General features: G+C 32.2%; 8 protein-coding genes and 1 long non-coding RNA gene across 13 annotated transcripts; 5 read left to right on the top strand and 4 right to left on the bottom strand.

Annotated features, from left to right (window-relative positions):
- Positions 1-41,387: 41,387 nt before the first annotated feature.
- On the top strand, positions 41,388-93,793 carry LOC143045900 (neuronal acetylcholine receptor subunit beta-3-like). Its single transcript, XM_076218728.1, has 7 exons — positions 41,388-42,158; positions 73,781-73,974; positions 78,262-78,371; positions 79,811-80,268; positions 85,583-85,669; positions 91,655-91,770; positions 92,659-93,793. The coding sequence occupies exons 1-7, from the start codon at positions 42,101-42,103 to the stop codon at positions 93,133-93,135; spliced, it is 1,500 nt and encodes a 499-aa protein (XP_076074843.1). The 5' UTR covers positions 41,388-42,100; the 3' UTR covers positions 93,136-93,793.
- Positions 93,794-100,308: 6,515 nt separating this feature from the next.
- On the bottom strand, positions 100,309-109,562 carry LOC143045898 (solute carrier family 22 member 15-like). 2 transcript variants are annotated; one of them, XM_076218726.1, is made up of 9 exons: positions 109,177-109,562; positions 107,885-108,224; positions 107,036-107,264; positions 105,604-105,796; positions 104,603-104,836; positions 103,638-103,772; positions 102,974-103,177; positions 101,122-101,203; positions 100,309-100,506 (listed from the first exon to the last, which is right to left on the bottom strand). In XM_076218726.1, the coding sequence occupies exons 2-9, from the start codon at positions 108,152-108,154 to the stop codon at positions 100,327-100,329; spliced, it is 1,527 nt and encodes a 508-aa protein (XP_076074841.1). In that variant the 5' UTR covers positions 108,155-108,224; positions 109,177-109,562; the 3' UTR covers positions 100,309-100,326. The 2 variants fall into 2 exon arrangements, with proteins under 2 accessions (XP_076074841.1, XP_076074842.1); XM_076218727.1 differs by lacking the exon at positions 109,177-109,562 and having other exon boundaries at positions 107,885-108,391.
- A 172-nt stretch (positions 109,563-109,734) lies between these two features.
- LOC143045897 (toll-like receptor 4) lies at positions 109,735-116,146 on the bottom strand. The gene is made up of 2 exons (XM_076218725.1): positions 113,577-116,146; positions 109,735-113,271 (listed from the first exon to the last, which is right to left on the bottom strand). Exon 2 carries the CDS (start codon positions 113,243-113,245, stop codon positions 111,170-111,172), a length of 2,076 nt encoding a protein of 691 aa, XP_076074840.1. The 5' UTR covers positions 113,246-113,271; positions 113,577-116,146; the 3' UTR covers positions 109,735-111,169.
- Positions 116,147-117,255: 1,109 nt separating this feature from the next.
- Positions 117,256-139,980, bottom strand: LOC143045895 (uncharacterized). 3 transcript variants are annotated; one of them, XM_076218722.1, is made up of 6 exons: positions 139,824-139,980; positions 126,630-126,739; positions 122,447-122,584; positions 121,734-121,855; positions 120,101-120,249; positions 117,256-117,954 (listed from the first exon to the last, which is right to left on the bottom strand). In XM_076218722.1, the coding sequence occupies exons 1-6, from the start codon at positions 139,831-139,833 to the stop codon at positions 117,923-117,925; spliced, it is 561 nt and encodes a 186-aa protein (XP_076074837.1). In that variant the 5' UTR covers positions 139,834-139,980; the 3' UTR covers positions 117,256-117,922. The 3 variants fall into 3 exon arrangements, with proteins under 3 accessions (XP_076074837.1, XP_076074838.1, XP_076074836.1); XM_076218723.1 differs by lacking the exon at positions 117,256-117,954 and adding an exon at positions 118,072-118,164 and having other exon boundaries at positions 126,617-126,739; positions 139,824-139,961; XM_076218721.1 differs by lacking the exon at positions 117,256-117,954 and adding an exon at positions 118,106-118,164.
- A 173-nt stretch (positions 139,981-140,153) lies between these two features.
- On the top strand, positions 140,154-149,616 carry LOC143045896 (protein BUD31 homolog). Its single transcript, XM_076218724.1, has 4 exons — positions 140,154-140,312; positions 145,469-145,591; positions 147,140-147,306; positions 148,902-149,616. Exons 1-4 carry the CDS (start codon positions 140,219-140,221, stop codon positions 148,950-148,952), a joined length of 435 nt encoding a protein of 144 aa, XP_076074839.1. The 5' UTR covers positions 140,154-140,218; the 3' UTR covers positions 148,953-149,616.
- Positions 149,617-158,617: 9,001 nt separating this feature from the next.
- LOC143045894 (transmembrane protein 26-like) lies at positions 158,618-190,367 on the top strand. Its single transcript, XM_076218720.1, has 3 exons — positions 158,618-159,145; positions 159,364-159,520; positions 189,355-190,367. The coding sequence occupies exons 1-3, from the start codon at positions 158,952-158,954 to the stop codon at positions 190,117-190,119; spliced, it is 1,116 nt and encodes a 371-aa protein (XP_076074835.1). The 5' UTR covers positions 158,618-158,951; the 3' UTR covers positions 190,120-190,367.
- Positions 190,368-193,241: 2,874 nt separating this feature from the next.
- Positions 193,242-199,703, top strand: LOC143045893 (uncharacterized). The gene is made up of 2 exons (XR_012969039.1): positions 193,242-193,474; positions 194,173-199,703. It is a non-coding gene; the product is annotated as an uncharacterized LOC143045893 (long non-coding RNA).
- A 5,825-nt stretch (positions 199,704-205,528) lies between these two features.
- Positions 205,529-211,751, bottom strand: LOC143045892 (uncharacterized). Of its 2 annotated transcripts, none has more exons than XM_076218717.1 (6): positions 211,619-211,751; positions 209,674-209,843; positions 208,492-208,607; positions 207,683-207,819; positions 206,842-207,026; positions 205,529-205,785 (listed from the first exon to the last, which is right to left on the bottom strand). In XM_076218717.1, the coding sequence occupies exons 2-6, from the start codon at positions 209,836-209,838 to the stop codon at positions 205,708-205,710; spliced, it is 681 nt and encodes a 226-aa protein (XP_076074832.1). In that variant the 5' UTR covers positions 209,839-209,843; positions 211,619-211,751; the 3' UTR covers positions 205,529-205,707. The 2 variants fall into 2 exon arrangements, with proteins under 2 accessions (XP_076074832.1, XP_076074833.1); XM_076218718.1 differs by having other exon boundaries at positions 209,704-209,843.
- Positions 211,752-220,989: 9,238 nt separating this feature from the next.
- On the top strand, positions 220,990-229,797 carry LOC143045891 (NAD-dependent protein deacetylase-like). The gene is made up of 7 exons (XM_076218716.1): positions 220,990-221,124; positions 221,505-221,686; positions 225,364-225,603; positions 226,153-226,239; positions 227,832-228,169; positions 228,690-228,883; positions 229,318-229,797. Exons 2-7 carry the CDS (start codon positions 221,563-221,565, stop codon positions 229,508-229,510), a joined length of 1,176 nt encoding a protein of 391 aa, XP_076074831.1. The 5' UTR covers positions 220,990-221,124; positions 221,505-221,562; the 3' UTR covers positions 229,511-229,797.
- Positions 229,798-234,509: the final 4,712 nt, after the last annotated feature.

Below are 234,509 nucleotides of genomic sequence, written 5' to 3'. Positions count from 1 at the left end.
AACTAAATGACTAAGCGTTGAAAGCAATGGTGTAGTTATTTCGAAGTCAATCGAACATTTTCGAAATTCCGTAAATCTGTAAATTTGAAAATGCGAAGACAAAAAAATAACAGCTTGTAGTTCGGTATTGCAATATCTTAACAAAAAGCATACATATAAAAAAGAAGATGTGGTATAATTGCCAATAAGACAGCTCTCCACAAGAGACCAAAATGTCTCAGAAATTAACAACTATAGATCACTGTACGGCCTTCAACAATGAGCGAATTCCATACCGCATAGTCAGCTATAAAAGGCCCGGAAATGACAACGTAAAACAATTCAAACGAGAAAACTAATGGCCTTATTTATATATATGAAAAATGAACGAAAAACAAATATATAACACATAAACAAATGACAACCACTGAAGTACAGGCTCATGACTTGAGACAGGCACATGCATACAGAATGAGGCGGGATCCCAACCAATATAATTGGTGTGTCGCCTTATCATAAAAAATGCGATTTTATTATACTTTATGTGCATGTATTGATATTTAACATGTAATGTATCATTTAATTGTATTCAAAATTCTAACAAAGAACCATTGCACATTATTTTTTCAATTCCTGTGATATAAAGGGCATAGTTCGACAGACAAATAAACTATGAAAACAAATGTAATTTCCGAACTGTTACTTTTTAAAGCTTAGTTTTAGTCTTCAATTATTTATTTATTTCCATTAAGTTTTTTGCGGATTTCAAATTTGTTACCTGGTCAAAATTAATGTTTTTGCATAACGTCAATTAAAGATGAAACACCGTGATCTTATTTGTATTGACCAAAGTGTCGCAAATAAATAATTTTCGCTTTTGACACATACTACATTACAAAATAGATACATTGTGATAGTTTCCACGAAAAGTAAATAAACAAAGACGTAGTAAGAACATCTTACTTTAATGATTGAACAATTACTGCCTAGACCAATTGAGTCAAGGGTAATCCCTTTTCCGAAAATCGCCCCGACTCAGAATCCCTACAATGACAAGATTCAGGGGCATCTTTTCGATTCAAAGTAGATTTTAATCGGGTTCAAGAGGGGGAAAATATTAAAATATTTTTTCAATTAATCAATGGGTTTTGGATACTTTTATGTTAGCATCCTAATTCATTATTTCTTGTATTTTTTGTTTTGTAAATGCACAAATCAAACTCGCCAATGCATACTATGAAGGAAGACTGAAAAGCCTTAGAAAGAAAACCAAAAGTTATCTAAATCAACATATCATATGTTCTTCAACAATAAAAAGGTCATTAAAACAGTGTAAATATGGATACATTTAAACTGGTTTATGATTTGTTATTTTTGTCATATAGAGATTGCCTGTGACTTTGATATTATCGCCTTAAAAATCAGCCGTCAACCATATTCCTCATAATTTAAACAAAAATTTAACATAAGCAAGACCATGAAGATAACCTCGCTCAGTTGAATGTCTAACGATACATAACAGAACTCACAATATAAATCTATACATAAAAGTGCTCCACTCAATGATAAACATAGTATAATAGATACTAGGAGAACAATAACAAACTATTCCATATCAAAGAGAGCTCATTGTTTCTGATATTTAGCCCAACATGCTTATTATGAAAATATTGCATCCTATGTTATAATATAGGTGGTTTAATTTCATAGTAGACTTAAAACAACACATTAACAGTACAGGAATGCACGTACTATGCCGAAATATGAACAAAATTTGAAAGCATATATGCTATAAGCGAAAACAAAAAAGGGTTTATGTGCCGTTAGAATGCTATATCGTAGTCCTTAACCATTTCATTAAGGAGTAAGGAGACTAAAACATAACAAGTTATTTTGTAAAGTACTTCACAAATGCCACGTAATTAATTCTATTAAACAAGTCTGATCTACAAGGATAAAATATGCTATTTGCTACTTATTTACGCCTAGAGACATTGCGAAACGGCGAGATTTACTAATTTTTGTCTCACATTTTGTATATAACCCATAGGAATACAGGAACTAGTATTAATAAATATAATTATATAAATTAAACATTACTTCTAATATAATTTGAAATTAATTTGAGTTAAAAAGGTTACCATCACATCACATATCTAGGAGCTGGTATTAATATATACATGTATATACAATTATATAAATTATACATAATTTTCTAATATAATTTGCTATTAATTTGTTCATTTTGAAAGGTTACCGCCATAATTCATATTGTCTTTTTTTTATTTTGAGTGCCAAGTACATGCATAAACTAAGAAAGAAAAAAAAAAACATCTTTATTGATAGTTTCTGTTTATTTTTTTCACAATTTATAACGTCCATGATGATTTAGAGATTGAAATAATGTTAAAACTTCGTTTTTGTGAGATATATTTGACGCGAAGAGTGCGTCATGGTTTGTGTTTAATGACCAATACTAAGGTAGATAGCGTCAATTTCCCCTTAAGGGCATACGATACAGTTTTGATCCTGTATTTACAAGTTCATGAAAATTTGCATATAGGCTATTTTTTACCTGATTAAATCAAATATGTAATAAAAAATATACCTTCATGTGCTACTTTTTGAGTAAAATTAGGTCGACATTTTGTATATTTGCTCAAAATTCAGATTTGTGGCCGTAATTTCTTTTTCGAAAGAAAGACATAACTTTTTTGTTATAAAAGATGAACACAAATTATTTTTTGTTAAATAATCGGTAATTTCTGTATTTTATAAGTATCCTAAAAAAATATGCAATTTTTTATTCAGAAATAACTCATATTTATTAAATGTTTATGAATTGAGGAAAAAACGTCATTTTTTACTGCATGTTTATCAAAATTTTAAAAAATCCTCTATTTACAGTTTTATAAAATTTGGATCACATAATCTCCCTGCAAAATGAAACAAATTGCTGTTTTGAAAAATAGGGGTCCATGAACTCGTTTTCAAATTAAATCAGTTTGAATGCTAAAAATCAGTCGAAAAATACATCTTTTCCCGATATGTCACAGTTTGACGTCGCGAAAATAACATTTTACGTTAGCAACGTCATTACCTCCCCTGTAACTGTATCGTATGCCCTTAATTGACGCTGTTTAATTTCCAAAAGTCTTAGATTCTTTATAAATAACTAATGGAAGAATTCAAATAGAGAAAAATATTCAATGAGTGACCGAACAACACATTTGTTCACGAATGCACGTAGCGGATGACTTAAATTATTAGTGTTGTTCTGTCACGAGTTGAATATTTTCGATATTTAGTTATTCTCTTTATTATTACATTGTAAGGAACTATATCTTTTTCTGTGCTTTTGCAATTTGATCCGACGTAATCGACGTCTTGACAGCGCTTATTTCTGTATGACGCTAGAGGAGTGAATTAACCACGTTTATTTCACCTGTGAGATTATCGTTTATCACTGGAAAACCTATGTAATTTATTGCCACCATTATAAATTCGTCAAATGACTAATACAGCAATTTTGATGATATTGGCAAATTTAAGTACTAGTAAACCTAATTGTTGACGAAATGTAGCCGTAGCCTGACTATGTCTTACATTACCGAATACGTCGTAGGCAACAACAAATGGAAGTTTTTAACGACCTTGACTGGCATAATTTCTTAGTCTCTTTAAATTAAAATAAATATCAAAGCAACAGACATATACAATACATTTTATATAGATTGAAACACTTTGAAATATGACTAGCCTACCTTTTTCGTCTGTATCGGAGTTAATTTTAAGTAGAAATATATTGCAAGTACCAATTAATACATTTGTATTTATCCAAGGTACCGGACTTATAATTTGATACGGCAGAATCACAATTCGTCTACATAACACTCATCAGAGTCACTCAAATCAAAATAGTTTAAAGTCAAACAAGTACAAAGTTGAATAGATGATAACAAACGGTATTTCAATACAATCAATGTAAATGTTTTACGATTCATCAGACTAAAGTTTTTATAAAAAAAAATTATATCACAAAAAAAAGTAAAATAACAAATATAATTTACTCCGAGGAACATTCAAAACGAAAAGTCTTCAATCAAATGGCAAAATCAAAATTTCAAACACATCAAATGAATGGTCAACAACTGTCATATTCCTGACTTGATACAATCATTTTTTTATGTAGAAAATGGTGGATTAAACCTGATTTTATAGCTAGCTACACCTCTCACTTGTTTAACAGTTGAACAAATTCCATTATGTTGACAACGATGTGTGACCAAAACAAACAGACATGTCACTAGTAGGGGTACAACAGTCAACATTGTTAGGTTGCTGCCACTAAATTGGTAATTTTAAGGACATTTTACAGGTTTTATTTTTTCTTGAATATTATTATTGATAAATATGAACTGTAAACAATTAACATGTTCAGCAAAGTAAGCTCTACAAATAACTTATTTCGACCGACATTGGCAATTGACCCCTTAATGAGTTATTGGACTACAAGGACAATTATACATAATTTGTTTATCATGTTTTCTAATTTTAAAAATCTTCTCCTTTGAATCTACTGAACCAAATTAAACCAAACTTAAGCTGCATGATTCTTAGTTTATCTAAAATAAAGATTGTGTTTTATCTTCTGATACCTCAGAATACATGGTCACCATGGGTAAGAATAGAACATAGGGTAAAATGAATTTTTTAACTCTTATCTCAAAAAAGCATTTAGAGCAAATCAAACAAGGAGTAAAAGTATTAATTAGATCAGGTCTACATGCCCTGAAATTATCAGCCAAATCGAGTATCTCCTTTTCAGGTCTTTGCCTCTTGAATATTGTTATAGATGAAGACAAACTAAACAGCAAAACTGGTCAACAAAATAAGATCTACCAATAAGTTTATGTGACCGAAATTGTAAATTTAGGAGTTATTTCCCTTTCAAAACAATTTGTCACAATCTGTCAATCTAGTTTGCTTATTTTCAAAACTCTTTTTCTTTGAAACTTCTTCATCAATTTTAGACAATTTTGGGCTGAATAAGTTTAAGAGTATCTAGTATAAATTTTGTATTCTATTTCTTGGTACGTCAAGAAATATATCCACTATGGCTCAAATGAAACATAGAAATAAACTGCATTTGTTTGCCTTTGAAGAAAATATGACAGATACAAAGAACATTATAATGGCGTTTTTAAGCCACTTACAATTCGATATTGAAAAGCTAAAATAATCGTTGATGAAAGATTAAAGCAACACATAACAGGAATCAATTCAAGCTCTTGAGAGCCCTTTGTTTTCGTTGAAGACCAAAAGCCATGTTGGTCTAGATAACTTTGTTTTATAACTAGTTTTTTGTGTGTGGTTTGGTTACTAACTCATTACCCTTAAGCAGTACATTTAGCAGTAAGGAGACGAAAATATATTTTCTCAGTACTCCATAAAGGCCACGTAATGAATTTGATTTAACAAGTCTGATCTACTAGAATAATATGCTATTTTTTACTTTATGACGCTACGAAACATTGCAAAATGGCTAGGTTTATTAATTTTTCGCCTCACATTTTGTATATAACCCATAGGAATCCACCAGTATTAATATATATAATTAAATAAATTAAACATAACTTTCTAATATAATTTGAAATTAATTTGGGTTAAAAAGGTTACCAGCACAACACACATCCAGGAGCTGGTATTTATGTATATAATTACATAAATTATACATGATTTACCTATAGAATTTGTAACTCAGTTTTTTTTACTTCAAAATGTTACCACCATAACACTTATTATAAAAAAGAAGATGTGGTATGATTGCCAATGAGACAACTCTCCACAAGAGATCAAAATTACACAGAAATTAACAACTATAGATCACCGTACGGCCTTCAACAATGAGCAAAGCCCTTACTGCATAGTCAGCTATAAAAAGCCCCTGAATGACAATGTAAAACAATTCAAACGAGAAAACTAACGGCCTTATTATTATAAAAAAACAAAATGAACGAATAACAAATATGTAACACATAAACAAACGACAACCACTGAATTACAGGTTCCTGACTTGGGACAGACACATACATATTGCCCCTTTTTAGTGCTTATACATGCATGAACTACGACACTCCTTAATAGGGATCTCATTTGGGGTTCTGATCAGGAATCCCACTTACTGTTTTGTCAGATTCCCTATCTCGCTTACACTATGTACGGAATAAAGGCAACAGTAGTATACCGCTGTTCAAACTCATAAATCCATGGACAAAAAACAAAATCGGGGTAACAAACTAAAACTGAGGGAAACGCATAAATATAAGAAGAGAACAACGACACAACACTACAATGTAACACACACAGAAACGGACCAAGCATCAGACAAAATCCCACGAGAATAACAAATATAACATCAAAATCAAATACATGAATTAGGGATAGACAAGTACCGTGACACGTCTTATCGCAATGTCAATTTACACTCAAAAATAAGAGAAAACAAACGACGCAACGTTAAATTGTAACACACACAGAAACGAACTATAATATAACAATGACCTTATTCCTGACTTGGTACAGGACATTTTTAAAGGAAAAAATGGTGGGTTGAACCTGGTTTTGTGGCATGCCAAACCTCGCACTTTAATGGCAATGTTAAATATAACATTGAAATGACAACATAATATTACAGGACTACAATACAAATAAATAGGAGAACGTATTACACAAAGAAACACATGATTAATGAACAACAAAAAGCATCAGGTTTAAAATTTAATACGCCAAAAACGCGCCTCGTCCACACAAGACACCCAGATATAAAAGATCGAAAGCGAAAAAAAGTACAATTCTTAATTTTTTGTAACTTCCTTTTCCCGCTAGACTTTCACGGCACAAGAATTTGACTTTTACGTGTTACCCTCCAACAATTTCCTAAATTCCCTGTATTATGTACTGTGAGGTTTTAAAATGATTAAAATGGGGTAAAACGGAAAATATGACCAACTAATAACTTTTTTAAATCGCTTAACTACAATTTTGATGATATTATCTAATTTTAGTAACCCTTAATATTTACGAATTGTAACCTCACTGTGTCTTGCCATACTGAGTTTCGGCAAAACAAACAACTATATCTTGTATAATTTCTAAATCTCTTTAAATTAAAATAAATATTAAAGCAACAGACATATAGTACATCTCATATATATTTGAAACACTTTGAAATATGGCTAGACCAAACTTTGTTTGCCTGCATCGGAGTGAATCGGAGTATTTTTAAGGACAAGGATGTTGCAAGTACCAATTTTAATTAAAATGGATAACAATAACATGTATGTCAATACAATGTAAATATTTCATGATTATTCAGAGTAAAGTCATTATCTGTTTTTAATAGTTATCAAAGGTACCAGGATTATAAATTAAATTTTATTATACAACATTATTGACTAAAATCCTGTTTGCTTGTTTAAATATTTCAAATTACACGGATGTCGTTTTATAATTCAAAATTTATATTTATATCATTTTGAAATTTCTATATAAATTATATATATTATATGTTTCATAAAAAAGATTAATTTAAGTAGTCAAAATAAAATGTTCCCTTATATTATCGATTAAATCAAAGATCGTCGGCGGCAGGAGTTAAAGAAAAAAATCTGTCTTCCAGTTCATATTTTCAGTTTTTGTCATTTAACGAAAAAAATTAATTTGGACAGAATATTTTTAATGATCTAGAGCAATACTTTAAAAGTATTTTCTCTCTTTCTTTTCAAATTAATATTTACGTCCAGTCTACGATTAAAACTAAAGTCATCAATACCTTTGTAACGTTTTTTTAATTTTTATTTTCCCGTATTATCCTCATAGTCATTGTTTCATTGACAATTATTCCTCATCTCCATATTTTGTTTATTTTTCTGATCATAATTACACTTTAATAATTACAGCAGCAATTGCAGTCGTGACACAGGGTTTCAAGGGTAAGCCCAGAGTTCGGTATTTTTGTTATTTTACTTTGTACGTCTTTCTTATCATAAGTGAAAAAAGGAAAGAAAAAGAACGGAACGAAAAAGTACAAATACATACGTAACAATGTCAAAAGTCCTTTATTTCTAGCATGTCATATATTTCATATGTATGAGTAAAGGGAGAGGTGGGGTATTGGTCAATGAACCAGCAACACTACTAAACCAATGTTGTTGTTTTTTAATACATATAATATTGCCATTCTGGAAATTATGCATAATTGATAACATCTTTTGTACATGAACTTTCATAGTCTAATAAATGTCAAATAAAATTGTTTAGCCATCGCGTATTGAGGTAAATTATTGCAAAAAAATGTCAGATAATTGTTTGTTTAGGTGAATCAATTTTGTTAATTTAATTAAATTCACTGGTAAACTTCTCACAGTATTTCATATGTATTCTATTTTGGCGAATATTTTATGCAAGCTAATATGGCAAATAATGCTTTTAAAAATTAATCTAAATATGCGATTGTTAAAACATTAAAATAAGGGAGCTGTAATGTTGGTTTAATGATATCTTTATTATTTTTAAAAACAATAATATCTTCTGTTTGTATTTAACGCTTAGTTTAAATTGTTTTTTAATACCGCCTGTATGTATTTTACAGTGTCCCATGGCAACCTTATTCAAAAAGTGACTTCATCTGAACACTGCAATCGTCAAGTCAAAATCATAAAGTCCCTACTATATGCTTGCTACTTAAAATTACATAAAAAGAACCTCAATAAACATGTTCTATCCGTTGTTGTTGGTTGATTTTCTTTTTATAATCACCACAAATCAGGCCATGGGTTTTTTTAGTTTAATTGTTAACAGTTACAAAGAACTTTCGAACAGTAAAAAAGGAGTCGTGTTTAACAAGCTATCTATACATATAACGCTATACGTAAAAGTTTAACTTTTCCACACTACTTTTAATTGTTATGCCGTAATAAAACTAAAACAATCACACGTTGACCTTGCCTAGTTGAAGTAAGCGGCCATCCTGTTAAAAATTGCAATGTGAATTTTTTTTACTTTGCATTTACATTTTTCGATATTAGGTCTGAATAGTCAAAGGGGAAGTTAGAGCACACTATTGTGACCCAAAGTGTGTTCCGACAATAATTCATGTTATCTTAACCACGTTTTGGGTGTTGTTGTTGTATTTGTATGCATGGTTTTTATTTTGTTTTTAAATTGGTTTTTGGTGGTTGACAGGATTTGCTGCTCTGTGTCGAATTTTTGGCGATTCCTATTATTCATTTTATGCATTATTCTATTGTTTAAAATATGATATACTTAATTTTTTGCATTCTAATGTTTGAAAATACATTTTGTGTACCCGACAATCAATAATTAATATTCGATTTCATAAATCTAACTGATAAGACGCCTGATTTTGGTGTCAAATATATACATAACTGTAAATCGTAAATGGAATTATAGTATTTTGTTTTGTTTTTTTTTCAATTTAAATTCGACAACATTACTATTGATAATATGTTAACTAGTTCACTATTCACAAGGGGTTCACTTGTATAATATATTCTCGTTAAAAAAATCTTTGCATGTGTTACTCTCTCAAATATCTTTCTGATTTATTTATGATCAGACTCGATGTACGAGTAATAGCTTCGAGATAACAAAATAAATTGGCTTCAGAAACTAAAGTACAAAAATAGACAAAAACAAAAATATGTAATTATTTCCTACATCGTTTTATGTGTTAATGTATCATTTATATTTAATTCTGTTGCCTTTATGCATAGTGTTCCATTAATGATGGACGTATTTTCAAATAATAAAAATGCATACCATGAAAGAAAAATGAGAAATAATAATAAATCAAAGCAATGGTGTTTAATTATATATATATATATTAAAGTGATACCTCCCATCTGTATTAAATACGATTATATTGGCATTGATTACAACATAACAATTTAATAACCGCCTAATATCAAACAAAGAACTTCAATGAGATGTTTATGCTCTTCTCTAAAGCTGAACAAAACAAAACATCTCTATATTTTAAATATTTTTTGTAACAGTATTCGGACAATTCAATATTTTGGGGTAAGAATAAGGGGCTTGTTTTGAAACATGACAGAAGGCACCCATTGCTACTTATCTAAGGCGCCCAGCTGACTAGCGTGTTCTTTATGGTTAACTTGGGTCATTAGAAAGTAGATACAAGTATGACAGACAAATTCCTGAGAAATGATAAAATACAATATCTGTATTTTCATGATGTGAGTACCTTGTTAAATTTGTTTTGATTATGATTTTTTGAAGAAAAAAGTCGTTTAAAAGAATAAAAATAAAATTAAAACAGCTCAAATGTAGTTATAGAAAATCTAAATTCTGTTGACTAATTAGTTGATAAATTTTAATTGATCATGAACTTAGTAAATGCATCGAAATGTTTTCTTTTATTCATTTGGTCTTGAATTCACCTGACATGAAGAAATAAACGGCGTTGCTTCAGATATATAATTCAATACTTTTTGACATGTTCAAAAATAATTGAGTTTTTTTTTTGTGCCTTTTAATGCTTATTCATTACGGGCGATTTATATCGTCAAAGTATCATGCCTCCTTTGGGTATTAACTGCGCAAGCCTAAATATAAATTCCTTTCTTTTATATTCAATGAATATCCTTTCTTGCAAATACTTCTGTAAGTGAAAATTAAAAATTCTATTTAGTCAGTCTATTAGGACTATGTATTGTTTGATGTTATTTGTCTGTAATTGCAGCCGAGTAATCCTTTGTTGATATTATTTTAATACGGAGTAGTATTTTTAGAGATTCCTGTTATTCGTTTTTATGCCTTATTATACCCCACGCAACGAAGTTGCGGAAGGTATAATGTTTTTGGCCCGTCCGTCCGTCCGTCTGTCTGTCTGTCTGTCTGTCAGTCCGGCAGTCCTGTTTTTTGTCATCGCAACTCCTCTGAAACCACACAACAGAATTTCATGAAACGTTTTAAGATAATTAGGACATAGTATGTAGATGTGCATATCGACAGGAAATTACGACTCTTTTTTCTAGGAGTTACGCCCCTTTTGAACTTATTTACTTTAATGTACTTCTGCAACAATTTCATCGCAACTCCTCTGAAACTACACAACAGAATTTCATGAAACCTTACGCCCCTTTGAACTTATTTGCTTCAATGTACTACTGCAACAGTTTGTCATCGCAACTCATCTGAAACTACACAACAGAATTTCATGAAATCTTACGCCCCTTTGAACTTATTTGCTTCAATGTACTGCTGCAACCGTTTGTCAGCGCAACTCCTCTGAAACTACACAACAGAATTTCACGAAACCTTACGCCCCTTTGAACTTATTTACTTCAACGTGTTTCTTCTGCAACAGTTTGTCAACTCAACTCCTCTGAAACCACAAAACAGAATTTCATCAAATTTTGTAGATAATAAGGACATACTATGTAGATGTGTATATTGACAAGAAATTATGATTCAACATTTTTTCTTACACTTATTTAATTTCTTCAATGACAATGTGGGGACGTGGGGTATGTGCGCGCGCTCACTAAGGTTCTTTAATTCGGTCATTTTATTTTCGAATATATACTTCATGTTTTCATTGTCTCATGTTTAATACTACACTTTACATAAAAGTCAAAATAAAATGACTTTAAAAACTCTGATTTCATAAATCTTACATATCAGGCGTCTCAAGAGATATAGCCATGGTCTTATTTTTTCAATTCTTATTCATTTATAATACTATAGGAAATATGTCAACAATGTGGCTCTCCATATGCACTTCCATTTAATACATATTTTCTAGACATAAAAACACTCTGTTGGTGATATTGTCTAAAATATTTCGCTAATGATATTCATGGTCATGGTCGATATGTGAGTAACAGCTACAAAAATGAAAAGTAAATTGGCATCAAAAACTAAAGTACAAAAAGTAGACAATAACAAAAATATATAATGGTATCCTGCATCGTTTTATGTGCTAATGCATCATTTATTTGCCAATGCTGTTTCCATTAAGCATAGTGTTCTATTCATGACAGACGTATTTCGAGATGATAAAAAATGTAAAACATGAAAGAAAAAGAATAAATTAAAGCAATCGTGTTTAATAATATATATTTTAAAGTGTTACTTTCGTTCTTTAATAGATATAGGGTAATATTTGAAATTATTATAAAATACAATTGTATAACTGCACTTCTGTCCTGACATGAATTACCATTGGTATTGTCATACTTATAAATCAACTGTTTTAAAACTTTTGAAAATTTGAAATACTACGGTTTTCTACCTCAGGAATAGATTACCTTATCTGTATTTGGCAATACTTTTAGGAATTTTGGTCTTCAATGCTCTTCAACTTCGTACTTTATTTGGCCTTTTTATCTTTTTTGAATTCGAGCGTTACTGATGAGTCTTTTGTAGACGAAACGCGATTCAGGCGTAAATACAAAATTTAATCCTGGTATCTATGATGAGTTTATTGATATTACAAAATATTACTTCAAGGTGATGTGTATGCTAAACTTTTTAACGCTGTAATAATAAATATCTCTTATTGATTATACTTTCGAGATTGTAGTTATTGTATCATTATCCAGACATCTCAATATTATTCCAAACGATATTAGGGTAAGAATGAAGGGGCTAGTTTTGCATTTAAAACCTATTTGAAATGCATGTTAGGTTATAGTAGATCTATTAACTAAATCAATAAAAAAAATTAATGAAACAAAATATGACGGAAGGCATCCTTGTATGGTAATTATCCAGTGTGTCCAGCTCACTGAAATGTTCCTTTTGACAGAATTGCTGGTATTGAAATTATATACTAATATGAAATAAGTTTTCTTAGGTTATTAATCCTTTTACTGATACCTGACTGTTAGTCGGGCAACCAACATGATTTCTCTTTAGGAAATTCCTGGATTTCAAATGTCTTTTTCCGAATAGTTTCTTATCGTAGGCACGGATAACCTTAGCCGTATTTGGCAATTTATTTTTTAAATTTTGGTTCCTCAATGCTCTTCAAGTATGTACTGTTTTGGCTTTCTAAGTATTTTGATATGAGCGTCACTGATGAGTCAAATGAAGACGAAACGCGCGTCTGGCGTATCAAATTATAAGCCTTGATAATTGTTTAAACCAACTTCTTCGATGCCACTGCTGGTGAACGTTTTGTCCCTTAAGATATCACAAGCCCAGTAGTCAGCACTTTGGTGTTGACATGAATATCAATTATATATTTATATTTTTAAATTGACTGTTTGCAAAAGAATTAATTATTCGAAATACTAAGGATTTCTTATCCTAGGCATAGATTACATTAACTGTATTTCGCACATTTTTTTTTGAAATTTTTGGTCCTCATTGGTCTTCAACTCTGCACTTGTTTGGCTTTTTATAAATCTTCTGCAACATTTAAAACTTGGTTCACCAGAGAAAATTTGCATATCTACTTAATATGCAGTTACTAAAAAAAAAACATCTGGAAGAACAAACTAAACATTTATCACTAATAAAAAATAATTCAATGCGTGATGGACTTTAATCATAATATAAAATCATCGGTTAAATACAATATACTAATTTAAAATTCGTTTACTGGCATCAAAGGGACAATTTGATAGAAGACAATGTCGTTCTGCACTCTAATATCGATGACTACAATTTGGAGTAGTTTCGTGACGTATGTATGAATCATTGATTATTTTGTAACTGGGGAAAGAAAAAAAAATAATAACACTTTATAAGTACAACGTATAGCGCTATAGTAACTGTTGTCGCTTCGTATGTTATGTTTCGAAATTCAAATGTTTTACTAATAAAATCTAAGGTGTCGTTACTTTGCAAGTGGATAACTCTATTTTGTTATACAATAGATTTATCTAAAAACAGTTAGATTAGATGCATGTTTAATTGAACTAAGAAATATTAATAACCGTTTTTCCTTTCGCGATAATTTGGCCACATAAGTACAAAGTTGAAGAACATTAAGGAAACAAAATTTAAAAAAAAAACCTACAAATTTTCTGTTTATCGCTTCAGTTAGATAGAAAAACATCTTGTCAATGACATTTTCCGGTTGACCTTGACAGTTTGCTCTTACGTTGTGTCGTTACGACACTGTCACAGGTTAGGGAGAGGGTTAAGCGCGTGCAAGCGTGTTTACCTCAATGTTTTTCATGGACAGCATTTTTTTTAATGAAAATATAAGCTATGAAAAATCAACCCCGAAGACAATTTCTTGTCCTGCACATACAAGGAACAGCATTTTTTTCAATCGGGATAGAAGATAATCAATAAAAAACATGCCAGTATTTTTGTATACTCATACAGGAAATTTGTACTTCAGGACAAATATGTCGTCTGTAGAGACAAATACAGTATCAGGCCGTTGACGTCAAATTGGAAATGACGAACTATAATACGTAATAGAACTGAACGTTTACAGACAGAATGTTTCAATTATTGAATTAATTAAAAATCAACAGAGAGAACTAAGTACCAGCTACACGATAATATGTTATCGCTGTTTAAACTTTGCACAAACTGCTGCTGTATCAATGTTAGGTTTTGAAATGATATTCGTAAGCAACTGAACATACAGCACACTTTAATTATCAATTTCTGAGACTAATTTTGTCAGTTGTATGTAATTTTCGATTCAAATACGATCTTATTTGTTTGAACTATAAATTGCTAACAATAACCGTTTAATGTAAAACCAATAAACATGTTGTAAATGCAACTACTAACTAAGTTATAAGAATGGTATATAAAATTTGTGAGTGATAAATGTACGCTGTTTTGAGATAAACAAATTAATGCACGACAGGTTCACACAAGTTAAAAAAATTGTTATCATATTATCAAAATAATAAGCTAAATATTTTTTTGACTGTTTATGGAGAGAAAATAGTTATCAGTTATTTGTTGATATAATTCTGAGGGCTGATGTTCAAAACAGTTTGTTTGTTATATAATATGAAGTCGACACTTACATGTGAACCATCATAATTCTAAGTTGTGTCGAGTTATATATGTTGTTTCATAGAATGTACAACATATTTGACTCAGTCATAAATATATACAAAACTGGTAGGAAAGATTCGAGTTTGAAAAATTTTACAACTGCCACTTCCAAATTTCAGCGGAATATGAAAAAATACATTGATCGCTTTAGATAACAACTTTGAATAACAATTTGACAGAATTGACCCTTTCTCTTCGTGAAGGGTAAATTTGATCTTTCATCTGTTTTTTTTGGAGTTCATTAACACCAATTAAGTGTCTTCCGTAATATATGAAGCAATGAAGTCAATTTGTGACAGAAGATCCTCTGTAATATCCAATATATCGCCTAATATAGACCCTGATATTGTATGTTTTTGATGATCGTTATATGTTAAACCTCATTGGAAAAAAATCTAAGAAATTTACTCTTAGGTCTTCACAATAGGATTTAATCAACAACTGAATTAAATTTATTGCTTTTTCTGTCTGTATTCCAAAACTGTATTCGTCGAAAATTTGAACTTTGTTTATTGGTGAGCTTTGCAATAGTCTTTAAATTAAGCCGATAGATTAGTTCAAAAAATATACAGTGTGTCTGTAGACGGTCTTGCAATAAATACAGCCTTTGCAGATTTCCCAATTCCTCTTTAAAGGGGAAATTATGTTATGAAATAGTATATGCAACACCACCAGGAGACGAAAACACTAATTGATCCTTCTAGTGTACATCAAATTGGCCATTTAGTTAATTAAGCAGGTAATAGTATCTTTGACAGAATCCATTTTTAATTTCTAATGAACATAAATCCAAATATTCATCGTTAATCATTCTATCCGGAAACCTATCAACAATGCCCAAAATACTGCATACAAATTGTGACTTCTAAAGTGCTGTAAGAATCGATGTTTGCGATACATCGTAGTTACCAATTCCTATAACCTATACCAATGTGTTTTCGTGTGTTTCATGAACGTTTCGTCTGTTGTTTAATTTATTTTCTAGAATGAACGACCTTGCAATATTTATCTCGACAACCCTTTTGTTTCTCCGGATTGTTTATATTGACAGCTTTGAAAAGCTACATATAACAAGCCATATGTGATTCGTATAAGATATTCAAATTTGGTCATTTGACCATGTACACTCTATCTAAATCCTGACGAAATTATATATATATCGATGAAATATTGCCATTTTGGAAGGCAGGAGATAATGTTTTCTTTTGACAGCCTGTCAGTCAGAGACTTTATTAAGTAAATAGTTCATAAGGGAGAGTTTAAAAGTGCTTTTGTTCACCTATGGAGAATCTGCATTCTTAAAACGGCAGGAAAAGTTGATGGAAGAAGAAAAAAACAATATACTAGTATGATAAACGTTATGCGTTCGTAGTGCTTTCATGCGTTTCCCTTCACCACAAACACTGAAAGTCGAATATTTAAATAAATCTGAAACAGTCCAAGAGCTTTATGACAAAAAGGACAAATATAGCCAGTATGTATAAGAGGTACACTTTGTCTAAGGGGAATGATACTTAGTTACTTTTTAGTTTTTAAATTTATAAACGGCCATTTTTTTAACTATTTGTTATAAATCATTGCAGTAGCGAGGTACTGAATGCTGATGTGATGATACCCTCAATGACTGATAGTCCACCAACTGCGTTATCGATCTAGTACTGCAAAAATGATAACAATTTATTACCTTAAATGTGTCTGATGCGCTTTTTATCGAGCTTTCGACTTTTGTTGAAAAAGCGAAACATAGCGATCCTCCATTCCGTTGTCGGCGTCGTCGTCGTCGGCGTCCACAAATATTCACTCTGGTTTAAGTTTTTGAAATTTTAATAACTTTCTGAAACTATACTGGATTTCTACCAAACTTTTTTGCCATGAAACATTACATTCAAACTGTGACAGAAGCTTGTTTATGATCCTAAGTTAGCATTCCGAAGTATATTTGTAAAAAAAAATCTTGTTTTTTTTCCTTATTTTACCTATAAATGGACTTCTGTCAGTTAAAATTACATTTACTCTGTGGTTAAAGTTTTTAAAATTTAAATAACTTTCTATCCTAGATTTCTACCAAACTTGGACAGAAGCTTGTTTATGATTATAAGATAGTATCTATAAGAAAATTTTGTAAAAAAATATTTCCTGTTTTTCCGTATTGTACTTTTAAACTAAATTAGTTTTTCTTCCAGTTAACATTGCATACAGTCTCACAGTTTAAGTTTTTAAAACATTTATTTGATTCATAAAGTATCCCGGATTTTTACCAAACTTGGACAGAAGCTTCTTACAATCAAAAGATATTTATTTAGAGGATTTTTTTCCCTTATTTTTCTCCTAGTTTTTGTTGAGACTGCAACACAGCAACAATAGGCGAGACACTGGGTTCCGCGGAACTCCTAAGATTTTTTTTATTTGGTCTCCACCAGGAACGCTTGAAGCTGAATATTTTTGAAAGTCAGTGATGTATAAGACTCGAACCTATGGTTTTGTAGCAAAACATGTTCGATAGTGTTATGCTATGAACTTTACAAAGAAGAGAATGTTTAACACGAATGTTTTTCACGAAAAAAAAACTATGTAAAACAAAGAACTTATTTTTTTGTATCTCAGTTTAAGGTTTCAAAAATAATTTTGCACTTTTACGGGGGTGGTTATTAAAAAAAATGTTTCATTAACACCAAAGAATATAAAGATCGAAAAAGCACGATGGAAAAACAATAAAATAGATCTGGCATACGATATCTTTGTTAATTATCACTTAACCAATCCCAAGTTAACGGTAAAATAGATTATGTCAAACTAAACCTCATCTTCATTCAATTTATAGGAATTAATAGAGGAAATCATTCCCGTTTTCGTAGAATTTCCCTTCATCAGTCCAGTGGTTAAAAGAAATTTAATGTAAACAAAGTTTGTAAGTTTCCGTTTTACTTCAAATTGAAATATCTGTTTTGTACCTTTTATGTTGAAATTTAAATGCATTTCCTTAAAGCGAGAATTATTCAATCTTTAACAAATTGTTGTAAAGCTATTTAAAGATAAATTTTCTTGTATCTTTAAAATAACAAGCTTATAAATTTAAAACTCAAAGTAAACTGAAATGGCATGGTAGTATAACAGACTGATGAGTCAATAAAAAGAAAGCTTTCTATACATCAACTCTGCAATGAATACAACTAAATACTTATCGAAAAGCCTGAAATCAATTTAACATTTACTACATGGTTTCCCTGCTTATGTTATCCATCAGTCGGAAGTAACAAAACGCAGTTGTTTTGCATATCTGTAAAATAAACCACTGGACTTTGCAATTGTAAACAAACTCGTCATAGAAACCAGGCTCACATTTTGTATTTACGCCAGACGCGCGTTTCGTCTACAAAAGACTCATCAGTGACGATCGAATCCAAAAAAGTTATAAAGTACGAAGTTGAAGAGGGTTTAGGACCAAAATTCCAAAAAAGTTTTGACAATTCATCTATAGTAATCTATTCCTGAGGTAGAAAAGCCTTAGTATTTCAAATTGAAAAGTTATGTAAACAGTTAATTCATAAATTTAACAATACCAATGATATTTTATGTCAGCACAGAAGTGCAGACTACTGGATTGGTGAAAACTACATCAGCAGTGGCATCGACCCAGTGAAAGATGGTTTTAAAAGCCACTTTCCTTACCCCCGTTCAATTTCATGGCGTACAGACTGCTGCATTAGGTAGTAATATTGGATATCTCCCTTAAGCGATAGCACACACTGACAAATCAAGTTCACTGGACTCTCAGTTCGCAAGGTTATTGTTTAGTGCTTCAATACTGGTATTGTTACATGATACATTTTACCTTAATTTCCAGGTAATGTATGTTATACTAAGAAAACAAACTTAAAGGTTGAACCCCCTTGGGCAAAATTGACCGCGGATCATTTTGAGTGTTATGTATGTTGGCGTTTGTTTATGTAGCAGTTCAGTGGTTCTGTTGTTCCGTTGTTTTCCTCTTATAGTTGATGTGTTTCCCTCGGTTTTGGTTTGTAACCAGGATTTGTTTTCTCTTAAGCGATTTACGACAATTGAACAGTGGTGTACTACTCTTGGTTTTATTTTATTTTATCGATTTGAATGGTATCAGACATTTGATACTTTTGCAATATATTTTTTTAGTGTTTATTTTTGTTGCCGTTCAGTGTTTCTATTGTTCCGTTATATTCTTTTTAAAGTTGATTTATATACTTGGATTAACTCACAACATCGATATTAGGCACATAAACCAATAACAAGAAACAATAGACACAAAGCACCAAAGTAACAGTACTTGTAGTTTCTGAAAGCCAGTTCGAAATCAATTTTATCCTATAAATAAGTCATGCTCTTCCAGGCTAAAGACGGTATGGGGTAATCTTTTAAAGCCCTTCCTATTTCAAATTATGCTCCTGACGTGTACAACTTGTTTCGCTCCTGGTTATTTGAAGCTTCATGTCGTCCTCGTCATTTTTGGGTGATTCACAAATTATGCTATCGTAACTATAGCGCACAGATTCGGTAATTTTCAAAAATAATTTTTGATATTGTTTTATTACAGAAATGTACGCAATAGATGTATAATTTGAAGTTATTGCTATTCATCGTATATGACAAAGAATCAGAGTATGGCTCGATGATCACTTCGATACGATTTTCTAATTGAGATTACGAGAAAAACATGGACATAACAATGTCGGAAGATGTTTTAATTTACAACTGCAAAGAATGATTTAAATGCAAATGTAGCAGATGTAGTAGCTGCTTCCTTAAACAAAAACTGTTGTGCCAACACTCATTATTCAAGACGACTGACGAAATAGTGAAGTGCAAATGTCTAAGCTTAATATCAACAAAACACATGAAATAAAACAATAATTTAAGAATTTCTCTAGGGAATATTATTTGTCGTAAATTTTCGTTTGTATTTTATAAACCTTTAGTGAAAATTGTACAATATCAATTGTTATGTAACTGAATGCTTAACTGGTTTAGTAACTTTATGAAATACAGAACTCTTGTTTGACGAATGGGGACATTTTGTTTGTTATAATTAATGAATAATATATCAATCCATAATATATTGCTACATTTGTCTTTTTGAAAATCTTCGCAGCAGGCCTTTGAATGATTTAATTGAAATCACAACAGGCCTCTGTATTCTATAATTAAAAAAGCAGCAGACCTTTGTATGATCAAAGTTAAAAGGATCGCACATGTCAAGTTACTTGAAAAAACTTCATTAGGTATGTTCTACACAAAAAGTTTAGAAAGCAAAAACTATGTATTAAACGTGGGAGAACACATACAAACAAAAGGGTCAAATAAAGGTCAATTTTTCTCGAAAGATTATTAACCCTAGTTTTAGCTGAAAATAAAATTGTTATCAATTACGACAGCACAAAAACGGAGCAAAGTCTGAAATTGCTCGTCTCGCTTATCTTTCATTTTCATTCCATTACAAATCCATCTGAGTAGAGAAATTCAAAACTCTCTAGGTAGATTCGTTTAGGTAAATTAAAAACAAACCATAAAGCCATTGGCGTTCATGTCAATCAAGGTAAAATGAGTACGTTTTATTATAACCATACTGGAATTTGAATAAATTCTTATTGGTGATCTACATGTAAAAAAATCAGTGATCAATTATCAAGGTTTGAATGTTTCTGACCAGTCAAGCAGGCGAGACTTTTCTGCATGGCCTCTCTTGTTATTGACAGTTCCCCTATCCTTGGTCTGGTGAAAGCTGTCTCATTGAAAATCATAGCATATATCCTTAAGTGGCTGTCTTATATAGGTTGCCAGCAGTAATGAGCAATGTTTTTTTGCAAATTATAAACTGTTCCTTCTTTGTTTAAACCAGCGACCACAATCTTTCTCTATGGTATTGTGCATTTGAATTTTTAGAAACTTGGTGAAGATATGTAAAAGGCACACCCTCTGAAGTAATTATAACATGTTGTAATTGTTTTGTTTGTTTATTGTTTTTCTCTCTTTTTGACGACCTGGTTGTTTTTTGAAAGCACAATTAATGTTGTGTCGAATATGTTTTTGAATGAATTTACCTTTTAATACATTACGAGCTAGTTTACTTAGCGTGTTAGACATTATGCAATCCATAATCAATTAATTGCTAATGTCTACATGAGGTTTATTATAGGCCAACATTAACGAATTTTACCCTTTATGGTTCCATATAAAACAATTTATATAACCTTTTTTATGGCTGCTGTTGTTCTAGATCTACTGATAGGCCGGGGTAAATTCAATACAAACTTTAATTGAGACATAGTACGGTATGTCAGATACAGCTCATGCATCTCTTACTTTTTTTTGCATATTTATTTTTCTAGATCTAAGAAAAACAGTAAAACAGTTTTATTTATTTAATATTTTGATCATTTTCATTATAATCAACTGGTATGTGCAGAAATAATTCTCAGGTTGTTTATCTACATTATGATAAGGTGGATTTAGATTGCTAAGTAGTTTACAAGAACTATGTTTTATTCCTTGTATGAATAATACGATGTCTTTTACTACTTCATTTTCCATAGTAAGTAGTGTTGTAGTTTATTAGTGTACATTTTGTTTTTCTGTTCTAATATTCTAAACCATTGCTAACAGGTTAAACAAAATTGAATTATTTTTCTACAAAAAAAATGATAATAGCATCTCTCCCTTTTAACAAATAAAAATGCAGAAAAAAAATCACATACGTTTATATCTAAGTATATTATTTAGGAATGTATATCTTTTTTACTGTCAATAGTACCTTCCAATAAATGAGTTTGTGATACTTTGATAAGAAGTGTTATGTTGCTGACCATCAATCAATATGCCATTTTTCATCAGCTTTGTGCTTATTCCTTTCCTTTCTAGTGTACTAGTGTTTCAAGGCAGATTTAGAAGGGGCAGGGGACCAGCTTCCCTTATGTAGCTACATTCATGATAATGTTCACTTAAACGTAAGTGCAAACAGGCATACATGTACTATATTGATTTTATTTCACTCACCTTAAACTAAGCGAACTTTCAACTTGACTGTATTCAATACTCGAATGCCCTTTTTCAGACAAATACAACAATACACCGTGATGACCAATTGGCAATATAATGGTATTAAATATAAATTTAGTTGGTATTTTATGTATATTTAATGGATCTAACAGCCGGTTTAATTTTTCACGTCGTTAATCATAACAATTCAAACAATGCTTTTAAATGATTTTTACTAATAATGCAAATAACAAAATTATTGTAAATTAATAATCGTTAAATCATTGTTCGTCGTGAATCTGTGTTTCCATAAACTCAACTTAAAGCGGAATTTGTCTAATGCAAACATCGAATTTGAACCATTAACCCGGCTAGACATTAAAGGTTTAAAAAGGTATGTAAAATAAAATTGTTATCATTTAATATCATAGATCAATTAAAACAATTACATTTTACCACATTGTGTATTTTAAATTACTTTAAGTATTTGTATTTCATGATGTACATGGTAATGTTTAGAAATTGTGTCAGCTGTTCGGACTCCTTTTTTTTTTCTCTCCGTCGATACTGTTTAAAATATTTTGCCCCATAACACCCCGTTTTCTTTTCACATATTACTCCAATTGCCCATAATAGGTCATTTACCAAAATTTATGTAGATTCTTGATTTCTTTTCTTTCGATTTGAGACCCAAATTAAATCATTGCAAATAGAAGGTTAAAATCCGAGTAAGTCTTTTCCTGCCATTTATTAAAATCCAAGTCTGTATCTCAATTTCAATATGTTCCTTAACTAATGCTCTTCCGACTTATAGTATCAATTAAGATTCTTGTTTTTTTTTAATTTCAAATATTAAGTATATCCTTAATACAGAAGTTACTAATTATATTGCATATCTATGGTTTTACTATTTCAAACAGACGTCACCCATGTGTATCTGAAAATAGAAAGATCGCAAAGGCTTCGGATTATTTTTACATTTGTTATATGAAATCGTCATAAGCACCAAAGTTTTTAGTTTATTAGTAATGTTTATACCCCGAAAAAAAACTGTTTGCTATACTCGTCCGGGAGACATTAGCATTCGTCTGACCATTTGGATTATTTCATCCATTTATATTTTGTGGCACGTATGTATTTGTTTGGCGAATACATTATAGCAGCATGATCCAGTAAATAGTTATCAAAGGTATCAGGCTTATAATCTGATACGCGCGATGCGCATTTCGTCTACATAAGACTCATCAGTGACGCTCAGATCGAAATAGTTAGAGAGTTCAAAGTGGCATAAATGCAAAATTTAAATCCTGGTATCTATGATGAGTTTATTTACAACCACTGGGTCGATGCTTTGAATTTTGAATTTTTGAAATACTAAGGCTTTACTACCTCAAGCATAGATTACCTTAGCTGTATTTGGTAAAACTTTTAGGAATTTTTGGTCCTCAATGCTCTTCAACTTCATACTTTATTTGGCCTTTTAAACATTTTTTTTTTTATTTGAGCGTCACTGATAAGTCTTTCGTAGACGAAACACGCGTCTGGCGTAAGTACAAAATTTAATCCTGGTATCTATGATGAGTTTATTTGCAGAGCATTGATGGCTCAAAATTCCTAAATGTTGTGCCAAATACAGCTAAGGTTTTATATGCACGGGATAAGAAAATCCTTAGTATTTCGAATAAATTTGACTTTTGCAAACAGAAAATTTATAAAATGATAAATGGTGGCATCTACCTACTGCTGTAGATAGTCATTTTTATTTCGTGGCACGTATGTATTTGTTTGGCGAACACATTATAGCAGCATGATCCAGTAAATAGTTATAAAAAGGTACCAGGCTTATGATTCAATACGCCAGACGAACGTATCGTCTACATTTGACTCATCAGTGACGCTCAGATCAAAATAGTTAAAAGGCCACATAAAAAGTACATAATTGAAGAGCGTTGATGACTCAAAATTTCAAAGTGGTGTGCCAAATACGGCTAAGGTTATCTATGGCTTGGATAAGAAAATCATAAGCATTTCGAATAATTCATACTTTTGCAAACAGAAAAATTCATAAAAATGACCATATAATTGATATTCATGTCAACACCATAATGCTGACTACTGGCCTGGTGACCGACTCGGGGACGAACGTCTACCAGCAGTGACATCTACTAAGTGATGTTAATATTTATCAAAGGTACCAGGCTTATAATTTAATACGCCAGACGAGTGTTTAGTCTACATAAGACTCATCAGTGATGCTCAAATCAACATAGTTAGAAAGCAAAATAAGTACAAAGTTGAAGTGCATTGATAACCCAAAATCTCAAAAAGTTGTGCCATATACGACTAAGGTTGTCTAAACATCGTCTATATATTTTATCGCACCATTTTCTTATTCGAGTCATTGAAATGTTTTTAATGTCTAATTGACTGACTTGATATATCCGAATGAGATATATGGATCCCTCAAAAACAGAAGTGTTTCTATCGTTTTTAAGTTGTTTTATGCTTTTGACTTGAGTTAAGATATCACTACTTTCCAATGAATTTTTTGTTTATTGCGTTCTTTAAAAGAAGTATAATCACAAAAAATAATGAACTCCGAGGAAATTCAAAACGGAAAGTCCCTAATCAATTTAAAAGCTCAACACATCAAACTAATGGATAACAACTGTCATATTCCTGATTTTTTATACGGGTATAATCTGTTTTTTTTAGGTAACTAAACCTCTCACTTGTATGACAGTCGCTACAAATTCCATTATATTGACAACGATGTGTGAACAAAACAAACAGACATAATAGGTAGAAATGTCACAAATACTTAACAGATGGGTAAGATAGTCGGATTTTGGTGATGATAGATAACCAGACGTCCTTATTCTAATTTGTTATAGTTGATGATTGATAACCATAAGACCTTATTCTAATATGTTATAGGTGATGATTGATAACCAAAAGTCCTTATTCTAATATGTTATAGGTGATGATTGATAACCATAAGACCTTATTCTAATATGTTATAGGTGATGATTGATAACCAAAAGTCCTTATTCTAATATGTTATAGGTGATGATTGATAACCATAAGACCTTATTCTAATATGTTATAGTTATTCTGGGTATTTTGTGGTTCCACTCAATGGCTTCAGAGTCAGTTAATGTATTAGGGTTTTGTTTTGTTTCTCATTCAATGCTTTATATGAAGTAAATACAATAAAAGGATTATCAACAATACTTTTGAATGTAGGATTATTTTTTTATTTCTTGTGCTCGCTCGAAATTTAGTAAAGAAATCAGAAATTTGCTATTCAAAATATTGGTAAATACCGTTTTCAAGAGAAAAGAAAAACAGATTGTTAGGAATCAAAATATCATGTAATGTTCTGGAAAAATGTGGAATATATCGAAGAACCAATCAACAATCTTAAGTAGGTGAGAAACAGATGAATAGTTATCAAAGGTACCAGGATAATATTTTAATACCGCAGACGCGCGTTTCGTCTACATAAGACTCATCAGTGACTCAGATCAAAATAGTTATTAAACCACAAAAGAGTACAAAGTTGAAGAGCATTGAGAACCCAAAATTCCAAATCTTTGTGCGAAATACGTCTAAGGTAATCTATTCCTGGGATAAGAAAATCCATAGTTTTTCGAAAAATTCAAAGTTTTGAAACGGGAAATTTATAAAATGACCATATAATTGATAGCATCTGAGCAATCTCGGATTACGGTCGGATAGTTAAACCCTGCTCCATATTTGAAACTCGTCGCAAGATTACATGCTTCCCTGTGGCCTGTTTCCTTGTGATTTACAAACATGTTTGATATTCGTATAACATTTTTTCTCTCTTTTTTCGGTCTCGTTCTGTATGCATTCGCTGCATGTACGAAACTTAAGTTAAAATGTAAAATAATTAATCTTCAGTTGTGTTGTTATTTTGATAATGAACTTCTTTATTTGCACTATACGCTTCAAATTAATTGTGATTTAGACACACCACTGCTCGATAATTACAGACACATATCTAAAATATATGATTAAAACTGACATTTAACCACATTGTTACGACATCAGAACAGGTTATTTGCCTAATTAATTTAGTACAGATATTTTCGTTATCAATCATCTAATGTTTCGTGTGCTATTAATTTGTATTAACAGCATTTAGAAGAGAATGAATTGCAACCAAACCCTGATATAACATATAAGGTCAAATTAAACTGCCAAATTGGTTTTCCTTCGCATCTTCATCTTCAATAGGCAAATATTTATTTTATTAAGGACGCTTGAATACGAGGTTAAAAGCCTGAACTATTTTAAGTAGGAATTAACAGGCCAGATAATGAGATGTTTCGTATATTTATTTGATATAAAACTTTAAATTTATGCTGCTTTTTTAATTACTATACGTTTGAGTGTAAAAATTGGAGTTGATACATTCTCCGTAGTATATAAAGTGCATATGCGTATGATAATGATAATTTTAAAAAAATCATTATGCATTCAAAAACTAAGAGAATTATCTTTTTTCTTTGTTACTGTTGACATTTAGAAATAGATATTACCAATTAAATGTATGCACTTTCATGACATATGCTGTCTAGAAAGATTCCTCAGAGGATAAAACTTCAACAGATAATACGTCTCTTGTTGGTAATTTTTTCACGATGAAATCAGACGTGAAGTGACATTTGGAAAGATGTATCATCTACAATTCAATCAACTTTGTTTTGCCTTTGTTCGTCTCTTTGTTTATAGTGTAAAATGACAATATGGAAATGGAACATGCTATTGGTAAGCTAGAGATGGGAATTTCCATTGAATAATGAACATTTGTTGCTCTGTTAGCTTAAGCTATATCAATAAGATAAATAGTATATCATTATGAAACATTTTATATCTTCATCATGTACGAATGCATTTTATACTATTAACAAGTTGTACAATTTGCCCATTTATATAAAGGATAGATTTTGTCTTATTTGATAAACATCTTATAACTTGTGATTTATTTAGTTTGTAAATATATATGTATAAAACTCCGAGTATTTGTCCATCAAGAAGTTTGTAGTGATTGCAGTCTTTTAATTATAAATAAGAAGATGTGGTGATTAGATTAGCATACGTTATATTCATTCGCATTTAAGGGGCCGAGTTCAAGTTCATCGTTTGACATAGACCTTTATCTATGATTAAATATCATTTATTGACCTGTGATGGGAATCTTCTTGTGGTAAGAGTGGGATGTTGGATTGGTATAAAATATGGACACAAAAATTAAGGAATAAAATACGCCAAGAGGTTGAAAGGAAAATATAACGAAATATCATAAACAGGACTGTAAACCTAATGTGTTGTCAACATTCATTGAATGAAATACTACATTTGAATAGTTCAGGGAAAAATGTCTTTAATAAAAATGTAGAATTTAAATCACGCTTTTACCGAAGCACATCAAACTAATGGTACTTTAGAGAACCAAGAGCTTCCAAGGAAACAAAGGGTATTAACAGGCAAATCTTATACTAAAGGATCAAACACAATAAAATACACTAAAACTAGTATATATTTAAGTCATTGATTACAATGATTGTTATATGATCATTTAGTTTTATATATTTTATCAATGTAACAGAGTTTTGCTGATTCAAACAAACTTTTTATACTTCTTAAACGAAAATTTAAATGGCTTGTCACATAGCTCTTCACGGCTTGTCACATAGTCCGTCAAAGCTTGTCACACAGTTCGTCACGACTTGTCACACAGTTCGTCATGACTTGTCACACAGTCCGTCACGAATTGTCACACAGTCCGTCCCGAATTGTCACACAGTCCGTCACGACTTGTCACACAGTCCGTCACGGCTTGTCACACAGTTTGTCACGGCTGCAATACAGCCCTTCACGGCTTATCATATAGTCCGTCACGGTTTGTTACACAGTCCGTCACGGCTTGTCACACAGTTCGTCATGGCTGCAACATAGCCCTTCACGGCTTATCACATAGTCCGTCACGGCTTGTCACAAAGTCCGTCACGGCTTGTCACACAACTCTTCACGGCTTTTCACTTCATTTCAATCTAAATTAAACCCAGGAACCAAATTCACTTTATTGACATTGAGTTTAAGTTGTAACTCTACAAAGGAGAATCTACAATAATCAGTTCCTGTACTGTTATTTAACTGTTCTGGAATTGATTTGGTCAAAGTTATTATCGAGTGCAGATTAGACACCGGCACTTACAGTTGAAATAAGACAAGAGCAGTTTAACTTTAGTTTTAGGCAAGATCAGGTATAGTCTTGATTAGTCTTGATTAGGCTTGATACCGCCAAGAATAAATCTAACACAGGTCAGAGAAATTCATCTAGAATATTTTGAACACAATTCTATTTTACATTAAAGACAAAAATCAAGATAAATCTAGTAAATTCAGACTATTCCAGGAAGTAATTAAACACACTTTCCAATTCAGACTCTCCCTTGCTCGTAAATTTGTAAATTTAAAGGTTTTGTTTAATAAAATAGAGAATCGCCATTAGAGTTTAAAAAAAAAGACATTGTAAGAGTTTACGATTATTCCTTTTTTTTTTAAATCTTGCATACATTGCCCTAATTCAGTTATCAAACATCATGAATAATAACCCCATTCACAACACTATGAAAAAGTACAAGTAACCACTTATAACAAATCACCTCGATAGACAAATACGTCAACTGTCCGATCTTATTTCGGAAAACCATGTAAAACGCCAACATTCAATGTCAGATTTCAAATGATTATGAACAGAATAGAATGTAAAATTTATAGAATTTGATTGTCGAATTGGAAAGTCTCTGTTAAACTAAGAGTGATTTTGAAATATTACTAAATATTATATATCTTAAAATATATCGAGGTTTAATCATTGTATTGGACATATTCAACTTGACTTTTTAAAATCATACCGGAGAAATTAGATTGTGACATCTTGTACAAGATACAGACGATAAAGATATAAAATAATTCCGAAATGAAATATCAGCTAAACAAATCTGCAACAATAACAAAACCTTAATCTAAATGGAATTACAAATTCGTACAAGTTATGACACAAGTTTCATCTTTAATACAACGCTATTTGTTTACTTTAATACATAATTCAACATCCAAACCTCACTTCATTCATTCAAATGTATTGGCTTTCCCAGAAACATATTTTTAAAAACAGCAAACCCGTTGCCTTTCTTGTATGGTTTGCATGTTCACTGATCAGGAACATCAGATAATCTGACTGAATGTCTATATAACCATCTGAATTCACAGTTCTATACATCATAACAATAACCGACTTTTAAATTATTTACATATCTAGTATTATTTACCAAAGCATGCAAGGAATTATCAACTTAGATAATTAAACAAAAACAAGATAAAAGCGAATTAGTATTTTATTTTAAACGAATGTACTTAAATGTTTCGAATTATCTAGGTACAATCTACATTATGACCGATATAAGTAAATAAACTATAGAACTATGCTATGTAAATCGCCATGTCATAAAAGAATCCTATAGAAACGTTATAAGCTCGCACTCTAGATTACATTTTAAGCTCACCTGGCCCAAAGGGGTTTTTCTTATCACTTTCCGTCCGTCGTCCGTCGTCGTTAACTTTTAGAAAAATCTTCTCCTCTGAAACTACTGGGCAAAATTAAACCAAACTTGGCCACAATCATCATTGGGGTATCTAGTTTCATAAAATATGTCCGGTGATCCAGCCATCCAACCAAGAGGGCCGCCATGGCTAAAAATAGAACATAGGGGTAAAATGTAGTTTTTGGTTTATATCTGAAACCAAAGCATTTAGAGAAAATTTGACTTGGGGTAAAATTGTTTATCAGGTCAAGATCTATCTGCCCTAAATTTCAGATGCATCGGAGAACACTTTGTGCGGTTGCTGCCCCTAAATTGGTAATTTTAAGGAAACATTTTGCGGTTTTCGATTTGAACTTTTGATTTTGCTATTTGTTAAGGAACTTTACGTTTTGAATTTTCCTTGGAGTTCGTAATTTTTGTTATTTTCCTTTCTGAACCAAAAATCGATTCCCTCAACTGATATCCATGGACGGCATTACGTATTCCATATGTTTTCTCCGTTGCTTACGTAATAATAAAAGCGATAACCTCCCCTTCCCACATTCAAACAGATATAGTTGTTATAGCTAGAGTTTATGTCGTGTTAAGAAAAAAAACCAAGTGGATATGACAAACTGTATGTAAATAATTATTTGATTCTCAGATGGTATAACAAGTTGTGGCAGTGGAATTTAACAGTAATTTCCCGTTGGCTTGAGGAGACATGAAGCTCTATTTACCCTCGAAAAGTCATATTTCCCTCTGGCGATACTTTCAGGAAATATGAAGTTATTGATTGAACAAATCTTCATATATCCCTTTCACGAGGGAAATAAGTGTATAATATCCCATTGACATACATGTAATATCTGTTATATTCTATCTTTAGCTTTGTTAAAGATATTGATTTAGCTGTCATCACAATGTAAATTAATTAATGTTTAAAATTTGATTTTGTATTACATAACAGAACTTTACATTTAATACTCTTGTTAACACTTTGCTATCACTGTAAGATATACAGCCCTTAGGGATGTCACAAAAGATATCAAGATTTTATTCCAAGAAAATTTGTATAACCATGGAAGTATTATATGTCAATATTATACTTCCATTGTATTTCCAATTTCCAATTAATTGCTTAACAAAGAATTACGCATTTTCTTTTCAGGATGTTATAAATCTAACGGGTTTTGTGTGGGGGGTTTATGTTGCTAAATACTTAGTTTTCTGTGTAATGTTTTGTTATTGTTGCTTTTTGATTTTTGGTGGTTTTTCTTTTTGACCATGATATTTGTTTCTGTTTATGGACATGTAACTTGTTATTGTTCCTTTGGTATCATAGCCTGCTTTTTTATATAGAAATTGAATTGTTCAACTTGCAAACATACTTTTACATTCCATCAACAAGAACTGATACTTTCTTGGATACATTTTTAATTGAAAAATATCGTGAATAAAAAAAGGATGTACGTTGAAGTTTTGTTTTGCTATGTTAATACGGATAAACCTGTTCAAATATATTGATTGAATAGTGATTTAGACGATTAGTATGGGCATAAAGAAATATGTTTGTATTTTAAAGTTATAAATATCATATTATCATATCATCATTTGATCACTATGGCATTTAAAATTGGGTTCAAGTGCAATAGATAATATATAGATATTTTACTATTTATATTTACACAAATATTCTAGGAACTCCAATTTCGATGCCACTGATGGTGGAGATTGATTTCCCCGAGGGTATCACCAGCCCAGTAGTCAGCACTTTTTGTGCTGACATGAATTATCATTGATATGGTTATATTTATAAATTAACTGTTTACCAAATTTAGAATTTTTGAAATACTAAGGCTTTTCTACCTCAGGCATAGATTACCTTAGCTGGATTTGGCAAAACTTTTAGGAATTTTGGTCCTCAATGCTCTTCAATTTCGTACTTTATTTGACCTTTTTAACTTTTTTGGATTCGAGCGTCACTGATGAGTCTTTTGTAGTCTGGCGTATATACAAAATTTAGTCCTGGTATCTTTGATGAGTTTATTCTTTATAGTTTACCTATGAAATACAAATTGAACGATACGGGCACTTTGCAGCCTCTGGATGGGATTTAGATTTTTGTGTTTGATGATTATTTGGTTATCAACATATCCGCTGTGAAAGATAGGTAAGAAAAAAACGCGTAACACTAAAATAAGTACTTTCAACGCGTATTTATAATAACAAACAATATGTCAACATTCGTCATAACAAGAATTTTTTTTTCAATTTGTTTCAAAACAATTTACCGTTCTGTAACATAATTCTGGAAATTGTTTATCTATATCTAAAGCCGCTTATGAAACACAAACATTACTTTACGATAATGCATGCTGCCAACAAGGAAAAGTTATCAGCTTTTTACACTGTTTCAAGTTTTATGGTTGTTTTCAAGATAGCATAAAGTGTAAAATCACAAAAAAATATTGCTCCGACAAAAATTCTAAACGAAAAGTCCGTAATCAAATGGCAAAATCAAAGGATAAAACACATAAAACGAATGGACAACAACTGTCATATTCCGGACTTGGTACAGGCTTTTTTCAAGTGCAGAAATTGGTGGATTGAACCTGATTTTTCAGCGCTAAACCTCCCACTTGTACGACAGTCGCGTCAAATGTTTGAAATTTTTTAACTGTTGAGATATAAAGACAAATATGATTGTGAAAGGAAGAAAAATCAATAAGTTATTGCTATTTGCCATATTTGAACATTTTTCGTAGCTCTGTATTTACTTATTACTTCTTTTCTTTTATTTCTTTTGTAACAGGACCTCATATTAAAAATCTTAGATATATTGAAGTAGTATTTTAACCCTTTATCATTAAAAAAAAAAAAAAAACGATTTTAGCGTTTCTCAAGCTTACGACTCTTATTTTAGAAAAAAAGACTGGATTTTTAAGTCTTTCAAATTGTTTTCTTCAAAATATTGGCATTTGGAAACATACAGGTAATGCAGGTTTTAACAACTTTTTTTATGGATGCTTCTTAGCTATCTCCCTTTTAAAATGATACTTGATCTTTTAAATATCTTTAAAAAAAAACAAAAAGCAAAGCTTTATCTATTCATATTTTATGCACGACCATTCAAAATTCTCCTGAATTCAGCAAAATCATTCACGCTGCATAATTTTGTCCCTTTTCTTGTATACCACATTTTAGAACTGTTGTTTTGTTGATTCTAGCAGCTACTGAATTAGCTTGAAATTTCGTATACTAGTGGTTGTCAAGTAAAACAATTTCCAACTTGTTAATTTGTGTGTTTTCTATAATTCAGTTTGAAAAAAGCTGAAGCGAAGCGTTATTTTGAATACATGGGACCGCACTCACTGCAGTGTTGTTTTAAATTCCCGGAATCCGCATACATTTTGAAGATGGTTATACCACAGTTGATACAATTGATATCGCTAACAAGCCTGCGCGCATCTCATTTACACGATTTTGTGTGTATTTTTCTTGGAATATCCTGTGAAAAAAGTCATGTGTGATGTGTTATTACTAGTGAAAATGTTTTTAAAAAAAATAATTGTAACGAAAAAATTACAAGCAGTGATTATTTCATTCTTCCATACATATATTATTTAACTTACAATTAAGAGAGAAAAGACAATTTAAATTATATTCTCAGTCTTTAAACTTTATGTTAGATTCATTCTTATTGTGTAACCTTTACGTGAGTGTTTCTGTTGAAGCACTGAGTGTTTATGAACCCAGAACTACTAAAGACCTAATTCATTGATAAAATCTGCTTTATATTTAGTGGTGATCACGACAATAGCAGGTCATTATGTAATAAAAACTAAACTTTCAAATGCATTCTTGCTGTGGATAAAATCAAATTCACTCATATCACAAACGAAATACTCTTTTTATTGTAACCTTTTTGGTTTTCAGCGATATCACGTTTATTTTCAGACAAATGATACGCGTTCATCAAATTGTATTTCCGTAATGTTATGTCATTTATGTATAAGCATATTTAATACTGCTTGAACACGAATTCAATGGAAGTATATAGAGGCCATTCTTTTCGTAAGATGTGGTTTGAAATTTCCTTCTGTAGTTAAATACAAAAGAAGCTTTTAATGCCTATCAAATGAGTTGCGTTTTTTTCAAAAAATATAAATATGTTTGCATAAAAAACACCAACGTGTGAATGAAAAATTAGATCTTATTAGGTAAAATGAGTAGTCAGATCTCGGGACACTGTGTGCAAACGTCTAAGAAGTCGCAAATATTGGTCTAATCATCAGCATAGTCCACCAAAGTACACAAAGTAAAAACATTCAGCCAATATTTGTCTGGTAATGTATTTTAATAACATTACTTCCGCAACCGAGTGTTTCACCCGCTTAGTTGCAATTGATTTGGAAATGACAAAATTTAACCGATACATTATGTAAACTCTTTACATTATAGATATTTAAACATTACAAACAATCATAATTCCTACAGTCAAGTATAATCCTTTACAGTCTGGGCTGTTTGCTTGTTTTAATAGAAACACAAAGGATATGCGGTATCTATCCATGACACAAAATTAGTATAGATGCAGTAAAAAAAACCGCACAAAAAAAAAAGAAATACCTTTGGTTAGTTACGTGTTTCATAATTCGCACTTATCTTTATACGAGCATTCTTAATATTAGAGTTTCATTTACAAATGTCCTAGAAAGAAAATGGAATTTATTTTGGAAAGAAGGTACTTTGAATCGATCATATATGTTTTTTTTTTTATTTATGACTCAATTTTGCGACCAGATTGAGAACGAATCGATTGCTCTGGTACATGAATTTTCAACAGTATAAGATATGATGATAGAATACGACTGCCAAATCAAACAACAAGTCTCTAAAACACAAGAAGGAAAGCATTTATTCATTACTTCTACAATGTACTATAGGGTTCACAACGTCCTATTAATCTAACCCCTCTTTTTTAACCGAAGATGACTTTTTTCTAACGCAAAGCAAATATAACAACAAGATTGTTGCAACCATGAACTTAATGTTTTGTTTTGGTTAGATCAAGAGAAGGATTTAAGTTGGCCCAAATATCTTTTATTCACTTATTTGGATTTATTCAAAGCTAACAGTTTCTAGTCAAGGGGTGACTCAAAACGTCGGCCGTTCGGACATGTTTGACTTCCTAACATGCAACAAGCAATCAAAATGAAAAGATGCCTTTACTGACATTGATATTAAAATTTAACGAATGAAAACTGGGTTTTTAAAATTAAATCAAATGAAAAGAATAGAAAACAGTATGAAAGTTTAACGACGAATGGAACTTAACGTCAATAATCCATTGTCTATATGTTAAAAGGTTTATAAAAAAAGAACAATTACAAATAAAACTATTGTTTGCAGCAAAGAGTACATTTCACACATCATATTCGTTTGTTGTGTTTGTAATTTTTATTTTGCCATTTGATAAAGGACTTTGCGTTTTGAATTTTTGGTATTTTTGCAATTTTACTTTTAACCTGAAATTAATTTTCTATTAATTAAGTTGTTATAAACTGTTGCGAAAGCTTCAGATTTTTTACGTAAACTAATTCGTTAACTGGCACCACATAGAACAGTAACATGTTTAGATTGAAACAACAAATAATGTTTTAAGGCATGGCGATTAACCGCGTTTAACTCTGGGTTTATTATCCATTTCTCCGAAATAAAGTTACATTTTTAATGTTAGAAATAGTTTTGTAAGAAGGTAGAATTACGTAACAATCTAGGAACATTAATGCCAGAATGTTTTGCAAACACATTATTATTTCTAAGATAAATACTCATTAGGGACATATCTAATGGCATAGTTCAACCAGATCTCACAAATATTTTCCCTTTTATCATCAATTTTCAATTTCATTGATCAATTGTAAGAAAAATATAATTTGACGATGAGTTGTTGATTGACATTTGGGCATGAGGGTTGTTGATTGAAAATTATCATGCAGTGGTACTGTCATTAATCTTTAACTGGTGAACCATAGAATTGAATCGTAATGATACAGAAAGCTTGGCGGCGTTATATATGTTCAATGTTGGTATATAATAGTCAGACTCTGAAGTAGCAGGTACAGGAAAGAATGCTTTCAAGAATGGCGTTAAATATAACATTAAAATTAATAAATTGATATTTTGCCAATTTGGGTCCGATTAGATTCTGTATAAAGAATATCAATTTAGAAGTAATTTTCCAAAAGAGACCCCAAATAATAATTGAAAAGCAAAGGAAAAGTTAAAAAGATTTGATTTAACGAAAATTGAAAACTCTTAATGCGAATCTATTATAATCAAATCAGCATATTTTGTATAGGATATGAGTGAGTCATAATTGCATGGATTTCTTTATATCTCGTTTTGATTTCAGTTTTTTCCCTCGTAAAGTGTAGACAAATGACAATTTCCGCAATTGTAAAACGAATGCAGTTTTCAAAAGCAATAACAATTGCCACCTCAATTGCTTGATGAATAGTTGCACTGAACATCACTAAAATGAATTATTTTATAGTTTTGTTTTCAAATAAAAAAAAACAGTTCTGTCAATTGGTTTTCCACTATGACGTACGAAAGAACGATCCAACAAAAGGGGAGATATGACAAGAGCCATTATTTGGCCCAAGAACTTTCAAAAATAGTAAAATAACTCGTCATTAACTTGTTAAAATTGACATATAGATTACAAAACATGCCATTAAACAAATAGTTTTTGGTCAAAATAGATATGAGCCAAGGTATTAGCCATAAAAATAGTTTTCACACATTAACATCTATTATGTAAATTGCATTATGTAGCGAAATGTCTGTTAGATGATGGCCTTTTCTCAAATCTAAAATATCAATCTCAAAATGCAGTTTGGCACAAAATACATATTGAGTTTGAAGCCTGAATGCGAATATATAAAACAAAATTCAAAACTTCAATACTGATATTGATCTGACAGATATCTTATTAACATTTGAGTGTTGGTTTATAACCATGATAGATTAATGGTACTTTACTATTTTCGAATTCAAGGTGCCTAAAGGTGGCAATATCATAGCTTTTCCTTAATTAATGCACGATAAACGGAAGAGCTGAAACAATTGCCACTAAACAAATATTTAATACTAACAAGAATTTTTTTTGTGTAATGTGTTTATTGGCAAAAACTACATATGTAAATAATCATAGTAAGTAAGTAAATAATAATGAGGTTAAGAAAAGAAAATCTAACCTGGGCAGCGTGGATTTGGTAGATATTTTAGTACGCAAAAGTTTACTTGTATAGTCATTCTATTGGTTGGAGCCAGGGGTTCCAGCAGGAGTACAATCTTTGCAATGTACAAGAATTAACCAATAGTTTTGTTTGAATTTACACACCACACACAACCTTTCGATTCATAATCATCTGGTGTTCTAGATTTAAATTGGTAAATTTTTCAAATAATATGAAAACGTTTATCTAATTTTGGCCGAATTATCACTTTTCCTGAACGTTTGATTATGTTCGATGATGACGTTCAATTTTCTTCATTACCACTGATCCTGCTATTATGACTTATACAAAAAAACGACAATACCTGATGATGTCACATAGAAAGCATACGATCATTATGCATGTAAAATCTTTAGAGAAATAGATTTTACCGGTGTGTCTCGTACGATTTAATTACATAAAATTCAGTCTTTTGCCGGATTAAATTTTTAGTCAATGACAATTCTAATGTGATACAAAAATGTGCCAAAACCTGCAAACTTATTCTAGACTAGACCGTAAAAGACGTTTTTATATCAATACAAGATGCAGATATGTTTTATGATTTACATTTGGTTTTGTATTATCTTTTTGAAATGTGTAAATACTAGTTCCTTTGTAATCCATTTGCAATCCAGATGCAATTGTACAACTCTCGTCCACTATTTAAATAACCTATAGGGTAAGCGAATTGAGTAATTCCTTAGCAAAAGCTGAACCTTGGGTGCAATTCCACATTCAATATGTCCATTACCTTACACTATAAACCGTTTAATTAGGCTATATTAAACTAAATTCGTTATAAGAGTTATGTCTTCTCGTCTGCTTGATCTAGGGCTGTAACATATTTCATGATGTATGTGGCCATGTAGATAGAATACATAACAGATGTACCGTTTCTTTCAAGGATAACATAAATTATTCATAAAGCAATTCCAGAAACATATGTCGTTAGCAATGACATCAAACTTTTATGTCATTTGATAAGTGCATGGACCGACACCGCTGCTGATCTACTAGCAGTTCAATAGATCCCTTCCGCTTAGAAACCTATGCAGTCTTGGTTTAAATGATACATTTGGATTAAAAGTTTGCAATTTATACAATACAATACAATAATTCTATTGTCAATTAAACACGCCCGCAGGGTAGAGTAATTGCAAACAATTTATTACAATAATTAGAGTTGATTGATGATGATTGGTAATAAATACTATTGGACCCAAACTCAGATTGAATTTCCCACAAGCTAGGTTGTCCATGAACTCTTTAAGCTTTTCTATGTTGACAAGTTTTGATACTTCTAAGTATTTAATGATATCATATATAATGACGGATGGACACGGAACACATTTTCAAATCAGAGGTTACTGACTAAAAGCAAATTGCCGACAAACATCACTGTTTCAGTCATACAACAGGTGCTTTGTTGGCTACCACTGACCAAATTAAAACGTCTGATGTTGGTCAAAACAATGTGTCTTGGTGCATAGAAAATAATAGGATCATATTCATAAAAAACAACAATCATTACGTTATTAATTATAAATTAATCACATAGATGTATTTTTTTTTATTTATCATTACCGAAGTATTAGGTACATAGGTACAGCTGATCCCCCCCCCCAAGTCGAATTTGAGTGTCGCATTTCCTAAGCTTCGGTTTTTGTTATTTCGGTCCCTAATTTGATTGAAACTGTACGCAACATTTTCTTCAACAATTTGTGAGCGAAATGAACTAAACAAAGATTTTTATCTACTCTTAATTGTTGACAAACAGTGGACACAAAACAAATTTCAGTAAGCAAATGGCTGTCCTTAACTATGAAAAAAGTAAAAAAAAAAAACGAACTGCAAGGAAAATTTAAAACAGAAAGTCCACAAATCAAAAGCTCAAACACATCAAACGAATGGAAAAAAACCGTCATATTCCTGACTTGGTATAGACATTTTCTTATGTTGAAAATGGTGGACTAAACCTGGTTTTATAGCTACATAAACCTCTAATCCCAATTAGATATGCAATTAAATATCCATCCTGTACAAAAGTACATGTTATATTTATACCACTTCTACAATATATTCATAGGCTGGCCTATAAAATAGTTTTCCTATATGCTTAATTAACCGGTATAAAACAAGGATTATAAGAAATCGGTAATGATATAAGAGTTATACTAATATCAACAGTTCATCGGTTAACCAATCAATGTAGAGGTGTTACAACCCTTACAAATAAATGACCACGTAAAGTATTAACCAAGGCCAATTGCTTTTTAATTTAGCGTAATGGTTTATCTATCAGCGTTCAGATTGATACTCATTCGAACTGAATTGATAGACATAACAAGCTTAAGCTATGGCTATGTCATCAGACAGAATTTTCTGCTGTTTAAAATATGCATCGATGTTACTGTAGTAATGATCAGTCAAATTATGGAAATATGTATAAGCATTGATATTCAATGTTTCTCAAAAACAAGTTTAGGATTTTATGCGATAGATATATTTTTGAAACATTAATTGCATCTCATAAAAATATATACGAAAGTTATAATGTATTTTGAAAAGTCGTTTTGGCACACTTGATGTCAAAAGACGTAAATTCTATTTAGGCTTCATCAGTCAGAAAAATTAGTTTCAAGAATTCACTAATGCTTATTTGTCTGGAAACACTGTAGCAGCAAGCATTAGCTTTCTCGGTCTAGACTACTAAGATAATCACTTCACCTCAAGACCGTTGAAAGATGTATGCTCGATAACAGTTAGTAAAATCCATTAAACAATGACCATATGAAGCCAAAACGATGGTCTAATACGCTGATGTTTGTTACAATAGTCTTAATAGTCTTGATGAAATAAAGTATTAGCCGTGGACGTGATGTCATCACATTTGTAATATTTTATATCTGACTATGTCTTTAGTTTTCTATGTTGTGTCTTCTGTACTATTAATTGTCTGCTTGTCTTTTTAATTTTTAGCCATGGCGTTGTCAGTTTATTTTCTATCTATGAGTTTAACTGTCTCTCTGGTATATTTCGTCCCTCTTTTACAGTATAGATAATAATTGATGCTAAGATGAGTTAAGTCATAAAACAATTGTTTAATAATTAAGATAATGACACATCAAAATAGACCTTGCACAAAGAACGTCTAATCAGCAATTAATTTTTAAGTTTTATGATTTCCCCATAATACTCATGATCTTTTTCTATGAAAATCATCATTGGTCTTTTGATAAAATAACAGGTACACAAAATTTATAACAGTTTTCTGCATGTGTTTGTGAAACACAGACAGATAACTCTGCAGGTTAGAGCATTCAAAGGCATTTTAACAAAGTCGTGGAGCCTATTTTTGCGCCTGTCCCAAGTCAGGAGCCTCTGGCTTTTGTTAGTCTTGTATTATTTTAACTTTTAGTTTCTTGTGTACAATTTGGAGTTTAGTATGGCGTTCATTATCACTGAACTAGTATATATTTGTTTAGGGACCAACTGAAGGACGCCTCCGGGTGCTGGAATTTCTCGTTGCATTAAAGACCAGTTGGTGACCTTCTGCTGTTGTCTGCTCTATGGTCGGGTTGTTGTCTCTTTGGCACATTCCCCATTTCCATTCTCAATTTTATAAAAAAATCCAATGTTAACAAACACAAATGAATTCTGCATTCGTAACATTGCTGCATGGAACCGTTTGGTCGAGAAACGACCACAAACTAAGTGTAATAATGTACATTTCTCTATTAACACCATTCAGTAACAAAAAGCATTCTTTAATAACGATGATATTGTTTTCAGAAATCCCGATATCATAGAGTTCAGTGGTTGTATTGTTCTGTTCTGTTGAACCTCATCTACCTTGGTTTTTTATATTTCTTCAATGCAAACCCACGTGCCTGATTATTTATGGAAAGAGTTATACCAGTATGTATCATATATTTTTAACCTCGTTTCTACTACACGCCGCATGTAAACACCGGCATATGAATTGCTATGAGCAACATAAGCGCTGTTCCGTTGCTTTTTGAATGATTTTTTTGCTGTTCATTTACTGATTTTGTCTCATACATTAATACCAAAAAATCGTTTGTTTTTCTGTTACAAAACATTGGCTTATCATATGTTACAGTTTCATAGGGTAAACATAAGAGGTACTGGGAACGAGCTTACATTCAAATTGATTAAATCAAAAATGTGGTTTCAACTAAATTACTAACCAGCTTCTTTTCCCTCTTTAATCCCCAAACGTAAATTCATTCCCTCTCATTATACACTGTTTGAATTGCGTATTGAAATAACAATTACGACTTTCTACATAAACAATTCCACATTTGATTAAATACTTTATTTATTTAGATTACTGGAATTGTTTACAGATAAAAGAAAACCATAGGGAAGCTGATTTTTAATTATTAACATTGTGAAATCAAAAGATATTAATCATTTTTGAAAATTAACCAATCAGTCGATGTATAATATTAATGGTTAGAATACCATTTATTTCCACCGTATATAATAGACTGACAGATCATTGACCAAGTAGATGAAGGATCAACTGAGTGTCAGCAGTGATAATGTAGTGGACTTAACAAACTTTGATGTATGATATACCAGCCATTAACCGTATACCTCAGCTTTTTGGCTGAAGGGAACTTTTTATGAATTGTTAAATTCTGTGTATAAGATCGTTTGAAATTGTATGAAAGCAAAATTAAACTGTTTTAGTTAACAGTAAATATCCCTATGGATATGATTATTGAATAAGACCACACATACTCTATATAATCTAAAACATTATCAATTTCCTTTTTGTAGATAAATAGACGGAGAAAATACTACTACAGACATCACTAATGATTGACTGGGAAGTACCTATAGGTTACCAATCAGAACTATCAGAGGTGTTCAAAATCCGATAATGATGTCGTATGAACAAACTATTGAAGTTAAATTTAAAAGTAATATAAGAGACAATGTTTGTCCTTGGTTGAATCATTCGAACTGTTGATATCCGCAGGAAGTATGGATATATCGAGATTATTTAACGTTGTAGAACTATTCACTTGGAACATAGAATTATTGATGATTATTTCCCGTGATTGCATGGATACCTGATAGTTTAAAGTAATGTCTTCGTTGCTCGGACAAACATTTTTCGTCTGTTCAGTTGTTTTTTCTAGTATTGGTAAGTCCATATTTTTGTCTTCTCATAAAAATGTCTGCAAAGTTTAAAATAATTAGAGCAAAATCAAACATGTCTGCATTAACTATTTTTATAAATTAAAATATGTTTGAAATTTATTAACGGCAAATGTAAATATGAAAATAAAGTGGTAACCAAGAATAAACTCATTAATTACAGGTCTTGCTTGTTCTCCTATAATATGTAAACATTGAAGCTAAAATCGAACCCCCATGGATCTGTGTAGTTTCATCTCTGATTGCTAAGTGTTTTAGAAAGTTGAATAAAGAAAAACGCTGATATTTAAATGTCCAAAACGAAACAGAAGTTAAAAGGAATATAAATAACTCAATCTTCATGATATGGTTTAAATATTTACCTAAAGATTTTTTCCACAGCATGAAAAATTCGTTTGTAAGACCATACATTGGTAAATGCGTATGTTATCATTTTGTCGTTATTGGAGTCAATACATTTTCATACAAATTATATATACATATATTATCTATCATAATTACTCTAAATATATTCATAGGTTTGAACGTTGTTTTCAATTTATACTTTTATATATATACTAAATATCAGCACAATATTAAACCTACAAATTCACAAGAGCAAATTTTTGTTCTTCCCTCGCCGGGATTCGAACTCATGCTAGTGGGATATCGTGACAATACCGCCTGCACTGTGTCCTGCGCTCTTGACCACTCGACATCTGATAATATATCTATTTATTTGTGTGACCCCCCCCCCAAAAAAAAAAAAAAACAAAAAGATGTACAATTGTCTTGTATTTATGAAGACTGATGAAATTGTATTAAAGTGTATTACAAAACATGTATACATGATTTTTATATTTAAAAGAACCTGGAGAGAACAGAATAATAAGAATCATGTTATGGTATGAAGGGAATAAAACACTTACGGTCATAACATGGTATCACTAACATATACTTCATTTGGCAATATTGATAAAAATTAAAAAGATTATACATAACAAATATTTGTAATATGGATTAAATATTTACTTAAAGTTTCATCTTTCATGTTGTAGTCAATGGTCTTTAGGTGAATAGAAGTCTCATTTGTAATCATACCGAATACTTTTTTCAAATAACAGCTAATTAATAAAGGCAACAGTAGTATACCGCTGTTTAAAAATACCATGATGCTATATAAAAAAAAAGAACAAACACCCAAAACTTCAAGGAAAATTCAAAATGGAATATCCCTTATCAAAGATCAAAATCAAAAGTTCGAACGCATCAAATGAATGCCCTTCATATAAAAAAAAATCATCGAAATACGTATCTTATCAATACAATTGTTTAAAGAATATATACAATATCAATTATGAATAAAATTGAACGGGCAAGAATTTTACAATAATTAAAAAAAAGCATTTTGTCAAAAGTTATAGCTTTGACTTTGTTTATGATTTGTTAAGACAATTACTTGAGTATCTTGTCATTGGATTAATATTGTTTTCAATACCCACGACATAACAATTATAGTGTGAAAATACACACACATCACTTACACAAAACTTATAATCAAATTAAATAGGTTTTCTATTGAATCAGATTCATCCATATTTAAAAACAACATGATAATTCTTCAAAGTTTTATTAACATATTCTGATAACAAAGCTAGTATTATCTGCACACTGCTTTTACAAATATTTTATCAATACTACTGTTCAATCCTCTTGCTTAAACTGTGTTACAAAGACACTCACACTGACATATATTTTGAACTGCTAATGCAGAATTCCGATAATGGTTTCTATTCAGTTCATCTTAAATTGAATATCAATTCAAAGCCAACAGAAGAGGGGGAATCAATAATTATGAAAAATGAATTTAAACGTGTAAATGTCTTTAATTTATCATCTGTATATCATACTTAAGACATTAATTTGAAATGTTTTATCTTTTATTTCGTTATAGATTTTTTAAATGAATGTTCAAGAGATTTCTTGAAAAGTATCAAGTTCTAACTTACAAAGATTTATTAAGCAAATGAGTTTGTTTTTCTTAAAAGACTTAGTATGCTATAATCGTGTGAGTATTTTTCTGTTCGTTAGGGTTTTTGAATGAAAATTACTTTTGCTAAAATATGATCTCGTATACGATCTGGTAACGAGTTACGTTGTATGAGGATGTCTCCCCTGCATGATAGAAAAAATCACAAAAATACTGAACTCCGAGGAAAATTTAAAAAAAGAAAGTCCCTAATCAAAAGCGCAAAACACATCAAACGAATGGATAACAACTGTCATTCTTGTATGATAAAACATGAGCTTTTAAACGATAAATTACTGTTCAATAAAATCTAAAACATTTTTAAAGTAAATTAGTAAAAATGTTTTATTTTCCATTTGAAATGATGTAAAAGTGCAGAGAATGAACTATTATTTTATCTTTTTAGTAATTTTATAATGCATATTTCTTTCGTTTTTTAATGATGTAACTGTATTCTGTGCATACTATATTCCAACAAAGCACGTGAAAAAAATTAATATAAAAACCTCGTCTATGCATTATTTTTTTTTTGTGGTCATCTGCAGTAAATATAAGATTACAAGACAAAGTAATTTCCATTCCATTTCAGTTTATTTGTCAGTTAATGACCAAAGTCACATGTATTTTTATTGCACTGCATTTTCTTGGATAATAAAATTTAAGATCATACAGTATTATTAGAAGGAAGTGGCGTTTTCTTTACTACATTGGTTAGAGGTATAGGGGGAGGGTTGAGATCTCACAAACATGTTTAATCCCGCCGCATTTTTGCGCCTGTCCCAAGTCAGGAGCCTCTGGCCTTTGTTAGTCTTGTATTATTTTAATTTTAGTTTCTTGTGTACAATTTGGAAATTAGTATGGCGTTCATTATCACTGGACTAGTATATATTTGTTTAGGGGCCAGCTGAAGGACGCCTCCGGGTGCGGGAATTTCTCGCTACATTGAAGACCTGTTGGTGACCCTCTGCTGTTGTTTTTTATTTGGGCGGGTAGTTGTCTCTTTGACACATTCCCCATTTCCATTCTCAATTTTATTACACAATTATATATCAATCATAGAAACGTATCAAAAAATAAAAACTGAAAGATAAGATTAAGGAGGGGTTAAATCCTTTCAAATTATTTGCATATATACCTGTCCAATAATCTCAACATTACTTCCTTAATAACGCATACAGTTTGTGCAATGCCTTATGTAAAGAAACAATTTCAATGACTTTCTCTAATTGTTGAATAAAGATAGTGCAAAAAGTGAAAATCTGTAATGCGACAGAAAAAGTTTGTTTTAGGTCACACCAATTTAATTCCTTGTTCGACGGACCCGCCCGCACCTATTTTTTTCAAAACAGATTTTTAAAATTTTTTTTATATTCCCGCTCCCCGCATCCGTAAATGTAATCATGTCCATTTCCCGCACCGTTTTTTTAAATATTATAAAAAGATATAAACATTTGTCTTTAGATCAAAGTCTTTTAAACCTGTATATAACGATTTTAAACCTATTAGCACCCCACCACACTGTACATATCTGTGAAACCAATTAATCTCAAGTTGGAGTGCTCCGAAATATAACAGCGGAAATACCTATACAGAACAAAACATAGGTTTCTTTCCCCCTTACTTATATTCCCTATCATAAGAATAAACATGATAAAATACAAGGAACTTCTGCAAGAGTTGCCTTCAACTGCAATTATATTGTATGCTGGCGAAACAAAACTATCCATAGCCGCTGTAGGTTTATGCACCTGTCCTGATTGATTCAGGGATCTGTCGTTCAGCAGTTGTCGTTTGTTGATGTGGTGCATTGGTATTTTCACGTTTGGATATATAAATTAGATCGTTGGTTTTCCTGTTGAACAGTTCGAATTGTGTACACTAATGATTTTGGGTCCCTTATAGCTTGCTGTTTGGTATTGATCAAAGCCCTGTGTAAAAGGCCGTACTTTGACATGTGTTTGTTATTATCAGGTTGGGAACAAAACCCACCCTTTTTCAGACAAGGGGTCATTTTACTGTTGTAGAAAAGAAAATAGAAATACCAAGGATTTGTAAAGTGCTACTATACAAAATCTTTTATAACTTAGAATTTTTTACTCAAAAAGAGGTTAAATACAACATATTTTTAACAACTTTTCTAAAAGAGGGGTCCACTTATTTTGAATAATATTAAACTGTTATAGTAAATGTGTTAACATGGTTAAAGTCCAGAAATATTACAAAATTCTTGAACCATTTAATACCAGATAGACATATATATATATATATATATATATATTTCTTTGAGAAAATATGAGCCCTTTTGTATTAAAAAGTGTTTTTTAATTTAATTATTCAATTATTTCTTGGTAAATGGGAAAAAAAAATACTTCATAAATTAAAGAAATGTCAAAGTACAAGTGATAAATCAAGTTTTAATATAAACTATTTTTCTGATAATTCCTACTATTTTATGTTTACAAAAAAAAATTATAATCGCTCGCCTTTACTTTTCAAGCTTCGCCTCAAAAATTTGCAAATTAAATATATTTTTATTAAAATTTTCAAATCGTTCGCTCACCCCAATTTTTGGAGTCCAAAAATCCGTAGAACAAGAAATTAAATTGGTGTGGCCTTACTAATTCTTTCCATCAAAAACAATTATTTGACGACGGCTCAATTATAAGGTTATCCCCTCGCTTTACACGATGTCTTTAATACTTTTCGGCCTCTGTTTTCTGTAATGTTATTAGTTCATTGATCTTCAGGTTTCAATAAATACTGACGAAAAACTATGTTTTTTTTTTTAATTTGGATGCGGAGCATTAAAGTACACTCTGACTTTTTTGTATCTATTATTCAATCCCCAGGTAATGTAACATAGGTCGTAATCCCTTCGTAGGCGTTTTTGACTACATCTTCAGACTTACAATTCAATTTCCCTAAAGACAACACTCAGCTTATTACCTTCTACTGTTATTTTTTTAATGGAGATGGCTTTTGAAGTAAATTAATCATGGACAGTTATGGTACTGTACAAATGGTCAGCAGATGAAATTCGATTCATGGAATTGACATTTCAGATCTTATGGGTCTTATTTACTATTGCAAACATAACCTTTGTGAACGATGGCTACCTTTTTTCAGACTAACATGCTATTGTTTTTGTTTCCTTTTATCTTGTTTATCTTTGTATTGTTAATAATGGTTTATTATCGACTTGCTTAGACAAAAAGGATAACAAATATTGTCAACTTCAATGAATAAATCACACAAATAGAAATAGTATTTAAAATAATGACCAAATATAGAACGTTTTCCGCTGTCTCTATTCTTCTTGTAGCAATATACATTTCGAAGCTTTTAATCTCAACACTATAATTATATTTGATCGATTAACAAGAAAGCGTGTCTAATCTTTGTTCAGTTTGTCAATAAAAAATATAAGTTCATGACCACTAAAACGTACTTAATTCAGCTGTTACAGTTTAGTTTATTGAAAATTAACAGAAATATCATATCTGCAGTATTTTCTGATTCAACTTAACCGTTAACCTTGTCAATGTATTCAGAAATTATTTATAGTCACGGTTACTTATATATAACTACTTGGTGCAAAGCGATTGATATTTTATCGTAATGAGTATTAACTAGTCATACTCCTTCCAAAGACATTGTTGTGGAAGATAAACGTCAATATATTGAAAGAAAACTAAATTATTAATAAGAGGAACTACAGCTGGATTGATAAAACAGGTGCTTGGAGTTAATTGGTGTTAATTTACATCCAATATACAGTAATAGAAAATCAAGTCAATGAAACACATATGTATAAACAGGTTTTTTGTTTAAAATTAGAATTCTTCCAAAACAATGAGATAAAAGCTTTTGCGTGTATGTAAATTGTGTAAGTTCTTTTGAAAACACATGAAACCATTCTTAGGTTTAATATTTTCATTAAGTATCGTGAAAGGGTATTTTTAGTCTACAACTTGTTTTAAAATCATTATTTTATAATATAAGACAGACTTCAACCTTATAAAAAGACACATTATGAAAACAAACCTCCGAGCAAACATTCTTTAATTTTGATTTAAAGTATTATGCTAAAGTTCGTCCAATTAAATAAATAGTCAGAGGGTGATCGAATCTCTTAGCTCTTCAACTGTTTCAGTTCTTATATACATTCTTGGCTTTCAAATATTTACACATGAGCTTTCCTGGTAAACATTTATTAAAAAAAAACCTTTAGACACATAAAATGCTTTTCATAATTTAATATTCAAGCGACCAGAAAAGTAAGACCAATAATCATTCTGGACAAATACGCCTGCTTCAAATATGGAGTATTTCCTAGAACGTGAAATAGACGGACGATATTAAACAATAATCTCTTACAAATCTCATAATTTTTGTCATCTGGTTAAGCCTTTACTTACCTTCGTTATTGTTTTTAAAGAACACGTTTACATTAGACGGTTTCACAAAGAGATATTCCATTCTGACTAGAAAACAATACCAATAAGGTAATGGAATCTTCTCTGAGTTTTTACAAACACTTGGTTGATGCTCCTGCTGGTGAACGATTTATCTCAAAGGGCAGCAGTCAGTATCTGAAATATAAAGTTGATGCAGGAAATTTTTCTATACATTTACTGTTACTTAAATGTGTAATAAAATTAACGGTACCAATTTTCTTGCACCAGATGCGCATTTCGACAATACATGTCTGTCTCTTCAGTGATGCTCGTGGCCAAAATATTTGAAATCCAAAGCTTATACAAAAGATGAAGAGCTATAATCCAAAAGGTCCAAACAGTATAGCCAAATCCGTGAAAGGAATCAGAGCTTTGCATGAGGGAGATACATTCCTTAATTTATAATAATTTCTATCATTTTGTAACAGCAAATTTTAATAACACAAAAAATCCGTATTTTCATGCCAGTACCGAAGTACTGGCTACTGGGCTGGTGATACCCTCGGAGAATAATATTCCACCAGCAGAGGCATCGATCCAGCGGTAGTAATAAAATTAACGGTACCAATTTTCTGGCACCAGATGCGCATTTCGACAATACATGTCTCTTCAGTGATGCTCGTGGCCAAAATATTTGAAATCCAAAGCTTATATAAAAGATGAAGAGCTATAATCCAAAAGGTCCAAAAAGTATAGCCAAATCCGTGAAAGGAATCAGAGCTTTGCATGAGGGAGATACATTCCTTAATTTATAATAATTTCTAACATTTTGTAACAGCAAATTTTAATAACACAAAAGATCCGTATTTTCATGCCAGTACCGAACTGCTATTGTAAATCATTCGAAATACTGTTTTGCTTTCCCTGGTTGTTAGCATTTACTAAATTTGCCACAATCCATCATATTTTTTTATTTGTGTCAATATTCTTCAACTTCATAATTGATATGACGTTCAGCTGTTTCGATTCGAGTGCATCTGAAGAGTTTTCTATAATTGTAACGCGCATATTGGGTTTTACTTTATAATTTTCATATCTGTTTTAAGTTTCATAAAAGATAGCAAGCCTTTGAGTAAAACCCCAAATCAACAGGGCTATGAAGAAAAGTTCACAAGCTTTACCATAGCCATGATATAATTTGTGAATTATTACAAATACTCCTTCTTAAACCATTGTGGTGACGTCAGTCTATTCATTTGCCGTGGATTCTTTTTCTAGAATCAACTCTTCCTAAATCCGCCTTTGAAATGAACTCACCATTGTATATTCTTTTGTTTCATTTGTTTGCCTAATTACTGTGTGGAATAAACTAAATAAGTCGTATATGTACTTTGCGTTGTGTTTACTTTGCGTATAATATTTACAATGGTGAAGCCCATACAAGGTCTAAGAAACGTCACAAACATGTGAACGTAAATACGGGAAACGTAACGTTATAACTTCGAACTATTCTCAACATACTGGGGCCCGCAAAGTGTATTTATGTACAAAACAATAGAATATTACTTTAAATGTTCATCAATAAAGAAAAAAAGAAATTTTTACACTTGCAGGAATTACTGTCTCTTCAAAACACAAAAATAGGAATCTGAATTAAACTTTAACGAGTCCATGATTTTATTCTTTCCTTTGCACGAATTGATGCCTTCCGCAAGGGCATTGTTCTTGTCGGTATTTCTTCGTTGTTTGGTTCTTCCACATATTCATCAGATGGTGTTACTTCGTTTATTTCTTCTTGACGGGATGATGCGGGATATAATGTACAATACCTTTACTAATATCGGGATCCTTAACCTTCTCAATAAATCCTCGGCGTTCTTGATCCTTGATTATCTGTCCATATACCTTAAGCATTTCGGGATCTTGACTTAATTTTCGAATGACGTTTTCTGTTCTTCGTTTCGTAACGAAGAAGTTTGTAGGCAAGGGTTCGTGATCTGGTTTCCATGGCAACTTTGCTATGTACTTGTTTTCTCGGAATTCAATTGCTGACTTTTGATTTGTTTCCATATAGTCTACCGTTTCAACATCTGTCGTATTGCTATCTACTCCTAACGACTCTAATTCCCAAAATCTTTCTAAATTCAACTCCTCTGGTTTGTGCGATGTCAATATGTTGTACATACCTACATTACTCTGTTGACGATAAGACGTCGGAATTGGACCAGACAACAAATAACCAAGTTTTGACTTTACGGCGGTTGGACCATTTCCTCTTAATATTGTATCCTCTACGAAATCCCAATAGAAATCAGCTCCAATGAGCAAGGAGATTTCAAAAGAAGAGTTGTCTTCTGTAAACGGATGAGCTAAACGTAATCCTTTCAGGTACTTGAATTCTCGTATACCATTACCGATGTAATTGCTTAACGGGCTGGCGATGTTCGGTACTACTAGAACCTCAACTGGAATTTTCGTTCTATTCATCGACTCTACGTATACGCGTGCTCTTGACAAATGACGGACTTTGCTGTCGGTACTTTCAAATGCCGATAAATGTATGGTTTCTGTTCCTAGTATTTCTAAATCTATTTTCGACGCTAACTCCTCGGTAACAAAAGAGCGCTGTGCTCCTTCATCAAACAAAATGTGCGTATCAACATATCGATTTCCCCCAACTGGTGCAACGGCAGTTTTTAGAAGCACGTTCGAACGGGATTTTTCTTCAGACGAATGAAAACTTGCGGCGATCAATGTATTTTCGCTATCATCAACTACGGCATTAACTGACATTTGCTGATCATTAGTACATGTATTTCCATGGCAAAGACTTGTGTGGTGCTTTTGATGGCACTGGCGGCAGCGAAATTTCGATTTACAATCTACGGAACGGTGTGATCCTAAACAGTTAAAACATAACTTCTTTTCTTTGACGATTGATAGGCGTGTATCGTGATCTGTTACATTTGGGCATTTTGCAGGGTCATGTAAATTCTGGCAGAATATGCAAGGTTTTTGTCGAAAATTTTGTGTTTGTCTCTCACGGTTATCGAATGTAACTACTTTACTCGGTTCACATTTTCTATTAGCGCATGTCAAAAACGATGCGGTCATTGTGGTAGGCTGCATTGAATCCATAAACGACGACGAACGTTGTCCAGCTTCAATTATAGTGATTTCTTTCAAAATTCCACGTCTCAAATCAATCAATTCCCAATTATCGGAACCGTTTTCACGAGCTAAGTGTTGTCGTATTTCTGACGGAAGCTTGTTCAGTATTATCGGAATAAGTAATGCACCATACGATTCTCCGGAGCGGCCTAACGATTCAAGACCTCTTATGTATGCCTCTAACTTGTCGTAATAACCCCTTAGACTGAGTAGGTTGTTTTGTGGTGCTCTAAGTTCTAGCATAGCTTGCATATAAGCATTTGTAATCTTATGCGATTGTCCGAAACGCTCCTTTAAAAGTTTAATAGCTTCCATGTAATTTGAGTTTGTGAGCGGTAACCCGTCAATAGTTCTTGCAGCATCATTAACAAGCTGGGATTTTAAATAACTAAATTTCTGTACGTCTGTGAGTGTTACATTGTAATGGACGGAAGATTCAAAAGAGTCCCAAAATGTTTGCCAAGTCAGAATTTCTCCGTTAAACATGGGTAGTGTAAGTTTCGGCAAATGGTGATTTTGGTTGCTAGGTTGCTGAACGGGATACATTTGTGTTGTGTACGGAACAGAACTGTGTTGATTAATGTTTTCAAAAGTGTGAGAAGGTAATGCGTGATCATGCGGTGGGATATCATTATCAGTACATAATTTGTTTGCGAATGTTTTCCGTAAATGTCGTATTTTGGTGTTCAAAAAGAATTTGTACTCATCTGCATTTAGAATTTCTTCCTCGATGTCCTCCTCCTTTAAAGAATTCATAATATCTTCGTCCAATGCACTAATAATTTTCTGTTTTTGAATTAATGTTTCTAAAAGTTCAGCACTTTCTTCATTGTCCAAGTTTGAATCATCTTCCGTTTTCCGTAAAAGTCTCTTTACTGCACTTTTGTGACCAGCTCTGACTGCTTTTGGCTTGCTGTCCATCTTATCCAATGGTTACGGCACCATAAATGTGTGGAATAAACTAAATAAGTCGTATATGTACTTTGCGTTGTGTTTACTTTGCGTATAATATTTACAATGGTGAAGCCCATACAAGGTCTAAGAAACGTCACAAACATGTGAACGTAAATACGGGAAACGTAACGTTATAACTTCGAACTATTCTCAACAATTACATTGAGTTTGAATTGACCGATTTACTGATTTCTGTTCACTAATGGAATTGTTTTAAAAACTTAACTTTAATTTTTGTAATTTCTATATGCCTTCACTTGGAATCGAACTCGTCCATGAAATCTTTAATGTACTACTGACATCAACATATCGACGAAACCTCTGGGCTACCAATCGGTTACCATTTAAAGGTCTAATTTATACATATAAATGAATATATGATATACATCGGTACAACAGACACACAGAGCTTGTACCTTTATATATACATAATAGGCAAACGTGTAGTATGAATTGGTAGCCACGAGGTTTCATGGTTAAGATAAATGGTTTAAGGTACGGACTTATCTGTTTAGGCTCGAATCCCTGAATTCTCTTTGCTGTCCCTTTTCTCTAGTTTTCCAGTTTTTGTTCTTGTTTTGTAGTTTATTGTGGATATTTTGTGTAATAAAAGAGATCTTGGTTGTTTATTATCGAATTATTGTTGGCTATTCCACATATTTGTAACAAAAATGACTACATTCTATTTGTCCATTTTTGTTTGTGATTTGATATAATATGACTTCATCTGTTTTACTACATAACTTTATAACTGTTAATTCGTAAATTTCTATGCTAGAAATTCGTGATGTTCCTAGAATTAGGCTTTTTATTAGAAATCTCGGAAACATACTTATTATATGCACTATATATATGTTCTTTGTACGGTTGTTTTCCCTTTGACACATTCTCCATTTGCATTTTCAATTTTAATAGAAATAAGTTCGAATTTATCTTATTTTGTAATAACAGATAACTTTCTCATGCCTTATAGTATGAAGATCTTTAAGGGTAGACGTGTTGTGTTATAATATATTTGTATTTTTTAACCATTTGATTGTGATATTTAATTCATTGTAATGGATCGTTGGACACGATTACATGGTTATTTAAACTCACTTACAATACCTTCTAATTAAGAATAGGCGTTAATTTTTAAAAGGCATTAACACAATAGTTTAAGTTATAGATACAATGGATAAGCGTTGATTCATGAAAAACAAACCATTCGCCCTCCGGGCTCATGGTTTCTTTTTCAAGAATCAACGCTTATCCATTGTATCTATATCACATATACCATGATGTACTATTTAATACCACATTTTCTGCCATTAACGAATGATATTTATCATTGCTTTTTTATTCATTTCTTGCATATCTTTGTCATCGCTTAGTCTAATTTTTCTTACATCTTTGTTTGTCAGTGAATTTTGCCGTAGATGGATGTAACTAATCTTTTAAGGTTGTTTTGGTCTTAATTTCATGTCCTCAACATTCTTGGCTTTACAAATGTTTTGGGTTTGAGCGTTCCTGATGATGGTTTATAAGGAAAATCGCTTCGAACGCTCAAAATTATATAATAGAGGGGCGAAAATTACCAGAGGGACATTCAAACTCATAGATCGAAAATAAACTGACAGCGTCATTGCCAAAAAAAAAATAAAGAGACAAACAGACAAATAATAAGCGTTATTTCATGTAGTAAATGGGTTTACGTTTTTTTATTACTTTTGCAGGTCATTGTTTTTTATGGTTATAGATAGAGTTTAAATACTGACGGAAAAAATAAATTACGTTGTTATTCTTATTGGAGAATACAGTAGTTTACTGACGCTAGAAATAACTATTTTGTAGTTGCAAATCTAGCAAACAATCAAAACTGAGGAATGCATGAAATCCAAAATGACCAAGAGCAGGAGCTTTGACTTGACAAGCATATTCTGCACCGTGACTGCCATTCAACTAGTAAAAATCTTGTTTCGCAATATCTAAACACATTTCGCCACTTCTCCACAATGTTTCATCGGGTTCCATATAATTCATAACGAACAAATAGCTATCAATAATTTGAACCAAAAATTAAAATAAAGTCATCGATCCTCTTTAAATGAGGGATAACTGCTGATGGACGTTTTGTCCCCGAGGGTAACACCAGCCCAGTAGTCAGCACTTCGGTGTTGACATGAATATCAATTATATGGTCATTTTTATGAAATTCCTGTTACAAAACTTTAATTTTTTCGAAAAACTAAGGATTTTCTTATCCCAGGAATAGATTACCTTATCCGTATTTGGCACAACATTTTGGAATTTTGGGTCCTCAATGCTCTTCAACTTTGTACTTGTTTGGCTTTACAACTATTTTGATCTGAGCGTCACTGATGAGTCTTATGTAGACGAAACGCGCGTCTGGCTTATTAAATTATAAACCTGGTACCTTTCATAACTATTTAAGATACAGGCGTTGTTTGAATCCTGTGTTCTGATTGAAAATGAATGGACATATGTTATTTGATAAATGATATTTTGGTTAAGAAATACCAATTTCAATATGAATAAACAATGCTTATTTCATTTAAGAATCGTTACTTCAACAATTACTTAAAGATAATAGTTTTCAAAAACATTTGTTTGTTTGCCTGATGAATATGTGTTTTCAGTATTATGTGAATATCGATACATGTATATACATGTATAGTGTAATTGTATTTACCTCACTATGGGGTCTCTGAAACTTTTAACAGTAAATTACCAGGGTTTGCGAGATAGTGCAAAAAGAAAAGATGTGTTTAATTTACTGAAAACAAAAAATTATAATATTTACTGCTTACAAGATACGCATTTTACTACGGGAATTGAGAATGCTGTCAGATCCATGTGGGGTTTTGATTGTTTTTTCTCTTCTTTTGCCTCGAATTCACGAGGAGTATCAATCATGTTTAATAAAAATTTTGAATTTAAAGTGATTAAAGAAAAAAAAAGACTTGAATGGCAATTACTTAGCATTAGATGTTATAATAGATAAAAAGAAACTTACACTTGTGTCATTATATGGACCTAATGTAGACAGTCCTGGTTTTTATGATCAGATTATTAATGTTATTGAAGATTTGGGAAATGAAAGTTACATACTTTGTGGTGACTTTAATTTAGTATTAGATCCATGTATTGATTCCTGTAATTATTTACATGTTAGTAATCCCTATGCCAGAGATAAAGTTCTAGAAATTATAGATCACTGGTCCCTTGTGGACCCCTTCAGAGAACTGTTTCCTGATCTACACAGATACACTTGGAGAAAAAAATCATCTTTCAAACAAGTACGTCTTGATTTTTTTCTTTTTCCAGACTGTATGTTGACAAATTTAAGAAACTGTAAAATTGAACTTAGTTATCGTTCAGATCATTCTATGGTAGTTTTGGAATTTGAATGTAATCCTTTTGTTCGAGGTAAAGGTCTATGGAAATTCAATAATTCATTACTTTATGATAGAATGCATACATATTGTTAAAGATAAGATTTTAGATATTAAAAAACAGTATGGTGCATTGGTTCATAATTTTGATTATATACATGTAAACCTCAGATCTGTGTACGACCTCAAATCTGTGTCCGTTTTTCAAATCTATGCCCCATTGTGACGTCAATCGATAATCTATGTCCGTACAAAAGATTCGGCCTCAAATCTGTGTCCGATTTTCAATCGCGACGTCATTCGCAAATCTTTGTCCGTTATAAAAAAGATAAGGTCTCAAATCTGTGTTATGTTTTAATTTTTTTCCCAATTTATTTCGCCATGCGCAAATTTAATTTGAATTGTAAATATTCCACAATAGTAGGAGTAAAGATATCCTGATAGTTGTCAGAAAACATTTCAAGAGGATAAATCTCTAGTTGACGTTTTTGAAAATATTCCATCAGTCCACTATTTATAGAGGGACGACAGATACCAAAGGAAATTGGAAAGCTGAAATCATCTCTTTTGTCGTAAAGTTTTGTTTTCAACCGACCCTCATTGTCAATTTCTAGATGTAAGTCAAGATATGAGGCTGACTTAACTGTATCTGTAGTATCCTTTATCTCTAGCTCGATGGGATAGATGCGTTCTACATAGTCACCAAATTTTGAATTATTTAGTGAAAGAACATCATCTATATAGCGGAAAGTAGAGTTAAAGGATATTGCTAACTTCTTGTCTTTTCCTTAAGAAGTTCCTCCATGAAGTCAGCCTCATAATAATAAAGAAACAAGTCGGCAAGTAGAGGGGCACAGTTTGTTCCAATTGGAATGCCGACAGTCTGTTGAAAAACACGTCCTCCGAACGTAACAAATATGTTGTCAATCAAGAAATCAAGCATCTTGATAATATCAGTTTCAGAGAAGTTTTTGTTTGAATCAGAGTTATCCTTTACAAAGTAGGATTTATTCCTCCCTAAGACAAGATAATTGTATCTACGTTGGCCACTCTTTTTTATGAAGCAAATCAATACCAACTCTTTCAATTTGTCTTTTAGTTTGACAGATTTCCCTCCAGTTTTAAAGACAAAACCTAAAGCAATTTAAACCAGTTGTATTAATAGTTAAAATGTTAACCTTGCTTTTGTCATAAAAACCACTTGCACAATGTTTGTTCGGTGTGAATTAATGCTCCGTGTTGAAGGTCGTACTTACACCTGTAATTGTTTACTTGATGACGTTTTGTTATGTTTTACGTCGATGAAAGGACATAGATTTGAGCCAAAAAAATGGCCATAGATTTGAGTAAATAAAGGACATAGATGTGAGACAAGACAGGACATAGATTTGAGACAATAAAGGACATAGATTTGGAACGTCTATGACGCAATATTAAAAAGGACATAGATTTGCGGAAAGGACATATATTTGAGGCCGGGCATAGATTTGAGGCTTGCATACATGAGATTAGTAACATGATCTCCATTTTACAGTAAATAGTCAGTTGTTTCTTGAAACTTTGTTGTTAGAAATTAGAGGTAAAACCATATCTTATTCAAGCTATAAGAAAAAACAAGGGGATAAAAAGGAAAAAGATTTATTATGTGATATTGAAATATTAGAAGCTAAACTTGAAGAAAATTTATTACATAGCTTAGAAATTAAAAAATCAAGAATTAGAAAGTATAAGAAAAGACAAGCTTAGGGGTAATTTTTTACGCTCTAGACTGCAGTGGATTAAAGAAGGTGAAAAACCTACAAAGTATTTTTGTGGTCTTGAATCAAACAATTTTACAAGCAAAATAATTCCCAAAGTCAGAAAAGATGATGGGAACATTATTACAAACCAATTTGTTATTTTAAAGGAGACAAAATACTTTTATGAAAATTTATACAAAAATAAGGATACTATTGGCAATGGGTGTAAACGAGTAATTTAGAAAGAGATTTGAAAGATTTAAAATTTAATAAATTATCTGTGGATGAACAGTTGAATTTAGAAGGGGAGATAACTATTAATGAAGCTAGCATTACTATAGAGAAAATGAATAATAATAAATCATCAGGGTCAGATGGTTTTTCAACAGATTTTTTCTGGAAGGATTTAAAAGCTTTTGTTGTTAAATTTTTAAATTATGGGTCAAATTTGGGACATTTATCAATGACTTAAAGGCAGGGAATCATTACATGCTTACCAAAAGACAATAAACCAAGACATTTACTCAAAAATTGGAGACCAATCTCCTTACTTAATACTGTATACAAAATTGGTTCAGGGGTTATTGCTAGTAGATTTAAAAAAGTTTTATACAAACTGATTGATTTAGATCAAACTGGCTTTATTAGTGGGCGTTTTATTGGGGATAACATCAGATTGATTAATGATCTTTTACAATATACAGAAGAACATAGTATTCCAGGTTCATTGCTTTTAATTGATTTTGAAAAAGCATTTGATTCTCTATTTTGGGACTCTTTGTTGTCAGTATTGCATTTTTTTTTTAATTTCGGTGAATCTATTATCAACTGGGTTAAAGTATTTTATAATAATATCTCATCTGCAGTCATTCAGGGAGGAAATCTTTCAGACTTTTTTCAAATAGGACGTGGCTGTGGACAAGGGGATCCCTTATCACCCTACCTTTTAATACTTTGTGCAGAAATTTTGGCAATTAGAATACGAGGGAATAAAAATATTACTGGCATAACTGTGACTAGGATAGAACATAAGTTATCACAGTTTGCAGATGATACTTCACTTATTTTAGATGGAAGTGAACAGTCCTTAAATCAAACTTTAAATGAAATAGATTGGTATGCAAACCTCTCAGGACTAAATATAAACTTTTCTAAAACACAGGTAGTTTGGATTGGGAGTAAAAGATACTGTAGTGATAAACTTTGTCCAAACAGAAATTTATCCTGGGGTGCAACATCTTTTAAGTTATTGGGTATCAATTTTGACGTATATCTTGATAAAATTATTAACATCAATTATAGTGAGAGAGTTTTGAAGATAAAAAATTTAATCAAAATATGGCCAAAAAGAAATCTTACAGTAATTGGTAAAATTACAGTTGTGAAAACTCTGATTTTACCTATCCTTAACCACCTTATAATTACATTACCAAACCCAAATCAAGAACTTGTGAAAAAGATTAATGAGCTTATTTTTTACATTTATTTGGAATTCACCTGTTCATAGAGTCAAGAAAGAGGTGTTACAAAAGGATTACAGTGAAGGTGGATTGAAAATGATCAATGCTATGAAATATAACAGCATACATTCTGCTGTAAAGAATGCAAGAAAGGGATATGTTTTTGATAATTATAAACTAGTCACTCCTTTTATTCCTTCATTTGCCAAGATTTTTTTAAAAGCTCAAGGGGAACTAAAGACATGTTTTCACTATTAATTAAAAATAATATAGTTTCAACAGGTCAGAAAAAATGGGATCAAATTGTAAAGGTAGATGAAGAGGAATGGAAATTAATTTTCAAATTACCTTTTAAAGTCACAAAAAATACCAAACTGCAGTGGTTACAATATAGAATAAATCAGCATATTTTAGGTACCAATAAATTTTTGAATAAAATTAAGGTTACTGACAACCCAAATTGTACTTTTTGCCAAGAAGAAGTAGAAACTATTGTACATTTATTTTGGAATTGTGAGATTGTTCAAACATTCATTGATGAAGTTGACTCATGGTTTTTGTCAAATAGTATAAGCGTTCCATTTACCATAAAATATTTTCTATTTGGGGATATTACAAAATCATTTAGGGGGAATGCTACAAATTTGATTTATATTCAGATAAAGCAATATATTTTCAACTGCAAATATTTTAAGAAAGCTTTAACAATGCAGGCAGTGCAAAGTAAAATAAAATTTTGGTACAACACTGAAAAATTAATTGCTGTTAAAAATAAAAAGTAGATATTTTTGACAAAAGTTAAAATGCTTTTGCCATTCTTTTTGATGAATGATCAGATATTTTGTTTTACATTGTATATGTGTACATAAATTAGTAGAAATAAAAATGTCATATGATATATTGTCTCTTACATGAGAAAGAACTACATAACTCATCTCTGCAAATAAATAACCAAAAACAAACAAAAAACTTTTAATTTCTTTGAAATTGAAGATTTATCTTTCAATTATCTATTTACTTATTTATTTAATTTTGTTTCTTTTTCTTTTTTTTTCTTTTTTTGTTTTTGTTTTTTTCTCTCTTCTTTTCATAATTTGAATTAAAAAACAACTTTATATTCAAAATATATATCTTATATATATTTATTTTTTATTACTTCAACTACTCACATTATATATTTTTCATAACCTGTGCATTTGTTATATTAGATAATTATGTGTTATTATCTTAATGGTAAACTTCATTTTATGATATTAGTGATATGGTATATATATTTTTTTCAAATATGGAAAATTGTATGTATAATAATAACAAAAAATAACAGCTGTATATATGTTTTTTATTAATGTTAACGAGGCCGGGATAAGGTACCGGTACTTGATGTTTTTAAACTGACAAATGTACAGATTTCAATAAAATATGATAAATTAAAAAAAAAAAAAAAAAGAATCGTTACTGAGAGACGTTATTATCGTTATGATAAATGGGACGAATTTTCCTCTACTTGACGATGATGTTCTATCGATTTCTTCCCTTGGAAAATTACCCAGCTAATGAAATATTCACTTATTGACATTGACATCGCAAATTTCATTGAATGTTTTGTTAGTACTAAAACTTTTTACAGAAGGGACACCAAACATTAGTGCAAACTTGACTTAATATGATAAAAAAATATGATGACGTGAGATTCTAACTCAAGGGATTTAGTAGTAAGTGGTAGTTCTCATCCAGGTATTAACGATAATTTTAAGAAAGCAACACGTAATGTCATTTTCCTTTAAATATTATCCCTCTTACCAAATAAACGTATAAGTATAGGTTATTGATAATCTCATAATGGGATAGTTAAGGGAATTAACGTTGGTTCAAAATTTTATAGGTTGAAATAAATCTGAGTTGGTTTTTTTTCTTTTTCTAAAATGCAATAATGTACATTCTTTCTTCAAACATTGTCCAATTTACTAGCTGTCGAGTTATATGTTTTGCATGGACTTCCCTTTTTGTTAATTTGTCTGGCGTCCAGATTTTTTGTTTATACTTTTTTACTTCTTGGTGAGTTGATAATCAAAGTTCGATTCTTTCAATAAGTCCTAAATCTCACCATGAAGTTGTTGTGCACTTTGTAAATTTCAAGAAAGAATTTCAGATATCAAGCAGACTTTCTACTTCTAGTTGAAATCATAATGTCAAATTCCCAAGAGTATAAAATGCGGGCATGTTGCTTGGTTGTGTTTCATTGACGCATACCTCACGTTTCTTTTCATTCACATTTTATGAAGTATTTAGGTAAATGAATTTTTCATTTGTCCTTCATTTCTTATACAAAAAGACAAGCAAATAAAACAAAAGTAGTAAATACATTCACCCTTTGGTCACAATGGAAATTACTTTTGAAATGGAGTTGACAGAGGACCAAAATGTATAGGCATAAATATAGGAGGACAAGATGAGAGTTGCATTATAAGAACATTGTTTGCTTTATAGAGGTGACCTTTATAGCTGATTTGAGTGTAGTTCATTATTTGATAAATCCTTTTTACTGTTCAATAATTAAAAGTTAGAATTATATAAATACGTTATTTTGATATGGTTGTCCTGTTAACACGTAAACGCGACAAACAAAGTAAGTCTCTAACTTACAAAGAGGGACGTTTATCACTGCAGTATAATAAGATGAACATTAATTACATTATTTGACAGGATAAACGTAAGATTGTTAGCTGAACGTTTACGGAGTTTATTACTTTAAATATGAAATAAAGCCAGAAAATAAAATCAGACTTTTTGATTTCGTTCTATATATATATTTAATTGTGTCTTCTATTTCTGGTTAACCAATAATGGATTGTATTTTGCGTGTTTATAACCAGGCTGACATTTAATGTATTGTCAATTATAGTTTGTATAGTAATAATTGTTCATTTATCTTCCTAGAAGTAAATGTTTGAGACTAAAAATTATTCCCCCCAAAAATCAGTATGTATGCATTACCAAGTATTTATGATATTTTACAAATATACTTAACGATACACTTTATTATATAATTAACAATTCACAGCTGTATTAAAAATGCTCTCTAATAACATTAACGGTACCAATTTTCCTGCACCTGATGCGCATTTCGACAATACATGTTTCTTCAGTGATGCTCGTTGCCAAAATATTTGAAATCCAAAGCTTATATTAAAGATCAAGAGCTATAATCCAAAAGGTTCAAAAAGTATAGCCAAATCCGTGAAAGGAATCAGAGCTTTGCATGAGGGTGATACATTCCTTAATTTATAATAATTTCTAACATTTTGTAACAGCAAATTTTAATAACACAAAAAATCCGTATTTGCACGCCAGTACCGAAGTACTGGCTACTGGGCTGGTGATACCCTCGGAGACTAATAGTCCACCAGCAGAGGCATCGACCCAGTGGTAGTAATAATATTAACGGTACCAATTTTCCTGTACCAGATGCTCATTTCGACAATACATGTCTCTTCAGTAATTTTGTTTATCGTATTTCCTATCAATTATCTAAACAAAATATTTCGGTCACAAATACATCTGAACTTGCACTATATAGTCCAAACCCAGAGTCTGCCGACACAAAAATATCTTTCTCTTTTTAAACTTTTGGAAGATTTAATACATCACCCCATATTCATAAAACTAAGACAGTTTTACACCTTTCATGTGATGGAATTTAATTGTTGAATTAACGTCAAAGATTTTCGTTTCACAAAAAAACAACAAAATTCAATTGTTTTTACTGACATGAGCAACACGGCGGTTGTCACATGTAGAGGAGGATCGGCTTACCCTTCCGGGCACATGAGATCACCCCATGTGTTTGGTAAGGTTTGTATTGCTCAGACTTTATTACTTTTCTATGTTGTTTTTTATGTACTGTTTTGTGGCTATTTGTCTTTTTTCTTTCTTTAGCCAAGGCATTGTCAATGTATTTTCGACTTATGAACTTGAATGGCGATGTTCCTCTTGTATTTTTTTTACTTATTCATGTTTCATTTGGTTAATATGTTGAATTGATGCATTTCAGTCAAATTCAAAATAAATTGTGTACCTCAAACTCTGTTACGGTTGTCGTCTCTTTGACGCATTCTCTATTCTATGAATATGGGTATATTTTTACTCTGAATACTCTTGGGTTTCATCAAATGCTCTCCTCATTATCTGAAAAAAGAAGCTGAGATACATAGGTATATTTCTATGAATGATGAAAAGAAAACTCTATGGTTCGAATATTGATACACTCCGATTTCATTTTCCTACCTTAAATTCAAATTCTACGTGCAGTTATTCAAAACCATTTTGACAGCATAAAAAGGTTAAGATTGCTAGGGCTATTTTGTGATTCAGACTTCACTGCACATACATGCACTTTGGTATCAATACATGGGGTAAATATTGAAACACCGTAATAATCAAAAAACATTTATTGAATGAGAGTTATACAGATAACATAAATTAAAAACGTAGAATAATTCTGGAAATTAGACGATTACAACCCGACTCTTAAAACAAAAACAAAAATAGTCTCAGATTAAACATACTTTAAACTCTTTAACAATCTATAATGGGACGTAGGACCTCATCATATGAACATACATTTTTGGTTGGAAGCATTAACCAACATTGAAATTATGTGAATATCATTTTGCTAATAAATAAGAATAAAAAGCATTGTTCTAAATTCTCTGATATCATAACAGTAATTGTGAGCGGGCTAGTTTAAAATATCTGTTAAAAAATATCCGCAGTAATGTTCATAGAAAGCCCATACGTTTTCAATCACCGATGATTTTGTTTAACTATGAAGGTATAAACAGACAAATATTGGAATAAAAACAGTTTGAAACACACGATCTAGATATAAGGTGAGATCAGGTGCATGGACAGCATCTCATAGACTATTCATGCAACAGTCGACAAGCAATTCTATATGACATTTTAAGTGGAAAATGTCAAGGTCTAGAATTTAGCAAACACGTAATACTATTAATGTTAGGAGGAAGATAGTGATTATATGTGGTCTCTGGTGGAGAGTTGTCTCATTGACAATTATACCACATATCCTTACTTTTATATAAGAGAGTATAAACAGGTCTTAGTGTTGAGTTGAGAAACCTTAACTACGATCCGATGACGACCGTGGTATCGTAAGGGGATTTTAATAGTTTCCCTAGTAACTTTGGTTGAGTGCTCTTTTTTTTAAAGTTAATAGTCTAAATTTAAAATTAATGTTACTTACGAGAACGCATTCTTGTACTTCTTTGTATTTTATTGTGTTACTTAAATATGATTTATTAACCAACTAAGTACCTTATTGCCAAAAATGACTGGTTATTAAAAATAAAATATTTTCTGTATTGGCCCTGTTTTTTCTGTAATGGCCTTGTTTTTCTGTAATGGCCCTGTTTATTTCTGTAATGGCCCTGTTTTTCTGTAATGGCCCTGTATAAATGCCCAGCTTGTCTGTATTAAGCCCAGTTAGAGTTTTTAATAAAGTTAATAAAATTAAGCTGTAAAGAGTATAATACCTTTTTGTATTTTATTTAATTTAGTAACCAGCAACAAACATTAAAGAACCATATAAAGGGATCACTGTTCATCCTGTTTTTCAACACATAACTTCTTTCAACTTAATATCTTGGATATTTGGTATATTTAAAGCTTGATCATGCTGAAGTACACATTATTTTTTTTCAAACTAAACTGTCATTAAAAGAGTAAGAGAGTACATCAAGTTGGCAGCAATACATACACTTTTTTTCAGTTGGTTAATAAATGTATTAAGAAATGGGTGTTTTTATAATGGCCCTGTTATATGTCCTTGGTCAGTAATAATGGCCTCGGATGTCTGTAATGGCCCTCGGCGGTGCCATTACAGACTTCCTCGACCATTATTACAGACCTTGGACATATAACAGGGCCATTATAAAAATACCCATTCATTAATACTATAATAATAATCATCTGGTATTGTCCAAATCCGAATATATAATGGAAGTGAGTATAAAAGTATAACAAAGTGCATTCAACCGATATTTAAACTGTAAATCTTGATGAAAAAATAAATATCAAATGTCAACTCCATTCTGTAAGGAGTGCAAAAGGAGTAGGCCCGGTAAGGGCCGATTTTGACCTCAAATTTCAAGTTCATCTGACGAAAGATTTTACACACTTTTTAAACACTTAAGTATCTCTTTTAGTTGATTCAATAAGTACATGTAAAATATTTTTAGATTCACTCATTAAAAATGCCCTGATTCTAGCTTAAATATGAAAAATCTATCAAATATGCCAAAAATTGTCACTTTTCAGATGGTTTTTGTCAAAAATGAAAGTGGCCGCATCCGTGTTCATCCTCAACCTTTATATATGTTATGTATTATCATCAAATACAACTTACATTTCAATATAAAGAATGAACACGAATGCGGCCACTTCAATTAAGACGGAAACCGTGTAAAATATAACTAAAATGCTAAATTCGTGAAGATTTAAGTAATTAAGGATGACTTAATGCTGCTAGTACCCGATATATGTGCATTGTATTGTCAAACACAGCCCATATTTATTTAGCAGAAGCATTCCACTGTCCAATAAATAACTAAAAGTATATATTTTAACAATTTTGTAAAACTGCTATAAAAAGGGTCTTACTGAACCTACACCTTTGATTTGCACTTTTGAAAGTTTAATAAGTTTAATGGTAGATCATGAACAAAATTCATATCCAGGGAACTTCAACTCGACCAAAATCGTAATCAATTACTTTCATGTTTTACTTAAACAATCTTTTGAAATGTTGAAAACATTAAACACATGGATTAATGTATACGTTTGGCTCTATTTACTTCCGTGGTTTCATAATTATTTAGAAAATATTCCAATAACGACAAAAGCGAAATGACGAGAATAATTCACACTGGTTCTAAGTGCAATTTAAGATGAGATCCCTTAGTGGCTACTTTCAAGCACTTCGATTGTTCATTCAGAAAATCAATGTTTGGTTAAAAAGAAATAAACAAACATTTGGCAAAGTAGATATTAGATTTGAAGAAAACAATAACTATAGATTTTATGAATAAATGACCTTCAAATTATGTTAGTTTAGTCATTTAGGTAATTAATGATAATTTCATTGTGTACTCTGCAAAAATTGTCATACTAAGCTTAAAGATTAATCAAACTAGACACATTTACACTTGTAAAGTGTTATTTGATCCCGCACAAGTTACCGCAAAATATTTCACCATGATTTTAAACATTTGACGTCAGATTAAAAAGTGATTGTTGAATGACGTCAGAAGTTTATTCGGTTATTCAGAGACAATTATGCTAAAAATACAAAACTAGCGTCTATTAATCAAGTAAAATTCATTTTCATTTTTTTATTTTTTAACAATGGAGAGGAACTGTTACTCAAAGACTTTAATGATTACCTTAGTACAAAATGAAATTACAACAATACCGAACTACAAGGAAAATTCGAAATGGAAAGTCCCTTATCAAATAGTAAATACCGAAAGATGAACACACAAATCGAATGATACAGTGTTTCGTGTAGCGGAAAAGCACTTTGTTAACCTAAACGAATTCCTACCCTATTGTTGCCCACTTTATTGTCGAGTAAACAATTACAAATATATGTATATGACAGATAACAGATTTCCAAGAAATTAAGTTCCGTAAATGCAGAAGGTAAGCTTCGTCTGAAACTTGTTTTATTAAACGAGGATCTACTACAACTCAGAGGTAATATTATGGCTACAAGATAACATCATTTACAGCGGATTCCATTGAGTGTGTGGCCAAAGGTAATATCTTTGGTTAGCTTACTTGTTAGCTGAACTGTGAAGTCATTGTTAGGTCAGGTATACTAAAAGAGGGACGAAAGATACCAAAGGGACGGTCAAAGAAGCATAGTCCAACAGACAGATAGATAGGTTTTCTGTCGGACTAGTCCATTCTTAAAGTAGGGTAGTTTACCTAACCTAATAATGACTTCATGGTTCAGCTAACAATCAAGCTAAATAAAGATATTACCTTTGGCTACACGATCAATGGAATCCGCTGTCAAACAGTTTGTAATAAGCAGATGCTGCATATTATCTTTTTCCCCTTTTAAAAAGCATAATATCTATATTCAATTCACAATGCATTTCCAATGAGAACTAAAAATTGTATCATGAAAATGCACTATTATTAAATAGATTGTATAGTTTATATAGCTACAAGTGTTTAGATTCGATAACAATGGTTTATATTTTCTGTGAAGTATAGATAAAAAAAAGAGGATGTGGTATGATTGCCAATGAGACAACTGTCCACAAGAGACCAAAAATGACACAGACATTAATAACTATAGGTCACCGTACGGTCTTTAACAATGAGCAAAGCCCATACCGCATAGTCAGCTATAAAAGTCTCCGATATGACAATGTAAAACAATTCAAACGAGAAAACAAACGGCCTTATTTAAATAAAAAAATGAAGGTCTATAATAGAACTGTAGTAGAGATTGAGAAGCCATTGAACAGTCGATTGAAAATACAGCAGTAAAGATAAATTACCGGTCGGATAATTTGTTAAAGTACCTTCTACGATTTCTTACACGTAGAAATTCCCAGTAGGATTAATGACCGTAAATGAAATGAACATAGCTATATTGCCCATAATAGCAATAGTTTAAGCCATTTATTGTATTCACGTATATCTGTCAAACCTGTAGAAAGGGGTCACCCTCGGGAACAGAGAAAACTGACCTTATTAGAGGTAACCTTTTAATTGAGGTTTTAAATACAAACTACAATATTAAAAAAGAAGGGTGAGCTGACAAGACAAATTATCGATTTATAGAGGTAACTTTGTTAACAGATTTAACACAGCATATATAGCAAAGAAGAAACAGAATGTTTTCTTTTAGAATTACATCATTAATCCAACGTAAACCCATAAAAACCACTGTTGTAAAGCTGTTGGCAATAAAGAGAAAACAAAATCAAATTTTCCAGTCGTTATTTAATACGAAATAATGAAAATACACAATAATAATAATAATAATAATAATAATAATAATAATAATAATAATAAGAATAATAATAATAATAATAAAATAATATAGAGATATTACACGAATATTGGGGAATATTGTCCCGAGTAGAATTTTATATTGCACGAGCTTGCGAGTGCAATATATGTTCTACGAGGCACAATATTCCCAAATATTCATGCAAAAACCGTTTTATTGTATAGCAATATAATATTTGAAAGTAAAAAATGGTTTATACTAAGATTTTGTCGTTGAAGACGCCATGAATTTTGAAGATTTATTGCACTAGTGCAATATTAGAATTTATTGCACGCTAACTTTTGGTTACTTTGTGTGGGAAATATTATATTGCAACGCAATAATAATAATAATAATAATAATAATAATAATAATAATAATAATAATAATAATACATGTAATAATAATAATAATAATAATAATAATAATAATAATAATAATAATAATATAGGGTTATTGCATGAATATTGGGGAATATTGTCCCGAGTAGAATTTTATATTGCACGAGCTTGTGAGTGCAATATATGTTCTACGAGGGACAATATTCCCCAATATTCATGCAATAACCCTTTTATTGTATAGCAATATAATATTTGAAAGTAAAATTTGGTTTAAACTAAGATTTAAACGTTGATGACGTCATGAATTTTGAAGATTTATTGCACTAGTGCAATATTAGAATTTATTGCACGCTAACTTTTGGTTACGTTCTGTGGGAAATATTATATTGCTATACAATAATAATAATTACTATTGATAATAATATTAATAAAATCCTAATGATTTATTTAGGATTATAATTTTGGAATTATCGGATTCGAAAGTCTAGCATCATAGTTATTTCATATAAAAAGATGTATCAGATTTTCAGTTGTTATGTCCATACACCAGTTTACAACTAATGGTTTACTACATTCAGCTCCGTTTTTTTTTTTAATTCTGTACTTGATCCCTGCGTTCCCTTGGTCTTTATCGGAAGGTTTTTCTAAAGTCCCAGTATTCCAACAAGTTATAACACCTTCCTCTATGTTTGTCTTTACAAACTAGTTGATGCTACAAATAACTCAATTGAATCTTTGATTTAATTAAATGGTAATGTAGTACAAACAACTAAAGCAGTTATGATATTAGATTCCATTATGTGAGAATCTAAATTATTTAAGGTGTTTTTATATACAATGATAATTACAGATTTATCTGCCATGAGCAAGTAAATACAAATTTCCATTGTTTCCATTAAAGTGTAAATATTTAATCAGTTCCGTAGATAGCAATTTGCCGTAGAAGATATTCCCAATTATTTACAGTTCAGACCATTTTCTGATGTCGTCGCCACTCTATGTATTTAAAGTGACGTTCACTTCCATTAACGAAAGAGCACAATATTAATTTGTAATGTTAGGAGTGAGTTAACTCGTTCAACACTATTGATTCCTTTTAGTGGTTATTTTATTAGCACTTTGCTGTCAAAAATACTAGAGAAATATTCGATACTATGTTTCAAAATGCCTCCTTGTATAAGCAATTATATCACTTCTCTTGCAAGACGTCAAAGAAATTTGCATTTGCGATTATATATTTTTTTATTAATTGTACGATATAATCACTGCTACGTTTAACTGCTCATTAAGTGTTCAACTAGCTTTGAAATACCCTCTTCATATCTCTCAAGTGTTTATCTCAAGTTTCCAACACGTTAAGGATATCATTATATGAAATTCAAATCTGATATCCCAACTGGTTAATTGCATTTCATCTAAATATGGTACTATTTAAGTATTTGAAAAAAAAACCAAACTTGTAGTAATTGTGATTTATTCATATCAAAGGCGTTATCGTTTTAATTTTAATTTTACGGTTTACGGATTTATAAATTAATGCTACGGAACACTGTCGATGACAATAAAAGATACTACTATCAAAATTACAAAATTAGGAACATCAATCACGTTAGGAGTAGAACTAATTGTCACAACTTCCGGGAAACTTTTGAATTCATTGCCTTAAATTGATGGAATAACAGTAAATATTGACAGTGTGTGAATCTGAATCAAATTAATTAGATTTAATTATTTTCAAGACTGCGCTGTTTATGGTAAACATCTAATATTAATTTACTTTAATGCGTCTTTGTATCATTTAGTAAAACTACTCAAGTAATTGGAGATTTTAGATTAAAATTAATATACTGTCCATCAGAGGCATGTATATAATAAACTCATTATAGATACTAGGACTAAAATTTTATATTTACGCCAGACGCGCGTTAAAAGGCCAAATAGAGTACGAAGTTGAAGAGCATAGAGGACCAAAAATTCCTAAAAGTTTTGCCAAATACAGCTAAGGTAATTTCTTCCTGAGGAAGAAAAGTTTTAGTTTTTTTTAAAAAATAAAGTTTTGTTAACAGTAAATTTATTATTATGTAACATTCATATTAAATTTAGACTATTAACTTAAAAAAAAACACTCAACCAAATTTAGGGCTGGATCTTGGTATCGGGAGTGAGTGGTGGTGGTAACGATGGAAGGTGAACAAAGTCGGTCTTGAAGTGCCTATTCTATGCACGTGTGTTGAATCGGTGAAAATGGCTTATTAGTATTTTTAAAAGGGCGAAATATTCCAGAGGGAGATCCAAACTTATAGATCGAAAATAAACGAACAACGCCATGGCTAAAAAGAAAAAGACAAACAGACAAATAATAGTACACAAGACACCACATAGAAAACTAAAGACTAAGCCACACGAACCCCACAAAATTTTGGGTGATATACTATAATCGGTATATTATCTATAATGGCAGAAATCTTGTCGCACACCTATTAGGCAAGAATAAGAATATTTCTTAAAAGTTCCAGCAGATTGATCTTACAAATTTTCTTAATCCAAATGCTTAAATATATCTAAAAGTGATACGAATGTTTCAATAAACTATGTTACTTGAACTTTTTCGACGCATCCTTGATATCAAAGCTTACTATTCCATGGCACGCGTCTTATGTATAACTTGTGCTTTTAAAAATCTATAAATTGTCTGGACGGATATTAGGAAAGTGTGAACATATATTCTATTTACCAAGAACATGATTGTGAATAAGATGCTTTTGAATGCACGTAGACAAATTTATATAACTTCAGACGTTCAGCTGATCTACTTTTATATAATTTAAATGAAACTGAAATATTTTGAAATTTCTGGTTTAAAGTAGATGAAGACATTAAGCATGTTCTAATGTCGTTTCGTTCGTTCTAACACTAAACGCAGAAGCAAAAGTTTTCTAAGGTTGATGTCTGTATTTCGTGATAAGTTACATAAAATATTATTAAAATGAGTGAAACCTCACAAAACTATGAACAAGAAAATAAAGGACAAATTGTTTTCGCCTTTTTCTTGATGTGAACTATCTAATCAAAAGAGTCATGGTCATATTAATAACAACCTGTTTCCTCACGCAAACGTTGTATCTTTTCATCGTTAACATGCATATGAAAATGTACTACCATTTCAGTCTTACTTAACTCGTTTATCAAGCAATGATGCAGAGACAATATTTGTCATTTATCAGTGTTATATTATATATCATATCTTCTAACTTTGAACACTTACAAATGAAATATTTCCGTAAAAATCATTAATCTTGGATTTTTCTAAATAAAGGCAATAAATTCGGATGCACAATATTTATCTCCGTCTTTTATATGAATTTTGTTTACATTATTTTGAACAATTATTTTGCAAATGAATACGTGATGCAATGTAGTTTTGTGTTTTGCATTTAAAGCTCAACTAACAGAGGCCAGTATAAATCAATTTGATCACTTGGTGTTAGTCGTATGTTTACCGTCCCTCTAGGAAAATTTCAAAGCACTTTTCATTATTTTCTTTCATTAGGAACACCAAAAGCCTAATTTTTTTTGGAAGTCAATGACGTATAACACCCGAAACTGGTGACAAGCTGTATTACCGAAAAGGACCTAGACATAACAGACTCAGCTTCTTTATAGTTTATTAATTAGTTTACAAATGTACAATTTAAGAATGGTTTGAAAAAAGTTATATCAGTACCAAAGTACTGCCTGCTGAGCTGATAATACGCTCAGGGAATAATAGTACACCAGCAGAGATTTCGACCCAGTACTGTAAAAACATGAAAACTCTTTTCCGTCTCGATAAGGGTGTGTATTTGTTCCTTTGTTCACATGTTCACTAAAAATATAACAGCATAAACAAGTAATTTTCTAATATCTTTAAGTCATATATAATAGAGAAATTATTACAGGGATAATATATATACTTGTTATCTTTGATGAGTTTATTTACAACCACTGTGTCGAATCCACTGCCGGTGGAGATTTATTTCCCCGAGGGTATCACAAGCCCAGTAGTCAGCTCTTTTTGTGCTGAAATGAATTATCATTGATATTGTTATATTTATAAATTAATTGTTTACAAAATTTTGATTTTTTGAAATACTAAGGCTTTTCTAACTCGGGCATAGATTACCTTAGCTGTATTTGACAACACTTTTAGGAATTTTGGATCTCAATGCTCTTCAACTTCGTACTTTATTTGGCATTTTAAACTTTTTTGGATTCGAGCGTCACTGATGAGTCTTTTGTAGACGAAAAGCGCGTCTGGCGTATATATAAAATTTAGTCTTGGTATCTTTGCTGAGTTTATTTACAACCACTGGGTCGATGCTACTGCTGGTGGAGATTTATTTCCCCGAGGGTATCACAAGCCCAGTAGTCAGCACTTTTTGTGCTGACATGAATTATCATTGATATTGTTATATTTATAAATTAACTGAACTTTTTGAAATACTAAGGCATTTCTAACTCAGACATAGATTACCTAAGCTGTATTTGGCAACACTTTTAGGAATTTTGGATCTCAATGCTCTTCAACTTCGTAATTTATTTGGCATTTTTAATTTTTTTGAATTCGAGCGTCACTGATGAGTCTTTTGTAGACGAAACGCGCGTCTGGCGTATATATAAAATTTAGTCCTGGTATCTTTGATGAGTTTATTTCAATTAACTTCAAATAAAGACAATAGTAGTATACCGCTGTTCAATAGTAATAAATCGATTAAACTAAATCCGGGTCAAAAACCAAAACTGATGGAAACACATCTACTGTAAGATCAAAACAAAACGGAACAACAGAAACACTGAACTGCTACTAAAACAAACGCCAACATACATAGAAACAGACTATGTGATAACAACTGCCATATTCCTCACTTGGTACAGGACATTTTACGAAAAAAAATGGTGTCTTGAACCTGATTGCAATGTTTAAAATATTGCTAAACCGACAACATTTCGTGACAGGAATACAGTACAAATCAATGAAGAAATTAAAACTAAGTTTAAAATTATCTTCTCTTTCAGAAGTGACTGAATTATCTAAAGAGAAAACGCTGATCAAAAAGCTTCTTAACAACTACCAGGAAATAGGAGTTATGGGTCGACCTGTTGTTTCTCAGAACGATGTACTGAATGTACAGTATGGATTGAGTTTAATACAAATACTTGATTTAGATGAGAGGAACCAAGTTCTAAAAACAAATGTATGGGCAACATATGTAAGTATTCCCTGTAAATCTCAATTGGAATATATACAATCATTGTTCCGTACACAGGTGTCAGTAGGCCTTTCAATATGAACGTGAAAGAACAAAGTCTACAATGATTATATTAACACAATGAAACATATGGTAAAGCTAAATGCTTGTAAATAGGACACATAGTGTTTTTTTTTTTTTTTTTTATATATATTAATCGTGTTTAGTCAATTTTAGAATATTTCTTAAATGTTATTCAATATTTCCAGTCTATCTGATTTTCGTCTTTTTCGTGGTTTGGTCATCCATATTTCAAAACAAATCCGACAAGAAATGAAGGTGAACAGTTAGTGGAAAGAAATAGACCATGAAAGAAATTGTCTTTATTCAGGATAATTTTTAACTAGTATAAAACCTAAAATGAAGTATGATAATGTCCTTACAAATTATTTCATAAGCGGGACACATCATATTTCTATACATTTATATTAAGAACTAAAGATTTTACATTTGAAGATACCAAGACATTTTTAGCTCACCTGGCCCGAAGGGCCAAGTGAGCTTTTCCCATCACTTTGCGTCCGTCGTCCGTCGTCCGTCGTCGTTAACTTTTACAAAAATCTTCTCCTCTGAAACTACTGGGCCAAATTAAACCAAACTTGGCCACAATCATCATTGGGGTATCTAGTTTAAAAAATGTGTGGCGTGACCCGGCCAACCAACCAAGATGGCCGCCATGGCTAAAAATAGAACATAGGGGTAAAATGGGGTTTTTGGCTTATAACTCAAAAACCAAAGCATTTAGAGCAAATCTGACATGGGGGTAATATTGTTTATCAGGTCAAGATCTATCTGCCCTGAAATTTTCAGATGAATCAAACAACCCATTGTTGGGTTGCTGCCCCTGAATTGATAATTTTAAGGAAATTTTGCTGTTTTTGGTTATTATCTTGAATATTATTATAGATATATATAAACTGTAAACAGCAATAATGTTCAGCAAAGTAAGATTTACAAATAAGTCAACGTGACTGAAATGGTCAGTTGACCCCTTTAGGAGTTATTGCCCTTTTTAGTCCATTTTTAACCATTTTTCGTAAATCTTAGCTATCTTTTACAAAAATCTTCTCCTCTGAAACTACTGGGACAAATTAATCCAAACTTGGCCACAATCATCATTGGGGTATCTAGTTTAAAAAATGTGTGGCGTGACCCGGCCAACCAACCAAGATGGCCGCCATGGCTAAAAATAGAACATAGGGGTAAAATGGGGTTTTTGGCTTATAACTCAAAAACCAAAGCATTTAGAGCAAATCTGACATGGGTAAAATTGTTTATCAGGTCAAGATCTATCTGCCCTGAAATTTTCAGATGAATCGAACAACCCGTTGTTGGGTTGCTGCCCCTGAATTGATAATTTTAAGGAATTTTGCTGTTTTTGGTTATTATCTTGAATATTATTATAGATAGAGATAAACTGTAAACAGCAATAATGTTCAGCAAAGTAAGATTTACAAATAAGTCAACATGACTGAAATGGTCAATTGACCCCCTAAGGAGTTATTGTCCTTTTCTAGTCAATAATTAACAATTTTCATAAAATTTGTAAATTTTTATTAACATTTTCCACTGAAACTACTGGGCCAAGTTCATTATAGATAGAGATAATTGTAAGCAGCAAGACTGTTTAGTAAAGTAAGATGTACAAACACATCACCATCACCAAAACACAATTTTGTCATGAATCCATCTGCTTCCTTTGTTTAATATTCACATAGACCAAGGTGAGCGACACAGGCTCTTTAGAGCCTCTAGTTGATGAATAGTCCTCTTCAACTTCATAAATAATACAAGATGATCTTGAAGTATAGATACTAGGCACTGAAGAAATGAATTACGTGTTAAAGTTTTCTTTCATTTGTCTATGTAAATTATTACTTTTTACTGTAAAGTCTTTTTTTGGTGATATCCATTTCATGTGCCTCACTCGGTACTTATACATCACGTCATTGTGTTATTGTACTAGAGTAAACTTTTGTATTCTTGTCTCTCGTTTTTGCTAATGCATTTTGTCTATATGTCTTTACGGTTTTTTTTTGGTTTTTTTTGTTGACATAATTTTTTGTTCTCATTGTGATTAAGATTATAGCACAATGTCGAATGATGTACCCCTATTTTTTTTTTATTTTTACATATCATGTCTGTTTGTTTTGTTCATACACAGTTGTCAATATTATGGAATCATATGCACTCTCATATAAGTAAGAGGTTAAGCTAGCTATTAAACAAGGTTTTATCAATTTGCTATTTTTGAAAATGCCTGTACAAATAAAATTAACGGTACCAATTTTCTTGCACTATAAAGTACAAAGTCATGCAAATGACTGGTGCTATATATTCGTTTGTTGTATTTGAGCTTTTGATTTTGCCATTTATATATAGAAAACCCTATATTGGAATCTGAGAAATAAACAATAAATAATAAAACCAGGTAAATTTGAGGCCTTTTGTTTTGTTAGTTGTAGAAAGTTTTTTAGAATTTGACAACCTTCCAATAACGTTATACCATAGTTTAAATTTGTGCTCGAATAAAAACAATCAAAAGTATTATAAACATGCATAAACAACAGCTAACTATGTATTCTATGAGCAATTTCAACATAGTTAGCATGTTTTAGTGATAATAATTCTCAAAGTTTATAATGTGATGGACCTAGAACTGATGTAACACGTTTCTTGTCCCCAGACTTTACTTTTACTGCTTTGATGAATGTATATCTGTCAGTAAACAGAAGAAACATAACTTGTACTTATAGAACCTCTTTGGAAAGTACTACCATGGGATTTATATATCACACAATACTATTTTTTTCTTCCGATTACTTGTGTTTTTCCCTTAACTGGAAAATCATGTCAAATTGATGCCTGTTCAATTCAAGGGACTTATAAAAAAATAAAAGTCAACTGTCAAAACATAAATACACTATGATTTGTCCTGCATCTGGTTTTTAATGGTGCTGTCATTGACGTACAATCGACTTCTCTTTGTATTCATATCTAATAGCTATATCTATGATGGGTTTTCCACCGTTCGGATTTAAATTCAATTAGCTGAACCGTCACATTATTTATTCAACAATACATGCAACGTAACACGCGAGAGTGTAATGTCCGCTATGTATTTGAGTGTTGTGTCCAAACATTTGTTGTCCGTGACTGTTTTTCCCATTTACAGAATCTAGCTTCCATTACTTATCATATTTATTGTAAAGTTGGTATCTGTTAATTAATTAACCGGTTGTTTAGACTGAGATGATTTAGAGCTTCACATATGGTTAAAAGTATCTCTCAACATTGTGGTGAACTCTGGTTAGCTTGTGCTTTTTAATTCCTGTTCTATTGAAATCAACTTTAACGCAGTCACCCTTGTATTCATTTAAATGTTACATATGTGTGTTTCTTATTTGACTGAACATGATATTTTGTTTATACTGCAGGTTATATATAATAACCATAAAGATAAACGCATCATATTGAAAGTCAAAATTTGCGCCAGACGCGCTTTCCGTCTACAAAAGAATCATCAGTGACGCTCGAATCAAAATATGCTGAAAAAGCAAAATAAAATACGAAGTTGAAGAGCATTGAAGGCCAAAAATTCCTAAACGTTTTGCCAAATACAGCTAAGGTAATCTATTCCTGAGGTAAAAAAGATTTAGTATTTCAAAAATACAAAGTTTTGTAAACAGTCACCATATCAATAATAATTTATGTTAACACAGAAGTGATGATTACTGGGCTTGTGTATCCCTTGGAGAATACAAACTCCACCAGCAGTGGCATCGACCCAGTGGTTGTAAATAAACTCATCATAGACAACAGGATTGGTTATATCTATTTGGTGAAATCTTTACTCTAGTACTAACAATCGACTTTAACTAGAAGGAGATGTTGATTTTGTAGTCTGCGTTATCAAGAATATAGAATCAAACATTTTGGAAATCAAATGAAGTATAAGAAGGTGGAATGTTGTCTCATTGGCAATTATACCTCATGTCCTTATTTCATAAAACAATGGAAACAGAAGATTGAAAATGTCCTACACGCTACGAGCTGCAGAAGTCATGAAGGCAGTCATGCAGGAGACAGTTTTACTGTTATTATCAAACAAATTCATTAAAGTCAAAGCATGGATAGATCTGAAATTAAAATCAAGTGATCATTAATTTTAAATATGCGTTCAAAACATTTAGGAAAGTTATAACATTTTTATTGTTTTAATATTATTACAATGATTTTCTATTTCAGCATTGGAAAGATATTTATATGTCATGGGATCCACTAGAATATGACAACATCACCAAAGTTAGGGTTCCCATGGGAAGTATCTGGCAACCAGATATCAAACTTTATAACTAGTAAGTTTTTAATGTATACAATGTGATTACAATCTAGAGATGTGACAAATAAAGCTTTTAATATGAAATAATACATACAGGACAAATATTAACACATATGGTCTGTCTTTTAGTCTCTGTGAAATTGGTTCTAGTTTATGTTAGATTAATGAATAATGCTTTTTGAACATCTATGCAGAGAAAATGTTATTTATTATGAACTATTCTCTTTAAACTAGAAACTTATTGAAAGTTGCATTACTGCCAAAATGTATTGTATCTTTACATCTCGGTACTACCCAAGGCGAGAAAATTTCAAAATATAGTTATGTAAATCTTCAGTGTTGTTGCTTTTTTGGGGTCTTCGAGTTAATTAATGTTACCAATATATTTAAAGATTTACATAATGTATAGTAATGATAAGTTTAAAGTGATACGAAACGAGTTTCTTGACATTTTAATGGTGTCGAAATCATTGAACCAATGCATGCATATATACTAAATAAAGTCTTGCAAGAATTTTTTTTTGTCATATTTATTACACATATATTACCTATTATCGCTATTTTGTGCATTTTACCTTTGATCTTTTTTTGTGATAATTTTCATATCATTCTACTCGCTTGAGATGGAAAATTATTACTAGAAACTAAGCATGCACGTGGGGTTGCTATCGAAATTGACATGAAATTGACACGAAATTGACATGAAATTGACAACATCGTCATAGGTAAAATAGCGATAAAAAGATTATCATTTTTCATCTCAACTCGATTGCCTTTCTCGCTTTCGCAGTCCCGGCTCAAGCGAGAAAAGCAATCTCGTTGAGATGATCACCGATAATCTATAATTATCGACAAATAATATTTCATTCAGTGGTTGTTGATCGCAAGCTAATCAACTTTCGTTAATTTGTTGCCGAAGTTTACCTGATCGTGACATTGATAGACCATAAAAACAGAGCACGCGGAAAACGTGACAGATAGATGAATCGAAAGAGCCATGCCACTAGTTTTCATATTTTCCATACGTTCCCATTTGTTAATTAAACGATTCCTTACCAGTTGTTAAATGATTTGTTACATTACATAAACTTTTAAGAATCTTTTATTACTGTTTACCTTCAAGAGCACGTTTGTTTACATTCTTTCATCACGGTTCTCCCCTCGCACTTGCGCTGACCAAAGTATACCACTTTAACATTTATATGGTGACAATAGCCACAGACTGTTTAGGCAATGCTTGTTACGTTTCTTTTAGTTTTGATACTCCCAAAAGTTTGATATACATAGATTATCAAATGATAAATCTCAATAGTACCTGTAGAAGATCATTCTAGAAACATGGAAATATTGTTGTTTAGAAATTGTCTTCAATTAACCTAACATATGGTTACGTTTTTAAATCTGTTTTGTTATCATAATTCATTACAATTGAATATATTTATTATTTACTTACAGTGCAGACGAAAGGAGAGAGGAAAAAAGGGAAGCCCTGTTAGTGGTGTCACATGATGGTGGCATTCAGTGGATACCCCAAGCTATATTTAGAAGTTCATGTGCCATAGATATAATGTACTTTCCGTTTGATGTCCAAACGTGCAAAATGAAATTTGGTTCATGGACATACGATGGATATAAAATTGACCTTGATCTTGTTTATAACGTTAGCACTGGATTTGAAATGACAGATTATATCAAAAGTAACGAATGGGAAATAATTTCTTCCCGAGCGAAGAAAACTGTCTTCCGATATGCCTGTTGTGATGAACCTTTTGTGGACCTAACTTTTCACTTAAAGATAAAGCGTCAGCCAGCCTTTTATAACTATATTTTAATTTTACCATGTATTCTCCTGTCATCATTAACATTAGTGTTGTTCTGGCTGCCACCAGAGTCTCCCGCCAAGATGCAGCTCGGTAAGTAAACATTAACTACAATGTATATGCATTAATCAAATTGATACACGTCATATTATATTATATACGAATAAAAAGAATATTTTTAAAATTCAAAAATTCAATTAACTAAATAAACGAAACTGGAATTTTCCATCACATTTCCTCAAATTAGATTAAACTGAAATCCTACAAGTTTCTTGTTTAAGTGTTATTGCTTTAAACATTATCAAATTACTCGCTCCGTGTGATTCTGGTTATATATAAATGACATGAACATCTATAAAACTGCATTAGGACAATATTGAACAGTCGATGATTATTGAACATTATATATAATCAGTATAATATTATTGAAATTGAAAGTTAGTTAAACAAAATATCACTGTCCTGATTTTTCAAGGATTATAAACTCCAAAGTTTTTTGTTCGTAATGGCCGACAAATCCGCCAACTATGTTGTGGTGGTAAGACGTTTTAAAATATGATTTAAAAATAGTATTACCACTACATTTGAGGCCGTACGCCTATCAAAATCACGTAAATTAAGATAAGATCCATGAAAACTTATTGATTCTTTGCATCATCTAATTCCTAATAGATATCATTTTAACACCGGATAAAGAAATTTGAACATTGTTTTTTTTTATCGGTACATGCAATTATAGTGTGTCTGATAAATTAAAACATAACTCAACATGTATTGCTATGCAATTTTGAAAACTTATGGTCCTACATCTTGCCAATGTAAACATTTTTATATTACGCGTGTTATGATGCCTTTACATACTGACCCGTTGGATCTGTATCGATACTTTAGTCCGGTCAAACATAAATTATTTTAAGTGGGTATTGAACATGATCTAGCTGTAAGTAAATGCGACTACTCTATTTTTTTTACTTTATGTCTTTGATCATTATGGCAGTTGTCTTTTTGTGCTTCATGTCAATCTTGCGAGTCCAGCTTAACATGAGAAACACGACGGGTGCTAGATGTGGAACAGTATCTGCTTACCCGTCCGGAGCACCTGAGATCATCCCCAGTTTTTGGTGGGGTTCGTTTTGCTAGTCTTTGGTAGTTTATGTTGTGTCTTGTTTAATATTATTTGTCTGTTTGTCTTTTTCATTTTTAGCCATGACGTTGTTAGTTTATTTTCTATCTGTGAGTTTGACTGTCCCTCTGTTATCTTTCGCCCCCTCTTTTAAGCTATGTTCAACTGATTTTTAGTGTGTAAATCAACTGTCACAGGAAGACGGAAGGGTTAGGAGATGAGTTCACACGAATATGTTTAACTCTTCTACATTATATCAGTGCCAGAATTAAGTCAGGAGCCTTTAATAAGGTGATTATCGTTGTCTTTTGTGTTTCATGTATTAATCAGGTTTTGTTTTTGTATTGTTTCACATTTTGTCCTTACGATACCTTTTTACACTGACTATTCATATGTGTTTTGCTCATTATTGAAAGTCGTTCGGTGACCTTTAGTAACTTAAACCACGTCATCTGGAATCTGTTGAATAGTTGTCTCATTGGCTATCATGCCACATCTCCTTATTCTATACTGATGTTCTCATTCCAAACGTTAGCAGGACTACCTTCATAAGAAGCATTCAAATCAAAAGTTTGGAAGGTCAATGTTGTCTATATTTATCTTATTAGATCCGTTTAGTATTGCATAGCCCTATCTATCTTGGGCATATCTAAAGGTTACTGAAGATGATTTGGGATCGGTGCACTCGTTTATTTTCTGTTCAATCTAAATAAAAAGTGTTATAAACTTGGCATTCTACGCCTAAGAAATAAGGAATGGCAAAATGGCAAATATGATATGTGAGCTTTAACCCAAGGTTATCGAATGGTCGGTAGAGTCAAATAATAGCATGACCAAGTTTATGATATTCATCACGAGTTAATTGGTCTTTTTTAATTTGATGCTATAGTCGTTTAACTATTATTTACGTGGTGCTTCAAAAATAAGCAATGCCTTACGTTCCATTAATATTATATATAAGATATTTATATTGAGTGTCGATAGTTCGTGTTGGATAATTTCACGGTTACAGCACCCATCATTACTCCGTGAGAGAGTAATCATAAAAATTGATGAAGTGTCTCCAACAAATGATATCTTCGTATCGGAATTAAGTCCGTCATAAAAAAATTACAGACTTTCTCAAATACGTATCGATCGCTTAACGCCCCATTTGAAACAAGGATCCTGCAATTAGTTTCTATTTCAACCTTTTACGTTAGATAGGCAGCGATATAAACAAAACAATTTATAAAACGAACGAGTCGATCAGATTTACAGCTATGATATCACTTCAATTATCCGATGTAATTCCTCTTTCTTGATGTATAACCGTTTTTGCAAATTTTGTAGCAAAACGTATTATACAGTTTAATTACATAGGACGGAAAAGAAATAAAATAAAAAAGAACGTCAAAATAAAATATTTCACACCAGACAGTCTGATCGAGAAAGAAATCTTTCTTTTAGTAATACCGTACGAGTTAGCCATCACATTTTGATGTTTAGCTGTCGTGTTCTCTTAAATAAATTGAACGTATCAAAGATATACCAACTGTGGGAAATTGAGTCATTTGATAAAAAAAAAATAACCTTTATTACATATTCCTATAAGGAGGAAGTAAAAGAGTCTTTCAATTTTTGAGAACTGTATATTTAACTACTTGATATAATTTAGTTTCTACTAATATATAACTATTTATTCTGTTCTTACAATCCTTGTTTTTTAATTGACCCTTATTAAAAAGGTTTTGAAGTAAATCATTTTAACCTATCGAGAGCTTAAAAACTAATTCGACCATCATAAACATTAGACAAAAATCGTGTAGGTCGATTTTGCTTAAGGAACTTACTACTTAGAGTAAGATTATTTTTTTTTATTCTTATAAACAAAATTTACAGACAAATTGTGTTATTCAAATCATACGTTAACCGAGGCACTGACATCTTGGCGGATGTACCCTGGGTAGACAGTAAAAATGATTGTAATCAAATCAGTGTGGGAAATACCGGTACGTTAAATAACACTGACTGTGGCACGGTTGATGGTAAAATGTGTTTATACTTTTTAAAAATTTCAAATATCTTTAATGAATATTATACTGGGTATCACAGTTTATATATGGCGTTCTCATCTTGTTACATTGGTAATTATATACCTAGCTTTCATACGTCTTTGACTTTCAAACAAGCGACAGAAGATATTTATGTGTTGGTGTTTGCGGGGTTGAAGTGGAAATAAAGAATCAAGGCTAAATTCTAAATGATTTCCTAGATTGTTGCAGTGAAAGACACTGTTTAGTAAAATGAAATAACATGTATTTGGTAGACATTAATAAGTCATATTTATATATATAAGGGTATTTTAAATTTGTTAAAATCCATCAAAATTACTGTTTCGAGCCATTTTTAATCGTTTATTTAGTGGTCACATGTAATGTTGATTTGAACTTCCACAAAATAGATAAAGACTTTTGAGAATTGATCATACTTCTTTGAACCAATGTGTTTTTAATTGAAATTGCCTATGTACGTGGGCGAAACATTAAGACAAGAATAAATAGTTTCCCTACTTTTACTACATTAACGTTATGTAACTCCAAATGCATTTCACCACAATTAAGTCAAATTATAGTCCACTTAAACGGAAAATACTGCATTTAGGTGTTACTTTGGAGTACATTATTGTAATGAAACAATTGCTTCCGGTAATTTTTGACAGTCGCGTATTTATACACCAAAGCAATATTGACATTTGTTTCGTATGTCATTCATTATGTAAAGAAAGACAAAGTAAGTTCCTGTATTTTTACGAGGACAATTCGGAGTAAAGCATCCATCGTTTAGCATATTTCATATTCTACACACTTAACCGAAATCCATTCATACGTCGTGAAGGTGTTTTAGACATTGACACAATTAAGGAAAGGAGAATTAGAATTGGTAATTAGGAGTACGATTTATATTTAAACAATGAATAATCAACTTACTTAATTTCAAGGCATATCTATAAAATCAATTGTCAATTTAAAGCAGCTTTTTTAAGGAAAAGGCTCGTAAGAAAAAGGTAAAATCACAAAAATACTGAGCTCCGTAGAAAATTCAAAACGGAAAGTCCCTTATCTAATGGCAAAACTATCAAACACTTGAGGCATTGGCAATTGTCTGTCATAATCCTGGGTTTAACGGAGCGCTTGCGCCAAACCCACATCTTGTTTGACTGTCATTTGATTCCATTATGAATTTTTGAGTATCAGTAGGTGATAAAATATTGTATGAACTGAGAATAGAAGAGAATTAATTCCATTTTGATAGTGCATAAAAGTTTAAGCAGTCATATATAATTGTATTAGTGTTTACAAAATCTACTAAAGTGTATATTACATTAGCGTACCGTATTCCTTTGTTTGTAAACATGTAATTTAATGTGTTTTTTTTTTTGTAGTAGCATTTCTTTTAAAAATTCAAATGAAATTGGCAAATTATTATATTTCAAATAGTTATGATCTACGTGTACTTTTAGTTAGAATTGTTATCGAAATTTCGCCTCTTTGATTGCGTTACCTACAGTTCAATCCCTAGGATGATGTATTATTCAACAAATCACACGTCTCTAACAATTAGAAAATAATGTATCTTTACATTTTAAACCGTTCGATTGAAACGTTATTGTAAATTGACAACAGAACTTATATTTTCTATATACTGTACAATTTGTTTTACTTATGAGGAAAATATAATATTAATAAATAACAGAAGCAAATGATTAATTTGTTAGTTAAGTTTGTCACTGAATGGTAAGATTTATAAAACAAGTACCCAACGCTAATAATATGATTACAAGTCCACCACAGATGAAAATGTTGTCACTTTATGCACTATTGAATAGTAAGTGGCGGTCAGTTTTTTTTTTTTTGGAGGGACAGTCGGAGTACCCAGAGAGAATAACCGACATTTGACAGGTAAATTGACGGTCCTATGCAGTAAAGATGGGAGATATTTCCACTGCCACATGCTGGGTTCGAACTCAAAATATCAGTTTCCTCAGGCAAGGGATAAAGTAAATTGACTTCTTAGACCACTTTGGCAACTGACAAAAAATACACGTTTTTTTTCACGTCTTCCACATTAATTGTGACATCAAACTGATCAAAGTACAATTTTCATAATATTTTTTTCTTTTTATAGAACGTTTTTCAACATCTCAAAAGGGCATGTTTGACCAAATTTAAGAATATTACGTTTACTTTGGTTACCTCTTTGTTTAAGAATACTGTTTGTTAATATTTTTCACTTTATTTTCAGGTATGAATATTTTTGTAGCCTTCTTTGTTCTGTTGTTATTGTTGGCCGAATCAACACCACCAGCTGCCTCATCTATACCCCTTATAGGTAAGAATAATATCTATACCCCTTATAGGTAAGATCATTATTATGCCTTACCCATGATAGAAGGGGACATTATGTTGTCTGGTCTGTGCGTTCGTTCGTTCGTCCGGTCGTTCTTTCGTTCGTCCCACCGTTCGTCTGTCTGTCCGCTTTTGGTCAAGGTTGTTTTTGATGAAGTTCAATCAACTTTAGACTTTGTAAAGATGTGTCCTGTGATATGATGTTTCTAATTGTAATGCCGAATTAGAGTTTTGATCCCAACTTCACGGTCCACTTGACATAGAAATTGATAGTGTCTGAGGAATCCGTGTACAAAAACATATAATGATTTAGATATGTACTTTCAACATAAACGCTGAAAACGACTGTAAAGTTCAGAAACATTTGGTGTTAGTTATTTTTAGAGGACGCTTTATGTTTGCCTCTATGTTCAGTAGTTATGATTTTCCTCTTTATCATATTCATCTGCTATATGAATCTGAGATGTACATCCACATTCAATTTCCCAAAATATGTTTGCTTGGCAATATTTTGTTATATGTAAATGGAGTTTTCCTAAAATCCAACTTTAATTCCTAAAAAGATACAATATGTTCTCTTTAAGTGAATAATGTTAAAGGTTCTGGTAAGTTTATAGCCATAACCGCCTTTGCTTATTCTAGATTACTAATGGTTTTTACTTTAATCAAATGCAACCAGATTTCACATATATGTTCCTTTAACGTTCCTTAACGAGATTATTATCTAAAGTACCAATCAGAAATTCCTAACGCCCATCAAACAAGGTGAGAAAAGAGTGACGGTAGATATCAAATTCATCATTTGGAACGAACTGAGAGTGTCATTGCAAAAACGAAATACGAAAAAAACAACAAAAACAGACTACAAAATGCAACACCAAAAATTTAATACTGGCAATCACGATCTCCATCAAAAAGTTAAATAACAAAAATACCGAACTCCGATGAAAATTCAAAACGGAAGTCCGTAAGCAAAATCAAAATCTCAAATACATCAAACGAATGGATAACAAGTGTCTTGGTACAGGTATTTTCTTATGTAGTACATGGTTGATTAAACCTCTTTCAAAACTGATGTTGGACCTGCCCTGCTGCTTGTGATCGTACAAAACTGGTGATAAGTCTAATACGGTTGGTCACATTCGATGAAAATATGAAGGAATTGATGTTATGACTATTTGAACATATCCGTCGTTATCTGTGAAATAATTATTCGATAACGGTCAACCAACTCGACCGTAAGTTTTTGAAGGGATGACTTCAACTTTATCACTTAGCTTTCTTGGTTTAATGGCAATATTGTAAGCATAATCTCTGTATTCATGATGTAAGAAGATATATATTCCATATTCAGTCACTGCTGGAATGCTGCTAAATATAAACGGAAAGTTCACGATTGGGAAACACCCTCTTTAACGATTTCAATGTTACTCTATGAGATGTTTTGCATAAGATGTAGATAATACAAGATTGAAGATACTGAAATCTTTGTTTGTCTTGAATAAGGTTTCATTTATTTGTACGTTTTAATGGTAATCATATGCCGTCATTTGTTTTTAGTACTTTTTGAAAGTCAGGATGGGTTGTTTTTATAAGAACAAAAAAAAAAAGAATGAATATAAAAAAAACGAAATAAAAATTATGTTTACATCGTTTACCCATATTTCTTCTTTGTACAAAAATAGTGTACCTTTATTTGCAATGAATCATTTATAATACCGCTAGATGAATTATTTCTTACGAAATGTGAATAATCTAAGGATAAAGACATTAAACTTTAATGTGTGCTGAATAACAGTGCAATTATTCCTTCATTTAAATTGAAATCATATATAATGTTCGCATTGTTTGAAAATACCAATACTTCCTCGTTTTGTTAATATTAAAACACCGATATTTGCATTCAGTTATTTCAAATGCTAAAGTGTGAATAATCTAAAGATAACGATACTTATATTGGAGTTTTGTGTTGAATAAAAGTGCAATTATATCTTTATATTGATGGAAATTATGAACCGTCATTTGGTTTTCAGTACTTTTTGTACATCAGAATGTGTTGTTGTCATCAAACATGTTAAATGTAAAAGTTTAGAGTCCCAAACTTTGTAAACCTGCTTTTCAAAACAGGGTCTGTACTAACATTACCTAAACAACGAGTGCAAAATGTCGGGCAGGATCTGCTTACCCTTCCGTAACACAATCTAACATCCCCAGTTTTTGTTCTTAGAATTAATTGCTTTGTGTTGATATATTGGCCCTGATGAAAAGTACAGTATGTTCAAGTTCTTTACTGAAAACAGGAATCTCATGAGTGTTGTCTTCTGTATTATATCTGATAGGTATTATGTTTGTTGTTATTCATTCTTTGATGTGTTTGAGCTTTTGATTTTGTCATTTGCTTAGGGACTTTCGTTTTGAATTTTCCTCTAAGTTCGGTATTTTGATATACTATTTTTTTTTTGTATTGATGTCAGATCTTTGATAGTTCCCATTAACATTCCCATTTTATTGGCGCCATTTGGAGCTTGATATATTGTATCGATACCTGTCTATTGTTGAAGATACTTTGGTGGCTGCTGGTCTTTTATTTATTGTTCTGAAATTTATTACTATTGAGAATAAAATTAGACAAGCGGATCTCTTAAAATTAGATGAATTTTTAAATCTGCTTTTTTTTATTTGTATTAAGGTCTTGATAAACACATGTAGGATAGATGTGTTTTTGATATACCATTTTCGTAATCTGAAAGCCGAATTTACATTACCCTCTGAAAATGACCTGTCGAATGGAGAATAAAAATATCGTTCCCTGGACTCATTCGGCAACATAATCAAGACTATTTTGTGATGTATAAAGACACAGCCTCGTCCAGTCAGAGTGTGGACGTTATGTGCAAGATTTTATGTTGCTCTCCCTCTATTCCAAGTAGTGGTCTAAACTTTTCGACTTTTTTAATCATTACCGTTGTTCCACTTTGAATATTTTATCAAATTAAGTATTGTAATCTGTTTTTCCTGAATATGCAACATGTCTCAACCTTCATCAATGTAACTTTCAAGTTATTGAACCACTTAAACAATCGTTGACTAGTTACACTAATGTTTTGCTCTTAGGGAGGCCTTAAACCTTTTACCCCACAATATATGGGTAATCTTTCAAAACTAATTATCAAGCATAAGAGTGCATGGTATGGTACAATTATTCACAGTGTATAATACTGAATATAGCATTAGTGTCTAAATCAGTCCATCAATTTAGACATCACAGTCTCCCAAATGAGGATGTAAATTAATTTTAAAGTATGAACAGATTTTGATGAAATTAGAAATTCGTAGGTTATTCTAATCACTTATTATATGCTGTGAAAATTGCTTTAATCAAAATCAAAATGATGTATTACAACGAAGTTCCAACAGTTTACAATTATTCCCACAGGCCTTTGTTCTGACAGCAACCAAAATATCTGTTAGAAGGTATATCCACAAGTCCTTTAATGCTTCTACAATATTTTCAGTTTATTTCATATTTAAATCAACACTTTTATATAAAGCTAGTATTATCCGATGGAAAATCGTACAGTATTCGTCTTTTTTGCATTGTTAAAGTTGAGGGAAAGTTTTCTTTCCAAACTACAGGTCTATATGATAAACATAAAGTAAAAGAAAAAAGTGTTTCGAAGACGGATTTATATAAGTTTTTCCAAACTTGTTTCCGAATGTCATATTTAAAATGAATTTTTAATTGATGAATACTGTTTAAACTAAAGAAGTTGTGAAACCAATTGAGATTGTACACCTTCAATTATTGAGTAGTGTACAGAATTGTTTAAAATGTTGAATGTTTAGGACAGAACTGTCATTCTTGTTTAAGAAACAATCTGCGCAACTCAGCCATTTGAGTCTTTGCGATAAGACGTGTCACGGTACTTGTCTATCCCAAATTCATGTATTTGGTTTTGATGTTATATTTGTTATTCTCGTGGGATTTTGTCTGTTGCTTGGTCCGTTTCTGCGTGTGTTACATTGTAGTGTTGTGTCGTTGTTCTCCTCTTATATTTAATGCGTTTCCCTCAGTTTTAGTTTGTTACCCCGATTTTGTTTTTTGTCCATGGATTTATGAGTTTGAACATCGGTATACTACTGTTGCCTTTTTTTGTCATGTTTACAGTTATCTAACACATCATATTTATATATTTTTTGTAATGATAATCATATGTAATCATATTAATAATAAGTTTTAATACACAGTATGCATAATTTAATATATAGATAGAAGACATACAACATAATAAATGGACACAGCTAAAACATTTTGAAACATAGATTACAAGCAAGACAAAGGCTGTTTGGATAGAGAATACATGTTTTAATTTAAACAACATATGGTGTCTGTTGCATCATATTTCGACTTTGTTTCGTCTCCTATGGTCTAAGCAATACAAAAACTGCGGTTTTTGTTGACATAGATTAGAACTTATCATAAATGAATTATTCATCATTGCCCTATTGTGACGACTTAATTAAAAGGAACACACAACAGTTTACACTGCAAGTCCGTCTCAGATTTACAACAAATCGTTAGTAAAGTAAACATTTATCGCTATACGTGATTTATAGAAAGCCGGAACTAATTTTATCACACTTGGGTCTAGGCTACAGCTTACTAAGACTATCAGTTTACTATACGAAAATCGTGACTTAATATAACCTTGAAAAGTAAGAATAATAAAGTGAGTGTTAATTTTCTCCAGACTTAAAAAAACGATAACTACTTAAACAATATCTTTTTACTAAACTATTACCATAGGACCACGAGTGGCTTTAAACAGCCCCAATCTGAACTTAATTTGACGATCTCTAGTATCAATTGATTGTACTTTTGAAAGATGTTTTGTTTCGATACTGTTGGTTATATTGAGGAACTGTGATTTCCTCGGGGACCCTAGATTCACTTCAATCAAATAACCAATGAAAATATATGTCTATTTGTTCGACAAGGCTTGTCAAGAATAACGGTGTTTTCTTTTCATTTAATTGACAATTTTTCAGTTGAAATACTTTGGAATTGGCTAAATAAACTCTTTGATATTAGTGATATTGTAACTGTTGATGAAAAGTTGTGTTTATACTTCAGATATGACTTTGGGTTTTGAAGTTTAAAATTAATATTCAACCGAAATTGAATGAAATGGAAAGCAAACAGAAAACGCTCAATATAACTTCCCCCAAACATTGTCACTAAAAGTGTTTATTCAGATTATTGATATATCACTGCAGTTTATTATATTGGATGATATTAGTTTTGTGACACGTACGTGATTTTGTTTTATATGAATTCATTAGTTACAAAACTTTCAGAAGGGAAAAAAGTTAACATGGAAAAATCACAAAAAAACAGACAACACCCTGGCCAAAAAGAAACACAAAAAAGACAAACAAAACAAATATAGATTACAAACAAAACAAACAAAATACAACACAAATAAAAAATATATATCATAAGGAATACTCCTAGCTAAATATTCTTCCAAGAGTCATTATTGAAAAAGTCCATACACAAGGCGGCAATGCTACTATAACGATGCCTATTAAAGTTTATTGGAATTAACATCTCTGAAATTTGATTTATAAAACTAAACTCAACTTGGCTAGACAATAATACAGTTATCTCACTGTTACGATTTGTTGGGAAGCAACCGTAGTAATTTCAAGGCATAAAAGTATCCGTTTACACGTTTTAGGACCATCATACGCAAAATTAATGCTCAGCATTAGGTTTAGGTCGAAAAACTCAAGGACTGACAACAGAAGTTCGCGAAAGCTGTGAGATTTTTTGTTTTTCATCGTCTTGCGACAAACATTAATGAATATATCCCCACGACAAGGACACACATACCTATACATTGATACATTTGTAATTATTGTATTCAATATAGTTTTATATTAATCATTCGCTATTATTTTACAGGTGCATACTACTGTCTTAATATGATACTGATAACGCTGTCGACATTTTTATCAGTGATCGTTGTAAATTTGTACTTCCGGGGTTCCAGAACGGAAGTACCAAAATGTGTCAAATCGGTAAGTAAAGGATAAGATATTTTTAAGAAATGTCGATTTTTGTATAAACAAAAACAGCTATGAAGGAATATTGTGTCTGTTGGAAGTTAAAGCATCATATTTCCTAAAATGAGGAGGAAACCTTACAAAATCGAAAACTTGTGGTTTACTGACAGATAACCATTGCGGTATAACTCATTATTTCTGACATTTTCTAAAATACTACACATAATCCTTCCATTTCTTCAGTCATTAACATCTTATGATTTCGTGAATGTAGCAATGCAGTTGGTCGATAATTGTATACCATGACGATATGGATACTCCTTATATTGTAACAAAAACCGATTTTGAACCGTTAACAAAATAGCAATTAAAACTTGACTTCAGTACAATTGGAAACAAACCATCAATAAATGCATGACTTAAAAAAACTACCTTGGTTGAACGCTCGAGGTATAATAAAACCAGTATTCGGGTAACCATACAGCCTTCAACAATTAGCAAAACCCATACCGCAAATCAAGCTAAATTGGCCACAATATGAAAAATGTAAAACAATTCATACGAGGAAAAACTGACCTAATTTGGCCCTGTAGTTTTGTACAGAAAGGCAGATACTGAACACGCAAAGACCTTTACTTTGGTAACGTAATTCTTTATAGATAAACTACAAGCTTCATTAACTGTACCTTTGACTTGAGTTGCACGAACTATTTGTTAAGTAAAATCTAAATCGACGCATCCTACAATAAAAGTTTTGCCAACACATAAACTAAATTGTCAATTGCGAATCTGTTGCAGGCAATTGGTACCGTAAATATTTTTAATAGAAAACTAACTGTGTTTGCAGTCAAATGGATACCATAGAATATGCATTAAATATGTTTATTCTCTTTATTTTTTCAGCTTTTTGTAAACGGATTTGCCAGAATTTTATGTATGAAAGGACAAGTGTCTTACAATTCCTGTTCAACAGATAATTCACGAATTACAAATAATATAAATATGAAAAACAGAGAAAAACGATTTAAGTATGACAAAGTGGGTTATTTTGAAACACAGACAGAAGACAGTTGGAAACCAATGCAAAACGGTATCCAAAATACAGACGACGAACCTTGTCCTCCGATTCCGACAAGTATTTCTCAGACTCTACTGTCGTCTGTAGAGCAAGATGTCAAAGAAATCAGGAACCATTTGCAACGATGGTCGGATAAAACCGAAGAAAAAGAAATGAAAGAAAGAATAACAAGAGAATGGCGAATTGTCGCCCTTGTTTTAGACCGCTTATTTTTCTGCTTATATTTGCTTGTTATTATTGTATCGATATGCACAGCTTTTCACAGAGCAATAGTGAGTTTATTTAATCAACAAGAAGAATAAAATATACAATGGGGAAATGACAATATCGAGAAACAGGAACTACCCATTTCGTAATAGCCAGTCTATAAGAATTATTTGTCCTGTATTGTAACATTTAACTTTACTTATACAGGGGTACACATATATCTGCGCATGCGATCATAAATGATCACAGTATCCTGCATCTTTCATGCGCGTTTGTATTATTCAAATTACTTTTTACGTTTCAAAAAAACATATTTTTAATTTGTAATAGATATCTCGTAGCTAGTGCTACTTTAACACATAACACAACCAGAGAACTTAAATGATGTTTTAGATTTCAATGTCAAGATTAATCCTCTTTAACATGTTGAAACGTGTTATCATTTGTAAAAACTGTGGCAATGTTTAAAATAATTAGTTGTACTGTCAACCTAAAATAACAAATGACGTAAAACCTTCATTTACATGGACAACACGATTATTTAATCTGTAAAGATTATTCTTTAGATAAATCATACCATGGTTAATGAATCTGAAACAGGCAGCAGTTTAAAACAAAAATGTATGTTCATTCATCTTCTGCAACCCTTAATAAAGACCAGATTTCATGACTTGTATCTTTTTAATTTGTTTGATCAAGCAAATTTCGCGAGTTTATGAACAAGTTTCAAGTCACGTCTAATAACTGTTTCGATGCACACCAAATTACTACTAAAATGATATAATTTAAAAAAAATTTCATATTAAACAATCAAAGTGAGCATCACAACTAGTTTTACCATAGCCTCTCATCTACAGATTGACAATGCATGAACACGATTCACGTACACTGTTGCCGTGTTAAAGCTTACTTTATTTTTTTTTGGAATCCAGAATTGATTTTCATGTTAAAATAGCTTCACTTCAAAAACTGTTCATGTTTACATAATAGGTTGTACCTATCAAACGCTATATATGAGGTTTACACAATAAAAAATTGTATTTTAAAATGGTTTGTTTATTTCATATAATGTTATCAAGCTGAAAATTTTCATAGTGATCATGTAAATTCGGATTTGAGCTTTTTACCATTGTGTTCCGTCTTAGTTTTCGTTCATGTTTTCTGTTGTGTATTATAAACATATACCTTGATAAGCAATCTCCTCATTTCATTGTCCGAGTTAAACTTTCCTGCATCTATGGCCACTTCTTCTTTAAATGACAAAGACAACCAACAATCAATAAAAACAACATTTTTAACGGAAAATAATGTTGCAGCAAATTGTTTGGTTAGCCATGTGATTATGGACTTTCCAATTAGATTTTCCTCTAAGTTCAGTATTTTTGTGATTTTACTTTTTCCACACATGCAACGCTAAAACGTATATGAAACAACAAACAAAAATATGGTGTTTAACATGAAAAATAAAACACACAAACAAGGTAATATAATGCCAAAAGGATAAAACATAAAAATGAGAATTTAAAATCAAAAAGAAAAAAACAATAAAACAACAAAATCAACAACACCAACACAACAAATGAATAAACAATCAGGAATGAACGAACGAAGAGAACAGCCGACTTTTGAACCTTGGACAATGCTGTATTGCTTTCTTTAACATACGTATGCATAAAGGCAACAGTAGTATACCTCTGTTCAATAGTCATAAATGGAGTTAACTGAAACAAATATGGGTCACAAACTTAAACCGAGGGAAATGCATCACATATTGAAAGTACAACTGAACAACAGAAAACCCGAATCTGCTACAATAAACAGCAAACATGCATACAAACGGACTATTTTATAACAACTGCCATGTTTCTGACTGGGTAAAAAAACAGTCGATTGAATCTTGTTTTATGGCTAGCAAAACCTCCCGGTTATATGACAGTGGTAAAAATGTCGTTAAAATGACATAATTACGACAGGAATACTGTACAAATAAACGCAAGAACACTCAAGACAGATTAATACATAAATAAATACTATAAAAGCACATGCCAACATTTAATCCACAGAATACAACCTTCCACTAATTAACGACAGTTCACCAGTACACCTAAATAGAATAATGAACTATGCGTTCAAGAACGTATCAACAAAGAAAGGCAACTGACAACGTCATAGGTAATAAACATACCCAACAGACAAACAACAGTACATAAAACAAAACATACAAAACTAAAGACTGAGGAACAAGAACCACACCAAAAAAGGAGGTGGTCTCAGGTGCTCCGAAAGTGTAAGGATATTCTGCTCAATGTGTGACAACTGTAGTATTGTTCAGGATAGTACAGACCCGGTAATAAGGCTAATTTTGGGGTCACACTCGGGGAATATGGGGATGGGATTTCAGTTACGCCAATCGAAAAATACCTACAGTCATCTGTGAAACGTACATACCATAACGGTCAACTAACTGGTGATGGCGTCCGTAAAACTTTCGAACGAATGATTTCAACTCCCCACTTGGAACTCTTGGTTTAACAGCTTCCTTGTGTGCAGCAACCATCTTTTGAGAAAGGTCGCTACTCTGTTTCAAAATAACAAGCTTTTTAAAAGACTGTTAAAATTTGATAGATTATAAAGAAAGAAACTTATAAAGTAGAATAAACTGAACAAGGATTTTATAAGATTTTATAAGATATAGACAAAATATTATGTTATCAAATTCTGGGAAGAAATGTAGGGGTCAATGGGCAAAAACATTTAATGGCACAACATGGATAAAACCAGAGGATTCCAAATATCTGGCACAAGTTCTAAAACAAAAGGAGCGATCATCTTTAAGGAACTTATGATAGGAAATAAGACCCTTGAATATCGTATCAACTGTGATATCCGTATACAGGTGCCTTCTGGAATATTTCTACATAGAAATGGAAAGTTCACTATTATGATGCTCAAATCATCTCTTTTGTCGTAAGGGTTAGTTTTTCTCGCACCCTCATTGTCAATTTTTATATGGAAATAAAGATTTGAGGTAGACTTAACTATATGGTTTTGATGGGATAGATGCGTTCAACATAGTCACCAAATTTTGTCGTAACTACAATCCCCTTCCCTTTCATGAATGAGACCTACCGAATTAGACTATTTAACGGATTTGTTATCACATAAGCAACACGACGGGTGCCATATGTGGAGCAGGATCTGCTTACCCTTCCGGAGCACCTGAAATCACCCCTAGTTTTTTGTGGGGTTCGTGTTGTTTATTCTTTAGTTTTCTATGTTGTGTCATGTGTACTATTGTTTGTCTGTTTGTCTTTTTCATTTTTAGCCATGGCGTTGTCAGTTTATTTTAGATTTATGAGTTTGATTGTCCCTTTGGTATCTTTCGTCCCTCTTTTTGAATAATAGTGAAAAGCAAAGTTAAAGGATACTGCTTACTTCTTTTATTTCTTCCTAAGAAGTTCCTATATGACGTCATTCTCCTTTGAATACAAGAACAAGTCGACAAGAAGAAGAATATGACAGTTGTTATCCATTTGTTTGATGTATTTCAGCTTTTGATTTTGCCATTTGACTACGGACTTCCTATTTTAAATTTTTGTACGAGTCCGGTATTTTTGGTTATCTTACTTTTTAGATATTACTTGACTGTGATGATTTATATTTCATAAAGTCGCATGACCGTGATTATCCAATATGACTGTAATATTGATTATAAAAGATCATGAAGACTTGCTGCCTTGAAATAATAGAACAAGACAATAGACATACTACAAAACATTGATGCTACTAGAGCAAACATGAAAATATATACAGAAACGATACCCATACAAGACCAGTCATACTACAAAACATTCGTACTACTAGTGCATCATGAGTATAAACAGATATAGTTATGGTAACATATTTAAAAGTTTCACGGGGTGTTGGTAATCAAGTATGATCATTCTGTCTTAGGAAGAATTTCTACGATTTAAAAACATTAAGAACATTAGAAGATTTTATTTAAACGCAATCGAGCTAACATCATGTCTTGATGTTTAAATGATTTAGTTGCATATATATTCTTTTAAATAGACACTACCAATTAGGCTGTCTAGTAAAACATGTTTACAGACGCTATAATGAAAGTGTAAGTGACATTTCTTAAAAGCTCTTCTTGAAATTTAAAAAAAATAAGCGAGGTTGTTTGCTCAAATACACATCCCTGTCGGGAAATTGAAATTTGATAGTAACTGTAATGTAAAACAATAATTGAAGCAATAATTTTGCTTAAAACATATCAATGTTGGTTATTTGTAACTTTCGTAAATTACATACTATTTAATAAAAAAAGTCGTTTATAATATGTTTAGACACTTTAATCCAGTATTGATACGCAAAAAACTTTTAATGTAGAACAATTAAACACGAATGATTATCCATGTTGTTTCATGGAATACAGATGATCTGATTTATATACCATGTTTAGGAATAATTTGAATCAAAGTAGAAGTGTTAGTTGTATATTAAAACAATCTTGTTCATAACAAAACACACAAGACACAGCCTTCGAAATATCATTAAAAGAAAAACCACTGCTATATCACTCCGACCATGTGGTCAACATTAATTCTTGGTTCGGTTGTTTGCAGTCTTTGTCTGTTTGTTTTGTTCACGCATCGTTGTCAATATAATGGAGTTTGATGCGACTGTCATACAAAGGAAAGGTTAAGCTAGCTATAGAACCAGGTTTAATCCACCATTTTCTACATAAAAAAATGCCTGTACAAAGTCAGGAATATGACAGTTGTTGATACAAATTAGAATTAAGAAACTGAATGGGTCTATCAATGCCCATTCTACGTCAATCTTTAAAGACCCAAATGTTGCAAAACACTTATCCTACCTCCATGACAAATATGTTGTTGTCCCCGCAGATAAAGCCCCAAACAACATCGTTTTTGTGTGTAAAACTCATTAATTTAACTGCTTGATAAACGAATTAGGTATTGACAATTCACTTGGAAACTCACCATATACCCTCACGACACTTACCAAAGAGGAAATCCTGGATAATCATAGGTTTGTTCTTTGTTCCTTTGGAATTTCAACCAAAGATGAAGAACTGGATCTTCATTCACTGTACTGGATACCGAAACTACATATGTGTCCTTACAAACAACGGTAAATTGCTGGGTCTTCCAAGTGCTCCACGAAACCTCTTTCTAAATTATTAACATCTATTTTATCAGCTATCAAAGATGGGCTTCAAAGTTATTGTGAAACTGCATATTCTAGAGGTGGCGTGAATCAGAGGTGGATACTTAAAAATTCCAAAGATCTTTTAGAGAACATACAATCCAACTCTCTTTCATCTTGTAATAGTATTAAAACATTTGAATTTTCTACACTTTACACAAGTATTCCACATTCCAAACTTAAAGAAAAAATGAAAGAGTTGGTATTTCTTTGTTTCATAAAAAAGAATAGCCAACGTAGGTACAAGTATCTTGTCTTGGGGAGGGATAAATCCTACTTTTTAAAGGATCACTCTGATTCAAACAAAAAATTATCTGAAACTGACATTATCAAGATGCTTGATTTTTTGATTGACAACATATTTGTTACGTTCGGAGGACGTGTTTTTCAAGACTGTCGACATTCCAATGGGAACAAATTGTGCCCCTTTTCTTGCCGACTTGTTTCTTTATTATGAGGCTGACTTCATTCAGAAACTTCTTAGGAGGAAAGATAAAAAGTTAGCAATATCCTTTAACTCTACTTTCCGCTATATAGATGATGTTCTTTCACTAAATAATTCAAAATTTGGTGACTATGTTGAGCGCATCTTTCCCATCGAACTAGAGATAAAGGATACTACAGATACAGTTAAGTCGGCCTCATATCTTGACTTACATCTATTAATTGACAATGAGGGTCGGTTGAAAACAAAACTTTGCGACCAAAGAGATGATTTCACCTTTCCAATTGTGAACTTTCTATTTCTAAGAAGCAACATTCCAGCAGCACCTGCATACGGGTTATATATCTCCCAATTGATACGATATTTCCGTGCTTGCATTTCCTATCATGATCTTCTTAATAGAGGGTTGCTGCTCACAAGGAAGCTATTAAACCAAGAGTTACAAATGGTGAAGTTGAAGAAATCATCCCTTCGTAAATTTTACGGACGCCATCACGAGTTGTTTGACCATTATTGAATAACCGTTTCACAAATGACATCGGATATGTTCCTTACGTGAGAACTACGATCCCCCCTATATGAATGTGACCTACCGAATTAGACTATTTACCGGATTTGTTATCACATAAGCAACACGACGGGTGACACATGTGCAGCAGGATCTGCTTACCCTTCCGGAGCACCTGAGATCACCCCTAGTTTTTGGTGGGGTTCGTGTTGCTTATTCTTTAGTGTTCTGTGTTGTGGCATGTATACTATTGTTTGTTTGTTTGTCTTTTTCATTTTTATCCATGGCGTTGTTAGTTTATTTTCGATTTATGAGTTTGACTATCACTCTGGTATCTTTCGTCCCTCTTTTTGTAATCCATTTGTTTGATGTGTTTGAGCTTTTGATTTTGCCATTTAATTAGGAACTTTTCGTTTTGAATTTTCCTCGAAATTCAGTACTTTTGTGAATTTACTTTTTTCAAGTCTATCGGAATTTTGTTATTAAATTGAACGCTTATAACTCGTGACACATTTATACCTTGGAAAACCACGAAATTTGGTACCACACGAACAACAATGAATTTACAGTAAGAGAAAAATCCTACGAGAATTTCTTATTTTTACATCTCCTTATTTTGATATATATGCGGAGACCAGGTAGAAGGTACGTAACTTATCTGAAAAATGCCATACTGTATAAGTTCCAAATAATAAGCTCAATACCAACTATCAAAAAGTTCTGATTTTTTTTGTAGCCGAGGAAAATGAGAAAGAAATATATAACGTACAACGGACAGACAAACAGGAGTTAAGAAGCATGCACTCAGTCTCTTAATTGTTCGCGTAGTACCAACGTTCGATGATAACCTAAAAACACAATATGATGAAGATTAATAGTTCTACTCTCTTTTTGGCACCCCACCCCATGTTTTTCATAACTGAAAAAAAAAATCCGTCAATATTCGCCCCGAATGTGTGTACAGGAATATCCAGGTTATTAAAATCTACATTCAAGATTTTTCCGTTCACTGGTTATCCCCTAGCATCGGTACTAGTGTGCTGATGGCGGTACGTTGGTTTTACTCAAACACAATAATAACTTTTCAATATTTTATTACATCTTGTTCCAGTCATGTGCTATTCGAGTAAGATCTTGCGATGCAATTATACGATGACGACTTTTTACAATGTCTGGTAATGGTTGATTATACGTTTCCGGTAGTAATAATGAGATGAAACCAACAAAACACATGAAAGTACCATATCCAATAAATGTTGATGTGTAATGAAATGACTGAAAAATAATAATATCAGTTTTAAATGAATAAGATAAAAAAAATATAATGAATTCTTCCGATTAAGTATATACATGCATCTACTAAGGCTTAGTTGATACGGTTCTCCTACGTTTTTGTTTTGCAGATTAGTATTTACTATCGAAAAACAAACTCTTCACAGATACCAGGCGTATAGGAATGATGTACGCCAGACGATCGTTTCATCTACAAAAGTATTATCAGTGACACTAAAATTTCCTTTTTCAACCGTCCACGATAATAGCTGTTATGTTCTTGGGGGAAAGCGGCATAACTCAGACCTAGATAGGCATAGTTTACTGCTATGAATCTTGCACTCTTTGGTAAACGTGAAACATTATTATAAAAATTTAAATTTTAAACAGTTGATGCCTTTATGAGTTACACAAATTTTGTCAATGAAGAGAACAAATTGCTTACATAGTAATTTAATTAACACAATTGTGATCTGGTCTTGATCTATTGATTATGTTCTGATAAATATTTTCGAGTTGAACAAACTAGATATAAATACACAGAAAATTTAGGCAACCATACTAGTAATACAAAAAAAATAGGAAATAAATAAATTTCTTTAATTTTGTAAACGTTACCTGATTTAGAACTGTACAGATGTATCTTCCAACTGTTAATCCACAAATACAACTTGTAAAAACTAAAGCTGTTCCCATACATCTATAAAAGAAATAGTATAATTAGTTACATGGTGTGTTAGTGACCTAATACGTTATATATGGGGTCAGTAAATTCTATATCGGGTGACAGCGAAGCTCGAATCCCCATATGGAATTTACTGACCCCATATATATCGTATTAGGTCACTAGTGCACCGTGTAACGAACTTACCGACTATCTTCACATGTGGTATTTTGACTAGCGGCCTAATGAAAGTGATCAAGTCTTCAATACTTAGTATTAAGATACTACTTCCATTTGTCTATACAGAAAACAAATGCCACCAATAACAAATTTTTAGCTTCAGATTTGTTTTATGAATTTATTTCAATCGTTCATTACATGTATCAATTTCTTGGTCTGTTGAATCCTTTCAGATTTCTTTTTGTTTTGAAAGGGAAGTAACTCCGTTATGCCAACAATAACAACGTGTTAGCTTTAATTATGTTTTATCAACTTATTTTAACCTTTCATCATCAATTTCTTCGTCAGTTGAATCCTTTTTTCCTCAACACCGTGTTGTTTTTATAAAGGGTTGTGGCATCTTTTTTGTTTTGAAAGGGAAGTAACTCTTTACTAACCCCATATGGTTGCTAACCATGTATGGTAACTAATCCTATATTTTTTAGGACACCCTATTTTAAATATACATAGTCACCACGTGTAGTCCTTTAACCATTCATATCTCTATAAATCTATAGGTGGTACGATAAATGTGATAACAATGCAATTTTACGTGTTCACTATCAAATACATAAAATCGCCGCGATATAGCCTTTTTATGCTCATGCGGCGTTTAAAAGCAACCAACAATCAATCAATCAAATACATAACTTACATATGACATGCAAATAGAAATTAAACATCAATGGGACATCAACACAACAACACATTTGAAACAAACCTGTCGTTTTGTATGGGAATGTGTGTTGAGAATATGGTGGTTTGAGTGAAATATCATGGTAACCATGATATTTCACCCAAACCACCATATTCTAATGTGTGTTGAGAATATGGTGGTTTGGGTGAAATATCATGGTTACCATGAATATCATGGTTATCATGATATTTCACTCAAACCACCATATTCGCAACACACATTCCCATACAAAACGGAATACGAAAACTACAAAGAGGAAATAACACCGACAATGACAAACTAGATTTTTGGACAGACACTTTAACGTGTGAATGGTTAAACAAAGTTTTTTTAACACAATCCACCATACACAGTGTTCAAAAGAAACATTTGCGAAGTTTTCTACTATATCGTTGCGAGAGAAAAATAGAGAACAGAACAAAACACAAAATTCATACCATATCATGATACCAGTATATAATATCTACTACAAATTCATACCATATCATGATACCAGTATATAATATCTACTAAAAATGCATACCATATCATGATACCAGTATATAATATCTACTAAAAATTCATACCATATCATGATACCAGTTTATAATATCTACTAAAAATTAATCACATTTACTTCTAGTTTGTTTGTGATCTTTTTTTTTAGTTATAATTTTGCATTTTGTGTGTTTTTGTAATTGTCGTATTTTAAAACTTTTTATTCGTGTTACTCCCTTCAAATAATTTGTGATGTTGGCTTTACACTGGATTTACGAGTTTTACTCATTGCTGCACGGTCATCTTTGGTTGGTAACCCTCTAAATCATTTGGTTTCTGGCGGAGAATCATCTTATTTGCAATCATATCGCATCTTCTTATTTTCATATAATATTATTGTATCTCTAAAATACCTTATTGTGGTCGGGAAAACCTCCAAAGCAACCAAGAACAGAAAAATAATCGTTGATGCCACTCCCAGTTTACCAAATAAGGCAATCCCAGTGATGATCTCTTCGTCCTTAAGAAGACCATCTACTACTGTCAGTACAATTACACACATCATAGCAAATCCAGAGGACATGGCATACAGAAATATACACCATCTTCGACCAATACTAAAACAAACAAAAACATATACCTTGGTTATATGATATGTGTGCATAGTTGTTTACTTCGTCTGATGCTGATAATAAAAGTATTTGACATTAGACAAGGATAACTGTAGTTATTTTTTCTAAGACAATAATTCTGCTTGGATGTAAAAATGCAGTAACGGAAAATTATCAATCTACTTTTAAAACTGATTCAAAGAAGGTTCATTTTAGTATGGTCATAGATCACTTCAACACTTTCCTTGGCTTACAAATATTCGGCTTTGAACGTTTGTGATGAAGGTAAATCAAGAGAAGCAAATCGGATGCATTAATATTTATAATTAAAGACTTAGTGTGTTGTTTTCTTTTTTTTTTTCATACTGTTAATGGTTATTATAGATTCTTAATCTATATAAACCTTTTAGCATCTTTCATCTAATCTATTAATATTTTTCAATAATTCATAATAAAAAATTCTTACCATTTGCTAATTACCATTGCAGAAAAAATTATTGGTAAATCTACAATGTATCTCAGACTATTATCTATGTAAATGTTGTTTGTTAAGTCCCATACTCTCTCCATTAAACATCTGTACACAATACAACTTATACAACTGAAATAAAAGGAGAAAACAGTAAAATTACATGAGCAATACATCTAAAACACATTTACATCAGCTACATATCATATAGTTTGTTAATCCATTAAACATAAGTATTCAAGACAACTGGTTAATTGCTAAATCCTATTAATTTTACGAACTAAAATATATTTAAAAATGAAATTTTTAGTATTTCAGATCGCAAATGTATCAATAAAGGACCAATTTAGAAGACACTTATTGTGAATCCTGCTATAGATAGTCGAAGTTGTACACTTGTAGCTGAGGAAACGTAGCTCTTGGGTCCTTACGTGTTTTTTTTACTATTTGCGGACCAAATAGTCAAAAAATAACATATAAACCTACGAGCTACGTTTCCGCAGCTAGTACACTTGTAGAATATAGTTTTGTGTGCGATGCCATAGTTAGCCAATACGACCATATGCAAGTCAACCCATAGTAAGCCAAGTCACCTATATGTACGAGTCAACACATACTAAGCCATGTCGCCTGTATACGGGCCAATAGCCAAGTCATCTGTCTCCAATCCAAAAATTCTAACCTGGAATATCTTTGTACATGTATGTATGATCCCAGTGTTGACAGTAATATAAGACAAATAATGGACTTGAGAAAAATTAACCCCAGAGGAACTTGGCTATTCTGTTTAGATCCTGTTTGCTCATATCATTTCAGTATTTGTTTAGGTTCGGGTGTTCCGGAGTAAGGTTAATCTGGAAAAGCGCTTTAGACGCACGAAATTTATGAAGTGTCTTTATAAGCTTACAAATTTGAGATCAATTAACGAGGCAAACAAATCTATGCGTAATTGAAACACATACCTTGCAAAAGAAAGAATGGTAATGCTGGTTATCAGGCGTTTTGTTTTAAAAATGTCTAGATATGTATATGTTCTGACACGCATGGTGTTTATCACTGCCATGGTAATATTATCACACACTGATGTCACATCCGGCTTTTTATGAGAGTTGCATGATGTCATTTCCCTCAAAATATGTTCAGCCTCATTGAATTTCTGTCTGCAACAATACCATCTAAAACTTTCTGGAAATAAACTGAAGAAGATAATAATTGAGAGCGTGCTTCATTGAAGAGGTTTTCCAAAGAGTCTTAGAAAAAAGAACAATATTAAGATAAAAGGGATGTTCTAAAAGAAAAATGGTCAAGCTGTCCAAATTTATAAGTTAATAAGTTAATTAATCTATTCATATGTTTTACTGATTCGTGGATAGTATAGGGCAAAATTATAATTGTCAAAGGCCTGTCGTCTTTCGTTTTATTACTAAAAGAAATTGTTCCCTAGTGTACCTTTTTACATACTAGTATCTGATGTTCAGTAGTTGTCGTTTGTTGATGCACGTTCATAAGTGTTTCTCGTTTCTCGTTTTTTATATAGATAAGACCGTTGGTTTTCCCGGTTGAATGGTTTTACACTAGTAATTTTTGGTGCCCTTTAGAGCTTGCTGTTCGGTGTGAGCCAAGGCTCCGTGTTGAAGACCGTACTTTGACCTATAATGATTTACTTTTATAAATTGTGACTTGGATGAAGAGTTGTCTCAATTGCACTCATACCACATCTTCTTATATCTAGTACTACTATCTTTTTTGAAAAGTACGTAAAGTTAGAATGTCAATGTTGCCATAATCTATGACTCATAGTAATACCCCACAGGCACTTTTTTCTATCCATGGGAAGGTCATGGATAAAAACAAGTGCATGTGGTTAAAAGCCCAAAAAATTGAAGAGCAGTAATTTACATGTACACATTCCATTTTCGGTTAAAATTTACACCTGCAAATCGATTTTCACAATCAAACTTACAAATAAAATCCACTCATAGGTACTCCCAGAACTCCAAAGATCACAGCCAGATACCTCCAGTCATATGTTATAACAGCCCCTATACTCAGTATGATCGTACCAAACCACCATAGACAGGTACAGATGCATATATCTCGCCAATTACGTCCTAGGTACTCCATGTAAAGGACAGTTGATGGCACGATGAAAGATCCTAAAAATAGTAATAACAACAGGTCAAAACAATTCATTTCATAATTTCAATTCAATTCAGTTTTTCCTTTTTAATTTAAGCATTATCTATGAATATAATAAGCACATTCAGTACAACACTTCATTTAGTGTGCACTACAGCATTTCGACATGTTTGCGTCTTTCTCGTTTTCTAAAGAATGAAAATTAAAACTTTATCAAATACGTTAACAGGTTGTCTATTTTAAAGTAGCTAATGCATGTTCGCATCTTTCCAAGATGATGCTTCTTCAAGGAATTATGCCCGAGCTGTTACAATGTATACGATGTATCAGAAAAATAGCTGCAAGATAGTCTAAAGGCCCTTCCAAAAAATGATAAGAAAAGGGAAATATTCAAATTTAGATGTTTTCTTATTTTCATAGTTGAAATTAAACTCTAATATATAGGCTAATTTTCTTTAGATACTCAATTTGCAGGCTATAGCATCCCGTTATTGTATGATTTTTTGCAGTTTGCTTTATCATTTATTTCAATGTCTTCCCCGTTAGGGTAACATTTTGACTGGTATTACTGGTGAATATATAAAATTGCCGCACTTATACGCAAAAAAGCGATTCGGCGATAACACAGAAATCTTTAAACGAAAATTTAAATCTGCTTTCATTGATATATATATTTGTTCACTGAATTAGTACACATATGTTTAGGGACTACCTGGTTTCGCCTTCGGATGCGGGATTTTCTCGCTGTTTTCTGCTCTTTAGTCGGATTGTTGTCTCTTTGACAAATTCCCCATTTCCATTCTCAATTTTATTTTCTTATTTCGCTTTATAAATGCCAAGGTGAAATGTAAAATGGCAGCATCAGGCTATTAAAGTCATTACTGTTCTATAATTTGATAGAAAATAACAGACTTTTGCAAATACGATTTTCAGCGGCTATTAATTGTGGCTCTTATCATGCTTATAGTAACTCCTTTTTTTCAATTTTTGTTTTGGCTGCACTGTTAACGTACCAATATGCGAAACATATAATATTAATAATAAACTTTTGATTGCGTTGGCGTCTATGTTTTAGTGGTTCGAACCTCTCTGCAGGCACCATATGTATATAATGTATGCAGTGTTGGTGATATTTGAGTAGTGAACAGTAAAACTGTTTTAATAATAAATGATTTACAGAATAGTATGCTTTACTATCACCTAAAGTCGTAAAATATTTTTTAATGAGTAAAATTGATAACTTGTATAATATATACCTGCAAAAAAGTTTGTGACGAATCGACCAGTACCAAAACATACAAAATCTGAGCATGCCGCTACTAAGGCATGTGATATCATCATAATAGCATATGACAAAAATAAAATATGTTTTCTTCCCAATAAATCAGCTACAAAGCCACCGATGATGGTACCAAGGACAAGACCTGTAGTCTGAACGTAAAACACAACATTTACATCTCCTGAAGTCTGGTTCGTATACATCCACTACAAAAACAACAAAAAAATCTTTTTACAAGTGACAAATCAAAGTTCGTTCCCAGTAATTCTCCGATCAAAGCATTAAAAGAGGAAAGAGAATTGCAAAGATTAACAGTATATTAATGTATGATAAACTATATACTCTTGGAAATTACCGTAATCTGATTTAGCATTTTGTATCTACGTAAATGAATTCAGATGTTCACTAACAATTGGTATGAAGGTTAACATGTAATCATGTGGGTCATTACTATTGTTAGACTAGCTGGGTCATCACCCATTTGAATTAACATGACATTAATGACTGCAAAATCGATGCAAGGTAGAATACATCAACATTCTGGTATTTTTCTCTTAAAACGCAAACATGTAATGGTATATCTAAGACAAGTGTAAATAAACAGCAAGATGACCTTACAATATATGCGCAGATTTTCAATGCGTTTATATCTCTATACTGCTTTAAATTAAAAAAAAAATCCTAGATTTCTGATTCATACAAGATTTATTGGTCATTATAATGGACATCGCTGCGGAATAATTGTTAAAGAATATATTTAGATTGGAGAAGAAAATATCAAAAGGTTTACAGCTATTTGCCTCATTTTAATTTATTTCTAACTTACCTGTGGAAGATTTTTAATTGGTCCAGCGACAGATATATTGACACATGTTCCCGTAATTTCTTCTGAATATGTTGTAGTTGTATCACTACATTTGTACGAATATATTACAGGTAATTCTGTTAATAATCCAAAGTATAAAATCACTGGCGTTGCTAGAATTTGCAGACATGATGTTAGAAAAAATAATCTCTTTTGAAAATATCCAAAATGTCCAACTTCGTCTAATACACTCTCAAACGCTTTAGCACACGCGTCCTCTTTTTCTTTCATATCTCGTCTTTGTTTGAGTTAGTTCCAGGGCAATCCATAGACTTTCAAGATCTCAGATTCAAGATTCAATCTAAGAGATAATAAGTTATTACAAATTCAGTGAAAATTTGAACACAGTAGCATCTGCTTAATTTTCTAATTTGCCTATGGTGGTATTATTATATCTTTACACCTCAAAAATCCATTACATTTTAATGATATATAGACCCATCAGCAACTTCTATCATCTTTTAGATTGTTGAAGTAATTGCATACATAAAAAGATTTATAGGTTACCATAATAAAAACAATAATGCAACAATAGGATTTAACCTTGCTTGCAAACAGCGAGAATATGGTTTCAATAAAAAAAAAAGATTTACATCTGTTAAAAGATAAAAGCAATATACGCTTTGTTAATTTCTTTGTGATTGTGCAGATTATTAAATAAAGAAGTATTCAAATTGCACTTTGAATATGGCAAGAATCCTTTACAAATTGAATAATATTGCCAGATGATGAAGTTATTTGAGAAAAACTTTGAAGTAATATACTGCTTACGTCATTACAAAAACAAAATCTAGAATCCTTAAAACATGTAGGTTACATTATAGTTATTACATATGCATCAGTGCTAATGTTTAATGGAATTATTGAGTAAACTCATTTTTGATAATTTCCTTGTTGGCAGGGTACGATATAATAGTTACCACTTGCGTGAACATGATGTGACATCAAACATACAAACTCTAGTTATAGAATCATATAGTTGATCTGCTCCAGTCGGACTTTGTTGAATAGTTGTCTCATTGACAATCATAACACGTCTCCGTATCTTATACAAACCGAATCATGTGTGTAGCAAGATCAACACAACAGAAACCAGTTATTTAAATATTTCAATGAAGGGATGAATAATGATCGCGGGGAAGATATACCAAAAAGAGGGAGGAGATAACACAATGTGTTCGTCCATCTCTCGGTCCATCTGTAGCAAATTTAAATAACAAATATATGCAAAAAGAATGAAAATAATTCCTTACCTCTATATTGTCAATAGGTTTCATGTATATAACGGCGATTCTTGACCTTACTGTATGATCTCTGATTATGTAATAAATAATAATTGGTCATCTGGTACATATTTTAGCTAACAATTGATTTATCTACATCGATTTCTGACATTAATACAGATACACAAATAGCATTTAAATGAATGAACTGGCATCCGAATTGTGCTTTATACAAGTTGTAGATAGACAATAGGTTTAATGAGAGGTGACCTCAATCACTTTGTCATAAAAAGCTATTTAGCACTCCGATTAAGACCTTTTTGCTAGTGTACTTTAAAAATCGGTATTGTGTGTCTTTTTTTTCTTGTCTTTTTTGTATTTGTTGTTTTTGTACTTGATGTCAAGCTGGTAGTCTGATTGTATATCTAGCGTTTTCTTGTTGTTCCGCTATACCGCTGTAAAAGATACAAATACACAAAAATTGCCCGGGTCTCTTACTTTTGAAAAATAAGCATACGTTACGACAGAAACACACGAACAAAAGTATATCTATAAAATCTGCAAAAAGAATTTCCGCATTGACAGAAAGCAAGCTCATATTTTTAATGGAAATATTGTACTTTTAAGACAGTAAAATAATATGTTGAATGTAATATCTAATATTCTAAAAAAAAAACATCAACAGTGATAATACAACTCACCGTAACGCGAGCTTTTATAAAATGATATCACACGTACTATATACAAGAGTGCACACGCTGAAATGTCTCGCCTTCTATACTAATCATTGATATTATGTTGATAGTTCTAAGTAAAAAGCTAGGCTTTATAACAACTGTACCAAAAACTTAACAGTAACCAAGATAACTAAACAAAAACCAATGAACCTTGAAAATGAGGTCAAGGTCAGATGAACCATGCCAGGCAGACATGTACAGCTAACAATACTTCTATACAACATATATAGTTGACCTATTACTTATAGTTTAAGAAAAATAGACCAAAACACAAAAACTTACCACTGTGCAATGAACTGTGAAAATGAGGTCACGGTCAAATAAAACCTGCGCGACTGACATAAAGATCATAAAATATTTCCATACACCAAATATAGTTGACCTATGGCATATAGTATTAGATAAAAAGACCAAACTCAAAAACTTTGACCACTGAACCATGAAAATGAGGTCATGGTCACATGACATCTGCCCGCTAGACATGTACACCTTACAATCATTCCATACAACAAATATAGTAGACCTATTGCATAAAGTATGAGAACAACAGACCAAAACACAAAAATTTAACTATAACCACTGAACCATGAAAATGAGGTCAAGGTCAGATGACACCTACCAGTTGGACATGTACACCTTACAGTCCTTCCATACACCGAATATACTAGCCCTATTGCTTATAGTATCTGAGATATGGACTTGACCACCAAAACTTAACCTTGTTCACTGATCCATGAAATGAGGTCGAGGTCAAGTGAAAACTGTCTGACAGACATGAGGACCTTGCAAGGTACGCACATATCAAATATAGTTATCCCATTACTTATAATAAGAGAGAATTCAACATTACAAAAAATTATGAACTTTTTTTTCAAGTGGTAACTGAACCATGAAAATGAGGTCAAGGACATTGGACATGTGACTGACGGAAACTTCGTAACATGAGGCATCTATATACAAAGTATGAAGCATCCAGGTCTTCCCCCTCCTAAAATATAAAGCTTTTAAGAAGTTAGCTAACGCCGCCGCCGTAGCCGCCGCCGCCGCCGCCGCCGCCGCCGCCGGATCACTTTCCCTATGTCGAGCTTTCTGCAACAAAAGTTGCAGGCTCGACAATAAACTATTTCATAAAAAAAAATCAAATTACAATTATACATCAATATGCAGCGAGTTTGGATGTGTTATTACATGTTTAACTAAAAAAAGCCAAATGCAAGAAGTATTAAACCAAACATGGAGGTTTGGTCAATTTTTTGTAATATATAATTTAGATGTGATATTTGTATCTATTGTACATGGTTTATAACTTGTTCCCAGAATAGTTCTACTCCTCTTTCATCAAAGTTCCAGGCAGCATAACTAGACAATTTGATTAATGAATATAAGGATGAATTCATGTTTTTAAAATCGATTTCTTCAAGCATAACAGGAAAAATAGAAAACGTCCCATCTTTTGACAATTTACTACGAGCCACAGCAAGCTGGAATAAGCACCATTCATTTTTCGCAAAATTATTTGACAGGACCGTAATAACTGTTTTACTTAGATTCATATGTTCAACAATATTGTCGGCAAAAACTTTTCCAAGTTCGAAATCTCTGTGAGGTATACAGAGATGTAATCCATGCTTCTCTTCCAGTTTAGGTATAAGTTCGTGTTTTACCCACTTGAAGTCTTCGTAACAGTATATAACGTATGCACTATATCTGTAATCGTCGCCATCTATTTGCTGGTAGTAATGGGAGGAAGAAAGTATTTTATAAATGTGAAATCGAATACGCCATCTGCAACTGTAAACAAGAATAGTAGCTGCGAGGAGAAAACAAACTCCGCCTCCAACTGAGACGGTTATAAGAAATATGATATTTGAACATGCAATATACGTTGGGTTGTAATCCTGGAGCTTTGTGCGATCATCACAGTTGTAATATGTTTCATTTAAGAGTTTAACTTTAGTATTCTTCATCCAATGTTTGAACCATGTAAGTTTGCACGTGCAAGAAAACTGGTTTCCAGTCAGATCTATTGACTCTAAAGTTTTCAATATATTTTCAGGAAAAGATGTAGAGCTGAAGTGGCCAATCCTATTAGACGATATATGAAGTTCCGTTAGGTTTGTTAAACCTTGAAATATCTCCTTACCATTGGTCCATGGAAGAATCATATTATGATCCAGATAAATCCCCTGTAAGCGTGGAAATTGATGAAAAAAATGTCTAGGCATCAATACTAGGTCTAGATATTGAAGTTTGATTTCTCTTAAGTTGATTAAGGGTGAAAACATATCTCTGATTTCCTGGTTTGTAAATTCTATAAAGTTATGAGACAAGTCCAACATCGTTAAACTCGGACAAAATTTAAATAAAGTTTTTGGCTCAAAATAGCCCATTTGAACACCAGTTTTACAAAAAATAAATCTATCACTTTTTGAATATGATAAGCTTGATAGTGATGAACTGTTGAACGCTAAAGGTAGAATCTTTTTTAGTTGCGTTGACATCTTTGTCATTTCCAAAACTTTTAGAGATTCCAATTCCGAGAAGGCATTGTTAGGGATAATTGGTACAGCTATTCCGTTTAAATGAAGAGTTGTCAATTGTCTGAGACAACGAGTATTATTTTGAAGGTTTATAAGATTAGCTAATCTAGTATTTGAAAGTAAAAGTGTTTCTAGTTTATACAAATCACCTGTACAAAAATCTGGGACATAATTTAAATAGTTTCCAATTAGGCTTAACCATTTCAAATTATTCAGGCCTTTGAAGTTGAGATCCTTATCTCCAATAGAGTTCCATGATATATCTATATCTGTTAACGAGTTCAGTCCAGCAAACCATTTTCCGCTGAAAGGCTTTAAATAGCTATGACTCAATTCAATTTTTCTTATTTGGCCTTTTTTCAAGCCGTCAAACATGGTATTCATGTTATTGAGCGGATGCCACAGCATATGATTCAATAGTAATTCGTGTAAAGTACTTGGCAAACTGCGCAAACAATTTTGCACATTTTCTATTCGAACTTGATAGTTTCCGGAAATATCAAGTTTGAATAAGTGTTTCATATCTGCAAATGTATCCTTATGTATAATTGTAATCTTGTTATTTTTTAAATCTAAATTAGTAATAGTCAGTTGCGATAAGTTCTTCAGCGTCGACCTAGACAAGTTCGATATATTGTTGTTGATAAATACTACTTTGGTAATATCACTTGGAAATTTTGGAATATAGGTTAATTTGACCGTTTTATTACTACCGTCACAAGTAGCAGATCTATGTTCACATTTACAGTAAGCAGAACAAAGCATGTCCATCCGTACGAAAGATAGATATAAAAGACTGAAGAAAAACTTTACTGACATCATGGTTGTATAGACTTTTATGCCTCCCCCTGCAAAATGTAAACAATAGTATTGCATCCAATATCTTTGTTATATTGATATAATATTCAGAAGCTGTCATATTAAATCAGATTCTTTGTTTTCAATTGGGTTCTTTGAAGAGAAATACTTTATTCCATTTCAGCAACATTATATAAAATAATAAAATTCCATACATTGATTTATTTTATTTTTTTAATTGGAAGCATCAATTTGCCTTGGTTTTTTTTATTTACTTTTTTTTTATATATATATATATACGAAAACTGAATAAACTAAATATAAACTGATTTACTACTGTATACATTATACTTACAAGTTATCTCCAATTAAACAAAATAATTATGATCATCAAATGTACTAATGTGATGATCATATTATTTCCTTTAAGTGATTCAATTCACGTGACTGAAGCATTGTAAAGGGAAATTCTTTATCATAGGCTAATTAATACATTAGTAATAAATACTTCCTTCTTAACATATGATGGATGGTAATCCACTTTTGAAAGTGAAAATAGCGAATAACTTGATAAAGTTACTTTTTTAAAAAAAGAACAGAAAGTCACATGTACGACGAAAAGTCACAATTGATAAGTTTACAGTTATTTGATATAAGAAACAAATGTTGAAATGGTTTTTTTCTTATTATATGAATTCAGTTTACAGTTAAAACAATTGTTTATTTGCATTGTTAAATTCCATTCTATCACAAAAGGAAATGTTTACAGGCACAATGCAGACAGTCCGCGAACAAGCTACTCTGAAAGCTAAGATATTTTTTTTACCATACAAAGCTAAATCTTTGGCAATGAATTATTGATTGAATGGTGTTAATAGGGTCTGTGTTGCGTCCATTCGTTTTTATTTTTCGTATTCAATTTCTGAAAAAAACAAAATGAAAAACAAAAGTGTTTTCGTTTTTCGATTTTGATTCTCTGAAAACCAAGACGGAAAACGAGTGTTTGCATTTTTCGTTTTTGATTCATTTTGGTTTTCGAGAAATCCAAAACGAATGGATGCAAATGTACACTGAACCCGTATCCTTTTTATATATATTTGGTTTCATACATATATAAACGTTGACTGAGTATGACGGATTGGCATACCGGGTGCTGCATGCATAACAGAAGTTTACTCTGTTGACCAACCAGTCTCACACCTTTCGGGGTTCATTCGATTTCCATAAGTGGTTTGTTTACCTTGATTTGTATCTTATTGTTGTATATATGATTGGAATATCGGCAAACTACTTACTGTTGCCACTTATTGTATATATGATTGGAATATCGGCAAACTACTTACTGTTGCCACTTATTGGATATATGATTGGAATATTGGCAAACTACTTACTGTTGCCACTATGATTAGAATATCGGCAAACTACTTACTGTTGCCACTTATTGGATATATGATTGGAATATCGGCAAACTACTTACTGTTGCCACTATGATTGGAATATCGGCAAACTACCTACGGTTGCCACTATGATTGGAATATCGGCAAACTACTTACTGTTGCCACTTATTGTATATATGATTGGAATATCGGCAAACTACTTACTGTTGCCACTTACTGGATATATGATTGGAATATTGGCAAACTACTTACTGTTGCCACTATGATTAGAATATCGGCAAACTACTTACTGTTGCCACTTATTGGATATATGATTGGAATATCGGCAAACTACTTACTGTTGCCATTATGATTGGAATATCGGCAAACTACCTACGGTTGCCACTATGATTGGAATATCGGCAAACTACTTACTGTTGCCACTTATTTGTACCTAATATCTTGACTTACACCTAGAAATTGACAATGAGGGTCGGTTGAAAACAAAACTTTACGACAGAAGAGATGATTTCAGCTTTCCAATTGTAAACTTTCCATTTCTAAGTAGCAACATTCCAGCAGCACCTGCAATTGATACGAAATTCCCGTGCTTGCATTTCCTAAGTAATCGAGTAATAATTGGGTCGTTGGTTTTCACTTTTTGTTTTAGAAGTTTTCTAAACAAACAAAATAGCGTTTTGTTTACTTTAAGTTGTACATGTCCTTATATCACCCTTGACAAAGGGGTGGACTTCTCAGTTATATCCGGGTTATTTTAGCTTCATGATATATTTCTCACGATTTTACATGAAATTATTCTTACAGATTGGGATATTTTTTCTACAAACTGAAGCATCCATATACAAGTCGACACTGACATTTTGGATTGCCTTTCCATTACCAACACTAATCACATTCATGTTTATTTTGGTCTTCCTAATGATTTAATCATTTTAACATGCATGAGTGTTCATTATATGTGAGCAATACTGATGTCTCATGTAGACTGTTGTACTATATGTGGAAGGTTTTTAAGGTGAATTTACCATTTATAAAATGTTGAACTTTTTAGAAAACTAATGGTTTCTTACCCCCAGAGGTACAGGTGGCCTTCACATTTGGTTCTAAATGCCCCTTAATATACTTTGAATTTAATTGGACCATTTGTTTGTTCTGATTAGAGGCTCACCTTTTTTTTTTATGGTGACTGAATGATTTGTCATTGTTGATAACCACCATAGACTTGTGAATAAGTTTCCAATTGGAGATAACTTTTAAAGTAAGTTGTAATCCAGCTTACCTAATTATGAGCTGTTTCTAAAATTTTCTAGCTGAATTTTTACTTTTGTTACTGTGACGGTGTGTTAGTTTTAAGACATATGGTCTAGATAGGCAAACTGGGAATGATTGTGAGCATGTAAAAATGAATTAACCCCACATGGTGTGCCTGTATTAGTCATGCTATCTTGATTACATGTTACTGCTGGTCTTTGTTATGTTTGTTTTTAGTAGAAATTGGGGGTCAGTGGTTCATGTGATCTGTAGTACTTTACAGTTTTTTTTGTGATTACTGGTACACCTTGTAATGTTTTACACATCTAAAAGACCATAAAGAACCCTTAGCAGGCTAACCATTTATCAACAGAAAACTCAGTTAAATGCATGTTTAATATATAGTCAGGATCAATTCATTAAAACAATTAAGGGATTATGTTAAGACCACAAACACCACCAACATCTAGCTCTTCCAAATAGTTTGAAGTTTTCTGTGTCTAACCTGCAATTAATTTAGTATTCATGTATGTTCTTTTGGAGAAATGTATAAAGTTGACCCATGTCAATATTTCTTGAATGGGTGAATCACAAACTATAGTATTGTTGAATATAACCAATAATGTGTTATTGTATTTGGTATATTTCAGGTTACAGTTTACAGGGTTCCATGCTTATAAAACATCAATATCAAAATACAAGCAACAAATAGAAAAAAAAAGATTTTTATATATTAACCATAGATTGCACATTTAAATAGTACAACTACTGGAAACAAATTCTCACATAGCACTTAGTAAAAATATGCATATAAATATTCTAATACCAATTATGTATCTGTTTCATGAACTTGTTCAAGAAAAATTCCTGACAATATTTTTTTTAGAATTGTATAATTTTAATAGACTATATATAGTGTTTAGAGCACATGAGACACAGGTCACTTTATTTGACCTTTATAGATACTGGTTGCTCACCTACAGTATTTCAGCATTTTTATGAAGGCTGCATTATTAAAGTATAAAACATAAAAACTGTTGAAAAAAAAACATGATGGGAAAGTTTCATATAAACATTCATGAGAGCAAACTAGTTATCTTGAGATGAGCTTGGATAATAAAAAAAATTGAATTGCACCTTGATAAATTAATAAACATGAAGATTTACAGAGGTTAAACCAATTTTGGTACATTTTTGTATTTAAAAATGAGCAAAATTAGAAAAAGTGTCTTAAGAAAAATTTTTCAATAAAAAAAAACAATTTCTGAAAATCTAAATATCTCAGTAATGCCCATGATTGACAATTATGAAAATTAGAAAAAATAAAATCAAGTTTTTTTGTCAGCAGCAAGGAAGAAACTTAATTCTTATTTTGGCTTTTGGTTAAAAAAAAAACCAAGCGGATGTTTTCTTAATTTTTGTAGCCGGTATCAATGTGTGTTTAAAAAAACATTTAAACAATACATGACTTTAAAATTTGCAGAATCTTTTTCAAGAAGGTAGCTATTAATAATTTATTTCCTAAGGTTAATATTCAAATAAATAGTTTCATTTCAATTGTAAAAAAAATAAACTAGAAACAAGTAACACGATGAACACAGTAAGAACTGGGCAGCATGCTGTTATATTAAAATAAATAATGAGGAGGCAAGTCATTAACATGGTCTGTATCACAAAGCAACTTATTTTGTGAGTGAAGACTTTGAAAATTACCCACAAAAATCCTTGATTTGTAATTTTTCAGATAGTAATCTAAGGCAATTCTAATGACCTTCAGTTTTCATGTAATACTAATAGGCCAAAATCAAATATACTAATAAACTATGGGCAAATTGAAAAGTTTTACATTCTCTTGCCCATTGAAAGTTCTTAACTTGTCATTATCTTTTGTGTGAATCTTAGCACCTGATCAAAACAATAATAATTTGAAAGCATTTTGTAGTTCAGTAAGAATGTGTCCCCATATCCAATGTCCAATTATTTCTTCATGAAATGTTGTCTTCCTTGTTTGGGGCAAGCCTCCCATTTTTGTGTATATCAGTTGATACTTGTGTCATGACTTTTGCTTGGCTGCTTCTTCTTTAGCTGTAAATACAAGTTGGAATATAAGATTATGTATATTCTATACTGGGTAATTGTTCTGATTCTTCTTTAGCTGTAAATACAAGTTGGAACATAAAATTATGTATATTCTATACTGGGTAATTGTTCTGTTTCTTCTTTAGCTGTAAATACAAGTTGGAATATAAGATTATGTATATTCTATACTGGGTAATTGTACTGCTTCTTCTTTAGCTGTAAATACAAGTTGGAACATAAGATTATGTATATTCTATACTGGGTAATTGTACTGACAAATTCATCAAGTAATTTTAATGATTGATTGATTGATTGTGTTTTCACGCGACTTTTAAGTGCCACATTTGGGCTATTTCTTTGTGTCCATTTTTTTTTGGGAAAACTGACAGTTTTTAATAGGAAAACTGACAGTCCTAGTCAATAAAGATTGGAATCGAGTGCACCCACAGGGCAGGGTTTGAACTCACAACCTCAGTGTTTACTGGCTAGTGATTACAATAGTAGAACTAATTAGACCACTTGGCCACTGAGGCCCCTGAAATTTTAATGCATCACATTGGTAGTTTTGTAAAGTTAGAACTCAAGATTACAGATATTCTATGTACAGTAAGGCTTTATAGACTTCAGTTTGTATAAAGGTACTATTACTTCATAATGAGAATGAAAACTTTTAGATTGTTACATTCATTTTGTGTGCAATCTGTAATTATTCTGAGTTTAAGAGCATAAAAGTAAGCTCTTAAAGAACTGCTATATCTATACTGACCGGCTTTAGAAACGCAACACTAGATTATTCTTTTCAATTTTAATAATTTTTAATTATGCATTTTTTTGTAAACAAACTTATGAATAGAAAGTTCTGTCATTACTTAAATGTTTGAAAAAAAATGCAGTTTGAAAGTTGAAATGATTACGTCATTTTCGATGTTCAAATATTGTGGTATACACTGAAACCCTGGTTTTCCCCTTACCAATGAACGTGTCACCGTCAAAAGCAATGACTGCCTGTAACAAACGCCAAAATGATTGTCAGAAAGGTCAACCATTTCTGTTCGGCACGTTTTGGTTTCGGTTTTGCACCTTCTGATTTTGTCATTGTTCCACCCATTACAATGTGTTTTGTCAATTATGCGGTTTAAAATTTAAGGCTCTAAATGTTTTTCTGTAGTCGATTCTTTGCCAGTTCAGTTAATGGGAAACATTTATGGCATAAATCTGTGCAAAATTTCATTCATCAATTTGGTTAGCAGTTGACGTTGCGGCCGTAGATCTGTCTCACAAATGACGTTGTCTAATCAATTTCTATTGACGTTGCATTGTCACTACATGTTGATCTAGTCTTTGATGGTCTTCAACAAATCCAGTCTACCAGTACCATTGTCGGAAGGACAGTAAGACGAGTTTCTGACGTCAATTTTTTGTGTTGCAGCAGGTTCACGTTTTCCTGTTTGCAGAATTCTAATGAGTTGATTCACCTTTTCATTCCTGAGTTTTGGCAATATGGAGATGCAACATTTTTTAAATGATTAAAGTGTGTCCAAGGATTGAACGAACTGTTTCACAAAGAAAAAAAAACGGAAAAAACTTTTATTGGCTCGAAATTTCTCTTTCTGAAATTTCGTGCGATCTAAAAAATCTGGTATGTTCAATAACCACAGGTAAGTCAGATGTTTATTTTTCGAAAGGGAAAGACATATGATGAGCATGAATAGTAGTTGTATGAGGATCAAACATTATTTGATGAAAAAAATCTACAAAATGAGTGTTGCGTTTTTAAAGCCAGTCAGTATATTATAAAGGTTTTTTTCATTCATAACTGATTGCAAGTCCCCTTGAGATATTTTTTTTAAATAGAATGGTTAAAGATCATTTGTAGGATTTGCTGTCAAGTTCATTTTCTATGCAAATTTAAATTTGGACCAATATAGAAGAACTACATAAAGAAACAACTTTATCCTATGTATACAGGCCAGGTTTAAGTGTTACTTCTGTCAGTAAAACATAATTCATAACTTTTTATGCAGTGATAATTAAAGTTCTTCTGACAGAATTTAAGCTTTTATCAATCTGTTTGAAATTCTTATGAATCAAAATAGGTGAAACCCAAAAAAAAACTTCATATAATATATAAATTGGCACCCAAAAACCATACCTTTTTGTGCCTCTTTCTTTTTAGTAGCTTCTTCTCTTTGCTTTCGTATAATTGCTAATCTTGCTAAATCTGCCCTAGCCTCATCTGTTTTTCCAGCCATATGCATCTTTTGGTAATTTGCTTTTGCTTGTTGTTTTTCTATTTCTTCCCTGAAAATATCAATAAATAAGATATTACTTTAATATATAAATGAAAAAGTTATGATATTTGTTAAAAAAAACAATGGATCATGACTATAAGATAACAATGGCTTTCATGGAGCCCATTTATCTGAATATCCACGTGAACTTTTAAATTGTTCAAAAAGTTCTATATTTCCTATATATAATCCATATAATTCCTTCATGGTCATTTTAACATGGATGTTCATTATCTTTTTCAATATTTTAGCAAAATGGTAGCTGGTTGTTAAATGTTTACTTTAAGACTATCCATGTTAAAATGGGTATAGAGCAAGATATGAGAGAATTATAATGGTTCCAAAAGGAAAATTCATAATTTCATGAAAATTAAAAAGAAAGCTTTATTAATTTGAAGGAGCAAAGTTTTCTTAAATAGCTAATTTAAGTGTTTCACAATCTTCAAAGTGTACAAATGTCTAATACATATAGATTTCTTTAAATCTTTTATTGAAAGTCTGCATAGCATTTTGTTTACATAATTACAGGTCAAATAATTTTTGCTTCATTTGTCATTACATGTATATGGAATAGTTCCTCAGCAGTGTTCTTTTACTTCTTGAAAATTATATCATTTTCTATGTTCAGTGGACCGTGAAATTTGGGTAAAACTCTAATTTGGCATTAAAAAAATTAGAAAGATCATATCATAGGGAACATGTGTACCAAGTTTCAAGTTGATTGGACTTCAACTTCATAAAAAACTACCTGGACCAAAAACTTTAACCTGAAGCAGGACAGACGGACGAATAAACTGATACACAGACCAGAAAACATAATGCCCCTCTACTATCGTAGATGGGGCATAAAAATTCACAAGTTGTAGAAATTAGTGCAACATAATTATTATTCAAAGTCTACATGACCTAATAGAGCAATGTAAAAACATTAAATTCAAATCATTTGTAAATTTTTGCTATAAAATAATAATATGTGTGTTCAGAATATACAAAATATTATAATTTTGATACATCTTTGGACTCATCAGTTTTGATTTTGAAAATGGGGAGTCCAAACAGATTTTCACAAATCCAGGACTCATGGACTTGCCTTAGTGAGAACCCTGTGTGGGAACAGTGGACCAAGGAAGAGCTGTGGGGAAGACATAATTCTTCTGAGGGTACAAAAGTCCTGCAGTGCCATATTATACTAGAGAACAGATGTGTAGTTGTTTTGAAGTTGTTTGTTAGAAGGACCTGCCAACTTAAATGATTTTAGATGCCAAATAAATTATGGTAATAATGATATAGTCTAAAATTTAATATACTTTCAAAACCAATTCTTTTTTAAATCATTTATTTTTTTAACCTCCCTGTGAAAACTGACAGAAATTGGTTTTAAACAGACAAATTAATCAGTTTACCTCTTCTTTTGGAGTGCTGGTTTAGTGACCAGTTAAATATTGAAGTCATATTACATTTCTTTTAATTATCCAATCTTCTATAAAGACATACCTTTCTCTTCTTGTCAATTCTGTTTTGCCGCCTTCTAACTCTGTTACTTTTTTAATAGCACGACCTTTCATTCTATTTGGGTTTTCAACTTCTATTAAGTGTTCTATACCTTTATGTTTATCCTGAAAAAATAAATTAGTACAGACATTTATTAACTCCTAAAAGGTAAGTAGCAGTGTAAAACATGGTCTATGTGGAAATAAGAAATAACTTGTATAATTGGGGAATATCATATATTTCTTATGTCCTTTTTCCTCCTATACAATCACTCTCATAAGATGACAAATTTTTTGAAGACTAAACATTAAGTTTATCAAGTACTATAACAATGTACAAAATGATGTGCTGTGTATTCAGGTAAAGTTGTGAAAATTTTAAAACTTGACCAGCATATTGAAACTTCATGATTTCTCATATTGACTTAAATCCAAATAAAGAGATCAATGAATGACAAAGTTATCAACCTTGACAAGAAAAATTATCACCTTTAGGACATTTCCTTTTCCCCTCCCTCAATATTGTTTTATTTTGTTGTTATTACTGTCGATTCAATTATTTTAGTGGGTACCAATTTTTGGTGATTTACACTGGGACTTTGGAATGACTGTAATCCTTCCAACTCCCTAAATCCATTTACATGTGCATTTTCAACATTATATGTGGCAAATAAATTAAAGGGTATTGAAACTGCATTTAAAGTATAAAATATTTACAGATTCATCATCTGAACTCTCTTCAGAACTAGATGGTGGTAGATCCCCAGGGGCAGCAGCTCCTTTAGCTTCCTCTCCCTCTTTTACCTCCTTCCCCTCCACTTCCTCCTCCTCCTCACTTTCTATACCTTGTTTTCTCTGAAATAATATGAATAGCCATTGGTCAAACTGAGAATTCATAAACTGTCAAGACATACTGTAAGTGATTGAATATCTACATGTACTTTGTCTACCATTATTAATAAAAAAAATTTAAGTTGTAAATTTAAAATCATACCTGCTTATAATTTAGATAAGTTTCCTTGGAACTGCAAAAACTAAAAGACATGTTCTACTTCAAATAATATAGATATGAGAGGATGTGGTATGAGTGCCAATGAGACAACTCTCCATCCAAGTCACAATTAGTAACCAGGTGCTCCGCAGGGCGCAGCTTTATACGACCGCAGAGGTCGATCCCTGAACAGTTGGGGCAGGTATGGACAATACATTTAAGCGTGATACAGCTCTGAATTTGGATTGTGATCAAATTTTTGACATTATATAGGTTTTTTACACAAAACAAATGTCAAGATTTTACAAATCAATTAAAGATTTCTTCTTCAAACTTATTTAAATCTAAAATTAAATAGTTGACACAGCATAGGTTTCTGACACAGAATGAATGTGGTCTAATGAACTTAAAAATTTTTTTGCCTTTGAGCAATTCACTATGCTGTTGAATATTAATCCTGTCAAAAAAATCTTTGAAGAAATTTTCTTTTTAATTTATGAAATCTGAAATGAGAACAAGTATGGACACAACTTTTAAGCTAAAAATATTTTAGATAAGATAAGGAAAAAAAAACTTCATCAGCAACATTTTATATTGGCAAATTTCCAATGAAGTTATTTACATAAAGTTATTGGCAAATAAAAATAGAAAATGACATCATAGTCATGTCTGGCAAATGTCCAACATACATTATCTAAAAACATTTTAGATAAGATAAGGAAACCAGGTGCTCCGCAGGGCGCAGCTTTATACGACCGCAGAGGTGAACCCTGAACAGTTGGGGCAAGTATGGACAAAACATTCAAGCGTGATACAGCTCTGAATTTGGATTGTGATCAAATTTTTGACATTACATGGTTTTTTTTTACACAAAACAAATGTCAAGATTTTACAAATCAATTAAAGATTTCTTCTTCAAACTTTTTAAATCTAAAATTAAATAGTTGACACAGCATAGGTTTCTGACACAGAATGAATGTGGTCTTATGAACTTAAAAGTTTTTTTTTTGCCTTTGAGCAATTCACTATGCTGTTGAATATTAATCCTCTCAAAAAAATGTTTGAAGAAATTTTCTTTTTATTTATGAAATCTGAAATGAGAAAAATTTAACCCCCCCCCCTTTTTTTCACATCCCCGTTTCCCTTTTTCCAAAACTGATATCAATTCAAATTTCTAATGGAGTTTGCAACAATAACTACTCTTTTAAATACATCATAAAATATTAAAATGTAAAATAAAGTGCTTGTTATCACTGAATGGTAAAGATTGGTTGGTAGTAATATACATTGTTTATTGTATAAAACAATAAAAAAAAACTTCATCAGCAACATTTTATATTGGGAAATTTCCAATGAAGTTATTTACATAAAGTTATTGGCAAATAAAAATAGAAAATGACATCATAGTCATGTCTGGCAAATGTCCAACACATTATCTAAAAACATTTAAGATAAGATAAGGAAAAAAAGCTTCATCAGCAACATTTTATATTGGCAAATTTCCAATGAAGTTATTTATATAAAGTTATTGGCAAATAAAAATAGAAAGTGACATCATAGTCATGTCTGGCAAATTTCCAACATATATTATCAACTACTATTCTATACAAAGAAAGATAACTCCAATTGAAAATTAATTGCTATTGCACAATATTGTGCAATTAGATATTTCTTGCTATTGTGCAATACTGTGCAATTGAAAATTTCTTGCTATTGCACAATACTTGATATGGAATCCTGATTTGGACCAACTTGAAAACTGGGCCCATAATCAAAAATCAAAGTACATATTTAGATAAAGCATATCAAATAAGCCTAAGAATTTAATTTTTGTTAAAATCAAACTTAGTTTAATTTTGGACCCTTTGGACCTTAATGTAGACCAATTTGAAAACTGGACCAAAAATTAAGAATCTACATACACAGTTAGATTTGGCATATCAAAGAACCCATTTATTCAATTTTTGATGAAATCAAACAAAATTTAATTTTGGACCCCCATTTGGACCAACTTGAAAACTAGGCCAATAATTAAAAATCTAAGTACATTTTTAAATTCAGCATATCAAAGAACCCCAAGGATTCAATTTTTGTTAAAATCAAACTAAGTTTAATTTTGGACCCTCTGGACCTTAATGTAGACCAATTTGAAAACGGGACCAAAAATTAAGAATCTACATACATAGTTAGATTCGGCATATCAAAGAACCCCAATTATTCAATTTTTGATGAAATCACACAAAGTTCAATTTTGGACCCTTTTTGACCCCTAATTCATAAACTGTTGTGACCTCAACTCCAAAAATCAATCCCAACCTTCCTTTTGTGGTCATAAACCTTGTGTTAAAATTTCATTGATTTCTATTTACTTATACTAAAGTTATTGTGCGAAAACCAAGAATAATGCTTATTTGGGCCCTTTTTTGGCCCTTAATTCCTAAACTGTTGGAACCAAAACTCCCAAAATCAATCCCAACCTTCCTTTTGTGGTCATAAACCTTGTGTCAAAATTTCATAGATTTCTATTCACTTAAACTAAAGTTATAGTGCGAAAACCAAGAAAATGCTTATTTGGGCCCTTTTTGGCCCCTAATTCCTAAAATGTTGGGACCAAAACTCCCAAAATCAATCCCAACCTTCCTTTTGTGGTCATAAACCTTGTGTTAAAATATCATTGATTTCTATTCACTTTTACTAAAGTTAGAGTGCGAAAACTAAAAGTATTCGGACGACGACGACAACGTGATAGCAATATACGACCAAACAAGAGGCTGTCACAACGACAGCAAACCGGATTTATTAATATTTATTTGTGTCCTGGCAATATCACAAGAACCATTACTGATGAATGGTGAAAGTGAAAATCGTCAATATCAAATTTGACCTCCATTTTGTCATCAGTATCAACATATTAAAATTTGAAAAGCTTAGATTGAATGGTTCATGAGTAAATGCAACAACCTGAATGGAAACGCCATTTTACGATCTTTCAAGAACCATAACTCCTGAACGGTAAAAGTCAAAATCGTCATTATTGAACTTGACCTCTATTTTGTCATCAGTAACAACATATTAAAATTTCAAAAGCTTTGGTTGAATGGTTCATGAGAAAATGCACGGACACGACGGGAAAAACCATTTTTCAATCTTTCAAGAACCATAACTCCTGAACGGTAAAAGTCAAAATCGTCATTATTGAACTTGACCTCCATTTTGTCATCAGTAACAGCATATTAAAATTTCGGAAGCTTTGGTAGAACAGTTCATGCATAAATGCACGGACTCGACTGGAAACTCCATTTTTCAATCTTTCAAGAACCATAACTCCTGAACGGTAAAAGTCAAATTCGGCATTATTGAACTTGACCTCCATTCTTTCATTAGTAACAACATATTAAAATTTGGGAAGCTTTGGTAGAACAGTTCATGCGTAAATGCACGGACAACTCCATTTTTCAATCTTTCAAGAACCATAACTCCTGAACGGTAAAAGTCAAAATCGCCATTATTGAACTTGACCTTCGTATAGTTGTCAGTAATAACATATTAAAATTTTAAAAGCTTTGGTTGAACGGTTCATGAGTTAATGCACAGACAACATTTGATTGCCGCCCACCCGCTCGCCCGCCCGACGGCCCGCCGTACATCCCCAAATCAATAACTGACATTTTTGTCACAAAAATCCGGTTAAAAATTAAAAATTTTGCAGTCGCATAAAAAGTAAACCATTATAGGTCAAAGTTTGGTGTTCAACACAGAGCCTGGGCTCAAACCGAACAGCGTATAAGATCTAGAATACAATTTATTTTGAGCTTTGACACATAATACAACTTACATGTAAGATGCACAAAGGCTGTAAGTTTTAGATCTTAAGTGTTTAATATTCACCAACTTACAACAGTAACATACCCTCCATTCTTTTTGTCTTTCTTCTTTTTCCTGTGCATGTTTCATTTCAGATTCATCTGTAAAATGTCTTCTTTGACCCTTGTGGGTTTTTTTGTTTCCTCTTGGACCCCCTTAAAGAAAATTAATATTAATTACAAATGTTTTTCAAGGATATTCACTTTCTAGTATACTAAAAATATTTTCACTTTACATATTACAAATGTATGTATGTTAAACGTTAGGCCAATAAATTTATAGGACCAGTAAAAAATCTGCTCTGTAACTATTTTACAGACTTCATACTTGTCAAAGGACAGTGTTTTTAAGTATACTCGGTGGAATGAACAACAGCCTGAATGCTCCACAGGGTGCAGCTTTATATGACCGCAGAGGTCGAACTCTGAACAGTTAAGGCAAGTATGGACAAAATATTCAAGCTTGATACAGCTCTGAATTTGGATCGTGATCAAATTTTTGACATTATATGGGTTTCTTACATAAAACAAATGTCAAGATTTTACAAATCAATTTAATATTTTTCTTCAAACTTTCAAAAATTTGAAATTTGAGAAATTTGAAAAAAAAACGTTGAAATCTATTACCACCCCCGCTTTTTTTAATTAGTCCATAACCTGGCATCTCTTTATACATGATTAACTAGAGGCTCTAAAGAGCCTGTGTCGCTCACCTTGGTCTATGTGAATATTAAACAAAGGAAGCAGATGGATTCATGACAAAATTGTGTTTTGGTGATGGTGATGTGTTTGTACGTCTTACTTTACTGAACATTCTTGCTGCTTACAGTTATCTCTATCTATAATGAACTTTGCCCAGTAGTTTCAGCGGAAAATGTTAGTAAAAATTTACAAATTTTATAAAAATTGTTAAAAATTGACTATAAAGGACAATAACTCCTTAGGGGGTCAATTGACCATTTCAGTCATGTTGACTTATTTGTAAATCTTACTTTGCTGTACATTATTGCTGTTTAAAGTTTATCTCTAACTATAATAATATTCAAGATAACCCAAAACAGTAAAATTTCCTTAAAATTACCAATTTAGGGGCAGCAACCCAACAACGGGTTGTCCGATTCATCTGAAAATTTCAGGGCAGATAGATCTTGACCTGATAAACAATTTTACCCATTGTCAGATTTGCTCTAAATGCTTTGGTTTTTGAGTTATAAGCCAAAAACTGAATTTTACCCCTATGTACTAATTTTAGCCATGGCGGCCATCTTGGTTGGATGGCCGGGTCATCGGACACATTTTTAAACTAGATACCCCAAAGATGATTGTGGCCAAGTTTGGATTAATTTGCCCAGTAGTTTCAGAGGAGAAGATTTTTGTAAAAGATTACTAAGATTTACGAAAAATGGTTAAAAATTGACTATTAAGGGCAATAACTCCTAAAGGAGTCAACAGACCATTTCGGTCATGTTGACTTATTTGTAAATCTAACTTTGCTGAACATTATTGCTGTAAACAGTTTCTCTCTATCTATAATAATATTCAAGATAATAAGCCAAAACAGTAAAATTTCCTTAAAATTACCAATTTAGGGGCAGCAACCAAGGGTCAGGAAACGGTCATATATGCCAGACATGACCGATTCGGAAACTCAAAAGTCCTAAATCATTTATTGGGATTTAGGTCAAATTTTATTTTTCAACAGAAATAATTTCGGTCATTTCGTTGAGATTGAGTTTCAAATCGCCATTTTAAACATATTTTTGTTTTGCTATCGATTTTATGTAATTAAACTGCCACTCCAGTAAAGTGTTATAATCCTGAGGGCCCTCCTAATAACTATATTAATGCCTCGGGGAGCTATTGGCTAATGATCGCTCATCTCTTTACCTGTGTTTTTAGTTCACACCTGGCTATTAATCACAAGCTCCGAACTAATAATATAAAAGAAATTAAAATTCTATACCCAACTGTCTTCATTATTTAATTACTTTTCAGCAAAGACAATTGTCAATAATGATTTAAAATTAAATTAAAACTTGATTTAATTTACGTAGAAAACAGATTTTTTTTCACTACTAACACACGTGCTTTGTTTACTATGATACGCATGCCTGAAATTCTCTTCCGCAGATTTGACACTAAATCGTAAATTTCAAATGATTTCTTGCTAAATAAAGCAAGTGCAACTATTTTCATTAATATTCTTACACTATTAAAGGTAAAATATTAAAAAAACGATGTTTTCCTGTGAATTTGATAAACAAAAATTTGATAAGCGATGACTGAGAAAATTACGATTTTGAGTCATTAAAATCATTTTATTCTTAAACTGTTGCCTTCACTTAATTGCTTTTGATCGATTTTAGGAAAATGGTAGGATAAATCACGAAGTAAACGCGATGCAACAGTAAAACAAGTTCGTTGATGCTACGAGTATGAGCCTACTCATGCAGTAATGAGATTTTGACAAGGGCACCAACTTTTATGTTATATGAAAATGACCCAAATTAGGTGAAAAAATTTCCGGATCCTTGGCAGCAACCCAACAACAGGTTGTCCGATTCATCTGAAAATTTCAGGGCAGATAGATCTTGACCTGATAAACAATTTTACCCATGTCAGATTTGCTCTAAATGCTTTGGTTTTTGAGTTATAAGCCAAAAACTGCATTTTACCCCTATGTTCTATTTTTCATAGTTTATAGTTTATTAAAGAAAACTCAGCCGCAGAAGACTGCGTAACAGGAGCATGTTATACACAATTTACATCACAACATATTTCATAATACATATATATATATATACAGTATACATTTTTAAATTATACATCTTCAGAAATTAATCTTTGTTTATTGCATTTTTAAATCAGACAAGCATCTTTTCTACCTTTTGAATAAAAATTGACAGCTTAGACAGCACATTATTATTACAATATTTAAGCATGCCCAGTGCTTTTTTAACATTTGGATATTTTAAATAATATGGAGGTATGAACTTCCCCCTTAAATCTTTAACTTCATAATTGGTACATATACATATATAGTGGTACACATCCCCAAAACCAGCTTTACAAAGTGGACAAATTCTCTCATTTCGTGGTACATTTCTCCATCTTCCTGTTTCAATGGGAAACTTTGTATTACATACCCTTAATTTACATATATTTACTCTATGACCCCGTCTTAATTTTAACAGATATATGGTTCTAAGCAAAACTTACAAAACTGTAGATGTAATTTTTCAATATTATTTTTATTTTCAAATAAGAATAGGTCAAAATAGGAACCACCAATGCATCAAATAATTTTAACTGTAAATCAATCGGGAGTGAGATATTTTGTATCTTCTTGTAAAGAGCATAAAGTGCTTTTTGAGCTTGGTCTACCAGTTTTTTTCGTGCTTGAAATAAATTTCCGTTGTAATTAAACAGCAGACCAAGATAAACATACGGCCTAGCCAAGATCAGATGTGCATTTCATATTGGGTCTATGTTATAGGCTTGTAAAGACAAGAAGATAAACTTCACATAAGTAATACATCTTTGAACTGAAGAAGAGAATGTAGGGCTTCACAATGAATATCAAATATTATGTATAGGTGTTACCGTTTTGAAAAAAAACACTAAAATACACGCTGAAAATGGACAAAATTTCACGTTATGTTGTTTCATTCAAAATTTCGCTGTTTTTATCATTTGATAGTTAATAAGTGAACTTAATTTGAACTACATTATTGGTTCACTGTTACAGACAATTTATTCATCTTTCTTTTACTGGTTGTTGCAACAAAAAATCTTCAGTGGTTACAAAGTTATGATAAAAAGTTGAATACTATGCGCTTGTTATGCAATTTTGTACTTTTGATTTTAGCTTGCTCAGTGTAGTGATAAAAGAGTAAAATAAATCAAATTTATGCTATTATGTGTTTTGTTTTCTCTTTTAGTATATACATTATAAAAAAATACCTCATTTATCAAAATTGCAGTACCCTAGCTGGAGATATATGCCATCAAAGTTGGATATACAAATAAAGTGAAAAAATGTCTTGTCCGTAGACATGCATTCCCTAGTAAACTGGAAGCATAATTACATTAATGTTACATTGCTAAGTTCCTGTTCTTTTGTAGATATGAAAACACTACTAACATTTTTTTCTACCATCTATTAATAGAGGAAACAAGAATGTGTCCACAGTACACGGATGCCCCACTCACACTATCATTTTCTATGTTTAAAGGACTGTGAAATTGGAATAAATTCTCTAATTTGGCATTAAAATTAGAATGATCTTATCAAAGGGAACATGTATACTAAGTTTCAAGTTGATTGGACTCCTACTTTATCAAAAACTACCTTGACCAAAAACTTTAACCTGAAATTTGCACTATCATTTTCTATGTTCAGTGAACCGTAAAATTGGGGTCAAAACTCTAATTTGGCATTAAAATTAGAATGATCTTATCAAAGGGAACATGTATACTAAGTTTCAAGTTGATTGGACTTCTACTTTATCAAAAACTACCTTGACCAAAAACTTTAACCTGAAATTTGCACTATCATTTTCTATGTTCAGTGAACCGTAAAATTGGGGTCAAAACTCTAATTTGGCATTTAAATTAGAAAGATCATATCATAGGGCACATGTATACTAAGTTTCAAGTTGATTGGACTTCAACTTCATCAAAAACTACCTTGACCAAAAACTTTAACCTGAAGCCAAAAACTTTAACCTGAAATTTGCACTATCATTTTCTATGTTCAGTGAACCGTAAAATTGGGGTCAAAACTCTAATTTGGCATTTAAATTAGAAAGATCATATCATAGGGCACATGTATACTAAGTTTCAAGTTGATTGGACTTCAACTTCATCAAAAACTACCTTGACCAAAAACTTTAACCTGAAGCCAAAAACTTTAACCTGAAATTTGCACTATCATTTTCTATGTTCAGTGAACCGTAAAATTGGGGTCAAAACTCTAATTTGGCATTAAAATTAGAAAGATCATATCATAGGGAACATGTGTACCAAGTTTGAAGTCGATTGGACTTCAACTTCATCAAAAACTACCTCGACCAAAAACTTTAACCTGAAGCGGGACAGACGGACGAACGAACGGACGAACGGACGCACAGACCAGAAAACATAATGCCCCTCTACTATCGTAGGTGGGGCATAAAAATTCAAAAATATGTGAGAATGTCTTGTCCGTAGACACATGTCTTGTCCGTAGACATGTCTTTTTATCAATATTGCTTGGCTTCATGGGTCTTAATAAGTCCTATGTGTTGTTTAAACTTAGAAATATCTTATTTTTAATAAATAAATGGTAATTTAAGTGTTCTCAATTTTTGTAAAATTACTTTACAGGAGTGGATTTTAAAAAGTGTCAGATTATCAGTCATAAAAAGCATACCTTATTTTACTCCAATATTGTTTATTCCAGTTGCTGCATACCTTAAAAGATTAACTAAATCAAATAAAGAAAAAGTATTTCTCTCTCTTTAACTTTATCTTTTGCATTTCAGTATTAACAGCAGATGAGGAAGTGTCTACGGACAAGACACTTGTACATAACAAGTATTAAATTCAATTATATGTCTGCTATGGAACTTAAATCTTATTTATAGGTGATGAAAGTTATCCATTCAAATTAAAACTCAGTATTTTCAACATAAATATAGTCACATTTAATTCTAACAGATTTTTTTTTAACTGAAATTGTCTTGTCCGTAGACATCACCACAATATATTTGTATCCAATTTCATTGAGTTCAGCATAATTTGATAGGTAAAATGTATGTTATTTTTTCAAGAGAACACATTCAACTATGTCAAAATTGAGTTTTAATAATAGTTTGATTGTTTTAAACAGTCAGAAATATGGATTTCAGTTAAAAGAATGTGTCTTCATTTTGGCTTAATCAATAAATTATTGAGATATGTAAAGAATTGTGGATACATTTTTATATTTTCCAAAATTTAAAAAACACAACCTAAAATTTAATTAGTAACTTTTAATCTTAATTTTAACAATCATCTTTGAAAGCATTTAATTGAATATCAATAAAATGTCTTGTCCGTAGACATTATCAAAATGTATTTGTTTCCATTTTCCTGGAAGTTAAGCATCATTTGATAGATAAACCTGATAAAATGTATGTTTTTTTTCTTCAAGAGAACACTTTCAGCAATATCAAAATTAGGTTTTAATAATTCATTTCATTAAATATGAATACAATGTCTTGTCCGTAGACAAAACATATAAATTGTATTGCTAAGTTTGATTGTTTATTGTACGAATATGCATCAAGTTATTTTAATGTTCTATACACCAAAAGAAAGGTTTTTTTTGGAAGTTTTGTTATCTATAGATAAGTTTAGATACAGTTTTATCAGATAAGATTAATGATCAAAGTAAGCTACTGTTGTTTGAAATAACTGCGAGTTAAACATGTTCTTGTCAATTTATTTCAATTAAAATGTTTGATATTCAATAATTCAAAACATATTTTGTTGTCTTTGTCATTGACCAAAAATCTGACACTGGTGACAATGTCTTGAAGGCAACCATTAAAGAAAATTATACAGTTTTTAAACACCATTTATTTAATAAAAATATTAAATATTTCTTCCAAAACTGGATCTAATTATATAAATGCTTCCAGTGTTAGCCTAACGATGGCAATTTTTCATAATTTAAACCATTTTTGAACCAAAATATCAAAAGAGTTTTTCCCTGAGGTGATACTCATTTTTGACTTCATGTGAAACACAAAATGCACATCTGATTGTGGCTAGGCCGATATGAATCTTTACTTTCAATAATTTCATTACATAGTTTAAAAGTAACATTCTTATTAAACTTTCTCTTTGAAAAAATTACAATCTTGGTTTTTCGATACATTCACAGTGAGTTTCCACTCAAAACAATATTGCTCAAAAACATTCAGAGCCTTTTGCAACCCTTCTGCCGACTCCGCAAAAATGATAGTGTCGGCGTACAGAAGAATAAATAACTTGATATACAAATCAAGATTCTCTGTAAATTTTTCGTTCATAAATGTTAGACCTTCCACAGAGTTTTCATCCAGATATTCTTCCAAGTCATTCAGGTATAAGGCAAAGAGAAAAGGTGACATTTTTTCTCCCTGTCTTACACCTACCTCACACGGGAAAAAATCTGTTTTAAGTGAACTCCATTTTTAACACAAGACTTAATATCCGTATACATGCTCAATATAACTTTAAACATTTTCCCACCAATGTTATATTTTGATAATTTTTGCCATAGTCCCACCCTCCACACTGTATCAAAAGCTTTTTTAAAATCTACAAAAGCGCAAAATAATTTCTTTCCCAAACTCAAATATAGTGAAATTAAAGCATGCATGATAAACATACTATCTTGGACAGAATACCCCTTACGAAAACCACCCTGGGCATCAGTTATAATCCCGATCTCGTCTGACAGAGCAGTAAGTCTTGAATTAAGTATAGAGGTAAACACTTTTCCTAAATTCGATGTAAGACAAATAGCTCGGTAATTATCCAAATTATTTGGATCCCCCTTGTTTTTAAATAGCGGCTTAATGATACCAATAAGCCATGATTCGGGAACGATTCCAGAATCAAACACTAAATTGAATAACTTAGTGTAAATAGGCAAAAATTGATTCACCGTGCTTTTTATATATTCGTTAACAATCCCATCTTCCCCTGGGGCTTTGCCATTACATAATTTTTTAACAGCTGACAATATTTCGTCCTCTGTAATTTCCTGATCTATAATTTCAATAACCCCCTGACTTTTTATACTATTAACTAAATCCTCAAAATCAATATCATCATCTGGAACATCGCTCTTATTTAATGACTTAAAATACTCATATAATTGATCAATAGTAATTTGGATATCTTTATCAGACCCCCCTCTATCTAATCTTTTCAAGATTTTCCAAAATTTACCAGAATCTTTTTTCGAGAGTTTACGCATGTCAGATTCTAGTGCATGTTGAAAACTCTCAAAACTTTTATTCATTTCAGCTCTGTAAACTTTCCTGCACTTTTTCATCTCATCTCGGTTCGCTTTATTTTTATTAAAACTGTAACGGTTTTTCACTTTATGGAAAACCTTTCGCTTATCTCTGCATTGTTTATTAAACCAAAGTTGGTTAGAAGAACCAGACATATAAGATCTTCCCTTTGGCTTAAAAACACGACTAGCAGTGCTCTTAAAAAGATCACATATTTTGTCAACGACTGTATTGATTCGTTCTTTTGGATCGCTACTGTCCTCCGACAAAAGCAGTGATATCTCGTCTAATGTTGTAACGTCAATGACGAGTGTCTCAATAAACCGGTTTTCCTTGTCTGGAACCCATCGCGCATGACCACAATGACTACTACAATTATCATTGGAATGTGTAGTAAAAATGTTCACCGAAGCATGAAAACAAAAACATAGGCCACAATGGACATCAGAAAAAAGTGGATTGAATTCGAGTACATTGAATTCTTTTATCAGTGAAAATATTCTGGAGGACAGTACGGTAATAAATAATCAATAAGAGATACACTATTACATGTATTACATGTAGTCAAGCCTATCATATAGTCATTACCTGGTAACCTACTGTTACCAATATACAAATTGTTAAGTTTACAAAAATCTATAAGTTTGTACCCATAGTTATTAGGCACACTGCCATCTTTTGAACATCGCTTTAAAGATACATTACTGTCACATAAATTTTGGTAATCGTACAAATATGACACAAAACTGTCATCTTCAAAATCATCCAGTATATCAAAAAGACCGTCATCAGGGATGACAACATCATCTAACAATTTGGTTTTGGCATTCAAATCACCAACAATTAGAGGTTGACCATTATACTTATTAACAAGTTCTATCATTTCAATTTCAACCTCTGTGAACGCCTCATTGCTTGTATACTTAGTATTTTCAGGTGGAAGATACATACAGCCCATTAACAAGTTTTTATTAAAATCAACTAACCCCTTTTCCAATACTACCCATGCATACGTGGCCACTGCACAAATTCAGAATTAGATTTTGGAAATTTCAAAAACTTTTCTAGATTACTCTTAAAACAAATAATTATACCACCCGACTTCTTTTTAAATTTTGTTCTATGCTTAGCAAAATACTTATACCCATCAGGCATCCCTAGAATGTCAAATTCATCAGTCTTTGATTCCAAAAATATAAGGCCAAATAAAAATATATGTGTGGTTCCAGTAACACTACCGTCCCTACTTTTTCGGCTTAAAAATAGCCTACCCTAAAGATTTTATTGTCATTTTTCATTAAGCACTGTTAAAGTCAGAAGGTTGCTCCCATAGACTATGTAAAAAAAAAACATAAAATAAAAAAAAATCCCTACCTACCTACCCTAACTTTTTTTCAGATGTAACTGGAACCACACATACTTTTTTATTTGGCCTAAGTATATCATACATCAGCATCAGTTCCTGAAATTCAGGAGACTTAAGCTTCTATCTCAACCCACATACATTTAGGCAAATACAATTCAGAGTATTATTTGAAAAACAATTTTTCTCAGTACTCAACAGATCACTCCTGCTACGGAGTTCATCCTAGATACCTTTGTGATGTTTACCTTTTTAGCCATGGCGGCCATCTTGGTTGGATGGTCGGGTCACGGACACATTTTTTAAACTACATACCCCAAAGATGATTGTGGCCAAGTTTGGATTAATTTGGCCCAGTAGTTTCAGAGGAGAAGATATTTGTAAAAGATTACTAAGATTTACGAAAAATGGTTAAAAATTGACTATAAAGGGCAATAACTCCTAAAGGGGTCAACTGACCATTTCGGTCATGTTGACTTATTTGTAAATCTTATTTTGCTGAACATTATTGGTGTTTAAAGTTTATCTCTATCCAGGGTTTAAGCTAGGATTTTGAGGGCTTTAGTCACTTTTGCGCGCTATTAAAATCAACCTTATTTTGTGTATAAGCAATAGAACAATGATGTATATTACTAGCTTCATCTTTTGACTTGGTCAGATTTTTAGGGGATTGAGGCACCAGCATGATTGGCAGTTATTGTATGATTTGACTGTATTGGCCATTATTATGAAAGATTCTGACGTGGAATCCACAAATTTAGTTCACAATTTCTCTTCAGTTTATTCCAGGGGTCATTCCTGAACAACAAAAGTTGGATTCTATTTTTTTTAAACAAGGAATCACAGCAGAAATTAATTTGCAATGATTATTTTACTGCATAATCATTATCCTTATAAAACGTCTAAGTCGATATTTGGATATCATTTCTATCAAGTTGGAAATGTATTATATCCTTTTTGGAACGATTATAATGACTGAAAGGAGGTTGTAAACAAATCAACAATAGATCACGTTTACTACTTTCGGTTTTAAAATGAAACGAAAACGGGAAGTGACACGTGGATAATAAATTCAAAACGAGTCCGGATTCATCGGGAAATTATTATTTTTCGATTTAAATTCCTTTAGTAAGAGATATATATTTGTCTCTCGTTTAATTGATTCTAAATGATTTCGTATTTTACGTTTTTTTTAAATGTCTATAAATAGTCAAAAGGATACTTTCACGCATGCGTAGAACACAATACAGGATCGAAGCACCTGTTTAAAACATTTCTCGTGAACTTTTTGAATAAACACATGAAAGTTCTTTATTTTAAATGGAAATTGTCGAAAGTTTTTGATGAAAATTTAAATCAAATATGACGAAAATGCCTTCGAATGACGAATCTACGACAAACTAACTTCAGATTGTGATCGTTTTGGAAATATTGAAATTCAAATGCGAACTGTCCGGGTTGTTACATTTTTGATTAAATAACGAAATTATACTCCTGGTTGTTGAAATGCCGACTGACTGATTTTCCTGGGGAAATAATTATGATGGTCATTCAATTATGGGGTTAATTAATAAATTACGGATAAGTGACCCATCTGATGGCGATAAGCGGATTAGTTGTAATCACAACTTGTAACACCTGTTGAAAATGTTAATTACCTGGAGGTCATAAACTTGTCAAAAACATGAAGACAGGTAGATTTATAGTTTTTATTGCGAAATTTTTTTTACACTTTCAAAATTAAAGTGACGAAATTGATTTGAAATACTTTCGTCAATGAGAAAACCCTTTCGTAAAATACGAAAGTGACGAGCGCTAGCAAAATCACTGCTCTATCTATAATAATATTCAAGATAATAACCCAAAACAGAAAAATTTCCTTAAAATTACTAATTCAGGGGCAGTAACCTATCAACAGAGTGTCCGATTCATCTGAAAATTTCAGGGCAGATAGATCTTGACCTGATAAACAATTTTACCCAATGTCAGATTTGCTCTAAATGCTTTGGTTTTTGAGTGATAAGCCAAAAACTGCATTTTACCCCTACGTTTTTTTTTTAGCCATGGCGGCCATCTTGGTTGGTTGGCCGGGCCACGCCACACAATTTTTTTAAACTAGATACCCCAATGATGATTGTGGCCAAGTTTAGTTTAATTTGGCACAGTAGTTTCAGAGGAGAAGATTTTTGTAAAAGTTACGACAACAGACGACGGACGCCAAATGATGAGAAAAGCTCACTGGGCCCTTTGGGCCAGGTGAGCTAACAAGTAGTATAAGGGATGTTAATCTGAAAATACTCATGGCAAACATTGTATGTTAAATGTTTATGAACTACCTCAATTACACTGCTTTTAAATTGTCTTAAACGTCCATTGACCAGAAAAACCTAGTTTTCCCCCCTTTTTTGCCCCTAATTCCAAAATATTTTCAGCCACTACAAAAATGCTTCTATTGGGATCCCTTTTTGGCCCCTAATTCCTAAACTATTGAGACCATAACCCCCAAAATCAATACTAACTATACCTCTATGGTATGGAAACTTGTGGTATAATTTCAGAGAGATTCCTACACTTACACACAAGTTATTGTTAGAAAACTAAAATAAACAGCTGCGCCATGAGCGCATGATACGCCTGTCATCTTGTGTGAAAGTTTAATGCAATAATCATAAATATTTTCTGAGAAAGTTTTAAGCAATAACCATATATTGTTTTTGAGATACGGGGGGACATATGATATGACCCCCCCCCCCCCCACATTTTTTTTTACTAAATATCACTAAAATAAAATTTTGAATCAAAACCAAAAAGTATACAGATCTTTAGATTAATATAACAAAGAAGTGTTTTTTGTTTTAAGCAATAATCATAAATTGTTTTTGAGATACGGCGCGACATGTAAAAAAACCCTCCTCCTTTTTTACAAAATACTAAATAACTGCAAAATAAAATTTTGAATCATCACCAAAAAGTATACAGATCTTAAGATTAATATAACAAAGAAGTGTGTAAAGTTTTAAGCAATAATCATAAATTGTTTTTGAGATACGGCGCGACATGTAAAAACCCCCTCCCCCTTTTTTACAAAATAACTCAAATATGAAACTTTGAATCGTCACCAAAAAGTATACAGATCTTAAGATTAATATAACTGAGAATTTTGTAAAGTTTTAAGCAATAATCAAAAATTGTTTTTGATATATGGTGCTACATGTGAAACCCCCCTCCCACCCCCCTATTTTAGTTACAAAGTGTCGTATCTCAAAAACTTTTAATCTTATTTTCACCAAAAAGTATACAGATCATTTGACCATCATAAGAAACAACTATAATAAGTTTCATGAAATTTGGATAAGTTGTTCTCAAGTTATGGTGCAACATGTTTACGCTGGACAGACAGACGGACATTTGTATAACATAATATGTCCCGTCAAAACTTTGACGGGCGTATAAAAATGCTTATTTTGGGCACCTAATTCCAAAACTATTGGGACCATAACCCCCAAAAATCAATCCCAACCTTCCGTTAGTGGTATTGAACCTTCTGGTAAAAATTTGTAAGATAAGATAAAGAAACACAAAAATGCATTTAACTTTTATATATCTAGTGGATGTTAGGCATTAAAACTTTTCCAACTTCACAGGTAAGTCTGTACTTGGAGTAGTTTTCGGCATGTAAATACAGCCATATTTGTCTGTTTGTTAATGTTATGATGAACCTTAACAATTGTATAGAAACAGATGGTATAAAACTATCTTTTTGGTGGGAAAGATGTAAACATAATTATATTTCTGACATCCCTATTTTTTCTTCTTAATTCTACAAAAGTATTAGCTTATATACCTCGTGGCATTTTAGTATATATTTCTGACTTGTTCAAATGGGATATCAAATGTTTTTCGTCGTTTACTCTGTATTGTTTGTGTATACAGTGAAAAGTAGTAAATTCACACTTTGCTCTGTCTGTGTGTCCACATTGGAAGAAGAGAAAATAAGGCTGCACTTTCGGTCTCAATAAAAATATATTGAATTGTTTCATGAAGTTTTTCATGTATGAAAATATATTAAAACGATTAATTAATTTTGTTTAAAATCATATTGACTGTAATATTTATAATTTACCACATTAAGTCTGCTAAACTTTAGCGTTTTATATATATGTACCGGAAATAAACACTCTTTTAGTGTAACCAAAACGTATTGTCAATCCTTCCTGTCCATATTTCATAAACATCAAAATGCCGAAAGTGAAAAGAAGTAGAAAACCTCCACCAGATGGATGGGAATTGATAGAACCTACAATAGACGAGTTGGACCAAAAGATGAGAGAAGGTAAACGTAAAGGGAATAAAGAAATTGAAAATACTGATTCTACATATAACTCTATAGGGTTATTTACAGAAAATAACGTGTGTGTTATTACAGATTTTCTTCCTAAAATTTTCTAAATCTGTAATAACAGAATAACTTCTTCTTCTTGTCTCCGTATGAATCTCCTTTAAATAGGAGCACCACCATAGTTATGGCGTATAAAGGAGGACATTTGGAGCCTGTATCGGTACAGATTAATGTGAGCATTTGCCTACCCAATTCCCCAGCCAGGCCGTGACGGGTCTTATTACCAGAAAGTTAACCTTCCCAAAACATAAATACAATGCAATCAAATAAAACATACGAACTCACACACTCACCTGATTCGCTCAGTCCTCAAAGTATAAAAAGTTTTTTTTTCTATGTATCAAATATCCGTTTTTAATATCTGTGTGTTTTGAATGGGAGAGGGTCACCCCGGATGCCCCACAAATGCCTTGGCAAAATACGTCTAAGGTAATAACGAGGAATCGGTTAGGACAAAATCTATCAAAACCGACACTACCAAATGCCCTGCTGTATCAAGGTAGAGGAAAGCCGAAAATCCTACTGAATAGGATCTCGGAAAGAAACTACCGAACCATTAGGAGAACAGCAAGAACTCTCAGACTTCAAATGATAGGTCTGATAGTTTCCTATGGAAACTACTAATGGTTCCCATATGGGCAGAGCACGTGTCTCAAACATACCTGAAAATATCTGCAGAGGTTTTCCTCAACAAGAAAATAATGACCGAAATTGAAAGTATATATTCTATGGATGATAAAATGCATCCAAGAAAGCAATTTAGAAGACTAATTTGGATGTTGTTGATGGATTCTCTCTGCAAAAATTTCACGTCCGTTCTCATCGACACCCACAAGAAGAATAACATATGTTTGATATTTGTAAAATTATTTCATTTATAGTGGGCTCTAGGGAACTCTTGAGACTTTGCGCAGAAACTAAATGCATAGCCTTGATAACTAATTTCTTAATTATATTAATACAGTTTTGATTAACCATGGTAAATCAATGAGACGAGGCTATTAAGGGATAAACTTAGCTGTAATAACAAGGCTTAGTTATTAAAGGAATGTAACTTATTATATAAGACACTTGGGAATTACTGAGAAACTTGCGCAGAACCTCAATACATGCTCTGGTCATTATTTCTTACAATAAATTAAAATACATTGTAATAAAGCATGATCTATGTCTGAGCAAATCCTTTGAAGTGATATAGAGAAGCTGTGATAACACCCTTTAGTTATTACAAGCATATTTTTTCTGTGATAACATATAGGTGTATTATGCAAAATGGCAAACTATGAACTGTTATATCTTTCAATAGTTAAGTATACATATAGACAAAAGTAATATCAATAGAACTTTTACAAATTTTAATGAAACTAATAATGTATATTGTCCCTTTGAAACATGTAACATACGTATGTTATCACAGTTCTTTGATTTTTAAGTCTACAATAACAAATGTATGTTATTTTCCTGTAATAACCCTATAGAGTTATATCCCTGACTGTACACTCTACTCTGTTAAATTTAAGAAATCTACCATGTCTCATGCAGTCGAATTCTAGTCAAATCGGCACCTGGTTAAATCAGCACTTGATTGTTGTCATGTTGTAGTTTAACATAGTTTTAAGCAAAAACAGTAAAATGAAGTAATGGGTTGTCCAGAATTTTTTCTGTATTTACACAAGAAGAGTTGAATAAGAAGAGGTTGGGCCACACTAAAAAATATTTTGGTTTGCCCAATCCCTACCCAAAGGTCATGAAGGTAGAGACAGTGGGTAATTACATTGTAAGAAGCCAATTTCTTTTTTTTATTTAAGAAATCTTGAAAAATGGAAGTGTCAGATTTTTTTTTTATCATGCCATATCTGATTAAAAAAAAACTTTTTCTAATCAAGGCAATAAAAGATTGTGAGTAGGCAGCTATTTTCTAGGTAGTTAGGGTTAAGGCAAACAAACATATTCTTTTTTATGGCTTTGTCCAGAAATATTCACTTAATTTTATTCACATTTTTTTGGGATATATATATTTTTTTTCTCTCTCAACTAAACATGCTAAATGTGTATTTGAAATTAAATATATGAGGTATTGGATATTTTTTATGCATTTTTTAACCAGTTGAACATTTTACAGGATTGTTGGTTTAATGCTGTTTAAAATTCCTGATAAAAAACACCTTAATTGCTAATTATTTTGCATGAAAGTTTGAATTATTGAAAGGGATGCATAGTTTTCCGTTTAATTGCCTCTATTATTGTCTCAGTGAAATTGTTTGCCTTAAATTAATGGAGAATAAAGGCTTTTTCCCCTGGAGAAAAATCCCAATTTGAAAAAAAAATGGCTTAAAATTATTCCCAAAAAGACAACTTTTTTCCCAAACAGTGCAGTCTCAGTAGTAATTGTGCATGGATACAAACTGAAAAACACTCATTTAAACCATTTTCATGCCTAAAATGACTATATGTGCAGATTTGAAGGTCTATTTATGTATCATCACTGACAATAAGGGGTCTTATTTCAAATTAGGGTTTACCTCTCAAAAGGGGGTCTGCAAATTGAAGTTCCAGTCAAATTCATCTTTCATTATAAATTTCCCAATTTTATAAAAATGACGCATATTTTCCCAATAAAAAAGGGTAGAGGTAGTTTTGAAAAAAGCCAACAATATCACTGTGTCTCATTGTTAAACAACAACTTGGGTAAGGGCTTCATCATGTTCATAATCATATTGTTCCTTGTGAAGTTTCTGAAGAATAAAACATCAACAACTACCTGTATACTGTTGAGTTAAAACACCAAACATATTTAACTATATACTTGAATAAAGTTATTAATTGATTGAAAAAACTGCAGTCATAGAATGTTGGGAAAACTTCAAATTAAATAATTAACTTTTGTATTCTAACCGCTGCTTGATGCCTTTTAACAATGTTTAACGTTGTAATGCATAAAAATATCCAACCTTAAGAATAAATCATGAATTTAAACATTTTTAGAATTATTTTTATATATATATATCAAATATTATTGGATGACGAATTGACTTTAAATAGGTGCCGATTTGACTAGACACCGATTTAACCAGGTGCCGATTTGACTTTTTCTATGGGTGCCAATTTGACTTGTACCCATGCAGTCATGGTCTGCAACACAACTTATAAAAGTTTAATGTGTATATACAGGTATGTTGGTGGAGACAGAATCAGGTGTTGAAAGTGATTGTTAAGCAATGTGAAAGCTCCCTTTTTTTAGAAAAAAAAAATCATAATTCATATGCAAGCAGGAACGAAATTTTATTCAACCCCTTACTGCCACCAATAATTTTATATGGTTGCATTTTGGTGTGCCAGAAAATATGGAATCCAAAGATATGGCATCAGGTGTGGTCACCCTAAATACATGTTTGCCCAGACTGTTCGCCCTGAGTGTCTGTTCGCCATGGGTTCGTCCTCCCTACTTTTATAAAAAATTATTAATAATACAGGTATTTAAGTTTAATAAACTTATTCGAATTATTAAATGGTACTTTATATGATTGAAAATCATGAAAACACATGGGTAATTTAAAATTGATGGGTTGTTTTGGGGGATAATTATTAATAATAATTGTCACTAATTGTTGTACACATGTTGTACAAATATTATTGTCTTCTGTGGATTAATAATATACATGTAAACAACCTTTTGTTTGGATAAAGTTCATTTGTAGTCAGCTTGGAATGAGTAAAAACAATGATGTACGAATTGAAAAACATGAAAAGGATTTAAAGTTCATTTATTTTATTGACTGCATAAACATGATAAATCAAATTATTAAAATTGTTAACAAATATCAATAAAGATATTAAAAACATTGTATTTTGGTATTCTTCTATGCAAATCTAAGGAAAATAATTATTTGGTTACAGCATTACCAGTCAGGGGACTTATTTAAGTACCAAATTAGAATTTTTGTCACAAATTGTGATTTTGTAGTTTTACCAAAATTTTAAACACATACATGTACACATGTCATGCATGTAGGTTTAAATTATATCTTTTCATTAGAAAATTGAAAAAAAAAATACCTTTTTGCTTCTTTTAAGTAGCAAGGTTTATGCCTTTAATGCTATCATTTAGCTGCAAATTCTATTTTAGTTGAAAAAAATGCTATAATAATGGCTTTACATATAATGAACTGATACATGTATATATACATGTATATACTTTCTTTTCCCAGCAGTGGAAGTATTTTTCCTGTGAAGTTCAAGGTTTCATCTTTCAGATTATAAATGTAATAAAATTCACCTGTTCCTGATAATAATTTCAGGGGTGTTGAAATTAGTGGGGGTTATTAAAATAGTGATACTTAAGAAGTGATTTTTGAAAAGGAAATTGAGGTATGATACTTAACAAGTGATTTTTATGTCATTATCCTAAATTCGGGTCAAGGTCATCACCTGAAATGACCTGGTCATCCTATCAACACAGGTGTTGGTTCTGATAATTTTAGAAACATAATTAGCCCCTGGATCATTAGTATTCTATATTTAAAGCTACAATAAAATTAAATCACTTCTTCTAGTGATTATAAAGTTGTACTACTTAAATGGGAGATTATTAAAGAAAGACAACTCTTACTTCCAACCTTTGTGGAAATATGTTACTTGAATCAGTGATTTAGAAAATCACTCATTTAAGTAAGTCCCCTGACTGATTACAAATAATCGGCTAATTTTTCAACAAACTTACATGTACTCTGTTCAAATAATTAATAATCTGCAAATAGACAACTTCAAAAAAAAGCAGGACGAATGAACCCTGGGGAAACATTTTTAAGATCATCCCTTGCCAGACATTAAATTGCATGTACAATGTTCCAACTGATGTGTGTGTAAAAAATGAACAGAAATTGCATGCTTATGACAATGTCAGAAATCCATGGCTTTTGGTTCCAAGAACGACTAATACTTTCATGACCATTGACTATAGAACTGAATTACATGAATGGTATTTGCATATATATGCATGACAGCATTGATAGGTGTAAGTATTAAGAATTAAGTATTAAAACTAACATAATACATGTAAAAGTATACATCAATGTATGTTGTAATTACAGCTGAAACAGATCCACATGAGGGAAAAAGAAAAGTTGAAGCTTTGTGGCCAATCTTCAGACTGCATCATCAGAAATCACGATACATATATGACTTATTTTATCGCAGGAAAGCAATCAGTAGAGGTAATGATTTAAAATTGTACATTTGCAATAATAAGGATAGTTTTAGTTACTGCACACCATACATCTTAGCCAAATTAATGAGACTAGAATAGGAAACACTTAGTATGCTGCAGCAAACCAAAACACTACTTGTAAAAAATATTTGTTGTTTCCTAAGTACGAGCATATTTTGCAAGCATAGAGATACTGGTAAATTAAAGTTAATTTGGTTACTAGAATGTATAAATAATTAAGTGACAGGCAGACTACCAAAAATGAAACTATGCACCTCATTGAAGATTAAGAGTAAAATAAATGCTCCTTCATTTGGTGTTGTGTGTTGTCCTAATGTTGTATTCTGACAAACTCTCTACTACTCCTTCATTTGGTGTTGTGTGTTGTCCTCATGTTGTATTCTGACAAACTCTCTACTACTCCTTCATTTGGTGTTGTGTGTTGTCCTAATGTTGTATTCTGACAAACTCTCTACTACTCCTTAATTTGGTGTTGTGTGTTGTCCTCATGTTGTATTCTGACAAACTCTCTACTACTCCTTCATTTGGTGTTGTGTGTTGTCCTCATGTTGTATTCTGACAAACTCTCTACTACTCCTTCATTTGGTGTTGTGTGTTGTCCTCATGTTGTATTCTGACAAACTCTCTACTACTCCTTCATTTGGTGTTGTGTGTTGTCCTCATGTTGTATTCTGACAAACTCTCTACTACTCCTTCATTTGGTGTTGTGTGTTGTCCTCATGTTGTATTCTGACAAACTCTCTACTACTCCTTGTTGAGAAATGTTGTAGTAATGTACAGGTTGTCTCTCTTTCAGTTAGTTTAATTACTCCATATTGTGATGTTTGTGAGAAAAAAGTATGGTTAGTGATTTTTCTTTTCTCATTTGTAAGACAAACAGTTGAGAATATGTTATGGAACAATAAGTAATTATCTGAAACATCAACCTAAACACTTATTTTATCTGCAGTATATCTCTATACTTACACATGCATTAGGTATAAAACCACTAATTCATAGCCCCATTGCTTTCTATGTTAAATTCTAAAAATTAAAATTTCAAGCATTAATAGGCTACTTTATCTTAAGTTCAAATAAAGTGGTAGTTATTTCATGTCAAAACTATACATGTATACCTTATCCTGACTTGTGAAAAAATTAACATACCTTTTATTGCATATTAGAGCGTACTGGTTCCCATAGGTTTGATAGTACAAAAACAGGAACTTCTGATCTGAACATGTACATGTATCATTCAAATAAATCTACAGTGATCCCAAGTCCCCAAGTTTTCATTTGATACCACAACTTTGAACTAACCAAATATACCTGCTATTACTGGTTACAAAGATACAGCTTTGCGTTTGAACTATTTTGTTTAAGATATGTACTACTTTCTTGTATGTTCTTTCCGACAGGGCCTACACTAATGGTTCTATACCATTACGGAAATAAGAATTTTTTACATTATAAAAATCTTAACAGATAAGTTACATGTAGGATCTGTATACATAGAGGATTGATATACTTTAAATTAATTTCTTTCTGTTTTCAGAGCTATATGATTATTGTTTAAAAGAAAACATGGCAGATAAAAATTTGATCGCAAAATGGAAAAAACAGGGATATGAAAATTTATGCTGTTTACGTTGTATACAAACTAGAGACACAAACTTTGCAACAAACTGCATTTGTAGAGTACCCAAGTCTAAACTTGAAGCAGTAAGTACTAAAAATATAAAGTTGTAAATGTTATTTAGTAGACTATTATAATACTGTCACCATCAGTTAACTTTTGCAATGAACATTTGTCTGACATCCAGAAGTTATGACATAACTAGTCAAAGGAATACTTTCACGCATGCGTAGAACACAATACAGGAAGCACCTGTTTAACTCGTGAAAGTTTTGAATAAACACATTAAAGTTCTTTATTTTAAATGGAAATTGTCGAAAGTTTTTTGATGAAAATTTAAATCAAATATGACGAAAATGCCTTCGAATGACGAATCTACGACAAATGAACTTCAGATCGTTGGAAAAATATTGAAATTCAAATGCGAACTGACCGGGTTGTTACATTTTTGATTAATTGACGAAACTAAACTCCTAGCTGGTTGTTGAAATGACTTGCCGACTGACTGGTTTTCCTGGGGAAATAATTATGGGGTTTAATAATAATTAACGGATTAGTGACCCATCCGATGGCGATAAGCGGATTAGTTGTAATCACAACTTGTAACACCTGTTAAAAATGTTAATTACCTGGAGGTCATAAACTTGTCAAAAACATGAAGACAGGTAGATTTATAGTTTTTATTGCGAATTTTTTTTACACTTTCAAAATTAAAGTGACGAAATTGATTTGAAATACTTTCGTCAATGAGAAAACCCTTTCGTAAAATACGAAAGTGACGAGCGCTAGCAAAATCACTGGTTATGTTTACTGTTTCTCTGTAAACCGAAACATTTCTACTACAGATGACTTTTGTCATGTTTTGTCCTTTTAAGCAAATCTGCAGCACTATGTGATTGTTTGTGTATTTATATGATATTTGATACAAATTTAACTGGTTCCCAAATATAATTCTAATGTTTCATCTCATACTTGTGGATAAGAATATGCAATTTAGGAATATTTTCCAAATCGTTGTTTATATTGCAATGTCAATTTTCTCATATTTGAATTATGACATACATTACTGAAATGTTGCTGATACAGAATAATATAATCATCAATAACTGTAAATTCAGAAATTATTGCGTGCATAATTATTAATGCGATGCAATTTTTTTTTGCGATATTGAGAAAACTCCTAGTTTATTCATATAAAAAATTCAAAATGTGAGATTAAATTATTGCGATTATAATCCTGTCGCATTTTTCGCAATAATAAAAACATCGCAATAATTTTTGAATATACAGTAATCAATCAATCATTACTCAAATGAAGATCCAAATTACAAAAAGTCCATGAGAAAGAGATGATGCATGGACTTGTTATATTGTATCAGCACATTATACACAACATATATCACACTAATGGTGATAATGAAAATTACATGAACAAAATGAATACAGATTCAAATGAGGTTGAAAAATTTACTTGCAAGCATGTAATACATCAGTTATATTCTGAGCTTATTTGACAAAATTGAATCAAACTGACTGCTAACATTTAGCTAAATGTTGTTTCAATAACAGGCTTTTATAAATATTCAAAACAAAATTAAGATCAGATCAGTAATTTGTTTTGGATCTTAATCCTAGCTAATACCCATTTAAAGAACATCATTTATTTTTCCTATTTTTTCAGGGCAAGATTGTTGAATGTATACACTGTGGTTGTCGTGGATGTTCAGGTTGAAACCTGTGTAAAGAAGACATAGAATTAACTTCTGTGACATTGAAAAGAGAGAGTAATCTACAGAAAAAAAAAGATTATACAGTTTCACTGATTTATGCTGTATATAAGATACAATATCATCATGATCATGCAGTATTCTGTTTCTGCAGATAATAATGATTTATTAAACTAATCCACTTTGAAATAGGATATTAAGTGCATATATGCATTTTGAATAATTTAAAGGGAATAATGTGGTCTATTCATTCATTATTTTTGTTAAATCCATCAACTTTTCTAGTTTGCCTTAAAAACTGTTTAATTATGCACTGTTTTATTGATTAATTAATGTAAATATGTTTGATGCATAGACCAATAGGGATTGATCATGTTCACAAAAAAATACCACTTATTTCTGTATTGCTACAATTTAAATAGCTTCAGAGAAAAACAGTACTATTGAATCATATTTGAAAACTATGATAAATTACAGTGGGTTTATTGGATATTTTTATAGAGGAAGTTTTTAATGTATTTATGATTTAAAACAATTATTTGATAAGAAAAAGTGAAATGTAATGCTACTGAAGCATAAAATTTTCATATGTACATGTCAAAGTAGAACTCTTTTCAATGCTAAGAAAGACACTTTTTTGTTTTTGATCATTAAAACTGTCATCAAATTGTATACAATCCTTATATTTGGGCCACATTTTGTCTTTAAACTTTGAGTTGTTTCTATAATTTGCAATTTTATCAAATTTATTTTGAAACATAAACCAGACAATTATACAATTATAATTATACAATTATAAACCAGACAAATAAAAATAATATTTTGATCACTCATTTTTTGGTAAATTCGATTCTTTAGATATACATTTGTGTATTTCATGATTTTTTTATGATGTTGTTCCATCAGTTAGTCCATTCCAATTATTTTTTACTTGACTCCAATGTAGGATGACATCTTCTTCAGCATATATATTTCATTTTGTGTGTTTATATGTAAATGGTTTTGTAAATAAACAATGAAACATTTACATATTTTGAGTAATGATTTCATACCCTAAGTCCCTTCAATTCCCTTAAATGCTATGAACTGTTCAAAAAAGAATGTATTAAAATATGAAATCCTGAAAAATATTGCTGCAAGTATTTGATGGGGTCCTACTGTAATACCTTTATCTAAGTAAATGTTCAAGTGGTCACAAGACAGATTAGTGCAGTATTCTGAATGTGACTAGGATTGTAAAGTTTTTCAGTTCTATCATGACATTCATGGTATACATATGAATGTTTTAGTCTTGTGTCCCAGTTGACAGATCCCAAATAAATTTAACATATTGTATGTTGATAAAAACAAAGCATATTGCTGTGTGTTTGTTTATTCTTCATTGGATACAGGTATAGGGGCGGGTTGAAATCTCACAAAAATGTGAAACTAACCACACATGTGCGCCTGTCCAAAGTCAAAAGCATCTGCCCTTTGTTAGTCTTCTATGTTTTCATCCCCCTGCAGAAAGAAGGGGGCATTAAGTTTTATCTTTGTCTGTATGTCCTGAAAATGGTTTCTGTTGTACATTTCCTCAACCAAATGCTATGAAACTTGTATATAGTGCTTATAACAACAAAACACAGTTTTAGTTTGAAACCATTGACCATTCTAGAGTTATGCCCCTTTACAAATGGAAAAAGTGCTGAAATTTTCCTTTCTGTTCTCCAACTTTAGTTTACCTCAACCAAATGTTATGAAATTTATACAGAATGCTCAGTACTGTAATTTCAGAAATTATTGTGAAAAATGCGTCAGGAATCACAATAATTTTAACTTGCATTTTTATATGACTGCCAAAATTAAAACAATTTCGATCGTATTTGGGTTTCATGTCGTTGTCATCGTTGACGTCAACATCATCCAAAGATGGGAGATTTCTGGATAATAACTTTAGTGTAAGTAAATAGAAATCAACAAAATTTTAACACAAGGTTTATAACCACTCAAGGAAGGTTGGGATTAATTTTGGTGTTTTTTTGGTCCCAACAGTTTAGGAATTAGGGGCCAAAAAGGGGCACAAATAATCATTTATCTTGGGTTTTTGCACAATAACTTTAGTATAAGTAAATAGAAATCTATGAAATTTAAACACAATGTTTTTGACTACAAAAAGAAGGTTAGGATTGATTTTGGAAGTTTTAGTCTCAACCGTTTAAGAATTAGGGGTCAAAAGGGTCCAAAATTAAACTCTGTTTCAATTACTGGAGTTCTTTTATAAGCTGAATCTAACAGTGTATTTAGATTCTTAATTTTTGGTGGAAGAAGACTCAAGTCTTCTGAAGGCCAATGGTGCCGACTTTAAAATCATTGAATTCTCCGTATGCCGCATTCGTTTCTTTGTATTACAATTTCATAACAACTGCTGATTCCTGACACCGATTTTTACACATGATTTAGCAACTGAATCATTTAATTTGTAAATTAGGATTGAAAAACAATCACCATCGTAAATATGTACCCTTTTATTTATGTAAATTATTAGATTTCATCTCATCTACATGAACGTTATTTGTTTACTTGTAACCGGATGATTTTACTGTAGATATTTGAAGTACGTATGCGTGAATTTGGTATCGGGACAACTAGTCCTGTTTACATGTTCGCCCTTGAAGTTACGAATTTGCAGACAAAAAGATCTTGTTTTTAATAAATAGAAAGGATCTATTTCTTATTAAATTGTTGTCTTTATTCATATTTTCCCTTTGTGATGTGAATTAGATGCCCTTCTACTTCAAATGGTTTGAATCTATTTATAAAATTATTCAAGACTCAGTTGACAAGAGCAGTACGTTGCTGTTGGGAGAATTTTGACTAAACTCTAAATGCTAATAGAATAAGAAATATAAACTAAACTGAATGTACATCCTTCTGAATAATTTGTTGCAATATAAATATAAATCCCTATTGACAAGAGAAATCTGACTTTTGTCCGAAATATTTGTTTCAAATGTGCAAAGGTAATCACGGGTGCCGGCCATATTGGTTTGTTTACAAATATGTGAAGAAGCCTCTAGAACCATGACCTAAAAATAAATAGTCTTCTGAAAACGTAAACTTTATGCAATACTATTTTATCAATCATGATTATTTTCATAAATTTAAATTTGATTATTTAAAGAAATAAAATTATAACAATTACGATTTTAGATTCGAGATTCTACACAGACATGCTTTGATGTATTTATAGCCAAATTAGTTTACCTGTGTGAAAATGTAAATAATGGTCGAAATGGATATTAATTTGTTTACTAAACAAGTAAAGACATACTATGGATGGAAGATAATAATTCACATAAACATTTCAGGACATTTGATTTATTTTAATAAATTTTCAGTTATTTAGTATTTTGTAAAAAAGGGGGAGGTTTTTTTTACATGTCGCGCCGTATCTCAAAAACAATTTATGATTATTGCTTAAAACTTTACACACTTCTTTCTTATATTAATCTAAAGATCTGTATACTTTTTGGTTTTCATTCAAAATTTTATTTTAGTGATATTTAGTTTTTTGGAAGAAAAAAAGAGGGGGGGGGGGTCATATGTCCCTCCGTATCTCAAAAACAATAAATGGAACAAAGCAGCCTGGGTTAGTGGGGCTGCTTTTATGGTAATTCAAATTACCTTTTATTCACCTTCTTCCACCTCAGAGCTATCAGCTCTTTGATTTGTCCTATTTTCAAATTGGGCTTCATTAAGGTCCACAGGGTCCAAAATTACACTTAGTTTTATTTTAACAAAAATTTAATTCTTGGGGTTATTTGATATGCTGAATCTAAACATGTACTTAGATGGTTAATTATGGACACAGTTTTCAAGTTGGTCCAAATTGGGGTCCAAAATTAAACTTTGTTGATTTCAACAAAAAATGAATATATGGGGTTCTTTGATATGCTGAATCTAACCATGTATTTAGATTTTTGATATTGGGGCACCTTTATCAAATTGGTCCACATTGAGTTCTAAAGGGTCCAAAATTGAACCTTATTTGATTTCATCAAAAATTGAATTCTTGGGTTCTTTGATATGCTGAATCTAACCATGTATTTAGATTTTGGATATTGGACCATAAAAGGTAAATGTCCAATTTAATTTTTTTAAGTTCTTACATTCAATCTGTGTCAGAAACCTATTCTGTTTCAACTATTTATAAATCACAATCCAAATTCAGAGCTGTATCAAGCTTGAATGTTGTGTTCATACTCCATACTTGCCCTAACTGTTCAGGGTTTGACCTCTGCGGTATTATCAAGCTGTGCCCTGCAGAGCATCTGGTTTTCTATAAATTAAACGGGATTTTTCTCAATATCATAAAGCTTTAAAATGCATTCTAGTTTAAAATAACAAAAATCTTAATAAATGCACGCAATAATTTCTGAATTTACAGTACCACAAAACACAAATCAATTTTGAAATTTGGTGGTTTCACTTAATTGTTCTAGAGTTATTCCCTTTACAAATGGAAAAATTGCTGGGTTTTCTTTGTTTCCTTTCTCTAACATATACACAGTGCTTATTACTACAGAACATAGTACGAATTTTGGTGCCATCTTGTTTACCTGTCTATAGTTATGCCCCTTTACAAATGGTACGAAGTTCTTGAGTTATGTCCCTTTATAACGTAACATGCGAGCAGGAGCATCATCTGTGTCCCGTGGGCACATTCTCCCTTTATTTTAATTGTAGTTCATATTTATAAGGAGTTTAGTCCAATTTCACTGAACTAGTACACAATTTTGTGTAGGGACCAGCTGGATACCGGTTTTTCTCTTGTGTTGAAAACCCATTGGTGGCCTACTAGTGCTGTTTTCTGCTTTTTGGTTGGGTTGTTGTGGGATGTTGCCAAACGGCGGAAACATTACTAATCCGGATTCAAGGCAATTAAAAAAAAATGGAAAGCATTTTACCAAATTTTTATACTTCACATCTTATTTAGTGTCGAGGACAATGTCTATTTATTTTGGGTTGTTGTGTTACTACCTGATTGACATTTATCAACCTCGTTTCTTTTTTAAATAAGACAGGTCGAACAGACTATACTGAATCGCACGACCAAATCAAATATTTTAAAAACATATAGTCGCGTCACCTCCTGCTAATTATTTCAATACTTTATGCTTTAAAATCTTTTATTTCAAATTAACTCCTCTATTTTTCTTTCTTGTGAACATGTATTATACTACTAGTATATAAGACATGCCTATGTAGATAACATAAACATAAGAAAAGATGTTAATTCTTTCCGTTTCCGTGCCGTATTCCGTTCCGCTTTCCGTTTCTACCGTTTAGCAACACCCGTTGTTGTCTGACTCCCTTTGATATATTCCCCATACTCCATTCTCAATTTTATTACCAATAATGATCTTGAATCTGATGTTCCATTTAGTCATTCTGTATGTAGTTTGAGAACCCTTGTAACGAATGTAATGGGTTAGTTGTCGGCCTGTTGCAAAGGAAAATATCTGCCTCTATTCAACATACCATAATTTCAAGCAGCAGTCCAAATTTTCCATCATGTGTTCTGTTCGACCCATGTTACAGAACCTACACAGTGTTTATCAGTTGCTGATTTATCTATGTCTGAATATGCATGAAAATTTGCCACTGGACTTATTGCCATTGCCAACAACTTTCAATCAGTCAGATGTTTCAAAAACGTTATTATTTAATTTATATATTACTGGAAGATATATGTTCAAAAATAGGAGTAGTTAACTTGCGTTCTTGATTTTTATACATTATATACATTGTACCTATACTTAAGATGATATAATAAAATAAGGAAAACTGTAACTACGTAATTTGACATTCATATACATGCTTTTATGGCAGTTACATTGAGTCTTCTTTAACTATTTTATTGGTTAAACGGAATCCATCATTACACAATTTTAAAAGCCCAAACTTTTTCTAACACAAGCAAAACGCTGGTCCTGAATACATTAAAAATGTTTTTGAAACTGATATTCTGAATTGATATCAAATCAATATAAATTTCTAGACATTCAATACGTACAATCCATTAGATACCAGCGAAAACATTTAATCCAGAGGGAAAAAGGAAAAAATATACAAGCATACCGTTCATAAGTACTCATTATTGCAAATTTACCGATGGAAAATACTAATCTATCTTTTTTTGAGACCATCAGAAATGTATTTATAAAACAAATATTTATCTGTCAGTTTCACTGTGTACTTCCGATTAACAATGTTATGTATTGTCCACTCTAATTTTTCTATCTAAAAAAGCCAGCTCATTAATAAATCTCGTATATTTTCTTTGATTTCCAATCACTTTCATAAAATGGATAATCTGCAGTCAGAATTTCAGTACAATTATATTGACATTACTGTAATTGAAAATGACGATAATTGCTTTAGCCTGATTTATTATTTTAGATTTTTTTTATAAACTCATCTTCTGTGATTATAATGGAGAGTGTTCTCTGTTTAATCTACTATCAGGTTACAACTATGGTGTATGGAACTTAACTTTTAAAAAGAAATACCTATACGATGACAAAGAGACCGTCATTCAAGTCCATTCTGTGGATTTCTTTGATTTTCTTTTTCTTATTTTTTTATGTTACCCAGAAGAATAAATACTAGTAGTATCTTATAATAACCAACATGCTGTTGTAACGCATAACTGTTAAAAAAATGTATACGCAAGTATAAACGCGAATGCAGATGTGTTTTAACTAAATATAATAGTTTTTGAGTTTTTGTCTTTTTGTCGAGCCATCGACTTTAGTCGAAAAAGCGAGACTAAGCGATCTTACATTCCGTCGTCGTCGGCGGCGTCCACAAATATTCACTCTGTGGTTAAAGTTTTTGAAATTTTAATAACTTTCTTAAACTATACTGGATTTCTACCAAACTTTAACAGAAGCTTGTTTATGATCATAAGATAGTATCCAGAAGTAAATTTTGTAAAAAAAATAAATCCATTTTTTCCGTATTTTACTTTTAAATGGACTTAAGTTTTTTTCTGCGGGGAAACATTACATTCACTCTGTGGTTAAAGTTTTTAGAATTTCAATCACTTTCTTAAACTATCACTTGTTTGAACCAAACTTGGACAGAAGCTTGTTTATGATCATAAGATAGTATCCAGAAGTAAATATGTAAAAAAATAACTCCATTTTTTCTTTATTTTACTTTTAAATGGACTTAGATTTTCTTCCAGTTAACATTACATACAGTCTGCAGTTAAAGTTTTCAAAACATTTATTAGATTCATTAACTATCCTAGATTTTTACCAAACTTAGACAGAAGCTTCTTACAATCATAAGATAGTATCAAGAGGAATATTTTTATTTTTTGTTTTTCATTTTTGTTGAGCCTGTGATTTACAGCAAAAATAGGCGAGACACTGGGTTCCGCGGAACCCTTACAAATTTTTTCTCATACTATATTGCATAGGTCAACTATATTTGGTGTATTGAAATTTTTATGATCTATATGTCAGTCGCGCAGGTTTTATTTGCTTAGTGTTAAGTTTTTGTGTTTTGGTCTGTTTTTCTTAAACTATAAGCAATAGGTCAACTGTATTTGTTGTATGGAAGAATTGTTGTACATGTCTGCCTGGCATGGTTCATCTAACCTTGACCTCATTTTCATGGTTCAATGGTCAATGTTTAGTTTTCTTGGTTAATGTTAAGTTTATGTGACAGTTGTAATCAAGCTTGATATTTCGGACTATCAACATAATATCAATGATTAGTAAAGAAGGCGAGACATTTCAGTGTGTGCACTCTTGTTGTTTGTACCCAGAAGAATGCTTACTATATTAATAAACCTGCTCGCTGTTGTCTCACATAGCTGTTCGTGAATATAAACTTAATAAATTTTAGAAACAAGAATAAACGCGAATGCAGATGTGATTTTACAGTGGCGGATAAAAAACTTTTGTAAGCTTACTGACCTAAAAAGGAGGGGCTCCAGTCACGCTTTAGTGATTCCCTATATAATCAACCAAATTTTGCCCACGAAAAGGAGATCCAGACCCTCCCCTGGATCCGCTTATGTTTTACTAAATATCTCATTATTACAGATACTATATTTTATGTCTTTGTTTTTTGTATCTATGATTTTTTTTAAAGAATGATATCACAATATAGATTTTATTAACACTGAACTTGAACATATTTTTTTAACTTGAGCTATTTAAAGTAGCACCAAAGAATATCCCCGTGACATAAAAACTAATTGTGATATCAGTATGTGTAAAGGGTCAACTGATACCAAATACATTCTTAATCCGTTTATGTTGAAATTGTGATGGACTTTATCCACTATCAATCATGGCTACTGTCAATACTAAAACTATACATGAATTGGAAAAATCCATATGATAAAATATAAAAAGATTTTATAGTCAAGCTGTAAATTTAGCTATACATAGTCTTGTCATATGTTAGTTGCGCTATACATCTGCTCTATATAAAGGTAATACATAATTATTTTCTCACTTTCTCTTGTGCTATAAAGAGCAATTGCTTTGATCACATAGGAATAGTGTTATTACCTCATATATGGAGATTCAACACTTTTAGAAGATCTTTTATAGTTTTGGATTTGGAATAAAATCTTAATTGTTGTCTTTTTCTGCCTTAAATTGATACCGTTTTCATTGCTTTTGAATGGCAATATGAATCACTATACTATCTTATCTAGTTCTAGTTTTATTGACAGACCTGACATTTTTTATGATAAATGATAAAACCTCTATGTAAATATATATATGATTTAATACTTTACTCGCCATACCACCCCACTGAGAGGTAACAGATTTACCATATTAAGACTAAATACTTTTCCTGGATTTCACATCAATCAAAAATCTTGAACCATACAATTCAACAAACGAATAAAGGAAAAGCAAATTGATGTACAATAAAAATAAAAAATAAAATACCATGCACGGTACTGTTTCAACTGAATTACTAATTTGGTTTTAAAGCATACGTTTACACGACATTAATCAGAAATGGTATATTGCTATAAAAACTCTTTTAGACAATCCTTTAATGTAAAATATTTGAACACACATGAAAATGATCACTTTTATTGAAGTATAATAATAACTTATTGTTGAAACATTACAGCTATTGTTATTTACAGATTTACGTCGGGAACATACTGTTGAACCAGATGTTACAGACATTTTTGCAAATGACGTTTTCTTTGCTCTAAGAAAAAGACCTATTGCTTTTTATGAATTTATTGCATGACGATCTTATACAGCATGCGACACAGAGGAAGAAAGTTTAATTACCCGTTAATATTCTATTCTTTGGAATAAAAACAACCACAGTGGCAGATACTAAGATTATTGTTTCTTTCATTCACCGAATATTTTCACAAAAGAAGTCGAAGGAGAGAATACAAAAAAAAAAAAAAACAACACGGAAACTATATATTTTTTTTGAAGATTTCACACTCCGAACTTTATCAACGTTGATCAAGCATTCATACTCAGCTGGGAATTGAGTTTCCAACAGAAAGAAATGTTTAAAAAGTCATTTAGCGTTATTAATTAAGTGCACTGGAAAGCGATTGATCGCGACAGTATAATTATAGTATTACAGATTCCAAACGTGTCACGGATCTGGTAATAAATAAAGTTGTAATGATGACAATTCCACACTAAACAAATATTTGAAATGGTTGGTCTTTTTGAATTATTAAACTTTTAGAAGGATATCTTGTTATGGAAACTGAATATTACTAGTTTAGAAAGAAGGTGATGATTCATTTTGTACGATATATTATTGGAGAACATTTAGGAAAGGATTAAATAAGCTTTCACGCATTTTTTTCATTCAATTATCCAATCAGATGTCAGCCATACCCAGTGACCGAATGATTGGGTGAGCGGTGATACTCAAAGCAGAGAATCAAGAGCTTCCTAAATAGTTGGATAAGGAAAAAGGGAAAAAAACCAGGATTTACAAATATGAAGCCGTTTTTTAATATTGTGAAGGCCATTATGGTCCGGCTGGTTTTGTTGGTACATAGTTTACTGGCTATATGGAGAGTTGTCAACATTGCGAATGATATGCATTTTTGGTACTTAGCTATTGCGGACGGAGTTTTCCTTATAGAAGGATTAATTACAATAATAGCCAGGAAAGGAATGGAATATAAATGGTAAGAATACTAGTATACAATTTCCTATTTTCTTTTGCCAAAGTTTTACAGAAAACGGTGACTGAACTCCATTTGCTAGATCTTTCTAATGTTCTTGGACAGCTCTATTTCTCTCTCATTCATTCTATCCCGTTATTGTTTCAAACAAACGAGCAGGCATATTGATTTAAACAAACTTTGAAACAATATTTAAAAGGATTTGTTGTTTTTGATTGCAGGTTCTGTCCTTGTTTTTTCTTCTACCTGTGTAGCACAATTCCTGCAATATGGTTATTAGAATTAGACAGACGGGATCGGTTTGTAAAGAAGGAAAATTCTACCCATGCGACTGACACCAATTCTACTAAAAATGTTGGATTACCTAATTTCTATGGGGTATGTAACATGCTTTTTAATGTTCCCTTTGTTTTTTCTTCTTTTCATTTAATCACAAGGCTTCTACATGTATGGTAAAAATGCATTCACCCTTTATTCTGTGATATGAATATAAATTAAACGTATGTTTTGTACAAATTGTTAATACGGTATTGACGATGGTTGGTACAGAGTTCCCTTGTACAAACGTCTATAATGGCGAGGATATTTACAAAATTATCATATTCAAAAAGTCTGTATAAGTGATGATTTTTACAACATTACTCTGTATGCTTGAAATTCTGAACAAGTGATGATTTATACCAAATTTCAGCTTATAATAATAAAAATTTCTTCTTGTATAAAAATTAGATGTGGTATGCTTGTGGCAATGCATTTGCGACAACTCTGCAAAAGAGGGACGAAAGATACCAAAGGGACAGTCAAACTAATAAATCTATAACAAACTGACAACGCCATGGCTAAAAATGAAAAAGACAAACAAACAACAACACACATGACACAACATAGAAAACTAAAGAATAAACAACACGAACCCCACCAAAAAACAAGGAGTGATCTCAGGTGCTCCGGAAGGGTAAGCAGATCCTGCTCCACATGTGGCACCCGTCGTGTTGCTTATGTGATAACGAATCCGATAAATAGTCTAATTCGGTAGGTCACATTCATGAAAGGGAAGGGGATTGTAGTTACGACGTAAGGAATATATCCGATATCATTTGTGAAACGGTTATTCCATAACGGTCAACCAACTCGTGACAAATGAGACAAAAAAAAAAACAAAAAAACAAAAACAAAAAACACAGAAATTAACAACTATGTTGTACATGCATTCATTTTGCTATATCATCCAGTCAAAACTAGAGCTGAGAACCAAATATTAATGACTGTCAGTACTTCTATTTAAAATCAATCTGAAATACTGAAAAAATATTTTTCAAATATAACTAAGGACATCCTGAAATAGAGAAAACATTTGTCCCATATTATTGCTTTTGCCCCCCCGAACATTAATGATACGTGTCGTCCTTTATTTATATTTTCGTATTTCCTATTCATGCAAGTACATGACATCCGTATTTGTCATATACCGTTCTTAAGTAATTAAGTTTAAAGGTTATTATATATGGTAAGCGAAATTACTCAGTTGGGAATAACTTATCAATTATTAATATCATGATAAAAAACATTAAAGAAGCAATTATAAAAATAATTATATTTCATCAGGCTTTAGAATAGCCGATCAATTTTCCTTTTTAGTTATCCTTGAAATAGAAAGAAACGGATGGACCTTTATTTATATTAACTTTGTCTGCTTTGTCTGTTATTTTTTAATTTGTTTTCTTGCTTTTTAAGCTGTTTGATTTTTGTTGTGTACACATTTAATTTATAAGTTAACTTATAAAACCTTTTGCCATTACAACCTTATTGTCTTATTTAGAAGACAAATTAGGACTGTATTCAAGACATGTCACCTATTCCTTATTCAGTTTCATGCATATTTTGGTACACATGTTTCTGGAATAATCTGCATCATTCAGATACGGTCAATTGTTTCTTAGGCACTTTGATAGAATAAAGGATATAGTGTATTTCAAAAACGATACATTACGTCTCAACACATACATTTTAGTCTCTTGTGGAGAGTTGTCTCATTGGCAATCATACCACATCTTCTTTTTTATATTGACAAAACACAATGTAAAGTAACACAGCTTTTATTGTTGTATTTCAAATCAACACCACAGTAAGGCTTTTAGCACGGAGAAATATACCTGGTTGGTGTAACTTAAATGGGTGTTATAATACGCTTTCAAGATGTAGAATAGTTTGATCAATATTTGATTAACCGCATTTGGTATCCCTGAAAGTTTAGCTTGGCTTCCTGTTTCAATCTACACTTTGTCTGACGGCGTTAACAATCAGTAAGCCAGTCAGGACCACAGGCTTCCAATTGGCTGATTGATTGGTTGTTAGTTGCTAAATGTTCAGTGGCAAATTTTTGTTATGCATGTTCATGATGGTAACAAAATAACAATAAATATAGTAGTTTGGTTTGTAATTGGGTAGGTTCGAGATGAGGTTCGGCAAAAAAAACAACTGGAAAGTGATGGTATATAGGCACATGCACTTGTCTCAGATTTGTTTTCCTTATATTTTAATAGACGTCAAGTTGGTTACTTATTCCCTATTCCCTATTCGTTACCTATTCCCTATTCGTTACCTATTCGTTACCTATTCCCTATTCCCTATTCGTTCTATTCGTTACCTATTCCCTATTCCCTATTCCCTATTCGTTACCTATTCGTTACCTATTCCCTACTCCCTATTCGTTACCGATTCGTTACCTATTCCCTATTCCCTATTCGTTACCTATTTGTTACCTTTTCCCTATTCCCAATTCGTTACCTATTCGTTACCTATTCCCTATTCCCTATTCGTTACATATTCCCTATTCCCTATTCGTTACCTATTCGTTACTTATTCCCTATTCCCTATCGTTACCTATTCGCTACTTATTCCCTATTCCTTATTCGTTACTTATTCGATTTTTAATATCCTTCCCCCTTTTTAATTGTTTATACTCTTATATCTGGTAATAGTTCTAAATTTGTTGAGGTAAAATGATCTTTTTATGACCTATTTATATGTGTTTGTGCTCAACCGATCCTTTTACTTTATGTTCGATACTCATTTGTTCCTTATTTGATTTTTATACGTTCTACCTTTTAACTGCCTTATGTCCGTATGTTTGAAGATGGATCTTGCTTCGAAGGGATGAAATCACCGTGTTAGCGCTTGAATATAAAAAAAGATGTGGTATGATTGCCAATGAGACAACACCCCACAATAGACCAAAATGACACAGAAACTATCAACTATAGGTCAATGTACGGCCTTCAACAATGAGCATAGCCCAAACCGTGTAGTCACCTATAAAAGGCCCAGACATGACAATTTCAAACAATTCAAACAACAAAACTAACGGCCGTATTTCATATACAAAAAAATAAACGGAAAACAAATATGTAACACAAAAACAAAAGATAACTACTTAATTTCAGGCTCTTGTCTAGGGACAGGCATCATACGTTGCACCTTTTAAAACATGATTTTCAATTGTTTTGTTGTCTTTGGTGGTAGATTTGGGTTCTTAGAGGTGATATAACTCTATAAGCGCATATGTACCCGTTCCAGCGCTCGGATAATACCCTGTTAAATATTCGTTACTTATTCGCTTTTAATACGTTTGTTGTACGTTGCACCTTTTAGAAAAGGATTTTCAATTGTGTTCATATCTCTGGTGGTAATAATGTGTTCTTATAGATGAAATACCCCTATTAGCGCGTATGTACCCGTTCCAGCGCTCGGATAATACCCTGTTACTTATTCGTTCCTTATTCGCTTTTAATGCGCGGGGTAAGTATACGTTGCACCTTGAAATAAATCGTTTTTTAATTGTGTTCATGTCTCTGGTGGTAACAATGTGTTCTTAGAGACGAAATGACCCTATTAGAGCGCATGTACCCGTTCCAGCGCTCGGTTAATACCCTGTTACCTATTCGTTACCTATTTGTTACCTATTCACTTATAATACGTTTGTTGTACGTTGCACCTTTTAGAAAAGGATTTTCAATTGTGTCCATGTCTCTGGTGGTAACAATGTGTTCTAAGAGATGAAATGACCCTATTAGCGCGCATGTACCCGTTCCAGCGCTCGGTTAATACCCTGTTACTTATTTGTTACCTATTCGTTACGTATTCCCTATTCCCTATGCGTTACCTATTCGTAACTTATTCCCTATTCCCTATTTGTTACCTATTCGTTACTTATTCCCTATTCCCTATGCGTTACCTATTCGTTATTTATTCTCTATTCCCTATTCGTTACCTGTTCGTTACTTATTCCTTATTCGTTACTTATTCGATTTTTGATATCCTCACCCTTTTTAATTTTTGTCGAGCCTGCAACTTTTGTTGCAGAAAGCTCGACATAGGGATAGTGATCCGGCGGCGGCGGCAATGTTAGCTAACTTTTTAAAAACTTTATATTTTAGAAGGTGGAAGAACTGGATGCTTCATACTTTGTATATAGATGCCTCATGTTACGAAGTTTCTGTCAGTCACATGTCAAATGTCATTGACCTCATTTTCATGGTTCAGTGACCACTTGAAAAAAAAGTTAAGATTTTTTGTAATGTTGAATTCTCTCTTATTTTAAGTAATAGGATAGTTATATTTGGTATGTGCGTACATTGTAAGGTCCTCGTGCCCGTCAGTTAATTTCACTTAATTTCGTCCTCATTTCATGGATCAGTGAACAAGGTTAAGTTTTGGTGGTCAAGTCCATATCTCAGATACTATAAGCAATAGGGCAAGTATATTCGGTGTGTGGAAGGACTGTAAGGTGTCCATGTCCAACTGGCAGGTGTCATCTGACCTTGACCTTATTTTCATGGTTCAGTGGTTATAGTTAAGTTTTTGTGTTTTGGTCTCTTTTTCTCATACTTTACACAATAGATCTACAATATTTGTTGTATGGAATGATTGTAAGGTGTACATGTCTAGCGTGCAGATGTCATCTGACCTTTGACCTCATTTTCATGGTTGAGTGGTCAAAGTTAAGTTTTTGAGTTTTGGTCTTTTTATCTAATACTATATGCTATAAGTCAACTATTTTTGGTGCATGGAAATATTATATGATCTGTATGTCAGTCGCGCAGGTTTCATTTGACCTCGACCTCATTTTCACGGTTCATTGCTCAGTGTTAAGTTTTTGTGTTTTGGTCTATTTTTCTTAAACTATAAGTAAGAGGTCAACTATATTTGTTGTATGAAAGCATTGTTAGCGGTACATGTCTGTCTGGCATGTTTCATCTGACCTTGACCTCATTTTCATGGTTCATTGGTCTTTGTTATCTTGGTTAATGTTAAGTTATGTGACAGTTGTTATAAAGCTTTTTACTTAATATAAAAAGAAGATGTGGTATATGCTTGCCGCTGAACGGGTCGTTGTCGACCTGGGTACTCCATCAACGTACCCTGGGTACTTTTACTTTCAATGATGGTACCCTGGGTACCGTGTTTTGTCATACACGTACCCTCGTTTGAAATAAAATGCGTCATGGTACCGCGGAGTATTAAACGTACCCTACTCTCGTCTTAAAACCACGTGATTGCTATCGGAACATCTCAACGTTCAACATTGTCATCCTCTTTAGGTGTGATGTACTTCTTCTTTATATCACGTTTGTACCTGACCAAGTCAATTTACTTCAACAACTGATGACTTGTCAAACTGTTTTCTAACTCATTGCCACCAACAGCAACATGGAAGGTTCGGAGAAATTGATCATGTTCGTTCTCATCTGATTCTGTTTCTGAATCATTGTAACCCCGAATCAAATCCATCGTCCATTTGTTGTTTACAAGTGTAGAATATAATTAAAAATCAACCCACGGGCTAACCACCAACATCCGACTATTCGGAACTCCTAAGAAATCTCGCGATAAATTTCAAGACTCAAATCGGTACGAAGCTGGGTACGATTATCGACGGAAACGTACCCTATTGGTACCATTCATCCAAAACACGGTACCCAGGGTACCATCATTGAAAGTAAAAGTACCCAGGGTACGTTGATCAGGGGCGGATGCAGGAATTTTCGAAAGGGGGGATGCTAACCCAGGGCACCCAGGACAAAGGGGGGGTGCAAAACATATGTCCCGATACAAATGCATTGATCGGCAAAAATAAAGGGGGGTGCGCACCCCCGGAAACCCCCCCCCCCCCCCCTTGGATCCGCCACTGTTGATGGAGTACCCAGGTCGACAACGACCCGTTCAGCATGATTGCCGATGAGACAACTTTCCACAAAAGACCAAAATGACACAGACATTAACAACTATAGGTCACCGTACGGCCTTCAACAATGAGCAAAGCCCATACCGCATAGTCAACTATAAAAGGCCCCGATAAGACAATGTAAAACAATTCAAACGAGAAAACTAACGGCCTTATTTATGTAAAAAAATGAACGAAAAACAAATATGTAACACATAAACAAACGACAACCACTGAATATACAGGCTCTTGACTTGGGACAGGCACATACATAAATAATGTGGCGGGGTTAAACATGTTAAGACTATCAACATAATATCAATGATTAGTAAAGAAGGCGAGACATTCCAGCGTGTGCACTCTTGTTTATATTCTTATCTCTTGTTATAGATCTAAATTTGTTGAGGTAAAATGACCTTTTTATGACCTATTTATATGTGTTTGTGCTCAACCGATCCTATTGCTTTATGTTAGATACTTATTTGTTTATTATTTGATTATTATACGTTCTACCTTTTAGATGTTTTATATTCGTATGTTTGAAGATCTGGTTCTTGGTTCGAAGAGGTAAAATCACCTTTTATCGCTTGTATAAAAATAAACATTTTAGAAAATGATTTTCAACTGTGTTCTTGTCTCTGGCGGTAACTATGTGTTCTTAGAGATGAAATAACCCTATTAGCATGTATTTACCCGTTCCAGCGCTCGGTTTATACCCTGTAACTTATTCGTTCCTTAATCGCTTTTAATACGCGTGGTATACGTTGCACCTTGAAATAAAACGATTATCGATTGCTTTCATGTCTCTGGTGGTAATTATGTGTTCTCTGAGTTGAAAAAACCTATTAGCACACATGTACCCATTTCACCGCTACACTGATACCCTGTTACTTATATTCGTTCCTTATTCGCTTTTAAAACGTGTGTTATGCTTTGCACTTTAAAAAGAAATATTTTTGTGTCTCTGGTGGTAACTGTCGGTTCTTAGAGGTGAAATAACCTTAATCGAACATATGTACCCGTTTCAGCGCTCGACTGATACCCTGTTACTTATTCGTGAACCTTATTCGCTTTAAATACGCGTGTTATGCGTTGCACCTTGAAATAAGAAGTAACGAATAAGTAACAAGGTATCAGCCGAGCGCTGGAACGGGTACATACGCGCTAAAAGGGTTATTTCATCTCTAAGAACACATTGTTACCACCAGAGACATGAACACAAATGAAAATCTTTTTCTAAAAGCTGCAACGCACAACAAACGTATTTAAAGCGAATAAGTAACGAATAGGTAACGAATAGGTAACAGGGTATTAACCGAGCGCTGGAACGGGTACATGCGCGTTAATAGGGTAATTTCATCTCTAATTACACATAGTTACCACCAGAGACATGAACACAAGTGAAAATCCTTTTCTAAAAGGTGCAACGTACAACAAACGTATTATAAGTGAATAGGTAACGAATAGGTAACGAATAGGTAACAGGGTATTAACCGAGAGCTGGAACGGGTACATGCGCGCTAATAGGGTCATTTCATCTCTAAGAACACATTGTTACCACCAGAGACATGAACACAATTAAAAAACGATTTATTTCAAGGTGCAACAAATACCCTGTGCATTAAAAGCGAATAAGTAACCGGGTATTATCCGAGCGCTGGAACGGGTACATACGCGCTAATAGGGGTATTTCATCTATAAGAACACATTGTTACCACCAGAGACATGGACACAATTGAAAATCCTTTTCTAAAAGGTGCAACGTATAACAAACGTATTATAAGTGAATAGGTAACGAATAGGTAACAGGGTATTAACCGAGCGCTGGAACGGGTACATGCACTCAAATAGGGTCATTTCGTCTCTAAGAACACATTGTTACCACCAAAGACATGAACACAATTAAAAAACGATTTATTTCAAGGTGAACGTATACTTACCCCGCGCATTAAAAGCGAATAAGGAACGAATATTTAACAGGGTATTATCCGAGCGCTGGAACGGGTACATATACACAGAACCCAAATCTACCACCAGAGACAACAGAACAATTGAAAATCATGTTTTAAAAGGTGCAACGTATGATACACGTATTATAAGCGAATTATAAGCGAGTGATGGAACGAATTAAACAAAGTAATAGCATGCTCCGAAACGATGTACACCCTGCTAACATGTTTAACCCCACCACATTATGTTAGTAAGTGCCTGTCCCTAGACAAGAGCCTGAAATTAAGTAGTTATCGTTTGTTTTTGTGTTACATATTTGTTTTCCGTTTATTTTTTTGTATATGAAATACGGCCGTTAATTTTGTTGTTTGAATTGTTTGAAATTGTCATGTCTGGGCCTTTTATAGGTGACTACACGGTTTGGGCTATGCTCATTGTTGAAGGCCGTACATTGACCTATAGTTGATAGTTTCTGTGTCATTTTGGTCTATTGTGGGGTGTTGTCTCATTGGCAATCATACCACATCTTTTTTTATATGCAAGCGCCAACACGGTGATTTCATCCCTTCGAACCAAGATCCATCTTCAAACATACGGACATAAAGCAGTTAAAAGGTAGAACGTATAAAAATCAAATAAGGAACAAATGAGTATCGAACGTAAAGTAAAAGGATCGGTTGAGCACAAACACATATAAATAGGTCATAAAAAGATCATTTTACCTCAACAAATTTAGAACTATTACCATATATAAGAGTATAAACAATTAAAAAGGGGGAAGGATATTAAAAATCGAATAAGTAACGAATAAGGAATAGGGAATAAGTAACGAATAGGTAACGATAGGGAATAGGGAATAGGTAACGAATAGGGAATAGGGAATAGGTAACGAATAGGTAACGAATTGGGAATAGGGAATAGGTAACGAATAGGTAACGAATAGGTAACGAATAGGGAATAGGTAACGAATAGGTAACGAATAGGGAATAGGGAATAGGTAACGAATAGGTAACGAATAGGGAATATGGAATAGGTAACGAATAGGGAATAGGGAATAAGTAACCAACTTGACGTCCATTATATTTTAACGTCCTCATTATGACTGGAAGTGGCTGTATATTTATGCATCCCACACAGCCGAAACGAACCCCCTACTTTTTCAAGGGTTTTTACTAAGAATAAGAGTGACCATATTTGTATTCTTCAGTCAGCCCCCTTTGGGGATCAATGCTACCGGAAATGCACTAGTGTTTGGTATTTTATTGCAAGCGCATCGAGCATGACATTCTTATAAAATTTTGTTTCTAACTGAACACCGAGATTGTCTTCCAGTTTGACTTAATATATATATATATGTGACCTACCGAATTAGACTATTTACCGGATTTGTTATCACATAAGCAACACGACGGATGCCACATGTGGAGCAGGATCTGCTTACCCTTCCGGAGCACCTGAGATCACCCCTAGTTTTTTGGTGGGGTTCGTGCTGTTTCTTCTTTAGTTTTCTATGTTGTGTCATGTGTGCTGTTGTTTGTTTGTCTTTTTCATTTTTAGCCATGGCGTTGTCAGTTTGTTTGAGATTTATGAGTTTGACTGTCCCTTTGGTATCTTTCGTTCCTCTTCTATACCCTTTATGAACGTTCATCCCCTTTGAATTTATAGATCATGAACATTAGATTTGTTACATATTTTCTGGCTATATCAGGTTCACCTTAAATTCTAGAATAGTCACCACTGAGGATTGTTGATATTCTGTAATATTATTAACATCATAATCACCGGTACGAACGTAGAGGGTGTTATCTGTATAGCCTGCCGCTCAAGGGACGATAGTTTTGTCAGAGACACCGAAAATAATCAATGTTGATGTCAATATTAGTTTACACTATCCTAAAAGGAGTTTATATATATGACGATAAGACCCACTTCATACGTTGGCATAAGTAACTATCATGTTCATCTCATTGCGAAAAAAGGTCAAGAACTTTTAGACAAATGCGTATGCTGTAATAGATTGACAATAACAATCAAGCGATAAAACAGTCGACGTCATCCAACAAATGATGACAAATATGCATGCTAACAAATGACGACATCAAATAATAGTACATAATTTGAAAACAGCATCAAATTATATCAGATACCTTATACTTGTACGGTAACAACAGACGGTGGCAAAAGATGACAAACATGGTTCTTGCTTCTGCCATTAATGAACAGGCCCATTAGACAATAAACAGTTCATAATAAATAAACAACAGAATTCACAAAAATAATGGCTGATAGGATATTTCAAATTAGAAAGTCTTGAGAACGAATAACAAATCATGCATTTAAGACTAAAATATCAATCAGTACACATTCAACATCCATTGGATTAAGTGTAAAGACTTCAAAAAATATATATACAGGTATCGACAGCTTGTAGAGCCATGCCTGTGGATATGTATAGAAGACTATTTATTTTTATTTTTATTTACTGACAACAAAATCAATATCAATAGCAATAAATTAAAAAAAAAACATTCCTGGATACAGATTACAGTGTTGAATTGGTAACCATTTTTTCTCTTTTAAAGTTTACTTTAAGGATCGATATTAAGTTTATATCAAATGGTCGTCCCCTTAATATGATGATGATAACTTATATTAAATGAAATGGTTGGCATATAGTAGATTAACTTTTTGATTCATGAGTGAAATTGTCTTGAACATCCTTCCTGTTACTGATTATGGTTATGCTGTTATTTTTTATCAGGTAACATGACAGAACGTAACAGAAAGGATTGTGTAGAAGTTTACTTCCATCTACATATCAATTTGATAAGATACTATAAAAACACTTGTACTGTTATAGTGCTGACAATGAAATATTCTCAGAAGGTACACAAAAGGCTGTAAAAGGAGAGAACAACAAAATTATTTTTCTACAAATTCTGATCTTTGGGGAGTTCACATTTTTCAAACTGGCTGCTATTCACTAAATATGTGGAGTCGTACATTCAGGAAAAGATGCTCTTCACATTAAAAGAAATAAAATTTATGTCTTTCAAACGTGTCCACTGGTGAAAAAAACCCAGCGGTAACAGGAAAGAAATTACCCCTGGGGACAACATTTAAAATACCCTTAAAAATGCAAAATTTTCTTACATGTATGCTTTAGTTACAACAAAATCAGACCAGTAATGGAGAAGTGTTTCGTATAATCTATTAGATTTGTGAAAATCGGAAGGCTGTTTACTTAATTTAGATATTCTTTGAATGATTTAATTTTGAGAAAATAACAGGGGACAACATGATTTTTTGGGGTTTGACCCTTTGAATTATATTTTTTTTTATTAGAGCAATTTTAAAAAGAATGTTTAATTTGGTGCAGTTGACGCATTATATACTCTAGTTAAAATTTTCCAAAAAGATGTCTGAACAAAAAAATAATTGCTGGTGAAAGATGGGACATGGAAATTATTCTTTTTCAGATATTGTCTCATACAGAAATGACAGAGGGACCCTTGGAGGGGGTGTATTTGTACTTGTTGAACAAACATCCTTAATCACTGAAGGAGAAATTGAATGGGTAAAGGTCAAAATAAAAAAAAAAACAACAAAGACTTGCTAGTTGGATCTTTTTACATGCGACACAGAGATAAAAAAAAACAACACCTAAACGAACTGCAAAAGTCACTTGAGAAGGCCACGACCAATGGGAACACCAATATCATACTAGCAGGAGATTTCAACTGCCCTGACATCATATGGAACACAGCAACAGCCCTTGGACCAGACAGAGAAATCCAACATGGACTAGTTGATATAGCTGAAACATATAACCTGACACAAATACACACTATACCAACTCGTGAAGGAAACCTCTTAGATCTTGTATTTGTCACGAACCCAACTCTAGTTAATCCTCAAATAACGTACCAGGTATATCAGACCATGACATTATCACCACCGACCTGCAGGGGCGGATGCAGGAATTTTCGAAAGGGGGGGTGCTAACCCAGGGCACCCAGGGCAAAGGGGGGGGTGCAAAACATATGTCCCGATACAAATGCATTGATCAGCAAAAATAAAGGGGGGGTGCGCACCCCCGGAACCCCCCCCCTGGATCCGCCACTGGACCTGGAAACAAAAGCCTACCAAGAAAATGTTTACATAATTATATTTTGGTGCTTTTGACTTTTTCATTAATGTTACTGTTCTTCCATCAGTAAGTTGTACAACTGGCTGTCCGTTAACTGAAAAATAAGTTGCAAATGTGGGTTACCAGTTCAATAAAAAAATAATAATTCAACACAATGTATAAATCACAAAACAAATGTTGGGATTAATTTTTATATGACCGCAAACATTTTTGGGGTTTTACATAAAGCTATGATGTCGTCTTGCAAAGACACATTGGGTTTCCGGATAATAACTTTAGTTTTAAGTAAATGGATTTAAGGGATTCATATCTTTTTCCATACTTTTTTTTATTGAAACAGTATTGTAAGATGTTTAACCACATTTATTTTGTGTCTTAAACCCAAATGTGATGTCAAAGATTTGATCACAATCCAAATACAGGCAGTATCAAATTTGAATATTGTGTCCAAATTTGCCACAACCGTTCAGGTTACTTCCTCTGCAGTCGTATGATGCTGCCCTCAGCAAGGCATTATATTAGAAAATTCTAATTGTACATATTTCAGATAAAAGGAAATTATTTGATGACTTATTCAATATAATTGTATTTCATAAGTATTTGTATATTTTTGTAGGTTCTAAATCTGAAGAACTATTAATAGTTTTTTTTTGAAGATGTTCTAATAAGGGTGAAATGATGAAATTTTGTCAGATGTTCAAACTCCTTGTTTTTTCTACAATTCAGGGTAAAATATTTCACCTTGTTACAACCATTTTTCTTTTCATATACATTGTGAAAGAATCTAATAGGTAACAAAAGGTCAGTTACCAAAATTTAAGCAGATTTTAGTTTCAATTTTAAAATCTAGATTTAGATTTTTTTCATTCACTATTAATGCATTTTTCTTATCAATTCCATCTCATGTATAATGCTGTATTTTGATTGACTGAAAGGTAAAATGCTATTTCTATGTACTGACAATTTATTTTCTCTGCTAGTGTATTTGTGATTAGTGATTTCCCTGTGCTAGGGTATTTGCTAGCCAATACCTTGGTAGATGTGGAATACCATTACCCAATAAATTATTTCTATTATTAAAAAAAAAATAAAAGATAAAAATTAAAATAAAATGTTACATCTACAAGAAGGCAAAATATGACTAAATTAGCACAAACCTTAAACACACCCTAGAAGAGGTCAAGGAAAAATATTATCAAGGAGTTGAGGTACATCAACTATGGGACACCTTCAAAAGTGTCAGCTTAAAAAAAACCGTGAATACAAACATTCCAAATAAAGAAATAAGATCAAGAAATAACATCCCATGGATCAAACAGAGGAAAATGCTAAAGAAAAAACAGAGGCTATACAAACAAGCCAGAAAAACAAACAAATGGTCAAATTATAGGTCTTTTCAAAAGGAATGTAAGAAACAACTGAGGAAAGCAGATTATGAATACGTCAACCAAAACATCTTTGAGGGCCTAAACAACAATGACACAAAGCCGTTTTGGAAGTACATTAAATCCAAACGCCAGGAGGAATAGCACCATTAAAAAAGGGGACTAATCATGTCAGTGACAGTAAAGGGAAAGCCGAACTCCTACTAGAACAATTCAAGTCTGTATTCAAAATAACATCAGATACAAACCTACCAACAACAAGAATACGAGCTAAAATCAACATAACACCATTAACGATCGATCAAAAGGGACTGGAAAAACTACTAAAAACACCCACCCAAACAAAGCCTCTGGACCAGATAACATCCAAAACCGCATACTAAAGAAATGTGCTGAACAACTGGCACCCATACTGCAAATTTTAATGCAATGCTCGCTAGACAAAGGTGAACTTCCAAAAGACTGGAGGGATGCGGACATATCCAGTATCTTCAAAAAGGGAGACAAACATCTAGCAGAAAACTACAGACCTGTATCTTTAACATCTGTCATCAGAAAAATTCTAGAACATATCCAGTATACAGGCACATTCTTAAACATCTGGAAAAAAACAAAATACTAACCAACTTAAACCACGGCTTCAGGTCAGGATACTCATGTGAAACCAGCTCATAACTACCATCAACGACTTCCTACAAGAACATGACAAGGGACATCAAATCGACGTAGGCATTTTAGATTTTTCAAAAGCTTTCGACACAGTACCACACAACAAATTATTACACAAATTAGATCAATATGGAATTAAAGGAAACACACACAAATGACTTAAGAACTTCCTAACTGAAAGATCAATGCGAACCATCGTAGAAGGCGAATCATCTGTCGAAACAACAGTTGACTCTGGGGTCCTCCAGGGCACAGTCTTAAGACCAATCCTATTCCTGTGCCACATCAGTGACCTACCAGACAGCGTAACATCATCAGTAAGACTATTTGCCGACGACTGCCTACTATACAGAACAATTAAGAATAGCCAAGACCAACAAAAGCTACAAATAGATTTGAAACAACTAGAAATCTGGGCCGACAAATGGGGATGCGTTTTAATGCCAAAAAGTGCTATGTTCTTTCCATAAACAAAAAAGCAGACAAATTCTACACGCTTAATAAACACATCCTACAAGAGGTACAGGTGAACCCGTACTTAGGACTCCAAATCTCAAATTTTCTTTCGATAGTATTCACGTTATAATTTTTTTTCTTTCTTGATATTGAGGTTACGTGAACTAGCTCTGAAATTAGTTAACAATTTTCTTTCAATTTCAGTGCCACAATTTAAATGTTTGTTATTTGAAAATATTTTTATGATCGAGCAGAGTAATCAAGTGCTTCCTATTTATAAAGGGTGTGTTTTGAAAACTAGTTTTTAATTCTGCTTTGCAAACAAATTGCTCTCCATTTACCAGTATTGAAAGTTATTTAGTGATATAATCACATATAAAAAATTGAAAAAAATAAAATAGTGGAAAGGTTTCTTGAAAATTGCCTCGACAAAATGTGTTCGTGATATGACAAAGTATATATAACACCATAATATTTTGCATGAACACATACTTATGATATAGTTATCTGATGATAATAGACAATGTTATAATACATTATTACAAGATTACTGGTATTAATTTGATGCATTAGGCTGTTGACATTATCTTATTATATGTAGTGTTAACTGTGAAGAGCATTTGATGCATTTATTAAGAGAACAACAACCAATGATAAATTATTAGTTGAGATTTGACAGTTCAACCAGCAATGATTGGTCAAATCAATTAAAGGTATTTCAAAAAAGAACCCCATGCATTGCCACTGCATCTGAAGTCGATGATACGAAAAAGAATCGACTCACGGATGAGCTTTTGAAACAGATTGCTTTTTGAAGACAACATTTGTAACTTTTTTTCTTTAACCATTAACAACCAATATTAAACTAGATATGTGAAGTTCACTTTTACAGGAGGACGATTAAAACATATTAGATCTAGGATAATGTTAAAGGCTGTTCTTTATCGAGATGTTGATCTTTGTATTATGTATGTCAACTTAATATGTCATGAACATTTGGTCAAAATACTTCAGACTTCGTCGATTTAATACAAATTACAGGAAAATTCTAGGAAAACAGAATTTCCTGTATGATTTGAAGATCCCCTATGGCCTGATTAACAATAATTTTGTAAATTCTTGTTTAAAAAGAAATAACAAAATTTAAACCCAAATATATAAACACCTTCTTCAGTACGAATAATGCAAAACATGCAGTTTGTATTACTTGATGATGTAGAACATCAAAGCTATCAAAATTTGTTAACGAAAAAACCCATCGGTCATAGGACAATTACTTTTTTGTCGTTCCCTATTGTTAATTTTCCTGTTTTGACGGCGATGTCCTTTGGTACCATATTACAGTGTTTAATTTCTTAGCTCGATCGCTATGCCTGTGTCTGTTGTATTTGTATCTGTAGTGGTACGTGTAGAATCCTGTTTAGGCTTTTATACACGGTGGAGAAGAGCGCCGTTGTTATTGACGGTGTTCTTGTAGAGCGGTCTTAAATGCCTCGACAGAACCTGCATGTACTTTATCTGGTAGTTGGTTCCAGTGGATAGTTGTTTCCACAAAACATGGATTGTTTATTGCTATTTGGGACTTAAAGTCCTCTAGTGTTATTGATAACTAGACGTTCAATAATATTGTCAGTTTCACAGTTTGAATATGTTTTGGCTTTGATAGTTCGTTTAGGTCGTGCTGGTATGATAAAATTGTCGGCTGGTAGAGCCGGCACCAGACCCTCAACCACCTTGTAAATCAGGATAAGACGGGGTATTTCCTCTAGCGGCTCCATTTCAAGCTGGCGTCTCATATTAGTTAGGGACCCTGTTTCTCTACTCCTGTAGTTTTTTTTTGAATCGTAAGCCTGTTTTGTAAACGTTCTAGTTTGTCAATATCCTCTTTCATATATGGGTTCCAGATTGTTGCGCCATATTCCATTGTTGATCTTACTACATGTTCTCAAGTTCCTCCTAAAAAGGTCAAGGTGGCGTTGGCTTTCTTGCTGATGTTTATGTGGAAACTCCTTTTCAGATCGTATTTTCCTTTTGTTAACCAGTACAGATGGGTGCGGTCCTAACCTTGACATAAGTTAACTTAGAGTTAACTTGTTGACTGCTTTTTAAGTTAACTTGAGAATTTTTAAGCAGACCAGCAAGTTAACTTCGTCTACGGTGGACCAGACCTACGGTCCGCTTTTTTATGACTGCTGCAGACCTATCGACGGGTCTGTTCCAGACCAGACCTGTGGACAAGTCTGCTTTTGACCAGTCCTGAGGACAGGTCTGCCCCATACCAGACCTGTGGACAGGTCTGCTCCTGACCAGACCTGTGGACAGGTCTGCTTCTGACCAGACCTGTGGACAGGTCTGCTATTGACCAGACCTGGGGACATGTCTGCTTATGAAATGTTATCGTTTTCAAACTTTTTGCGACTTTTCATATCAGACTTGAGCTTTATTAAAATATGTATAAACAACATTCGCATTGTTCTTCCCGAGAAGGCCTCTGATAGCAAATTTCTTTACTCGCTATATATATACTCTACTAGACATTATTGATAACAACACAATTCTTTCTTTTTTTATTTTTATATATTCTTATAAACATTAGTCAATTACATAGAACTATCATATTTTTTTAATTAGAATGCGGATAGAAATTAGGGTTATCCAACGCATCGGAACAACATTCGTATATCATGGGATATCAACATCTTTGTCGACGTTACTTCGTTCCCCGTTTTTTACCTGTCCCTTCATAATTTTTACTTTACGCATTTATACATGCATGGATATTTCATTGTTATTCTACTTTAATATTTGGATTGGATTTACTATTCTTTGTCCGCAGAATATTCCAACGAAAATTGTACAGTTGTACAGTGTCCGGATATGTACGATGTGGTAAAACTACCAACAATCTCGTCAAATTCGTCAGATTTGTCGAGAGATTTGTGCACATGAATGAAATAGTTGTCACTTGACGGTTAACTACAAACAAAATCAATCAACCGACATAATAGATTAACAGTATACTATTACCAGAAGAGAACCTCAAATACATTTTTTTTTTTAAATCACAAATGAATTCAGACATGTCAGTGTTGGTACATGTACTTGGATGATGCGGCCTAATAGTTTCGTTTTACACACCATAGTGACTGTTCAATATTATGAATACAGAGATGAAACACTGACATTCTCAATGTATGCGGGAAAAAAATTGCATTAATTGTTTTCCTTATTGCTTACATTTGCCGTCCTACTAACATGCTCACAGGAGTGCCAAGAGAAGACATAATTAGGCGCCATCCCAACAGCGGTCATTTATTTTATACATTGAATCCAGACATAAAAAATATGGCTGATTTACTATGCGGATATATATAGATTTTTAAATTAAAGTGCATATATGCAGGTCAGTTTTTGGTCGATGCAGTCAAATAATTTTGTTGTATAAGTCAGCATGAGGTATCAAATCTACTGAAATTTTGTTACATATCAATATTTTGAATTAAAGGAGGACATGCTGACATCCAAAATTAATGCGAACAAAAATTTGTTGTTATTATATTGCAATATTACTGTCCATTGTATTATACATTGAATCCTGGCATAAAAAATATGGCTTATTTACTAAGCAGTTTTATATACATGGTATATAGATTTACAAATTAAAGTGCACATATGGTCAGTTTTGGTCAATGCGGTCAAATCATTTTGTTGTACAAGTCAGCATGAGGTATCAAAACTACTGAAATTTTGTTACGTATCAATATTTTGAATAAAAGGAGGACATGCTGGCACCCTAAATTTATGCGAACAAAAATTTGTTGTTCATGTTGTTAATGTATTGCAATATAGCTGTCCATTGTATTATACATTGAATCCTGACATAAAAAATATGGCTGATTTACTATGCTGGCATATAGATTAACAAATTAGAGTGCACATATGGTCAGTTTTGGTCAATGCGATCAAATCATTTTGTTGTACAAGTCAGCATGAGGTATCAAAACTACTGAAATTTTGTTACGTATCAATATTTTGAATAAAATGAGGACATGCTAGCACCCTAAATTTATGCGAACAAAAATTTGTTGTTCATGTTGTTAATGTATTGCAATATAGCTGTCCATTGTATTATACATTGAATCCTGACATAAAAAATATGGCTGAATTACTATGCGGGTATATATGGTATATAATTTACAAATTTAAGTGCACATATGGTCAGTTTTGGTGGAAGCGCTCAAAATATTTTGTTGTACAAGTCAGCATGACGTATCAAAACACTAATTTTGATACATATTAATATTTTAAATAAAAGGAGGACATTCTAGCACCCTAAATGTATGCGAACACAAATTTGTTGTTATTGTATTGCAATATTGCTGTCCATTATATTGTACATTGAATCCTAACACAATATGGCTGATTTACTATACAGGTATATAACTTTACAAATTAAAGTGTACATATGGTCAGTTTTAGTTGATGCGGTCAAATAATTTTGTTGTACAAGTCAGCATGGTCAGCAAGATGTATCAAAACTACTGAAATTTTGTTACGTATCAATATTTTGAATTAAAGGAGGACATGCTGGCACCTTAAATTTATGCGAACACAAATTTGTTGTTATTGTATTGCAATATTGCTGTCCATTGTATTATACATTGAATCCTGACATAAAAAATATGGCTGATTTACTATGCGGGTATATAGATTTACAAATTAAAGTGCACATATAGTCAGTTTAAGTTGATACGGTCAAATAATTTTGCCGGACGAGTCAGCATGAGGTATCAAAACTACTGTAATTTTGTTACGTATTAATATTTTGAATAAAGGGATGACATGCTGTCACCCTTAATTTATGCGAACAAAAATTTGTTGTTATTGTATTACAATATTGCTGTCCATTGTATTATACATTGAATCCTGCTATAAAAAATATGGCTGAATAACTATGCTGGTATATAGATTTAGAAATTAAAGTGTACATATGGTCAGTTTTAGTTGATGCGGTCAAATAATTTTGTTGAACAAGTCAGCATGGTCAGCATGAGGTATCAAAACTACTGAAATTTTGTTACGTATCAATATTTTGAATTAAAGGAGGACATGCTGGCACCCTAAAATTATGTGAACACAAATTTGTTGTTATTGTATTGCAATATTGCTGTCCATTGTATTATACATTGAATCCTGACATAAAAGATATGGCTGATTTACTATGCGGGTATATAGATTTACAAATTAAAGTGCACATATGGTCAGTTTAAGTTGATACGGTCAAATAATTTTGCCGGACAAGTCTGCATGAGGTATCAAAACTACTGTAATTTTGTTACGTATTAATATTTTGAATAAAAGGATGACATGCTGTCACTCTTTATTTATGCGAACAAAAATTTGTTGTTATTGTATTACAATATTGCTGTCCATTGTATTATACATTGAATCCTGACATAAAAAATATGGCTGATTTACTATGCTGGTATATAGATTTACAAATCAAAGTGCACATATGGTCAGTTTTAGTTGATGCAGTCAAATAATTTTGTTGTACAAGTCAGTATGAGGTATCAGAACTACTGAAATTTTGTTACGTATCAAAATTTTGAATAAAAGGAGGACATGCTGGTACCCTTAATTTATGCGAACAAAAATTTGAAAAAATATGGGTGATTTACTATGCGAGTATATAGATTTATAAAAAAAAGTACACACATGGTCAGTTTTGGTCAACACGGTCAAATAATTTTGTTGCACAAGTCAGCAAGAGGTATCAAAACTACTGAAATTTTGTTACGTATTAATATTTTGAATAAAAGGAGGACATATGCTCACAGGCACCCTAAATTTATGCAAACAAAAAATTGTTGTTATTGTATAGCAATATTGCTGTCCTTTGTAATATACAATGTACATTGAATCCTGACATAACAAATATGGCTGATTTACTATGCTGGTATATAGATTTACAAATTAAAGTGCACATATGGTCAGTTTTAGTTGATGCAGTCAAATAATTTTGTTGTACAAGTCAGTATGAGGTATCAAAACTAATGAAATTTTGTTACGTATCAAAATTTTGAATACAAGGAGGACATGCTGGTACCCTAAATTTATGCGAAGAAAAATTTGAAAAAATATGGCTGATTTACTATGCAGGTATATAGATTTATAAAAAAAAAAGTACACACATGGTCAGTTTTGGTCAACACGGTCAAATAATTTTGTTGCACAAGTCAGCAAGAGGTATCAAAACTACTGTAATTTTGTTACGTATTAATATTTTGAATAAAAGGATGACATGCTGTCACTTTTTATTTATGCGAACACAAATTTGTTGTTATTGTATTGCAATATTGCTGTCCATTGTATTATACATTGAATCCTGACATAAAAAATATGGCTGATTTACTATGCGGGTATATAGATTTACAAATTAAAATGCACATATAGTCAGTTTAAGTTGATACGGTCAAATAATTTTGCCGGACAAGTCAGCATGAAGTATCAAAACTACTGTAATTTTGTTACGTATTAATATTTTGAATAAAGGGATGACATGCTGTCACTCTTTATTTATGCGAACAAAAATTTGTTGTTATTGTATTACAATATTGCTGTCCATTGTATTATACATTGAATCCTGACATAAAAAATATGGCTGATTTACTATGCTGGTATATAGATTTACAAATCAAAGTGCACATATGGTCAGTTTTAGTTGATGCAGTCAAATAATTTTGTTGTACAAGTCAGTATGAGGTATCAGAACTACTGAAATTTTGTTACGTATCAAAATTTTGAATAAAAGGAGGACATGCTGGTACCCTTAATTTATGCGAACAAAAATTTGAAAAAATATGGGTGATTTACTATGCGAGTATATAGATTTATAAAAAAAAGTACACACATGGTCAGTTTTGGTCAACACGGTCAAATAATTTTGTTGCACAAGTCAGCAAGAGGTATCAAAACTACTGAAATTTTGTTACGTATTAATATTTTGAATAAAAGGAGGACATATGCTCACAGGCACCCTAAATTTATGCAAACAAAAAATTGTTGTTATTGTATAGCAATATTGCTGTCCTTTGTAATATACAATGTACATTGAATCCTGACATAACAAATATGGCTGATTTACTATGCTGGTATATAGATTTACAAATTAAAGTGCACATATGGTCAGTTTTAGTTGATGCAGTCAAATAATTTTGTTGTACAAGTCAGTATGAGGTATCAAAACTAATGAAATTTTGTTACGTATCAAAATTTTGAATACAAGGAGGACATGCTGGTACCCTAAATTTATGCGAAGAAAAATTTGAAAAAATATGGCTGATTTACTATGCAGGTATATAGATTTATAAAAAAAAAAGTACACACATGGTCAGTTTTGGTCAACACGGTCAAATAATTTTGTTGCACAAGTCAGCAAGAGGTATCAAAACTACTGTAATTTTGTTACGTATTAATATTTTGAATAAAAGGATGACATGCTGTCACTTTTTATTTATGCGAACACAAATTTGTTGTTATTGTATTGCAATATTGCTGTCCATTGTATTATACATTGAATCCTGACATAAAAAATATGGCTGATTTACTATGCGGGTATATAGATTTACAAATTAAAATGCACATATAGTCAGTTTAAGTTGATACGGTCAAATAATTTTGCCGGACAAGTCAGCATGAAGTATCAAAACTACTGTAATTTTGTTACGTATTAATATTTTGAATAAAGGGATGACATGCTGTCACCCTTAATTTATGCGAACAAAAATTTGTTGTTATTGTATTACAATATTGCTGTCCATTGTATTATACATTGAATCCTGACATAAAAAATATGGCTGAATAACTATGCTGGTATATAGATTTAGAAATTAAAGTGTACATATGGTCAGTTTTAGTTGATGCGGTCAAATAATTTTGTTGAACAAGTCAGCATGGTCAGCATGAGGTATCAAAACTACTGAAATTTTGTTACGTATCAATATTTTGAATTAAAGGAGGACATGCTGGCACCCTAAATTTATGTGAACACAAATTTGTTGTTATTGTATTGCAATATTGCTGTCCATTGTATTATACATTGAATCCTGACATAAAAAATATGGCTGATTTACTATGCGGGTATATAGATTTACAAATTAAAGTGCACATATGGTCAGTTTAAGTTGATACGGTCAAATAATTTTGCCGGACAAGTCAGCATGAGGTATCAAAACTACTGTAATTTTGTTACGTATAAATATTTTGAATAAAAGGATGACATGCTGTCACCCTTAATTTATGCAAACAAAAATTTGTTGTTATTGTATTACAATATTGCTGTCCATTGTATTATACATTGAATCCTGACATAAAAAATATGGCTGATTTACTATGCTGGTATATAGATTTACAAATTAAAGTGCACATATGGTCAGTTTAAGTTGATACGGTCAAATAATTTTGCCGGACAAGTCAGCATGAGGTATCAAAACTACTGTAATTTTGTTACGTATTAATATTTTGAATAAAAGGATGACATGCTGTCACTCTTTATTTATGCGAACAAAAATTTGTTGTTATTGTATTACAATATTGCTGTCCATTGTATTATACACTGAATCCTGACATAAAAAATATGGCTGATTTACTATGCGGGTATATAGATTTACAAATTAAAGTGCACATATGGTCAGTTTTAGTTGATGCAGTCAAATAATTTTGTTGTACAAGTCAGGATGAGGTATCAAAACTAATGAAATTTTGTTACGTATCAAAATTTTGAATAAAAGGAGGACATGCTGGTACCCTAAATTTATGCGTAGAAAAATTTGAAAAAATATGGCTGATTTACTATGCAGGTATATAGATTTATAAAAAAAAAGTACACACATGGTCAGTTTTAGTCAACACGGTCAAATAATTTTGTTGCACAAGTCAGCAAGAGGTATCAAAACTACTGAAATTTTGTTACGTATCAATATTTTGAATAAAAGGAGGACATATGCTGGCACCCAAAATTTATGCAAACAAAAAATTGTTGTTATTGTATAGCAATATTGCTGTCCTTTGTAATATACATTGAATCCTGACATAACAAATATGGCTGATTTACTATGCTGGTATATAGATTTACAAGTTAAAGTGCACATATGGTCAGTTTTAGTTGATGCAGTCAAATAATTTTGTTGTACAAGTCAGTATGAGGTATCAAAACTAATGAAATTTTGTTACATATCAAAATTTTGAATAAAAGGAGGACATGCTGGTACCCTAAATTTATGTGAACTAAAATTTGAAAAAAATATGGCTGATTTACTATGCGGGTATATAGATTTATAAAAAAAAGTACACACATGGTCAGTTTTGGTCAACACAGTCAAATAATTTTGTTGCACAAGTCAGCAAGAGGTATCAAAACTACTGAAATTTTGTTACGTATCAATATTTTGAATAAAAGGAGGACATATGCTGGCACCCTAAATTTATGCAAACAAAAAATTGTTGTTATTGTATAGCAATATTGCTGTCCTTTGTAATATACAATGTACATTGAATCCTGACATAACAAATATGGCTGATTTACTATGCTGGTATATAGATTTACAAATTAAAGTGCACATATGGTCAGTTTTAGTTGATGCAGTCAAATAATGTTGTTGTACAAGTCAGTATGAGGTATCAAAACTACTGAAATTTTGTTACGTATCAAAATTTTGAATAAAAGGAGGACATGCTGGTACCCTAAATTTATGCGAACAAAAATTTGAAAAAATATGGCTGATTTACTATGCAGGTATATAGATTTATAAATAAAAGTGCACACATGGTCAGTTTTGGTCAACGCAGTCAAATAATTATGTTGTACAAGTCAGCATGAGGTATCAAAACGTAACTAAATTTTTTTATGCATCAATATTTTGAATAAAAGGAGGACATGCTGGCACCCTAAATTTATGCGAACAAAAATTTGTTGTCATGTGTTAAAATGATGCTTTCCTCTAAAATACGTCCTTCCATAGATATACATATAAATAAAGTGCAAATATGGTTGAATTTGATAGGTATTGGAATATATATTCAGTGCCCGTTATCATTGTAACCAAGATCTTTTTTTAATTTATAGATTTGCAGATCACAGATAAATTTGTGTTTCAAGCAACGTTTTATGCGAACTTTATTTTCAAATATTTGTATTAAATCCTGTTTATATAACGGAAGTATTAGTTTTACTTTATTTTCGATGTTTATACTACGAAACAAAGATATTAAAAAATATTTTTAAAAAATCGATGTAGAGCGGTCCTGGTTACAAGTTAACTTAGTGTTGAGCAGACCAGTCAAAAGTTAACTTGGGAACAGGTCTGGTTTCGATCGGATTTGTCAAAGCAAAAGTTAACTTTGTGGCAGGACTGGTCTCGAAGTTAACTTGTGTTAACTTTATGGCAGGACTGGTTTCGAAGTTAACTTATGTTAACTTTAGGGACGACATCAAAAGATCAATGTAAGATAAAAAACTTAATTCAAATAGTTTGGGGGTGGGGGGTTGAACGGCTGCAAGATTTGGTTATCCGACATTGATTTTTACATATATCCATATGGGTCAATCAATTTTTCCCAAATTAAGTTAAGAGGGGGGTGGGGGGGGGGGGGTCAGTGAAAAAACTATGTGAATTAAGTTTTTTATCCTTCATTGAACTTTTGATGTCGTCCCTTACGGCAGGACTGGTTCGAAGTTAACTTATATCAATAGCGGACCTGTTTCGAAGTTAACTTTTTGGCAGACATAAAAACAGTCCTAGGACCAAGTCCGCTTTTCAAGTTAACTAGATTTTGGTCCTAGGACTGGTCAGAGCAGTCCTAAATTTGGTCACAGGTTAACTTTGACCAGTCCAAATGACTGGTTATCAAGTTAACTTGCTGTTCAGGTTAGGACTGCACCCATCTGTATTCCTTTTCATTAAGAAATATATATTTAAGATTTTTAATTTATTTAATCATTGAAATCATGTTTGGTTTTGTACTTTCTGTCTTTACGTGATAATCAAACTGTAATTATTCTACTCCCACGATGGCACTTAAATTAGTCAATAAAATCATTGTATTATATTGCATCACTATCCCACACATATTTACGTTCCAGCCTCATAAACTCTCCAGTCTCAATGGATTGAAACAGAACAGATGATGCTTTCATCTGCATCAGCAGCATGTTATACACCAATGGTCTTGTTAGTCACGTCTTAGGTGGGAAAAGGAAATGAAAGAAAAGGTTTATTTTTTTCTCTCTGTTACAATAGAGATTTGCAAATAGAATGAAATTCAAAACAGTGTGGCTGTGGCCATTGATTGACACATTAAATTCATCCATTGACTGGGACAATTTACGTGAACGTTTGTCTGTAACGACCACTGTTCACGACGTACCTACGATAGACATTTAAACTGTGGGGTCACCAAAGGTTTCTTAACGCCTTTAATTATAAAATAATTCGAAAAATTAATCAGGAATAACCTTTATGTTTTGATTTATATAATTGATATAAATCAAAACATCGTGTTATTTCTGATTAATTTTTCGAATTACTTTATTAAGGTGTTGAGAACCTTTGGTGACCCCATAGTTTAAGTGTCTTTAAAAAGTACATAGTGAGCAGTGGTCGTTACATACAAACGTTCACCTAAATTGTCCCAGTCAATGGATGAATTTAATGTGTCAATCAATGGCCACAGCCACACTGTTTTGAATTTCATTCTAAAGAATTACAAAATAAGTATGAAAGTTTCACCTCTTTTTTCTCTCTAAACATCTGAGTCCGATTATCCTTCTAGATTATCACATGTGTCATGATGTTGTGAATTTGACCATATTTAAGAAGCAACTTGGGTATTTACTTACTTCACCAGAACTATAGAAAACGGCTTTAAGATATCAAGGTTTAAACCTCGTTATTGACAGAATTATAGGTTTTACTCTTCCAAATATGGACAAGAATACCTTTATAAGATGAAGATGTGGTACAATTACCAATGATACAATGAGGGTTCAGGTGGATAGTTGTCTAAAAGGCAGTCATAGTGCACCTCCCCATCTTTCAAGTTAGAACAGATTTCAGTACACGTAGACAAAAGCTAAGAGACAATGCATTCAAAGTCAGGATAAATCAAACCATAACAGTATGATTTTACATTTTTTTTAACACAAGACAGACACTTGTATAAACAAATTGAAAAGAAGAAATACACAAAACTTTCTCTTGAAACGATACGGATATCAAAAAATCAATGGTGCTGCTCTTTAATTGGTACTTGTTCTCTAGACGGTTGCTGGAAAGTTTTCAGCAAAACGAGTTTACACATTCAGACAAGTTCAGTGTTTGGTTGATACAGGCAGGTGCTACAATACTTTACAATCAAAACTTAGTTATGTTTATTAATCGATTTAACATAACATATAATCGATAAATAAAATTGTATAGTTTCTTTCAATGCGTATTGTGATCTATTTCTATTTGAGCAAGACACTTTATATCACTTTTTTAAAACGTGAAATTATTTTAAAAGTATCTCAAGTGCTTGATTTATTTTTGATTTGTGTATCGACTTGTATATTTGATTGTGTTTCTTTTTATTTGCCTCATTTTTGGTATTTTTGGTTTTCAATTTCTGACTTGCATCTAATACTTAATACATTGGTAGTCTTTTACAAATACATGGATACAATATATACTGATGGAAACAAAAATAATAGAATCCCCAAAAAAACACGCAAATAACAGAAAACGTCACCGAAAGTCTTTTTTTGAGATTTTTGTGATTTTGTTTTCTGTGGCTACGTATTTTAACCATTCCCTATTTTGATGGGAATTTGTATTCCAATGACTGAAGTGTTATATATATATTTTTAGAATATTTGTATTAGTTGTTTCTATGTGCACGTCTTTTTGTTTTGTTTTCGTAGGTATTGGGCTACTTTGTCTTTCGGGACAGCAGGAAAAGCATATTGATATTGACATATTGTTTTCCTTGATGATGTCAATATTTGCTTTTTAATATTCATTACGAGTTTTTGATTTGCATTCGTGGTATTTATGTATTTGATTTTGGTTAGATTAATTAAACACTGATAATGCTTAAAAGCTATTCCAACTGTTTAAACATGGTGCTACATGTGCAGATTATCGACCCATAATTGGTTTCACTTAATACGTTTAATAATGAAATAGCACTTCAAAAACTTTATTTGAGAATAAACTTTGTACTTCAAGGGAACATGAAGTTGAAAATTGAAATGGAGAATGTGTCAAAGAGACAACAACCCGACCAAGAACAGAAAAGTCATAATAAACTCCGAAGCATATAAATGAACTAGAATTAAAAATAAACATACAAGACTAACAAAGCCAATCGGCTCCTGTCTTGAGACAGGCGCAAAAATACGATAGGATTGAACATGCAATGGGAGATCTCAACCAGCCTCCTATACCTCTAGCCAATGTACAATAAACAAACACACCACAATATGCACAGTAAAAATCAGCTCAAAAGAAGTCCCCGAGTCCGATGTCAGAATTTGTATTAGAAGAAACTAAACAAAATAACAATGTTATATACATTAACAAAGGACTACTAGCAGTTACTGACATGACAGCATCAGACTTCTATTAAACTGAATGAAAGATTATGTCTCCATCATATGAAAACCAAAACTTCATGCTTCCGAAGTTCTCCCATTGTCATTTGATATACTTCCACCAGGAACACACATATCCGACTATTTAAAGCCAAGGATGCATAAGGAGATAATTTTTTTTTCAATTTTCGGGTTACCATATATTGTATCATATTCGGGGAAAAAAACCCATATAAAATATACTTTTATTTATTTAAATTCGATTTCAACATCTCAGGAGAACTGAAAAATGAAATAGATAGCAACATCAAAGAAAATATACTGTATGTGCAGTATATGGGCTATATGCTTTATTGATACAATTTTGATTAGAACGATTCCATTATCAAATGCAGTTGCGTTTTTTGTCACTTAATTGCAAATGTAGGCGTCATCTGTTGACATTTCAGGAACATAGTTATTGTACGTCAAAACATTAATTATAACATCAAATAGAGAGTGATTTTATCGTAACATGAAATATTGCGATTATTTCATACGCTGATAGAAAATATAATGTAAAATATAAAATGTATTATGCATTAGGGATTAAAACATCGCAGGCTATCTGCAGTAATCATTGCGCATTTTCTCCTTATGAAAAATATTACTATGGTTATTTCAACGTTTTTCTTATTAATATATGCATAAATATGGAAAATACTGACATTTTACTTTATGATTTGTATTATTGACATATCATTTACTTACTTAGCATTCTAAATATGAAATGATTATAACTATATGCTGAAGAGATAAACAAAAAAATGTCATCCATCCTTAATTTTCTTCGCTTTAAAAAAACATTTTTGTATGAATCAAAAGATAATTTAGGTAAACGCCCATGCGAAATCAAAATAACAATATGTAAAACAATTACACTTCAATTCAGAAGTGACCAAACAACATAAGTTAAATAAAACAGACAAAGCATAACACAGAAAAGAACTCACACAGTCACTGTATACACATACAAGATCTACATCGTCACGAGTCCTGGCGTTGCGGTCATCAAACTTTCGAGCATGATTTTTGTACTCACAATCAAGAATTAACCAATCAATATACTGGATTTCATGTTTCGAACATGATTTTCGGCTCCGAGCATTAAAAACCATGCTCGAAACATTATATCCAGCATTTTATTGGTTGATTTTCGAGTATGAGTACAAAAAACTGACTTGAAAGTTTTATGACTGCAAGGCCTGAAAGCTGTACCAAAATCAAGAAGTGATGACCAAACACTTCACAGCACAGTTAGGTACTTTGTTTTATCATCATTGTGCGAGACTCTAATCACACTCTATAGTCGATTCTCTGTTCGATGGATGCACAAGGTAATACAGCTCAAACTCTGCTGTACTCGATTGTAAAATACCATTGTATTGCAATGATTATTGCAAAAAGCAAACACAAATCAACTTACACGATAGCAATCGTGAACATAGATCATATTGCATTTGTCGTCCCAATAACAAGTACTGGGTTGTGCTCATGGGCCATTAAAAATGAAAAAAAACGTCCATAGTAATATATTTTTATAAATCGACTATAGTTTAAGTTTCATACATAAAAAAATGAACAGGTTTTGTTGTAACTATATTTTTCTGTCATTAATTATTTTGTAATGCTATACATCATTTAATACAATGACCTTTGTTTGGTGGATAGTTTCAAAATCATTTATAATTGGTTTATACATTTCAGGTTTCCATTTCTATTCAGTTGGAACCTGATACCTGGGTGGTTATCATTGAACAATTGTTGTTGTACTTCATGATCATTGGTCGATGGCTTTTACCACGAGGGAACATCTCAAGAAATGAATTGTCACAACTTCTGTTCGTGTTTATTGGAATGGCATCCGACATTACCGAGCTGTTTACTTTGTTTGACGAGAAAGAAGTACGGGAAAATTTACATCTAACGTTCGCAGTTCTGATTATTTGGACATTAAGTTTACTTCAGTTTTGTTTTGTTCTGACAGCTACCAGAAATGTTAAACGAGGCCGCGTTGCACTCCAGTCTCCACCAAGGAAATCATGTGGCTGTTCGTGTTGTTCAACGGAAGTATGGAGCATTTTGGTTGCCATGTTGATGCAAGATATTCCATTTGTTACCGTTCGTCTTTACACTATAGCAACATATAACCTCATCAATTATAGCATCATATTTTTTACCGCCAAAAATATCCTCGTTGTGATGTTATTGCTTTATCGTTTTGCGGTTATTTTAGGGAGCAAGAAAAAGGACGATGGCAATAAAAGTTTAGATTCATTCATGGAACTTGGTGACATGGAACTAAAAGTAGACGCTCCGAAACGAGTTTCAGTGGTATCTGATATGTATCAAAGCAAACCGTATCCAAAAACGGGTAAACATAATGGAAACGGAAATGGCACGAGAAACGGCAATTCTCAAAGACCTCAGAAACAAATTTGTAGTTATGAAAACAAAATTGGTGGATTGTAATGATCAAAATTTTATTTCCGAGGGCCAAAAAGGAATGATAACTATTGATGAAACCAGTAGTTCTATAAATGACATAATAGCAAATTTTACAAACTAAATATTTAAACAAATAGTAACGTTGACAACAAAAATACATATAGATTTTAAATGGGAGCTCATATTACCCAATTTACTTATATTCAATGAAAACAATTATTAACATCTGTATACTGACGAATATTATCTGAATACATGAAAGGGGCATTGACTGTTATTTATAATATACTAAAACGTATATCCAAATGACGACAAGTCTGAAATAAACAATTAACATTACATGGACTCCCTTATATATATATATCCCTTATATATATATATATATATATATATATATATATCCGAATTTCGTGTGTATTTTAGTCGAGACCATCTAATTCAGCATCGATGTGACCTCCAAAGACTGCAGACGGTCACATAACCCGATATAAACATAAACATAACCATAAATAGATAGCGACCTCGTTAGATTTAGTTATACAAGTCTTAAGGCGAAGTGTACGTAATTGCACGCCTCTAGTGGAATACGGGATTAAAAACGTCCGTCGTTAGTTACGCAAGTTATCTCTCTTACTCCAAGAAAGGACACACGAAAGAGAAACTACTTTCTGCGGTCTATAATGAATCCAACAAGCACGCCTGTGCTGTCTTAAACCTCATAGAAATTATCTAAATAACTCCAATTAGAAATCACAGCATTCTGTACATTGTTCTGTGTGCAGCCTGACTTAATAACACTGTGTTTTGTTTTTGTTTTAGACGCGTAGAAGGCATTTTGTTTTTATGATATCAACAGAAAGAAAAAACGCCTCACAACAAAATTATAAACAAATAAACAAATAAACATGTAACAATTTTTCTTCTATTGATATCAAATTAATTAAAATGAAACCTGAATTGACCCAACAATATCGTTTTAAAAAGCCGTAGTCTTGAACGAAAAACACAGTACTCAACGTAAAGTTTTATAATAGGTTACAAACAAGGCACTGGCTACGGTTACATAGAAATATAACAATAATAAAAATATTATTGTTACATTGGAGACTAAATGCCGGAATGCATGGTTGGGTAAGGACCTGTTTAATTACGAATGTAGCAATAATTATTGAGGCTACAGTTACATTGCGTTATTGTTACATGAAAAACAGCAATGTACGATGGGACTAGTAATATGTACTAAATAATAAAAGTTGAGGACATTTATTACATACATTTATAACATACAATTTATTTACTGTAATTTTTTATTTACAATGACAATTTCTTCAAATCCAGTAAGTTGTTTTTAAAGTCCGACACATTTTTGATGAACGAAATTACGTCCTCCACGGATACGTGTATCCTGGTGTAATGATAAGTCGTTATCCTAAGGCTATTTTTTTCTTATTTTTTCTGTACACTTAGCTTTCATTTTTTATTACCATGCATTGTCAAGCTTGGTAACTCATAATTATTTGTCAGTAACTAAATGTACGATGCTGTCCCATACTGAACCTTCTGACCTTGTTTGTTTACATTTAAATTTCAATGGCGTCAAAATCACGTGATGTCAATTCGTTCTACCCAATCAAATGCTCTACTGTCAATTAGGGGATTTTCCAGTCTACGGCAATTACGTTATTTCTTTGTGGGGTATTGCTTCAAAATAGTTTGCAATAATTTTGGGTTTTATTCAACAGGAAAACTCTTTTTTTTTTGCCATCCCTTTTGACATCAGTGGAATTCTGTATGAATATTTATCTACAGTCATGATGGTCAGAATATCGATCTTTTTATAATCAATAAAAAGAAAATTCTATGAAAAATAAATGTAAATTATTTTTCATTAACCTACTCTATATTCCTGTACAAAATTATGGCATGGGCATCGTTTTTTCAATTAGTTTTCCTTTCATTTTGGTTGGGCTTTTTTCGCGGGAAAATCGCGAAAGACGTAAGGAGCATGTCATTTTAAAATTCCTAAAAATACGATTTGCTTGACCTGTATTGCCTGCCACAAGATTGATGACGGTGAATGGAATGTACACAAAGCAATGGAGGCCGGAAATGGGATTTTGTGAAGTTCTAGAATGTTTTTAGACATTCGGAAGTCGGGATTGAAACGGGCATTAGAAATTTGGCATTTTTTAGCAATAATTGAGAACAACAATGAAAACTTACCTTCAGAAATGTTTTTTTATTCAAAAGTGCAGAAAAAACGTATTCTACATTGTTTTTCTACGCCGGAAGTAGCGTAGTGACGTCAATGCGGAGTTTCCCCGTGTGTTAAGTTCAAACACAAATACCTAACGAACTGACAAGATGAACGATTTTAGACTACGGTAGGATACATACAGAATTTCTTAGTATTTAAGTTACAGTTAGCAAAGTTTGCGTCATGTTATAAAGATGTATGAAATGTATGTCTTGATATTGTTTCAGTTTCGTTTAAAACGCATGATCATGATCCCAAGTTTTATATTTTTCACCTTAAACAAAATTGGTCCAAAGTATAATGACAGTAATAAGAGTAGGTGTGCAGTTAAATACTTTAAAAAAGTGAAACCATTGAACTATATTTTTCGCCTTTGACAGTCACACTCCTAATCTTGAGTAGTATCTTTTTAAGAACATCAAAACCATTAATACGTAGTAAAACTATTCAAGTTGTACACCATTTGTTGAATAATAATATTTTATTATTTATCAGTATTAAATTACAAGTATTGTTTAGCAATACAACTATCTATACTATTAAACGAGAAGACCTCATTTTGTGTGTCGCTTCTCTTCCTTCCACAATAAATCAATCACCATGCCTCTGTGTCCTATAGGTAACATGCATAGTCGCATTTGTCATCCATTCTTATGATTATTCAGATTGAGTTATTTTGGGAGAAAAACAACAAAAAAAGGAGTCAGGATATGATTCCGTCATCGGACTGACTTATAGTCATATAAAAGACTTCCGGTTTGAAAGATGCACAAATACAACCAATCGTATGATAGATAACAAAAATGAAAAATAAATAAGCCAATCAGAGCGTTCTCCATATCATGGTGTTTAGATCGCAAGAACCACAATTATTATACCTCCATATAGAGGACAAAAGGATTTAAAATCTACAATTTTAAAGCCCGTTATCCATTGGGTACAAACTCGAAGATTTTAATTTGGGCAGGTGGTGGTTCACTGTTGGGTATTTAACATTTGTGTTTATTAGTTTGATCGCAACCTCGCTTTGGTCTTTTCGAAATACGTCGGCAAGATTGCAGCAGACGAAAATTGGACGAGAAAATAATCTTCTTAAAAAAGTTGAAATAACACCTGAAATAGGTTTGATAAAGGGCTATAAGTTTATTTTGATATACGATAAAGACGGATTGATATCGATTTAATCCCGATGTCTTGAAATTTTAGTTAAAAACGACATTTAAAAACATACAAAAATTTAATGTGCAAATGAATGTCGAATTTAAGTAAACGGTCACAGCCAAAAATAAATCAAACCAAGATTGTGTTAGACATTATATTTTTATGCAATTTGAAAATGTGAAGGAATTTATAACTGTTATTGCCGTACTTTAGTGATATAAGGGGTTTTCAAATCAACCAAATATTTTCACAATGAAATTTTGAAATAGCTTATTGTCAGCATATAAATTGATGCAGTCGATAACTTAGTTCATCTAAATACAGGACAAAAATGAGCAAAAAGTTGTGTTTCGACTCTATTTATTGACAAACTTGTAATGACAAACTTCCGGTTAACGGTGGGCATAAAAACCGGAACCGGCTTTGATAAACTCGTATGTTTCGGATTTGCACAAATGGCAAAACAATCATTTTAGTAAGTAGTAATTGATTCTTAGTTTATATATCCTGAGAATAACACGAAAGAGCAAACTATAGGCATATAATCGGAGAGAGATTTGTGAAATACGTATGTTTTTGGATATTCACTTTTAATATTTTATATATATATATAAGGTAAAGCACATGTATTTGAATGAAGATAACACATACACTTTAAGTTTCAGATCATGTATAGGAGGTCCGGCAGAAAAAGGGTGCCGACAAGCAGGGCAAATAATGGAGGCGCAGCGGCTGCTGCAAAGAAGTCGAAACAGCAACAGGAAGAGGCGACTGCTAATATTGCAGATAGATTACCTAGAACAAGTGGAACACCACCTGTACAGCTCGGCTCAAACACAGTGACAACTAATGTACTACCACACAGTCCAATAATGATCCCAGCAACACTGCCAGCAGAAACAATTTACCCTGCTCCAGGTAATACAACATTACACCAACCCCTAATTAACACAGGTTATGCCTTACCCATTGAAACGGTTAAGGCGTCAGATGACATAGCGCGAAACGTATCGCAAAATGTCAAACAAAAAGTAATAAATGGGGAATATGTAGATATGGGCAGTTTGTTAAATAATTCACAAAACATAACAGGAGTGAATCAAACACTTACATTTAATCAGGGACAGATTATATTACAACCTAAGCAACAGGATACAAGAATTAACACAATAGGTATATGGACGGATGCCTTTTTAATATATATCAGTATTTATTGTACTATACATACATCTCAGTTCCAAGAACTGTTGAAGTATATGCAAACTGTCAGGTTAGGGGCTAAACGCTATGCAGGTTTAGGATGGAAATTGTATGATGAACAGTTTAGACTACGTAGATCACAGGAGCCTGCTGGATCCTGGTCTGTCATAGACACTGAGCTATGGTTATTGTATATGCAACCAGCAGGTCCAATTAATGGGCCAGAGTTCAATATTGCACAAAAACCAACAAACAATTTTCTTAAATGCTATGCATATAATTATAATGGGACGTGCACCCAACAATATTGCACATACAAACATGCTTGTTTAAAATGCAGTGGGGTACATCCGGTTATATATTGCACTAATAGCAAAGTGACTAACTCTAATAATCCTCAGTCACCTGGGATTGTTCAGAGATTCAGATCAGCCCGGCCTCAAGCACCACAAAAAACAGCATCTAATTTTCAACCCTTTGCACCTAGGCAAATGCAAAATAACACAAGATTCCGTTCTCCTGGAGCATTTATGGGACAAAGGCAAAACCCCAGTCAAAATTAAATCTTTAAGAGAATTACTGTCAAATTATGAAAACAAAACTGATGCAGCAATGTTATTATTGGGATTTATAGAGGGGTTTAGATTAAACTATACTGGTCCAAGGATCTCGAGTTTTGCAAGCAATCTCATTTCGGCAGAAGTTCACAAAACTGAAACGAATTTAAAATTACAAAAAGAAGTGCATCTTGGTAGAATGTTGGGCCCCTTTTCAAAAATACCAATTTCAACTTTAAGAATATCTCCTATTGGGGTAGTTTCAAAAAATGACGGTGGATGGCGTCTTATAACTCACTTGTCATATCCTCTAAACTGGAGTGTGAATGATTTCATTGATCCAGAAATTTGTAAAGTAAAGTATTCTTCTTTTGATAAAGTGGTTGGGATGATCTCTGAATTAGGAAATAACGTGCTTTGCGCAAAAATGGACATTAGTCAGGCCTTTAGAATTTTATTGGTTCACCCAGCTGATTTTGACCTTCTGGGAATTTTCTTTGATGGGAAATATTATATTAATAAATGTCTACCTGAAGGCTGTTCTATATCATGTGCCCTCTTTGAAAAATTTGCCACTTTTTTGCATAAAACAGTTGCATTGAAAGCTGGCATTGAGACTTTAGACCACTATTTGGATGACTTTTTCTTTGCTGGTGAAAGTTCAACGGATAATTGTACCATTTTGATGGACACTTTTAATGAAGTATGTAGGCAGCTAGGTGTTCCACTAGCAGAGAATAAAACAGTAGGTCCTACCACATGTATCACATTTTTAGGCCTTGAAATTGACACAGTACTTATGTTGGTTAGAATCCCCCTGAAAAACTGGATAAACTTAAATTTATGCTTGATCAGGTCTTGTCGAAAAAGAAAATGGCACTGAAGGAACTTGAATCAATTACTGGTTTAATGGCATTTTGTTCAAGGGCTATTATATCAGCCCGTGCTTTTATTCGTCGTTTTTACGATTTGATAGCTTCAGTTAAGAATGGAAAGCCTTATTATACTGTCAGATTGAATTCAGAGGTCAAAGCAGATGCTAGAGTTTGGCTAAATTTTCTAGATCAATTCAATGGTCAGTGTTATTTTCCTGATAGATTTTGGTCGACTAATGAAAGTCTGGAATTATTCACTGATAGTGCAGGTAATGTTTTATTAGGTTGTGGAGCTTATTTTCAAGGTCACTGGGTACAATACCAGTGGCCAAGTAGTTGGGCTGATACTAGCATTTTATTGGATATAACATGTTTGGAGCTTATTCCCATCGTGCTGTCGTTCATGATATGGGGTCGTTCATTTAGAAATAAAAAGATTCTGTTGAGAATAGATAATCAGGCATTAGTAAGCATTGTGAACAAAAGAACATCAAAATCAAAGAGAGTTATGATATTGATAAGACAACTAGTTTTTCTCACTATGAACAATAACATACAATTTAGGGCACAACATATTGAGGGTGAGCATAATGCAATCGCAGATGCTCTTTCTCGATTTCAGGAACAACGTTTTATGGACTTGGTCCCGAATGCAGACAGTTCTCCAGCAGCAATCCCACAAGAATTCCTGTCGATGATTTCAGAACTGAAATGAATCATTTACTTATAAATTCATTAGCACCCAGTACACAGAAAGCATATTTGCATAGCATGGACATATTTGTTAAATTCAGAGAAAATCATGGTTTTTCTGATGTCTGGCCTATTCCGCTTGATGACTTGACATCATTCATTGTTTATATGTTTAGAAAGAAATTGTCCCACTCAACAGTATCTGGCTATATTTCAGGCTTAAGTTACTTTAATAAAATCAACAATTTAGAAGACAATACACAGAAATTTGTTGTCAGAAAATTGATTGAAGGAATAAAAAGGTTGGGGGCCCAAATCAAAAGGACACTAGATTACCCATAACGAGAGATATATTGAAAAAATTATTGAGGTCACTGGCGGTGATTTGCAAAAACGGGTATGAGACAAAACTGTTTATGGCTTCATTTTCGCTAGCCTTTCATGGTTTTATGAGAGTAGGTGAAATAACAGTTGATTGTAAAAATAAGCAGATGCATACTGTAAAATTTGAAAATATAAAGCTTTGTGATGCAAGATTAGAGGTTTTATTGACGTCATCTAAAACTGATCAGTTTGGTTCTGGAACGACAATCGTTATTTCTAAGCAGAAAAACAAAAATGTATGTCCAGTACAAATAATGGCTAATTTTATTAAAGTTCGCCCACCTTATCTGGGACCTTTATTTTGTCATTTTGATGGATCCCCCCTTACAAGATACCAGTTTTCAGCATTATTAAAAAGGTCTCTGTCAGTAATTGGTATAGAAAACAATGGATTTAAGTCCCATTCCTTTAGAATTGGCATGGCAACTACATGTGCATTAGAAGGTATTTCTGATGAACAAATTAAAGAAATGGGACGTTGGAAGTCACAGGCCTTTTTGCGTTACATTAGGATTTAAATGCCTGAACATCATATATGTACATTTATTTGTGTAAATATGTTTCTATATTTGCTTATTTTGTAATGCAGTCTTGAGCTGGCATTTAAATAATATTGTATTATGTAAATAAATGGTATGTCCTGCATCAATATAAGCAAGTAATAATTGCTTTCTAAGAATTGCAGGACATGCTACAGTTTGGATCGTTGGATCCTCGATTATTAAGCATGCCTTTGGGGAAGCCAGAGGAAGACCGGGAGGGGTAAACTTGGGGCTGCAGAGGATGGGAGTAAATATTTGGTGGCAGGGAAAATGTGGAGGTAAAGTGCTGGACATGAAACAACAAATAAGAACCATGTTAAAATATGAAGATCCGCCAACTATATTAGTTTTACATATTGGAGGCAATGATATAGGGGAAAAAAGTTCAAAAACTCTTTGTGAACTAATAAGGAAACAGTTCAGTTGGATGCGTCAACTGATGTTGGACACAGTTTTTGTCTGGTCTCAAATTATTCCGAGATCAAGTTGGCGTTACTCTGACAATATTAATGCCATGGAAAAATGTAGAATGAGGGTTAATACCTCTATAGCATCATTTTTAACCAAAACAGATGGTTGTTACCTCCGTTACCCTGATATAAAGGCTAATGAATTATTCTTAATGAAAGATGGAGTGCATTTGACGTCTTTGGGAAATAACATTTTTTTGAATACCCTCCAGGGAGGATTAGAAATGATCATCAGGAATCTTGGCATTAATTTAACCTTCCCCGACTGTAAATAGATACAACTATTATGTTAACATTTTATATCTGACGTTTCAAGTAAGTTACTAGGAAGTAACTTGAAAGTTAATATATTAAATTGTATTTGGCACAGCTTCGCGCAGCTACACCCCCTCTTTTCAGTGGCGGTTGTCCAATCAGATCAAGTTGTTACCCTGATCTTATCGGACAATTTGGCACATTTCGCTGCGCTGGATTTAACATTCATATATTCAGTGAACAGTAATGATAGCCTCTGATTACCAGGGCTCATCAGTCAACTTCTCGTACCAGACATATTACTTAAATATATTTATATTAGTGGTTTGCCATAATTTGCGGTAGCCACATTATAATTTACATATATATTAAATACAGACATTGATAAATATATTTCAGAGCAAGATTGCCAATTTAAATACATATTATATATCATATATGTTATATTTTATTCAAGATAAAGCTGTGGCCAAATACTGCCAAAACCTTATTATCTATTTGTTATGTTTTGGGCCTCGAGGATAAAAGGATTTAAAATCTACAATTTTAAAGCCCGTTATCCATTGGGTACAAACTCGAAGATTTTAATTTGGGCAGGTGGTGGTTCACTGTTGGGTATTTAACATTTGTGTTTATTAGTTTGATCACAACCTCGCTTTGGTCTTTTCGAAATACGTCGGCAAGATTGCAGCAGACGAAAATTGGACGAGAAAATAATCTTCTTAAAAAACCCACCACCCTCCCAATGTAAATTAATTTTGTGTTACATGTGTATTTGTTCTGAATGGAAGTAAGAAACCAGATACTGCTTTTAAGTTTATATTTCAGATTAATTCTGCTAATGGTACTGAGATGGGAGAGTAGGAGACAACTAGTGAACACAATGTAGATGTAAAAGTGGACATTGGCAGAGCACATTTGGCACATTTCGCTGCGCTGGATTTAACATTCATATATTCAGTGAACAGTAATGATAGCCTCTGATTACCAGGGCTCATCAGTCAACTTCTCGTACCAGACATATTACTTAAATATATTTATATTAGTGGTTTGCCATAATTTGCGGTAGCCACATTATAATTTACATATATATTAAATACAGACATTGATAAATATATTTCAGAGCAAGATTGCCAATTTAAATACATATTATATATCATATATGTTATATTTTATTCAAGATAAAGCTGTGGCCAAATACTGCCAAAACCTTATTATCTATTTGTTATGTTTTGGGCCTCGAGGATAATTATTTTTCGCGTTTATCTACATGTAAACTACGATTATACTACTTTAATATATAGAGACACTCTGTATTCTGTCTACTGTTTTCTTTGAGATGTTTACTATTTAAGGGGTCATACCACTGTTGTATATATATTAAAATAAGTAAAACATTTGACACAAGTACAATCAATCGTATGATGGATAACAAAAATGGAAAACAAAATAAGCCTTTCAAAGCGTTCTCCATATCATGGTGTTTAGATCGCAAGAATCACAACTATCATATACCTCCTTAGAGAAGACAATTAATTTTCGCGTTTATCTACATGTAATCAACGATTATACTACTTTAATATATGGAGACTCTCTGTATTCTGTCAGGGACTTTATATGTTAGTATGTTAATATAGAAAGTCGGCCCTGATTCTGTCTACTGTTTTTTTTTTTTTAATGTTTACTAATTAAGGGGTCATACCACTTGCATATATATTAAAATAAGAAAAAAATGCTGAACTTCATCTAAAACTACCTCGACCAAAAACTTTAACCTGAAGCGGGACAGACACGGACGGACGGACGGATGAACAAACGAACGGATGTACAGACTGGAAAACATAATGCCCAGATATGGGACACAAACATTTATTGTTGAAAGGGAAAATAGTGATTCAACAAAAATGAAAGTTAGGTAGAGATTAGAAGTAGGCAGGACCTTTTTCGGGGAGTCGGGATCTGTTGTTTTTAAGCTCGGGATTTGGGGATTGATCCTTGCGGGATCCAGGAATATATTTTTTGATTTCGGGATTTCGGGATATGCATTTCTTTAAATTCTGCATATCGGGATTTCATGGTTTTTAGCCCGAGATTTCGGGATCAGGACCCCTCCGACCACCTCTCAAATTATCCTTAGTCATTTATACATGATTCATATCCTACCATTGGCACGTTAATTAGGCTCTCAAAAGATTGTCCTAGATGCATATTTTATCAGACTAATAATGGTCTATATATAAGCAGTTCCATTTATTTCATGTTTGAAACTGTGCAAATTGTTAATTTGATTTAACTTTTACCAAAAGAAGCATTGTAGTAAAGGAGAGGACTAATTGTGGTCTGAGGCCAGACACAAGAGAAATAATTGAATTTAACAGAAAGGAAACAAATATCGGACTTTGGAAAAAGGGAGAGGGCTTTTGATACCTTTTATAAAATTCTACATACATAATATCTTTTACAAAAAAACAGTCCACAAGCTGTATATGCCCGCGATTTCGCGGGTGTGTTCTAGTAGAAGATTTAAGTTTAATCAATCTAGCGTACATTGCTGTTTTTCATGTAACAATAACGTAATGTAACCGTAGCCTCAGTAATTATTGTTACATTTGTAATTAATCGGTTCCTCACCCAACTATGCATTCCGGCAATTAGTCTCCAATGTAACAATAATATTTTTATTATTGTTACATTTCCATGTAACCGTAGCCAGTGCCTACAAACAATGATCAATACTTAATGAAAGACGTGTGAATTTAATTGTTTAATTAAAAAGACGTTGAAATCGAATGTTCGTATTTTGTGCAATTGAAAATTTAAGGACATGATTTATATTCATATAAGAGATCAGACGATACCAAGAGAATAATTTGACCACTAGTGCAAAACTTACCAGTCGGAAGAACAAAGACGGAAAACAAACAAAAAATAAACAAATTATGCCCCAAAAATTACTCAGTAACTTAAAAATTGACTCACTCTAACATTTATCTTAAAATAAGTAAAAATTATGTCATTCAACTCCCAGTTTTCAACTTTTTCTACATGTGCAGAAAATAAACAGGTGTCTTCTATTCCGTCCGCAATTTATGGGAAAATTAAATCTAAATTTAGAACCATATTGAAATTGAAAGTACACATGTAAGATAAAATATAACATGTCATTTTTTCTTTCACAAATTCCAATTTCGAAGAGATATATAGCAATTCAAGATTATGAATGAATAGAATATAGAATTACGGGGGGAGGGGGAGGGTTAGGACCTTTATCGGAACTCCGGGATTGGGTGTTTTTAAGCTCGGGATTTCGGGATTGACCCTTTCGGGATACGGGAATTCTATTTTCGAATTTCGGGTAGTCGGGATTTAATTTTTTTTAAATTCGGGACCTAGGGTTTTGTGTTTTTAAGCCCGGGATTTCGGGATCTGGATCCCTCCTTCCTCTATTATGGTTAAAGAAAAGAGGTCAGGGAAGTTTTGTGATACTTGTAACTGCAAATTAATATTTAGTGGAATGAGAGGTGAAATGTTCTCAGACTATTGCATTTCAATTTTTTTTTTAAATTTAACCAAAGTTTACTGCGAGGGGTGTTTAACGACCTCGATGATTATCCATGAGGATCTCGCACTCGGTCAGCTCCAGGTTTTCACCTAGTTCATGATCATACAAATATTGAGAAGCCTGTGGTTTACTGGTCTTATAATATGAGACTTTGGAGTTCATATAATTTACATTCTACGTTTTTTATCGAATATTTCAAGGCTTTTTGACTATCAATGTTGACCTCCCCCTTCCAATTGATTGGATAAAATGAATGGATTGCCGCCCCTATTTCAAACTGAAGTCCTATAAACTGACTGGTATTCGAATTTGTTAAAAGAAATAATTGGTATCTCTATTGATTCAATACCGTAATGCCGAAATACAATCATTTGTTTCCGCGAATTCCGAACAGCTAGAAATATATTCCCGAGTTTCAATTTGAGTAACTCGAATAATTCAAGCCCTTCCCATGTCCGATTTTCTCCCACAAGAGCAATGTAGCAGTCGTACATCAGCTGAATAATACGACTGAATTATTCGGGTTACAATTTGTGTAAATCCCGAATGCACATAAAAGTAAAGGTCCAGCCCGACTTTCGGAAAAGGACTGTTCCAGAAATAAAAATCATACAAAAATGTTTCATGCAAATATTCGTCTTCAGACGTGTAAAGTTATACAACGGTTACTAGCCGGTCTGGATTGTGATACAAAGAAGCGCATGCAATGTATAAAATATATAATGTCGTGGCTCAGGGATGTGTTGAATTATAGAGATGCTTATGCGGCACAAAGATAAGATTAATTTACCCAAATGTACTAAGAATTACCACACAACTTAAATTTTCTTAAATATTGATTTGTTATCCTGTGCTAGACTGATGGCTGATATTCTGAGAAGAGACCTTGATGAAATGAAGTTTTATGGGAACAAAGATTTTGAAAACACGTCGCAGTGTTTAGATTTTAACAAAAAATAAGGCATCAAGGTCGAAAATAGTTCTAGTTCATAAAGAAGAAAATGTCAACCGTTCTCTAGTTGGCGATCTCCGCACGCACCCGAATATAATAGACAAATACAATACAATAGTACACAAAACGTAACATAAAGAACTAAAGACCGAGCAACACGAGCTCCAACAAAACGGTATATATTTCAATAGGACTATATGATGCGTCGTAACTGTTGCGGCGACGTCAATAACGTTGTCGTTGTTTTTTGTTTTTTTACACTCAAGATTCAACTTTAACAGGGTATAGCTTGAAAAGTAGCACGGTTGCTAAGGACTTTCTTTGCACCAATCGATTCCTCAGACATTTTAGAATCGTCTCATAAATTTTAAAAAAAATCGATTGTCTAATATAATAGAAAATCTTGGAAATGTAACAATTCCTGCCGAATTTCACGATTTTCCCTATATATCCTTTGTAATTTTGGTGTATGATGCTGTTAACTTCAACAGCTCGTATCTCAAAAACGAAAACGGTTACCCCCTTTTTTTATTTTATTTTCAGATTTATTTTTACAAGCAGAATCTACATGTAAAATTTAAAAAAAAACCATTGTGTAGTTTAATTACGTACACTTCGCCTTAATTGAAAACAACGTTCAAACCTATGATTGCGTTGGATAAAAACCGCAAGTTAACAGTTCCATTCTATCGATTTCATCCTACCATTGGGACTCTCCACTATAACTGGAGTCCCAATGGAAGGATGAACTTGATAGAGTGGAACTGTTAACTTTTTACTTATTTTACTCTTTTATTTAATGAATATATATATATATATATATATATATATATATCTCATGTGAAAATTATTTTTTACGTCTATAAATATATATATATAGCACTGGTTTGAGTTAAGGTAGATTCATGGTATACCGCCATCTTAGATTGTACAATCGCAGTACAAAATCGGTCTAGTTATTTACCTAAATCTGCAAATTTGGAGACCTATCTTCTGATAAAAAAATTCTGTCTCAAATTTTTTTTTATAATTTGCCAAAATGAAGATTTTACTATACTCTTTTCAAAAATGTAATAAAAAGCATGGGTCACCGTGCTATTTTTCAAGCTATGAGTCATTGAAAATTGCCAAAATCTGGTAAGTTTGTTCATGAAAAAAACACATTAGTGTGCATAAAAAAAATCTATGAGATAGAATTTTGAAATAAATTGTCAGAAGATAGGTTTTATTATATGTTTTAAGAAAATACCCAATTTCACCATTTTCCCGCCAAACTATTAGAATTCAGGTCAATTATTTTTTTTTTTCTATATCGGTGACCTATGTTTTTATTTGCTCATTCTTTGAAGCAATAAGTTTCTATCTGAAGTGCGGTATTTTTGGTTATTTTAATCTTTATAGAGAGTGAATCAAATTGATCGAAAAGAAATAGGGGGTCCCGGACCATATAAGCTCAAAATATTACTTTTAAAGATGTATGTAAAAGGGATCTTTTTTCAATGAAATGATAGGGAAAATAGAGGTGTTGATGTATTTTTATAGAAATATCAAAAAACCCAAAAGTTTGGCGGGAAAATGGTGAAATTGGGTAAACTGTCATTTTGAGTCTTTCACAGATACACATAATAACAATAATAATTTGTTAAGGACAAAAGTTCTATAATTTAACATTTTTTATCAATCAAAAATTAAAAAAAAATAGTAGTGAAATTACAACACAAACTTTTCGTGCGCATGCGTGAAAGTATGCGCAGTCGAATAGTCCCGAGCCACCTTTAGTTCATTACTAAACCAAATCTTACACAAGTTGGCCGAACATTTCACTGCAAACAACACAAATATTTAGACAATTACAGGGTACCTTACGATATAGGAAATTTCTTAAGAATAAACACTGTTAAAATACACCTCAAGCAGGAGAAATAATATAAATTTACTACCTTCACACATCACGCCAGACAAACTGTGTAAATATAATGGATAGGAGAGGATATGAAATCACTACGCGCTTATGAATAAACAAAAAGTATAAGAACAAGGCACATCTTTATTTCTTTTCTTAATCTAAAAGACACAGTGAGTTTTTGTCCTTGTATTGGTTCTGCCACTTTCATACTTCTGAGAACTTACGATTCGATATCTAGCAATGTCCGAGTTTTTGTTCCATATACATATATCAAAGCTCAAAGGGTAGGAAATGAACTATTCAAAGCGCTCTATTTATACAACAAACATTCTAAGTCACATCTTCTTATAGGTACCTGTTCAAAAGACATCTGTGTTTTTAATCTATGGTAAAAGACACACAGGTTAAAGCTTAAAAAAACACGTTGGCACTTTAAGGGAAAATGAGGAGTGAACCGAGAGAGAGTCCAATTTGTCTGACATATTCAAGCAATTTTCCTAAAGATATACACACAAGTTAAAGACAATAATTGATCAGTACACAAGAATGGACATTTGTGCTAAAAGATACATTTCACCCTACAAAAAAGGCAATTTCGAGGCATAAACAGGTCAAAGCGTTTTTTACTTTTAAATAGTTTATTTAATACACTGCTTTAATATTACAAATACAACTTGTATATAAGATATGTGTAAAATCAGCAATATAATATAAATATTTCAAACGCAACACGTACACAATTGAAATAGATATAGATTCTTGTCAGTCAAATTTGTAAGCAACGGCAGATCAGAATGTTTATAAAAGTTTTGCCAGTGCCTCTCCTACAGGCGTTGCTGAGGCAGGATTTTGTCCAGTGATGAGGCGACCGTCAACCTGAAACATAAATGTTTGATAAAGTAAATTCAACACATTATTTCAACATGATTCTAAACTGATGAAGGAAAAAATTAAGGCTTCATATTTGTAATCTAAACAATTCCAATCTTGTAGGATTAAACATTTTTTAAAGGAATTTATTGGTGTATAAAATCGACCAATTCACTCACAAACAAATAAAAGCCTGAAGGACTTTTATGATATGTTTGTGAGTGACTTGGTCCAGTTTATACACCAATAAATTCCTTTCAAAAGGCGTTTAATCCTTATAATCCTTTATAATTAGAGATAAGGAATACATTTTCCCCTACTCGTAAACTCTATCACACGTAAATTGTATATTTGTGTCATTGAATAGGCATGGCGCATGAATAAATTTGTTGGTTAACACAAAAATATGAACTCCATGAAATGTCTTACTAGTATCTGATAAAAAATAAACTACAAAAACTCGTATTATCATCCAAATAAATGTTTTGTGTTTATTATTTGATTTCACGAGTATCGTGAAGTGAAAATAAATTTTCTTATCGTTGATGTTATTATCGCCCCCATCTTGTTTACATTGGTAACTAAAAGAAGTGCGGTCAACGTCGTCAATCGAAAAATAAACAACGTTAAGATCAACTACCGGAAGTCCTCTCGACCAATCATATCAACGTATTCCCTAATATGCAAATTTGTAAGAATTATAACACTTTATTTTCCTTTCTATAAGTTTTATAGTATACGTGTGGAAAATATCTTCTCACTTGCATCAAATATAAGGATTGTAAAGACCAATCTAAACCAGAAACAAACAAAAAAATATAATTTTATTATATATTTTCCCTATATCGTCTCATATATCAAAACGATAGATGTGCTCTAATATGTCTGATTAGATTTACTTTTGACAAGATATACTTTTACTTTATACCATTTAGCCATAAACATTTGTTCATTTTTTCTTTGTTTTTATGTTATTGAAGTATACACATATCTCAGGATTATTCCGAACTTTCTTTCAACAATTGAAATCTAAAATCGTGATGATTGTAGTACAATACCAACCTGGACATTTGGTTTCCACATGTCAACTGCTACAAAAGTTCCACCGAGTTCTTTAAGTCTAGTTTCTAAAGGAAATGGCATGACTGACATCAGTTGTACGCCGTCTTCTTCTTCGTTTGTGAATGCTGTTATTTTCTTGCCCTTTATTAAATGGTCACCATTGGAGAGTTTCAATGGAACTAGTCCTAAAATACACAAAATTTCTATTTACACAAACTGAAAAATTTGTGCAACTTTACACTGAATCTTAGCGCCCGATAAAAAAATTGAGAAAAATGCACTATAAAAGACATATTTTGCATGAAATGCCACTAATTTATTTTAAAATTTGATAATAGAAAGCATGCTTCCGCAAGATAAACATAACACGACTATCTAGTAATCAAATAATGAATTCGCCATGTCCCAGTAACACTAAATATACATAACCTGTGTAAACTGTAATGTGTACATCTGTTTATGTCCTATTTGGTCATTTAGCTCCTAACATTTCAGCGTATCTACGTATCCCTGGATTTGAAATGATTATGTTTGAGCGTTCAAGACGTAGAATAATAATAAACAGCTTGCGCTTCGGACGCGTGAAATTCATAAAGTGTTTATTTGAAGCTGGTTTGGTCAACAAGAGTTTGTTTAACAGCTTGATTAAGATCCAAAACAATAAGCTTCATTTTTTAGCTTCATCTTTATACTTAATTTCGAAGTTGTCTTGATATCATAATTCTCCAATACCATCACGACTCATCATTATAAATCGTTAGATTTAAATTATGAGAGATGCTTTTAAAATGAAACGAAAGTTCTCAATAAAACTACTATGATAAAAAAAAAATATACCTACCTACTGGTCCGTGACATACGGCACTGACAATTCCTCCGTTTTCATAAATACCCACACCTATTTTTGCTATCTCCTGGTTTTGAGGTAGATCAAACATAGGACCATGTCCTCCAGCATAAAATATAGCTTTAAAGTCACTGCAAATAAAGACCAAGACATCTTCCTTTTTTATATGGTTATAAAAAACTGTATAGATTGTAAAAGTTGCTTCCAGTATGAATGATTGAATAATTCCTTAGAAAAATGGCTCTAAATACCGGAATAACATGACAGAAATCGCTTGTGTGAGTTCAATGTGTTTCCGACTAACATTATGTTATAACTATTTCACTACATGTTCTTCTGATACGCATAAGATATTTCATTACTATAAACAAAATTCAATATCCAAATTCAACGTGACATCGATATTATATATAGCCACCTCATTGCACACTAAAAACTAAACCGAAAAGTATTCCCCTTTGAAACAATTTCTATAAATACACTTCATTTTGAACCCCTCTGTTGACACAAACATAGACATACACGAAAGTCTTGTCCATTGTAATTGCTAATAACTTTTGACAAGATTTATAGTTTTGCACAAATTGTTTTTGGATGATAACTCTTGCACCCCATTATGAATTATATCATATTTACATAGATAGGATACACATTACTGGTAATAGTAAAGTTTTTACCTATTTTTGTCTCTTGTAGCGTACTATTTCGAACCATTGAAATAAAGTGGTATCACGCCCATGCGCTCACTTTTGTTTCCCACTAACAAGTAGTGCCCTTCGATCCTCTTACTAAACAATGATTACCTTGCTTTAATTTCCGAGGGCTTGCGTGTGTTATCAATTGCGGCCATTGCCTCTTTGTTTGCTAGAAAATTCTTACAGATTTGGTCATCTTTAAAGGCTTCGCCACTACCTGGATCCTGCAACAGAGAATACGAAACGTACACTCTTTATGTGTGGTTTTGAGTACACAATATACTGTTTTCATATTATTGACTTTGCACTCCGGTGTAAAAAAAAATCGACTAGTTAGCTACTTTGTTGTATATTCTATTACTCGGTTAAGTTAGAGCGACGAACACAAGTAAAATCAAGATTATAATCGATGTAACTTGGAGAAAAAATTTACTGAGTACCAGAATATTCTACCCACGAAAAAGACGATAATATGTAAATAGTCTAACTTCTATATAATTTCGAGACCGTGTAAAAAGGTCAGTATCCAGACAACTTCAACAGACAACTTTCGAATTCGATGCATTTCCGTCAAAAACTTTGGTTTCAGTGAACATCATTCGCGCGTTTAGGGGCGTCGTCACTTCCGTTCCAATGTTGAGCAAGTGGTTGGAAAACTATAAAGCTATATTGCACGAATTTGTCGACAAATTGATTCTCATAATTGTCTTTCAGTACTGCTGTCATTAGGGAAGTGTGATCAAGTACCTAAAGAACAAATTTTAGTTCTAGTTTATGCTGCACAATGACGATGAACGTTTATAGTGACAGGTCAGGCGATCCCCTCTATCTGGTAAATGACGTCATAAAGGCGTGCATAATTGACGAGTTTTTGCCGGTGACGGACAAACTGGAAAGTGGTCTAAACAATTAGCGATGTATGAAAGCAGCACAGTAACCTGTCATTCGCCAGTGACTGAAATCATCAAAGTTACCAGGTTTATAATTTAAAATGCAAGACGCGCGTTTTTAAGACTCATAAGTGGTGATGATTAAAACAGTTTGAAGGCTAAATCGATGGAAGTTAAGAGCATTGTAAACAAAACAAAATCGACATACATGTTGTAGTTGTGCTTTAATTGGATGGGGTAGGGAAAAATCTGTTATGATTTCGAATAATTATTTATTCTTAATTTTGTAACAATACAACAATGTACGCATCAAAGATACTTGATGTAAGCACCAACATCTAAAACAAATGAAATGATTGTGTTTTATGAATATCTGAATATATATATATATATATATTACCATTGGCGCCTTCCCTCCTTTTGGACTTACGAATGTGATTTCATGTCCCTTTGCTTTTAGTACGTGGTAAGGATGAGCTACCTCCGGTAAATACCAACCGGTCTTGTGGTCCGAAACTCCCAATTTATCATGACTGGTTAGAACAAATAACACTTTGGCTGGCATTTTCACTAATAATAAAAAGAAAATGTAATGACTGATATTGTTTTCCTGTGGATATCTTATTTGAGTTTTGAATCGAAAATATCAAAAGAATACCAAGGTGACAGTATAATATCATAATTCAGGTAAAAAACAGGACGAAAAACAGATTGAACTGACTAATAACAATTGACAAACCGTAAATAATCGGAGCTAACACAGACTGAACAACTATAACCAGACATAAATGTTTAGGTGATGCGCAGAGTAAGCAAGTTCTACACGACTAGTATTTATATAGCCAATTACATGTTAAATACCTGGTCAAAAGTAGATCAATGTGCCTACGAAAATTCGATCATATCCTTGCCACGTCAAATAAATATTATTGTATGAACAATCGAGCCAATATTGTTTCGGTTAAATATTAGAAGGAATACTTTTTTTTACCTTTTAGAACTATTGGTTCCGCAACTTCTAAAAAGCAACTACCTTTCAATGTTATTTTCATAAGAATACACAAGCTCTTTGCATTACATTAAAAAAATATTCTACACATGAAGGTGTCGATGGAATATTGTTACATAATAACTAAACGCTTGTACATTTAATTGGGAAATGAGACCCTATCTTTTATCGTATAGGTTTGTTTTCCTATGCGCCTCTGTAACTATAAAGTCACATTTTAATGGAATTTTACAAGGTTTTTTTTAGATAATTGAATCTACATGAAAACTGAATATTAAAAATTTGGTTAATAGATTATAACAAATTGGAACATAGTTTGAAGTCTGTCTATGACCTAGGAATCTTATAAGAAAATAGGAACTATGTGCAGGGCGTTGATATCAAAATCAAATGAGAGAAAATTGTTATAACAAAAATACTCTCAACTAGTATAATAATATTGGTAACTTTTCACAATATAAGATGAGAATATCTAGACTTCCATCCTTTCTAGAATTAGAAGGTTCATGTTTTATTCCTTATTAGACCATCTTCATGAACCTTTATCCCACTCATCATTTAGTAAATCAGGTACCGGCCCTCCGTTCATTTGAATCAGAAACAAAAAACAGAATGATGGGCAAATATTGCATTTAATATGTTTATTATATCCATTAATTCTCTTCATAGTAATCGAGCGGCCAAAATATGTGAAAGTCCAAAACCTACTACAAGCATTGAAACCAGAAAGGAGCTAATGTAAAGCCAAAGCCGGACGAGGAGTCAAACCTATGAAAGAAGAGTTCTCATTGGCACTCATACCACATCTTCTAAAATCTATGAAGGTGATACAGAAATTCGAATCCGTTGCGTTACCACTTATATGTTTGTTTTATATAATGATAAATAAAATTAGCAAAATATAAACCATTTGCAGTTAACAAAAAGAAGAAAAAGACATTTAACCTCAGAAACGAAATTATGCCCAGTAAGCAACATACACAAATTATAATTTAACATAACCAGGAATAGGTCTCCATTAACCGAAAGACAATGGCATATGTGTCATCAGGTTTCTTAGGGAAAATCCACCAAACATATCATACTTCTTACTGCATAGAGGGATACTACATAACGATATGCACATTATTTATTCATGTCGAACAAACCAAAACTTAAAGTTGGCAGACATTAATGGTATAATGGTTAAACATTTAAAACTGCATCTGATTTACTATATAAATGTTATGGTAAAATCTAAATATAAGTTAAAAAAACTGAAGCTTTTTTCTTGTTACCAGCTTGGTTATCATTTCTACAAACAAACAAATTTGCAATCGTAATAAAGGTGACATACCTGAAACTCGTGTAGTATAATTATGAAGATTCTGCTAATAATGTTTACACCTGAAATTATTTAAGCGGCCATGATATAGGACATTTATAGGCTCAAACTTAAAGGGTCAGTTAAGCGTGCAATATTGATTCCAGGTGTATAAGTGACTTAGCAATTTACCTGTTATATCACCCCGTATAACCCGGATACAAATGAATTCAGACGTTGACGCGTTCGAAGCGATAATCAGAACAACATTTGGTATGACAACAATTTCGAATGCCTCTCTAGAACTTATTTGAGTATATATAAATATGTCAATGTGCATGTTAGTTTATTTATTCAATTCTACAGTTGTTGTAAGTTTTAGATATTGCATAGAACGTTTGATAAAACTGCTAGATGCAAAACGCACAGACAAGGTGCAATTTCATACGTTTTATGAGGTAAACAATGCTGAATATCTTTTCGTGCATACACCTTTGTATATTAATACCTTAAGCAATTGCTATTTTGCGTGCCTTCAACTAAGAATAAACTCAATATCATACTAAATAAATTTTCTCTTACTGTATTGTTCGTTCAATCAAATGTGTCGCGTTCGTTGTAAGTTTTTAAATAATCAATGTACAGTTCGTTGACAAAATCCGTCACAAATCACTTTCTTGGATGGTGTCGGCGACCCTTTTTCTGTATTTTATTGTAAATGTTTATCTGTTAACTTAGTCAAAGTAGTTTAACTTAAAATATCTGTCATCCAAAGCCATATCTGTTAACTTAGTCAAAGTAGTTTAACTTAAAATATCTGTCATCCAAAGCCAAAATTGCAATATTTATCTAGCGTGAAATCTGATAGGAATGCTTCTATTGAAAATTGGGACTTTCAACGTTATTTCAGGTGAAATGAACAGTTAATAAATATATTCCAGTAGAAATAAAGTTTCAAAAAGTATGGTAGTACAGTCAATAAAACTTTAATGACTTACTTTTCACAATTTGAGACTCTTTCAAATACCGATGTTGGTCCAAATTCGCCTAGACGAAAGCAGACATAGAAACTAGTTGAACTTTTAAATTTGCCGAATGCCATAGATGGCATTCCAACTGCTTTAATTTTTAAATTTATTTTTATATATTAAGCTTTGTAGATGTGATGTGGTGGTGAGACAACTTTCCAACAAAGTTTAAATGAAGTGGGTGTATACAGCAATTATTATAGTCCAATGTACAACATTTAACAATGAGAAAAACCTGTACCATAAAGTCGGCTAAAAAGGCCCCGATATAGAAAAAAAAAAAAAAAAAAAAAAAATTAAAACGATGAAACTAACGGTTATATTTTTATAAATTATGTATTAAAGATGAAGAAAAAATGACAGATCTATATAACCAATGTACTACAGGCTCCTGACGTTGGACCGACCCAAAAAAGATTGCGGCGGGATTAAACACGTGAGCCCCCAACCCTCTCCTTAACCTGGGACACTGGTGTAACAGCACAACGTGATGAAAAAAAACCTGTAAGTTGCAATTGGCTCAACTCAAAATGTCGGTACAAGGCACAAAAACCATATACAATATCGACAAAGGAGTAATTTTAGTAACTGATAGCTATTTCAAAGCGAATTACAATTAAGAGGTAAATCATGTATCTAAAGTATTTATCAGTATATATCCAACCGAACACTTTTAGGTAAAGACGTCATAAAACGCATGGACTTGTGCAATGCCAAATATAAACAGTATCGAGAGGATGTACGGTATTATGAGTTCTCATAAGTGTGCATATACATGTATTGTAATAATGTAAAATGATTAACCAGTACAGCATAACTTTCTGTATTGTAGCCAAATTTTTTTTTTCATGAAAGAATTTGGTAAAGGGTGACTGGAAAATATACTATTAGATATGGTCACTTTGTTTTTTTTTCCCGACCGGCAGTAAAACCTGACCGAAGTTGGCCACCCGTTTAGTTTTGTGGGATGTAAAAGTACGCAGTCACGTCCAGTCCGAATGGGAATATAAGATCCAATGACGTGTGTAAAGAGAGTGCTACACTTAATACACTGTACGAACCCCTGCAAACACTTTATGAGAGGTCCATAATGACCTGTTGAAAGGCAGCATTTGTGTCCTTATTCAATATACCTCATTTTATCCAGTGGCAGTCCAAATGTCCCCAACGTAATTCCAGAGGGCCTCCTTCCAGGACCTACATGTAGTATGTGGTGCTACTTTGTGCCTATCCTGAACATGCATGACATATTTGCAAGTGAACGTTAAGCAACTAATAATCAACCATTGCGTACGCGTGTCATAAACAAATAAAAGGGTCCAGAAATTGTTCAGTATACCAACTGCAAAACGTTTCATTTTTTATTGATAACTATTAAAACATGAAAGAAAAAAACACAGCAAATGTCTAAGGTTAGGTTGATGTTTGATGCTTTGCTCATCTGCATAATTTACCCATGACGCCAAGGGTAACTAGGGAATATAGATATGGTCCCTTTGGTCTTCTCCGAAATAAGTAAAAATTTGAATGAAATGTGGGTGGGTATAGACTTTAAGGTGCTTATAATAACCTGAATGACCAATGATTTAGATTTTGGTACCACAGTAGAAAGACTGTAATATTCGAGGAAATTAAGCATAATCTTTTATACCTTAAAAATTAAACAAACAAAAAAAAACATAATTGAAAAAGCAAACCAGTTAATATGAAGAATTATCTCTTCATCTTTATATCTTCACATAAAAGTAACTATTGATGGCTATCAGTTACATGTTTATTGTATACAAATATTATTTAGCCTTAATGTAACTCTATTGTAATCTGTGACCCCTAGAACCCGCCTCTGAAATTCAGGCCAAAAGGCTTAACCTAAAATCCATTGATTGTTTTTGATTGCTGTCTATATAAAAAAAAATGTAGTACTGAAACAACTCTTCACAAGAGACCAAACGAAACAAAAATGAACAACTATAGGTCACCGTACGGCTTTCAACAATGAACAAAGCCCATACCGCATAGTCAGCTACAAAACACACCGAAATGACAAATGTAAAACAATTCATACGAGAAAACTACCGGCCCAATTTATGCACAAAACAGTGAACAAAAAAATATATATAACCACTGAATTACACGCTCCTGGCTTCGGACAGGCACATACAGAATATGGCGGGATTAAACATCAGCAGACACCCAACCCACCACCTAACCGTACATCAAATGTCGTATGGTAAACACTTTCAAAAATACTATCAAATTAGAAATCGGACAAGTGTATCTGTATACTTAGCCATATTTACACCTGTCGAGTTATTGTATTTTCCTATACCTTTGATAACTATTCCTACCAATTACACTTTCAAATTTCGTATACATAAGGATTTTTTTACATGTACAAATTTCTTCCAAGAGTGTTTCGACAATATAACGGATATTATGGGTTGCTGTCTGCATGTTATGGTGGTAAATTATTATTTTCAAACATATTGGTTATGATCATACCAAAGCATAATTTAATACATGCAAAATTCATTGACAAACGCAATATTGTGTCAACGAAGCGTACAGTATAAAAAGGTGTAACGACAACAAAGCGTACACAACATCAAAATAAAGACACTTTAAAACGTGTATTTTTTTAGTTTCTAGAAACAACATAAACAAACGATCTTTATAAGTTTGTTAAGTTATACTATGAAATTTTCAAAAATATATGTTTTTAAAAACTATGAGGTACGAGAAACATTAAGCTTTGAATATTTAAAAATACCAAGCACGTTTTTATTATTGATATCGTCGTGCGTTTTTTCATGTTTGTATATAAAAATGTCACACAATTAAAAAAAAACTTTTAGTAACCAATGAGTATTAGGGCAAAGAATATATAGGAGCAAAATATCCGAAGAATAGATATTGGATTTTTAAAAGTATTAATTCCTTACTGTCTGAACTCAGTGTTACACGGTGTGTTCTATTCGAACGCGTCAACGTCCGGTTTCATCTGTATCTGGGTTATACAGGGTGTATATGTCTGTAAATAATTAACCGGACAATTCCTTATTCTTAAAATACTGGATAGGGCAGTTTGGAGATTGAAAAAATCTAAGGCACATGTAATAATAGTTATCAAAGGTACCAGGATTATAATTTAGTTCGCCAGACGCGCGTTTCGTCTACATAAGACTCATCAGTGACGCTCATATCAAAATATTTATAAAGCCAAACAAGTACAAAGTTGAAGAGCATTGACGACTCAAAATTCCAAAAAGATGTGCCAAATATGGCTATGGTAATCTATGCCTGGGATAAGAAAATCCTTAGTTTTTTTTTTTTTTTTAAATTCAAAGTTTTGTAAGCAGGAAATTTATAAAAATGACCACATTATTGATATTCATGTCAACACCGAAGTGTTGACTACTGGGCTGGTGATACCCTCGGGGACGAAACGTCCACCAGCAGTGGCATCGACCCAGTGGTGTAAATAGTTATCAAAGGTACCAGGATTATAATTTAGTACGTCAGACGCGCGTTTCGTCTACATAAGACTCATCAGTGACGCTCATATCAAAATATTTATAAAGCCAAACAAGTACAAAGTTGAAGAGCATTGACGACTCAAAATTCCAAAAAGTTGTGCCAATATGGCTAAGGTAATCTATACCTGGGATTGTATGTTGTATAGGTGTTTGTATACATGACTATAAATAAATCATAATGCAGGGGAATAGCGTTCTCTTGCAAAAAAAAAAACCGTAATATATGATGTTAGATCTGTAGAAAATGTAGGAAACGTAAATTTTAAGTTTTCAAAAGAAAACAAATTACAGTTGTACAATTGAAATAGAGTGATTCGAAACAAGAACTTATATAAATCAGCCCCCCCCCCCTTTTAACAAGATGACAACATTGCAGACATAGTGTGATGAAATACGCTATATCATTTAGGTTCATTCTGTCCCAGAAGTCAGTTTGATCGACAGATGTGATCAACTTATTTCTAATTGTGCCTATATGGTCATAAAATAAACTTTGAGTTCAATATCAAAGTTTCAAAATCGACATTAAAATGAAGATTTATAAACCAAATATCTCCGTTTCCAATCGAAATTTCAACTAGGAGAAAGTAGAATGTAGTTTGTGACCACGTATTTGGCCCCGAGAATCAAACAGTATTGTCTGATTATTGATCTACCCAAATACCATCCTTCAGATGTTAATAAGACATTAGTCTGAGGGATATCAGTGTTTATAATTTAGGATTTTATCTTATATATTTACTTAAGTCTTAAGGGCTCTTAACTTCTCACATAAAATTAAAAAAAAAAAAAAAAACATCTTAAAAGCAAACACTGCAAACAAAGCCCACTTTTAATTGTCATTGGTATTAATGCTAAGTTCTCACGTAATTCGAATTCGATTCGCATTAAAGGGAAACTTCGCAAAAAAATCAAAAATTGATATTATGTCCATTCTGTATAAAAATGCTCAAATTTATAGATATTAAAGTTTTATTCCGCTAAATAAGAGATCACCATCGATTTTAAATTTTGAGTATCAGTTCTCTACTCTCCGCCATCTTGTCATCTTCTCCGATGAAAAATCCCGATATGTCAATAAACCACAAAGGAACAAAACTACAGTAAACGATGTAGTCGTAATTGCGTGTCGATATCTTGTCAATCGTACGGTTGGTTTATCTGACTGACTAACTTGATACGGAAAATGGTCTTATATTTTTAAATAACCATATAGTCTGTTATTTTTAAACTGATAATATTGTAATTAGTTAAAAAGTCAAAGTTCAAATCATAAAATGATAAATAAGTGTTCCGTGGAAATTGTTTTCGAAAATCTAATTCGTTCATAATTCTTTCAAGTAATAAACTTTATTTAAATAAATTCGGATCTTCCCTTATCTGATCACCAGCATGGCTAAAGGTATTACTCCCAAAGGTATTGGAAGGGGTGTAAGGTGACACGTCCAGGTATTCAATCGATTTCCTGTCCGGCGGGCTTGCAAGTTCATGCATCGTTTCACTTCTGTAGGTATTGATCAGTGTACACGACCGTTACTTATAACTTTCCATTTTGAACTATCAGGTGCATGTATAATATACATTTTTGTCTTGCGTGTCCGAAAGTGATATAATATACTAGTCATTACTGAACTCATACGCTTGTTTATAAATAACATTTCTGGTGTAAAGAATATTATTTATAAAAAAAAAAAATAATACAAAAAAAAATAATTGAAGAAATACAAATCTATTTACATATTTTTCCAAGGGTTAATTTTGGAAAATGTAATATATACTCGTTGTCAATAGTTTAGGACAGATTGGAACATACCAGAATTATTGATCTAAAAAAATGTGCGCACTGTTCGACGATTCGTGTATAATTACGCCTGGTAGAAAGTTACGGAACTATAGTCAGTAGCGCAATTTAAAATATGTATACATGTATACATTGAACATAAGAAAGAAACATACATTTTGTGTAAATTGTGGTAAAAGTTTTGTAAATAGACTAGTCCATGTATGCCAACAGTATGTAATCAACGAATTCGATAGACTATTGTATACCAAAAGAAGAAGAAGAAAAAAAAGAAACAATTTGATTTAAATACAGGTCAATTTATAACTTGCTTTGGTTCATCGAAGTTAAGAACATAGTAAACTCACAGATTTATATATCAATTAAATTGTTCTCGAATAAAGGACGAAATTCGTCATCATCACAATTGTTCCAACATTCATGTAAAATATATGCAACTGGACGTACACTAATAATCCCCAAGGAATGTGAATATTTTCTAGGAAAACTATTGAGTATCAATTTCGGGATTTATTTTCTTTCTTGATATTCAATGACAGCAATTTAAAGAATAAACTGCTTGTCGGATATTTGTCCGCTTTAGGGGTATTCTTGCAAGTTGAACAGACTTAATAATAACATTCAAAAATAGGGAAAGATAACATTAAATTCGTTGTCTTTTAATTTTAAACATCGTTGATCAAATAGTTATTTAAGTATATATATACGTTGGGAGACGACGATTATTATAGGGACGTTCCCCATTATGAATAAATTTGGTTGACGTTTATCACACTTGAAAAGAATATCTATTCGTAATTTTTCGATTCCATTACAAAAATATTTTTTTCTTTATTCGTACATATTATATTCCGCTTCGGTAGAGTTATCTTCTGACTTCAGATAGTTTCATATATTAATTAATACATGGCTTTCAAAAGTCTAAATGTAAGTGTTCTCGTACATTTTTTCGCCTAATAAAGACAAATAAAAATGATTTAGTAAAGCTATTTCTAATTTCTAAGTCCCCCTTTTTTATGAGACATAAATCAAGGACAAGACTTGTATATCATTTCATTCTGACATATGAATTAAGTTTCCCGTCTTTAACCGAAAATTGTGTATTTCTTAGTAAATTAACTTATTTGAATTCAAATAAATAATAGCACCAAATATAATTAAATAATTCCACGGCGACCAATTTTTATTTGTCACCAACTTGAATATGTATTTTTAATGTGTGTATTAAATGCTACCACTGATCCGAATAGACAGTCACACCTGGCAAGGTGTGCCCTAGAGGCGTGGTTAAATACCGAAGTGCAAATAACAATTTACCTTTCAACAAGCCACTACGAGTATTGCCACAGAACCGTGAATACACACATCGTATAAACCTAGCCATAGCAGAGATAGTAAAAGGTCAATAATAGTACACCAACATATTGTCTGTACAGATTATTGTACTTTAATTTGTTCACCTTATCAGTCCGAAAATGCATTTATTAAAAATAAATTTATAACTTTTTGTGTTGTCTACAAAAATAATTCGAATATATACGTTTAACATAGATAATTTATCTCACGAATGAGTACAATTGAACGTCTGTGCGTTTTATCTTCTTATTATCGGATGGTTATTAGATAAAGCACAAGTCATCGGCGCGCTTACGATTACGTTAAAATATGATTAAAAACCAAGACTTTTAATGATTGTATTTTAAATCCCGGCATGCAAAAATCAGGAGAAAACGTCACGACCTACAGGAAGTAGTTGATATTTTTTCATTAATTATTGAATTTCTCCTTTATCACTGCACATATAGCGATAAAACTTTGTGAATATATATATTATGTCATAATGAACATATTTAAACCATAAGTAAAAAATCGTGAATTTTCCCTTTAAGTAATTCGAATTAGTTTAATTCGCATTCGAAACGTTTTACGTCCTAACTTGACAATTCGAATTAAAGAAGAAGAGTGTGTGAACGTGATTAGTGAATTCGATTCGAATTCAATTTGAATTAAATATACGTGTGAACGAGGTATAAGATATGAGCAACAGCTTTTAATACCAAAAAAGAATTTTTGCTACACAATTTATTTTACAAATAAGTTATCAATGTGTGTAGAATATCTATTATTATCGCTACTTTGTGCATTTTTCCTTTGACCTTTTTCTCTAAAATAGCGATAAACAGATTATCATTGGCCATCTCCACTCGATTGCTTTTCTCGCTTTCGCCGTCCCGGCTCAAGCGAGAAAATCAATCTCGTTGAGATGATCAACGATAATCTATAAGTATTTGACAGTTGCTATAATTTTTTTTAGCAATAACTGTACGTTAAACGGCTATTTAAGGCCAAAATACCCATATTTAATAAAGTGATTAGATTGTATTAATCTATCATTCTGTCTTTTTTTTACCAAAAACAATTTTCATTTGTTTTATCGACTAACTTTGGATACATTTTAGAGTCTAAACTTCGTTATTTTTAACTTGGTTGTTCCCAATCAAGATGTATCTGATAAACTAATTGTGTACACGTTGATATTCATAAACCATGCTCCAAGAACGGAAGATCATTATTCTTTTTGGTTAAGGTAAAAAGGGGGATTTCGGAGAATTCAATTATGATGCTAAAAATATAGTTTATGGCTGCCATTTCAAAATAAACAGTTGCACCCAATCTATGTGATAAGAATATCGAACTATAATCGAACTTTTTCTGTACCTTGGAAGGGTAGGGGGCTTTCCAATCTAGTTAAAAACCGATCTCTCATCGTTCCTGTTTTTGTTATGTCGCGTGGACATATCAGAAAACGCGGGAGCGATGAGAGATCGGTTTTTAATTAGATTGGGGCTTTCCCAGTTAACAGTGATAAATATTGTGATCTATAATCATATTTGCATCAATATACATTTAAATATATGTGCAGTTTAATTGATTATTTAATTAAACTGGTTGTTTATCATGAATGATATCCGCCTTTTCTACTTAAGAGATATTTAATTAATGAGCCATTTTAAGTAAATATTATTCTGATATCCAAGACGAACTGACGTCACTGGATTGTCGGGTAACTATTAATATAACTTTACGAGTATATCTATTAAAAGATATTACACAGGTATATTTAATATCGAACATTATTTTGATCTGAGAATAACACATCAAAAAGACTTGAGTGTGAGTATAAGCTTATTATATGTCGAATATTTTTTTTCCTCAATAATAAATTTTACCATAAATATATATAGTTGCTCAATTAAAAGTCTTGTGAAAGTGTAATGGAAACTAATGAGAATATATTTGAATGGGCGAAGGATTTACTATACAAATCCTTGAATGGGTATCCATTATACATACGTAATACGTACAAAGACGGATGGATAGTGTGTTTGTTTATTTATGTTAACAACTGATAAGTGAAGAGTATATAGTTATTCATAATTTAAGAAAATCTGATTTTATAGTCCTGCTTTATTCAGATTTTCTACAAATTCATTTAGCTCACTGAAATTATGACAAGCTTTAAAATGAATCACTCAGTCTTTATCTTCTTATAGAGTACCTGCAAGTTCATCTAACGAAGGATCAATATACGTCTTGTAAGTGTAGAGGAAGATGGCATCAAATGGAGCACAGGTGAAATGTTCCTACATCAACTGTGACCAGAGAAAAGTTATAGATCCTGAGTCTGATAGAGCAGATGTCCGAGGTTTTCATGTTTCCAAGTCTGGAAGAAAAGGTACGTAATTAAGTTAGATTAGGATGTCAATACTGTGTTGACCGGGACGTAGGGTGGGTAATTTACACATCCATTGGAAAATACGTATATATGCTGGATATGGGCAGGATTTTCACCTATGAACAGTCGTCTACGAATATTTCAAGGGTTCGACGTATGATATCTACGTATTATACCTACCGTATAATAAATGCAATACATCCAAATGGCCACTTTTAGAGGGGTAGTCGTACTACTCAGACGGAGAAAGTGGTAAAGTTTCTCTAACACACAGGGGGTATAATATCGTGATAAAAAGGTCTTGGAAATCCAAAAAAATATAAATGATTCTATAGATATAAATGATTTAGCTTGAAAAGGATTCAATCTGACAATTTCATTTGGTCGACGGGAAACATCAAAAATTGTGTTATTCTAAGGCATACTTGATTGAAACAGAGGTAATTAAAGTTTGAATATGTTTCATAATAACACTTTATTCCAAACGCAAATACAGCTTATAGGATACATACACATAATAATGATGATTTTATATGCACCAAATATAACAATTTCTACAAAATAGTCTTGAGCTACATAATATATAAATATAAAGGTGTACATGAAATAAGATATGATACATAAAACTATATTCGATATACGAGATGAGAATGGTACACATTTGTACTTGAATAAGCAATGTGTATGGTCAGAAATTTTTAACAAATATGAAATACAAATGATTGTGCAATCTTTCAAATGCACTTACTAGAAAACCTAACAGGAAGTAGATATCCGTTTCTGTGGAAAGTGGGGAACGGTTAAAAGATTGAGAAAAACAAAAAGGGAAGTGAAACTTAATGACCCCCTAGTCTCAATAGATCCCATAAGTTTACACGGGTTTCACCTAAACCCTTTATCTTTACACTTTCTATAAACATGATCGAAATCTGATCTTAAGGAAAGGAATTGTGGAATTATTGACATCCACACCTTGTCCACCACCCTAAATATATACTAGAATATGAAAAAAATATCAAAATGCCTTCTTTAGGGATTTCCAATGTATAAATTGTTGATCTTGTCGTTTCCTCAAATTAATAGAGCGATATTTAGGTTTAAAAATTTCAGAAAATTTTACATTTTCTTTATTCTCATTATAATAAAGAATAAACATATAACAGGAAAATATTCACAAATTTATGAATAGAAAAATTGAGACTGGAAATAGGGACAACAACATGATCAAGAACAGAAACCAATCTAAGGCCAACAATGGGTCAGAAACCAATCTTAGGCCAACCATGGGTCAGAAACCAATCCAAGGCCAACAATGGGTCAGAAACCAATCTAAGGCAAACAATAGGTCAGAAACCAATCTAAGGGCAACAATGGGTCAGAAACCAATTTAAGGCCAACCATGGGTCAGAAACCAATCTGAGGCCAACCATGGGTCAGAAACCAATCTAAGGACAACAATGGGTCAGAAACCAATCTAAGGCCAACCATGGGTCAGACACCATTCTAAGGCCAACAATGGGTAAGGAACCAATCTTAAGGCCAACAATGGGTCAGAAACCAATTTAAGGCCAACAATGGCTCTTTCATACATCGTATTACCTGCAACCGGAGGCGGGCTGCTGCTGTCATCTAAACACTATAATGTGTACTAGTTCAGTGATAATAGACGTACATAAATACGGCCGTTAGTTTTCTCGTTTAAATTGTTTTACATTGTCATTTTGGGGCCTTTTATAGCTGACTATGCAGTATAGGCTTTGCTCATTGTTTAAGGCCATACGGTGACCTTCAGTTGTTAATTTCAGTGTCATTTTGGTCTCTTGTGGAGAGTTGTCTCATTGGAAATCATACCTTATCTTCTTTTTCATAGTCACACTAAAGTCCGAAACGTATAAATGAACTAAAAAATTATAAAAAAAAACACCACAAGATTAACAAAGGCCGGGGAAATGTTAAACATTTCCGGTGAGTTCCAAAACATGGTCCTTTGACCTTAAAATCACTTGCGAAAGTATACCGAATATGCTGTTGCAACCTTTTAGAATAATTTAAATGGACACAGTTATATATATTACAATTTCATGTGTGTTTTTTGTTTACAGTTATTTTCAACAAATACTTAAATACATTATTATGTTACACAATTGCTACTTGAATTCTGTCTAGATAACTTATGTGTGAAGTTCTTTTCTTTCAAGAAAGTTAAATATACTAAACAGTTTACTGCAGGCTTATGGTCAAAATATTTTTAGTATGATTATCGTACTCAGACTCGGAAATCAACCAATCAAAATACTGGATTTGGTGTTTTGAGCAAAAATATGGTTCTCCGAGTACAAAGTAACGTTTTATTGCTTAATAAGGCCAGACATTGCAGTCAGAAACATTTCGAACACGAGGATCGTGCTCATACTCAGAACGAATTATTTAAACTACTTGAGATTTAGAGCCCAAAACATCTGAATACTGAGTAAAGTATTCTCCTGACGCTGACGCGGGTGCGGGATTTTTTAGCTGAATTGCTGGCCTTGTGCTGTTTTCTGCTCTTGTCTCTTTTACACAATCCACATATTCGTTCTTAATTTCATTATGACCCTTGTTTCCTATCTATACAAAATAAAGAACTCATGATTAAGCCAGAACTTTAAACCAGTTAACACGAAAAATTACCATTGGTTCGATGGTAAGATCTACTGGAGTATTTGACCAGTTAACACCCAAAATTAACATTGGTTCGATGGTAAGATCTACTGGAGCATTTGACAAGTTAACACCCAAAATTGCCATTGGTTCGATGGTAAGATCTACTGGAGCATTTACCAGTTAACACCCAAAATTACCATTGGTTTGATGGCAAGATCTACTGGAGCATTTGACCAGTTAACACCCAAAATTACCATTGGTTCGATGGTAAGATCTACTGGAGCATTTGACAAGTTGACACCCAAAATTACCATTGGTTTGATGGTAAGATCTACAGGAGCATTTGACAAGTTAACACCCAAAATTCCCATTGGTTTGATGGTAAGATCTACAGGATCATTTGACAAGTTAACACCCAAAATTACCATTGGTTCGATGGTAAGATCTACTGGAGCATTTGACAAGTTGACACCCAAAATTACCATTGGTTTGATGGTAAGATCTACAGGAGCATTTGACAAGTTGACACCCAAAATTACCATTGGTTCGATGGTAAGATCTACTGGAGCATTTGACAAGTTAACACCCCAAATTACCATTGGTTCGATGGTAAGATCTACTGGAGCATTTGACAAGTTGACACCCAAAATTACCATTGGTTTGATGGTAAGATCTACTGGAGCATTTGACAAGTTAACACCCAAAATTACCATTGGTTTGATGGTAAGATCTACAGGAGCATTTGACAAGTTAACACCCAAAATTACCATTGGTTCGATGGTAAGATCTACTGGAGCATTTGACAAGTTGACACCCAAAATTACCATTGGTTTGATGGTAAGATCTACTGGAGCCCAGTTTTAATTTTACACTGCATGTCAGCTTTCTATTTTATGAAATTTTGAGGTAGTTTACTGATATTTATCCCACAATGTCCTTTTTCGAATATTTAATTTCTTAAAAATATCTCGTCTGTCTTTCTTATCATCACTTAGAAATATAACACTGAATAATAAAATGTTTGCTTTGATCAGGAATGTTGGTTGATTGGACAGACGACGGATCTGCTACGCTGCATCTCTCCTGTTGGCAGAAAATTTCCAAAGCTGCCAAAAATGAAATACCGGAAATAAAGTTATCTGATAAAGAACAAGAATTAGTGAAGGAGGCAAAGAAAACAGCAGAATTTCACGACTCAGAAGCTCATTTTCAAAGCGAGGCTGTCCGTATTGCAGAAATGTTAAAAAATGCTAATTACTGTATAGGTTTTACAGGTATTTATAACGCGATCACTTGTATATGCATTTTGTACATATTGTAGAAATTGAAGACATGGAATTGTATTATCTGTCGTACAGTTAACTTTCTTTCATTCTTTCTCAATTCTTTAAAAAAAAAAATGTTTCGCAAATTTGGGTAATACAGATAAAACATGTATCTTGGATCTATGCCAAATAAAATATATTTGATATAAGAATAATGGATGTGGAATAGGTTGTCTATATTAATCAACTGAGTAAAATGCTCAATTTGAACTACTTATTACAGCCAACAGAGCATACTAGTATTTTCATAATGGTCCTGTTATATGTACTTTGTCTGTAATAATGGTCTGATGCTGTTTATGATGGTCCAACTTACAGCCTCCTATTACTTTATAAATAATCCATAAACAACTAATATAAAAAAGAAGACGTGGTATGATTGCCAATGAGACAACTATCCACAAAAGACCAAAATGACACAGACATTAACAACTATGGGTCACCCGTACGGCCTTCAACAATGAGCAAAGCCAAACATGTATATGAATTATATTTCAGGTGCTGGAATTTCAACTGCAGCAGGGATTGGTGATTTTAGAGGTATTCATGGCAAATGGACCAATAATGACAAAACTAAAGACTATGGTAGGTTGATCTTAAATCTTAAAAGTTAGAATTTGGAGTTTACATCAAAATTTAAAAAAAAAAACAAAAAAACTAATATTATTTTCTTATTTTGAAAGTTTTTTAATACAAATTTGTAGGATTTGTTTATTTTTAAATATGCCTTTCTAATGATATTTAAGAAGACAGCGAACCGAACGGACGTGTCATGATATTTATATTTACCACGAATTACAGTTGAGTTATTGCAAAGTATCCATTGGAAATACAACAACATACATTGAAAGTTTAACCTGAAGTAAATTATTGCAGGTTTTATCAAGTTTTCCACATGACCGATAAACAAAAATTAAGTTATAGTTATTGACCAAGCAAGTCGGTATATTGGATTTAATCTGCACAGCTTGGGTGACGAACGTGCAGATTAAATCCAATATACCGATTTGATTGGCCAATAACTGTTTTAACACATGACGCCATCTATTTACGTGAACGTTTTAGCAATATTCAAACGATTTTCCGCAATCCACGACTTCAGTCCTAGTAAAGTTTCTTGTAGAGTAAAGAAAGGGGGAAATGAGCCTTTATGTAGTAAGAGGTTGGTACGTTTTAAATTATTATTTTTTGTTTTAAATATCTAGGTTTCTTTTATCAATTTTTACATTATTTGCGATTTAATTGTTTTTTTTTTCTATCTTTCTGTTAAATTTATTCGTATTTTTTTTTCTCTTGCAATCAGTGACGATTAATACGTTGACATATTGTACTTTCAAATCGGTGTTATTGAGTAAAGATTAATTGCTTTCTTTCTTTAATGATATGCTTAGAGAAACGAGGAAGATTTTAGTACATAAATTTAAAATGTTGAATAAACAGAAACAACAATTTGATATCCAATCTTTAACCCCCTCACCCGACCCCAAATTTAAATTCGATACCCAAATAGTCCCTTTATAGGAATAAATATGCCAAAAGTCGTAATGAATTTCATTGAGTCTAAAAATTAAGTACATGATTTCTTTTTTGACAGAAACTTCAAAAAATCGTTATTACATGTGTATCTGTTCTGACTTTAAAACACTGATTTAAGATTTACACTGTGTACACAAAATAAAATAAAATATTGCATGTCCCAGTTTAAATAATAAAAAAGGAAGGGGCCTCGTTTGTCAAGAAGTCTTTGTAGTTCATCTACGTTTCGTTTTATTTTATTTTTTTTTGGGGGGAGGGGTTCGAATAGGTTGTGCATCCTTGAATTGGAGAACGAAACGTTTTAAGTCTCGCTACATTCGTTGATATTTTTTATTTTTATAGAATACATGTCACACCCCCTTTCAGAATCCAGGAAACGCCCCTAAAGATAAGAATATTATAAATTTGAACTGTGCAGTTTATCTGAGGTAGTTAATGCACACGTTAGCTGTGCATTATTCAGATTATAGCACAGTAAGAACAACGAGATTTTACCCATGTCATGTGTTAATGTCTATCTTTTGACTGTTTATGTCGAAATGCTGGAATAATAATACATTTTCTATTATATTGATGTTTACTTCGTACATCTTAATTCAAACAAGGCAAGTTTTCAGTTAAGACAAATTTCTCTTTTTCAGGTTCTAAATCTGCCTCATCGGGACCAGGAAAACAAAACAAACGAGATTATCGCCTTCCAACGTATACTCACGAGGCAATCTGCAAGTTACTGGACATGGGAATTATGAAATATTTAATCAGCCAGAACACGGATGGACTTCACAGACTTTCTGGTATTCCTGCACAGAAGATTTCAGAACTTCATGGGAATGGTTTTGAGGAGAAATGTGAAAAATGTGAAACAAGACGTATGCGCAACACTAACATCAGATCTGCTGCTCAGAAACAAAAAGTGCCACCCCGTAAATGTGAACGATGTAAAATCAACCACAGAACTGGAAACATGTGTCAAAATCCTGTAGGCATTTATTTCTAAGTAGATTTGAATTTTTTTTTTCAAATACATTTTGATGCAACCAATTATAATAGTGGAAAATATGACTGCTGTAATAAAGTGAAGTTTTTTTTTTAATTTAAATATTTAAAGGCCTATACTCAATAATAAAAGTCAAAAGTAAAATAACAAAAATACTGAGCTGCGAGGAAATTTGTAAACGGAAAGTCCCTAATGAAATGACAAAATCATAACACACCTTAAGCTCAACACAGTAGGAAATGAATTATGGTAAAGATACCAGTTTATTAAGCGATGAATGATAAAAGCACCGAAGGCCAGTGCAGTTGTACTTTATACACACCATTCTGTCATATCATCGTTTTAAATTGTTTGCTTTTTCCATAACAAATATTTACTGTCACTGATGGTGTTTTATGACAAAGCAAAAATCACATAAAAAACGTTGATGGAATTACACTTGAGTTTGTTTTGAATTGGTAGTCCATCTTATTTGAAATATTTCATATGATTTGTTTTATAGGGTTGTGGAGGATACATGATGAATACTATCATCAATTTTGGAGATTATTTAGAAGGCCCGGTTTTACGTTCTGCAGAAGACAACGCAGAGAAAGCTGACCTTGTTCTTTGTTTAGGGACAACCTTGAGAGTAACTCCAGCTTCTGATCTTGTTGCCATGGGAAAGAAACCGAACAGACTTATTATTTGCAATAGGTAGCTAGCACATTCTGTTTAATCATTTGTCTTTCAAATCTATTTGGAGATTTGTAAATTGAGGCATATTTGGGATAAAACCAAAGGAAACAGATTTATAGAATTTATAAAGTAATTCATGCAAAAAGAGATCGTAAGTAACCGGTGCAATGGAAATGATCGTGCATGAGTTTTAATCTCGTTATTGTTTTTTGTTTTTTCCACTTTTTGCAAAAATAATATAGAGTTTTGCTTCTATATGATAAAATTTTGGAGAATCTAGACTTCTGCTCTTTGGTCGAGTTTGTTGTCTCTTTGGCATATTCCTCATTTCCATTCTCAATTTTATTGAGGTGTAGTCCATTTATCATGTAATATTCTCAGATTAATCTTACTAAAATTTGAATATTATATTATATTATCCTATATGTAAAAGTTTCACTTTTTACTTACAGACAAACCACCCCTTACGATGACTATTGTACGGAAACAGATAAGGACGGGAAACTATTAGGTTCCCGGATGTATGGCGACTGTGATCGTCTGATGAGGCTGGTCATGAGGAAAATACTAGGTGAGGATGCAGCGAAGACTTGGGAGGATGATAGGGATCAAAGAATTGCTACATATGACTTGTCAAGAATGTAGAGACAATTATGTTATGATTTTTGCAATATTTAAGCTTGTGTTCAAAATGAATTATAATTCCAATATATTGGAAAAGAACAATCTAATGTGCATGTTTCAACAGAGGTGTTTTAACAGTATACATGGATGCACTGCAGCTTATTACCTTTATATATAATGATAATTTTACGTACCTTCACATGCTATGAAATATTAAAGTAAATTACCTTAAAATCTTCTTAAAATTGAATGTCCATCATTAAGTATTCGCATGTTTGAATAAATTCATGCAGACCGCATAAAGTCTATTTGCTGTTTTGTTTTCTGATAGTGTCAGTGCTGGCATCGTCTCTCTGTAAATAAATATTCTTATGCGATAACCGACCAGCTTATAGATCTTTGTATGCATAATGATACTTGTTTGGTAAGATATGGTTGAATTGCAATTATAGATTGTTACACGATCCTGTTTAAAGCAAGAGGACCATAGGATAAAAGATATTTTTATACCCCCACTTTGAAAAAGGGGGGTATACTGTTTTACCTGTCTGTTCATCCATCCACCCGTCAGTCCATCATTCCGTCAGTCCTTTCGTCCCATGAATATTATATATATAGCTATACTGTGTGATCCGTTTTCAGATTCATCACGCGACAACTTCCTGTTTACCGAACACTTCTACCATTTTACACCTGATAGACAAGTTGAAAATTTTCGTCACATTTTTCTCAGGAACTACAATACAAGGATTTCTGAAATTTGGTTTCAGGGTTCATATAAGTCAGCTATACCGTGTGATGCGTTTTCAGATTCATTACTTAACAACAACCTGTTTACCGAACACTTGTATATTTTTACACTATTAATATTATCCGATTGCGGCGGGGGTATCATCAGTGAGCAGTAGCTCGCAATTTCACTTTTTCAACTTATCTTTATATTAGACGTTTACATTCCAATTAAAAATTTGGGATTGATATATGATGCATGTATCAATTGATAGATACAAAGTTCAGCAGCCTAACAAAATCATGACTGACTCAGGAAATGTTTGGAAAGTACGAAAGGCCTCGAAATTTAATTTTCAAAACCCTGTCGTACACATTGACCATGAAACTTGACAAAACCAAAATCAAAGGAATGGCATTTCACAAAAGCGCACAATTCTTTTAAAATTCATGTTTTAAGGGGTATTTCTTTGAAACATGAAATTTTTTTTTTCAACTTGTTCAATGATGAATTAATCTGCGGAGCAATCACAAATTAATATGCATGGATAACTATTGTTTAGACGTTTATCAAATTTACGCCAGTTTTGTTGAAAATGAATCTGGAATTAACTACTGGTTGTTGGATCAGTTGTACTAGTAACTAAAACGCTTTTTATTCACTTTTTGAAAAAGAGAAATTTTCACGTATTTGTTTTATTATTATTCTGATGAGGTCACAATGTTCAAAGGATGTTAAATTTGATTGTTTAATTTACAAACGCTCACTTCATTGAACTCGTGGAAGATTAATTAGTATTGCCTTAACTATTGAATCGTTATATATTATGGATTGCTTCACAAGACATTGACATTTTCCCGATGGGCATTAAATTACGCAATTCTACTAGTACTGTATACGCAGTAAATCTGGCACAGGACGGACCAGAACTTCCTATGCTAATCATTAGGTTCTGAATCAGATGTGGCTTCGTGGAAATAATTGATAATTACGTTAAGCATAAATATACAATATAAGGTCAATGTCAGAAAAATATAAACTTTTTTGTATGAGGCTGAGAAACTTCCTCAGTTTTGTGCCGAGTACAAAAATGTTTATATTTTTCTGACATTGACCTTATATTGCTTTTATGCTGCAACTCTTAAATTGATAAATGGATATGCATTAAATAGGAACACACATTTCAAACTTATTTTCGTCCCTGAATGAACCAATGACTGTGGAAAAAGTGTTCCATGATGAAATTGATATTGCACAAAATATAGCTGTGTTACTATATTTAGGGTATAATTAGTTGTAGTATGAAGTGTAACTCTGTAAAGACATGAAGGAAATAACAATACATACAATAGGTAGGTCCTGTAAAAGAGGCCTTCGGGAAGTTTGCACTGCCATTGGCAAATTAGTAAATACTATTACCGAATAAGGACAGAATTTTTTACTTGTGAAAGGCAACCTACGGACCCATCAAGAGGTTTTCAACTTGCAAAGATCGTGGCACTCTCTACATTAGGCATCAGAACGGACGTTCAACCTAGGCAAGATTTTGAATGCTGGTTGGAAGAAGACTTAAGTGACCATAATTCTATTCCTCAGTGACCTTGGGGTGTGGGTTGATATATCGAGGATGTAATTCCACGATTAACTAGTCTGTAACAAAGAGTAGCCACCATTTTTAATTCCAGAAATTATATGTATATGATTTCTATCTTAAATAATAAAATTATCACAATTTTGAGCCAAATATCTTTCTGTCAGAATCTTCAGCAGTCTTCTTCTTCAAACATAGAAGATAACTGAATTTTATTTTACCTACATTTGGACTGGAACATAAAATATACAATACCCGTATTTGTTTCAGATTAAGAACATTCACTACAATTATAATATGTCTCCAGTTACTCTTTACTGTAAACTGGGACAATTAACTCACTAACTGAATTTTGTCTCAAAAATATAAGAGGTATGGAGGAATGATCTTCGAAACTTTCACAAATAATATTAATCTATATAATGGAAAAGTTTTAACTATGGCACAGCTGTAAAGATGATAAATCGTTTTTGTTTATAAATGTGGTAAAACATGATTTTTATGTTTACGCATTTTCAATTGCCTATGATCTCTCCTTTACCAAAATTATTTACCATTTATTTCCATAGAGAGATATAAGTCGGTTTCACAAAAAAAACGAAGATTGATCGTATTCATGAACAATTTAGTATACAGTATACATGACACGGGTTATGTCCTTCTCATATATTTTCTTTTAAAATTTATGTTTCAAGGGGTATTTCTTTTAAACATGAATTTTTTCAACTTGTTCAATGATGAATTAATCTGCAGAGCAATCACAAATTAAAATGCATGGATAACTATTGTTTAGATGTTTATCAAATTTACGCAAGTTTTGTTGAAAATGAATCTAGAATTAACTACTGGTCCAGTTGTTGTTGGATAAGTTGTACTAGTAACTAAAACGCTTTTTATTCACTTTTTGAAAAAAAGGTAATTTTCGCGTATTTTTTTTTTATTATTATTATTCTGATGCGTTCACAATATTCAAAGGATGTTGCATTTGATTGTTTAATTTTCAAACGCTCACCCCATTGTACTCGTGGAAGATTGACGCTCACCCCATTGTACTCGTGGAAGAGTGATAAGTATTGCCTTAACTATTGAATCGTTATAATATGTATTGCTTCACAAGACATTGACATTTTCCCGATGGGCATTAAATTACGCAATTCTACTAGTACTGTATACGCAGTAAATCTGGCATAAGACGGACCAGAATTTCCGATGCTAATCATTAGGTTCTGAATCAGATGTGGCTTCGTGGAAATAATCGATAATTACGTTAAGCATAAATATACAATATAAGGTCAATGTCAGAAAAATATAAACTCTTTTGTATGAGGCTGAGAAACTGGGGAAGGGTGAGGTTCTACCTCACCCTTCCTCAGTTTTGTGCCAAGTACAAAAATGTTTATATTTTAACTATGGCACAGCAATAAAGATGATACATCATTTTTGTTTATAAATCTGGTAAAACATGATTATTATGTTTACTCATTTTCAATTGCCTATGGAACATTTGAGTTATCTCTCGTTTACCAAAATAATTTACCATTAATTTCCATAGAGAGATATAAGTCGGTTTCACAAAAAAAACTAAGATTGGTTGTATTCATGAACAATTTAGTATACAGTATACATGACACGGGTTATGTCCTTCTCATATATTTTATGATGGCATAATACTAAACCCCTCACGGAAGGGATTGTATCTGATATTCATATGATGAAGACATAATCTTTCAATCAGTTTAATTGAGGTCTGGAGCTGGTATGTCAGTAACTGCTAGTAGTCTGTTGTTATTTATGTATTATTGTCATTTTGTTAATTTTATTTTGTTACCTCTTCGGACATCGGCCTCGGACTTCTCTTGAATTGTAAAATGAAATACATTGTTTTCTACAATTATCGAAAGCTGAACAATTAAAAATGTAATGGTATTCATCACCAATGGCATCTGAATTACAAAATACACATTTTCTGTTTTCTCTTTCTATGTTTTGCCATCTTCCAGTTTCTATTGGAGATTTCATGTTAAAAGTTCCAAATTTAAAAAAATATGGATATCTGCCGGTCATCCAAAATAAATATTTCTGAAACTCCAAAGTAATCTTAAATAAACGATAATTTAATGCTTTTGGTGATTCCTGTTGGCTTAAGATGTGGAATAAAAGTATACTTTAAAATATAATTACTTGGACCAATAATCAAAGATAAAAAATAATGGGTGAAAACTGTTAACTTTACTTCATTATTTATTTTGTTTAAAAAAAAACAGAATTCATACAGATTCAAAAATAACTTATTACCTGTTCTAATAAAAAAAAACACACTGGTCAATTAACAGTTGATTAAAAATTGTTTGTACAGTATAATCCTGTGTTTTCACAAGTTTTCCTTCTATTCCCACATGAAATTTTACCTTTTCTTACCAGATTTATAAAAAGTGGGAATAGAGGGAATGAACCATATTTATTTTTTCAGGTCAGTGGTTGTTTGGACCAGTTCTTTGTGATTTTTTTGTGACTGCTGATGTCTTCATGTGCACATCTTCTATACTTCATTTATGTACGATATCACTTGAAAGATTCATGGCTATACGAGCACCTCTTTCAAACCGTAATAAATCAAAAACTGAGGGGTCAGCTGAAGGACGCTTCTGTGTGGGGGAATTTCTCGCTGCATTGAAGACCTGTTTGTGACCTTGTGCTGT

The sequence above is a fragment of the Mytilus galloprovincialis genome, chromosome 9 (genome assembly GCF_965363235.1).
Source record: "Mytilus galloprovincialis chromosome 9, xbMytGall1.hap1.1, whole genome shotgun sequence".
Taxonomy (NCBI): Eukaryota; Metazoa; Mollusca; class Bivalvia; order Mytilida; family Mytilidae; genus Mytilus; species Mytilus galloprovincialis.
The sequence above is the reverse complement of the archived record's forward strand: the minus strand, read 5'-3'. Positions and strand labels throughout refer to the sequence as shown.

Bases quoted from the DNA above. Each gene is read 5' to 3' on its own strand.
- LOC143045900 (XM_076218728.1), top strand. From the start codon at position 42,101: ATGTCTTCGTTGCTCGGACAAACATTTTTCGTCTGTTCAGTTGTTTTT. The intron at 42,159-73,780 runs GTAAGTCCATAT...CTTCTCTTTCAG, and splicing joins AGTTGTTTTTTCTAGTATTG to AAGTGACTGAATTATCTAAA. The intron at 91,771-92,658 runs GTAAGTAAAGGA...TTATTTTTTCAG, and splicing joins TACCAAAATGTGTCAAATCG to CTTTTTGTAAACGGATTTGC.
- LOC143045898 (XM_076218726.1), bottom strand. From the start codon at position 108,154: ATGAAAGAAAAAGAGGACGCGTGTGCTAAAGCGTTTGAGAGTGTATTA. The intron at 103,773-104,602 runs GTATGTGTTTCA...CTTTTATTTCAG, and splicing joins ACCATTCTTTCTTTTGCAAG to TTGTATAAGTTGTATTGTGT. The intron at 100,507-101,121 runs GTAACGTTTACA...ATTATTTTTCAG, and splicing joins TCTGTACAGTTCTAAATCAG to TCATTTCATTACACATCAAC.
- LOC143045897 (XM_076218725.1), bottom strand. From the start codon at position 113,245: ATGATGTCAGTAAAGTTTTTCTTCAGTCTTTTATATCTATCTTTCGTA.
- LOC143045895 (XM_076218721.1), bottom strand. The intron at 121,856-122,446 runs GTAAATATTTTA...TTATTTTTTCAG, and splicing joins AGAGTTCAGATGATGAATCT to GATAAACATAAAGGTATAGA. The intron at 120,250-121,733 runs GTATGTCTTTAT...TGATATTTTCAG, and splicing joins GAATTGACAAGAAGAGAAAG to GGAAGAAATAGAAAAACAAC.
- LOC143045896 (XM_076218724.1), top strand. From the start codon at position 140,219: ATGCCGAAAGTGAAAAGAAGTAGAAAACCTCCACCAGATGGATGGGAA. The intron at 140,313-145,468 runs GTAAACGTAAAG...TTGTAATTACAG, and splicing joins GGACCAAAAGATGAGAGAAG to CTGAAACAGATCCACATGAG. The intron at 147,307-148,901 runs GTAAGTACTAAA...CTATTTTTTCAG, and splicing joins CCAAGTCTAAACTTGAAGCA to GGCAAGATTGTTGAATGTAT.
- LOC143045894 (XM_076218720.1), top strand. From the start codon at position 158,952: ATGAAGCCGTTTTTTAATATTGTGAAGGCCATTATGGTCCGGCTGGTT. The intron at 159,146-159,363 runs GTAAGAATACTA...TTTTGATTGCAG, and splicing joins AAAGGAATGGAATATAAATG to GTTCTGTCCTTGTTTTTTCT. The intron at 159,521-189,354 runs GTATGTAACATG...TATACATTTCAG, and splicing joins GATTACCTAATTTCTATGGG to GTTTCCATTTCTATTCAGTT.
- LOC143045892 (XM_076218717.1), bottom strand. From the start codon at position 209,838: ATGCCAGCCAAAGTGTTATTTGTTCTAACCAGTCATGATAAATTGGGA. The intron at 208,608-209,673 runs GTAATATATATA...TCTCTGTTGCAG, and splicing joins AAGGAGGGAAGGCGCCAATG to GATCCAGGTAGTGGCGAAGC. The intron at 205,786-206,841 runs GTTGGTATTGTA...TTTATGTTTCAG, and splicing joins TGTGGAAACCAAATGTCCAG to GTTGACGGTCGCCTCATCAC.
- LOC143045891 (XM_076218716.1), top strand. From the start codon at position 221,563: ATGGCATCAAATGGAGCACAGGTGAAATGTTCCTACATCAACTGTGAC. The intron at 221,687-225,363 runs GTACGTAATTAA...TGCTTTGATCAG, and splicing joins TTCCAAGTCTGGAAGAAAAG to GAATGTTGGTTGATTGGACA. The intron at 225,604-226,152 runs GTATTTATAACG...ATTATATTTCAG, and splicing joins TTACTGTATAGGTTTTACAG to GTGCTGGAATTTCAACTGCA.